At 40.1% G+C, this 288,358-nt stretch overlaps 1 protein-coding gene and 1 pseudogene across 1 annotated transcript; both read right to left on the reverse strand.

Annotated features, from left to right (window-relative positions):
* Positions 1-36,445: 36,445 nt before the first annotated feature.
* On the reverse strand, positions 36,446-219,093 carry PELI2 (pellino E3 ubiquitin protein ligase family member 2). The gene is made up of 6 exons (XM_041759162.1): positions 218,720-219,093; positions 165,362-165,491; positions 63,753-63,854; positions 54,076-54,273; positions 47,942-48,130; positions 36,446-41,090 (listed from the first exon to the last, which is right to left on the reverse strand). Exons 1-6 carry the CDS (start codon positions 218,794-218,796, stop codon positions 40,524-40,526), a joined length of 1,263 nt encoding a protein of 420 aa, XP_041615096.1. The 5' UTR covers positions 218,797-219,093; the 3' UTR covers positions 36,446-40,523.
* A 6,954-nt stretch (positions 219,094-226,047) lies between these two features.
* LOC121493534 lies at positions 226,048-226,816 on the reverse strand (annotated as a pseudogene).
* Positions 226,817-288,358: the final 61,542 nt, after the last annotated feature.

Consider the following 288,358-nt stretch of genomic DNA (forward strand, 5'->3'; position numbering starts at 1 on the left):
TGCCAATTCCCCACTCTATAGTTGATTCTCAGTAGAGTAGGAAATGGGAAGAGAATGCATAGAGATGATGCTGTCATAAAACGAGGAGCTTGAAGGAGAAAGTGGAATCATTGCTTCTGAATGGCAGGAAGCAGGTGCTTCCCCCAAGGGAAGGATTCTGTGTAATCCTTAGGTTCGAACCTACCCTCAGCTCAGTGTTACAGGCCAATTACCAACCTGGGACAATACAGAAGCAAATGGAACCAAACTCACAACCTGCAGGCACACTTTCCCTTCCCAATACCTCTGTGCATTCAGGCCTGGAACATACCAGACGCTGAGCACTCAACCCGTCCACAGCTGCTGATCACATAATGGAGATCAGATGGCTGACCATCAACTTTCATTTCCCCCCTTTTGTGAAGTGGGGCACAACTGATGAAAACTTTTTTAGCCTTTTTGTGTAATTCTTTACATTCTTCCTCACCTTATTCAAATTATATTGAATCTGGATTCCCTGAAACAGTTTTCCCTTCTTTCATTCACATGAGTCCCAATTTCTCTATTTAAAATACGTTTATGAAAACTGATGGATTATAAAATCCATTTACTGAGCGGGTATCTTGCCTAATGGGGTCAGGAAATGTGAACAAGAACCGTAATAATCTCGAGGACATTATTACAGGCAGGAATCTAAATTATTTAGCTTTTAGAATTCCAAAACGTTAGCAACAGTGGGGTCAATTGCACGGCCATTGTCAATAGTGCTGCTCCTGCCTTATGCCACTTGCAGTGAAGGCAAACACTGGATGGGACAGGGCTCCTATACAAAGTCAGTGGCATTGGAATTGGCATTGGAATACAAAATCAGTGGCAAGAGTGGGCACCCGCCAGAGAAGGATTCTCTTCTTAGGTGATGTTAAATGTGGTGAGTGTGTCTAGAATGACGTTACAGATAACATATTGGCAAATAGAGTAAATAGCTTCTTAATTACCAGGACAGTTCCAGTTTTTATTGGGGTTACACTGGAAACAATTTCCTTTATTAGGAGTTGACTCACAAAAAGGATTTATCAACTTCCTAACTTGGCACTGAGGAGTTATTTATGAAACAGATAATGGGAGCTGGGAAGGGACCTCCATGTGAAATGAAGTAATGAAAGCTTTGTTGTTGTGTAAAAGTCATTTGTCAGCTGCGACAGTGTGGTGGTGTGGTGGGAGAAGGTACAGCCAGGCATCTCTGCTTGTATTGGATCCCTTTCCATCCTGGCCCACTAAACTACCCCTGGTCCCCTGTGACCACATTCACCAGTGAAATAACTGTGGCTAAAATTAACTTGGTATAGATAGTGGTGAGTTACTGTCAAAAGTTAAAACAAAACAAGACAAAAACCCTATAGTAAAGCCAATGTATCACTGAAGTAGTAATTAGTAAGAGTTTACTATGCACATACCAAAAACAAAATAAACAACAACGACAACAAAAAGTTCGCAAACTGGGAGCACTCAAACCAAAATATGGAATGAGGCTCAGAGGTATATTGTTATAAAGCAGCTTACATAGAGTGGAGGCAGTGACTGTTTATTCTTCAGAGTGATTGGTTACTACATTGGAATTCTCTTCAGTGAAAGGGGAACTGGATAGTGATTACCTCATGTCAATTTTGGGGAATGATTTAAGTTTTGCTTATGATTTTCAGATGCATAAACAACAAGTGGCCCAGGTCAAGGTAGCCTCACTTGTCTTGCAAAATAAACTAAATTAAGTTTTACTTGTATGACTAAACTGGTTTAGTCTTCTCAGGGAAATTTTAAGTCTGGTTTCCATTTGTGTTTGATTTAAACATTATACAACATTGTAAATGTACTTAATGACATTGAATTATACACTTAGAAATAGTTAAAGTGGTAAACTTCATGTTATATATATTACACCACAATAAAAAGTGTATCAAGCTTTCTTTATTTTAAAAAAGAGTGATATCTACCTACCTACCTAAAGTTATATATATATAACTTTATATATATGCATACACACACACACACACACACACACACACACACACATATATATATTTAGAGAGAGAGAGAGAGAATACAGAATGAGCTGCAAAGTATGGTGGGAATTTTCTAAGCAGTCAAGAATGTGGTGGATTGTGGTAGACATTTGTGGTGTTCAGCTTAACATGTGAACACCCATTCTACTTTGGAGAGATCTCAAGATGGAAGCTGAAGAGTGGCAGGAGTTCCTTCAACTGCTCTCTGAAAGTTGGCAAACAGACTAATTGGAAAGCATCCAGTAGCATGCTCATGCCCATAACTCTAAATCTTAAGGGAGGGACCCAAAGATGCAGGTTCATCCAGATCTCCCACGGAGATGAGAGGAGAGGCAGTGAATGACAAGGTTGCGCTCCAGGGGTAGCATCTTCACCAGTCATGGACAGCTCTGAGGTCTTGTGTCCTCTGGTACCTGCCCATTTTCCTGATTTCTCCAGCCCTTCTGTGAATTCTGCAATAAAATTTCTGGTAAATTCTTTTTCCACTTAAGTTACCTGTGTTAACTTCTGAGGTTTGTAATATGAATGATAATACAAAGAGAAAATTTTCCATTCCCTCCGCATTGTCAAATAATACTTGAAGTCAAAGTCAAAATGGAAATCAAATTGTTTTTTTAACCAAGTGAGAATTTTTTAAAATCTAATTTTACTTTACTTCTGCTTTACTGAGGTATAATTGACACATAAAATTGTAAAACATTTAAAGTGTACATTATGGTCATTTGATATATGTATTCTTTGTGAAAGGATTCTCCCCATTGAGTTAATTAATGCATTTATCACCTCACATATTTATCTTTGAGGGTGAGAACATTTAAGTTCAACTCCCTTAGCAAATTTCATAATACAGTATGTTGTTATCAACTATAGTAATCATGTTTTACATTAGATCTGCAATCTTATTCATCTTCTAGCTGTAAGTTTGTACCCTTTTACCGACTTCTCCCTATTTCCCCCTTCTCCTCCCAGCACCTGACAACTTCTTCTCTATTTCTATGAATTTGGCTTTTTAAAAAAAATGTTACATATAAGTGATACCATGCACTATTTTCTCTGTCTGACTTGTTTCACTTAGCATAATGGCCTCAAAGTCCATGTGAAAAATAGTGTATCTTTCACTCGTTGGTAAGCATTTAAGTTGTTTTCATATTTTGACTCTTGTGAATAAGGTTGCAATGAATATAGAACGCAGATATCTTTTTGAGATCCCGATTTCAATTCTTTTGGATATGTACCTGGAAATAGGATTGCTAGATCCTATGGTAGTTTTAGTTTTAATATTCTGAGGAACCTCCATACTGTTTTCCATAGTTGCTGCATCAATGTACATTCCCACCAATAGTGAACAAAGGATCCCTTCTTTCCACATCTTCACCAACACTTACCTGTTATTTTTTTAATAATAACCATCCTAGCAGGTGTGAGGTGATATCTCATTGTAGTTTTGATTTGCACTTCCCTGATGATAAGTGATGTTGAGCATCTTTTCACATACCTGTTGATGATTTGTATGTCTTCTTTGGAAACACGTCTACTCAGTTCTTTTACTTGTTTTTGAATCAGTGTGGTTTTTTGTTTTGTTGCTATTCAGTTGCATGAGTTATTTGTATATTTTGGACATTTACCCTTTACCAAGTACATGATTTGCAAATATTTTCTCCCGTTCAGTAGGTTGCCTTTTATTTTGTTGATGGTTTCACGTGACAATTTTAGCTGTTTTTAGCCACAAATCTTCCTCTGTTGTCATGAAACCACTCAATCCTGCCAATCCTCAGTCAAGCAGGGGTTCAAATGATTAAGAAATAGTTTTCTTTCCTGTCACAATACACAGATTCCCTAGAACATCAGAAGGACTGCATTCATGTGCTCTGTTTTATTATTATTATTATTATTATGGCTGCTTCAAAGGATGTAGTACAACCTGCTAAAGAAAAGACTGTATTTTCCCTAAAAACCTTAATGATGAGGGTGTGCACAGTAGGCACATCACTTCAGCCAACCCTACCTTTATTATTTGAGTCAGGCAAATGAGCATCAAACTGGCCAGGGCCAGGTTCCAAAGGTCAAACCACAGAGCTCAGTGCTGAGAAATTATTTTATTCCCTCTGCCAGGACTTTGGAACAATTTCTCTTCCAGAAAGATCTTTAATTCTTCTTTTATCAGGCTTGATACACAAAAGAGTTCGAAAAAATTATGGCAACTGTAAGTGCAAAAATGCACCCTTACCTGTGGAGCAGTGGCTCAGGCTCAGGTTGACCCATGTGCTGTTTTCACCAACTTGCCCTTCTTCACTTCCTTTCCTTTGACCCTGGCAATTTAACTGTACACCAAGGCCTACTTATACCCTAACTCTAGGACAAACTATGCTTTTAAAAAATCTATGTAGTCTGTAAGGATGGTTTCAACCAGCCTCCCACATGGCTGTATCAGAACCACATAGGGTAGTTTTCTTTCCTCCTAAATTATGGGCATTCATTGCTCCCTCCCCCAAACATGCACACTCCCTCATTTTTTTTGTTTTGTTTCTTAAAGATTTTATTTTATTTATTTATTAATGAGAGACAGAGAGAGGCAGAGACACAGGCAGAGGGAGAAGCAGGCTCCATCCAGGGAGCCCGATGTGGGACTTGATCCCGGGACTCCAGGATTATGACCTGAGCTGAATGTGGCGCTAAACCACTGAGCCACCCAGGCTGCCCACACTCCCTCATTTGGATAAGTACCCACTCATTGAGATGACCAGGGCAATGTGTGACAGAATTTCTTGGGATGACCAGTTCCCAGGGCTAGGGTTTGCCTCCAGTATGCCTGCCTCCACACCTGGGTTTCCAGTGCCCTCAGCACACTGTAGACATCAGGTGACTAGGTCCTTCCTGGCTCTGTCACTTCACCATATCCTAGTCAGTGCCTGCATTTGAGGTGTTGTGATAACTGGGGAGAAAGTGGGGTGGGGACATGTGGAGTGATGCAAAGCACTGACTAAATGTAATTTGTTAACATGATGAATGATGATCTTAGACTATGTGAGTGCTAATGCTGATGCAGGACAATGTCTGGAGAAGAAATGAAGCTGTTATCCAGTGATGAGCAAATCATGTCTTGCTTCATTAAGGAAAAAAAGCTCCTATTTCTTGCAATAGGAAAAAGAAAACATGTAGAAACCCCTATAACTTTGTGTAACAGTGGTGGCCATCTTCTTTCCAAGAGTTTGTGAGCACCAGGGATTTATATTTGGTTTCCTTGCTTTGTTTTCCCTCTGCTTGATTATTCTACTGGAGAAATTACATGAATCATCAAGAGAAAGAGGAAAAAGACAATACAAATATGCAACAAGTTGTTACTATGCCAAACTTGTGATAATGATAATGCAGTGAGTAGCCTTTAGGAAGATTTTACTGACAAGTCCATTAGATTTTCTTAAGGATTGACCCTGGTTTTTTTGTTGTTGTTGTTCTTGTTGTTGTTGGTTTTGTTGTTGTTGTTGTTATTGTTGTTGTTGTTGAGACGTCACACTCTACTTTCAATGACAATTTTCTGGATTTTTCAGAAATTAAAATAGCAATAAAAATAATTACATTAATACCTACACAGATGTGTTGGGGTTGTTTGATATTCTTGTAATATTTTAAGTCCCTTCCATAATCAGATTAAGCAACATGAGCACGTAACTCCAGAGCTAAAGGCCACCATCATCCCAGAAAAGAGACCAGCATTAGCAAACAAATTAATTCCTGGGTAAACCAGAGAGAAAGGAGGAAGGCTTTGATCCAAGACTTAATATTTTCAAACCATCTCCCACTTAAATTAAAGAGATATCTCCTGAAGCAAATCAGAGGAAACCAGGGTATGCACTGCATCCTCTTCTAGTACCTCAGTGTCCCACAGAAAAGAACATACTCTTGAAGTTGCTGACCTGCCAAGTGAGAAAAAACACATTATGTGAGTGTGAGGAGAATTGGCACTCCATTTTGAAAGTTTGTCATTTTTCCCCCTTCATGACCTTGGGTAAATGACTTCAAACACCTTTGAGCAGGGTGCTGCCTTTCGCACGCTATAAAAATGGCTATTATGCCTATCGATCATGCAGAGGTGCCACAAGGCTTAATTTATTAGTTAATGTTTGTGTTACACTCCGCAGCTCTTAGATGGAAGGTGTTATAGAAATGCAAAGCAGCAATATATTATCTAAACATCTGCCTCCTCAAATAGCTCTCCAGAAAGTGTTCATGGCTTCAGCACAAATGATTCCTCCAAAAATGGATCATTTTGTCCAGGTCTTCCTTGGTCTATAATTGTTTCACCCCCCTTCCAATGCACAGAATCTCTATGCAGAATCCACTTGAGAAGCTGTGTTTTCCATCTCGTCCCTGTAGTGGCCCCTGTGGACACGCTCCCTTGCATGTGTACACTGTAAATCCTTACAGGTCTTCTGATGTCCTCACCACATTTCCCACTTCATTCTTTACTCCCAAAAGCCATTTTAATTAGACATTTCTTTTGACGCTTAATTTTATACATGGGTATGTTACATCTAACCCAGGGACTTGGTATTTTAAAATTTGGCAAGAGAAATCACTGAGAAGCTTCTTGAAAATAAAAGGAGAAAATGAAAAACAAAAACAAAAACAAACAAAAAAACTGGTCCAAGTTTGAACATGTTTTGATGAGATTTAATTAATTGCTGAATTGCTAAGGATTATATTGGAGATTATTTCTCCTAATATTTATACTGTCCATAATTTTATTAAAACTCAGTACCCTAAAGCAAATGAACATTTATTCCTACAGGAATTCCATCGTTCCACATATATGGTTGGATTTAGGCAACTTCTTTCCCATACACAACTAGAGAAAGACAATGAATAACAAATGATATCAGCATACTACATGCAAAGGTTTTCCTCTTCTCATATTTTTACTTCCACTTCAATTTTAGGAGTATTTTTTTCTTAGCATATTATTCCTCAACCCTATTGTTTGTGGTCTGGGAGTGTCTTAAAGTGTATTCGGAATCAAGTATGGTAAGATGACAGACATAAAGACAATGGACTTTGAAAGAAGAGTTTATTACTTACAATGCCCAAGAGGAGTGAGCTTGCAGCTCCATGCAGCACCACGTGGGATAAGCACCCAGGTAAGTCAGAAAGCAAAAGGAGTGTCAGGAAAAGCATGGCCCCAGGGCTCTATTGTGGTTTCTGTGGGAAGGACTGGGTGAGGTAGGGTAGTCAAGTTTGTACAAACCCAGAATTGCAGAGTTTGAATAATTTGGGCAGGCTCTGGGCTATAAGGGTGCCACTTTAGATAACTACCCTGTGACCTCATCACCATGCCCCTCACTCTATAAAAGCTGGGGTTAAACGCCTGACCGGGTGAAGAGGAGTTACGGGGTTTTGGTTGTTTGTCTGCTGGATTCCCCCCTCGTGAAGAGGAGTGAAGAGGAGTTACGGGGTTTTGGTTGTTTTTCTGCTGGATTCCCCCCTTGTCAGTAAGTTACCCTGCTTGCCACTCTGTAAAAAGTATGGAGTGGCTTGTATTGTTTTTTGGTCTTAAAGTGTCTTCTCAGTCTGGATGATAATTACTGACCCTCCTGTACCATCACCCGTTACAGGAGAATCTGAGAATCACTGGCTTTTAGATTCAGGAAGAACATTTCAGAAGAAATGCTACCTATCAGCTCTCACCCTAAATAGGCACAATATATCTGGAGAACGCCCATCTTTTCAAAAATATGTAAGTCTCTTGAAAAACGTTATTAAACCGGCGGTGAATTCAACTCAAAATACATAGGTGAACTGCAGTATAGAGGGTAAATATTTCTAAGAGAGCCAAATGTTATGAGAAAGAATACTACTACTCTTCAGGGGTGGGAATTGAAAGTTGGAAAATCTGTTGTGCTTAGTGGGGTACACTCGCTGGGTTTACATTTTCACTGATGATAGGGAAGATTCCCCTGGAAGCTCAAGCTCTCACTGCCCTCTATCCCAGGCCCTTGTAGAATTGTCAAATCCTGCTTTTGGCACTTAGTTACTTGATTACCTGTCAAAATCCTGCAATTGCCACAGCTGTTGCTATTTTAGCTCCTTGAATATATAAGCACCAGTGCATTTCCCTTGTGCATCTCCCTTGCATCTGCTTTGGCTGTTGATTTTTTTTTTTTAAAGATTTCTTTCTTTATCTGAGAGAGAGAGAGTGTGAGGGCTCAAGCAGTGGGGGGTGGGGGAAGCAGAGGGAGAGAATCCCAAGCAGACTCCCTGCTGAACACAGAGCTTCACACAGGTTTGATCTCACAACCCTGAGATCAGGATCTGAGCTGGACACTTACACCACTGACTTACCCAGGCACCCCTGGTTGTTGCTTCTGGAATGAGCAGTAGCACTACCAGGGACGGGATGCAGCCCAAACATCTCTGGGAAGCTGAGGACAGCTAAGAAAGGGAGCAACTCTTTACCTTGTAATTAGAATGCTAGCAAGATTACCTGTATATTAAGTGTATCTTTTTCCCTGAGATACGCCAAGTATTTTAAATATGCTGACTCATCACAGAGAAGCACAAGGACACACTAAAAATAGTGGCATGGTTTGTAACCTCTAGATGCTCTGCAGTGCAGTGACGAGAGGTTTGCTTTTCAAATAGAGGGACGATCTATGGAGAGAATACAATTATCCTCTCTCAAGAGGACCTTGTGATCTCAGGGGGATCTATGCCTTTCAGATGGTTCATAAGTGACAGGGCAAACAGGGCAAGGAGAAAGGATGTAGATCTAGAATGAGATGGTACTATTTCCATAAGCATTTTTCCCTCACTTAATGGGAACTGACATATACTCTGGTTTCCTCGAGGTCCTAGGTAAGTTGACTTTAGCCAAGGAGCAAGTCCATCAGACACCTTTATGAGTCCTCAATTCTGTGATTTGGGGAAGGCTGTTCTCCCATTAGTCTCAGCTTTGCCTAGCCTTATGTTGCCCTGGCCTCAGAAGGCCAATTGCTGAGACAGTTTACTAAGGATGATAAGATATTTTCTGTAAAGCCAGGTATTTGGAAACAGTTGGGGTCACTGGCTCTTTATGCACAAGTGACCAGAATTACTGACTTAAAAACCTCAGACTAATACTGAGCACCTCTCCTGCCCGAGCTGCAAAGCCTTGACCATCTCTCCATTTCCATGCACAAGGGCTCCTTCAAAAGAGAGAGGTAGAAGATGCATCCCCTCCAAATAAATTCTAGTCAACTTCAAGTCAGTTTACAAACCCCATTAAAATAAGGTTGAATTAACAGATCCTTTCTGGATGACACATTTAAGATAGAATCATTAAATGCCATAATTAAATGTTTTGTAAGTAAATATCATTTGAAAGTAAAAGGATAGAAAATAGAACTTTGGTATATGTTTGTCAAAACTTGAGGAACATTAACTTTTTGAGCAAAGAAGAACTTCTTAGGGTCCTGAAATAGAAACTAGAATAACAAAAGCTGCATGGTTGAACAAAACTCTTGTTCTATGGCCTCATATACAGGCTTAGGACTCCTGTCCCTTTGTAGGTGTCATGCAGCCGACTAACGCCCCCACCAAGAATAACTAGAAAGGCCGTAATATAAAACATAAGAAAAATTTTAAAATTCTATTAAAGGCATCAGAGGACAGCTGATGTCCACCTATCACAACTAGACAGGTCTATACTTTGAAGAGAGTAGAAGCACAGAGAGGTGAGCTATTGATCTGTAGCTTCTTTTACCCTGGGGCATTTGCAGATTTGGGATCTAGAGTTAGAGCCTGAGACTGATCTTTGGACAGAGGACTGTAGGAAACCAGAGAGGGAGAAACCAGCAGAAGTCTTGACAGTCTTAAAGGGTTTAAAGTTAGTAGGAGATAGCAAGTTAGTAGGGGGTTTGAAAGTACTAGGGGCATCCCTTAGCATGTTTCATGGAAGGGATGGAGAATAGTGGTGGTAATGTTGCAGGGTTCTTGTCCCACAGAGTTGTGGACAAAAGGGTGAAGTGAAGTGAAGTGAAGTGAAAGGTTATTAAGTGAAAGAACAGAAAAGGAAAGAAAAGGAACCCTCTAGAGTGAGAGGGGTCCTGAATAGGTTACCACAGAGGGCTGTTATGGTTGGTCTTTTACAGAAAACTGCCAAAGGAACCTGGTAAATATCTTGTCTATAACATTTAAGACAAACAAGGTAGATTTGTAAATATCAAGAAAATATTCTATCTATATTTAGAACGAACAAATTGGATTTATAACTATCAGGCAAATATCTCCTCTATATTTAGAACAAACTAGGTGGATTTGTTTTGTTCCCTTCTCTCTGGTTAATATCTTGCCTATAACATTTCTCCACATGTGGGATTTCTGTGAGCCTGGTTATGTAGCCCCCTACCTGTCTCTCCCTGCCTGGCCTCACCTGTCCTTTACAATTCTGTAAGAAGGTGAAATAGAGGTCACATAAGGGAGCTTCCACAAGCAGAGTTATTTAGGATGAGGAACAACTTTTTTATTTTTTATTTTTTTTATTTATTTATGATAGTCACACACACAGAGAGAGAGAGAGAGAGAGAGGCAGAGACACAGGCAGAGGGAGAAGCAGGCTCCATGAACCGGGAGCCCTACGTGGGACTCGATCCCGGGTCTCCAGGATTGCGCCCTGGGCCAAAGGCAGGCGCCAAACCACTGCACCACCCAGGGATCCCCCAGGAACAACTTTTGTTACAAAGATAAGTGGTCCAGAGTATTTATGTATGTGACAGTTTGACTACTATACAAATTAAACTACCTTGAAGTATAGATTAAAATTTTATTGTAAAGAATGAATAATGTATATATCAGCAATGCATGTACATATATAGTAATATATACATAGTTAAATATTTAATTTGTTTTTAATTGACATTTCTACCATGCTCAGTCTTTTTGAAGTTTAGTTTTCCTTTGTGTCTTCATTACTTTAGGAGGAAAAGAAAGGGTTTGATGGACAGCATTTGATTGTTTGGATTATCAGAAGCTCCAAATTAATGGATTGCAAATTACATTGTAGTATGTGGTATGTTAGGTCACTTGTGGAATGCAAGCTCCTGGTGCTGTGCATGTAATGTACATGGGATGCAACCGACATTAGTTCCCATGAATATAATTGCTGTTTTCTTTTAAATTTGGACCTGTAACAAAAATGCAGCTCAGTTGGTGCTGCCTATACCTATATATTATGCAAGATATAATACTATGTATGGTTTTGTATTTAGTAGGTAATTTTTGTCTGAAAGATTTCTAAGAATGGCTGTCACCGTTAGTGATTTAACTTTGAAAACCTTTTCTATTCTCTTTTAAGCTTCTGGTTTGAATGAAATAGTATTAAGATTGAAGGTTTTTTTTCCCAGTGAAACAGGAAAATTGATGAGGCTCATATGATTATAACTATTTTACATAACCCCAGATTTCATCTTTTTTTCTCATTTGAGTAATTTTACCCGTTTAAGCTTAGAAAACTTATGCCACTAAAATACTGCTTTTATATACTTACATATTAGAAAACTTTGTGAGATGTTATTTGATTTTTTGAAAAGTGTTGTACACATATATCTACAATCTGAAAGCCATTGATTTTAGTCCAATTTCTTTTTAAAAAAATTTTATTGTGATTAGAAAACTTAACATGAGATCTATCTTAAAAATTTAAGTATACGTATTGTTGACCATAGGTACAATGTTGTACAGCTCTCTAGAGCTTATTCATTGTTTTTATTTGAGTGTGGTTGACACACAGTATTATAGTAGTTTCAGGTGTACAACAGAGTTATTTGACAAGTTTATACATTATGCTATGTTCACCACAAATGTAGCTGCCATCTGTCCCCACACAGCACTGTTACAATATCACTGACTGTATTCCCTATGCTGTGCCTTTTGTTCCCAGGATTTATTCATTCCATAACTGGAAGCCTCAATCTTCCACTTCCCTTCGCCCCATTTGCCCAAATCCCTCTCCCTTTCCCCTCTGGCAACCATCAGTTTGTTCTCTATATTTACAGGTCTGCTTCTGCTTTTGGTTCATTTTGTTTAGATTCCATTACAGAGTCTAATCACATGATGTTTGTCTTTCTCAGTCTTATTTCATTAGGTTCTTCCATGTTGTCTCAAATAGCACACTCACTTTTTCTACAGCTGCATAATATTTCTGTGTGTGTGTGTGTGTGTCCATGTGCACGTATGTATACCACGTTGTCCTTATCCATTCATCTATTTGACGGACATTTGGGTTGTCTTTTGTGATTACTACAAGAAACACAGGGATGCAAATATCTTTTTGAATTAGTGTGGTTTTTTTCTCTTTGGGTTAATATCCAGTAGTGGAATTGGACCATATGGTATTTCTATTTAACTTTTTGAGGAACTTCCATACTGTTTTCCACAGTGGTTGTAGCAATTTACATTCCCACCAACAATGTACAAGGGTTCCTTTATTCCCCCACATTCTCGCCAACACTTGTTTCTTGTGTTTTTTATTTTACCCATTCTGACAGGTGTGAAATGATATCCAGGGTGGTTTTGATTTGCATTTCCTTGATGATGAATGATGTTGAGTGTCTTTTCACATGTCTATTGGCCATCTGTATGTCTTCTTTAGGAAAATGTTCAGTTCCTCTGCACATTTTTTTACTGGATTTTCTTTTGGTGTTGTATAATTCCTTATATATTTTGGATACTAACCCCTTATCAGATTTATCATTTGCAGATATCTTCTCCCATCCAATATGTTGCCTTTTTGTTTCATTGATGGTTTCCTTCACTGTGCAAAAGCTTTTTATTTTGATGTAGTGCCAATAGTTGGCCTTTTGCTTTTGTTTCCCTTGCTTTAGGAGACATATCTAGAAAAAATATTTCTGTGACTAATGTCAGAACAATTATTGCCTGTGTTCTCTTTTAGGATTTTTAAAAAAGATTTTATTTATTTATTCATGAGAGACACACAGTGAGAGAGGCAGAGACACAGGTAGAGGGAGAAGCAGGCTCCATGCAGGGAGCCCAGTGTGAGACTCAACCCTGGGACTCCAGGATCACACCCTGGGCTGAAGGCAGATGCATAACCACTGAGCCACCCAGGCCTCCCTCTTTTAGGATTTTTATATGTCAGATCTTTAATCTGTTTCAAGTGTCTTTTTGTCTATGGTGTTAAAAGACTATTCATCTTATTTAACTAAAGCATCATATCTATTGGTTAATAATTCCCCATATCTCCTTCCATCTCTAGCCCTTAGTAACCACCATTACAGTCTTTAATTTTATGAATTAGACTATTTTGGATACTTTACATAAGTAGAATCATGTAGTGCTGGTCTTTCTGGGTTAGGCTTATTTCACTTAGCATAATGCCCTCAAGGTCCATCCATGTTGTCACATATTATAGCATTTCCTTCCATTTTAAGGCTAAATAATATTCCATTGTGTGTATACACCACATTATCTATTCATCTGTCAGTGGACATGTGGGTCATTTCCACATCTTAGCTATTGTGAATACTGCTACAGTAAATGGGAGTGCTAATATCCATTCGAGATTCTGATTTTATTTCTTTTGGATATATACATAGAAGCGATATTGCTGGATCACATCCTAGTCCTATTTCTTAATTTTTTGAGAAACTTTTATGCTGTTTTCCATATAGGCTGTACCATTTTGCCTTTCCACTGACAGTATGTAAAGGTTCCAGTTTCTCCACATCCTTGCCAACACGTCTGGGTGGCAGTTATTTTTTGGATAATAGTCATTCTGACAGGAATGACATGATATCTTATTATGTTTTTCATGTTTTTATTCAAATTCCAGTTAACATACAGTGTAACATTAGTTTCAGATGTACAATATAGTGATTCAACACTTTCATACAACACCTGGTGCTCATCCCAAGTGCCCTCCTTAATCCCTTTCACCCATTTCACTCATCCCTCCACCTCCCCTCTGGTAAACATCAGTTTGCTATCTAGAGTTAGTAGTCTATTTCTTGGTTTGCATTTCTCTCCCCCCCACCCCCTTGTTTGTTTTGTTTCTTAAATTCCATATGAGCAAAATCATATGGTATTTGTCTTTCTCTGAAGGAATTATTTTGCTAAGCATTATACTCTATAGCTCAATCTATGTCATTGACAAGATGCAAATGACAAGATTTCATCCTTTTTGATAGCTGAGTAATATTCCATTATATATCTCACACCTTTTTTATCCATTCAGCATTCAATTGACTCTTGGGCTATTTCCATAATTTGGCTATTGTAGATAATGCTGCTATACACATCAAGGAATGTGTATCCTTTTGAGTTAGTATTTTTGTATTTTGGGGATAAAATACCTAGTAGTGGAATTGCTGAATCATAGGGTAGTTCTGTTTCTAACTTTTTGAGGAAACTCCATACTGTTTTCCAGAGTGGCTGCACCAGTTTGTATTCTCACCAACAGTGCAAGAGGGTTCGCCTTTCTCCACATCCTCGCCAACACCTGTTGTATCTTGTGCTGTTGATTTTAGCCATTCTGACAGGTGTGAGCTGATATCTCAGTGTAGTTTGATTTGCATTTCCTTGATTAGGGATGAAGATCATTTTCTCATATACCTGTTGGCCATTTGTATGTCGTCTTTGGAGAAATGTCTGTTCATGTCCTCAACCCATTTTTAAATTATTTTTTCTCACTGAGTTGTGTGAATTCTCTGTATATTTCACAGATTAACCCCTTATCAAATGTATGGCTTGCAAATATTTTCTCTCATTCTGTAGGTTACATTTTTCATTCTGTTGTTTCCTTTGCTGTGCAGAAGCTTTCCAGTTTGATGTAGTCTCACTTGCCTAAGTTTTTATTAATTGACTGTGCTTTTGGGGTCGTGTCCATGAAATTATTATCAAAGCCAATATCATGAAGATTATCTTGAAGATTATCCCCTAATGCTTGCTTCTGAAAATTTTTACAGTTTCAAGTCTTTTATTTAAGTCTTTTTTTTTAAAAAAAAAGATGTTATTTATTTATTTGAGAGAGAGCAAGTGCACATTCATGAGCATGAGCAGGGGAGAGACAGAGGCAAAGAGAGTGCAAGAAAGAATCTCAGATTCCATGCTGAGCCTGATGGAGGGCTTATCTTATGAGCTTGAGATCATGACCTGAGCTGAAACCAAGAGTTGGACACTTGACCAACTGAGCCACCCAAGTGCCCCATCATTTAACTCTTTAACCCAGTTTGAGTTGATTTTTGTGTATGGGGTAAGGTATCATCTAATTTCTTTCTTCTTTTTTTTTTTTGTAAATCTAAAACTGTTCTTTTTTTTTTATTTTTTAATTTTTATTGGTGTTCAATTTACCAACATACAGAAAAACACCCAGTGCTCATCCTGTCAAGTGTCCACCTCAGTGCCCGTCACCCATTCCCCTCCAACACCCGCCCTCCTCCCCACTTCCACCACCCCTAGTTCATTTCCCCGAGTTAGGAGTCTTTATGTTCTGTCTCCCTTCCTGATATTTCCCAACATTTCTTCTCCCTTCCTTTATATTCCCTTTCACTATTATTTATATTCCCCAAATGAATGAGAACATACACTGTTTGTCCTTCTCCGATTGACTTATTTCACTCAGCATAATACCCTCCAGTTCCATCCACGTTGAAGCAAATGGTGGGTATTTGTCGTTTCTAATTGCTGAGTAATATTCCATTGTATACATAAACCACATCTTCTTTATCCATTCATCTTTCGATGGACACCGAGGCTCCTTCCACAGTTTGGCTATTGTGGCCATTGCTGATAGAAACATCGGGGTGCAGGTGTCCCGACGTTTCATTGCATCTGAATCTTTAGGGTAAATCCCCAACAGTGCAATTGCTGGGTCGTAGGGCAGGTCTATTTTTAACTCTTTGAGGAACCTCCACACAGTTTTCCAGAGTGGCTGCACCAGTTCACATTCCCACCAGCAGTGTAAGAGGGTTCCCTTTTCTCCGCATCCTCTCCAACATTTGTTGTTTCCTGCCTTGTTAATTTTCCCCATTCTCACTGGTGTGAGGTGGTATCTCATCATCTAATTTCATTCATTTACATGTAAATATCCAGTTTTCCTGACACCAAGTAGTTGAAGAGACCATCCTTTCCCTATTGTGTATTCTTGGAATCCTTGTTGAAATTAGTTGATCATGTATATATTGGATTGATTTCTGGGCTCTCTGTTCTGTTCCATTGGTTTATTTTTATTTTTATTTTTTTTTAAGATTTTATTTATTTATTCATGAAAGACAGAGAGAAGAGAGGCAGAGACACAGGCAGAGGCAGAAGCAGACTCCATGCAGGTAGCCCGATGTGGGACTCCACCCTGGGATTTCAGGATCATGCCCTGAGCTAAAGGCAGGCGCTAAACCGCTGAGCCACCCAGGGATCCCTGTTCCATTGGTTCATAGGTCTTGTTATGAAGGTACCATACTGTTTTGATTATTAAAACTTTGTAAAATGTATTTTCGAATCTGGAAGTGTCATGCTTCCAGCTTTGTTCTTTTTTAGGATTGATTTGGCTATTCATAGTCTTTTGTGGTTCCTTATGAATTGTAGATTGCCTTTTCTATTTCTGTACAAAGTGACTTTGGAATTTTGATGGGGATTGCATTGGATCTGTAGATTGCTTTGGGAAGTATAAACATTTTAACAATATCCTTACAAACCATGAATGTAGGATGTCTTTTCCATTTGTTTGGGTCTTGTTTATTTTATGAATATTTTTAGTTTTCAGTATAAAAACATTGCAACTCCTTAGTTTATTCCTAAATATTTTATTATTTTTCTACTATTATGAATGGGATTGTTTTTCTAATTTCCTTTCCAGATAGCTCATTGCTAATGTATAGTAACACAACTGATTTTTTTGGAATGAAGGTTTTTATTTTAAAATGTATTTTAATTTTTTCAAGTTTTTATTTTAATTCCAGTTAGAATAGTGTTGTATTAGTTTCAGGTGTACAATATACTGACTCAACAATTCCAGGGTTCATCACATGCACAGCTCTTAATCCCCATCACCTATTTAACCCATCCCTTCATCCACCTTCCCTCTGATAACCATCAGTTAGTTTGTTCTCCATTGAGAGTCTGTTTCTTGTTTGCCTCTTTTTCCCTCTTTGCTCATTTGTTTTTGTTTCTTAAATTTCATATGAATGAAATTGCATGGTATTTATCTTTCTCTGACTGACTTATTTCACTTTGCATTATACTCTCTAGCTACATCTATGTCATTGCAAAAGATTTCATTCTTTTTTTATGACTGAGTAATATTCCATTGTATATATATATGCCACCTCTTCTTTATCCATTCATCTACAGGTGGACACCTGGGTTGCTTCCATGATTTGGCTATTGTAGATAATACTGCTACAGACATAGGGATGCATGTATCTTTTAGAATTAGCGTTTTTGTATTCTTTGGGAAAATACCCAGTAGTGAAATTACTGGACTATATGATAATTCTATTTTAAATTTTTTGAGGAACCTCCATACTGTTTTCCACAGTGGCTGCAAAAGTTTCCGTTCCCACCACTAGTGCAGAAGCCTTCCTTTTCCTCTATGGCCTCACCAACACCTGGTATTTCTTTTGTTGTTGATTTTAGTCCCTCTGACAGGTGTGAGGTGATATCTTAATGTAGTTTTGATTTGTATTTCTCTGATAGTGATGATGAACATCTTTTCATGTGTCTGTTGGCCACCTGTAATGTCTTCTTTGGAGAAATGTCTGTTCATGTCTTTTGCCCATTTTTTAATTGGATCATTTGGTTTTTGGGTGTTGAGTTTTAGAAGTTCTTTATATGTTTTGGATGCTAACCATTTATCAGATATGTCATTTGCAAATATCTTCACCATTCCGTAGGTTGCCTTTCAGCTTTGTTGACTGTTTCCTTCACTATGCAGAAGCCTCATTTTGATGTAGTCCCATTAATTTATTTTTGCTTTTATTTGCCTTGTCTAAGGGGGCCTATCTAGAAAAAAGGTTGCTATGGCTGGTGCTAGAGAAATTACTGCCTATGCTCCCTTCAAGGACTTTCATGTTTCACATTTAGGTCTTTTAATCCATTTTGAATTTATTTTTGCATATGGTATAAGAAAGTGGCCTAGTTTCATTCTTTTGCATGCACTGTCCAGTTTTCCCAACACCATTTGTTGAAACGATGGTCTTTTTTCCTATTGGATATTCTTTCCTGCATTGTGAAAGATTAATTGACCATATATTTGTGGGTTCATTTCTGGCTTTTCTATCATGTTCCATTGATCTATGCCTATTTTTGTGTCAGTTCCATACTGTTTTGATTGCTACAGCTTTGTAATGCAACTTGAAGTTTAGAATTACGATGCTTCCTGCTTTGCTTTGCTTTGCTTTAAGATTGCTTTGGCTATTCAGAGTCTTTCATGTTTCCAATTTTAGGATAATTTGTTCTAGCTTTGTGAAAAAAATGCTGTTATTTTGATATGGTTTGCATTAAGTGTATAGATTGCTTTGAGTAGTATAGACATTTTAATAATACTTTTTCTTATCTATGAGCATGGAATGTCTTTCCATTTCTTTGTTCCATCTTCAATTTCTTTCACCAGTGTTTTATGGTTTTCAGAGTACAGGTCTTTCATGTCTTTGGTTAGGTTTATTCCTAGGTATCTTACTATTTTTGCATGTCACTATTTTTGGTGCAATTATGTATGCAATAGATTCCTTAATTTCTCTTTCTTCTGCTGCAGAATTGGTGTATAAAAATGCAACAGGTTTCTGTACATGGATTTTGTATCCTGCAACTTTACTGAATCCATGTATCAGTTCTAGCAATTGTTTTGTGAAATCTTTCAGGTTTCCCTCATATAGTATCATGTCATCTGCAAACAGTGAAAGTTTTACTTCTTCCTTACCAATTTGGGTGCCTTTTATTTCTTTTTGTTGTCGGATTGCTGTGGCTAGGACTTCGAGTACTATGTTGAATAAAAGTGGTGAGAGTAGACCTCTTTGGCCTGTCCCTGACTTTAGGGGAAGGGCTCTGTTTTTCCCAATTTAGGATATTAGCTCTGGGTTTTTCACATATGGTCTTTATTATGTTAAGGTTTGTTCCCTCTAAACCTGTTGTTGAGGGCTTTTTATTATGAATGGATTTTTTTACATTGTTGCACGCTTTTTCTGTATCTATAGAAATGATCATATGGTTCTTATCCTTTCTTTTATTAAAGTGATGTATCATATTGATTGATCTGCAAATATTGAACCACCCTCGTAGCCCAGGAATAAATCCTACTTGATTGTGGGGAACTATTTTTTTAATGTATTGTTGGATTCTGTTTGCTAGTATTTTGTTAAGTTTTGCATTTATGTTCATCAGAAATATTGGTCTGTAATTCTTGTGTGTGTGTGTGTGTGTGTGTGTGTGTGTGTGTGGTATCTTTATCTGGTTTTGGTATGAGGATATTGCTGACCCCATGGAATGAATTTGGAAGTTTTCTTTCTTTTATTTTTTGGAGTAGTTTGAGAAGAATAGTTATTAACTTCCCTTTAAATGTTTGGTAGAATTTTCCTGTAAAGCCATCTGGTCCTGGACTTTTGTTTTTTGAGGAGTTTTTTGATTACTGATTCAGTTTCTTTCCTGGTTATCAGTCTGTTAAAGTTTTCTATTTCTTCTGTTTCAGTTTTGGTGGGTTATATGTTTCTAGGAATTTATCCATTTCTTCTAGATTGGCCAATATGTTGGCATATAGTTTTTCATAGAATTCCCTTGTAATTATTTCTATTCTCTTGTTTGCGTTTTTATTTGGGTCCTTTTTCTTTTCTTTTTTGTAAGTCTGGCTGGAAGTTTATAAATTTTATTAATTTTTTTTAAAGAACCAGCTCCTGGTTTCCTTGATCTGTTATATTGGTTTGTTGTTGTTGTTGTTTGTTTGTTTGTTTAGTTTCCATATTATTTATTTCTGCCCCTACCTTTATTATTTCTTTCCTTCTGCTGGTTTGGGGTTTTGTTTGTTCTCTTTCTAGCTCCTTTACATGTAAGGTCAGTTTGTTTATTTGAGATTTTTCCTGCTTCTTGAGGTAGGCCTGTAGTGGTAAAAACAAAACAAAACAAAACAAACAAAACCCCCACCAAATTCCCTTTTAGAACTGCTTTTGCTGCACCCCAAAGGTTTTGGACTATTGTGTTTTCATTTTCATTTGTTTCCATCTACTTTTTAATTTCTGCATTTATTTCCCATTCATTGTTAGTAACATGCTATTTAACCTCCACATATTTTTGGTCTTTTCAGACTTTTTTCTTGTGATTGATTTCTAGTTTCATAATGTGGTGAGAAAAGGCACATAGTATGACTTCAATCTTCTTGTATTTATTAAGTCCTGTTTTGTGGCTTTATATGTGACCTACTCTAGAGAACACTCCGTGTGCATTTGAATGTGTATTCTGCTGTTTTAGAATGGAATGTTCTGAATATATCTGTTAAATCCATCTGTTCCAGTGTGTCATTCAAAGCCATTGTTTCCTTGTTGATATTCTGCTTAGATGATCTACTGATGTAAATGGGGTCTTAAAGTCCCCTACTATTATTGTATTATAATCTATTAGTTCCTTTATGTTTGTTATTAACTGTTTTAGGTGTTTGGGTGGTTCCTATGTTTTGGGTGTATAAATATTTAAAATTGTTGTATCTTCTTGTTGAGTTTTTCCCTTTATTATTATATAGTGTCTTTCTTTGTTTCTTGTTACAGTCTTTGTTTTAAAGTCTAGTTTGTCCAATATAAGCATTGGTACTCTGGCTTTCTTTTGACATCCTTTTGCATGATAGATGTTTCTCTATCCCCACACTTTCAATCTGCAAGTGTCTTTAGGTCTAAAATGAGTCCTTGTAGGCAGCATATAGATAGGTCTTGTTTTTTATCCATTCTGAAACCCTATGTCTTCTCATTGGAACCTTTAGTTCATTTATATTCTCAATAAATATTGATATGTATTTATTGTCATTTTATTTGTTGTTGCTTCTGGAGATTTTCTCTGATTCTTTCTTGTCTTTCTCTCTTTCATGGCTTGCTGGCTTTCTTTAGTAATATATATGTGGATTTCTTTCTTTTTATTCTTTGCATGTATATTAGTGCTTTTTGGTATATAGTTACCATTAGGTTACCTGTTAGGTTATCCTCATACCATTACCTCTTCTCCATATAGCAGTCTGTATTAAGTTGATAGTTGTTTAAGTTTGAACCCAGTCTTTTCTCTCCTCCTCTATACATTTTAAGTATATATTATTACATTTTCTATCCTTTTAGGAGTTTCTTGACTGATTTCTTTAAACCAAAATATTCATTTTTACTGCTTTATGTTTCCTGCCTTTTATACTGTCGCTGTTGGTCTTTCCTTTCTATTCAAAGTGTCCCCTTTAATATTTCTTGCAGTGCTGGCTTAGTGCCTACAAGCTCCTTTAGTTTTTGTTTATCTGGGATGCTCTTTATATCTCCTATTCTGAATAATAGCCTTGCTGGATAGAGTATTCTTGGCTGCAGATTTTTCCCATTTAGCAATTTGAATATATCAGGCCCTTTTCTTCTGGCTTGCCAAGTTTCTGTTGAGAAATTTCCTGCTAGTCTTACGGGTTTTCCTTTGTAAGCTAATGACTTTTTTTGTCTTGCTGCTTTTAAGATTTTTCTTATTCTTATTTATCACTATTTTTGCAAATTTAATTATAATATGTCTTAGTGTAAGCTTGCTTTTGTTAATTTTGATGGGAATTTTCTGTGCCTCCTGGATCTGGATGTCTGTTTCTTTCCCCAGCTTAGGGAAGTTTTCAGCAGTTATTTCTTCAAATAAAATTTTCTGTCCCCTTTCTCTCTCTTCTCCTTCTGAGATTTCTATAATACAAATGTTATTACATTTGAAAGAGTCACTGAGTTCACGAAATCTATTTCTGTTTCACATAATTCTCTCTTTTGTTTGGCTTCATTGCTTTTTATTAGTTGTCTTCTAGGCATTAATTCATCCCTCTGCTTCTTCCAGCCTGTTGTTCAGGGTATCAAGTGTGTTTCTAATCTCATTGATTGCACTGTTCATCTCTGATTCTTTAACTCTTTTATCTCTGTGGTAAGGGCTGACGTCTTTCATTCTTTTCTCAAGCCTAGTGAGTATCCTTGTTATCAGGTATGTCACTTATCTCTGTTTCATTTAGATCTCTGGCCATGGCCTTATCTTGTTCTTTCTTTTGGGATAAATTCCTCTGTCTTCTCATTTTGTCTAAGTCTCTGCTTTCTGCTGTTAGAAAAGGCAATTATGTCTCCTGCTCCCAAAAGTAATGGCATTCTGACAAAGAGGTCCTATAGTGCTCAAGGCCCAGTGCTTCAGGGCATGCCTCCAGTGTGTGTTGCATGCCCTCTGCTGTTGTGTTCTGACTGTTCTCTCCCTCAGGCCAGTTGCTGCAGAGGCTCTCCTTTTCTGCTGTGAGCAATGTTTTGTCCCTGGCCTAAATGTGGTGAATTTTAACTACTTTGGCTTGCTTGTGAAATTAGACCTCATCACCCTCACTGGAACTGAGGCCCTGCAAAATTCTCTGGTTGAGAGACATGGTGTGGGCAGAGGTTTGTGCTGCTCTTTTAGGGGAGGGGCCTGCCACCCTGGGACTGAAATAAATGTGACTGAAAAAGGCATTTTCACTGGAGCATAAGGAGACAGGGCTTAGTGGAAGGTAGGCAGCTAGTGGCTAAATTGTACTGCTTCCCGCAGGTGGCTCTGTTTTTTGTTGTTGTTGTTGAAGGGCAGGGGAGGGAAATGGCCTGAGCCATCTCCTTTGTCCCTGGGGAGGTATATCAATGAATACGGCCTCTCAGGGACACACTCTGAGAAAAGCAAATGATTTCCCCATTGTGTGCCCCAGGCACTCTTCAGATGGCTGTTTCCACACTCTATGCCCAAGGGTTGTTGGGCTGTATCCCAGACAAGCCTGCTGACCTTTAAAACTCCAGGCTTTAAGCCCTGCTGGTTATAAGAACTTTGGAGACCCAGCCCCTCTCATTTTGCTGTGGAGAAACATGTTCCTTGTGCATTCCCCTGTGTGATTCTTTCTCTCTTGCCCTTCTCCATGACCATGGCTCCCTGGCCTCTGCAGCAGCCAGAATCCTTTTCTCTAAACCATGTCACTGTACTTCCTACCTACTTCAGTGTGGCCTCTTCCCTCCCTTTAGTTGTGAAGTCTGTCTCTCCATCTTCAGGTCAATTTCTGGGGTATTTAGGATGATTTGATAGTTATCTACTTGTATTCATGGGATAAAGTGAGCCTAGGGTCCTCCTACTCTGCTGTCAATCCTACCTTTCCTAGGATTTGTCAATTTTGTTTATCATTTCAAAGAATTCTTTGGTTTCATTGATTTTTTTTTGTCTTGCTTCTTAGTGTCTACATCCTTTATTTCTGTTCTGATCTTATTTCCTTTTTTTCTACTCACCTAGGGCTTTGTTTTTTTCTTTGTTTTCTTGTTCCTTTAGGCATAAGGTTAGATTATTTGAGCTTTCAGTTTCTCGAGTTAGACCCATATTGCTATATATTTTTTCTTAGAAGTGCTTTCACTAAAGATTTTAGACCCTTGTGTTTTCATGTTTTTGTGTCTCTGTGTATTTCTTTATTGCTTCATTGACCCATTGGTTTAGTATCACATTTAGTCTCCATGTGTTTGTGGGTTTTTTCTAGCTTTTTTTCCTTTTTATTAAAAAAAGAGATTTTATTTATTTATTCATGAGAGACACACAGAGAGAGGCAGAGACACAGGCAGAGGGAGAAGCAGGTTCCATGCAGGAAGCCCAATGTGGGACTTGATCCCAGGACTCTGGAATCACTCCCTGAGCCAAAGGCAGATGCTCAACCGCTGAGCCACCCAGGCATCCCACTAGCTTTTTTTCTTGTGATTCATTTCCAGTTTCATACTATTGTGGTCAGAACAAATGCATAGTGAGATTTCCATCTTAAATTTATTAAATCTTATTTTATGGTTTAATATGTAATATATTCTGGAGAATGTTCCATGTACACTTGAAAAGAATGTACATTGTGCTGTTTTAGGATGGAATGTTCTGAATATATCTATTAAATCCATCTGTTCCAGTGCATCATTCAAAGCCATCGTTTCCTTTTTCATTTTGTTTAGATGATCTGTCCATTGATTTAAGTGGGGTGTTAATGTCCCCTGCTATTATATTATTATCAATTAGTTCCTTCGTTTGTTATTAATTATTTTAGGTGTTCAGGTGCTCTTAAGTTGGGTGCATAAATATTTACAATTGTTGTATCTTCTTGTTGGATTTTCTTCCTTATTATCATATAGTGTCCTTCTTTGTCTTTTGTTACAAGCTTTGTTTTAAAGTTTAGTTTGTCCAGGGAAGCCTGGGTGGCTCAGCGGTTGAGCGCTTGCCTTTGGCTTGGGTCATGATCCAAGAGTCCTGGGACTGAGTCCCACATCAGGCTTCCTGCATGGAGCCTGCTTCTCCTTCTGCCTATGTCTCTGCCTTTCTCTCTGTGTCTCTCATGAATAAATAAATAAAATATTTAAAGAAATAGTCTTGTTTGTCCAAAATAAGTATTGGTCCTCTAGCTTTCTTTTGACATTCATTTCCATGATAGATGTTTCTCCATCCTCTCACCTTCAATCTGCAGATATCTTTAGGTCTAAAATGAGTTTCTTATAAACAGCACATAGATGGGATATATATATCCCATTCTGCTACCGCCTTCTGATTGGAGCATTTAGTTCATTTACATTCAAAGTAATTATTGATAGGTTTGACTTATTGCCATTTAAAAATATATTATATTAGCTGGTTCTTTTTGTAGTTCTCCTTTGTTCCCTTATTTTCTAGCTCCTTGTGATTGAGTATAGTGTTTTGTTTGGATTTCTTTATTTTTTGTGTAGGTATCACAGCCTTTGGGTTTGTGGTTAGCATGAGGTTCATATATAACTTACCAAGTAAATAGCAGGCTATATTAATTTGATGGTCATTTAAGTTCAGACACATTAAAAAAATAGAAAAAGAAAATCTTTTTCCTTATCCTTTTTTACTTCCTTCTCCAAGTTTTATGTATATGTGGCCATATTTTACTTCTTTTTTTGTTTATAGTTTTCTTATGTCTAATTATGGCCATTTCTTTTCCATGTTAAAAATGTCTTCTTAACATTCTTGTAAGGCTAGTTTAGTGGTGACACACTCCTTTTGTTTGGGAAACTTTTTATCAACACTTCGAATCTGAAAAATAGCCTTGCTGATAGAGTATGCTTGGTTGTAGGTTTTTTTCCCTTACTGCACTTCGAATATATTATCCAATTCCCTTCTGGGCTGCCAAGTTTCTGCTGAAAAATAAGCTGATAGCCTTATAGGTTTTCCCTTGTAGGTCACTTTGTTCTTTTCTTGCTGCTTTTAAGAGTCTCTCTTTATCTTTAACATTTGTCATTTTAATTATTATGTACCTCCTTGGGTTCATCTTGTATGGAACTCTGTTTCTTGGACTTGGAGAAGTTTTCAGTTACTATTTCCTTATTTTTTTTTCTTAAAGATTATTTATTTATTCATGAGAGACACAGAGAGAGGGGCAGAAACATAGGCAGAGGGAGAAGCAGGCTCCATGCAGGGAGCCCGACATGGGACTTGATCCTGGGACTCCAGGATCATGCCCTGGGCTGAAGGCAGTGCTAAACTGATGAGCCAACTGGGCTGCCCTCAGTTATTATTTCTTCAAATAAGTTTTCTATACCTTTCTCTCTTCTTCTGGGACCTCTGTAATGTGAATGTTTGACTTGATGTCAAAGAGATCTCTTAATCTATTCTCATTTAAAAAAAATTATTTTCTGTTTTTGCTATTCAGTTTGTGTGCTTTCTGATACCCTGTCTTCCAGGTCACTGATAAGTTCTGCATCTGCTAATCTGTTGTTCCCCTCTAGGATGTTTATTTCAGTTATTGTATTCTTCAGTCCTGGTTCTTTCTAATATTTTCTCCCTGTATTGAAAGTCTGAGTTCTTCACTCTTTTCTTTCAAGCCTGGTAAGTATCTTTATGATCATTACTTTAAATTCTTTATCAGGCATATTCCTCATCTGTCTCTGTTAGTTCTTTTCTGAGTTTTTGTCTTTTTCTTTCTGAACATACTCCTCTGTCTTCACATTTTGCTTAACTTTCTGCGTTTATTTCTATGGATTACATGGAACAGCTACTTCTCCTGAACTTGAAGGAGTGGTCTTATGTATGGTGACCTCTATGCAAACTCTGCTTGGTGACTTGCTGGCTGGCTGGAGCTGTGGTTATATATACTAGTTACTCTTTTAAACCACAGCATTTTACAGAAAGAAGAAAAAATAATAAAAAAGAAAATAATAAAATAAGATTTTAGGTGAAAAAGAAGAAAACAAAAATTGTAAAACAAGAAACATTTTTAAAAAGGAAAAGAATAAATTAAAAATTACAGACACAGAAAAAGTCCGCGGTTTGTTTTCTATGTCCCAACACCAAAGGGAAGCTGCGGTGGGCTTGTGGGCTTGTGCATTCTGGGCTTCCTGAGGTTGCAAGCTTTCTGTGAGCCAGACCCTGCTCTGCTCTGGGCTTTTAAGGTGGAGGGAGAGAGAGCATTCCTACTGCTGCTCAGCCCTTTCCCTTTTAAACTCTAGTCTTTTTTCTGTGTTTCAGTGTGAGGGGATGGTGTGGGCTTTTGGACTCTAGCTGAAGTCATGAACTCATGGAGACAACAAGACATGCCCATTTGAGTGTTCAGATCCTGCTTTGGTCTGGGCTTTTATGGTGGGATGGGAACATAAACCATGTCATTCTTCAGTTCCTCTGACCAAGAGAGCAGTCCTGCAGCACCTCTGCTGCATGGCAGAGTTCTGATGCTGTCTCCTATACAAAGGAACTGTTCCTTTGACCAGTTGCTCTTTTAAACCATGGCTTTCTTTTTGTGCCCAAGGACAGAGGGATCTGTTTCTGGTCCCTCAGTACTATCCCTCCTCACTACAATTCACAGTTTTGGCAGTGGGGGGTTCCCTTTGTTACTGTGTCTCTATCTTCCTTGCTCCTTTGCTGTTCTATCTTTGGTGTTTAGTAGTTATTCAGTCAGCCTCTAGTATTTCTTCTTGTCCTATATATAGGACAATTTGGTGTGTTCCATGGAGGAGATGATTTCAGTCTTCCTACATTGCTCTTGAATAGAAACTCCAGAAACATGCTTTGTATCCTGCAACTTTGCTGAATTTGCTTATTAATTATATTAGTTATAATAGTTTTTTAATGGGTTCTTGTGTTTTTCTGTATGTAAGATATCACCTGCAAACATTGTTTTACTTCCTTTCCAATTGGATGGCTTTTATTCCTTTCTCTTGTCTAATTGCTCTAGCTAGCACTACTAGTACAGTGTTAAACAGAAATGGTGAGAGTGGAGTCCTTGCCTTGTTCCTTGTTTTAGAGGAGAACCTTTCAAGTTTTCAGCAGTATGCTTTCTTTGTGCTTTTAATATGTGGCTTTTATTTTGTTGAGTTATTTTCCTTCTAGTCCTAGTCTTTTTAGAGTTGTAATCAAGAATTGATGTTGAATTTGAGCAAATAGTTTTTCTGCTTCTATTGAGACAATTGTGATTTTTATCCTTTATTCTTAGGATGTAGAATATCACATTTTTATATATTGAATCATTCTTGCTACGAGATAAATCTTACTTGGTCATGGTGTATAATCCTTTCAATGTGCTGTTGAATTTAGCTTGCTACTATTTTTTTGAGGATTTGTGCTTATATTCATCAGAGATATTGGCCTGTAGTTTTCTTTTCTTTTTTCCAGCTTTGGTATCAAAGTAATACTGGCCTCATAAAATGAATTTGGAAAGTTTCCCTCCTTATCAATTTTTGTGAAGACTTTGAGAAGGATTGACCTTAATTCTTTAAATGTTTGGTAGAATAACACCAATGAAACCTTTTAGTCCTGGGCTCTTCTTTGTTGGGAGATTTTTAAATTAAAGTTCCAATCTCTATAATAGTTATGGGTTTGTTTAGGCTTTATACTTATAGTCATGATTTAGTTTTGGTAGGTCCTATGTTTTTTTTTTAAAGATTTTTATTTATTTATTCATGAGAGATACAGAGAGAGAGAGAGGCAGAGGGAGAAGCAGGCTCCATGCAGGGAGCCCAATGTGGGACTCGATCCCGGGTCTCCAGGATCATGCCCTGGGCCGAAGGCAGGCTCTAAACAACTGAGCCACCCAGGGATCCCAAGTAGGTCTCATGTTTCCAGGAATTTATCCATTTCTTCTAGTTTACCAAATTTATTGGTGTATATTTTTCATAGTTGTCTATCATGATTCTTTTTATTTCTGTGTCCTCAGTTGTAATATCGCATCATTCTAATTTTGAGTTTGCACTCTTTTTTCTTAGTTTGGTTAAGGATTTGTCAATTTTGTTGATCTCTTCAAAAAAACTTTGTGAATTTTTTCTATTTTAAAAATATTTCTATTTTGTTTCTTCCTGCTTTGGTAATTTTCTTCCTTCTAATTTTTGACTTGGTTTTTCTTTTTCTAGCTCCGTGAGGTGTAAAGCTAATTTATTTGAAATCTTCCTTCTTTTTTGATATATGAACTTAATGCTATGAATTTCCCTTTTAATATGTAAGCTTTGATATGCTGTAGTTTTGTTTTCACTTGTCTCAAGATAATTTCTAATTTCCTTATTAGTTTATCCTTTGACTTAATGATTGCTCAAGAGTGTGCTATTTAATTTCCACGTTATCGTGAAGTTTCCACTTTTCCTTTTGCTATTATTTTGTTTTAGTTTCATTTTGTTGTGGTAGGAGAAGATATTTAGTATAATTTTCTGTCTATTAAATTGAGACTTATTTTTGTGACTTGACACATGATCATTTTAGTCTAATTTCATCATCTCTCATGGGAAAAACAGGCAGAAAGATTAAGCAACTTGCATGAGATCACACAATTAGAAGTCACACAGTTACCAGAAACTGACACCATACTCAATGCTCTTTCCTCTATCCACGTTGCCTTAGGTTTTCTAATTTCAATCTTGCTGATTCAGACTGAGGTCATCATTAAAACTTTTATTTTCTAAAGCATATTTCATCCTACAGATTTAGGAATACAAGAAAACAAACAAATCTATTAAAAACTGAACTAGGGGTGCCTGGGTGGCTCAGTGGTTGAGCATCTGCCTTTGACTCAGGTTGGGATCCTGGTGCTAGGATCCAGTCCTGCATCAGGCTCCCCACAGGGAGCCTGCTTCTCCCTCTGCCTATGTCTTTATCTCTCTCTCTCTCTGTCTCTCATAAATAAATAAATAAATAAAATCTTTTAAAAAATATTGAGCTATAATTGGGGTGCCTGGGTGGCTCAGTTGGTTAAATGTCCAACTCTTGATTTTGGCTCAGGTCATGATCTCAGGGTCCTTAGATCAAGCCTGGCCTAGAGTACCACACTCAGCAGGGAGTCTGCTTGAGGATTCTCTCCCTCTGTCCCTGCCCTCCTCTCTCAAATAAATAATTTTTTTAAAAAATTGAACTATAATCAAGTGTAACTAAGGAGTTCTCATCCAATGGAAATCTTGGTGGGTGGCCGAGATTGAAATCTGGCTAGTTTGTTGGATTTCATAGCATAGGTTGCAGCCTTTTCAGTGAGTTCTTGCTCCTGCTCTATACAAGAAACTAACAGGAGAACCAGTCAAGCTTCCTGATGCTTTCCATCCGCAACAAGGGGTGATAATCCAGCTTGGTATCTCAGTGGATAAGTGAATAAACTAATTCTAATAAATAGAATAGGACTTTGAGACTATCAAAAATAAATACACTTAAAAATGAGAAACATCAAAAAAAAAAAAAAAGAGAGAGAGAGAGAGAAACATCTACCAACTGAAAAGGCAGTGCATACTTGTCAGTAGACTTATTCTCAAGTATACAGTCACAAGTATAACTTTACTTTATGAAAATATATAGCAAATATTAAATGGTCATCATTAAAATGTTTTAAGTTATAGAGACTGTGATACAGAGCTGTACATATCAACAAATAGTATACTTAAATATTAGCATTTAGAATTACATGATTATCAGTGACCACCTTTGGGTTCATGCTCATTCATTTCATTTAAAAAAATAATTTTGAAAAAAAAAAAAAATAATTTTGAGAATGTGTGGCAATAGGCCCAAACTGCTAAGGCCTCCTAATTACAGCATTCCCCAAGAAAGTAAAATACATTATGTGAGGGAAGAGGGGAATCTGTGGTCAAATAAATTTGGGATGTATTAGATTATTTTCCAAGGTTATAAGGTTAAAAATGACCTTTCCCCTGCCCACCCACATCTTGGCCCAACTCTATTTATTTATTTAAATTTTAATTCCAGTATGGTTAGCATAGAGTGTCATATTAATTTTAGGTGAACAATATAGTAATTCAACAATTCTATATATTACTGAGTGCTCATCAAGATAAGTGTACTCCTAATACCCTCACCTATTTCACCTGCTTCCCGAACCACTTCCCCTTTGGTAATCATCTGTGTTTTGGTTTGTCTTTTTTGTTGTTGTTCATTGTTTTGTCTCTTTAATTCCACATATGAGTGAAATCATATGGTATTTATCTTTTTCTAACTTATTTCACGTATCATCATACTCTTGAGGTCCTTCAATATTGCTGCAAATGGCAAGATTTCATTCTTTGTAATGGCTGAGTAATATTCCATGGTCCCTATACCACTACTTTAAGCTACTTTAGCAGCTTTCATGATTTGGCTATAGGAACTAATGCTGCAATGAACATAGATAGGGGTGCATATATCCCTTTAAATTAATGTTTTCATTTTCTTTGGATAATCCAGTGTGATTACTGGATCAAAGTGAAGTTCTGTTTTTATTTTTTTGAGGAACTTTCATTCTGTCTTCCACAGTGTCTATACTAGCTTGCATTCCCATCAACAATGTACAAGGGTTCTTTTTTTCCCCCTCATCCTTACCAACACTTGTTATTTTTTTTTTTATAGTAGCCATTCTGACAGGTGTGAAGTGATATCTCATTGTAGTTTTGATTTACACTTCCCTAATGATTGATGTTGAGCATCTTTTCATGTTTCTGTTGCCTGTTATATGTCTTTTTGGAGAAATGTCTGCCCACATCTTTTGCCCATTTTTAAATTAGATTATTTGTTTTTTGACTGTTGAGTTGTATAAGTTCTTTGTATATTTTAGAAACTAACCCATTATTGGATGTGTCATTTGAAAATATCTTCTCCTATTCAGTAGGCTGTATTTTAGTTTTGTTGCTTGTTTCCTTTGCTGTCCAGAAGCTTATTTTGATGTAGTTCCAAGAATTTATTTTTCCTTTTGTTGCCTTCATCTCAGAAGTGATATCTAGAAAAGTGTTGTTACAGCTGATATAAAAAAATTTTTTGCCTGTTCTCTCTTCTAGGATTTTTATGGTTTCAAGTCTCACATGTAGGTCCTTAATCCATTTTGACTTTTTGTGTATTGTGTAAGAAAGTGATCCACTTTCATTCTTTTGCATGTAGCTGTCCAGTTTTCCCAATACCATGTGTTGAAGAGAATTTTTTCCCATTGTATATACTTGCCTCCACTTATATTTGTGGATTAATTGACCATCTAATCATGGTTTTTATCTGGGCTCTCTATTCGGTTCTGTTGATCTTTGTGTCTATTTTTGTGTCAGTACCATACTGTTTGAATCACTATAGCTTTGTAATGTACCTTCAATTCTGGGATTACGATATCTCCAGTTTTATTCTTTTTCAAGTTTGCTTTGGCTATTTGAGGTCTTTTGTGGTTCTATACAAATCTTAGGATTATTCATTCTAGTTTTGGGGAAAATACTGTATTTTGATAGGGATTGCATTAAATGTGTAGATTGCTTTGGGTAATATGGGGATTTTAATACTATTTGTTATTTTAATCCATGAGCATGGAATATCTTTCCGTTTGTTTATGTTTCCTTCAACTTCTGTCATCAGTGTTGTAGTTTTTAGATAACAGACCTTTCACCTTTTTGGTTACGTTTTCTTCATAGGTATTTAATTCTTTTTGCATGTGTGCTATTGTGAAATGAGATTGTTTATTAAATTTCAATTTATTGTAAATAATTAAATTAGTATATAGAAATTATTATATAGAAATGCAACAGATTGGTATATATTTGTATCTTCAACTTTACTGAATTCACTTATTCTAATAGTTTTTTGGTAGAGTCTTTAGGGTTTTCTAAATATGGTATCATGGTATATGAACTTTTTTTACAGAAAACTTTCTGTGACTTAATTTCTAAAGATTACAGGTTGAGAGATGTTTCTGCAAGGGAGAAATAAAAACCATTATTATTTACTGAGCACCCATTATATACCATAATCATTAAGTATGTTACCTTCACATCTCTAAGGAATAGAAGCACTATTATCATTTTTGTTTTATAGATGAGGATATACTTGCCCATCCACTTAACCCAATGAATGGAGTTAGCAGAACACTTCCAGAATACATGCAGAAATCAAACTATAAAAAAGATTCCCTTTGCAACTTTTATTAGAAATACATCGCTCGATGTAGAAACTGAAAGCCTGTGAAATGTGCTGTGATGACAACCACTTTGCTGATACATGGCAAGTTTCCATCATGTTTAATAACAATTTTGAGAACTCAGCAAGCTCTCATAATTGTTTATAAATCTCATCTTTAACCCTGAAATCCCTCTAATGAATTTGAGAATTTCTAGAGATTTTCCCTGTAAAGTGGAAATGGTTTAAGGCATGAGCTAAAGAAACCAGTTATAAAGAATAGGGCATGGAGGTTTTAAAAAGACATAATGGAGTTGAGTCTGTTCTATTCACATAAGAGAAAATGGAAGGTAGAATCATGAGGTAGGAAGAACACTGGACTGGCTAGATTATCCATTCCCATTTCCATTTGGGCCATAAACTTCAAGTTTCCAGGAGACCACATTGGGTCAGCCAAAACCAATACACACAAATGGGGATTCAGTAACTTGCACCACAGAGGCAGATGATTCATATAACCATGTAGTTGAAGAAAGTTCCTAAAGCCTGGAACATGCATTGCTTGCAGAATCATCTAGGTTGTCTGTCCAAAGTGTAAAAACCTAGAAATGACCTAGAAAACAAAAACATCACCAGCCTTTGTAGATGCTGCTAAAGCATCTGCATTTGCAACAAACACCCATGGCACTCTGATGTAACCTCAAATTTGAACCTGGAAATAGGCAAGCAAGGATCTATTTTAATTTTTTTTTTAACTAATAACTCTATTCTTCAACTAGAACCGGTTTAGAAGACAAAGAAAAGAAGGAATGCTTAAGAATGGTCCATTTGAACATTCTAAAGCATGTCCCATAATTGGCAATGGGTGTTTAGGGGGACACAATAGCTTGAAAACCATTTTCTCCTTACAGCTTTGGCAGCCCTAATCATCATGGCCGCATTCTGCCAACCTTGAACACATTTTGTGCTTTAGAAGAGATAGCTTCCTTTTGTAGTTTACTGAGAAACCCGCTACATGTATACCAATCATTTTTCCTCTGTCCCCAAAATTCACATTTCAAAATTTGTGTCAGTCTTTGTAATTAAATAACTAAATACCAGGATAAAACTGAAGTCACAAAGCTCTTTTTTTTTAAGTTCAGAAAGATATAGCTCTAGATACTAATAGTTTATCTTTGAATGGTAGAGGAATAGGTTTTATTCTTCATGCTTCTCAGATTTTAAATTTTTTTATGGTGGCCCTCTATTTATTTTGATTATAAGAGTTTTCACTTAATCTTTTTCTTTTTTTAAAGATTTTATTTATTTATTAGAGACACACAGAGAGAGGCAGAGACACAGGCAGAGGGAGAAGCAGGCTCCACACAGGGAGCCTCACGTGGACTTGATCCCTGGTCTCCAGGATTGCGCCCTGGGCTGAAGGCAGTGCTAAACCGCTAAGCCACCGGGGCTGCCTTCACTTAATATTTTTAAACAAAGACTTGGGAGAGAGAGAGAGAGAGAGAGAGCATGTACATGCATGGACAAGTGAGCAGGGGCGATGGGGAGGGGCGGGGTAGAGGGGGAGAGGGAAAATCTTGAGCAGACTCCATGCTGAGCGTGAAGGCCAATGGGGCTGATCTCATGACCCTGAGATCATGACCTCAGCCAAAATCAAGAGCTAAGCTACCCAGGTGCTCCCCAAAAACACTTTTTAAAGAAAGTAGATTTTGAGGCCTTAGAATAACATTCTATTTAAGAAATACTATTCTATTTTTTCATCCTAACAGCAAAAAACACAGTCCATCCTTAAGAATACAAAGGTCTCTTCTAATCTTAGTGGGCTTCTGTGTTCTTCTTTATCTAATGGCAAGTGGAAGTGAGGGAAAGGAATAAGTTGTGTTTTAAGACTTTGGAAAATGTCTCAAGGTGGGCATGGGAGGATCATGAATATTTTTATGTGAAGCAGTAAGATTAAGGTGCTGTATTTAAATTCTAGGATACATGGGGATCCCTGGGTGGCTCAGCGGTTTGGTGCCTGCCTTTGGCCCAGGGTGCCATCCTGGAGTTCCGGAATCGAGTCCCACGTCGGGCTCCCTACATGGAGCCTGCTTCTCCCTCCTCCTGTGTCTCTGCCTCTCTCTCTCTCTCTCTGTCTGTCATAAATAAATAAATCTTGGGGAAAAAAATTCTAGTATACAAATTTCTCACACTATTAAGATCTCTGGCTAGTACGTATATTTTAAAAAAATCAGTTATGAGGTATAATTCAGACACTGAAAGTCACTCTTCCAAAGCGTAAGACTTGTTTAGTATATCAGAGTTGTGCAACCATCACCATTATGTAAGTTTAGAACATTTTCATGTAATCATGAGAGTAATAATGTAGTAATCACTCCATAATTCCTCTCTCTGCTCAGTGCCTATCAATTATTAATCTATGTTCTGTCTCATGAACTTGCCTATTTTCTGACAATACAATATATGGTCTTTTGTGTCTGGCTTATTTCACTTGGCATGTTTTCAAAGTTCATTCATATCAGTACTTGATAATATTTATAGCTAAATCTTTCTTTATATGGATAAATCTTGTTCATTCATCAGATGGACTTTTGGGTTGTTTACACTTACTACTATGAATAATGATGCTATAAACATTCATGTGTAAGTTTGTGTGTGAACGTGTTTTCAGTTCTCTTTGGTACATATCTAGGAGTCAAATGGCAATTGTATATTTTACCTTATGAGGAACTGCCATATTATTCCAAAGTGGTTGTATGTACTATCTTACAATCCTCTGCACAGTGTATGAGGGTTTCAGTTTTCCAGCACATTGTCAACACTTGTTACTGTCTTATTTTAGCCAACATAGTGGGTATAAAGTGGTACCTACTTGCTTTAACTTGTAATTCTGGGATGCCTGGGGATGGGAATCTTCTTTATGTGCTTATTAGTTATTTCTATATCCTCTTTGGTCCAAAGATTTGAGTAGATATCTTCCCATTTTTTAATTGGGTTCTTCTTATTGTTGTTATGAGTTCTTCACATATTCTGATACAACTCTATGATTTTGAAATTCTATTTTATGGTTTGTCTTTTTACTTTGACAGATGAATATGGGGGGGGGAGAAAACATTTAAAAATTTAAAGCCCAATTTATTTTTGTGTTTTTGGCATATTTAAGAAATCACTGATTGATCCAAGGTCACAAAGGTTTACTATTTTCTTCTATGAATTCTATAGCATTAGCACTCTGATCCATTTTGAGTTAATTTTGGTGTACTGTGTGAGGCAGGGATATAACATCATTCTTTTGTATTTGGCTAGTTAGCTCAGTTCCATTTGTTGAAAACACTGTTCTTTTCTCATTGAATACTCTTGGCATCCTTGTCAAATGGGATGTATCTCCCAATCATAAGTGGCTAGGGTTTTCTAAAACCCATCTTACCATACATGGAATCTTAAGTGTTCCAATACTTTATCAACTTTAACTCCTGAAATAAAAGCCCATGTAAATGTGCATTTTCTTCTGGGAAATGAAAAATCCATTTCCCTCAAAAATATTAAGTCTCCTTAAATATCAGTGGTGAGAAGCCATCAAATATATCTATTTTCTTGTGAAAGTTTAAGGCTTGAAGGCTTACCCATAATCCTTGTGTTGTTAAAAGTGAATGAAGATTGCTGCTAAAGAAGTCATATGACTATAATGAGCATGAAGAAAATCTATTCTATGAGTCTTGTTAAATTCTCCTGGAAGTTAGATTTAAGCACCAATGGAATTCTTTAATAAAAAAATTAACAGGATTTTCAAAATCAGATTTAAATATGTATTGTGTGGAACAGCATACAGTAAGCTCAAGTATTTGGGATCAACTCGGAAGTTTGAGAAATGCAAAAATCAAGTCTACTTTTGTATCAACTTTGTATTAAATGTCCTGATGAACCCCAGACAGCCACACAGTCTGAAGACAACAACTCAGAAACATACTGAGATCCATTTAATAATTTTTGAAGATTTTTTTCCTGTAAAATGGCTTGTATTTCCACAGGTACAATAGTGAAGAAATAAACTTTTCAATTTGACATGAAATATAAAAGAACAGCTTTACAAATATATCCATAAAATTTAACTGCTTGTAACACTATACATGGTAAATATGACCACTCCTTAACTTCTAGACTATTTAATACAGAGAAACAATCTGTCATCTCAGCTACGAAGAAATAATTTCCCTTTCATCAAGTGTATTTTTGTTTAGAAATGGTTAAGTAGAACTGGAAAAATATTTGCTTTTTCCTATCTTCCTCTAGGGCTTTTTCATGAGGGCAAAAACTTGAGAAGATATAAGTTTCACTGAAAAGAAACACTGAACCTTCTTCTTTTTTCTTTTTTCTTTTTTTTTTTTACTACTTTAGTAATGCTTACACGTTCTTCTAAAAAAAAATCCTGGAGCTGTCTCGTTGGCCTTTGGGTCATAAAGAAACGATAACAGAGCTATGCTCTATTTCCAGCACTGGAGGAGGAACTTCATACCCTCAGCCCATGAAGGCTAAACTATGGGGATAGAAGATCGCCTGCCAAGGGAATGGAGCTGGATCTGGCTTAAAATCAAGGTTCTGTGGTTTGCCTATCAGAAATTCCACTGTTACAAGACAAAACTGCAGGAAGATAACTAGCTTGTAGCCAGGACGAACACTGCTATGATCGATCATACATCCTTTCACACCAATCCAAAGCACAGAATGGCTTTTAAAAAGTTGATCAAAATCATAGAACTGCAGGTAACAATTCTGTAACCTATGAGAAAAGAAGAAAACATGCTCCCTTTAACTTTCAAAAGTGCCCAAATAACAATACTGAGCTCCAAAAACCAGGGGTTTGAGTTTTATGTAAGCAAAAATAAAGCAATTGAAGCTTTATGAAGAGTTCTCAACTTTCCTAATACAGTATATGCAATAACTTAAGATTTCCCTATTGATACTGGAAATAAATTCTATTACAATCATGTGTATGCCAGTTCCTGGCATATTTCTGCATCCAGATTCATTAGTCTCCTTAATGGAGCCCATTTTTCCAATGGCTTTCTCCTTTCTTTAAACCCTAACCCTGAAATTCTATAACCAGTTATATCACGTGGCTTCCCTGAGGCACAAAGGTACCAAACTCTATAATTAACTATTGAGGAATGATAAATATGCTATTTATATTAAAAGATTTTAATTCTTTTGGGCCACAGTTGGGGGGGGGGGACCAGAAAGTTTAATACTTACTCTGCAGTGTGAACTGTAGCCCTTTTTGCAAAAAGTGAAACCAAATAAGGGAAACATTGAGCTGCAGCATGCATGACCCGACAGCACCGATTATTAATAAAAAAATTCCAGACTAGAAAAATATTGAGTTGTATCCCATCCACTTTTTTTTTTTTTTAAATAGTACACTGACAATTGAAAAAAATTCACTATGGGAATACATCATTGGGGTTTTACTTCAGGTGATCTATTCACAAAAGGCATTCTGGTCAGGCCAAGATCAGGATAATTGTCAGCAGTTTCCTATATATATATATACCTGGGGGAGAGGGACCCCCCCCCCACCCTGCCCCCAATCTGGTAGCAAGCAAGACAAAAACAGAAGTAACCTCTGAGCAATTACTTTTTCTGAACTGTGTTACTTCATTGAGCCAGAGTTCTTTATTCTCACAAACTGAACTGCTCTCACCTCTGGAGAAAACAACTCATTACTCCAAATTCTAAGCAGATCTTACTAGAAGGGAACAAGAGGAGCATGGCTGCTTTGTGCAGACTTGCCACCTCTCTGCTGGTCCTTAGGACCTCACTTGGACATCAAAGATGTGATGCAGACACAGGGTAGTTTGCCTGTTACTCCTTCCAAGAGCTTAGAATTTATTACCCCAAGTTTAACTTTGGCATTTTATTTTGGGGCATGTGTTGCACGTAAAACTGCTAGACCCTGAAGTATTATAGTCCTTGAAGTGGAACATGACAGCAGATCATAACTTTCCAGAAATGTCTCTGATAGGGAAAATCCAGCCCTTCTAGATGCAAGGCCACTGACCATACAAGATACTTTTAGGGTATCAAGACTCCTCAACCCACCTAGCCATACAGCAAGAAAAGGGACTATTGCCTCCTTTGCACGAGTGAGTGAAAGCTAATCCTTGGAGACAGAGGCTGCATAAAAAGGCGTTTGATACATTATGACTTACTTTACCTGCAGACAAAAAGAAAACGAAATTACCTAAAGAATAGAGTAAGTGATCAATAAGAGGACTATTGTTGGATTTCCACATCATTTAAAAATTACCAAAACAAAAATGTCTCCTTTTCAACGATCATCTCCTTTGAAAAGTAAAGTTTTTTTTTTTGTTTGTTTGTTTGTTTTTAACTGAGAAGCTGAACTTTTTAGGTGTTAGGTCAAATTAAGTAGCAGCAATCAAGGGTAATCTAATCACTTTCAGGAAAAGAGACATTCAAAATGTGTTAGAACAACTGAAAATAGGGCAACGTATTTGCCAGTAGGCAAAACATGGAAAGACATTCAAGTATGAATACAGTATGTGAGAATCCTATAAATTCCATACCCCTAACAAAGGTTAAAATGTAGCATGGATCTGTAATGGTCAACTTCAGAGGATGTTAGTTTAAATAAATACTTGCTCCGTGTGGCAGGGATCTACTTCATGCAGGCCAGCTGTGGCGCTCTCCTGTCCTAAGGAGTCTTTACCTTCTGGGAGCAGCGACACTCTAGGTACCGAGGGCGGAGAATGAGCATCTGAGAATGATTCAAAATGAATCGGAACTAACAGAAGGATGGTTGGTGCTCATATGAAATTCTGATTTAATTATTCCTCAGTAAACACTCATTTGCTCTCTTGAAATCAGGAATTTCAAATTATCTCTGCAGATGTACCACTTGGTGTTGTGTATATCTAATGATCACATTTAAATTTAGTTTGATTTGCAAACATTTTCGAAACTTCAGGGCTCTGTAAGCTGCGGGAGAGGGTGACAGATGGCAGTGAGGGAGTGAACCAGAACGACTGCATCGTGGTGAGCTGTTAGCTCTCAGGCTCCCAGAATTTTGGCCTTCTTAAGGAAGAAACCCAACAAGTGGTTTTACAGAGTAAAATCTTCTTTTTAATAGTAAGCCTTAAACAATCCAATACGTAAGTAAACCTGATGTTCTGGTACCTGGGTAACCAGGCCCCCGTTGACCGCTGCAATCATCACCCTCGGTTAATGAATGGGGGTTGCTGCATTTTAATCAACCCCACGGTGCTGGCCGTGGACGGGGGGCATCAGGGACGGGACCGTCTTACACGGACGTTAGGGAAAGGCGGCCTGAAAGGTCGCGGAGGTTTCTATGAGATGCCAAGGTATTTGATGACTCTTGTGGATAAAGTCATTGAACTCCACCAAAGTAAACAAAACCAAAGCACAGGGCAGCGTAGGCATCTTCTTTGCCCAGAAAAGAAAAATCTGAACAGGCGGGGCCTCCGAAGGACCCGCTGCGCCCGCGGTGCCCCCCCACCCCCAGGCAACCCCCCCGCCCCCCACCGCCGCAGCCCAGCTCGGGGCAGCTAGTTCTGGGCACCGACACCTTCTTTCTTCCACATTCGTGAACTGGGATTTAAGGTCATGTCCAAGTTAACAAAGGAAAAAAACCAAAAACAACAAAAACACGGTTTCAGAAGCCAGGGGGAAACTCGGAGCGCGGCGCCTGACACGCAACGGCCACGAGGCCCGGCCCCGCGGGGCTCACCGGCGCCCCCGCCCCCGCCGCCCCGCCCCGCCCCGCCCCGCCCCGCGCGTCCGGCCGCGCGCCCACCTCCTCGGCCCCCCACCCCCGGCCCCCAGCCTCAGGCCCCCTCCCCTTACTAAACAGCATTGTAGAAAAGGTAAAATCTGGAGTTAGTGGCAAAAGAGCTTCACAGTAAGCTGCTCAGCAGGTGGCCGAGGGCACCGTCAGTCGACCGGCCCCTGGAAGATGAGCTTGATGCAGTTGTGCTCGCCGGCGAGCTGCGTGGCGCAGAAGGGGCAGGCGGCGTGGAAGGCGTGTGTGCCGTGCGGCAGCGGGATCTGCGCCCAGTACTTGGCCGACTTCTCGGAGCACACGTGTCCGCACGGGGTGAAGGCGTGCGTGGGCGGGCCCGCGTCCACGTAGAAGCCCGCCTCGCAGCCCAGCCAGAGCGGCACGTAGGGGCCCACAGTCCTGCACATGGGGCACTCGCGCTCGTTGGCCTCCGCGTCGCTGCGGTGGCCCCAGTTGTGGTAGCCGTGCACGTGGCCGCAGCTCAGGTAGGCCCAGGGCTGCTTCTCCTCCACCACCTCCTTCCTGCTGATGCTGGGGAAGGCCAGGGTGTTGAGGCCCACGGGGCACTGCGGCCGCGCCGCGTTGATCTCCTGCCGCAGCGCCTCGATGTGCTTCTGCGTGGGCGTGTGGAAGAGGCCGTCCGCGGTCCTCCAGAGCAGCGTGGCCCCGCACAGGTCGATGAGGGAGCCGTCCTGCAGCACGTTGGTCTCGCTCTCCACCTGCGGCACGTGGGGACAGACAGGCAGGCTTTGGACTTTGGGAGGCACAATCGGGCACATGGCTCTGGGGTTCTTTTCTCTCTTGCGAGTGAACACAGGCGGGCAGCTCGTGCCCCTGCCTCCCCGAAGGGCTCCGGGCACCCGCCTGCCCCCCGCACCCCCGTCCTGCCGGTTTCCTCGCGGGAGCACTGGGTAGGATCTGGATATGCCATACTCCCAAAGCCCTAAGCACAGATTCACCTGGCTTTACGCGGACAATGACTCTAGGGTTATTTTGCACCAACTTCACGAATCTTAAGATTTTTCAGTTGTCTTTTGTAAGTACCACTATTGCTCCTTGATCTCCTAACGGACAGGACGTGTCCCACCAGCCCAGGCTCCTTGTGACCAGAGCCGACCCAGGTCGTTGGGGGACACTGCCACAATTACTGCAGCGGAGCGGACCAAATGATGCCTGGCGATCCTTAGCTTCACGCACTCTATTGTTTGTCCTGCATTCCTATGGTTTGGAGCAGAAGCGTTCGCCATTAGCTTTCATTTTTTTTTTTTTTAAGATTTATTTATTTATTTATTTATTTATTTATTTATTTATTTACGATAGAGAGAGAGAGAGAGAGCGGCAGAGACACAGCAGGAGGAAGAAGCAGGCTCCATGCCGGGAGCCTGACGCAGGACTCAATCCCGGGACTCCAGGATCGCGCCCTGGGCCAAAGGCAGGGGCCAAACCGCTGAGTCCCCCAGCGATCCCCCCATTAGCTTTCATTTTTGAAAAAAATTTGAATTCAGTTAGCCAACATATAGAACATCTTTAGTTTCAGAGGTAGAGTTCGGTGATTCATCAGTTGCAAATAACAGCCAGTGCTCATCACATCACTTGCCCTCCTTAATGCCCATCACCCAGTGACCCATCCCCCACCCATCTCTCCTCCAGCAACCCTCAGTTTGTTTCCTAGGATTAAGAGTCTCTCATGGTTGGTCTTCCTCTCTGGTTTCTTCCCAGCAATTGCACTACTAGGTATTTACCCCAAAGATACAAATGTAGTGATCCAAAGAGGCATCTGCTCCCCAATGTTTACAGCAGCAATGTCCACAACAGCCAAACTGGAAAGAGCCAAGATGTCTATCGACAGATGAACGGACTGAGAAGATGGAATATTATTCAGCCATCAGAAAGGATGAAATCTTATCATTCACATCTATGTGGATGGAACTGGAGGGTATTATGCTTAGCGAAATAAGTCAGTCAGAAAAAGCCTTCACTTTTATAAGGATAGCACACTAGGCACCAACTGCTTACAAAGACAGCTGATGAGAAGCTCTAAGACATGGCACGTGGGAATCCAACCCCTGCCTCCATGTGCCAGGTGTACTTTAAGGCCTGGAGGGAATAAAGCTGCTCGACCCACACTGAAGAGACGTCTTTTTTTTTTTCATAGTGGGAAGCAAACGTGCCAGAGCCAGGAGCCAGTGAAGGTCAGTAAAGTGTTAGCTAATATCATCACAGGAGGCCATATCACCACTGGGGTCAAGAGCATGGACTCTGCAGCCTGTGGCCTTGCTGTGCACCCTGGCTCTGTCACACACTAGCTCTAACCTGGGGCCATTACTTCAGCTGCCTGTGCCTCTGTTTCCTCTTCTGTAAAACTGGACAAGGGGATGAGGAGTGCTAATAAAGTTCTTAGAACCATGTCTGGCATGCAGTGGGCACTTATGCAAATATCTGCTACTATTACTTTGATGGTAGAAGATCAGAAATGATTTCTAAGAAGGCTCTTCCTTGAATAGGGATTTGAGAAAGTTATCAGGAACTGGGGGGTGGAAGAGAAGACAATTCACAAAGAGGGATGGATGCAAAGGCCAAACAGCATGCACGTAGAGGGAGCAGCAGGAGTTCCACAGGCCACCCACCAGCTGGACGGGAGCCTCAGGCTGGCGTCCTGGCTGGCCTCCCGTGCCCAGAGGGAATCAATGCAGAGTTTTAAGCAGCTGTAAAAGAACAGATTTGCCTTTCTAAAAGGTCACTTCAGAAGTGTGGAGGATGGGTTGGATGAGTTTAAGACTGGAGGTGGGGGAGACCGTGGGAGTTCTTTCTCCAGGCAGAGGGTGGGTACACTGCAGGCAGCGACTACCAGCGGCAACAGCCAAGACAGCTAAGAAATGTTGAGGACTTGCTCCCGATCTGAGGAAGACAGATCAATGTCTCTGGCTTTGTCTGCATAAGAGGCAGCTTTCCAGAGACCAGGAATATAGGAGAAATGGCAGGTTTGGGGGGAAATGACAGGTGGTTCAGTTTCAGATGTGTGGAATCCAAGGGTCCTGCAGAGGGTGGGCCACGGTTGTGCACAGGAGCCACACGACTGCAGGTCTGGCTTAGAGAAGCACGTCTGGGACTTAGCAGCATCAGGCTGAAGCCCCAGGAGTGGATGACACTGCTCAGGCAGGGTCTCAGGAGGGCAGAGAGGCCCGGGGATAGAACTGGGCCACATCCCTGCAAGGCTAGGGGAGGTGGGAGGGGGCGAACTTGTGAGGGGCAGCAGAGGTATGGGCCAAAGAGAAATTTCGTCATTCTCTGGCTCAAAGGTCTTTGCTGGCTCTCCACTGCGCTCAGGATCACACCCAAACTTAACACACTTAAAAGGTCATGGACCATGAGGCAGGCCACAGATCTTTCTTACAGTGAAGAGGGCTGCTCTGGTCTGAGATGGGGTCCTTGCACGCGCTTGGCTGGATTGTCCACTGGCCTGTGTGCGAGCGACCTCTGCCTAGAATTCTGCAGCACAGCGCTGCATGCCCCACCTCAGGTCCACGCTGTGGCCTGGCACTCCCACTCAACGTTCAAGTCTCACTTGGTGCCACTTCGAAAGTTTTCCTTCAATGAGAAAGCAGCCCCTTCTTTATTTTTTTTTTCAGCCCCTTCTTTAAAAGCACCAAATATTAGTAGAAAAAGTTAAAGTCCCAACAAAATGATAAATCTTAACACTGCATAGGACAAATAACCTTTTAAAAAACTCTGCTACTCCCCACCCACTGTCACCCTGAGTATCGACCACTTGGTCTCCTCCCCTCTCTCCGGCTGGCATACCCACAGGTAATTCTCAGGAATGTCTCATCTAGGCATGTAACTATGTTAGAACGAATAATGCTGATGTGGCAAGAAACTGGGGCTCGGTAGTAGCCACACTGGTGAACAACCCCTTCTTTCCTTCCTATAGGGCAGTTTCTGGTAAACAACATCCTATAAATTTTGAGTCTATGACTTTTTATTTTGTACGTATTCTTGACTCCCAAGTCTAGGATAGGTGTTTCTCTGAGGATAGGTTCCTCCTGTAGCTTCTAGAACTTTCCCTATGACGGTGTTCATCCCATACAACATGCTACTGATTTGCTGCATCATTTGTGACCTTCTCCACATGGGACAATTTGAGGGCAGAGCCCTAGGCATCCTGTTCATTGCTGGATTCTCAGCTCCTACCCCTGCTTGGTCAGAACAGCTACGCAATCATGATCTGCTACCGTGTACAGTGTCCCATCCATGCAGTGTTCTCTGAATCATCCTCATGACATGGACCAGCACTATTCCAACTGCTCCTATGTGGGGCAACCAGGACCCTGGTCTATGGCCTGACTTCAGAACTGGGCCACACTCCTGACAGTGGCCACTTAAACGCAGCCTGTTTTCTCTCTTCTTTGACTGTGATTTCTTTTTATTTATTTTTAAAGATTTTATTTATTTATTCATGAGAGACACAGAGAGAGCGAGAGAGCGAGAGAGAGAGAGAGAGAGAGAGAGGCAGAGACAGGCAGAGGGAGAAGCAGGCTCCATGCAGGGAGCCCGACGTGGGACTCGATCCCGGGTCTCCAGGATCAGGCCCTGGGTGAAGGCGGCGCTAAACTGCTGAGCCGCCCAGGCTGCCCCTTGACTGTGATTTTTGTGTGCTCTCTCTCAACGGTGAACACAATGTAGTTTTTCTCCAGACTACAGTGTGTGGGAGGTAGCAAGGTAAAGATACCACTGTGCAGAGGCACAGGTTTGGATTTCAGATTTTATTTTTAAAATTCTACCAAAAAGGCGGGGGGGAGGGGGCAAGGAGAAAGCATGAGGAATCGACAGTGATATTGTAGAAGTAAGACAGTTAAAACATAATGACCTCTGCTGATCAGATAGCTAAGCTTAGTGTAGAGAATTCAAATCCTCACCCACTGCTTATAAGCAAGTATCAACTTTTTAAAGCCCTGGCTTTCTCTTCTGTAAATGGGAGCCATAACACTGATCTCATTGGGTAGCTTTGAGCAATGCTTGGGAGCCTTAATATGAAGCACTTAGTAGAGCCTAGTATGTAACTAGTATGTAACTAGTACCATAGTATGTAACACTATGGTTATGTTTATAGCTCCTAAAATTAACTTAACTGAATACACTAAATTTTACAGGGCCAATATAGTTTAATTAAATACCCCAAATATAATTGGATACATTATATCTATAGATCTAGTATAGATCTAGTGGAATAGAAAGGTCTCTAGTACACTCACACCTAAGAGCAGAATTATAAATGTTACCAACTAGATAAAGGAATAGGATACAATTAAAGGTCTATTCACCTATTTATTCAGGGGGTTCAGCTCCTGAAAGGACATTTCCCCCACATTTAATTAATTATGTTGATCATGGACAAAGACTGCTGTGATAAGAAACCACGGCAGTTGTTAACATATCAGTACGTAGATTCACATTAAATGCCAAGGTATATTATTAATATAAAACCTTCTATCTTCTACTTTATTCTCCACATTTGTGTGTTGCAAATGTAGAGTACTGCCAGAGACCGTTTCCTAATCTCATCTCCAGACAATTTACATCAATGCTACCAGCCACATGTATAGAACTAGAGCCATTAATGAAAACATAAGCTCAAAGAATCCCCAGGTGTTCACCTGACAAACTTCTCCTGGCTAACAAGGGGTGTTGCAGGGAAGCCAGGTCCTCTCACCCCCTCAGTGTCTCCCATAGTGCAAAATCAGACTGATGGAAACTCAGAAACCTTTACTGTAGGCCAGGCCAGTTGTACACAAACAAACAGTACAGCACAATTCTGGGCAGATCTAAGGGTCTCTTACAGGGACTAACTTCAAAATTAGTTGAGATTTAATACAGCCCATGAATACATGCTATTTTTGGAGTTCTTCTTAGGAGCACTGCCCCCTTCTCTGGCACACACAGCTGCCTGAGCTGGGTCACTGTACAATCACTGAGCGGAGGCAAGAAACTCATTCTATAAATGTGCCCTTGGAGACAGACAAGCCCTTTGGGCATTCTAGCGAATGTTCTGGTGTAAACCATCCCAGGTGAGGGCCAGGTGCTGCTCCTCACAAGATGATACCCACTGGCAGCTCAGAATCCAGACTTTTAGTCAGGGAGGACGGTGTTTTAATCCTATCTGCTGCCACCTTTGAATTCTGGGGCCCTGGACAATATTTAACCTCTCTATGCTGTACCTTCCTCATCCATAAAATGGGCACGATTCCACTTCCCTGACAAAGCTGCTCGGATCTCATTAGCTGAGGTCTCTGAAATGTTAACACACCTGTACCCAGCAACCATTTATACTGACTTCTACTCTTGCCATCATAATGACAGATCACCAAGTCAGCCAAACTAGGGCAGTTTTGTATAAAGTTATCCAATGATCAGAAACAAAGTTATTTGGAAAAACTGCTTTCACATTATGTTCCCTATTTACAGTCTCTTGAAAAGTGTTTAAACAGAAGTTATTGTGTTTTCTCTGGTCTTTCTTAGAAAACATTTCTCATGTTTACTTGGCCAGGATGCTCTAATATTGGGCTTTATTGTAAAATGCAGAAGCTGTATTTATAGCTCAGTAATGGTGTGAAATACAAATAAAAATAATAGTTCCCTACAAACAAACATTGAGTTGAGTCTAGTAAACCAGGTTAGTATGAGTCCCCTCTGCCCCCCTACCCAACCTCCATCTTCTTTCTCCATCTCAGTTATAGCTGGTTATCATCTTGCTGAAAAATGCTAGATTACTCTTATGCTTTTCTAGGGGGGTTCTGAAGAAAACATTCGTTCGTTCTTATTCTAGCTTCTATCTACTGATTAATTAAAAGCACTGGAGTTGAAAGTTTACTCAGAAACTTCTGGCGCTGTGCTACACAGCTATGGCAAGGTCAGACACCCGAAATTTCCCGTTTAAGGGCTTATAATTATTCTCCACAAAAGAAAGAGTTTAAAAGCCAACTGCTTTAGGCCATTTGGAATAAGCAGGGATATTTATAGGAAAATATTAACATGCCAAGTCAATGCCCTCTATGAATGATTTCAAATAAAGGATTTTATGATTTTGGTGAATTATATATGGAATTATATATTAATTTCTTACTATGAATTCAAGGGAAAAAAAGCTAACTTAATTATCTTTTAGTTCCAGAAAGTCTAGTAAATAATTCTGTAATTCATAATTTTTACTAATTAGTCTTAGATGGCTCAGCATTTTTCCAAATTACTAAAGTTTTACGCTAAAAATAAGGTTGTCCTTAAAATGAATTTAAGTGGAATTTTGTAGTGAAGCATATAATAAAAGATTTGCTATTAAGGTGGTAAGGAGCAAGAAGATCGTTTTCTTCTACTATGGGAAAAGCTTCACCATGGCAGGAAATAAGCCCATCTCCCTAGCATTTTCAGGGGCTTATGGAATTCTCATTTTCCTGGGCCAATGGTCCATAACAGCACTGTACCTGCACAAAAGTTCTGGATTTTAGGGAAGAAAAATGATAATCCTTGAGCTAGGCTTTTGTAGTGTGGTGCATTTTCCAAAGTGAAGACCACTCACCAGCTTTCCCCTTTGCTGGGCCGACCTTGTTTCTCGCAAGGTGTACACGTCTCCACAGACAGAGATCTCACGCCAGATCCCAGGCTGGGACTCCTCAGTGAAGCCCCCTCGGGGATGCATCACGAGGACGCCATTTGTAGTGAGCCCATCCATGTGGCCATCAGGGTTTTTCCATTTTGCTGCCTTTTCCTGGAGAACATACCACAGAACAGAAAAAGCATGCTAAGATTATGTTCAAAATGAAGGGATTCCAGAATCTCTTTAAAATATTCGGTATGGGCAGACAGAAGAAAGTGATGAATTTTCATTTTCTATTTAAAGCTAATAATCAGAAGGATAAAATATGCAATTATTCTGATAACATGAAAGTGCTAAAATGTATGAATGATTTATCATTGGATATGCATTATATTCATCTTGGGAGCTTTAGAGAAAAAGAACCTGATGCCTGGGCCCTTTCCTCAGAGATTCTTTTACCCACCCCACCCCCGCTTTGCCCCTGGGAGATTCCAGGAATCTAGTATGTGTTCTTTAGTTCTATTTGTGCAATCCTTTTGCCTCTTTTGTATTAGTGCTTTATATGTAATCATTACCTGGGAAGTATATAGAAGGTAGGGGGGAAAAAAAGGAATTTTTACTAAACAAGTTGTGGCCAGTATCTCTTCATAAATATCCTCAAGGATGGAAGGTAAAGACAGCCTGATATAATAGCAGGACAAACACTCTTGGATGCCTGTGTCAGTGATTCCTCTTTCTTGGTGACAGAGCCAGCTATTGCTCACATGACCCAGGGATAAATTCTGATTAGGATAAGCCCTCTTGCCAGTGACTGAGCTCTGGCCAATGAGACATGACTGGGTCTTCTGCTAATCTTCCTGGTAAGGTTCCTTTGGTCTAAAAAGAGAATGGAAAGAAAGAGTGACATCAGTCTCCCAGTGGCATGGATCATTCCTTTTTTTCTTGCCTCTTGGATTTACAACCAGACATCTGTAACAAAAAAAGAGCACAGCTGCACAGCATCCAGATCACCTGAAATCCATACATCTATGCCCCTGAAATTGGGTGCACTGCATCCCAGAGGAGGCAGTGGAGGTGGGTTGCTGGGGAGCCAGAGGTGGCAAAGGCAGTGGCCAGTGGGTGACCTTTTCTGACAAAGGAGGTGGAGAGTGAAGGAGGTGAGTGTGGGGTGGTGGTGTCTGCTCTATGCATGTTCTATAAATGGAAGGATTCATTGCCATCTTGGAGGAAAGACTGCAGTGAATGGGGGAAGGGAAGTAGGCAAAGAGAACTTCAGGGAAGTGTCTCCTGTTGTCTGCCCCAGGGTTTTGGTCCATGGACTTCTGGGACCACCTCCACCTCCCGCCCCAAATTGAGGATCCCCCTACCAGACTGTGGGTACATCAAAGCCCCAAGAGCGAAGTACACACCTCCCCCAAATCTGCTGCACCTCCCCACTCCTTTTCCCTTGGAGCCCACTCCCAACCTCAGTGAAAAGTCAGCCCCTACCTCTACCCAAGAAGAGAAACCAAAAATTTGTGCTATAGCGCCACCTTCTGGAATATAAAAGAAAGGCCCCTAACTACCAACCTGCTGAACTGTTAGAATCCAAGTAAACAGAAACTTGCCTAAATAGGGTGTTCCCTACTTCAAATGTGAGGACAGAGGCACTTTTAATCAAACACCATGAAAAAAAATCACAGTAATACAGTATCACAAAAAGAAAATGACAGTTTTCCAGCAACTGAATCCAAAGACATGGAATACTGCATGAATATTTCATGGACATTCTATTGATAAAGAATTCAAAACAGCTGTTATGAAGAAATTTAATGAGATACAAGAAAACTCAGAAAGGCAATACAATGACCTCAGAAATAAAATGAACAAGCAGAAGGAATACTTTACCCAAGGCAATAAAATTCTAAAAAAGAACCAAACAAGTTCTGGGTCTGAAGAACTCAATAAATGACATGAAGAATGCACTAGAATGCACTGGAAATACAGAAGATCAGATGGGAGAGAGAACTGGCAAGCTGGAAGACTAGAATATAGAAATGATTCATGTGGAACAGAAGAGAGAAGTAAAATTTAAGAAGTGAAGACACACTACAAGAGCTAGCTAACTTCATTAGAAAAGCCAACATAAGAATAATGGATTTTCTAGAAGAAGAGAGGGAGAAAAGGGCAGAAAGCATATTTAAAGAAATAATTCCTGAGAACTTCTAAAACTTGAGGAAAGAACTGGATATACAAAGTCCATGAAGCTAACAGAACACCTTATTATTCTCCATGCAAGATCTTCTCTAAGACACATTACATTTAAACTATTAAGAGTCAGGGCACCTGGGTGGCTCAGTGGTTGAGCGTCTGCCTTTGGTTCTGGTCCTGATTCTGAGGTCTTGGTATTGAGTCCCACATCAGGTTCCCCCTGCGGAGCCTGATTCTCCCTCTGCCTATGTCTTTGCCTCTCTCTGTGTCTCTTGTGAATAAGTAAATCTTTTAAAAAAATTATTAAGAGTCAATGTTAAAATTTTAAAGGCAGCTGGGGGAGGGGGAAGACAGTAACCTACAAAGGAATCCCCATCAGGCTATTCAATTTCTCAGATAAAAACAGCCAGCCAAGAATATTCTACCCAGCAAAGTTATGCTTCAGATATGGAGAATTAAAGGCTTTCCCGGACACACAGGAGCTGAGGGAGTTCACCACCCCAGACCTGCCTTATAAGAAGTGTTGAAAGGAGATCTTCAAGCTAAAATTAAAAGACAGAAGTACATAAAACTCTGATAAAAGCGACAGAATTAGAAGCTGTAACTCTTTATAATAGTACATTAAACTCTCAATTATATAAAAAAATAAATTCTCAATTAGAGTAGAAAGGTTAAAGGCAAAGACATTAAAAATACCTATAGCAGACGTAAAAAATAACTACAGCTACTACAATAAGGTAACAAAATCACAGCATAAAAAGAGATAATTTGTGACATCAAAAATATAAAAGGAAAAAAGTTAAAGGATGGATTTTTCATAGGCAAATGAAGATTAACTGTTATCAGCAGAAGGACTACTTTATCTATGAGTTGTTCTATATAAAGTTCATGATAACCACAAAGCAAAAATCTAGAGCAGAGACAAAACATTAAAAGGAGGGGAAATTGAGCAAGAAGCACCATGGGAAACCACCAATGTACAAATGTAGATAGAAATGGAAGGAAAAAGAAATAATGGAGAGACAAAATAGCCAGAAGGCAAAAGAGACAATGACAGTAATAAGTCTTTCATATCAATAATCACACTAAATGTAAATGCACTGAACTTACCAAAAGGCATAGAGTGGCTGGAAGGATTTAAAAAACAACAACAAAAGATAACTATATTGCTGCTCTACAGGAGATTCATCTCAGCTTTAAAGACAACATAGGGCTCAATATGAAAGGATGGAAGATGATATTCCAAGCAAAGAGAATCCAAAAGAGAATCGGTATAGCCATATTTATATCAGACAAACAGATTTCAAGCCAAAAAGGGTAACAAGGGACAAAGTCATTGCATAATCATAATGGGGTCAATACATCAAGAAATATAATGATTGTAAATATATATGTACCCAATATCCAAGTATCAAATTATATTAAGCAAATAATAACAGATCTAAAAGAGAAATGGACTACAGTATAATAATTGTAAAGGACTTCAATACCCCACTGTCATCAATGGATAGATGTTTCAGACAATCAACAAGGAAACACTGGAATTGAACCACACTTTTGAGCAATGGACTCAACAGACATATACAGAACATTCTATCCAATGGTAGCAGAACACATTTTCTCAAGTGCATTGGAACATTCTCCAGGAGAGATATGATAGGCCACAAAACAAATTTTAGCAAGTTTAAGAAGACTAAAATCATATCAATTATCTTCCCTGATCACAATGGTATGAAACTAGAAAGTAACAATGAAAGGAAAGTGAGAAGATCTACAAATATGTGGAACACACAGCTAATGTCATACTCAGTGAATAAAAACTGCAGATGTTTCCTTTAAGATCAGAAACAGGACAAGGATGCCCACTCTCACCATTCCTATTTAAAATAGTGCTAGAAGTCCTAGTGAGAGCAATTAGCAAGATAAAGAAGTAAATGACATACAAACCTGAAAGAAAGAAGTAAAACTGTCACTATTTGCTAATGATATGATCTTATATATTGAGAATCCTGAAGAGTTAGTCAAAAAGCTGTTGAAATTAAAGGTTTCAGTAAAGTGGCAGGACAAAAATCCAACAGAGAAATAAGTTGCATTCCTTTACACTAATGATGAAGCATCTGAAAAACATATAAAGAAAACTATCCCATTCACTACAGCATCAAAAATAGTAAAATACTTAGGAATAAATTTCACCAACGAAGTGTAAGATCCATACAATGAAAAGGACAAAACTTTGCAATACATTGAAGACACAGACAAATGGAAAGATAACCCATGCTTATGAATCAGAAGACTACTGTTAAAATGGCCATACTACCCAAATCCACCTATAGAGTCAACACAATCTCCATCGAAACATTAAAAAGAATTCTTCACAGAAATAGAAGACATAATCCTAAACTTTGTGTGCAACCACAGAACACTCAAAATAGCCAAAAAATAAAAAATAATTACCATATGATCCAGCATTTCCACTTTAGGGCACATACTCAAAGGAACTGAAAACAGGGTTTCAATGAGATATATACACTCCCATGTTTACTGTATTATTCCCAAGGCGAGACATGAAAGCCACCCCAATGCCCATCAATGAATGAATGGATAAAAAAGACACTGTACATACGAGTTACCCATGAGAAAGGAGGATGGCCTTCCATTTGCAACAATATGGATGGACCTTGATTGAGCACATTATGCTAAGCAAGTTAAGTCAGAGAAAATATGTATTATATGATGTTACTTGTATGTGGAACCTAAAAAAGTTAAGCCTATGAAAAACAGAGAAAAATAAAATGATAGTTACTGGGGATGGGGTGGGTGGGTGGGGGCATAGGGGTATAGTGATAAGATTGATGGTGTTTAAGGGTACAAGCTTGTAATGAGCAGTGAAGCAGCCATAGAGAACTAATGCACCATATTACGAATATAGACCATGTTATTGTACTATAATTGCACAATGTGGTAAATAATGCTATACCAGCAATCATTTTACAACACATATCAAGGTAACATGACTGTATACCTTACACTTATACAATGTTATGTGTCAAATTTATTCAATTACAAAAAGTAAATTAAAAAACAATAAAGAGAGATAAGGAAGAAATAGTGCCGCTGCTGCCGCCTCTTCAGCTGGAAGTCATCACGTGACAGTAGATGCATGGAAGTGCAAGAGCCATCTCTCATCCCTAGGGCAGCCTGAGGAAGCTGATCTGCCCAGGGAGGTAGGGGGCAAGACAGAAGGAATCTGCTTTCCTAGATGTCGCAGAACCACTGAATTACCCAACCCTGGAGCTGTCTTCCATGGGGCCCCTTGTTCACATGAAAGGATACATTTTTATTATTGTTTAGGGTATTTTTTTTAAGGCCATTTTGTATTTTTTTCCCTGAAAAAACATCCTGGTTAAAAAAAAAAAACTATATTAAAACTGGATATTCACTAAAACTTCTGGATTTCATTTACATGGAAACCTTATGAAGCCAGAGATTTTTAGTCTGTTCTGTTCTCTGTGATAGTGCATCCATAACACCAGACGTGGAATCCAGAAAAAACCCAATGAAAATTTTTTGAATGAATGAATATCACTTTTTCTTTTGAACTCTATGTAGATTTGACCATTTATTTTTCCTACTGAAATAACCCCTCTTAAATCTACTATAAATACATTAAGTGTGATGTCAATATGTATTTTTCAAAAGTAATTACTCTACATATTATAATATAGCAAACAGAACAAGTATCAAGTAATGACATAGTTATTTTTAGTTTCTTAATAGCAACCTCTCAAATTCCATATCTGAAGACTAAAATCTCCAAGTCTAACTAGAAGCATTGTGGAAAGCAAAGTTTTGGCCACATTCAAATGTTTTATCTGATAATAAACGGCTGTTTTTCTTGAAACAATGTACTTAGTAATAGTACTTACTCCAAGAAATATGTTTTTGGAAGAGTCGAATCCGGCTGCGAATATCCGTGCAGTGTATGGTTCATTCCTGTCACAGACGATCCTGCAGGCAAACCTGGATATGGTGCTTTGTGTAATCTGGGCCTCATCGTTGTTCTGACTGCCAGAAATTGTGTCTGTAACAACGAAGTCGATAGGGCTTTCTGTTGACCTGCCCACCTAAATAAATCAAATGTACTCATGATTTATTTGAAAAATATGTCACCATATTTTGCTCACATGGGATGAATGTTCCGGATCTCTTTAACATTTGTTATCTCTGCTCTGAGGGTAAGAATTTAATGAAAAAAATTTAGCTGTCCCTTTCCTTGTTTAACTATGGGAGATATTATAGTTAACTAATCACCAGGTTTTAAATAGTAAGAGAAAAGCTAATTTTTTTTTTATTCTGGAGAAAAACATTAGAGCTTGCCTCCCAACAGGCTGTATCTCTGGGATCAGGTGAAAATATTACTTTAATAGTAAATTATTCTCTACCCCACCCTCCTTACCCCACTATTTCCAGCTGGAGAAAAACAAGATTTTAAAGAAAGACAACAAACAAAAGAACTCTTGCCCAGCAGCAGGTATTGGTTTTCCCCACTAAGTAAATCCACCAGTGACTCATGGCATGGAACAAGACTAGCCCTAACCCAGACATAGATCAAATGCCTGTTGCCATTATTCACTGTAAATGAGAATGATGTGAAGGGCAATACAAGTCAACCCCAAGTTGGGGATGCAGTCAGATTAAAGATTTAAAAAACTGATCTTAACATTTCAATTTTGGATTTAAAAAAAAAATCTCTCTTGGGAAAGTCTAAGAAGTTGCCAATAATATTATGTCGACTTGCTTTCCTTGGTAAGATTAAATGCTTCCAGAAAGAATATATTTCATTAGGAGGATCTTACAGTTCTAAAAAGGTTTCCATAATCAATAAATGCAAGTAAGATAGGTACTGTTCTGTCCTGTGAACTGGGAAGAGTTAAGTATTTGTTTACACAACAAAAAAATCCTCAAGACAAAATATTAAAACATTTATGTAATGCTGTTTTATGAACCTCTGACCAGAAAACAGTGATATATGTTATTTATACACCAGAGACTTTTTAAATTAAAATCATTTATATGTAAATAAATCACTTGTCACTAAATAGAATGTTAATGTTCTTTCCTAACACTAGTGACTTTGATTCAGAAGCTGACGAGGGGAGAAACACATAAACCCCCCAGATGTATATACAGAAGACCCCCAACAGTCAATTTCTCAGGTATCTTTATCCTGATCTCAAAATTCTGTCTAAAACATAAGATTTAATATATTTTTCATCTAAAGAAATAAAAGTGAACAAATATATATTCTCTTGCATCATTTAGCTCTGTTTGCTTCCCGGAAAATTATTAAATTTCTTTTGTAAATGTCACATATTTTCATGCATAGACTATCTCTATTAAACCAACAGACAACAGACATCTATTTTCTCTCTCTCTTCCTCCTCTCTCTTTTTTTTTTTTTTTACAACCCTTAATTTCTTGTTCTAACGAAATGTATCTAGAATAAACTAAACCTCTGGGTTCACTGAAACTCATCATTGTGAATAGATGCATATTGCCTGAATGTGTGCCTTTCAGGTGTCGAAAACATATAACTTGTTAAAAAATGCAACATAAAAATCTAAAGCGATATTACAAATCTTATCAATTCATCTTTCTAAAGTTCAGAGTCTTCCCTCAGCTAAATTCATTTAAAAGCTGGGTATGTAACTCAGAAGCTCTGATTCAGAGTGGTTTTTTTTTTAAGCCTTTTTTTTTTTAAAGCTATTCTCTTAGCCACTTTCAAGTATACAACACAATATTATTAACTATGATTACCATGCTGTACACTAGATCCCCAGAACCTGTTCATCTTACAGCTATGTGACCAATACCTTTCTACCTTTCCCATGCCCTCAGCCTGTGGTTAACTACCATTCTAGTCTCTGGTTTCTATGGTTGTCTTTTTTTTTTCTTTAGATTCCACATATAAGTGATATCATACAGTATTTGTCTTTGACATATTTCACTTTAAAAATGTTTTTAAACTAGAAAAGTAACAAATACTTATTGTAAAATATTTCAAAAATACAGAGAATAAAAAAATAACATAAAGGCTACTCTAAACTCAGAAATAAACTTGTCTTGAACCTTTATTCCAATGAAGCTCAGGAGTGAAATGTGGAAAGTTCTAAAATTGCCTAGAGCTCTCACAAAGACAGTCTCTGACATAATTTCTGTCACCTCCATGGAAGAGGGCAAAGACTCTTTAAGCTCAAAGCTAAAACCAGGCTCTAGGTAGAATGTCACACAACTGTTACTGTCGACAAAGATTACTCTCTTCAGGAAAGGCCATTTTGATTTAATCCCAATGTATTAAATTAATGTCTTGATGAGTTAACTGAAATTGACTATAAAACATGACATTTTATTCCAACTGGAACATACTGCTAGGATCGATTATTTCAAGTCATGGTACTTATCTGACTGGTCACGTTTGATTTGTTTATCAATTCAATTCCACTGACATCTAACCTGTAGTGTGCCAGTATAATTTTAGACTTTCAGATACAAACCTCATGTTACTTTTGCCAGAAAAAAAAAAAAAAAAAAAACCTAAGCCACTTTCCTACTGAAAACTCACTCCATGTGCAAAAACTTGGAACCCATCCTTTTGGGTATTGGATCAACCTTACATTCTCTGAAGGGCAGTTATGTAGACAAGTCAAGATGTTTCTGAATTTCATCTGATAATTGTACAGGGCTGATATTCACATAATAGCCATAGGGAGGATTTTACTGACACCAATGACACAACATCACTCAGCACTTTAAATTTTACAGATATGAGAGAAGTTTTGGTTTGTATGGTTGTCTGCCAGTCTAGTCGGTAACAGGTAAGATGGCATGGAAGCACCTGGAAGGGCCTCCCTCTCACCTTTCCTGTACCAATGGTACTCCTGTCCCTGCAACTGTAACCTTATTTTCTGACTTCCCTCCTATGATGAGGATGGAATATTGCTGCTCCTCTCCAAATCTCCCTACTGAAGCCTGGCGTCTCAATAGTCTTTCCTTCCCAAGGATTTTGTTCCTGACACTGTTCCCCCCCTCACCCCTGCCAATCATCAATTTCTCTCTCTCTACTACTAGATCTAATCATCAGCTATCAAACACATTCTGGAGCTTCTCAAACTTTGTGACTCTGATAAAAGGACCAATTTGTTTTTTAAATTGAAGTTGTCACCAATACTTTTCAAAAATACAATAAAAATGAATATTAGAAAAGTGATCATCTGCTTGGATGTTTCAAGGTTCTATAAAAAGTGCTGTAAAAGTTTCCAAACTCTTCCTCTCGATTTCCTACTCAGTTCATTCTGTACTGTTAACAGACCTTTGGCTGCTTGGTTGCGCACACTTTGAGTAGCATTGTTTTGGACTAGTTCCTCATCTTTAAAAATACATTCCTTCACTTACAAGCAAGCTCTCAAACTACAGCCCCATTTCTCTGATTCACTTAGAGGCAATACTTCTTGAAAAACCTCACTAGTTACTACTCTCCCATTTCCTTACTCATCTCCTTAACTTCTCTCCTCAGCCTGCGCCGGCAGAGTTTCTACCACAGGGCTCTACTGACATGGCTCTTGCGGAGGTTTCCAGGGCTTATCATCAGCCAGGATATCCTGGCATACCTGTATCTGCTATTGGAATAATGAAACTCTTACAGGCTAGTTGGCAAAGAGCCCCTTTCCCTTTGTTTTCTGATTCTTCCCTAGGTAATCTTGTCTATTCCCATTATTAGCCAAAAAGCCCTGATCTCTACCCAGAACTTCAGACCAGCATTGCCAATCTCCATTTAGAGGTCTAATAAGCATGTCAAAATGTAACATGTTCCAAACAGAATCTGGATTCCTCTTCAACCCCCTAGATTCCCCGTGTCAACAACTGGCATCCACTTTGCTCAAGCTAAAAATCAATACTGAAGAATTATTTTTGATTCTTTACTCTCCTTCACACCCATGTTTAACCCTGCCTGTCAACACTCCCCCCAAACACAGCTTCCATCCTTCCATGTCTCCCCACCTTAGTTCCCACTGCTAGCAGCCCTTCCTTGGATTGCATTACTTTAGTCTCCAAACTGGTCTCCCTGTTTTCACACATGAGGTTTCCATTCTTGTCTAGACAGCACTTGAAGATATCTCTAAGAAATATAAATCAGATTATACCTCTCCCTTGCTTAAAATTCCAATTTCTTACTTGGCCTAAGGGCCCCACCTCCCCAAGCTCATCTCATTTCACTGTCCTCCTCCTTCACCCTGCTCCTGCCTTAGGGCCTTGGCACTTGCTGTTGCTCCTGCCTTATTTGTGGCCTGTTTGCCTCTTCTAGAACGTGGGCTCCATGAGATGGGAGTCTGGGCTGCCTACCTCCAGTAACTAGATGAGTATCTGATACATAGTAGGTGCTCAAGAAGTGAAACTGATAAGTGGGAGGATTATGACAGGGACCTGGTACCCTGTGAGAGAGACACACGTATCATCTTTTAAGAAATAGTGTTTAAAAAGTAGATATTCTTTAACACTTTTCTCACCTAGGTGGATGCTGATAAAACATTACTATCTAGAAGTACTATAAATGGAACTAAATGAAAAGCTAACCAAACCAAAACCAAAACCATAAGGTCTGCCAGCACCCAGGCTTGAAGACTATGAGATAGCAATCTCTGAGGCCTGGTTGGTTTCCTTACCCAAAGGATCAGGATGCATTTGGCATCACACATCACACGTCCCTTTGGGGGCCCTGCAAGACATTTTTGTCACTTGATAAACTCTTTTTATCTATTTTACATTCTCAGAAGCTACATTCTTTTCTCATTCCTTTATTTATACCTGTTCTAGAAAATAACTACTATGAAATTGTTGCTATATTAACTCACCCTTAACCCATCTTTAACCCTTAACCCATCTCTTAAATTCAGATCAAATTGGTATTTTTTTCCCTTAGGTGACAATCAATCAATACTTCTGAGTTCTGAGCCTACTATCTGTTTCCACTGTAGGGAAGGCAGCACAAGGCCCTACTCTGGCTAAGTCTGATGCTCTGCTTTAAATGCTCAATTAACCTAGAAATCATTTTAATGGATAATGGCTGCAATGAACAGCCCTCAACACCAAGGTTTGAGCTTGAGAAAGAGGAATGCTACAGTGCTTTATGCTCAGTAACTTTTTCAATCAGAGGTTGGTGACATAAAAGCTTGCAAAAGGAAGAAAAAAATTAAAACAAGCTTGAGTTTTCAGGGCCTCATAAGAGGTGCTTAATTTTACTCTGCTTCGAGTGACCTGATATTAATCCTCCAATATGTCTCGTTATTTTGCAAGTGGAATCAGATTATTTGAGTAAGAATGACAAATGTGTTATGTTTTCTTAGTAAAGCTATAAATCCTTGTTGAATTACCATGCTTCATTTAAAGAGGTTGACCTCGTACTACATAGGAACACAGAGCTCAAGAGACATAAATCTTACTTCTGCTACTAACACCTTGGTTACCTTTCCTTTCAAAAACCCAGATTTCTTAGCTATGAAATTTAAGAGGTTAGTTTAATTTAGTATTTCTCAATGTGGTCTATGAACCTCCGAGGGTCCCCGAGACCTTTGCTAAAGGACCAAATCCATGGAGCCAAAATTGCTTTCATAATAATACAAACATGCCATTTGCCTTTTCCACGGTGCTGACATTTATTCTAACAGTGCTAAGGCAATCATGTGCTTTAGTAGGAATCAAAACAGTGGCACCAAACTGTACTAATGGCCACTGTATTCTTCACTGGCAGGCACTTGCAGTTAAAAATAATGCCAGTTTTGGGACGCCTAGGTGGCTCAGCAGTTGAGCATCTGCCTTCGGCTCAGGGCATGATCCCACAGCCTCAGGATCGAGTCCTACATCGGGCTCCCTGCATGGGAGCCTGCTTCTCCCTCTGCCTATGTCTCTGCCTGCCTCTCTCTCTGTGTCTCTCATGAATAAATAAATAAAATCTTAAAAAAAAATAATGCCAGTTTCACTGAAGTATGCTTTTGATGAAGTAGTAAAAATTTACTTTTATTAAATATTGAGCCTTTCAAATATTCTATGTGACAAGATGGGAAGTATGCAGAAAGCATTTCAAAGTTTGTAACAGGATGGAGTTTCCTTAAAAAATTAAAAATAAAACTGCCATGTGATTCAGCAGTCCTGTTCCTGGGTATTTATCAGAAAAAAACCTGAGATCAGAATCTCAAAGAGATATCTGCTCCCCATGTTCACTGCAGCATTATTTACAACAGCCAACCTATAGAAATAACCTAAATGTCCATTGATGAGTGAAGGAATAAAAAAAAAATGTGGTATGAACACCCAGTGGGATATTATTCAGCCTTAAAAAGAAGGAAATCCTGCCACATGCCACAACATGGATGAAGCGAAAGGACATTACCAATACGGAATGATCCCAATTACATGAGGTACCTAAAGCAGTCAAATAGGAACCATAGCATCATGGTTGCCAGGGGTTGGGGGTGCAGAGAAATGGGAATTATTATTCAATGGGTATAAAGTTTCAGCTCCGCAGCATGAAGAAATTCCAGAGATCTGCTGCATAACACTGTCTCTATGGTAAAAATACCGTATTGTGCACTTAATTTGTCAAGAGGATAGATCTCATGTTAAGCTTCTCATGAATCTTTCATTCATTCTGCATTTGCAGAGATGAGAAGGAAGAAAGTGAGCAATGTGAGTGGAATGTGATTGTACAATAGTGAAGAATATGTCATCTCTGTCACAACATGTCACTAAAGAACAGTGATGAAATCACAGGTGCCACCACAGTGACATGTTGACTTTAAAGTGGTAAAAAATGTACCACCAACAACTAAAATTTTCTTGCTGCACTTTTTTTGGTACTGAGCATCTACTCTTTAAGGTAAAATGTGTAAAAAACTTCCTATGTAAAAATTCTTATAAGTGGGGCACCTGGGTGGCTCAGTTGGTTAAGTGTCTGCCTTCAGCTCAGGTCATGATCTCCAGATCCTGGGATAGAGTCCCATATTGGGCTCCTTGCTCAGCAGGGAGTCTGCTTCTTCCTCTACCCCTTTCCCCTGCTTGTGCTCTCTCTCTCTCTCTCTCTCTCATGCTCATGAGCTCTCTCTCTCTCTCTCAAATAAGTAAATAAAAATTTAAAAATCTTTAAAAAATCATGCAAGTACATTTATAATTTTGGGAAAGTATTAAAATGTATAATGAAGTTCTATAAAGTTATCAGCAGGGAAGTATATGCATTTACTTATTTAGGAAGAGATTTTTTCCTCTGGTAGAATGAGAAGAGAAAAAAAGTTAAAGTATTATAAAATAGGATGGCATGAAGAGTAAAACCACTGTTAGTATTTTGCCTAAATATAATAAATCTTACTTTTGAGGCACTTAAATAACTGGGTCTACATCTATGACTATGACTCTGGGGTTGTTTAGCTTTTTAAATTTTTAATTAAAAAAATTTTAAAGATTTTATTTATTTGAGAGAGAGCACAAGAGAGGGGTAGACAGAGAGGTAGAAGCAGGCTCCCCTCTGAGCAGGGAGTCTGACGTGGGGCTCAATCCCAGGACCCTGAGATCATGACCTGAACTGAAGGCAGACACTTAACCAACTGAGCCACCCAGGCGCCCCTGTTTAACTTTTTAAAAAATAGCTAACACATTCACATGGTTCAAAAATCATAGTGTGAAATATCTCCCTATGTACCACCTGCCCAACCCTCTTCCCAACAGAGGCAACCACTTTAATAATGTCTTATTTATCTTCTTGGAGACTCTGAATGCATATAAGCATTATTTAAATCATTTAACTATGCTAATATTTAATAATTAATATACTGTTTAATATTTAATATATTTAATAACTTAAATTTATTAACATTTAAGATTAAGTAATCTTAATTGAATATATTATCAATGGCTCAATATAATAATGTTAATATTTAATTCATTAAATATGTTTGGAGCTCTTTCCATGTCCATACATGGAGCTTTTTCTTATTCTGTTTTACAGCCTTGGAGTCCTCCTGCCACTGTATGGCTGTATCTGAATTTACGAACTGGTCCCGTACTGAAGGACATTCAGGTTGTTTGCAATCTTTTGCTATTAAACCTTGCTTTGAGCAATGACTTGGTAAAAATGTCATTCTGCATGTATGCAGGGCTATCTCTAGGGTAAATCTCTAGAAATAGAAGAGCTTTAGAAAGAGAAGAGCCGAGTCAAAGAGCGTAAGCATTTTTCATTTTTCACAAGCATTTCCAAATCACCGCCCCACATAGGTCATACCAATTTATAGGAGTAGGAGAGGGTTTCCCCACATCTCTGACAAAAAGATTTGGGCTTTTGTCAATCTAGTAAGTGAAAAATCAGATCTCTGTGTGATGTAAATTTACATTTCTCTTTTTAGAAGCTAGCTTGGGCATATTTTCTTATTTTTCAGAGCTACTTATTCCCCGCCCCCATTTTTCCCCCTTTTTGATGTTATTATCTAGGATACTGTTTTGACACCTGTTTCATTATCATTTATTTAATAATTTAACATTCCATAAAGAAATGCAAAGCCGCATAGTTCCCAATTTGACTTTGCTTTTTTCCTCTATTAGCCTTAATTTTAATTTTCTATTGTTTTAAAGTACCAAATCTTATATATACTATTAATTATCTTCTTAAATTGATGACTTTTTTTTCTATTATCTCCTTCCTTCTGCTTTCTTTTGGTGTATTTCTGGGCTATTATCTACCACTAAAACTAGTCATGAACCTCTTCTGTATTTTCTGTCAGTTTTAAAGGAGACCAATGTTTAGTTCCTTGTTCCTCCCTTCTCCTATCATGAAAGCACTTCAGATTTTATATTTTTCTTCTGAGTATGCAGTCATATCTCAAGAATTTTGCTACATAATGTTCCCATAATAATTTTTAAAAAGGCCCCAAAATTGCAGTATCAATGTCCTTTCTGATTGAAGTATTATTTAAGAAATATTTTTTAAACATGTTGGCTTTTCAAAGTGGTTGGTTTTGAAAAATTTTTTATTATTGTGATTAATGCATATTTTTATTGCATTGAGACCTAGGAACGTAGCTTTTATAATTTCTGTCTGCAGTTTTAAAATTAAGGGCTTTTTTTCCCCTTAGTCTTTCAAAAACCAAATAGGAATTAGTTTTTATGTTATCCTCACCTCTTCCCCTTGTACATTACCAAATGCTACTGTGCTAGTTCTGATTACATATCAGAATACAGAACTGAAGGAAAGTATGCTAAAACGTCCATGAAGAAAAGAAAAAAAGAAAAGAAAAGAAAGAATGTGTCACGGGGATGTCAAGTACATGTTAGTGTCCATGGTAAATATTACTGCACAGTATATGTGAAAGTAGCTAGGAGAGTGGATCTTAAACATTCTCATCCCAAGGAAAAAGGCTTTGTAACTATGTGTGGTGGCAAAAATTACTAGACTTCTGTGATGATTACTTTGCAAGAGGCACAAAATATGGAACCATTACATTGTACACCTAAAACTGACATTATGTTAATTATACCACATTCAGAAGAAAAACAAAGATGTTACCTGAAACATATCTGTATCTTTGTCATGAGTGTACTCCACCACCACAGTCTGATTCCTTGATAGAGTGTACGATATGCTATGTTGACCTTTGCAGCTGATAGCCTAAAAATGAAATAAAAACATATAAAAATTCAATAAAATCTCATTTCAACAACTTCACCACAATTCTGCTTATAGTTAACAAACATCACCTACCATCAAAACCAATACAAGCCAACTTTTTTTTTTTTTTTTAAGTCAGAGCCTGTCCCTGGGGAGCCTGGGGACAATTGACTGAGCCACTGACTCCTGATTTTGGTTCAGGTCATGGTCTCAGGGTCCTGAGATCAAGCCCCACACCTCGGGTCTCTATGTTCAGTGGGGAGTCTGCTGCTAGAGGATTTTCTCTTTTCCTCTGGCCCTCCCCTAGTCACCTCCTCTTTCTCTAAATAAATAAAATCTTAAAAAAAGAAAAAAAAGTCAGAGCCTCTCCCTGTGCTGTGCCCCAAATTACAGAGAAGCTAACAGTCACAATTCTGGTTTTACCCAATACTCTTAGTATGAATAATATTTAAGTCAAATCAAAGCTAATTTACTAATTTGCCAGACTTGATTTAATTTTTCTGGAAAAACATATACTTTCTCCATATTATCTTAACTCACTGATTGAATTTTTAGATTAATAGGATTAAAAAATTTTAAATTTATTTCAACACTACAGCAGTTGGTTAAGTCAATGACATTTTTTATATTTTCCCCATGCAAGAGATTATAATCTAGTAAAAAAAAAAGTCATTGAAAAAAATGTAAATGTTCTACAAGTATTTCTATACATTATGCTAGCCAGTGATAATCATATAAGATTTAAATAAGATGTAGAAGAAAGTATAAGTAGTTGCTGAACTCAGACATTTGCTAAGTTAATAAATAAGGAAGCTAAGTTAATTTTATCTTCTATTTTTAGATTAAAGCTAATAGTCTTTTTCAAAGAAGCTAGAAACCAGTAATACAATATTCTTATTTTCTCCATAGTGATATATTTGAACACATCTTAAGCTGTGGTCACACACTTTTAATACTTCCAAATTAATGAAGAAGTTTATTTAAATGGTACTCCAAATTATTTCAATTATATTTTATCCATTTCACTTCAACTTAATTTATCTTCATTTCTACTCTTTTGCATTAAGTATAATAAATAAAACTTTAATGAGCCTTTCTATTAAACATTTATTGAATAATGACACTGTATGAAGACCAAGAAAGCATTTGGAAGTAGCTGGACATATAAAGCATGTTAATGAAAATGTAGTCTGAACATTTATATTTGACTAATATAATTGCTTAGAGCAAAAAGTAATACAACATTCCAAATCAACTTTGAAGTTAGCCTGGTTAATCTCATGGTTATTTAATCATCTGCCCTGAGGAACTTCGTGACTGAACTGTTTTGTTCTACGTGCTTCATTAAGACAATACAAGTATTAGAAATAATTTAAATATTTAATATGGCCAGAAATCTAAAAAAGACTTCTTAGACTACTTAAATCTACGAACAAAAATAGTCTTAAATTTTCATTGGTCTGAATCAGACAAATTCAATGGTATTGATATAAGTGACATTTTTTGAAAGCCAAACTAATAGCTATTTTCAAGATAAATGGATGCTTATATTATAGTTAAGTGAATTATTTTCCCTTCACTTTAAGGAAAATAATTTTATTAAATTCAAACGTATAAAACTAAGATTCAGTGAGTAATTATTTATAAACTAATTTTAGGTTTCCTTAAAAAGTGTCTATTGCATTTGCAAGTATTCAATTTACAAATATTACGACTTGGAACATAACTTTCATGACACGTAAATCACATAAAATAAGAAATGCCTGTATCTCACCAATTATCTGTAAAATAAGGAGTTAATAAGTGCCATAACAGAACTCCCTTTAAAATGTTACACACTTTTGTATGATTGTACTTTCTTAAGTACAGTGTTTCTTAAATTTCCATCAAAGTTGCCTTAACTAGAAGAAAGTCACCTGAACCTTGGAGACATCTGGAACCTTGGAGCACCCTGCAGTGAAGTTCTCATATTAAAATATTTTACTGTAAAATTATTGTAAATTCTGTATTCTCCTCCATAATATGCTGGCTGGTTTTAACATTTACATATTGCCAAATTTGCTGGGAAACTGATGCTGCGGGAGGACTTGCTGTGCTCACCCCACAACCTGGCACAGCCCTGGGCATGGGACCCCCATAGACACTTCCATAGCACTCCAGAAAACACCAGAAATCGCCAACTTACAGGCCCTAAGTTGTTAGTGGACCCAATTCTTCTGACACGTTTCCTTCAAACTACTCTTGTGACCCAGGTTATTAGAAGCCCACACAATATATGAAAAAGTCTACTGATAGAGAAAGTCATACCCAGGAACTGCTTCCAGGACAGGAGAGCACACAACCTAGGCTGACCCCTGTATGGCCAATCCCAATCAGGGAGGAAAGCACAGGGGCTCTGAAGCCTTCCTTGAAGGCCTGATCTAGGACACTCTGAATGTTGAGCTCACTCAAACTTTATAATTTCAAATTTCTGCCTGCTATGTATGTGGCTACATGTGAATGACCAAGATTAGGAAAGGTGAACACTTTGGGGTCAGGGAAATGTTTTCTCTGAGACTTTTTGACTAAGAAAGTACCATTGGCAGGATGTGTTCTGGAAGCTTCTGGATGTAGGGAAGATGGAGAAGTTGGAAAAGCGATTCTGCAGGGAGAAAACAAGTCCCAGAGGGTGGTGAATGGCTCTGAGCCAGCTGGTAATATACTCCCCTGTGGCAGGGATGGCCAAGGAACTTCAGAATTGGATTGACATCCACCTCTCCATTGCTTCCAGTTCTAGCTGATTTCCCTCTGTGAGTGCCAAGCCAGGAGAACAGGCCTGCCCGTACTGAGTCCTGAGTGCTGGCGGCGGGACAGGCTGCACCCACAGGGAGGAGAAGCACCTTGACAAGCTGGCCCTCAGAAGACTGGGAGTTAAGCCAGGACTGGGATTTGGAGCAAAAGGTGGCAGTCAAAACCAGGCCACCTGAGGCCATTGACGGCATCCTCAGAAACAAATGGAGAGATGCAGACTGCCCTTGATGACATAAACTGGGCTCACAGTGACCTTGTCTGCATATTAAAGCCAAGAGTGGGGCCAGATTTGGTTAGCTGGGGGGAATTAGAAGACAGCCTAAGCTTGAAATCCCTTTTTGCTTTCTTTCTGGGCAAGTATGTAAGGGATTATACTCTCGTTAGAAGTACCCATTTTTCAACAACCCTGCAAACATTTAAAATATAACTTTTGGAAATTCAAATTCTAATAAATGACAGATTCACTGACTTGAGTCGATCATTGGAGGTATTTCAGAAATAAAAATTTCCCCAAGGTAACAAGTTGCTTTGAAATCTATTTCTGAAATATATAGGAGAGCAGGTAAGGCCTTCTCTTGCTACTCACTATAATGTAATTCAAACACAATTACTGTAACATAATGTAATTTTTATTACACCACCTCAAACTTAGAAACTAGGTACTTTAAAATTGTAGGGAAAACCAGCCCAACTAGCTTGCCTGGTGGACACCGCTGATGTCCGTATCTGCTTCTCTACCATGCTGAGGGGGCAGAGAGGCTGACTGCCTCTCACAGCACTGGCGGTACCTCTATCTGTTCTTCCGCCCCCAGCACTAGGGGCACAGTAGGCATGCCACCAGTGGCGGAGGACTGAATGAGCTGCTACAGACAGAAGATGAGATTGGGAGCTTCCTTCCTCAGGTCTTCCCTCCCCTCCTTTTTTGTTCACAAATGTACCCACAGATGACACCTCAGCTTCAATGTATTGCATATGATTTTTATTGGGTTAAAAATATCATAGTTGGACAATTACAGATCCACAAAATAAAAGATTCCAGTTTTATCCAGCTTAGATAGTCAACCACTGCAGATATTCTAGATATAATGTTCAAGTATATACATTACAGAGAGAGAGAGAGAGAGACAGAGAGAGAGAAACCTTATGCGCACCACCCTGCAACCCCAGTTGTGCAAACAAGGCCTCTTCTGAGCCAAGACAGTTTCTTCCTTTCTTAGCTTTACTTGTGTCACAGACTTGGCTCAGCTCAGCCAACCTCTGCCACTCAGGGGAGCTGGAATTGGTTGTCCTGGTTCAACTCAGACTAAATGTCAGGGAGTTTTCTGAGCTCCCAGACTCTAAAACAAACATGGCTCATAATGTCTATAGAATGTTCCTGCTCCTATAATGTGGTAGGTACATATACAAAAGCATATAAAGAGATAGAGAATATGGAATGATACCAGAAAGGCAATCCTGCAGATGCATAATAGGACAGATAACGTCTTCCTGGCAGCCACAGAGCTTTCATTCAAATTGTAAAAGTAAGAGGAAAATAATCAAATCTTTTATTTGTTAGGAAGCAGTGGGATCAGCTCTCAATCACAGAATAGAAGGGGAAAGCCCACTGAGAAACTAACTGGCTTCTAGAAAAATACTAATTTATTACAGTTATGACTTAGCCTGTCTAATTCAAGCTCTATAAGGCTGCTAAGTGAGCCTTTATCAACTGTGGAGGGAAAGAAAATGGAATTCATCACTGTGACAGACATCGTTGGTTACCTACCTAATGCCTTTCTCCCTACTCCCTGAGCTGGCTTCCCATGAAAAAGCCTGAAAATGCCAATACCAGTTCTCCTAGGCTCTGAAGGTAACACATGGAAATCTGACCCCACCCTACCAGGGGAACTCAGGAGAAATCTGGAGTGGTCATCCTGGGAATGGGAGCCACCAGGAGAGATCCTCTCCTGACATATGACTGGGATGTCTGGAGTGGATGTGGCCATCTAGCACATGAGAGGAAGGTCAGAAGGCTCTCAGGGAAGTGGACGAAGCCCTGGCATCTTTGAGTTGAACCACATCTGGAAATACCTGCTCTGGACTTTTTCTGAGAGAAAAATGAGGGTGTTAAGGCTGCTTTGAGTCGAGTATTTTGTTACTTATAATCTAAAGCATCACTATATTGTTTGGCCCTAACTTTTTCTACTCCTGATTTCCTATTTCAGTCAATGCCACAATCATATTCCCAGCTACCCATACTTCAGAGAGCCTTCTCTTGCCACTGCTGTCCATACACAATGAGCACTATTACCATAATGAAAGCAAGGAACATGGATTTTACTACATCAAGGCAAAAATCAAATATGAGTAGAGCAAACAGTGTGTAACATTTCAGGCTTCCTCCTCGAATACAAAATAGTTGTTGGGCAAAACGGATTTATTCCCTAGAGGAGTTAATATAAGCTACTAAGTTTAATATAGCAGCAAAAGACAACTAGACTCAGTTTTCAAGACCTATTGGTGTCCAAGCATTTTTCCTGTCTCCTGTAACTCACTTCAGACATTATGGGTGTCTGTGTGTCCCCCTTACCTCTATCCACGGGCATGGGATTAGGTGTAGGGCCACAGTGGGTGGCACAGTGCCTCCACACACAGCAGCGGTTATATCTCTCATGACAGTTTCATGTGTCCCTGAACACAGGCTAAGAGGCCGCTGTCTGTGCTTTGAGCAAATATGTACTTTTACTGTGATAATCTTCAGTTGTTGAAGGAGGTATAAACAAAGTTTTATATTAGTATTTAAAATAATATTCATAGATGAATACATAAAAGGAATCTGTAAGGCATTCAAAGCATTCTCTGAGGAGGCAAAGCCACTGAGCATGTCACACGGGCAATTTTCAGGCCTTACACCAGTAAGAGAAGAGACTACAGAGCCAGAAGGAAAAAAAAAAAAAAACTAGTTATGTAAGATACTAGGAAGCCAGACTTTGGCAAACTGCGAGTATAATGTATACCAATGGGGACATGCCTTACTAGAGTCAACCTTGTTTAAGGGAATATAGTGTTTGGCGTGTATGTGTGTGTCTGAGTTACAAATGAAACAAAATTCTTCAAATCCACATCTCATTTTTCTATTAACGTTGTCTTAGAACCAAGATTCAAGAGTTTAATGATCTCTCTTATCTAGACATCCTGGATGCCAACTATGACAGGACTGCACTTACTGCTCCAGGGCCACACAGTGTCTGATTAAATCAAATGACTGTGCTTTTGGAAATAGCAGCACCCTGCTGAGTCTCCTCCATAGTAGATATAATTAGTGTTGTGTTTGCCTCTCCAAAGAGAAGGCCAGACACCTGGGGTGGCTTACACAACACTAAAGGAACTTTTCCCAAATAAACTCAAATTTACACGGAGCTGCTTTGAAGAGCTTTGCCATCATGGATCCAAAGATGGTAGTATTCTCTGATACTGTTCACTGCACCCCCTCCTTTAGTCAGAGATGCTCCAACAGCCCACCCAATGGGAACAGTCCTAGGAAATGTCCTGTACACTCTACTTGGGAAGCCAGTCATGCCTTTGTCTTCTGGGTTCTGCCAAGAAACCTAGGAGCCTGGTTTCCACCAAGAGACAGCCTTCTAGATGTCCATGACTCAGCACTCTTTAACGAGGCATCATAGAGTAAGTATAGGCTCCCTGGTCAATTACTCTGCATGTTTACGGCAAGTTTATTTTCAGCTACTTTAACAGTTAGTTCTAATTTTTAAGTTAATATTTTAATCAATAACTCTGCAAAATGATTACTGAACAAATGACCTGATCAAATGGATAAAGAACTACACTGACCTCTCACAGCCGTTCTTCCTACTAAACACAAGTATTCTATGACAGGGCGTATTGCTGTAGAAGCAACATTTTAATTGGCATGGAAAAACATACTGGAAACTGTTTTGGGGTAGGACTGAATAGGGCCAATGAACTGAACTTTTTCTGTCCAAAACCAACTCCTTGTATTTATGCTCATGGCAGAGACATGCCCATTCATGAGCAAATGAATGTGTCTGCCGTGAGCTGTGCAGCAGTTTCATCATCCAGAGCAGTGTGTCCACAAGGATGCTGGGGCAGTGTGGCAGGGCACCAGAGGGTATCAGTGTCTATGGGCACGTGATAGCTACCCCGGGAGGATAGATGCCCAGCACTGCATTACCTCAGTGCAACAGCCATTGATACCTAGACCTCGGGCAGAAGCAGCCATTCATGCTAGATGGTTGCCACATTGGACTGCCTGGTTTATCCTGCTGAGTTCCAAGTGCACATGTGCTTTAGGAAACAAAAATTAGACCATGTGTGGACACTGCAGAGATCAAATTGGTCAATGGATTCTGAGGTTGAAAAAACCACACGCTGGACGCCAGGTTTGAATTCTGGTACAGTCGCTCACCAACTACTGCCAAATTACATGACCACTTTAGTTCTCTTCATAATTCATCAGCAGAGTGAGTTAATGCCAGTAGCACTGATCTCACTGTTTTCAAAAGGGGGAAATGAGGTCCAACATGGCATTTTCTCTTCTCAAACACAAACTTGCTCTTAGAGCACTGCTTCACGACCCGAAGGGGTTTACCATCAGTTCACTGTACTCTGTAACATATGCTTTGGAGATTACGATTCTGTTTGGCTTTAAATATATATTCGATATTGACTGTATTAATTAGAGATAATCCCGGTATGACAAACATGTTTTTCCAGAACTAATGACTTTTATGTCAGGCTGACAAGTATAATTAGGCAATAAATCCTCAATCAGTCTGGCTCAAATTGCTACAGGGAAGATGAGGTCTCTGCCATCCTTGTCAATTTATGTATAAAATATGTATGAGTGCTATTTCTAAAGAGAAGAGGTGGCTAAAGGAATTCATAATTTATTTTGCATGAACACACTCTTTAAAATAGTCTGTCTTTTCCAAGAGCCATATTTCAAATGAGTGCCTGAATCATGGGTACGATCAGAAAGTTGCAAGGTGCAAATTTGGATTTCATCAAAATCAACAGTGTTTCACTCAATAAATAAAAAAGATAAGCCAGTTTGTTAGAGGCAATGGCTTTGAACTTGGCATTGAGCCACCCCTACACCGCTCTAGGATCAGCTCATTGAGCTACTGGATGAACCTTGGCAGAGAATGTACTGCATGCACAGGCTGGACGTGGGCTGGGAGGACATGGTCAATCAATCCAGCAGACACAGATGCCAGAAGAGATATGAACATTTGAGGAGAACCTTGTTTCTAATTTGGAGTCACTCCTAATTACAAGGAAGATGGATTTGGTCAGGGGGCCCAGTCACAGGAGAGGATCTCAGATAGAGTTCAGAAAACATGAACAGCCAAGGGCCAGAGCTGGAGAGGGACATCCTTACATGCCTTGTGGACACCTGTCCTGAAGGAATTCTAACATTTACGTTGGATGAAAAGCTCCCCAAGGGCAAGGACTACTATCTTTTCACATCAGCCTTCCATTCAGGCAGTATCTTGCATGGCTGACAGTATGGATCATGATGAGTTCTCACTCACCATCTGGACAAGATACTTAAGGGCTTTGTGCCTTGATTTGGTCATTTTACAAGTGTTGGTCCTGGGTCCAGAAAAGTCGCTGCTGTCCCAGCAAGGTTACTGCTTCTGCTACACCTTATCACAAAGTACTGAACAAGAGAAAAGGTCAGATTCCAGTCTGTAAGGATTTGTTCACATAATAGGTACCTTTAGAACCCACTAGCCTACCTAATGTGCAATCTCCTCTTTTATTAGTTGTCTTGTCTCCTCTCTTTTGGGAAATAGGGCTGAAGTGCAGTTTTCCCACACAGAAATGTTGCGGTGAGGTCACACACTGGTACCCCAAACATGCTCACATTTGCCAAGCGCATTCTGGGCACTAGTCCCCGTAAGTGACAGCCTATTTCTAATGGTGACTTTTAAAGTGCATGTTTTACCGCAGACCCTACAGACATCTTTCCACATATATTGGGGAGCAGCTACCACAAAAGAGGATGCAGTCCCGCAAGTGCGAGGCAATGCCCTGGAGCTTCACTGATCTCAATGTACACGGCAGATGTCAGAACTACAGGGTAACCAGGGTCACCCCCACAGCAAGGACCACCCCATCCATGGTAAGGTGGAGGACAATGGGGACCACCCTGGGAGAAACTGACCTTCAAAAAATGCATTCTTCAAAAAAAGCAGTGTTTTTGCTTTTGACCAGTTCTAGATGTGAACAAGGAGGAGCATGGGAAGAAACAAAGATGCAATGTTCTTGCAAATGCCAAGTATTTCAGCGAAAATTAAAACAAAGATGGGATTTCTTACTGCCATATACCTTAAGACAGACAGCGATGCCTAACTGCAGTCTCATATAGGAACAGGAGTTGGTACACTTATAGAGAGATATTTAATTAGTCCATGGACAGTGCTCTAAAGATTGCACATGAATCTGCTGCAACATATGTTTACTTATCTGAGTAAGTATTTGCAGACATAGAAGCTACTTGCCACAGGAAACAAAGCTAATTGAAAGAACAGACCTGAATAAACATAAATTATAAGGAAAAACAAAGCATCTTGCAAATAACTAAGGTGAGAAAGATTCATTGTTCAGTAATTACATTTACATACTACTTGATTTTTTTTTTTTTTTAGATTTTATTTATTTATTCATGAGAGACACACAGAGGGGGGCAGAGACACAGGAGAAGCAGGCTTCCTGTGGAGAGCCTGATGCAGGACTTGATCTCAGGACCCCGGGACCACAACCTGAGTCAAAGGCAGATGCTCAACCACTGAGCCACCCAGGCGTCCCACATTTACATACTTCTTTTTAAATAATGTCATTTACTGGGTAAAACAAGGTATACCTTCATTCATGTATCATTCCACAGCACATGTAAGTCAAATTATTATGCTGTACTCCTTAAATTTATACAATGCCGTATGTCAATTATAGCTCAATAAAACTGGAAAAGCCCTAAGGTTTATCTTGTTTCTAAAGAGGATAAAAAATACATAGGTATCCACTACAGACCATGTGTTACAGTGAGTCAGTAGTAATGCAAGCCCCAATTTGTTGCCATGGGCAGGCAAACTTCCAGATGCCTATAAACTGAAACTGGTATGAAGCGACTTTGTACTAAGATACCCAAAGATACACCATATAATTATTTTAATATGTAGGTCAGTTTATCAACCATCAAAAAGATCCCTTGAGTAATGAAAAATAAAAAGGCTTAAATTTACCCTTGCTCAACATATAAAACCTTATTGATTATTTATAGTGATAGAAGCAAAAGTCCTCATTTAAAAGATGTCAGGCTAGGGGCAGCCCCAGTGGCTCAGGGGTTTAGTGCTGCCTTGAGCCTGGGGCGTGATACTAGAGACCCGGGATCGAGTCCGACGTCAGGCTCCCTGCATGGAGCCTGCTTTTTCTTCTGCCTGTGTCTCTGCGCCGCCCCCGCCCCCCCCCGCCCCATCTCTCATGAATAAACCAATAAAATCTTTAAAAAAAAAAAATAAAAGAGGTCAGGCTAAAAGGGGGAGGGGTAACATTTCAAATTTTCCTGTCATTTTACTTTGATTTTTAATTTTAAAAATTAAAATTGGCCTAGATTTAAAATTTGTCCATCTACTGAAGAACCTCCTTTTCTTTATAGAAGAAAACCAGTTCAATAAGGCCACATTAGTTATACAGAAATATGAAAATATTTACTCTCAAAAGATGACATTTAACTTGGCAGCTGGTATTTTCAAGATGTGCAGCCTCCTGGAATCATACAAGTTCCAATCCTAATAAGCAAACTTCTGAGTAAGGCAATGGCTTGTCTTTCCTTGGAAGTATAAGGAAACATACAGGTACCTAACATGTGTACCTACCACCACACATAAGCCATCCACAAATGCTTTTGGGGGAAGTTTGTGTGTGTATTTAGATGTCACTTCTCAATCCTAATTCAAGTCAACTTTTTAAAAGGCCCCTATTATCTGCACGTCCTTGGGCCATATTCTGAATCTATTTTTTTTACCTGTAAAATACTACAACTACCTCAAAACATTGTTGGAAAGACTCAGATGTTTGTAAAGGACCTGGAGTACAGGGCCCAACATGTAATAATTATTATATTCAGCTATTTTTATTACTAAAATATTTATAATCTCTACTGAATAAATTTAATTGTATAAGGTCCTCCAGGTTCTTGACTCATTTGTAAGGCAAAAAATATTTTTAATTAGGTAATATATGCACAAAGTACCAAATGTTACCAATGAATAGCAAGCCCTTCCAATTCTTGTCCTCGAGCATAGGGAGACGTGCTATTATCCATTTCTTGTGTATCCTTCCAGGGGAAAATCTTTGCTTATACTAACATAGTAGATATATTTTAAAAAATGATAGCATACTATACACAGTGCTTAGCTACTAGTGCTGTCTCATCCTTTTTGATGTATAGACATAGCCTGACTTTTCTAATATGTTTAATATTTTTTTTCCTATTTTGCAAGCGATGCTGTAATAAATATCCATGTATTCATTTTGCATATAGGGGGATAGATCTATATGATAAATTCCTAGAAAAAAAATTACTGGATTAAATGGTATATGAATATTCAAAGTTATTGTCAAGTTACTTTTCATAGAAGTTAAACCAATTTAAATTCTTACCAGACATATAGGAGAGTGTGTTTTCCCCACCCTCACCAACATAGGGAGTTGCTACAGTGTCTACGGTCAGATATGTGAAAGATAATGCCACTGTGCTTTCACTGAGTATTTCTACTATTATGAATGAGGCTAAACATGTTTTAAAATGTCTTAAAAGTCCTCTCTTTTCCTTTGCCATGAACCACTTACATCCTTTGCCCATTACTCTTTGGAATCTTAAGTATTTTTCTTATTGCTTTGTAGGTACTCTTTATATATTAAAGAGATTACTCCCATTGTTGGCAATATAAATCCAAATTTCCCTTCTCATTTGAGTTTTGATTTAAGGTGGGTTTTTTTTTTTTTTGCCTTTTTTTTTTTTTTTCAAAATGCTAGGGCATTTTTTCTTTTTTACAAGTTTATACAGTGAAATTTTTGTTTTTATGGTTTCCAGAGTTTACCTCATAATTAGCAAGGCTTTCCTCGCTCTCAAATAAAGCAGAGAATTTTCTATTTTTTTTTTTTAGCATGTGTATGATTTTGCCTTTTAGGTTCAAAAATCTTACTTGAACAACTTGTCCAAATAGTGTTTAAGAAAACAGTTTCTATTTTCAGCATAAAAGGTCACATTACATACATATCACATAAAATTTGTTTCTTTTTCCATGTATTGCCTATATGTTTTAAGTAAATGATGTTATTTGATACATAATAATCAAAGCTCTTAGATTATCATTGGATTGCACTCCTTTTCATTATATAGAGCCCTTCTTTGACTTAATACTTTTACCATGAATTCACTCTATAAGATTTTAACTTCTGCTTTCTTTGCATTTCATTGGTATGTTCTCCATAATTTTACCCTTGATCTAAGCCACTTTGTATTAAATGTATCTTATACACAGCCTGCGACTGTTTTTCCTATGTGATCCAATTCTTTTAATAGGTAGGTTTAGAACATTTATATTTATTGATAAGTACATGATATATGCTATATTTTCTGCTTGTATTGCTACTACTGTCTTATTAAAAACAGCTTTACTGAGGTAAAATTGAGATACAATAAATTATTGCATCTACTTAAAATGTATAATTTAATAAGTCTTGACATGTTAATATACCTATAAAACCATCATAATCAAAATTATGTACATTTCCATAATCCACAAAAGTTGCCTCACCATGCTTCTCTGTAATTCAGTCTTCCCTTCCAGCCCCTTCCTCATGCCCAGGCAGCCAATTAACTGTTTTCTGCCATTACAGACTAGTTTGCATTTTCTAGAATTTTCTAGAAATGGAATCATAAATTATATATTTTGGGGGGAGGTCTGGCTTTTTTTATTTAGCATCATGATTTTGAGATTCATTCATGTTGCTGTACATATCAACAGTTCATTACCTCTTATTGTGAAGTAGTATTTCCTTTTAAGGATACACTACAATTTGTTCATACAATTTATTTGTTGATGGACATTATAGTTGTGGTTTTTGGCTACTGCAAATAAAGCTGTTATGAACCTTTATGTAGACATGCTTGTATCAACATATACTTTCATTTCTCTTGGGTAAATATCTACCAGTAGAATAGCTGGACACATAGTATAGTTTTTTTTGGTTGTTGTTCTAAAAGTAAAGTTTATTAATTTAAAGAAGCTATCAGGAAAGAACATTTATAGTAAGTCAGATATGATTAATAACTACTGTCAACACTGCATTGTTAACAAAGGATACAATATTATTTATAAAGTACTCATAAGTAAAAAACAATGAATAATATCTGAGAGAGGAGAAGAAGGAGAGAGAGAGAGAGAGCCCATTTGAGTGTGCAGGAGTGGGGTGGGAGGGGCAGAGGGAAAGGGAGAGAATAATCCGCAAGGGAATTCCTTGCTGAACGCAGAGCCCAATGCTGCCAGATTACAGGATCCTGAGATCATGACCTGAGTGGGAACCAAGAGTGGGATGCTCAACTGACTGACCACTCAGGCACCCCAGGATATGTTTAAGAAACTGCCAAATCATTTTTCAAGTTGATTGTAGCATTTTGCACTCCAATCAGCAATGAATGCAAGTTCCAGCTGCTCCACATTCTGCCAACCCCTGGCATGGTCATCTTTTGATTTTAGTCATCCTTATGGAGTCTGTAGTGATAGCTCATTGTGGTGTTAATTTGTATTTCCTAAATGACATTGAGAATCTTTTCATGTGCTAATTGCCATCTCTATCTTCTCTGCAAAGTGTTCAACTCTTTCACAGATTTTTAAAAATCAGGTTTTCTTACAGAGTTTTGAGGATTTTTTAAATATATTCTGAATACAAATCCTTTACCAGATGGATGACTTGCAAATATTTCCCCCCACTCTGTAGCTCATCTTTTCTTTCCCTGAACAGTTTCTTCCAAAGAGCAGAAGTTCGTAGTTTTCACATCTAATTTGTTCTTTTATAAATTATGCTTTTGAATCTAAGAAATCTTCGTCTAATCCAAAATCACAAAAGTTTTTCTCCTATGTTTCCTTTTAGAAGTTTTAGATTTAGGTCTATCATCCATTTTGATCTAATGTTTGATCTGATAAAAAGTATGGATCAAGAATCACATGTTTACATATGGATATCCAAGTGGTCCAGCACTATCTGTTTAAAAGGCTGTCTTTTTCAACTGATTGCCTTTGCGCCTTTGTTGAAAATCAACATATATGTGTCGGTCAGTTTCTGGACTCTATTCTGTTGATCTATTTACGTTTCTTTACATCAGTATCAGACTGTCTTGATTCTTGTAGCTTTAAAAAAAAGTCTTGAAATCAGCACAAGTGTTTTGATACTGGTTCTTTTTCAAAACTATTTTTGTTTTTAGGTTTCTGTACTTTCAAATTAATTTTAGAATCAGCTTGTCAATTTCTAAAAAAAAAAGAAAGAAAAGAAAAAAAAAAGCAAGCCTACTGGACTTTTGATTGGGATTGTGTTGAATTTACAAATAATTTAGGGAAGAACTGACACAATACTGAGTTTTCTGAACTACAAATATGGTGTATCTCTCCATTTATTTAGAGATATGGTACTTCTCTCAGCAAGTTGTTTTAGTTTTATGTGTAGAAGTACTGCACACGTTTCATTAGATTCATCCCTGAGTATAGCTGATTCTCATTATTTGTGGTACATACTATAGAATGGTTTCCAACAATGAATTAGTGAGTACCTAGGACAAAGGTAAGTTCTTGTGAGCTTCTGGTCACTACATTTTTGTCAGTTGATCAAAACATAACCTTTTATGTTTTATATGTTTTTCTGTTTAAAGACACCTTGTCTAATACATATTTCTTAGAAATAATTGTTTACAATATGAGAGCTGAAATAAAAAGGCAGATTGAAACCTTTTTCAACTTCAGCTGGCAACTCAAAGTTTTCACCATGCTGTTCATGCCTACAAATAACTGGAAAAGTGCTACACATATGGATTTTGAGGTTACAAATAAATTTTACTAAGTAAATTTGCAAATATAGAATCTGTGAATAATGAGGATCAACTATTTTACATTCTTAAATGCTATTGTAAATGATTTTTTAAAAAATTTCAATTTTTCAGCACCTGTAGTGTCATTTAAAAAATCTTTCACATTATGGTCTGTACTTTTTTGCCTTATGTTCTTTATTTTATATGATTACTTAGAAGGGTTATATTTCTATTCTTGTGGTTACTTTTATGTATACAACTATATAAACATGGTTGTGCTCACTAACTCTAATGAAAGCAATGATAAACAAGAATATTCTACTTACCTCTCTACCATCCTCCCAAACACTTTTGATTTTACAATGTTTATTGCTTTTTAACCATTAAGTACACTTCTAGCTTTAAGTAATAGTTTTTGTCTCCCAGCAGTAAAATCTGAAGATATTAGCATGCATGTACTAGCTCTCACCTCTTCTATTCTTCCTCTCACCTATTATTTATTATTTCTGCATTGTCAGAATTTATGACATTGACATTCTGTGGCAATCACTATCTCTTTTGTTTTAGCACACTGAATTTGATGCTGAGATGCCAGTCTTTTTGCCACAGATTTTCCATTTACCTCCTTGTTTGGCTGAAATCTGTCTTTTGATAATTTCTTCAGTGAGGGCTCTTAAAAATTCTGTGTCTTAAATTCTTGCGTGTTCATCAATCTTTGTCTGTTGGCTGTATACTTAAAAGAAGTCTGGATTAAGTGAAGAAATCTCGAGTCACCAGATTATGAAAGACTCAGGCAAAGGAATCAAAGCATCTAAAGTAGTGCAGGGACCTTCTGACCAACTGCAGATGAAATGAGTCACTACCAAAAAATGGAATAAAAGGTATTGTATACAAAAAAGCTTTGCTCTGTGTATATCCTATCTTAAAACTTTTACATCCTGGCAATATCTGTTGAGAATGTCATCCAAAGCAATCAGGGATGTCATGTAACAAAGTATCAAGTTGTTATGACAATAGCAGTAGGATGTAACATGACAGTGGAAAGAATGTCCAATCAGGAGCGAGACATTAAGGGTGAGGCTAAGCCCTACCAAAACTAACCTAGTCCTTAGGTGCAGTCTAAAACCTTACAGATCTGGTAAATGAGGAAAGAAGTGGCACAGATTTTTAAATGCCATTTTCCATTGTAAGAATATATTCTATGTATGGAGGAAAATTATATTTATCACCCCCTTCCCAACTTCAGCTGTTTATTAAGGTTTACATTCCTTGAGAAATTAAGGACTGAAAGATAAGAATGAGGGTAAGGGATATCTTAATGAAAATAGTCTAATGTGAAAAGTCTATAGATAATCAATTTACACATTATCAAACCATCAATAGGAAAGTAAAACAGCTTGATAACGAGTGTGGTGGGGTTTCGGATCTGATTTGGTTATTAAGTCATAAAGATGATTACTATTGATTAAAAAGTCTATCCATGCAGTAGATAACATGGCTTATTCCTTGGACAATGCTGTGGAACAGAACTCTGAGAACTGCAGCTAAAATGACTGAGGTCAATGCTGTGTTCTCATACTTGCTATCTTGCTAAAGGAAGACACATGAAAAAACAGATCTGCCTTAGAACTCTGCCTGTAGCTTGCTGCTTAAAATAGGCCTGCCCTGCCTGTAGTATTTTTTGGAAAGAGAATGTACAGAAGTTTGACAAATAAATGTGTTGCTATTTAGTGGATGGAAGCTGTTTTGAATGGTAAGGCCTAAGAATGTCACCTATCAAAGCAACTTCAAGAGTACTATGTGAGACCAGAGCAGACAAGTCTCATTTATGGTACCTGGGAAGTGAGCACTCTTCACCTACATATTTATATGTTAAGTTAGTTCGATTAGTAATCTACATGCACAAAATACTCTGCTTGGATACAAGCGTAACTAAAAATAAATTCAAAACAGATTTATAAAATAAGGTAAACATCTGTACCTTCATAACTAAATTAGCAATTATTTTTGCATCGATAGTGCTCTTTCAAGGTAGAGTACTTAATCTTCTGATCCACACAACTATGATGTAGATATAATTATCCCCATTTTGTAAAACAAGGAAATGGACTTGGAGAGGATAAGTAATTTGCTTAGCAAACAGGTGAGTCTACAAATGCACCACATCCTCTCTTCATTATAACTGGTTTTTAAAAATCTTTTTAATTCAACTTAATTAACATATAGTATATTAGTTTCAGAGGCAGAGTTCAGTGACTCATCAATTGTGTATAACATCTAGTGCGCATCATATCAAGTGCCCTCCTTGATGCCCATCACCCAGTGACCACATCCCATACCCACCTCCCCCCTCCAGTGGCCTTCAGTTTGTTTCCTAGAGTTAGGAGTCGCTTATGGTCTGCCTCCCTGTTTATCTTATTTTTCCTTCCCTTCCCCTATGTTCATCTGTTTCTTAAATTCCACATATGAATGAAATCATATGGTATTTGTCTTTCTCTGATTTATGTTTGTTTGTTTGTTCTCTTACAAAAGAATTTCCAAATTTGGGGGGTGGGGTGGGGGAAGAAATGCATATAAACTTTCACAATCACTTATAATTTATGAAATTGTTTTGTAAATCCCTCTGAAAGTGATGTAGCTGGCACCAACCAAACCCTCTTTCAGTCATTAGAAAGGAAGGAACATAAGTGAGGTGAGAAAGTATGGTATCACGTAAGCTGAACTTGTAAGAATGAATTATAAAAGCAAGTCATAATCAAAATTGTTGGGGCAGAGGGATCAAGCAGGAGAAATCAGAGAGGCCAGTGAATTTAGGTCATGTGTGCAATCACAGTACCCAATTAAAAAGTATTAACACAAGTTGAAATTGAGGCACATTCTTCAGAAGTTTCTAGAATCTCCTTGACAGCACACCATTCTTGCCAATATCATCCAGTCTAAAAAACTTCCCAAACTGAACAGTCTGAGAAGCTTTGCAGTAGGTAGAAACCTATCTTTCTGTAGCCAGAACATTCGGGGGAAAAACCCAATTCCTTCCCATACAAGAGTCCTTTAAATGCCCAGATAAAATGGTTTGGACTTCACCTCCAATACTTCCTTCTTTTGGTGGAACACTTCCCATTCCTTCCAATTTTCTTGAAAACTCCTAGCTCCAAATCCTTTTATTCTCCTGGGTTATCCTATTCTGAACACAGATCTATATCCATCTACATTCATTCTGAAGTCTCCATAACAGAACACTGCAATCTACATGGGCTGATTAGAATGAGCCAACAATTCTGTTTGTATCACTTCAGCATAAGATTGAATTAGCTTCTTGAGGTACTCATCATACTATTTACTCACATGAGCCTCATCAGACCTCAAAATAAAAATGTTTTGCCTACTTTACTATCAGCTTTAAGGATAATTTACTTTGAATAAAATTCACCAATTTTAAGGCATAGTTTGAGGACTTGCACAAAGGAAGAGTCATGCATGGAACTATTTCTTCAAGATTTAGAAAAGTTTCATCATCCCAAATGGTGCCTTCATGACTCTTTGCAGACAATCTACTAAATCTATTTATTAGTTTGAGGTTTAAAAAAATTTTTCCCCTTGTATCCACTGTAGGATTTTCTACATGGACAACCTTATGGTCTGAGAATAAAAATAGATTCGCTTCTCTGCCTATCTCCAAATTGTATGCATTTTATTGCTTTTCCTTGTATTAGTCTATAGAGCCTCTATGTTGCTAGTAGGGCAAACATGCTTTTCTGGGTCCCAATCTAGGGGAGAACAGCATTCAGGTCCTTTACCATTACATATAATTATCTATATGTCGTCTTTTGTAGGTATATCCTTTATCAAGTTAGGGCTTTCCTTTTAGAGATTTCATCATGAATTAAGTGTTTAGTTTATCAAATGCTGTTTGTGCACCTTTTGCAATGCTCATATGATTTTCATTCTAGTCAGCAGATGAGGGTGAATGACATTGATTTTTGAATGATGAGCCAACCCTGCATGCTTGGGATAAACAACATAAGAATCTTACAGTTTCTTCCCTCCTGCCCTGGATGTTACATTCATGTTACTGTCATGTTATAAGCCCCATAACATTAGTATTCATTTTGCTCTAACCAATTAATCATCTTAGAGAATTAAAAAATAAGACCTGTCTTTTATATTTATTCTCATTTTTATTGTGTCTGGGGTACTTTGTGTAAATCCAAATTTCCATCTGGTATTGGTTTTTTTTTTTTCTGCTTGAAAATCTTTAATATTTCTTGTTGTGCCACTTTGCTGGTAATATTTTCAGCTTTCTTTCAAATAGGTCATTATTTCTATTTTTTAAAAAATATTTATTATTTTAGAGAAGGGGCAGAGGGAGAGGGATAGAATCTCAAGCAGATTTTATGCAGAGCATGGAGCCCAATGTGGGGCTTGATCTCATGACCCTGAGATCATGATCTGAGCTGAAATCAAGATGGAATGCTTAAATGACTAAGCTACCCAGGCATCCCTTAATTTTCATTTTTGAAATACAGAAATCTAAGGTTGACAGCCTTCCTATTCTCTCTGCTTCTATACCTCCCTTCTGGTAAAGGTCCATTGTCTTCTCCCAAGCAGCATTTCTGATATATTTTTTTCATCCTCTGTTCCTCTCTGCATATTGCCTCTTTTTTTCTCTGGATGCTTTCAAGAGTTTTTTATTGTTGGCTTTTAGCCATTTGATTGCAATCAGTGTGTCTTACTGTGATGTTCCTTATGTTTCTTCTTTTTGGGGCTAGCTGAGTGTCTTAGATACTGGATTTATCATTTTCATCAAATTTGGAAAATTTTTGACCATTCTTTCTTTCTTCTTCTATTCCTATCTTTCTAGGACATCAACTACACATACTTGAGACTGGTTATTTTTCCACAGTCAACTGGGTTCTTCACTTTTTTTTTCAGTCTTTTCCCTGAGCTTTCTACTTTCTACTAACTATGTCTTTTCACTAACCTTTTTTTCTTTGGTTCCTAATCTGCTGTGACCTCAGGGCTTCACCTTTGGATATTCAGTTGAATCTTTTTGTACTTTCATGTCTCTCTTCAACATGCTCATGTTTTCTTCTACACTCTTGACCACAGAGGATGTAACCACAGCAGTTGTTTTACCCCGTGTCTGTTAATCCCATCTGTATTTCTGAGTTTGTTTCTATTGCTTATTTCCCCCCTCAGTAATTATTCATATCTTACCTTTTTTTTTTTTGCATTTCTGACAATTTTTGATTGGATGCTAGACACTGTTAATTTTATGGTTTAGGGTACTGGATTTTGTTTAGGGTGTTAGACTTTTCTGGCAGGCAGTTAAAGTTATTTCAGATCAGTTTTTCTCTCTTAACTCTTGCTTTTAAGCCTTTGTTAGGGCACAACCAGGGGACACTTTGATTTAGGAATAATTCAGCCTCATTACTTAGGATAAAGCCTACAGAAGAGTATTATCTATTTCCCTTGCATTCTGAGGTCTTTCCACTCTTCAGGTGGGAACATAAACTAAACCCCAGCCCTTTGTGAGCTACAGAAATCAACTGACCTTTGGATTCCCAGTGGTTCTTTTCATACCCTAGAGTTTACCCACACAGGGACAAAGCAGAAATTAGCCAATACTTTAAGAGGCATCCTCTGCAGCTATCCAGAGTTTTCTCCCTGTGAAGCCCCTTATCTCTGGTGCTCTCCTTCACAAATTCTAGCTGCCTCAACTGTAATCTCTGGCTCAACTCAATGAGATCACAGGGCAGTCTGGCTCATTATTCCTGTGCTTGAGCCTAAAACCTGCCTTTAGGTAGTAAGATGGAGTGGGGATCTTGCCTCATTTATTTACCTTTTCTTAGAGATCTCTGCTTGTTGTACAATGTCTGCAAACAGTTATTCAATATATTTTGTCCAAGTTTCAGTTGTTTACAGGAGGAAGCAGCAGGGAATTTCTGAAGTAGTTAATTCTTCACAAGTAGAAACAGAACTCTGTTTTGCACAAATTTAGAAAAATCTCGTGGTGGGAGCGCAGGTGGTGGTAGAGAGCTAGTATGCTTGAAACTTAATTCAACTTCCTGAATTATATCACTCCTAGGGACATTAAATATGAAGTAGTACTCCAATCTAGTTCTCTCTAATCCCATTTTATTTTCTTCTGAGCACTTAATAAAAACTGTCATTTGTTATTTTGTTTCCTAACTTCTTCCCAGTTCACATTAGAGAACAAGCCCTGAGAGGGTAGGAACTGGATATTGTTCATTGCTTTTTTCTCCAGGACCTAGAAGAGTTCTTTGCACACAACTACCTAATGAGACAACTGTGTACATCTATTCTTTGACTTGGTAGGTACCTTCTCTCAGTAAAAAAGATACTTACTTGTTATAAAGCTAATTTTGGTTAAATAGTATCCTATTTGTCCTCCATATCCACTATATATTATTAAAATAAGATCCTATGTACATATGCAAAGAAAAAGATAAACATTCATATGCATATTTTGAAAGGAAAATGACTAAATTTATTGTCTGTCAAAGTAAATAATATATAATAATGCAGGCATCTAGCACTTTTGAGCAGCATACACTAGTATGAATCTGAGGATAGAAGGCTACCTTGAGAAACAGAATATATGTCCTCGAAACCTGCCACTTTAAAAGGTATGGCCTATATTTATCAGCATATGGGAGGAAGGAAGGGATATCTGTCTGAAATCTACCTGCGATCAAATTTTTTGTTATTTAAGAAGTTTACAGGTTAGATTAACTAGTCATTTCATTTATTCTATATATTAGTTATTTCTCAAGAAGTTCTAAAGTTTTTGTGTGTTCCAACCATAACTTGTATTAAATAAACAAAAGAGATTCAGTCTTAACATACAATCTTTGCTAAAAGATCAAAGGACAAATTAAATTTCATGTACATATATATTCAGTGAAATTTCAATAAATGTTTTCTGATACCCCCTTTCTCCAGAATCACACCTGGCTTCTGACATTTCTAATTAATTTTTATTTTGAAGTGAATATTTTTGGCCTTACCCAACCCAAACTAAGTCCACTATGATCATCAATACACATGTTATAATATGTTATACGTTAGATGTTGGTTTATATAAATGTTATAGTTCTATTTTCCTAAGACTTCTTTTAAAACTTGTTGACTTGGCAAACGATGGGTCTTGCATTATAGTACTTTATATGTAAGTGTTCCAATAAAGACTTGGTCATATTAATGAACACGATGTAGGAACATCTTTGCTTTTGGAAATCTTACTTTAAGACAAGACCATGCTACTATTAACTCAAAATAATTTTAAAGACCTGAATACACATCTTTTTTCAAGTCTGGCTACCATTATAGTATCTGCACATCTGTGCTATGTTATTTACTTATTATCTATAAATTGCCAGCCCCTTACTGTCTAGCTAGCACAATGTCTGGTACAGAAAGCACTCCAGCATTTGCCAAATAAATAACTAAATCATAATACCTTATCCTCTCAAACACACTAGATGCCTGAGATATTACTTTGTGTTATTCTCAAATTAATTAAAAATTGTCAAAGTTCTACCTCATGATCCACTTAGGTCTCACTATGAAAAAAACCCAAGAGAATCGTGCTACACAATGTTTGGAAATCTCATGGTGTCCTGTCACTCTAGACAGGAGATACAGGATGATCATAGACTGAACTAAAGTATCTCGCATATGGCCGCTGGTGATGTAGCAACCCCAGAGCTTTAACAACTCATCCTGATACGCGATGCCAGCTTTAAACAATTACCACACTTAAAGTTTTACATCTAATGGTCCCCCATCATTAATGCCTGGAGGTCTCTTCCCAGGAGTTGTGGGTGTCAAAAATTTGTGTCTTGGTTTGGCTTAACAATTGCAGAGGGTGCAGGACATGGTGGGACTAAAGCAGGGTGTGGAGTCAAACCAGCAGGCATAATTACAAGGGCACTAGCTACAGCTGTGAGAACATGCATAAGCCACTCCACCTCCCTGCCTGTGAAAGAGGTTAAGGAACACAAATGTTAACTATTTACAAAGAGTGCCTCTGTTGGCAACCCTCCACACCATCCTGTGCACCTGTCACCCCTGAGGTGGAGAGTGGCAAGTGCATGTTGGCTACTAAGGGTTCATAATTAAACCCTTTTCTAGGGAAGGTGCCTTGGACAGCTTAGTTCAGAAATGTATGCTTTCTGAAAGCATGGAAAGAATACTTTCCCCCAAGGGCATCCTGCAGCCCACAACTTACTCCTCAACTGGGGCAACTGCATGGTCCCATCTTCAGTGCTCTCGGGGGACCAGATGGAGGCCAGACTTCAGCTAGAAGCACACTCCCTCAGCTTCTCCTCTGCTCTCTCCTAGTTTCCATGCTTCTTTACTGGTTTCTCTTGACAGCAACTCCTCAATAAAGTGCTCACACAGGCTTTGCTTCTCGAGAACCTAACTTAAGAAACCATCCATATCTTCTGGCTGAAGTCTGACAACCCTCAGCAAGTGGAAGTGTTTCCAGGATGCCCCAGGCTTTCCATTCAGTTCCTCCCAGGACATCACAACTGCCCCACAAGCCCTGCCAATGCTGGCTACTGCTGGAAATAAGCCAGAAGCCAAGACTGAGGCACAGCACACAGTATTACAGGAGGGATAGGATATACCCCTGCTTACAGCATCCTCAGAAAGGAAGACAGGGTTTTCTAAAACCTACACATGAAGGAGACACGGGTGCCTTAGAGAATAATCAGAGAATACCTGTGTCACTCCCTGTAGGAAACACCCCTCTAAATCCAGTGTGTTGACAGAAGTCAAATATATCTCCCAAAAAATGCTTCCTCCATCTCAAAAACATTTTAATGACATCAAGGCTCACATACCCACAGGGCTCAGAACAACTGTTGACCATGGCAGGCACTCAGCGACCTCAGTCATCGCACACACTCTAAGGGGACACAGCAGTACAAGAGTCACTCCTAACTGCTGTTTCCAGCCTCTATCGTCTCAGCATCACTGCAGAAATGAACACACAGGCTACATATGCTACATATGCTAAATGCCGGCTCACGTAGTGGCTCAATGGAACATAAGCGCTTTAATTCCTTACAAGACTTACCTAGAGCCCCTGCCATGTGCCTGTCACTAGGCTCAGTACTGAGGCCACAAAGACTGAGTTCGGCACAGTCCTTGCCCCTAAGTTCTCACATCAGACCTGGCACCTGATGGATTACTCCAGAAAGGATTCATGGAATTAAGCTGACCGCAGCTTGGAAGAGTTGTGTAAGGATTCTGGGAAGAAGTCCTTGAGCAGGATGCTGAAGTCACAGGATTTAGACAGAACATATGAAACGGAAGGCATTCACAGCAATGGGGACAATGCTTGCAAAGAAGAATAACCAAACAATGTGATCAGGGCCAAACAGACCAATGCACAACATCATTAAGTGTTACCAGAAAGGACAGGGACCATTAACTGCCCAGAGGACTCAGTCTTTTTTATTGTTGTTGTTGTTGTTGCTGCTGTTGTTTTTTCCCTTTTCCCAGAGATGCCTAGCTCAGAGTAAATGCTCAGTGTTGTTTGAATTTTGATGGACGTGAATTCCTTAAGCTTAGACTTCTATGTGAATTTCTGGAAAGTAAAAGATACCCGTACCATCGAAAGATGAACAGTTAAAGAAGATGTGGTTTATGTCTACAATGGAATATTACTCAGCCATTAGAAATGACAAATACCCACCATTTGCTTCGACGTGGATGGAACTGGAGGGTATTATGCTGAGTGAAGTAAGTCAATCGGAGAAGGACAAACATTATATGGTCTCATTCATTTGGGGAATATAAATAATAGTGAAAGGGAATAGAAGGGAAGGGAGAAGAAATGTGTGTGAAATATCAGAAAGGGAGACAGAACATAAAGACTCCTAACTCTGGGAAACGAACTAGGGGTGGTGGAAGGGGAGGAGGGCGGGGGGTGGGGGTGAATGGGTGACGGGCACTGAGGGGGGCACTTGACGGGATGAGCACTGGGTGTTATTCTGTATGTTGGCAAACTGAACACCAATAAAAAATAAATCATTAAAAAAGAAAGATACCCGTATCAATCTTTTGAAACCAATAAGCGTTTCTGAGCACCAAATAATGCATCTCCTACGGCCAAGTCACAGAACTACTATGGCAGTGAACTGATGAAAGTACTCCAACCTTTGTGTGAAAGGCCCAATCACCAGAAGCATGAATAGAGGTCAAGGCGACCACCGGGAGAGAAGACCGCAAATAAAATTTACCTTTGAATCGGTGGTTAATCATGCTTATGAGGCATTTGCTCAGGAAAACCCTTACAAAGTAGGATAGCAAGCACAGATGGCTGGCATGACCGTCCTTCACCACGGGCACTGAAACTTGGAATTGGTAGCAGCCACAATCCACCCTGCTCTGTACGCTGCTTCTGATGTGACAAGAGTCCCTTCCTTCTTCCACTGGTACAGAGTCAAGCCCCAATTCCTGAGCGTGGCATTTAACACCCCATTGGATTTGGCCTCACATTACCGTTTTGGTCCAATCTCCCATTATGTGCCAGACACTAGCTTCCCTTCTACTTTCCAAACCCTCCTGGTTCTTCCATGCCACCTTGGCTCACTGCTCTGGAAGCTGCCTTTCACACTCATCCCATAGCAAGATGTCAAAGTCTGGTTAAAGGCCACTTGTACCTTGAAAATTTCCGGAGCTCTCCTGAAAATCAGAAAGACACACTCCTTCTCACAGGCAGTTATTTCACTTCCCCATGCTTCACTTCGTTCAACTAAAAAAATGAGAATCGTGATCTGTATCCTACATCACAGTTCTTGAAAGGCTCCACTGAGGTGATGTACGTGGTTATTTCAATCTCTAAATTTTTAGAAGTTGAAGAATGAATAAGAATGTGCACATAAGCTAATGTTCTCATTGTTTACTATGTTTGATAAAACCACATATTTAATTGGCTCATATGCCACATTCACTGCACAATAGTTACCATAGTAGACATTGAAAATTATTTTTGTAGTCTACTTCATATTCATGCAACCACTTTTAATGGTCCAAGTCAACCCAATATTCTGAAAATATATTTTAACCGATTATATTAAATTTCATCTTGCTAAACAATTTCCCAATGGAGCATCAACACTGACGCCAGTTACGTGGCAGTTAGCCTAAGGGAATCAAAATAGCACTCATAATGTGTGTGTGTGCAATAAAACTGGGCATTTTTAGACACTTCCCAAACTACAGACATCTGTTGTTTATATTTCAAGTTTTCCCAAATATAAAGTATCATCCTTCCAGACTGGGTAGCAAAGACTACTCATTAAATGACTACTTCTTAACAAAATTCCATGAAGGCACCTGACAAGGTCTGCAATGATGTTTTTGTACATACAAAAAATAAATACAGTTAGAAGATAATTATATCTAGATTTATATCTAGGTGAATAATTATACCTAAAATAACACTTTCAGCCCAACAGGATCCCTCTGGCAGAAGTTACAGAATTATGCCCTAAACTCTGAATTTAACCTTTTTTAACCCATAATTTTCAAGATGTCAAGGAAAAATAGGTTGATCACAAAAAAATGTAAAACCAAAGACAGTGAACCTACTGGGTAAGAAGGTCAAAATCTATCCAATGACAATCCATTATAAAAAACAGGCCAGATCTAATGAGATAAAACATTTTTAAAGAATAAATGTAAATTTCTGTGTGTAGGTTCAGACAATCAAGCCTCATAAGTAAAGATATAAGACACCACTATTTGTAACAGCACATAGACAACCTAAACATCCATTAACAAGGGAATAGTTATACAAACTAACTGTTTATAGTATATTTTGCAGCCCATTAAAAAAAAACTATACTGGGCTGAAATATAATGATTTGGAAGAATGTGTATGATAAATTTTAGGTAATAAAAGTAGGTAGAAGATATTATATATAGACTGTCCCCCCTTTTTAAAAGAATTCCATATATATGTACATCTCTTTAAAAATTCAGAATGTCTAGACCACTGACCTTTAATTCATTATAGATATTTATATGTAGTTGTGTCTTATTTACCATCTTACTTGTTTTCTATTTGTCCTACTTGTGGTATATTTCTGTTTTATTTTTTATTATTATTTTTTTTATATTTCTGTTTTAAGTAATTCTTTACACTTCATTTTCTTCTTAATTTTTAAAATTTGAATATGGTTGACACACAATGTTATATTAGTTTCAGGTGTACAACAGATTCGACAAGTTTACGCCTTATGCTACGTTCACAAGTGTAGCTCCCATCTGTCACCACCAGCACTATTCCAATATTACTGACTGTATTTCTTAAGCTGTGTCTTTTATTCCTGTGATTTATTCATTCCATAACTGGAAGCCTGTACCTCTCACTCGCCCTCACCCATTTTAGGCTTCAGTTTGGGTTGATGAAACTTAAAAATGTTTTTTCTATTATTTCTCTTTTTATTCTGACCTATTTTTAAGCATACTAATTTTTTCCCCACCTATCTAAACTATTTACCTTTCTCTTTTTGGAAAACAGGAAAAATTTCCTTAGCCTACTGTGAGGAAGATCTATTTTTCCTCTCAGCTTTTATTCAGATATAACTGACATATAATACTGTGTAAATTTAAGGTGTACAATGTGATTGGACACACATATATTATGAAGTGATTGCCATACATTACTTATCACCTCCCATAACTTTTTTTTAGAACGTTTAAGATCTACTCCCTTATCAACTTTCAAGGATATACTGTTAACTAGTTATTATCATGGTGCATGTCAGACCCTCAGAACTTATTCATCTTGTAACCAGAAGTTGTACCCTTTGACCAACATCTTCCATCCAGTTCCCATGCCCTGAGACCACCATTCAACTTTTTCTAGAAGTTTGGTGTTTTTAAAAGATTCTACAATAAAGGATATTTCACTTAACATAATAACCTCCAGGTTCATCTATGTTGTTTCATATTGCATAATTTCCTTTTTTAAGGATATTATTCCATTGTGTGTATGTATATATCACATCATCTTTGTCCATTCATCTGTTGATGGACACTTAGGTTGTTTCCATGTCTTGACTATCGTAAATAATGCTGCAGCTTCAGAAATACAGCCAAAAGTGGGACTGCTGAATCACATGGTAGTTCAAATTTTTTGAGGAACCTCCATATCGTTTTCAATGATTGGCTCCATTTACATTCCCACCAAAAATGTACAAGAGTTCCCTTTTCTGAACATCTGTGCCAACATTTATTATATCCTCTGTCTTTCTGATGATAGGTATTCTAACAAGTGTGAGGTGTTATTTCTGTGGTTTTGATTTGCATTTCTGTGATGATTAGTGATATAGAGTACTCCTCTAACGTGCCTGTTGGCCATGTGTATGAATTCTTTGGGAAAAAGGTCTATTCAGGTCCTCTGCCTTTTTAAAAATTGGATTATTAGTCTTCTTGCTTTTGAGTTTTAGGAGTTTCACATATATTTTTTAGATTAACCCTTTGATATATGGTTTACAAATATTTTCCTCATATTTCATAGTTGCCTCTTCATTTTGTTGACTGTTTCTTTTGCCATGCAGAAATTTTTTTCATTTGATGTAGTCTCACCAGTTTGCTTTTGTGGCTTGTGCTTCTGGTGTCACATTCAAAAATCTGTTGCCAAGACCATGTCAAGGAGCTTTCTCCCTGTTTCCTTCTAGGACTTGTATAGTTTCAAGTCTTACTTTTAAGTCGTTAATTCATTTTGAGTTAATGTTTTTGAGTGGAAATGTAAGGAGTCCAATTTCCTTCTTCTGCATGAAGATTCAGTTCTCCAACACCATTTATTGAAAAGACTACACCCTTTCCCCATCAAGTACTCTTGGCTTCCTTGTTAAATATTAGCTGACCATATATGTATTTTCACTTACCTATGAATGTGCATGTGTTCATGTGTTTAAATGCATAAGAGCAACTAACATTTGAGCTCTATATACCAGACACCATTCTATACATCCTTTATATATATTAACTAGTTCAATCTTTATAGTGAAACAAGTACAGATCTCCATTTTATATAGGTACAGAAGGTAAATGGTGGAGCAAGAATGTGAAAAGGCAGTCACATTTCACACTACCAACATAGTTACTGGGGAGGGGAAGAGTTTTCTTCATATATTCTACACAGTTTAAAAGTTTTCAGAAAACATGTAATACATTTTTCTTCAAAAAAGAAAATGTGGCTGAGGCAGTGTGAGAAAGGGTATGCAAGAGGAGTCAATGGTGTAATGAAATAACAAAAGGGGGTGGGAGGCCCCACTCTGCTACTTCCTGGGTAAGTTACCTTGAACAATTTACTTAAGATCTGAGTCCCCAGGTCCTTATCAGTGTACTGTCAATCATTGAACCTCCTTGCAAAGTCCTATGGGTTTAAAAATACAGGACTGTGCCAAGCCCACACTTCCTAACACACAGTTGGCTTGCCTCAGTAAACACTGCTTGCTACATACCAAACAAAACATTCTGATCAACAGGTAGATCACAACTGTCCTACGCAGTACTTGAATGCAGAACCACAGAGGGGCTGGAAGAAAGAAGGAGAGAGGAAACTGACATGAAGAAGAATTCAGTTGGAGCAATGTGCCCTACAAGTGGTATCTTAGTAAAAGATGATTAAAAAAATAAAAATAAATAAAAACAAAAAGGTAAAAGATGAGTGCTGAACTCTAAATAATTGAAGGACTATTGATTGAAAAGAAAAATTAGGTTTTCTTCTGTTTGGCTTTGATGGGCAGAACCAAAACCACTATATAAAAGTTCAGGAGGGATGCCTAGGTGGCTCAGTGATTGAGTATCTGCCTTTGGCTCAGAGCGTGATCCTGGAGTCCAGGATCGAGTCCTGCATCAAGCTCCTTGTAGGGAACCTGCTTCTTCCTCTGCCTGTGTCTTTGCCTCTCTCTTGTGCCTCTCATGAATAAATAAATAAAATCTTTAAAAAAAGTTACAGGAATCATATTTGTGTAATATATAGTGTTATAGCGGTTGAAAATGGAACTGAATTGCCCAGCACAAGACCTGCTATCCTTACCTGGTTAGAGCAAGCTTCATATCCTCTGCTTGCTCCACTAGGGAAGTTCAAAGAGAATGCTGCAGGTGTGCTGCAGGGGAGATTTGTGTCCATTAAGGAAGAATGGACTAGATATTCCTGAAGTCTATTCCTTTAGGATTTATAGGCTCTATGACATTCAAAGGATCTAGCCAGTTCAAAACATCTATTGGCTAAGTACTGATACTTTTACCAGTGTAACTGCCTAATATTTTCATTTTTATAAATGAAGAAATAGTTTCTAAAGGAAGAAAATGTGCCTGTACAGTTTGAATAATATAGACTGAACACCAGGCCAGAAGAGCTCTCCAACCTCCAAGGCAATAGGCTCAAATTTTTCCAACTATGAGTTCACTCAGTGGGCATATGGTACACATGCAGATAATTATCTGTAATAAAGATTCATATATTCATATTTTTGAATATCAATAAAACATTTTTAAAATTAGTAAGTATTCTGTATCAGCACATTCTTACATCTGGGCTCAATGACACATTTAGCTTGAGCAATAGTCCAGATACAAATCTATGATTAATATATTTTAGTTTAAGTAAGTTGGAAAATTGTAGCTCATTGTGCTATCCCGACAGCCGGGACTGTGGCAATGTCTTGTTCCATTCAGCAGTATAGGCATTCATGTGAAGGATGAATCCAGACATTATGGAGAAACTTCTCATCAAAGGTTTCCCTTGGCATCTGCCAGAACCTAAGTCATCCATAAAAGCTGGGACATAGAAGGTTTCAACTTGCTGCAGATTTTTACATATGCCCAACATATTATTGCTTTCTTGATGAAAATCAGCATATTCGAATAGAGAGCCAAATTCTTAGTGAGCAAGTCATCAGAAGCATCATCTAGTTTTCAAAAATTCTCAGTATCTTATTTCTGTCATGGACCAGAAAGAGACAGATTAAATGAAGAGAGAAAAATACTTATGCTATATGCTACCTAAGCCAAGAGATAGCACAGAAATGGTTTTTGCTCACACACGGCCATGAAGAAATATTTCATGTCTTATTTCAGAAAGATCTCAACAGCTAGCAAAATTTAACATGGAAAGGCTGGGATGTTTATTTGCTGACTATTTCCTCATACTGCCCAATAGAGAATACACATTCAATGATGGAACTTTCATCACCTTCTCAGTGGGAAAAGTGGCATGTGGATAAGCATTTGTAGAGCGACATCTTCCTGGCTGCTTGCTCAGCTGGTGCTCTGTAATTAGGCATGTCAAGGAACCTTTTGATTGACATCACTGCTCACAAAATAAGTAACTAAAAAACCCCCAAAAAACAACACCTCCCCTTCTGAAGCAAAGGTTTTCACTGAAAAGTCATTGAATATTTCTCCCTGATCTGTGTTATCAGATGTTTGCAAAAGGCTGACTCATACCCTGCACATCAGTGATTTCAACAGTTCTTTCACACACGTAACTGCTTCCTCACACTTCATACCACTGACATTATGTGACAAGCAACAGCAGCATTTGATAAAGGGATTTTGCCAAAAGCTTGTCCCTCTTTCCCTCTGAGGATGTTCTCATCAGCTCTGAGGTTGATGTTGCAAACTTCCCAGCAAATCTGCCTTTGCTATGATGAATCCAATTTTGAATGATGCTTCTGAGGTTTTGTTCTATTCTGGGCCCTTGGTGACAAAATTCATCAATTTCTCCCTGGAAAACATTACTTTCTACTTGATCTAGGAAGACTCAACTAGTTTACTAGAAAGGCCACTGCACTTTGCCTGAAAATGACTTAAAAGTGGTAAGGGTTTCATGCCATTATTTGACAACGTTTCACAACAGAAAAAGCACTGGAGACTACGGACAAACAAATCACATGCCAAGTAAAATCCAATTTTCAGAAGTCATTGTGGTATTTTCTTTTCTTTTTTTTTAAAAAAGATTTTATTTATTTATTCATGAGAGACACACACACAGAGAGAGAGAGAGAAAGAGAGAGAGAGAGAGAGAGGAAGAAGACACATAGATATAGGGAGAAGAAAACAAAGAAACAAAACAAAACAAAGGGAAGAAAAACCCAAAGACCCCTAGATGAGTATGTAAAAGGATTCTTGCCCACTGGAATCGTCCAGAGAGTGAGAAGCCACTTGGTGAACAAGTCTTCATGAAATCCCCTGCATGTGTCAGGCAGGGGGTAAAAGCTATATCAGGCCTTGCCTCCATCCAAAAAAAACAAACTCCAAAACAAAACAGGCTCCCCTCAGGGAGCCTGTTGTGGGGACTCGATTCCAGGACCCCGAAATCACAACCTGAGCTAAAAGCAAAGCTTAACTGCTGAACCATCCAGGCGTCCCATGGTACTTTCTATTTAAAATTTTTCTTTTTCTGTGACTTGAGTGAAATTACCAATCTGGCAGGTTCACTGGTTCCTGGACATTAAGATTCATATTCTATAATTATACTGGGTTTCTGCTCACTATGTTTATGATGTTATTTTGAGCTGCAGCATTTTATTCCTATTTTTGCCACTTCTTTTATACTTCAGTGAACCACTTCTGAATTACTGATCCATTTTTGTGAACTGAAAACAAAACAGTAGTAGTGAAAATCAAAAGGTGAATAAAATAATGTTCTTCTGTATGCTTATGATGTGCCATGTGCTAGCTGAAAGATATCACATATACTAATTGATCGACTCTTCACAGTCACCTTTAAAAGAAAGTATTATTATACCCTCATTTTATAGATGGGGAAACTGAGGTGTGGCCTCACTTGCCCAAGGTCACAAAGAATCAGAATTTGGGACCAGGCAGTCCAGCACGAGAACCTGTATTCTTCCATACTATACTCCCTCTTTGTAAAATGAATGCAATGATGCAGTTCTCATAACCCAAGGATATGCCTTAGGAGGAGGAGGTTAAAACAAGCTTGCCTAAGAAGTTCTGGATAGCATAGCTTCCTTCAGGGACCTCATTGCAACAAAGCCATCTCATCTCCCTTAGAGATGGAATCATTATAGAAGTCAACAGCCAAGGGGTTGAGAGAACACTTTCCATCCTGTGCCTTAAGTCACATTGGGGTCAAAATTACACAAAATTCCTTGGCAAGTTGGTTTAGTATTACATAACCTTCTAAATTATTCTTTCTTCATTTTTCAATTGTTAGTTTGACTTCCTATTTTATAAGGTAAGCCTTTAGCTTTCTCATGCTGACTCCTCTCTCATAATAAGTATTTTTATGAATTAAAATAAAATTAAAATAATTAATTTAATTAAATTGATATTCACTATTTCCAAGGTTAGACTACATATAATGTTTACAGCTGAGTCTGCAGTATACCACGAGTACATTTCCATCCTTAATAACTGTCTCTCCTGGAATTCATTATACCTTTGTCTATGCTTGCTCTGTCTTCTATTTTCCTATCACTAGTTCATCCCCAAACTTTCTGACATGACAGTAAAACCCCTCTCTGCAGAATACCACCAGCTAATTTCCCTGTGATTCCTCCTGACTTCCACACACCTCACACACAGCCCCTATCTACCTAGGCAGGTTGACCTCCAGGACCACTGTACAACTGTGTGTCCTCTCACCCTCCTGGGGATCCCCTTTGCTTTCTTCTTGTGTTGGAGCTCTTGTTTCCTGAAACACACCTTCCTCTTTATCTCACTCCTTCATTGTTGTGCAGCACAAGCCAGCAGGTAACATTTTTAATCCTTGTTTATCTAAAAATGTCTTTGTTCTACTCTCACACTTGATAGTTTGGCTGGGTATATAACTACAGGCTGGAATTCCTCATAAGTAGCATGTCACTATTATTGAGAAGTTCCACGCTATTTGAGTTCCAATCTTTTAAGTATAACCTGATTTTCTCCTCCTGGAAAATATTACTATCTTCCCTTTATCCCTGGTGTTCTGAAATTTCCCAATAAAGTACCATATGTGAGTCATTTTTCAGTTTTAATGTAATTCCAGTAGGATGTAAACTCCATGATAGCACAGATGCTTATCTGCCCTCCCCACTCTTGTGCCTCAAGGGTATTTAACTGTCCATGTCTACGAGTAGGTGCAGTGAACCTAGACCAAATGCAAGGACAGGATAAGCCTAGACTTGTTGGGCCCTGTGAATCCGGAGGCATATGTATTTTTCCCAATTATGTCTTTGTAACTTTCTCCCTGCTACATTTTCTTTCCATTAGTTGGGTGTTGGATTCCTGAATGGATACCCAATATTCTCCTCTTTTCCATTGTTCTATCTTCTCGGAGATTTCTTCCACTTTCATCTTCCTATCACTGAAAGCTGCTTTAACCTTTGGCTAGCAAATATTTAGCTTCCAGTTCTTTCTCTCTTTCAGGACTAACTTTGAGCACTCAAGAGTCCCATATGTTTCACTAAAGGGTCAGAATTTTAAAACTTTGATATTTTTAAAGTCTTTTCCTCTACGTCTAGTTGGTTTCCTCAGAGAAGAATGCTCGAATCTTCTGGCTGATATTATTGATCCAGCTTCCAGTGTTTCAGGGGCCCAGTGAGGGAAGGCAGTTGACGATCTCACTATTTGGCACATGAGTGTTCACTATTCCCCTGTTTTCAATAATGTACCACTTTCCTGCTCTCAGCTATGCTCCCAAAAGAGAAGATGGATGTGCCCTAGAGCCAGATTTATTCTTCCTCACGATGATTATGGGCCTTGGTCATTATTCAAGCACGCCTAGCCCATACTGTCAGAGAGTAAGAGATATACCTAGTCTCTTCTCTCCCAAGAGGGCCCCAGACTCTATAAAAAAATATGCCCACCCCTTCTCTCACAGCTTTCAAACTCCCCAAGAAAATATTCGACATACCTGGCCTTACATATACTATTAGCCCAAATTACATGTCTGGAAAAAGCACACTGTGCCATGGCATGAAACGTTTCTCACAATCTTGTTCTTGTGCCTCCCCCTCTGCCAGTAGGTACAATATATTTTCCCTCCTGGTACAATATATATGTTTTATATTAATTTTAAAAGTAAAAAAATTATAGTTATTTAAAAAAATAACTCCAAAGCTTTCTAATAAGTGGAATATGTTAGAATCTTAAGAATTTCACAGAACAGCTGCATGGTACAAATGATGCTATTATTCATGTTGAGACAGATCATCCATAGGAAGTTCTAACATGGCAGTTCCCAACCATGAAAGTCAACAATAGCGAGTTTGAAAAAAGGCCTGATGGTTTATGCTTTCTTATTATTTTAAAGAAATACGTGTTGATTTAAAACTGTAAGTAAAAATAGAATATGAATAAAATTAATAAGAAATTAATAATTATAGTAATAATTAATAGCAGTAATAGGAATAATAGCAACTGTCTTATTGCTTTAAGTGGTCCATTTTGCAGAGAAGGAAACTGGGTCTCATGAGGTAGAGGCAAGATTCAGTTCCCAGTAGCCAGACTCTAGGACTTGGGTTCCTCTCCATAATCACACTGCTTCAGAGATGTGAGTTCACCCAAGACCACCTATTCCACTTTAGTGCTAGAAACCTCCTCTTGCTGAGTATCAAAATCTCTTTATCCACTAATCTCCTCTTCTGTATCTTCTCCCTATATTCTTTACTGCCTCCTTAAGCTAGCATTCAAACACGCTTAGCACTCACTCATTTTAAAACCCCTTCTTGGTCCTCTTCTCCCTCCACTTATTACGCTGTATTGTCCCAACACCTTGTAGACGGAACATCTTCAAGGAGTCATCTTCTTGCACAGCCTCCATATCATTGCCTCTCTCACTCATCGCTTGTCTAGAATGTGGCATTAATCTCCATTGCTCTAATGAAACTGTTCTTACCAACATCACTAAAAGCTTGTCCACACTCTTCAGCATCATCTTGGTCTCTTCCCTCTTCCTCCACCCCATACCTGGTCACATTTATGGAGGTAGCCAAGACTGCTTCTTACATATCTCTGAAATCTGTCCACCTCTCTCCATCTGCACTGCCAGGTCCCACCATCTCACCATTGGATTGCTCTAACAGGCCCCCCTACCTTGAGTCTTACCCTCCACACTTCACCCAGAGTAACTTTCCTAAAACAAATCTGATCAGTTCAAATCCCTGCTTAAATACTTCTGGGGCATCTCCCTGCCCTTGAATTAACTTTCCAGATCCTTAATAGAGCTTATAAGGCCTTCATGATCTAACCCAAAGGTCTTAACAGATAAAGAATTGGAAGTTTAGAGGCATCCAGAGACTTGCTGCTATTGCTGGTTCACCAGCAGCAGGAACAGAGTTTGACTCCAGATCCTCTTATCCAAATCCCACCTCTCTCTGCTACTGATAAGTATTTCTTTCACTGTCTATTCTACATGGCTCATCCTCCTTGTCATTTCTATTAAGAAATGGGACCAGCTGACTGTTCTTCTAGAGGGCTTCACAAATCACAGGTGCTGAGAAGGGGCAGTTTCTCTCCACAGCTACACAGTGTTGGGTGTGGGGGTGCTCCACAGAGCACTCAACTTGGTTAGTCTAGGTCCTCTACTAACTGTGTGAACAGATTCAGGTCCTTTCCACTTGGCTGAGTCTGGTTTCATTTGTTAGGTGGAAATACAGTACTGTCCTCTGTATGTGTATGTACATCACACATATATAATAAATGATGTTTACTTTGCCTCTCAGAATTCTGAGGAAATCAAGTAAGAGAAACAGGAAAGTACTCTACAAATATGTTGTTATTAGTACCAATAGAGGCAGGTTTAAAAGTAAAAGTCTAGAGCATGCTCAAGCAAAGAGCATTACAGCACTCCTGTTCATTCTTTCATAAAGTCATTTCTCTTTTGTCAGATAGGTCTACCAAACTCAAATGATTTAAATAAAGGCAAGCTTCCTCTCACGAAATCCATCAAGAATTTTTAAAAGCAGATACTCTAAGATATTTCCCTATTCTCAAATTTAAGAAATAATGTTTAAGTATCCTTATTTTTCCAGATTATCTAAAACTAATAAACACAACTATTATACAGTTTTAAAACTATACAGACCAAGTAAGGCAGTACATATCATCTGTGGTTTAATAACTAATGTTTTCCATGATTTCAGCCCCTTTATTAAGATGGATTTATACTTTAAAATAATATCTCCAGGTCCCTAATAAACGTTAGCATAAAAAGTCCTCTCCAAAACATATGTAATATGATTTACAGTTTATTCATGCTTCCAATCAAAAATCAATGAAAAAATATTTTTAACCACTAATAATAAAGCATGTTTCATTTACTGCTTGAGTTGTTTTAATGACTTCAAGGAAGTTTTTAGCTACCTCCCTATCTTGTTACACTTCAACATCTTTTATGGCCAGGCAAGGATTTTTTTTTTCCTAGTTCACTGAATAAATCTTTTCATGTGAACCTCAAAATAACTTTAACCCACAAATCCTCCTGGTTAATATCTTTGTCAAATATGTTCACAGGCACTGAAACTGCCTGGCTTTCAGGTACATGCTTTACATCCCTGTACAATTAAATTCAGGAATCATCTTAGTAACTGATTGGAATTTATTTGAAATTTAGAACAGTTCTGTTGTAAACAATCACAATAAGTCTATACAAAACTAGTGAGCTTCACAGTCAAAAGTGAGGAAATCACAACAGAAAAAAGAAGGACGACAGTTTTATTTTGAGAAGAGGAGCAAAATGATTGTAGGGATGAGTTAAGAGCACTGTACTAACCACTGCCAGGACAGCTGTCGAGAAATATTTATACCAAGAGCCTAAATTATAACTAATAGATCTTTTGATATATTACGTACTACAAGACTGAAATCAGCAGGAAATCTAATTAATGCAGTCAATATAAAATGGCAATTGACATCAAATGTTGGATAAAATGAGACTTTAACAACTTTAATTTCTTTCCTTAAATTAAGGATAGTAAATGAAATTCCTTGGTAAAATAGCTTTCAAGAGTCACTGTAACTGCAAGAGGTATATTATTAATTCAATAGATTTCGTTATTAAGTATAACTGAATAACTATCAATTTCTGCAGTCAGAGCTGATTGGCAACCTATCAAGTGAAAGTGCTAGGTTTCCAAACTAACAATTTAGGAGTCTGAGATTCTAGACGATTTTGTATTAAAGGAAATTATTCTTAAGCAAAGATAAGCAGAATCATATTGGGGCTTAATATGCCAGTTCCAAAAAGGAATCAGATAGCAGTGCATCATTTACCTTTCTAAAATGCACCATTATCCATAATTTCAGGGTGAATAGGATCTAGCTTCAAATAGTTGACATGAAGATCAGGCTAGGGGGTGGGAGGAGGAGGCAGTGGGTGGGGAGAATCTATTATTAGCTCAGTGAACTGTAATGAAGCATGTGACAGAGCTACTAGGGAAAGCCAGGGAGCACAGACAGAAGTATTTAAGCAGTCCACACACTTGGACGTAGTCAGGCCATTATCTGGAATATTTAATGCAGCTCTAAATATGCAGTACCTGAGGAGCTGACAAACTGGATACCAAATAGAGGGAATCATCAGCAATCCTGATGTTGGATGGAGATTTCGAGTCAAGCCACATGGAAAGGGGAGATTTATCTTATGTTGCTTCAAGGGGAATATCAAACAACCAGGAGAATTAAAAGGAGCTAGAATTTAGTTCCACACAAGAAAAAAAAAAGATCTAAAATCAAAGTTGTCTGACTAGAATGGGATTCTGAACACGTAGTGAGCACTGGATATTAAAGTGGGGTCTGGATGCCTCTCTGACATGAATGCTGTAAAAGGGATGCCAGCCCTTGTGGTGGGAAGTTGGCTAAATAGAGTAAGGTTTAAAGCAGTTTTAAGAACTGAGGACTTCCATTTCTGGGCATCTGTCCAAGTAGGTACTCTGACCTATCCTCATTGAGAACTAAAAATTTTGGCTGAAACATTAAAAATAAGTAACTAGATATAAGTTACCTAGTTATTAAGGAATATTAGAAGCCAAAAATTAAGTGAAGGCAGAAATCATAAGAGCTAAGCAAGGGAGTCAAAATGGTTTCTGCCTTGGGCGTATTTACTGTACTGGGTGGACTTTAGCTTTTGTTTGCACAGTATCTTGATGGTTACAGGCAGGAAAAAAAAGAAAAAGCAAACACCTCAACTCAGGGCCCACTGTAGGTGGAACATCTAAATAGGATACAACCCCAAAGGACCACACCCTCCGTGTTTGGGAGAACTAGAACTAGACATCTCAGGACTGCAAAGACAATCACCTTAATTCAAATTTTGGTGCTAAGTGAAGGGGGAAGATCCCTGCACCCCCATGAATTCGGAACCACAAGCCAGATCTTATGCAAGTTTGCAGCCAGAAAGAAGTTGAGAGTTGAATTTCCAGGGGCCCCAGGGGTAGAGAATGATTCCAGTCACCTGGGAGAAGCAAGGGCAATTGTAGGGGACCTCACCTTCAACTCTGGTTGCAGATAATTCTGTATAAAATCTAAGAAATATGAACTCATTGTCAAAAACGAAACAAAAATATACACAAAAGCAAGGCACCATGAGTAAGAGCCAGTAAAAACAACAGAGAGTAAAAGAACCGTAAAAGCTTTAGCTACTGCATTTATCAAAACCTGAATGGAGACAGAAGACATGTATAAACATGCATCACACACACAATATCCAAAGCTGCCTAGAATTCCGGATAAGTGAAATCCCATTCATTCTTCAAAAGCATCTCATTACTAGAGTTGTGTAAAAGTTAACATGTAAAGCATAATTAAACCCTGAGAATAAGTCTCTTCTCGATATTTATTAGACTACAACTGATCTCTGCACAAAGACCTGTAGATAGAACAGTGCTAGGTATTTGAATATACATGCCTATGTAAATGTGTTTTTTTTTTAAGATTTATTTATTTATTTATTCATGGAGACACACACACACAGAGAGAGGCAGAGACACAGGCAGCTGGAGAAGCAGGCTCCATGCTGGGAGCCCGACATGGGACTCGATTCCGGGTCTCCAGGATCTCGCCCTGGACTGAAGGCGGCGCTAAACCGCTGAGCCACCCGGGCTGCCCTGTAAATGTGTTTTAAGTCAATCCCAAGTAAGCTTATTTTGAAACACAGTTGCATAGATAAAAGTGGTCAAATTTATAAACTCTAAAAATTTAATTCTATCAACTTCACAAAAGAAGTTTACACCTAAAAAATCTCAACAAACACAAAATTTGTTAAATTATACATGAACTCTGCACCAGATATTGCCCCTTGGAAAGAGGAATGCTCTATTCTAAATTCATGTGTCACTTTTACGGCAAAAAGCAATTGAGGAAAAGATGGGAAACAGTCCTAGCAACATAGGTTCCAAGTCAGAGTCTTCAGCTATCGAACGTGGGACTAAATCAAAATTAAACACTGGGAAGAGCCACTACAAAATGGAGAGGTTAACCAAGGTTTAAAGTAACAAAGCATCTGTATTCTTTTCTCTTTGATTCTCAGTGGAGCCCAGTGTTCTCTCCTTAGCTTTACAATTTGGTGCTAATGTGCATCTATAGAACACATGTCAGGCAAAAGCATCAAAGGACAACATCATTTTCATTCCACTGGCTTCAACGACCTCACATAAGAAGGTATTTGATGCTGCTAGGATTGGCTCAGATGATTCCTTTTATTGAGACTACTATTAGCCTCATAGTTGATGGTAATGAGTCAGAGGGATGAATAAAAGTAGGTTTAGGAGACTCTGCTTGATGCATTACCTATAGGAACAAATGTTAAACTAAAACTTCACACCTGTCAAAATGTTCATGTTTAAAAGGTAATCCAGCTACAGCTCCTAATGCAACCTCTTTCAATATCCCACTAGCACCAAAACAGAAGCAGAACCAAATTCTAAGGACTAACACACTACTTGCTAAAATTGACTCCTTGTATTTGCAAAGCTAATCAAACCAAATCAAGTAAACTCACAGTAGAGACCTAACTCCAATATCCAGAGACACGATATGCCTTTGTGCCTGAATGTATGCAGAGCTGCCTCTCCCTTCACCGTCTTCCCCATGGTTTATAAGCAAGCATAGTATGAGCCAACAAGAAAACTGGGCAGACAAGTTCTCTTCTGTAGGGGAGGTGCTTATATATTAAAAATGCCATTAAGAAATAAAAACAGTCATCTTTCATCCTTTCATAAGGCTGCAAGACTTCAATCTGCCATGAGCACAATCTTCCATGAACAAGTACTGCTTATATTATCATCGCCTGAGCAGCCAAGCTTGGACTGCAGGAATCCACGGGACCTGGCCCTGCACACAGGTGGCCAAAGCAGGGCTGGCAATCTGAGTCTAGGGCAGTTAGTACACAGGCTGCCTAGGGGCTCTAGATCTGGCTCTAAAATGTCAGCTAAGTGACACCGATAGGCCAACCTTCTAGGGTAGAGAGATGACAGCTGGCAAGGGGATCTGGAGTTTCAGAAACCTAGGTGGCACACATCTGGGCTGAAGGTGCAAGAATGGAGACCTCAGTGATGTCTTCACACAATTCCCGTCCCCTGCCAACCTTATCTGACCCAGCTCTAGTACTGAGTTTAGAAGAATACTAACTACAACACAATAACCACCCTTACAATCTTCTGTTTTGTAGTCATCATTAGAATAGAAAGCAGAAAAAAAAAAAAAAGAATAGAAAGCAGAGTATTCTATTCAAGGAAAGAGAAGAAGGGTCAGATTAAACACGTGCAAGGACCCACTAGTATTTACTCAATGAATGCAGGAAATTATCAACTGCTGGGAAACAAAAGCAAATATTCATGTTACCTTTGAGCAAAGATCAGATTCCTTTTTGGGAAAAGGCCCCTTAGAGCACAGGAGATGATTATACAAAAATCCTAAAGCAGTAAGCCTTATCAGAGGCCACAGTGTCATTTTAGAGATTCAGGCAAATTTCGAGATCATATTAAGGGTTCTTAGTCTTCCTCTTTTAAAGTCCTTTTAAAGATTCCTTTTAAAGTCCCCAAATATTTGGGGGATATGCTTTTTTCTTAAGGTCTTGGTATTATTAACTATTCCTGGACCATGTAACATTTCATTCACTACAACATGAGGGTTCTGTTTGTATTTTTTGAGGAGGTTATAGGAAAGGAATGTTAACTACCAAAATTTTGAGGTAGAGATTTTTTTTTCAGGTATATTTTTTGAAGTCCTGTCTTAATTTTCTTTGACACTCTCAGAAAAGGGAGTGAAATGATGGGAAGACAAAGGTTTACATGGTCATATCCTCATCCCCCATATCAAATCCTCATCCCCCAAATCCTCATCCCCCATCAAATCTGAGCAACAAAAGGCCCCTGCAAACACTCCACAACCTGTCCATCTCTACGTGGGCTCACATCCAAATCACATGCTCTACGCATCCCAAACCACCTCCATTCTCCATTGCCTGCTTCACTTTAATTTCCAATTTCGCTACTTGTCAGGAAAGTACTCTCGGGCCTGACATGGTTTGCTTTTCAAATCTAGACTCAAGGTAAATTTAGTAGGTTAAATTCTTTAAGTCTGGTTTTCTAAAAATTTATAATTCTGTATTTTCTTACAATACAAGAAGTTACCATTTCAGTCACGTAGTTACAAAAATAAGATAAACTGGGAACAAAATAAAAATAAAGGAAAAAATGAAAATTAAGGATATTAACAGGCATGCTTAGAAAAAAATCAGGATTTTTTTTTTTTACATATAAAATATAGAAGTCTGATTTTTCAGTTGCTTATTAATCTTTTTCTTTCCAAAATGTATGGATCTACTCAGAGATTCCCAGAGAGGCATTAACAAGTGGTTACATGATGCTGGAAACAGAGTGCAGAGACCACAGCAAGGAAAATCACTGTGACTAACAAGCATAAAAACGTGTCTCTGTCAAACTAGAAATGTTTAAAGGCCAATTTTAAACAAAAATGTTATGTTTTACATACAATTGTTGTCATCTCTAGAATTCCTTATAACAGTTTTCCAGGATTGGGGGGAGGGGTTCAGTGAAGACATGACCTTCAATCTAGAACAAATTATTAAAAAGCTGTGCTATACTTTAGTTACATTGCTAGTAACGGCACAGGTTCACTTTACAGTTTGGATTTGTGTTTCTTTTGGGAGCTTCACTGTTTGATTGGATGCTTAAACTGTCCAGATTTGCCAGTCTGGCTTTTGAGTCTCTCTGACATGTGTCTCATTCCTAAGCACTTCCTTTTTTTTTTTTAAGATTTTATTTTATTATTCATGAGAGACACAGAGAAAGAGGCAGAGACACACAGGCAGAGGGAGAAGCAGGCTCCCTCTGGGGAGCCCGATGTGGGACTTGATTCCAGGACCCAGGATCACGACCTGAGCCGAAGGCAGATGCTCAACCACTGAGCCCTCCAGGTGCCCCACGTCCTTACTCTTTTTGTACAACATGATGCGCAGGCTCATCTTGTACTTTCCCTCGCCAGACGCCAGAATCAGAATCAGGGATAGTTCTCCAAGGAGCCCCGGTTCCTTTCAGTAGAGAATGGTATTTAGCAGCCAAGGTCTGCATGCTGGATGGGTTCACTGCCCCTGGTGTGTTGCTGTGCCCAGGCTGTCTGTGAATACAGCGAGACTACACTTGCCTACACAGATGCTCTGTCTTTGTTTCTGCAGGTCTGTATTCATTGAAATTCATGAATTTGTACCGTAATCTCCAATTCTAATCTAACACCACAGTGTTCACTTTAATTTTCTTCCTTTCCATGTTTGTAATTTGTTCTTGGAAGTCAAATCTGGCTCCCATTATCCTCAGTGTACTTGTGGATGTGATCAATCCACTTCTATGGATCTAATCTGTTACTGCTACTGCTGAGCCCCAAATTCCACTAGGGCACTCTCCTTTTTTTTTTTTTTTTTTTTATTGGTGTTTAATTTACCAACATACAGAAAAACACCCAGTGCTCATCCCGTCAAGTGTCCACCTCAGTGCCCGTCACCCATTCCCCTCCAACACCCGCCCTCCTCCCCTTCCACCACCCCTAGTTCGTTTCCCCGAGTTAGGAGTCTTTATGTTCTGTCTCCCTTCCTGATATTTCCCAACATTTCTTTTCCCTTCCTTTATATTCCCTTTCACTATTATTCATATTCCCCAAATGAATGAGAACATACACTGTTTGTCCTTCTCCGATTGACTTATTTCACTCAGCATAATATAGGGCACTCTCCTTACTCTAACTGGGCTTGACCACTCTGGATAGGGAATACTGTCACACCCCATTCCATCCAGGTCACCCATCTCACTCCTCTCAGGCTCTGACACCCACACCAGGCTGCCCTCCTCACCCGAAACTGAGCCATGGCCAACTACCCCATGGGCTACCCTCCTAGTATGACACCCTCCTCACCACAGCTGGACCAGCATGGCTCACACCCCTCTTCCCACCACACAGAAGGCTCCCTTGCCCCATCCTACCTAATGGCTCCTGGGCTGAACTACTATGGAAATAGAAGAAAAAAACAGGATAATGATCTTAATATAAAAAAGGAATGGTATGAGACAAATGCCAGATTGGTGCATCTCTGAAATCTTTGCAGGTAAGGTTTATAAATAAAAATAAAATATAGCTAATGACAGGTGGTACATTTTCATTTTTACAACAGTTGCAATCCTGAAAATTTCCACAGACATTTAAGTTTTTATACAGGAATCACATTTGAGAGCCCTGGGGGGCTTTCATTTAAAAGAATACTGTAGCGAGTCATTTTATAGTGTGGATAATCCCTCCTAATGTATCTGTTCTGTAAAATCTGATTTTCACCAAACATGATCTTTTAAGATGCTGGTAACTTGAGTTAAGATATAAAGTTCACTAAATACTAGTCAATGTACTCCCATTATCCTTGGTGTACTTGTGTATGTGATCAATTCCCTTATATGGATCTAATCTGTCACTGCTACCGCTGAGCCCTCAATTCCACCAGGGCACTCTCCTTACTCTACCAGGATTTTACAACTATGCCTAAAACAGGCAAAATAAGACACTACTGTATTTTAATATTGAGCCCTAGAGAGTTTTTTGTTTTTCCTTCAGTAAAATGAATGAAAAGGAACACTTAGGAAGTTAATAGTCACAGAATGTCATCTTTACATGAATGCCAGTGCAACCAAGTCTAGAAGGGGGTAGTTAAATTGGGAATTAATTAAGTAATTTTAGTGCAAACATGTAATGATTAGAATTTTAAGTATATATAATTACCTGTATATTTACTTAGAAAATATGTTTTGAAATCCATCCAGATGGATTAGAAAAAAGCACAATGTTATCTTCTCCTGCTTTTGTGTCATGAATTGCTATCAGGAAAAAAAACAAAGCACCTTTTTGCCCCAAATGATCTTGGAATCAAGGGAGTCTGGTGGACAGCAAGCAGCACGCTGGCCCCAGACTGATACACAGTGAGGTGGGCAAGGGGGAAAGGCAGAAGGAATGGAGTACTCACATGGGACTGTGCACTCCTGCACAGGAGTCTGGGAAGCAGGGAACCAGGGCCAGGAAGGCTGGCCCAGAGACTGTCAGAGCGAGATGAGACAGGTGGGCCAAATCTACACCAGATGAGCAGAGGAAGTGAGAGAGTTAACTCTGCGCATCTGACCTTGGCTGGAGGCAGATTTTATTTTTTTTAATATTTTATTTATTTATTCATGAGAGACAGAGAGACAGAGACAGACAGAAACAAAGGCAGAGGGAGAAGCAGGCTCCCTGTGGGGAACCTGATGCAGGACTCGATCCCAGGACCACGATCTAAGCCAAAGGCAGACGCCCAACAACTGAGCCACCCAGGTGCCCTGGAGGCAGGTGTTAATGCTGAGTCTTCCCCTGGCAACACTGCTTAGGGCAGTCAGTGCCTACGCTGGCAAAGGAGTGCAGACTGTTATAAGCACAGATCCCGAAATCAGACTGAGTTCAAATCCAGGACTCAGAGTGTATTAGCTGAACGGCCTTGGGCAAGGTTCATAACCTCTCTGTGCCTCAGCTTCCACAGAGATCCTAGACACTGGAATGGGGACGAGGGGAGCCAGGAGGAGTCCCCTTCTCTCCCAGAGAAGTGCTGGACCACTGAAGGCCAGGTGTGGGGGAAGTGGTGTGGCAGCTGCCCCAAGTTTAGAAGGGCTTCTCAGGACAGGTTCTCCTCAGTGCTCTTTGGTAGCTTCTGCCTCCTTTAGGACAAGAAAAACGGCAAAGAACCAAGGTAGGCAAAAGCTCTCCTGAGAAGGTAAGAGTTTGGAGCTGTGATCACAGCATCTTCTCCTCTCTCACTGTAGCTGTGCTTCCGTGCCTGCTAGAGAACTCCCTGAGCTTCCATCACTCACCCCAGTAGCACAGAACCTCACTGGAAGCCCGTCCAGTTCGGGTCACAGTTACAGACCCCACCTCACACCACTCGGAGTTCCAGGGGAGGCTCCGTGCGTCATGAGCCTCATGCAGGGTCTCACTGTAATCGCTGGTTCTCCTCCAGCGGGAGTAGCCTTGAGGGCACTAGTCTTTCTTGGCGTTTACCTCCCCCCACACTCGGTGCTCACTATGAACTCTCTGATGCCTGGATTTCTGGAGTAACTAGCCTCTCTGCCCTGCTTCAAAATTGTTCTACTAATAGCAGCCTAATGCCCAATGCAGCCTGGCTTTTTGGAGCCCTCAAATTCATATCACTGCTCAGGATTCTAGGACAGGTCTTATTTTTTCTGTTTCCCATGGCCACACCTCCATTCTCATTGGTCCCCTTTACCTGTTATGCTGATTACACAGGCATGTGTACGTTAGTTCATTCTCCATGTACTAAGCACCTGGTCTCATGGTAAGCTCTGGGCACACATACACCAAAGACAGAGATATCTACACATACCAAGACCTTCAAGTTAGAGCACCCAGTGAGACACCAACTGGCAGGCCAGTGGTTATAGAGCTACGTGACTGCTGCTAGGACAGGATTATGTACAGAGTGCCAGGGAACCGCACTGAACAGACAGGAGTGTGTGCAGGCGAGCAAGGTTGTTACACTTTGACTCACTTTATATACTGACATTTTCAGGAGTCTCCCAAGTCCAAAGATTACCTTCTTATAATACAGTAATACAACAAGCCCTGCACAAGTGTAGCAAAACCTTCTCATTCCATTTATACATATAGAAAAATTAAACTATTACACATAAAATACATGTATTATCTAGATTTTGAGTTGCTTCTATGGGTTAACTAAAACAAAATTCTGATACATTATAGTTGGTGGAACTTGTCTGTGAGCTCCTGTTTCTACAAGAGAAAGATGCAAAACCCATGATATTATATTGTAGGAATTCTATCCCTACTGAACTTTGAACAGATTGACCCTTTCTTAAGAGCAACTATTTCAACAGCTGTTTCAGAATAAACTATTAATGAGTTTTCAAAAAGCCACTAGAGGGCAAGAGAGCAGTGGGCTTTCCAAGTTAGGAGATTTCCAACTTAAAAACACATCAAGTCATAGTCACCACCTGGTAGGATATGAGATTTGAGACAGATTAAGTAAATGAATGCCAAAGCAGAGAATTTGCTTGACCTTCAATCTAAATTACAAGTCCCTCCCCCCCCCCAAAATAAATAAATTACCAGTCCCTACACTTGAAAGCAATATTAAATTACTGAAGTATTCCACTAACTGAACATGGAGCCCTTTACATGAAACCAGTCCATTCGAATGAACAAATGAACGTCTAAACCACCCATGTATTCTTTTCCAAACCTGCTGAGTTTCAAATCTGTTGAGTTCTGAACCAGAACTTTTATTAAAGTGTATATGCACATTCATTAACCCCCTTTTCTCCTTTTAAAAGTCATGTTCATTAACATTCCCACATAAGATCAATTCATATTGCCCCAGTATTTTGCTGACTATGAAGATATTTTTCTCAGAAATATACCCTAATGTACATTGATTTCACCATCCTCATACATCTACATTTGCCAAAATGGGAGACGGGTGGAGGAAAACAGGTATCATAGGATACAGACCGGCAAATTAATTTCTTTCTGGAATTTCAGCAAATAGTACTCAATTCTTCTGAAATCAGAATAACTTTCAAACATGAAAAAGGAAAAAGACCCCACTGTGATTTCTTTCATCCTTCTGCAACTTTGGGAAGTTACTACATGTAGTATCAAAATATTCATCTGGCCTTCAATTAAATTAATATATGATCAAACATCTTCTAGTATGAAAAGGAAAATAAGATGTATATCCAAGGGGCTCCTGGGTGGCTCAGTTGGCTAAGTGTCTGACTCTTGATTTCAGCTCAGGTCATGATATTGAGACCTGAATCAGGCTCCATGCTGGGAATGGAGTCTGCTCAAGATTCTCTGTCTGCTACCCCCCGCCCCCACCCCATGCATGCTCTCTTTCTTTCTTTCTTTATTTTTTTAAACATTTTTTTTTTTAATGATAGTCACAGAGAGAGAGAGAGAGAGGCAGAGACACAGGCAGAGGGAGAAGCAGGCTCCATGCACCGGGAGCCTGATGTGGGATTCGATCCCGGGTCTCCAGGATCGCGCCCTGGGCCAAAGGCAGGCGCGAAACCGCTGCGCCACCCAGGGATCCCTGCTCTCTTTCTTTAAAAGATGTGTGTCCAATTTATAAATATAAATAGGCTCTTTCACAACAATATAGTCCTTTCTCCACATCCAATCCACAACTGCTTCCATATTTTGCTTTCCTATCATTAGAACTGCATCCAACCCACAATTTTGGCATTTCTCTGCACAACTGCAATCCAGAGGAGAAGAGGATAATTTGGGAGTAGAGACCAGGCCATTCTTCAAAGACCAAGGGTCAGCTCTCACCACCTCTGGGCTGAAGAAAACTAAGGGACAGGGAATCAGTTTTGGAGATGCCCACATACGAATCAAGGGACTGTCAAGGCTCCAACGCACTTCTCATTATTCCTCCGGTCTAATTCCTTTACTCCTGAAAGTCTTAGGAGCCTAAGAATAAGCCGCCTTTCTCCCTCCCCGCCCCTTCCCCCGCAGCAAGTTCTGTATTTAAACTCAGCAGTTAGAGAAATTTAGACCAGAGAAAGGATTTAAAGTTAAGGAAGGAAAGGTTCCCTGATGGCAAGGTGGTTGTAAGGGCAGTGGGATTTTCCTGGGTTTTGCAGAGCCATCCTTTGGGTTTTGGCTGTGGGCTCTAAACATGAATGGGGCCACAAGCAACAGGGGTCACTAAGAGGACCAAACTGCCTTGCCTGCCTCAAGCAGAGGTGGGCCATAGCCATTCTTCTCCACCCATACTCCGAAGTAATTCTTTTGATTGTTTACCAGTTCACCATCTCTCATTTCAACCTGGACATGTTCTCTCCTACATGTGTTCTCTGCCTTTTCTCTATCAACATTGCTGCTGCCTCTCCAAAGACACATGGGCAGAGCTAGGCCAGGTTGTGCAATGCACCAGAGAGCAGCAGGGGCTAACATCCAGCCTGTAGCACTCCCTGAGCCACACACCTGGATGATGGGCTATGTCTACCAGAGAGAGGGAGGCTTTTCTCTATTTTGCACAAAAGCACTATCCATCACCACGCTTGTGCCACAGGGACAGCTTCTGCTCAGCAAGGGCACCACGTTTTCTTGTGTGGACCTGGGCTGGCTCTGCTCCCTGCCCCCTTAGACCCACCATCACTGTCAACTAAAAAGAGTTCTTCCATCAAAACTAATTCTTTTAGAATCATCGATAAAGATATTTCATTTTAAGGCATAATATTACTAGTATAATATTATTAGTATGGCTTTTCTCATGGACAAAGAGCTTCTCTTTACGTCCAATAGAGCAGTTTTTTGTTTTTGTTTTTTCAATAGAGCAGTTTTAACTGAAGTAAATGAATAAAGGGTTTTGAAGAGTGCCTGGCACATAGTCTCACAGGGTGAGCTCCAACGAAGTATCAGATGTTTTTATTCTTACCTTCTAAAATGCTATTCAATGCTGACTTTCCCCAGCAACGCAAATACTTTTTAATAGTGATGGGAGGGAAATCTACCTTAGACAAATTAAAAGAATGAAGTCTTCCTGCTTCTGATCCATATCTGGCAAAATGATTGTTGAAAATTGAAAAAAAAAATCACACCTGCAAAATGTCTTTAATTAAGCCATACATATGCAAACCAATGAGAGGGACATCTTGCTAAGAAGATAAAACGAGGTGACACACATAAAAGCTTCTAGCATAATACAGCAGGAGCTCAGTAAACATTTTTTAAAAGTTAAGGTAAAGGAGATAGAAAAATGCAAAAGCAGTCGCAAACTAAAAATAAGGATAGCAACCTCGGATCATCATGCACAGAGGAAACAGACCTTAGTACAAAATAACTGTTATTCTAGCCAGTGAATTCCTGCTCTGTATTCTCTTTGTGGGAGGGATGAAGCAGGGACTTTGAGTTCCTCCTGTTAGGTGCCACATGTTATCAGGGTATGTTAAGCTTTTCATAATTTATCAGCTGAACATGGTTACCTCTCTTTTATTAAAAAAAGAAAAAAGGAAACAAGAATGCCTGGCCTCCAGGGAGGGCATAACCACCCCAAAGGAGGTTTAAATAAAATGTGAATGGTTATACCATCAACTATTTATAAAAACTCATCTATGTGGAATCCCCCATCCACTGAGGATTTCACATAGCTGAAGGCTTCCTCCAGTGTATGTTTCCTCGGCTTTTCTGCACAAAAGGAAAAGGAAGGGGGACTTAAAAATAGGGCCTGGGGCATCTGTGGGTTTGCATTTCAGACTTATCCCTCTAGTCATGAAAGGCCTCGTCATCCTGGCATTAGAGACATTTTAGATGGAGTGTCTGCTCACACTCCATCCCAATTTGGGATTTGGCTAACAGTTTTCTGTCATTTGCTTTATACAATGAAATGACTGTTCCTGAGCACTGTGGGTAGGTAGAGAGCAGGGCACTGAAAACATGTGTGCCTGTTTCCACATTCCCCACATGACTCTCCAGTGACCTCCTTTTAATTTGTCTTTTCTTTTTTTTTTAAATAAATTTATTTTTTATTGGTGTTCAATTTACCAACATACAGAATAACACCCAGTGCTCATCCTGTCAAGTGCCCCCCACCAGTGCCCGTCACCCATTCACCCCCACCCCCCGCCCTCCTCCCCTTCCACCACCCCTAGTTCGTTTCCCAGAGTTAGGAGTTTTTATGTTCTGTCTCCCTTTCTGATATTTCCCACACATTTCTTCTCCCTTCCCTTATATTCCCTGTCTTTTCTCTTTTTATCCAGGTCCCCTGAGCTGCTGCTTTTATGGTCTCAGAGCCAGATTCTGTTCCATGTGGCGTTTGCTCTTTGAAGGAACAGGTATCAGTAGTCTCAGGGGTGGCCTGTGAAGGCAGCTTCAGCTTCCTGGAGGTCGTAGCCAGCTTGGGGCAGGCGCCTGGTCCCAGGTGGGCTTCTGCTATAGGGGTCACAGACCCATGCTGGGCCCAACCATCCACCTGATGCATCAAGTGGCTTACTCAAACCTCATCTCCAGCACGGCTCCCTTAGCAATGCAGAATTCTGTGTTTTAGAAAACTCTGAAAAGGTGTATTAGCTGTGTAACTTGAGCTATGCAGCTTGCGTAGATTCTCCAGACGTCTCTACTGGATTCTGCACCCGAATCACCAAGGCTGGCACCACAGGGTGACATTTCATTGACTTCTTCCCTGTTTGCATGCATACCTTCTTCAGCTCCTCCTCACCCTAGTGGTGCCTCTCTACCAACTATTTCTGTGAAGACCTGGATTTTCAAGCTTTGCTACACCACCCTGTCCTCTTCTATCACGGGGCCGATCCCCCTCCCCCTCCTTCTCCTTTGCATTGCCATGTTCTTAAAGTCAAACCAGAAGAGCAAATGCACCGATTGTTTCATCTCATGGTATGGCACAGTCAGCAGGTAGTGCTGGAATCCTATGGTATTGTCCTTTCATACAAACTGTTACACACACACATGGTAGGTACAGCTTGGTTTCCGGGTATTTTCTGCAGGGTGAAAAATCTTTCTTTCAGAAGAAAACTGTACACACATGCTGTGTCTTATAACTATGCTTCTTCAAAACTATCATTTTGATTTTAGTTATTTTGCCCCCAATACTACTTCCAGCCAGAGTGTTATCTGTGTGTCAAACAGCAGAACATTCCCCTGCCCATGCATCTTTTTCACAAATGAGATTAATCTGATTTTAAAGCCATAGAGGTAAATCATTATTCTCAAGGGGTGGCCCAGTGCCGTCGCCCTGGCACTGGTGAGCGCACTCTGTCACTGGGTGTCAGCAGCTGGGACCCACCAGTGGCGCGCCTCTCGTTCAGTGCCTTCTGAAGACAGCAGAAGTGAGAAACCAGCTATAGTTAAATGTCTGCAGCTTGCAGATAAGAAACATGTTTGGTGAAATAGGAAACTTCTCGGTTGTTTGTCGTTTGCTTACTGTTTACCTGGACGGCCTGTGATAGGATTCCCATGGTAAGCATTAATAGAGCAATAAAAAAGTGTGAGCAGAACGCTTAAGTTATCTGTACTGCAGCATGAGTTTTTTCAATCCGGAGCTTCTTTAAGGAGCCTGTATCCATTAAAGGCATAACAAGGGACCCTTTCTGTGAGGATGTCAGCAGTCTCGAATCCTTTGTGGAATGGGGCAAGTTATAAACATGTAAAAATAAATGAGTCTAGCTGAATAAGATGAACGTATGGCATGTCGCTTTTTAGTTTACTAACTTAAGTGCAATTTTCCCCATCTAATTTTCTGTTTTTAAATCAGCTACAGAAATGGAAATGGAATGACCAGTCAGTTAAAAATGATCTACAAACAACAAGGGAGCCCTGGGAGCAGAGCTCAGGAGCCTCTTGCTGTGAGCATGTGGCAGCTCCCCGGGCCCGAGCCACCCTTCCTCACTGGCCCTGACCATCCGGCCCTTGGGAGTGTGATGGAGAGGCTGCTGCAGAAGGTGAGATACAGCTGCCCTGGCCAGGTGCTGAGAGGCAAAATGAACCATCTCGCAGTTCCTGGGAGAGGACAGTATGATAGAGGAGAAGGGACTAAACGGCAACAGCAACTAGAAAGTGAAGAGTTGAAAAGTTAACTTCAGGCAAGTCAACATTAATGAAAAAAAGAACCTCAGAATTAACAGACAAGGATACTCAACATGGCCTGGGTGTGAAGACACCCTCTCTTTGTAGGAAAAGAAGGTGAAGAAAGAACAAGAAATTGATCTGGCCATGCCCAAGTAAACCCAACGAGTCCAGGGCTCTTTATAAAGTCCAGGCAAGAGCAGCACTGGAATGTCGCCTGTGGCCTTCCTCGCACATCACGTCTCAGGCCCACCTGCAACATGATCATCAGCTTTGAGAACTCTCATCACATTTCATTTTGTCCAAATCTTCTGTGTCTGTGAACCATAGTGCTCTCTACAGACACACCAGCTTCAGACCAATAGCTTTCTGTAGCTTAGTCTGTAATCTTCTTGGCAAATCAAATCCTCTCTCCCTCTCGTCCACCTCTTCCCCACCCACATTCTTGCCCCCTGCCCCCTGCCAGAGTGTCTTGGATCTGATATTCTAAATGTATTACCCACAAAGACAAAGCAGAATAACATTTCCATCTCTAGGGAACAATAAAGGAGAACATCTGGGAGGTAGAAGAGTAGGCAGCAATAAATTAGCCCTAAAATTTGGCACAAAATGTTAACTTCTATGCAACAGAAGGTTTCTATGCAGTCCTCGAATATGTCCAAAATGGCAACAATTAAAGAAATAGCAATGTTGGTTTCCACACCAATCATTTTTATTATCACAAGATCCACCTGGAGTGACTTCTCTGCTCTATAACCATAAAAGTATAAATAAGAAAGTGAACTTCTTCCCTTATAAACACTAGATTCATTTTTTCTTTATTGAATATCAGAACAGAAAAATAAGATTAAAATCTTTAAGTGCAAAAGCTACAGCTATTTAAAAAAACAAACCAACCAAAAAACCGATTACGTTCTCTGAAAGGAGATGTCCCAGGAAATAGGCAGGCCCAGGTACTGAAAGTGCCAAAGGCAGGGACAGAACCTCTATGGATGTATGAGACCGCCAGCCACAGAGCCCGACAACACAGGGTCCCGATCTCGGCACTGTCCCCTCTCCCTGTGTGCGACTGAGCAGGGCTCTTCAGCACCCTCCCGCTTGTCACCTATAAAAGAGGCTGGAATACCCATTGCGAGGGGATCTAGGAGGAATGACATGAGATACTGTGTGCAGTGTTCCCAGCAAAGTGCTTGCCTGGCAAATGACCCTTAATAAACAGTAGTCTGTATTAGCCAGCCGAGCAGGACGGTGAGCACACAGTGTTTCCCAACAGATACGGGAGATCGTGATAAGCCCTGATAAAGGGCAGGCCACGGGGGAGGCAAACCAGCCAAGGAAAAATAATGCCACACTGGATCAAAACAACGACAGCAGAAGGGAACAGATGCCTGACAAAATGTTAAAATCTCAAAGGTTAGACAACAATAAAAATAAGTTGCCTTTTTCTATTACATGGATTTTGAGTTTTTTTGTGTTTCGCATGATAAAGTATAGGTCTAGCTTTCAGTGTGGAGAGAAGAGGATATCAAATGTTTTGTTTAATAAAAGTGTCAAAATGGCCTGATTTGAAAGACTTCCTGATGCAGTAAGGTAGGGGAGAGAATGAGCCCTGCCTGGATGTCATTCTTAGAAAGGGTGGCCAGTGGGCCTCTGGCCACATGGGTTGCCCTCCCTTCAAAGCCAGAGGAGCCCTCCTCCTATGAGGGCCACAGAACACTGACCTCATGCGTCAGGCTCACAGGGCAGACCGGCCTGCAACGCTTATGAGCTATGTGCACCTGCATAAACTCCCGCCTTCCCAAGGCCTCAGTTTCCTTATCTGTGAAAAGGGGAAGACACGCCAATTCTATTTCTGCTTCACGGGACTATTACTACCATCAAATGAGATGTGTGCAAAGCCATAGAGCAGCACAAGAATGTAAAGCATTCTATTATTAGAAAAAACAACCTATTTGGAAACACTTTCCTTAATGTATTTAACACACTATTATGCCCACAGTGAATGCTAAAAAAAATAAGAAAAGAAAAAAAAAAGAATTTCTAGAACTGAATTGAGATGCTGACAAAGGACTAAATAACTTAGGACATGTTTGGAAATGATTAAATTCTTAAATTATTATATAGGTAAGCAAAATTATTCTTAGGGACCTTGTAACAATGCATGCTAATCAGCCTCCGGAGAAGCAATAACTGTCAACAGCTCATGGCAAACAGCCAGCTGTCTGCCGGGTAAGTAAAAGCCTCAAGAAACCGAGTTAGCTTTTTCAGAGGAGCCAGAAAACTGAGCCCTGATGACATGAATCCTGATAGCAATGGAGCTCTGAACAGGGCCCCTGCCCGCGGAGTTTTGTTCCTTTCTCCCCTCTGAATGAGATTAAAATGAATGCAAGCACGATCGGTCTGTAACTGCCTACCAGCGTTCATTGAAAAACTACTATCAAATGTATGAAAACTCAAGACGCTGCAACCAAGACAGAGAATTATACACTTGGAAAAAATGAGACCAATTATGTGAACTATCTGCCTTCAGGAGCTACCATGTTTGCGGCACAAAACCACCCATGTAGGTCTCCTTGGGCATGAATATGTTCTTTACAGAATAAAAGCCCTGTCTGAATATCCTACAGGACCAGCTCACACTCGGCTGAACAAGTAGTTCAATATACTGTTGTAATAAGCTTGGAAATGAATCTAGAGAACGAGACTGAGCATAGCATAAGTCCACAACTGGCTCAGAAGGCTGAAGACAAAACAGAAAGGAGCCTTCACAAAGAATAAATTTGTTATTCTACAACCAAACCAGTGCAACTGACGGCCATTCCAAGGCCCTGGACGGTCTCCACCCCATCCCCCAGCCACAAGCCAAATAAAGGTGAATTCTTTCATATGCACATGAAAGCAATTGCACACAGTTTTGTTTTTATTTCTCCATAATGCTGATTAAACAAAGAAGCAACATTAAACACTACCTTGGAAGCTTAGAGATGACAGTCTTGCAAAATATAAGGCAGATTAAGCAAGTTTCCGAGTAGTGTTGACACATATTTCCCATATAAAAATATAATTATAACATTAGTATGAATGTGATATACATTCCAAAGCATCCTCACAACATGAAGTAGGACTACACAATAAAGCTGCAGGATTTCTAGAAGCCACTGCAGTGTCATTACTTTGCAGCCACATTATATATGTTTTAAGCTCCTGACAGATGCTCACAAACATGAACTACCTAAATTCCACACCACTGGTGATAGTGACAAGACCTGACAGGTGTAATTAAACAACTGTGAGTTCAATTAAAATTTTTATTTGCAGAACTGGGCTACATTTCAAGACTCTGATTCTTTCTTAAGACTCAGTTTTTTGAAAAGAGAATGGTCTCTACCTCTTGTGTTCTGCTACCAAAATGGAGACTTTAGTTAAAAATATTATTACAGCTTAACACCAAACGGGGATTTTCAACAACTGACTTATTTTTTTTCTAATTCTTTTAGTCTTGGTTCATGAACTTACGTTTTTCAAAAGCTATAAATAAATCTTAAATCTAGAAAACAAGTATTGTTTCCTTCCACCCGCCTATTTGAGGAAACCCAAACTCTGTGTGAAAAGAACACCCAAAGTGTATTCCCTAACAATGCAATCAGCTACATTTCCCTTCAGCTGGGTTTTTTGTGTGCTGTTTTGCTACAGCAACAGTATGGGAGTAATCTATCCTCAAATGCCCTCTCCTGAAAACACTTTATGCTCCATGAAAAGGATTTAGTCTGCACAACACACCAAAGTCTATCACTATAGATTTACTATTGACTAAATATTCTTCTGAGGATAAGAACAATTACAATTGCTGAGTCTTAAAATAAACAAAACTGATGAAGATCTATTTTAGCATCATCTACATTACCAAGTGAGACTAGTACATAGATAATTACAATTATGCGATTCGTGAATGAGATGTGCTGGCATTGTGAGGTGAAGCGAAAAGGACATACATAATACTTACGGATACCTCCTTTTCTCAAATTACTCATCAACTAGGAGACTAGTAACTTTAAATTTTCAAAATAGAGGTTTAAATAAAACAATAACTAAAATTCTTAGCATCTCAAAGAGAAAAAAAGAAAAGAAAATCAAGAAAAGGAAGATGTCCAAGAAGAGCACTAACCCCATGCAATCATTTTCAACGATGAGCTCTCCTACCAAAGCAGGTAACACAGCACCACATTGGTCATCTCCTTGACCATTTCTCCTCTGGCTGTGAACCTGAAGGGTCACACTGTCTTGGCCCATCTATCCCAGCACCTCACCTAGCTCCCTGATATGCTATAGGTGGGAGGGGAGGTTTTGACCTGAAAGGCACCCCCTCTGTGTTGCATTCATCACATTCTCAAAGTCTCCCCTAAACCTGCCCCCACCAAGTCTACTCCCCCAACTTTCTCTTCCACTAACCAAATATTGAACTTCAAAATGCTACTTGTGTCCCTCCAAGTCTGAACATTTTATGGATGGAAAATATGTAAGTGTTCCACCAAAACAAGTTGCCTGTCCATCTTCAGAATTCCAAAGGTTGCCATGTTCACTGGCCCCCTCCAAAGCTGCTGACATATAAGTGCAAATGACCCCAAGTTCAGTTCCTTTTAGGACACATAGACCTCAACCCTCTTCCTACCAAGAGGACTAATCAAGAAGAAACCACTGGATAAAATTCATCCCAGTGAACATGCTCAGGAGAACTAGAAAGAGAAACTAAAAATAAGGATAATCTATAAAAAGCAGTGCACAAAGGCATGTTATCATGTGCGGATATTTCAAAAACTGCCTCCAAACCCAGTCAATCCAACTGGTGAGTGCCATCAACACAGATAAATTCGGAGAAAAAAACAGCATCCTTTCTTGTCCCAAACTCATCCCTGGCACCTGTCAGAGTCACAGCATAAGGCTTAATACCCTCTTACCTCTTCTTATACCTCCCCCACCCCCAAACTCCATGCCTGTAGTAGAGTTATTAGACTCCCATCTCACTGGCTAGCTTCCCTAATCCCTGAGCTAAGGTGAGAAAGCAAGAGAAGTGTTCTGGCTCTGCATCCCAATTCATTTAAGAACTTACTTTTACTTCCCGGTGGATCCTAATTTGGGATCTCTGAGTTTCATCAAATTTCATCATAGTGACATTAGGACAAGCCTTATAAATAAGTCATTAAACATTACCACTGTAGGAGGTAGCTATTTGTCATCAGAAGATTGATACGTTCCTCCAAGAGAAAAACTAAATAAACCTAGGCTTTTTGCTGGTATCTTCCTACTCACGATCAATAACGCTCACTCTGAGCCCCGCTCTTAGTGCTTCAATCCCATTTTCAGGCCACTGGCTTATTTACTGCACCCCCTAACATGTTTTTCCCCCTCTATCCTAAAACCACCAAAAGTCTTCCCTTCATTGTCAAACTGTGAAACTTCTTAAGGGACCACAGTCCCACTGCTACTCCAAACTCAGGTCTTTTCCACTTACTCTCTGCAATCTCTTCCAGGGACCTGCCCTCAGCAGTCCCGGGGGCTCACCCCCAGCCTTCCCAGACTAACCTCACCCTGACCTCTATGCCTTCCAAGTGTGCTGCTCCTGGTACTTCCAACAAGCTAATTCCCTTCTGGATCTCCTTCTGACTCTACTGAGCAAACCCTTGCCTGGACCCAAAAGGTAGGATGCAGAAAAGAAATACAGGTAATTCCTGACGTTACAAACTATAACTTCATCCACATGTGCTAGAGGAGAAAAGATATCCTTTATCCTCCCCTAGTTGGTTTCTCTACTTCCTGAGGAAATGATAAGGATGTCTCTCAAGGCAACTCCCAAAGAGTTCCTGTTCTTTATAATCTGCTACTCTAGGCAGTCTGCCCATACAATCGTTTTCTGGTTTAGAAATAATTCTAAAGATGAACCTGAGTCAGCAAAAAGAGTGAAGGGCAATGACTGGGCAAGCTACGGGTCAGGTTAGGGAACCCTACCGTCCACTTTTAAGACAGGCTCCCAAAAAAGGCACCTGGGGCACGCATAGATCTCAAACCTCCTGACTAACTCCTGACCCACCTTTATCCCTCTTTATCCCTAGCACCTCTGCTGCATCTGGCCCTTGGCCTCAGCTTGACTTCGTAGTCATGACTCCTGCCTCCCTGCTACTGCATGCTCAGCTCAAGTACATGCCCAGACTGGCAACAAGAACCCGTATTCTTGTCCTTTCCAGCCTCCAGAACACTTGCAGGTAAGAGGCAGGGTTATGGTGAAGTGTACTGTTCTCTACAACAGTGTCAGATGTTGCCTGCATGAGCTTGGCAGTGGAGCTGTCCCACTGTGGAACTATGACAGAACACTTCAGAGTCAGAACCCTTTTCCTCCAAAAGCAGGTCAATAAGGCAGCATCAAGAAGCTTCAGTTGTCCTCAGAAAGCCTGTCACCGGCCACCTCTTCCCTCATCTCGTATGTCGTGTCTTCTAATTCCCCCGTGGGAGCTCAGCTAAACCTATGTGGGGTCAGGGTTGCAGACACAGAGGCTCTCCCTCGGCGGCCAGGGGCCCAACCTGACAAGGAAGAGAACAGGGCATGCCTACGGCAAACGGTGTCTGGGTCAATCTATTTGCCTTGAGATCACCGATTTCAATGTCTCACAGAATCAGACTTCCACTCCTGAGGAGAGCCAATCTGTATGAATTTCTATGGATTGGAAGTTTTGGTAGTAGGTGTTTTCCCTCTTTAAACAAGGAAAAGAAATGACTTAGCTAGATCTGTGGGGGGGGGAAATTTAAAGAGCCTTTTTAATAGTATCCTTACCTGACCACCAACCTGGAATTCAGTCATTTAGCAACTTCACCAGCTAGAAGTAGTAAACACGACATACCACGTTTAATATTTTTATTATTGTTACTATTATTATTTTGAGTAGGCTCCACACCCAGCATGGAGCCCAATGCGGGGCTTGAACTCACAACCCTGAGATCAAGACCTGAGCTGAGATCAAGAGTAGATGCTTAACTGAATGTGCCACTCAGGTGTCCCTGTTTAATATTTTTATAACAAAATTTCTCTAGAACTTTAGTATCAAATACCTATCTTATTTGTAGTCACTAAATTATCCACCCCAAATCTATTTATTTCTCGCTACATGCCACATACTATGTTTAGAGCTGAAGAAATGCACATTAGAATATTTTGTGTACTCTAACAAGGTTGGAAAACTTATCTGAAAATATGTACAACACAAAATACAAGGTGCTGTATAAGAGGGGCATACTACGTCCTATGTGGGCATTTGACCCAGCCTGTGGATGTCAGCAAGAAGAGGTGGCGACATGATGGTATGCTTTATAGGTGATGACAGGCTATGGCGATATTACAACATCTCAACCAAGAGGTCCACCTCCCAACCAAAAACCACCTAATCACCTCCTGACCCCATGACAACCTTCCCAGTGGCCAGAGCCAGTCAGTCAGCAACTAGGCAACTGGGCACATGCACAGTAACAAGGTAGAGTTGCTACAGGGCTGAAGGCTGCCTTCCCCATTACCACAAAAGGGCAGAGGTAATGGGGCAAATGCTCACAGACCTGAGGTTTTGATCTTCTCTTATATCGTATATGATCTTCTCTCAGTGTTGCAAGATCAAGAATCATAACAGGCAGGCTAAAAAAAGCTGCTGAATGGTTTAGAAATCTTGCATATGTAATACTCTCAGAAAGGGTGAACTGTACCCAAAAACTCCTGGCAGTTCCTTACGACCAAGGAAATGAGCAATGCCACCAAGAGCAACAGCAGTTTATTCCAATTATTTTTAATTAGAGAGAAAAAGGTTCATTTTTCATTTACATGGAGGGAAAACTCCGAAGACGCCCAGGCACAGGTCAGGTGGAAGTAGTGAAGTCCTAGTCCTAGTCTCTCTACTTATTGACCATAGGCTTCACGCTGAAGACTCACCCCGGGTACTGTCTGCTGGTACCCCAAATCCTGCTGCCACTGTGGGCAACTATCCATGCACTTGGTGATCAGATGAAACCTTTCCAATTCTTTGACCTCATTAACTGCAGACTTTCCTGTAATCAACCCGCTCTCAAGGCCATTCTCTGGCCTCCCTCATCTCTTTATGGCTGGAAATCTTAAATGTGAACCAATCTGTTACAAACCCCTATTTCAACTTTTTCATTTGATAATTCTATAATATTTGTTTCTGCAATTCATCAAAGGCCTTCCTATTGGTCTCTAGCTCCCCCCCTTCTAAAAATTTTTATTTAAAAAGTACATGTACATTGTCTAAGTCATTCTACAAGGTCTACAGTGAGGCACAAAAGGCCTGCCTCACTCCCCCTTCCTTCCAAACTGATTTCTCCATCCCAGCCAGAGAAACCACTTCAACTCTTGTGGTGGATTGATTTCTTTTGTAATTTTAAGCAGCGCATCTTCCAATTTCAGATGTTGTCTACAGACTGATCATTCCTTCTTCTCCATTCCCCTTTCCCCTCATCAACAGGACACATTCTTTTCATTCTCCGAGGAGAGCTATACTATAATTTTTGGTTAAATCAATATACACTGTTGGTATTATTTTAACTATATTAACACTGTTCAGAACTGAGCCCTTGTAGTGAACTACGGTTAAATTTCTTTTCTTGTTCAACTTGTTATTTCACCTAAAGTTTTATCTTTTGATTTATTTCGTGTTGATAATTAATTAATCCCTCGATTCTCCCTTAGAAGTCTAGAATTCTCTCAATGTAGTCCTATGTATCACTCACTGGATCCAAGTTTTTTTCTTGGATATTCTCCCTTATAAATCTTCAATCTTTTGCTTCCACCTGGATGGAGTATTCTCTAGACCTGCTCCACAGCTGCCACCCTGGGATTCCCTTTATCTTCCTGGGAGACCCCTTTGCCTTTATCTTCTACTGGAAATTACCTAGATCCTGTGCACTCCCTTCCTTTATTTACTCCCTCATTTAGATATAGAGTACAACCTTTCTTAGCTTCATGAGAAAGGTTACACAAGCAGTTAAATTTTTACAACCTTTCATATTTTAAAATGTCTCCATATCTAGAAAGAAGTTCAACAGGAAGTAGAACTTTAGGCTGGGAATCATTCGCATTCACAATTTTGAAGATATTGCTTCATTGTGTTACTGATGCAAAGACCAAGGTCTTTCTAATTCCTTGACCTGTACAGGTGATGATTTTTCTCTCTGGGAGCTATTAGGATTCTTTATCTCTGGCATTCTGCATATTACAGTAACATGCCTTGAAGTGGCTTTTGTTTCACCACAGCACTGTGCACTCAGTGTGAGTATTCAATCTCAAGATCCATCACCAGTTCTGGGACCTTTTATCTCATTTTATCCCATTATTCCGTTGATAACTCTTTTCTTTCCAGTTTGCTTAATCTATGGAAGGTTCATACTAATTGAATATTAGACTTTCCAGATGGATCCTCTTTTTATTTTTTACCTCCTTAATTTCCATCACTTATTTTTCTGTTCTATATTCTAAGGAGACTTTCTGAACCTTTGATTCACTTTAATCCTGACTTATTTTTCCACAACACTTTATTCTGAAAAAACTTCAAAGTTATGTAAGTTGTTTTAAAAACTAGTACAATATTAGAACAAATTTTTAAGAACAGTATAGTGATTATCTACAGATGTAGATCCTTCACTGAGATTTACCAATTAACTATTTTTACCACGTGCGCCCCCTTCCTTCATGTAAGTGTATTTTTTCTTTGCCCAAATAATTTGATATGTGACATTTCACTCCTATATGCCTTACAGTGCTCTGAACAAGACATTCATCCTATGATAGTTACAATACATTACACTTTTTTAAAAAAGATTTTGAGAGAGGGAGAGAGCATGAGCAGGGGTGAGGGGCAGAGAGAAAGAGAGAGAAGCAGGCTCCCTGGTAGCAGGGAGCCTGATACCAGGCTTGGTCCTGGGATTACAACCTGAGTTGAAGGGAGATGCTTAACCAAATGAGCCACCCAGTGCCCCCATTATTACACTTACTATGATACAACACCAAAAATCAACAACTAGTCATTTCTTGAAGGTTGCAACGTTGAATCTGAAATCCTATCAATGAGATTTTCTTACTCTGTTAAATCCACTGGTCTAACATTACTTTAGCTCTTTTAACTATGTCTGAGTAATATATGTAATGTGACTTGTATAGGTGACTTCATGCACAGTCATTTGAGACATACTAGTTCATTGAGTTCTGTAGAGCTCCCAAATGTTGACACATTGTATTTGTCATATTGTCACTACTAATAAATATCCCTAACCAAAGCTCATCAGAAAAGTCCAGCCTCAGTAGCCACACAAGATTTTCCAAACCCTAATTTTGGCTTGAAAGCTTGAATTTTAACACAGGCAACAAAAACACCCTATAGTGTTCCTTTAGAAAATGGGTACCAAGTACCCAAGTCTGAATAACTACGTTTACAGGTCATTCTGACCTGTAATGCTGCTGAGAGTGGCCAGCTCCCCTTGCAAGTCAAACAGCCCCATAAGTGCTCTCCCAGAGAAACTAGCCTACTGTGCTAGGTGGCCAAAAGTGCTTTATGTGTACGGCCTATTTTGGCACGCATCATAAAAAGATGTGTATTAAGGGTTGAGATTTAGTAAATATGTTTATAACCTCAAATGACACTGCATTTTCTTTTTAAGTTGCAGGTGCTTTGTGGCAATGAAGAACAAGAGTACTGTCTCAGCCAGGGCCTGCCTCATGCTAAGGTGCCAGGAGCTTTACCCACCACTGCTATGCTCCCTAAGTGCAAAGACAAAGACAAAAATAATAGAAGCTCCACAGCCTCTTACTCTCTCCTGTACCTTCCAGGCAAATGGAAAGATTTCTCATTCCGGAGCAGATTTTGCTAGGCCTCAATAGTCATCTCCCCACCCCCAACCCCCCTTCCCCCACCATACCTCCCCATCATTTTATCTTTCAGGTTTTAGATGTCATCTCCTCTGGAAAGCCCTAACTCCCTCAAACGGGATTAGGTGGTGCTGCTCCGCACGTGCACAGCACCTGTACATGTTAGGGTAAGGGAGCTTTAGTAAGGAGCTCCTGAGGATCCCTGCCCTACTGGTGCCTTCTTCTCATCCTGGCAAATGCTCAAGAGTGATTATTTGTTCACCAAAGTGACTCCTCAACTGTTAAAGCTCCCTCCCTGAAGCTGACTAATGCAACTTGCTAACAGCATGCCGAATTTAGGTGCTAGTGCCATGCCTGTCATGCCAGAGACATCTGGCTTTCATTGTCTGTATGTCTGAAAAAGAGGAGAGTTTTAGGTCTGCTTGTGAGTCCCAGTCCTGAATTCTCAACAATCCCTATGTGCCTATAATCTGGACAAGGATCCAGACTTTACCCAGTGCGAAGGCATGATGGCCATCGGGCAAGGTGCATGCCTAGTTGAGGCCACTGCTCTTTACTAGTGGGTCCTGCCAGTGGAGAGGCTTCTCTACCCTCTAGCCATACATGAAAGGCCTCTGCTGTCCTCACTGCTGCCCAGCACTGAAGTCTACCACAGTGACGGCACACCATCCCTCTCTTGCTAGCAACTGCACCATCCTTCCCCTCCCTGGGTCTAGGTGGCATTCAAGCTCAGCTGTGCTTTATCCACACAGTGTGACACTGTGTTTTCATGAAAATATAACCTACCGAAAGCAAATAAACCTGCCAGAAAATTGGTTCCTTTTCTTGATGCATCCCAGCAATATCATGTTCTAGTGGGACTTCTGATTTTCTTGCTGGGATCTATTAAACTATCAATTCCTGGAGAATAGTGAACATAATATCCCCAGTATCTACCACAGTACCTGGAATATAGTTACTCAAAAAAAAAATCTCTGCTGTGATGATTGAGATCATGTATATATAAAGTTCTTAGCATGGTGACTGTGACACAGGAGCCAACTGTGGAAGCCATTCTGATTTTGATATAATGACAATGACAACAATGCTAGGGTTTACACAGATTCAGTAATTTTTTGCTCTACTGGCCTCGTTGACAACGTGCAAAGTGTTCTTTTATTTATTAAGGTCTAGTGATTTTAGCAGGTATCGAAGGGCAATGAGAAACAATGCAGTTAATGAATCTTAAAACCCTATGTTTGCTCTGCTCTTGGGTGGTAATTTTTGTCATTAATTTCCACCGTCTTCCCAGGATTTCACTGTAGACTCACAATTCAAAAGCCGTGCAATCACTGAAAACAATAGGCCCATGTTATCAACTTGTGGAGCACATTTTGATTAGGCATAGCCAGTGTGCTTTCGGGCACGGCAGTCAACCACACATGGCGCCCAGCGAAGCCCTCAGAGGACAGTACTGACGAGTTTAATCAATGGAGTGGCAGTGATCCTGGAATTTCAGAAACCACTTGACAGAGTTCCATATCAAAGGTTAACAGCCAGTGTCGGGGAGTCGTAAATGGAGAGGGAAATTGGTATTAGATTGATAAAACACTGAACAGCAGGAAACAAAGAAAATGTTTGAAGACAGCAAGAGAAGTCTTAGATACCATGTGGGCTGGTGATGTGTTCCAGGATTTTTATGTTATTCTAAACATCTGATGGGAAACCACTCTGTGTCCTCTATGAGTGCACCCAGTAGGAAAACAGGCTGTAAGGAAATACTGGAAATAGATCACACCCAGCCTGGCAAAGGGAAGCAGTCAGTTACTGAATTCTGAAATGACGACGTATTACTGGAGGACTTGGAATGACGTTCAACCAGAAGGAAGCTCTTCAAAGGTCAGAGTATGATCCATTCAGAGAAGAACGGTGTAAGACCAGGACAAACAGAAGAGCTTGTTTCGTCAACTAAGGATTACTTAAAAAAAAAAAAAAATCCTTTTTGAGAGGGTAACCGGAAAGGTGATACGCAAACCAGCATTTTGATACAACTTTTATTTTTCTCCAATTAACTCTGGTAGTAAGTCAGAACTAATCCATTTCAATCAAGTAAAGGGAAGTAATTTGAGGCACTGACCCTGCAATCGGATGACTAGAAGTTTCTGAAGTTACCATTTGTTCTAATTAGGTCACCTTCCTACTGTAAATACCCCAGTAAATGAGGTGTGTCATTTCAGTACTCAACCTTTGCAAAGGAGAGTAAGCTTCTCAATAGCAGCCACGCTTCCTGCTGGGGAGCATTTGCTTGCAAGCTAGCTGCTCTTTGGTAGGTTATCTGTGGTCTTTTCATGCAGCAAAATAATGGTTACTGATTGGTTCACAGGAAAACAAAAACCCAATTCTGCAATTACCCTCTTAAACACCCATGATTCTTAGAATAGCCTTTTATCTCACCTGCACTGAATTAACCACTCTCCTCCTTCTCTCAATGACTTCTTAACCCTAAGCCAGTGTCCAGCCAGGACCTCCCATGGTGGCCAGCCTGCAGCACCTCCACAGAGTGGCACTGCACTGGCCAGGGGCACTTGCCACATCTACCCTCCACACCCCCAACCCCGCCACATGCACATCATGTGAAGGTCAAATACCTTATTTACTTTTATCAACCACCGAATGGTTTTGCTTTGTGAATATCCTTTTCAATTTCCCATTGAGTCAGCCCCTTCATCCACACTTTCCAGCGTCCCTGGTGCTTCCTGTTACAATGGAGGAAGAGTTTATGCTTGCTCAGCCACACCTCTTGCCTTCTCTAGGATCTTCCCAGTTACCCACCCTACATTTGTAATATCCCCTTCCCCACAGGCTCCAGATTGTCACATTAAAACATGTTCAAGACTCTTCTGTATTAAAAACAATAAAAGTAAGCCTTTTTTTGACTCCATTCTCCGCTCCAAAATCACTCACACTCTCATCTCCTATTCACAAGCCATGAGTGTCCTAGGCCTGCTCTATGTGGCCCCCTTCCTACCACCTCACCTGTAGTCTATACCACTACCAGCCCCTACTTGCCACGGTCCAGTAAGGTCCCCTGGGACCCTCACGGTAACTCTCAGGGGGATGTTCCAGTCCTCTCTTTGCAGCCCGTTGCTTATTCCATAGGCTTAAAGGCTGCCAAGTTCTTTTCCCAGACTCTGGACCTTTTACCACAGACCTCTCCTTCTCTAGCAGACCCTTCAAATATACCCAGTCTCCTTATCAGTCTAGAAGTTCTCCTCACAGGGGCATATTCTCCTTTACCAAATGCCATCTTTATGCCAATGACTCCCTGATCTTGCCCAAACCTCACTTCTGAGTTCCAGACCCATACATATATGTTATAGCCTTCTCAACACCAGTGCTATGGATCTTCCAAATGCCTCAAATTCAGCATATCTCAAACTGAAATCATCTCCAAATCAAAAGGACCCTGGTCCGCCAGGATTCAGGCTATCCATCCATGTCCTCAAGTCAGAGGCTCAGGAGTTACCCTGTCCTGCACTCTCCCACCTGCCAACCAATCTAAGGACTGATGTGAGCATCCACTAACCTGCTTCTGGCCCATTCCACTCAACTTCCACTTCTACCTTCACTGCCACCGATTCCATCAAAAACCTGTACTGCCACAAGGGCTTCTTACTGGCCTTCAGGTATTCATGAACCTGAGAAATCATTAATCACATCCAAACTGCCAAACCATGGCCAGTGTGACTGTTCTAATTGGAAATTTGATTCCATCAGTCCCCTGCTGAAAACCCTCAAATGCCTGATATTTGGGGCTGGCAAGTCCTTCTGGGAGCTGAGCCCTGCTTGTGGCTCAGATCTCTACACCAAGCCCTTTCCAGAGGCAGGATCGCCATCATCCTCTCTTGCTACAAGGTCCCCCTGCACTACCCTTTTTCTTCATTCTCCACCCATCTATCCAGCTCCCCACTTAGCACGGTTACCTACTAATCTTTTTTCAGAAGATTTGGCTATAAAGTCACTTTCCATTATACATGGTCATAATAATCTCTTTCAGAGACATCCATAAACTTATATGGCCTTATGCCAGAGTCAAGGTCGACTAGGACAAGGACTGATCTCACCACAGCTGTATGTGGTCTTCCATGATACATATTTCTGAAGAGTCCAGGCCAGGGATTTGTAAAATGCCCATGATCTGGATTTTCCTGGCTGTTTTTTAATGACCAGATTCAGGTGAAGATGCTGTCAAGAACAGGTCTCAGACAACACATTGCTTATTTCCCATTCCATCACATCAGAAGACACATCCCCCTGAAGACATGACCGTGTCCCCAACTTGATCAATAATGCAGTTAAGCCCCACACTAACTACAGAAGCCTCTACCCCCTCCTCCATACCCAGATTTCATCCAGCCTTACACGAGAACAGACAATCAAGCATCAGACAATCAATAAATCCCCTAATGAGAGACACAGGGCAGAGCAAGCAGATGTGAGTGTGCTGTGAGCAGGCCTGGCCAGCAATGAGTTTGGAGTAAAGTTAACCAGGGTAGGTTCCAGGAGGATCACCTCCACTAAAAAACACAGGACAGACAGGTAAATGATGAGTCAGATGGTGCAAATGGCAGATTTATACTTCTATGGGAGAGAGGGGGTATAAAGCCATTCTAGAAAAACTAAAATCTAAGCAAAAAGAAAAAAAAATAACTGCAGATTATTTTTACATTTTAGGCAAAATTTCCTAAAACAAATTTCTTTGCTTCCTTCTAGCTAACTTTCCCTTCCATTTTTACAGTCATCCCCATTTTTATTCAGTGACAATAATGGAGAATTTCTTCATAAAATTACCTTATATGGTCCCAATTGGATAATTTTAAGTTGGTTAAAAGTATGAGCTTTGGAGTGATAATTATTACCCCAAAGGAAATCATATTACAATATATAAATGTATCAAAGTAATACTCTATACACCTTAAATTTATAAAACATAACATGTCAAATGTCAAATAAAAAATAATTTAAAAAAAGAAGCCTGGGCACCTACTAGCTGTTTGACATTGGCAGGTTATAATTCATGTGCCTCTGTCTCAGTTTCTCCATCTGTAAAATAGGGCTAAAAAAACTTACTCTCATTGGGTGGTCAGGCTGAGTTAATAATATTTAGAACAATAGCTAACGCATAGTAAACATGCCACACATTTTTGCCATTACAGTGAATATTAGTATTATAAGGTTAAGAAGCTTGTTTGAAGTTTAAAATGACTCAGTAATAAAAATTCAGCTTTTGTAGAAAAAAGAATATGTACTGGTTGACCATGGGTTCATGGGACTATTGTAAATAATCAGCCAGTTGAATTCTTGGGCAAACATTCCTAACCACATCTCAGTAAATCACCGTTGCAACTGAGCCACCCACTAAAATAGTGGAGACACATTTAGTAGTAGCTCAGAAGCATCACTTCATGGTACTCTGCAATTTAAGTGGATAAGAGCTTTATAAGAACTAAATGGTTTCAGGTGGAATCTTACAATACTATTTGACCAAATTATACAGGGAGAAGTATTTTTCTTAAATAACACTTATATAGTAGGCCTTTAATAAATGTTGGCTGAATGCATGCAAAATACACTGTACACAGGAATGCAAACTTAAAAGCAGAATGGCACCGCTGTACTTTTTTAAATCCCTAGACCATTCCTGAGTAACTTTCACCACCGGATACATTATCATCCAAGACTGGGATGAAACACTATCTTACATTAAGTAGAAGGTGCCTTGCAAGCCTACTTAAAGAAAAATGAAAAATATCTCTTACAGGTTTCAGTTTACCTTTCTCTGTATTTTCTATATTTCTCCTAAGGAACACTCTCATGGAAAAACAACCAGCAAATCCAGAATCATCCTTTGAGGGAACAATGAAATGTGAAGAACTGCATGGAAACAGGACCAACTTAAGAGTTTCATTTTAAGGCTTCCTACTAAGGCTCAGAGAGTGAATCATTTATTTGGAGTCCCAAGCAGGGAACAAGTTCCAGACCTCTGAATTCACAGGCCAGTGCTCTGCCTTGGATTTACATCTAAAGACTGAAGATTCTTATTTTATTTGGTGTTTTAGGTATTGATTAGTTGTATTTTAAGAATAAAGAGGACTGTGTATGTCTTTTTGATGTAAAAAAGGAGACCTATGAAATCTAAACATACTTGTGAATTCCCTAGATGGTTTCTTTTAATAATGATCAGTAGCCTCTGGACCAGGCAATAATCTGTGAGCCAAACAATCAGATTGTTTGTAATGCAAACGTTAAGATAATCAATGAAAATGCTGAGAGGTCTTCTGCTAAAACCTGCTACAACATTAAAAATTAATCTAATGGGAACTTTAATAAGGAGAGATCTGAGTTAGGAGCTCACTCACTCTTTTTTCAAGAATCATCTTTGTCTCAACGGTAGGCTGTTCACTTAAAATCATCAACATTCTGAAAGTCTAATTTCCAAGATTTCAACACATAGGATGGTATTCATGGTTGAATTCAGTGTTGGTTTTATTGATTATTTCACCATCTTTTAATAAGATTTCTTTCCTTCTTAGTCATCACTTCCAATTCTGGATGGTACCCTATGTGAAAAGAAAGAAAACCACCTCATTTAAAATAGAATCAGGAGGCCAGAAGGGAGAGCTCTCACACCCTACTGCTGGTCAATTGTAGACCCAAGAAGAGAAATACGCTGAAAGTCTTGCAAATTGGTAACTACTCTACTACCCTAATAGTCAGGAGGAATGTTTTCTTCTTGCCTAGCAACAGTCCTGCCAAGGAGAGACTGTCTCAATTTCAGTCAATGAAAAGCCATTACACTCTGAACTCCCAGTTTACTCCAAAGGACTTTTTGTTTTCTAAGAGCTCCTCCCACTCCCCCTCCATGCCTCCTGGCTCCTGTAGAGAAGCAGATTCTTCTCCTCTGTGCTCGACACATGCTTATGGTCTTGCAATAGTATGCATGTCCTGAACTGCAATTCTCTGCTATTCTGAGGATAAAACCATTTCTTTGCTGCTAAGATAGCTGACAATTTTTAAGGTCAACACCTATATGGTAACAATAGAATGTATGGTCATTATGAAAGCAGGCTTGGCCATCAACCAGGTTTGAGTCTCTATTTCTCACCATTTGTGTGGTCTTGGGGAGGTCCCTACACCTCAGATTCTTCATCTGAAGAAAGGAGATGATAAAAATCCCACATTGTGAAACTTAGAAGGGAAACAAGGAAATCTATGAAAAGTTCTTAACAATATCTGGCACCACTCTATATTTGAGCTCTAATTATTACCATGGATGTGTAGTACCATAGTAGCAAAGAAAAGTAGCTAGAACTACATTTTGTTTCTCTCAAGAAATAAAAACAATAGGGCAGCCCAGGTGGCTCAGTGGTTTAGTGCCGCCTTCAGCCCAGGGCATGATCTTGGAGACCTGGGATGGAATCCCATGTCAGGCTCCTTGCATAGAGCCTGCTGTCTCCCTCTGCCTCTCTCCCTCTCTCTCTCTCATAAATAAATAAAAATAAATCTTTAAAAAAAAGAAATAAAAACGATAAATATTTGGAAAGTGAATTAATTATGAACTAGATAATGAAGAATATAAACATTTATATTAAGGTCTTGAATTCTGGCTTTAAGTCATTCTTCCCGGTTTTATACAAACTCTTCGTTAACCACTTAAACTGCTGCTGGCCAGGAAACCTAAACTCTACACAAACCTCTTGTCCACCAAGGGCTGCCACACACGTAGGGCAGGTTCCCACAGTGAAGGTAAACTGTGGTCACTCACAGTCAACCTTAAGTAAGCAAAGATTTATCAGGTACCACCTGTGTGTAAGGCAGGATCATAAACAAAAACTGTAGTACAGAATTAAATCCCTGGATCTCAATAAGCTGAGTGCAAATTATATAGACTAGAGAAGTAGCTGAGAGATTGGTTTATCACATATGTTCACATATTTTAATTTACCAAAACAACTTCTATCTCTGTATGCAACCAGTCGGGCTTGTGTTTAATCAGAATAAATATGTCAAGCTGGCCATTAAGCCCATTTATAATGGGATTTCACTCATATTTGCCAGTTATAAACTTTGGTTCATTGCTAGCCACACCCTGAGAAATCAACAGGAAGAACCAAGCAGCATTGGGTAGATTTAATTAGCACATTTTAAATCTTCTATTTTAATATTCCTGATAATAAGGAATGGTTTCTAATTACGTTTGGGAATCTACCATCTGTGATTATTGGATACTTTCATCCTCTCAGTTCCAGTTCTTTAGCTGGATTCCACCCCAGCAGCAACACAGGAAGAGAAGAAATGACCCAGACTAATCTAGCTCTTGTATAAACACAAAAATGGAACAGAAGTAAGTGGCTTCTATTAGAGCCCAAGCAGAACGGAGACATTCAGTTTCCAAACACGGATATGTAAAGAGACTCAGGACAGTCACTAAAGATGACTCAGAAACATCATGTGACTGCCCTCAGGAGAAAAGCCTTGAGCAGCAAGATAGAAACTCTGGCTCACACATGACAGTAATAAAACTGTTGTTTGTTTATAGAATTACAGTAAGAAGAGAGATGAATTAAAATTAATGAAATTTATGAAAATAAGCAACAGTAGAAAAGTCAAAATCTAACTTTTTGAAAATACAAATAAAATGAAGTACACCTGAAAAAAAAGAGGACAAAATGTGCAATATTAGGAATAAAATGGGGGACATAATTATAGATATGAATGATTACAGGAAGATTCAACTGTATAACTTTCACCCCAAATTAATATAAATTACATGCAATTGCCATCAAAACTCTAATGTGCCTTTTGATGGGATATGGCAATCTGATCCTTAGAATTCATGTGGAAGAAAGCCAAAAATAGTGAAGACACTTCTGAAGAACAAGGTGGGTGGGTCTTACCTTACCAAACATTAGGGTTTATCATAAAGGGGTAGTAATTAAAATAGTTGGTATTGGTATAGGAATAAACAGACCAATGGAAGAGAAGAGAAATTTATAGGTTTGGGTCCACATATTTATGTAGGAATTTAGTATATGACTAAAAAAGTTAACCAGGGAAAGCGCAGAGAAAATTGGTTATTGACCAAGGAAAGAACAATCGTGGATATTTACTTAGCTTACGACTTACACAAAATAAATTCTGGTTTAAAGTCCTAACCACAAAAAGCAAAACTTCACTTAAAACAGATTAAAAGGGTATCAGAAGTCAAAACTACAATGAGGTATCACCTCACAACATCAGAATGGCTAAAACTGACAACACAGGAAACGAGTATTGGTGAGGATGTGGAGAAAGAGGAACCCACTTGTACTGTGGGTGGGAATGTAAACTGGTGCAGCCACTCTGGAAAACAGTATGGAGGTTCCTCAAAAGTTAAAAACAAAACTACCACATCACCCAGCAATTGTATTACATGATATTTACCCAAATAATACAAAAATGCTAATTTGAATGAACACATCTGCCCCAGTATTTCCAGCAGCATTATCAACAATAGCCAAATTAGGAGAGAACCCAAATGTTCATCAACTAATGAATAAAGATATACACACACGCACAAATATATATGTGTGTAAATTGAATATTAGCCATCAAAAAGAGTGAAGTCTTGCCATTTGCAACAACATGGATGGAGGTAAAGAGTATAATGCTAAGCAAAATAAGTCAAAGACAAATACCATATTTCACTCATATGTGAAATTTAAGAAACAAAATAAATGATCATAGAGGGAAAAAAGGCAAACCAAGAAACAGACTCATCTATAGAGAAACTGATTACCAGAGGGGAGGTGGGTGGGGGAAGGGTGAAATAGGTGATATGGATTAGGTAGCACACTTGTGATGATCCCTGGGTGTTGCATGGAACTGCTGAATCACTAAATGTACACCTGAAACTAATATTACACTCTGTTAATTGGAATTCAAATAAAAATTTTTAAAAATATCAGAAACAATGTCTGTGACACAAGCATAGGAAAAGATTATTTAAATAAGAGACACAAAGGGGCACCTGGGTGGCTCAGTGGTTGAGCTTCTGCCTTTGGCTCAGGGTGTGATCCCACCCAGGGTCCTGGGATCATGTCCCACATGGGGCTCCCTGCATGGAGCATGCTTCTCCCTCTGCCTATGTCTCTGCCTCTCTCTCTGTGTCTCTCATGAACAAATAAAATCTTTTTTAAAAAACCAAGAGACTCAAAAGCACAGGCTATAAGATAAGCGAGGAGAGGGGAAGAAACAGATTTATCTAACTACATTAAAATCTGAAACCTTTTCACTTCTGACCTCCAGCATGTTGGAGTAAAGTCAACAAAGTACTCTCCCCAAAATGTTAAGTGGTAACATCAAGTATTTGTAAGAGGATAGAGAAACAGAAACTCATCTTGCTGGTAGGAGCATAAAATGCTACAGACATCTTAAACAATTTAGAAATAGTGACACAGAGGACGACCTTCCATCTTACCACGCAACTCCATTCCAGGTTGTAGCTCTGGAGAAAATACTTCAAGTGCCCGCAAAGGACACAGACCCTGTTATGCCCCATAATGAAACAGTATGTCTACATAGCAAAAGGCAGAGAGATATGAAGAATATAACAGACAGCCACAGAGGGCTCCCAGGATTACATGGAAAGTCAACTTATAGTAAGAGTGGCAAGAAAGTCAGGGAAAAAAGGATGGACTCTTCAATAAAGGGTTGGGGCACAAGTGCTTCTCCTGCAAATAATTCAGGTGGACCCCTAACCTCATACTACATAAATGACCTCATCACATTCCTTCACCACAGTTCGTGGATGTTGGTAGTTAAACATCCTTTTCATCAAACTGAAATTTCATCCATCACTTTTGTCTCTCCTGTAAAAACCCTCCCCCCCTCTGTCCTGTCTGTCGGACAATAACCCAAATTGCTTCCCAGCTTCAGCAGAACATTTCCAGTGGAAAAACACAGACCAGATTAGTCTCAACTCTCAAGGGGGCTTTCAACACTATCCTAGCTCTTCTGTTTCTGGAGTTAACTTTCTTCTCCACTCTGCCTCCTACCTCTTTCTTCACACTCCCTCCTTACTTCCCCAATCCCTTTTATTGGAGAACAAAATCCATTACATGGGAGCTCCTTCATGCTCACCAGCAACAAATATGCCCACTTGCCCAATGACCTGTTCCTTCAGTTACTACACGTTCTCTGTCCTCATCTTCAATCTTTCATGTTCCTGGATCATCCAGCATGTGAACATACATTCCTATTATCCATAGTGAAAGAATAAAAGTGAAATCCCTCTAAGCCCCAAATTCTCAACTATTCCTCCCCTGGTTTTGCTGTTTCCCGTCACTGTGCAGCCGAGGAGTTGCCACAGGTGTGTTCTTCCCTTCTCCAGCTGCATTTCACTCCGAATGCTCCATTCCTGACTGTGCTCCCACTACTCCACCAACTTTGCTTTAGTCAGTGAACCACTAATCAGCAATCCGTCAAACCCAACAGTCACATCTCATTAACCTTCATCTTCTGGTACCACACAGCGGCATCTGGCGTCAGCTACTTTCTTTCAAGCTCTTGGTTCCCCCAGGTTTCTGGTCACTCCCTGTCAGTCTACCCCTGAAGTGGGTGGGGTTCTCTAGTGCTCAGCCCTGTATCATCCGCCCCTCTCTATATTGCTGAGTGCCAGAATCCTATCTCCAATTTGTATCCTTGACCCTTCCACTCATAACCCTTTCACCTAAACAGGTACCACATCAAATTCTTGAATTTCTCCCTCCCTTGGCTCTTCTCTATTGCCTTCATTTCCATGGACAACATCACCATCTATTCAATTATAATTTGTTCCTCTCCTCTACTGTCTCTCCTCAAAAATATGTTCACTTCTCTGTATTTCCACTGTCACCACCTCTGTTGTATCAATCAGGGTTGTCCAAAGAAAGAGAACCCAGGTGTGTGTGTGTGTGTGTGTGTGTGTGTGTGTGTGTGTGTGTGAGTGTGTACATACAGAAAGTTTTGGCTTTTTGTTTTTGTGTTTGAAGGAATTGGCTCATGTTATTAGAGAGGCTGGGAAGTCCAAAATCTGTAGGATGAGCCTACAAGCCAGAAGCCAGGGAAAGCTCATGATACAGTTCAAATCTGAAGGCTATCTAGTTGGCTACTACATAATTCCATCTCGTTCAAGGAGACCAGTCTTTTGTTCTATTCAGCCTTTCAACTGATTAGATGAGGCCCACCAGTACCATAAAGGTCTGTTACTCAGAGTTCATGGATTAAAATGTTAACCTCCAAAAACATCCTCAAAAGACATCATTCTAAATGTTTGGCCACATATCTGGGCCCCAGAGCCAGGGTGACACATAAAATGAACAATAGTTCATTTATGTGTGATATTATGCCAGTCTAAGCCACTCATCTCTCATCTAGCCTATTATAGTAGCCTCCAATCTGGTTTCTCTGCTTCTAGCCATACAGTCTCTTCCTTCATACATCTTTCCCTAAACCCCTCAACAGCTTTCTAGTGCACCTAGATTAAAATCAAGGCCCCTTACCAAGACATGAAGGATCTAATAGTTCTGGACATCATTTTATCCCAGGCTCCAACTCTGCACTTGTGAATCCTCAAATCTGCCTCAGGGTGATACTCCCTACTTCCCCCAGAAAGCTAACTTTGATGTACCCCTTCATAACTCAGCCTAACTTATGTTTGTGTCCCTGGATCATATAGTATTCTCCATCATGGTTTCCTTGACAGCACTGGGCAGAGATGAAAGTTATGTATTTGTTTGGTCACTTACTCCCTACCTGCCTCTGTCACCAGAAGCTCCATTAGTGAAGAGATCAAGATTTACTCATCGGTACAGAGCCCAGTGCTTGGCGCGAAGGAGATGTCAATTGATATTAATTAAAAAATAAAATTCAAATAGAAGAAAAATCTAAATTTAAAAAAAATAAAATAAAAAAATTTTGAAAAAAGTGTAAGACCTTGGGACAGAGTATTCCTAAGCAAAACAGGAAACATAAATCTTAAGTGAAACAATCCCACACATGATTAAATCAAGGTTAGAAAAAAAACCTCCAATAGGGTGAACAGAGTCAAAAGACAAAAATTTTAAGACCTCTTTGTTATATAGATCACATACGTAAAAATGTCAAACAATGTGATTTAAAAATAGGCAAAATATCTCAACATTAGAGAGTTAATAAATGCCAGGAAATTAACAAATTCCAGCCTTCACCTATCAGGCAAAAAAATTGACGTTTTAGAAATAAAAATGAAAAAGTCCTTCCAAGGTTCAAAACAATGATTTAAAAATGGTGCTACTGATGACTTTGCAAACAGGCAGTAATGTACAGTAGAGAGAGGAAGGGATGGGGGAAGCATGGGGATGGAGACTGTCTCTTTGCAGTCACACCTGCGAGGAATCCACACACAGTTTGTTTGAAGTAGAAGATCACAGGTTTTCCAACAAAAATCACCAACCCGGGGTCAGTGACGTGATTAGGGTCCCATTGCTGGAAGTACAATACTGAGGACTGAAATGTTTTCTGTGGCTCAAATTCCTCCATAAATGCAGACTGAGAAGAACTTTCTTCAGAAATTAATGCCAAACACAGGAGTTTCAGGGTTTACAATTTGTACCTCCCCAAAAAATACTTTAGGAAGTAAAGAGGTCTAGTTATTTTAAGGAGGGAAATTACTCTTAAGGAATATCTTGCTCTAGCTTTTTTTTTTTTTTTCTTGCTCTAGCTTTTAAGTTCACTTGGCATGAATTCTATTCATTGGACCTCTGACATCCTGGAAATTGTATTTAAAAATCACAGCTAATATGTTAAGCATTTTGATATCCTCTTTTATCTACTAAGGTGAAGAAATGCTTAATTCTAGCCGGCTCTCCTCCCACTCCCACCCCTAGCAATCCTGAACTGACATTCTAGAGTCAAAAGATCTGTTCTGCCATTTGGGAATATACTCAGTGGAAATGGTGCTCTCTTGTTAGAGGCTCCATGCACAGCCTGCCTGACAACTACATGTGCAAAGTGCAGCTTGCACCACTCCTCAGTCACTAGGAATGGTGTTCAAAACTGCCTGCTGGACAGACCAAGCTTTTGACAGGTGATTCATATTCCTTCCCAGCTTACTGAGGTTCGACTGACATAACATCGTGTAAGACGTACAACATGTTGATTTAATACACATATACTGCAAAAGGATTATTACCATAGCTGTAGCTCACACCTCCAGCATACCAGGTCATCACCACAACTTTTTGGGGGTGAGAATATAAGATTACTCCCTCTTTCCTGGTAGTCTTTTCCATAATAAAGTATTATTAACTATAATCACTATGCTGTACACTAGATCCCCAGCACTTACAACTAGATATTTGTGCCTTTCACCAACATCTCCCCATTTCTCTCACCTTCCAGATGATAACTATTGTTCTAGTCTCCGTTTCTAGTTTAGGTTTTTTAGATTTTACATATAAGTTATACCATATACTATCTGTCTTTTGGACTTACTTCACACTGTATAAATGTCAAGCCCCATCTATGTGGTCATAAATGTCAGGATGTCCCTTTTTTCATGGCCGAGTAATATTTTATAGCGTGTATATGTGTGTGTGTGTGTATGTGTGTGTATTTTCTTTACTGATTCATCTATTGACAGGTAACTTTGGTTCTTTCCACATCTTGGCTATTGTGAATGGTGTTTCAGATAACATGGGAGTTCAGGTATCTCTTTGAAATCTTGTTTTCATTTCCTTTGCATATACACCCATAAATGGAATTGCTAGATCATATGATAGCTCTATTCTTAATTTTGAGAAACCTCCATATCGTTTTCCATAGTGGCTACACCAATTTACATTTCTACCAACAGTGCATAAGAGTTCCCTTTTCTCCACATCCTTGCAAACACTTATCTTTTTTGAGGATAGGCTTAAGGCTTAAGGCTTAAGGTGGTAGGTCACTGTGGTTTTCATTGGCATTTCCCTGATGACTAGTGATGTCAAGCATCTTTTCATTGACCCATTGGCCATTTGGATACCTTCTTTGGAAAAGTGTCTATGCAGTATCTCTGTTCATTTTTAAATCAGCTTGTTTTCTGCTATAAGTTGTTTGAATTCTTTATGTATGTTGGATATTAACTCCTTAGAAATAATTTGCAAATATTTTCTCCCACTCTGTAGGTTGCCTTTTCATTTTGTTGATAGTTTCTTCTGCTGTACAGAGGCGTTTTAGTTATGTAATCCCACTTGTTTATTTCACTTTTGTTGCCTTTGCTTTTGGTGTCAAATTCAAGAAATCATCACCAAGACTGATGTAAAGAAGCTTACCACCCCTCCGTGTTTTCTACGAATTTTATGGTTCCAGGACTTCCGTGTAAGTCTCAAATACATTTTGATTTTTGTGTATGGTTTAAGATAGTCTTATTCTCTTGCATGTGATTGTCCAATTTTTCCAATACCATTTATTGAAGAGAACATCTTTTCCTATTGATTATTCTTGGCTCCTTTGTCATAAATTGACAACATATGTGTGGGTTTATTCTTGGGCTCTCTACTCTGTTCCATTGGTCTAGGTGTCTGTTTTTTATGCCAAAACCATCCTGCTTTGATTGTTACAGTTTTGAAATATAGTTTAAAATCAATAAGCATGGTGCCTCCAGCTTTGTGCTTCCTCCTCATGATTGCCTTGGTTAGACTATTTTGTGGTTCCATCCAAGTTTCAGGTTTATTCTTTCTGTGAAAATGCCACTGGATTTTTAATAGGTATTCCTATTAAACTGAATCTGTAGATGGCAATGGGTCTGATTCATATTTAAATAACCAAAGGATCTCTGTGGAAGCACTCTAAAATCTAAGAAATGGTTTAATATAAACTAAAACAGTGAAGGTGGGGAAGTTTCCTCTGATGAGTGGTCTGTATTATTTAACATAGAAGGTGGTGGCATTTAGAGGAAAGGTATCTCCACCACGTTTCTTTAGTGCCAATTTTCATAAGTGAAAATGTCTCCACTGCTTTGAAAGCCTTTAGCTAAATTGCTGAAAGGTCTTTCACACAGTAATTCTGTTTTATGGCCATTAAAATGCCCGACTAGCTTCAGAGCTTCCTTAGTGAACAGATGCTTTTGAAAACTGCTTCGGCCTCAAACCAGCTGTGAGCGAGGGGAGAATGGATGATTCAAAAAACCATCACCCAAAAAAGAGAAATGGCACCTCAGGAGAATACTACATGTGGATGGTAAAGCACAGCTCTTTCCTGGTAGGAGCAGTGCTGGAGTGTTGATATCACCAAGCCCTACTAGAAAACAAGGCACTGGTGAAATGGTAAGAAACAAAGACACAGTGTGAAGACTGAGCCACAGGAGACTTAGCCGGGGGTAGATTTTATTCTGAGCAGGGGGTCCCCTTTTTACTAGGATGGTTACAGGGTATTTTTACAAGGACAGGTTATGAGGAATATCAGAAAGGAACACTGTTCCTTTTATTGACTATTTATTCCTGGCTTGCATGCATCCTTGAACCTGCATGGGTACCTGAAAATTTTGTATTGACTGGAGAAACTTGCATCAAGGAAAAACATTAATTATCATCCAGTTTATAGCTTCAGATTTACCCCTTTATCAGTGGGAAGTGAGCTCCCCTGCATTTTATGGCTGTCACCATACATAAGGGGCAGGGCTACATGAATTTTACATAGCCCCAAATTCTAACAACAGGACCAACACACAGTCCTCAGTTTCACATACATGAACGCCAAGATCTTAATGTCCTAATCCCTTATAATTCCCAACTGATTCCATTTTCAATGAGGAGAAAAGGAAGCTGGAAAGGCACGGGGGCCAGTCTATGAAAGACTTCATAAGCCATTCTCTGAAAATGGGGCCCGCTGCTGTGTATGATGGAGCTTTCAGCTGGGTGAGGTGAGGCACTGGACAGACACCACATTATGGAAGACACAGCACTTATCACCTTAAAAAAGCATTTTTGCACTTCAGTGGCATCTAAGAGGTATGAAGAGTCTATGGCCTAGAGTAAAGGAAAAACTGTTAGGGCTTCATCCATCCATCCATTCAAGACCCACTGCAAACGTCAGCACCAGGGACTAGCAACAGAGATGGGAAGGAGGGGAGCATGGGGTCAATGTAGATGTACATTGTGCAGGCTCTTGGGGGAGGTGCCTAGGTATCAGAGGAAGGAAAAGTTAGGCATCATACCCAGGTTCTCATTTGGACTACAGGGTAGGTGGTGATAGACTAGAGTCAAAGACAGGAAGTTCAGAAGCAAGTAGGATGGAAGGAAGATGCTTCAGGAACAGAGGTACTACTCTAGTAGGGAGGGGCAGAGAGTCACTGGAGAAAGGCTATCACCATGGGGGGAGTACTCATGGTCAGTACCCCACACTCCACACAATGCAAGGATCTTACATTCAGCTGTGGTTCTTGTAAGTGCTTTTACCACCTAAGAGTCCACAATGTTCAGAAACCATGACTGCTTTACTAAGAAAAAAGAACAAGGTGGTAAAAAATTTAATTTCTCAAATCAAATTAAAATCCAGTAGAAATCTAATAATTAAGAACCTTAGGCTCAAGATAGCTGAGCAATTCTAGAAACGTCCTGTAACTCTAGGCCTCAGTTTTCCTCCTAGGAATAGTGTGACCAAGTAGTCCTAGAATCTTCCTAATGTTATAGAAAAATGGTATCATAATCAGGGGGAAATTATATACTCTTTGGCAAAACAGGAAGCTGACTTGCCTTTTAAACTTATATATTAATTTGAAGTTTTAAATTGAAAAAGATATTTTGTTAAAATTTTAAATTTTAAGTTTTTGAAAATTCCCATTTTTTTATCAAAAGTGTATTTTTAAGACTCAGACTCAATAAGATGTTAAGAGAACATCTGTCATTAACACATTTGGGATTAATGAATGGTTTTTTTAAAAACCTATAAACCATACAATTCAATTGCGTGTATCATCCAAGCAGCTATTCTGGGTATTTAAATTGTTTCAAGTCCCTTCTAGTATGTATAACTACATATTTGTTTACAACTCCATCTTTTTCCATTCTCAGATTGTAGAGAAATTTTTTTCCTCCACAAAAATCTCTCCTGCTCCTTCCCCCCATCTAAGCCCCTACTCTCCCCCCACCCTTGACCCACCCTGGCCCCCTACACTGCTTTTTTTATTCTATGGAATTAGCAACCACTGCCACAATCAAGGCTTTGGTAAGATGAATTTGTCTGTGTCAGATTAGATAATGGGTGAAATTTAAGGCAGGGGGGCTTCAGCTGACTAGAGTAACAGAAAAGAAACACATCCCTTCCAGCCCACACTTCTATCTGGAAGCCTTTCCACCATGCTCCATCCTGGGCTGGGGACAGAAGGTCTAAATGTGTTTCCAACCCGAGGAAGAGAGAGGCTTGGGACAGAGACCAGAACAGAGAGCAGTTCTTAATCTAGGCCAAAGATAGTCCGTGTGCAAAGCATCCCCCTCTACCTCCACCAAGCCCAATTTTACACAATGGTTTCTGCTAAGCAGCACACGATCACTGAAGGAAAGGGAACTTGTCAGAAGAGTCTGTTATGCACTCATCGCCTTGCTGCTGCCAGCCACAGCACCTGGCAATACAGCTTTTTAAAAAGAAATTAATTTGTTGAAACCCTTACTCAATTATGATTTCCCCCTAGGTCTCTATTCTGTGACCCAGTGAAAAAATAAGCAAAAAGAAAGATGTAATAGGATACCCAATGTTTTTATAAGCAGTATCAATAGCTATGGGTTAGCCTTTACTCAGCATTTGCAGCATGCCAGGTGCCATTCTAAATGCTAAGAACTTTACAGGTATTAACTCACTCACTCCAACCTAGAAGATGAATATTACTTTTCATCACTACAAGAGGAAAATAGCGTCACTGTCACATGGCCAAAGAAGAGCTGGGATGTCAGCTCTGGGACTCTCACTCCAGAGCCTGCACTCTGAATCATGTGACATACTGACCAGACTCAGGAGTCTAAATCCGTAGTCATCATTAGGGTCATCCCTCCTGCCAAAAGAACATTCAGCAATATCTGGAGACAGCTCTGGTGGTCACAACTGGGAGGAGGGGATGCTCTTACCATTAAGTGGCTAGAGGCCCGGGATACCGCTGAACATTCTACAATTCTACGGTGCTGCCTCATAAAAATGAATAATCAGACCATACTCTCAATAGGGCTGAAGTCAAGAAATCGTGATCTAGGGATCCCTGGGTGGCGCAGCGGTTTAGCACCTGCCTTCGCCCCAGGGCGCAATCCTGGAGACCCGGGATCGAATCCCACGTCGGGCTCCCGGTGCATGGAGCCTGCTCCTCCCTCTGCCTGTGTCTCTGCCTCTCTCTCTCTCTCTGTGACTATCATAAAAAAAAAAAAAAAAAGGAATCGTGATCTAAAATTAGTATTCATAAACTTCTTAATCTTTCTCCCTTTTACCACTGTTTGCTTTGATTCAGTGTAAAGAATGAAGGACAAGAAACACAGAAAGTGGATGTGTTTCTACACACTAATAACAAAGTAGCAGAGAGAAATTAATAGATCTATTTACAATTGCTCCAAAAAGAACTCCCAGTAACAAACCTCACCAAAGAGGTAAAGAATCTGTACACTGAAAACTATAAAACACTGATGAAAGAAGTTGAAGATGGCACAAATGAAAAGATATTCTATGCTCACAGATGGTAAGAATGTTAAAATGTCCACACTGCCCAAAGCAACCTACAGAATCAATGCAATCCCTGTCAAAATACCTGTATTTTTTCAAGAACTGGAATACTATAGCTTATACGGAATCACAGAAGATCCCATATATCCAAAGCAATCTTAAGAAGAACAAAGCTGAAGAGCTCACAAGCCCAGATTTCAAGATATATTACAAGACTGTAGTAACCAAAACAGTATAACACTGCACAAAAACAGGCACATAGATAACAGAAGAGACAGACCAGAAATAAACCTACACGTACAGGTCAATTGATCTACAACAAAGGAGGCAAGAACATACAGTGGGGGAAGAGACCATCTCTTCAATAAATGGTGCTGGGGAAATAGGGACAGCAATATGCAAAAAAAACAAAACAAAACCAAAAAAGGAATCATTTTCTCATAAAATACATGATAAACTCAAAATCGATTAAAGATCTAAATATAAGGCATGAAACCTTACAAATCCTAGAAAAAAAAAACATATGGCACCAATCTTTAACATATGCCTTAGCAACATTTTTCTAAGTAGGTCTCCCTAAGGCAAGGGAAACAAAAGCAAAAATAAACCACTGGGACTACACACACACACACACACACACACAAGCTTTGTACAGCAAAGGAAACCATCAACAAAACAAAAAAGCAACCTACTGCATTGTAGAAGATATTTGCAGATGGTATATCCAAAAAAGAGTGAATACCCAAAACATATAAAGAACTTTTACAACTCAACACCAAAAATACAACCTGATTAAAAAATGAGCAGAGGACCTGAACATTCTTCCGAACAAGACCTGTAGATGGCAAACAAGCAAAAACCTGTTCAACATCACTAATCAGAGAAATGCAAAATCAAAACTCAATAAGGTATCATCTTACACCTGTCAGAATGGCTAAAATCAGAAACATAAGAAACAAGTGTTGGCGAGGATGTGGAGAAAAAGGAACCCTCTTGCACTGTCGGTGGGAATGGAAATTGGCACAGTCACTGTGGAAAATGGTATGGGGGTCCTTTAAAAAACTAACAAAATTACCATATGATCTAGTAATGCATGCCTATGAGGCATTTACCCAAATAAAACAAGAACACTAATTCAAAGAGATATAGGTGTCCCTATATTTATTCCAGCATTATTTACAATAACCAAGATATGGAAACAACTTAAGTCTCCATTGATAGATGAATGGATACATAACGTGGTGTGCGTATATACATGCTCATATAATGGAATATTACTTGGCCATGAAAAAGAATGAGATCTTGCCATTTGTGACAAGATGGATGGACTTAGATAGTATTATGCTATGTCAATACGAGAAAGACAAATATCATGATTTCATTTATATGTGAAATCTAAAAAACAAAAAAAAAGGCAAAAACAGATCCATAAATACAAAGAACTGATGAGTTGTCAGAGAGGAAGGGGCTGGGAAATGGGCAAAATGAGTGAAGGTGAGTCGGAGATATACATTTCCAGTTATGGAATGAATAAGTCATGGGAATAAAAAATAAAGCATAAGAAATACAGTCTATGATACTGTAATAATGATGTAATGGGGCAGATGGTAGTTATATTTGTGATGGACATAGCATAAGGCATAAATTTATCAACTATGTTGTACACCTGAAACTAAAGTGACATTGTGACTATACTTCAATTAAAAAAAAATCTTTTTCCAACAAACACCAACTTAGAGTTACTAAATTGATATAAAATCAAAAAATTTTATCTTCCTGCTCTGATGTATGCACAACACAAAATTCCCTTTCATAAATATTTTTAACAAGAAACACACAGAACTAGAAATACATCAGCATAATAAAGAACTAAGTGGGAAAAAATCAGTAAATTGGTATTAAAACCTTTGTTCAATGTTTCAAGAGCAAACAAAAATCCTTTCCCCCACTAAACAAAAATAAACAGGCTATATTCTTTTAAAAGAAAGAAAGAAGAGAAAGCAACCAGATTCAGAGCTTATTAAAAAAACAAAACCTGATTTTGTATCACAGCTCAAGTAGAACTGTTCTCAATATTACATTTTGGTTTGCCAAATTTTGAAGGTTACAGTGGGGTAGTGACTCCAGGGGGAATTCATGTTGCTTGTCTAATCTCACAGGCATGGAAGGGGGCAGAGGCAGAGAGAGAAGGTCCTCCTGGGACCAGCAACACCCCTCAGAAGGGCAGCCTCTCTGTGATAAATGTGAAAATGGAGGAGACTCTGGGATGCAGGCCCTATGTTACAATGGGTATGTCTTGGTTTGTTTTTGTTTTTTGAGAGAAAAACAACACACCACAACATTAAAAATTTAGCATTAACTTAAGAGTTCTTCACCAAAATATCCAATTCTAAAAGATCATTACTGCTTCAGCAGGCCAACCAATTTTCAAACTGAGGATACATTTTTTACTTGTATAATAGATAGCTATGTTTTCAACTGCTGCAAGCTCTAAATGTGGACGTTGGTAGCTATTCTGTTTATTTTGATTTCACATCTGAAAGTGAAACAGTTAACCTAAAAAAACTCTTTCATTTACAAAAACAACTGATATTTTACTGTGATTAACATTTTAATGCACACTGAGTAAGAGAATATTCATATAACAGAATACTATATAGCAGTGAACAAACATATCTAATATGGGATATTTCATTCACAAACATAATTCTAATGAAAGAAACCAAAAGTGTGCCCACTACAGATCCTATTTATATAAAATATAACAATCAGGGCAGCCCAGGTGGCTCAGCGGTTTAGCGCCACCTTCAGACCAGGGCCAGACCCAGGATCGAGTCCCACATCGGGCTCCCTGCATGGACCCTGCTTCTCCCTCTGCCTGTGTCTCTGCCTCTCTTTGTATCTCTCATAAATAAATAAAATCTTTTTTAAAAAAAAATTAAAAGTCACATTCTTGGATTTATTATACGGGATTGTAGAGTAAAATAATTTTTTGTAAGTGTTGGGGGAAAAATCCTGATATTCGTGTTAGTGTCGAGCAGGCACCATGGAAAGACTTAAAAGGGGTTTTCTAATCTAAACCATTCATGTGAAACAAAGATTTAACTCTACGTTGAAAAAATACAAAACTACTCCTTTGTTCAAAAAGCAAAGAATGAAATGAATGTTGGCAGTCTGAAGATTGCATGAGGAACCAAAATGGATTCGGGACAGATGCATTTTGACATAAGGATGGCTTATCAAAATATTCTAATTGATAAGTTTTCTGGTAAGGAAATAGACTAGTCTTCAAAGTTAGTCAGGTCAAAATTCAAAAACTATTCATTAAAACTTTGTGACTGAGATCTAAAGAAAATATAAATTTAAAATTGTAAGTTTACAGAGAAAAGCTGTATTCAAAATCACAAAGCTGCAGAGTTTTCTTTGATGTATCAGTGCATTTTTTAATGGTATACAGATTATGTGCAGTACACTGTTTAGTCTTCTCAACCCAGTGATATAGAAGTTATTTTTATTTAAATTCAATTTGCCAACATATAGTATAATACCTGGTGCTAATCTCATCACGTGCCCTTCTTAGTGCCTGTCACCCAGTTACCCCAGGTCCCACCCACCTCCCTTTCTGCAACCCTTTGTTTCCCAAAGTTAGGGATCTTTCATAGTTTGTCTTCGTCCTTAATTTTTCCCCACTCAGTTTCTCTCCTTTCCCTTATAGTCCTTCCCACTATTTCTTATATTCCATATATGGGTAAGACCATATAATTGTCTTTCTACAATTGACTTATTTCACCCAGCATAATACCCTCCAGTTCCATCCACATCAATGTAAATGGTAGTTACTTATCCTTTCTGATGGCTGAGTAATATTCCTGTGTGTGTGTGTGTGTGTGTGTGTGTGTGTGTGTGTGTGTGTGTTTGTGTATACATCTTCGTTATTCATTCATCTGTTGAGAACATCATAGCTCCTTTCACATAGCAGCAATTGTGGACATTGCTGCTATCAACATTGGGGTGCAGGGGTCCCATCATTTTACTACATCTGTATCTTTGGGATAAGTACCCAGTAGTGCAATTGCTGGGTTGTAGGGTAGCTTATTTTTAACTTCTTGAGGAACCTCCACACTGTTTTCCAGAGTGGCTGTACCAGTTCACATTCCCACCAACAATGCAAGAGGAGTCCCCTTTCTCCATATCCTCGTCAACATTTGTTGTTTCCTGCCTTGTTAATTTTAGCCGTTCTTACCAATGTAAAGTGGTATCTTATTGTGGTTTTGATTTTTATTTCCTCGATGGCAAGTGATGTGGAGCATTTTTTCATGTGCTTGTTGGCCATGTGTAGGTCTTCTTTGGAGAAAAGTCTGTTTATGTCTTCTGCCCATTTCTTTTTTTTTTTTTTTTCTTCTGCCTATTTCTTGACTGGATTGTTTGTTTCTTGGGTGTTGAGTTCAATAAGTTCTTTATAGATCTTGGATACTACCCCCTTAATCTGATATGTCGTTTGCAAATATCTTCTCCCATTCTGTAGGTTGACTTTTAGTTTTGTTGACTATTTCCTATACTGTGCAGAAGCTTTTTATCTTGATGAAGTCCCAATAGTTTATTACTGTTTTGTTTCTCTTGCCTTCATCATTGTGTCTTGTTAAGAAGTTTGTGGCTAAGTTCATAAAGATTGTTGCCTGTGTTCTCCTCTAGGATTTTGATGGAATCTAGTCTCACATTTAGATCTTTCAATCATTTTGAGTTTATCTTTGTGTATGGTGTGAGAGAATAGTCCAGTTTCGTTCTTCTGCATGTGGCTGTCCAATTTTCCCAACACCATTTTATCAGTACATTTTAAGTAAGGCTTTTTTAATAGAATCAAATTGCCAATAATTTACTCTGGATGTTAGGTGTCAATTATATGCTAAGCCCATTTATATCTTCTAACAGACAGTTAATACTTCCCAGAGAAACCAATCACTAATAGGAGCTCACATTCATCAATTGCCACCATGTACTAACTATGTGTGATACATTCCCAAGTATTTCCTTTCATGAGCCATGCATGACCTGGAGGCACACTGCACTACCATTTGCAAATCTTTGATGCCTCTCTCTGCCAAAGGATTATGCAACCCAACCTTTGAACTCAGTCAGTCAGAAGACTTGTTTTAGCCAATGATATACAAGTATGTCACCTCTAGGCAGATGTTGTAAAAGCTGTATTCTCTTACCTTTTCCCACAATCTTTGAAATAGAAGTCAAGATGTACTCTCTATCTAGATCCCTGAATTCCCATTATGAACCCTGCTCCTGTGCTAGCATCCACAATGGACATAACACAAATAATAAATATGCTGTGCTGCCATAAACCCACGGAGATTCAGGAGTTGTTTATTACTGCAGGATAAGTTGGCCTATATGGACATAAATCTGTTTTATAAAAAATTGGAATGTGAGAAAAGTATTTTGCCCGAATCTACAGATAGTAAATGGGGAAAATTGGGAATTTAGGAAGTTGAAACTCTAAGACCCACACTTGCATTCCATTCTTATTTTTATAATTTATAAAACTTATTAATGGGGCGCCTGGCTGGTTTGGTCGGAGGAGCGTGTGACTCTTGATCTCAGGGTCATGGGTTTAAGCCTCACGTTGGGTATAGAGATTCCTTAAATGAATAAACTAAAAAAAACAATTTTTTCCCTTAAACTCTCAAATATGTGATTCCTTAGACTGGAAGGAAAAAAAGTTCAGAAATTAACACAAGTTTTTATACAGAGCAAGTTATCACATTATTTATAATAGAAAAAATTTAGAAACGATTTTTAATTTACTAAATGTGCCTGAAATCTAAACAGACCTGGGGACATGGGCTTGCAGAAGACCAACACATTAGTTACTGACCCATTAGAACAACCAGCTGTCCCACCCTATGCCCAAGGCAGGCCACAGCATTTGGCTACTCATTCTGCAACCTGGGCTGGGCACTGGGAATAGGACAGATCTGTCTTCCAGGGACTTACTTTCCTAGCATGACAAGACAGTACACCAGCAACTTTTTAACAGTGTAGAGCACTTGTGGTCACACACACACACACACACGCACACACACACACACATTTTGAACTTTAGGAGTTCACAAAAGGACTTTTTCACTAGGAGAGAGGAATATCAGAGAGTTCCTAGGTGAAAGGACATCTAGGCCATATTTTAGAGGATGGTGGGAGTATAGGTTAGTATTCAAGGTTAGAGTACATTCTAAGAGATGAGAATATCAAAGGAGCAGGGGAGGGAAAATATGGCCACCCAGGGAATTTAACTGGAATGTCAGGACTATGTGGACACTAGTGTCACATTCCCTCTGCCATGTGAGAGAATACAGAGCCAGTTTCACAGGGCTCACCTGGCAGCAAAATAAGGATGAAGAACAAAGCAAGAATGAGCTTATCTATCAGAGAGCTCCTGCGGCCAGGCTCCACTAAGCTCCCTTTAACTCAACTTCGGTAAGGAAAAAAAAAACACACCAAAGTTTCTTGAAACCACTTATTCATGCCTCACCCCGATGTGGGTGTGATCAATAAAGAACTTGTAAGTAGGTTTCTCTGTGAGTCAGTCAGCAGCCTAGGACTTCAAAGGGGCTGAAGTACTTTTTCACAAAAGAGGTCAACAGCACACTTCAGCGTGAAAGGCAAAGGTGTAACAAAAGACGCCACCAGCAAATTGAAGACAGTGGATGATACCTCCGTGACCCTCCCTCCAAGGTCATGACTGCTCTTCAGCTGCACAGAATTTATTTTGATGTAGTTTCCACTACGTGCTGTTGTAAGTACCACTTCAAACAAACCAGCTATTAAATGTAAGCTTCCATTTCTGTGCCTTTTGTAGAGGGCTCTCTCTCCAGAGAGCTGGATCCCACACTGGATAGCTTATCCTAACAGTGTTAATAATCGTTAAGTTGACAAAGCAACTTCCACTTTTACTACCAAATGTCATCTTCATTCATTTTTTCATTACAGCATTCCTAGTTTAGAAGTAAATGGACTTTCCAAGCCGCACTCCTGGCAGGTAAGAGGATCAGGAGCAAATATCCAGCTTGGTTCCTGTCCTTCAGTGCCCTCTCCACCTGCTCCCTACAGCAACAGCCTAATAGTCTCCGGTCCTGGGCACCACATCCGGCTGCGTGACCCGACACCACTTATTGGGCTTCTCAGAGCTGCAAGTCCCTCGTGTGTAAAATGAAGAGTCAGAAGACAGAAGGTTCCTTCCAACTTCCACATTCCGGTTTCTAAAAAGGAATGCTACAGGCAAAAGATGCTCTTCCTCCAGGGAAAGACGGGATGAGCAGAAGTGCCCGAATCAGTCATAATTCAAATAAGTCTGAGTAATAGCATAATTATAAGGATAAACACAAGTATTCTCCCACACTGGCATGTTAAAAGCAACTCTTTAATAAAAGTGTGCTTTAAGGACAACACAAATTAAATATGATTTTTCCAACTAATACATGAATCAAGTCAATAGTAAAATTATTATATGTCAGTAAAGCAGATAATTACACTGATAATTAAGTTATTGAGTGCCGGAGTCAAGCTTTCCAACAAGCCCTTCCAACACCGTGGATCCAAGAGAACTAAAGAAAAGAAATAAAACCCTCTCCTCGGGCAGCCCGGGTAGCTCAGCCATTTAGCACCTGCCTTCAGCCCAGGGCCTGATCCTGGAGACCTGGGATCGAGTCCCACATCAGGCTCCCTGCAAGGAGCCTGCTTCTCCCTCTGCTTGTGTGTGTGTCTCTCTCTGTGTGTCTCTCATGAATAAATTAAAAAAAAAAAAAAACCCTCTCTTCTTGCCTCCCAGTGCCAGGAGGGCTTCCCCAGCTTTTCATTTCTCCCAATACAAGGTCAAGGGCTTCTCAGTAAAACATGGTATTTTGTATTTAATTTCCCACAGTAGTATATACTAGTTTTCTCGTGCTACTGTCACAAATTACCACAAAACTTAGCAGCTCCACAGATCTGTTATCTCAGACCTGCTGGATCACATGCTTGGCCGGTTTCTCTACCGAGCCCCAGGAGGCTGAAATCAAGGGGACAGTCTAGGGAAGAAGGTTTCCAGGGATAGTCAGGTTGTTAGCAGAACAGAGTTCCATGTGACGACAGGGCAGAGGTCCTGGTTTCCTTGCTACTGCCAGAGCCATTCTCGGCTTCTAGAGGCAGCCTGAGATCCTTGGTTCGGAGCCCCTGGCTCTAATTTCAAAGCAACAAATAGCAGGTAGAGTCCCACTCATGCTTCAAACTTTCCTACCTTTCCTTCCTGCACATTCTCGTGAGTCTGCTTCCTTCTTCTTCCACTGTTAAGGACTCTTGTGATTATCTTGGAGTAATGGTGTGGCCCCCGTGGAGCCCTCCTGTTTTAAGTTCCATGACTTCAGTTCCATCTGCAAAGTCCCCTCTGCCATGTGAGTGAGCATAGTCACAGGTCCCAGACATTAAGGCAGGGGCATCTTTGGTGGGGAGGGAGTATCATGCTGCCAACCATATCATAAGTATGTAAAAGACAAATATCTTCTGGGAGGAAACAGTAATTCTTCTGCCCATTCCATGCAGCAGAGACAGATTAAATATCGATGAATAGGAAAGACAACAGCAACGACCTTGTGATTATTTTGTAGGCACACCCCCCCCACACACACACCATTCATTGTTAGTGCTTGATGATGAAAATATGTATTAGAAGAATAAGAGAAAAAAAAATGTTAGTGCCCACCTGCATTAATAGCAGAGACTAAGAAAAATGTGATGTTTTGAATCAACTTCAGATTTCTGGGATTATTTAGTGTGAATCATACCTCAAAGTTTAATCTTAAGAATACTATAAAGTATCTTAAAACCTACCTTAAAGCCTCTCACACAAATCTGAATGGGGGAATGGCGATAAACAATCACTGTTTAAGATCTTCAACCAGTATAAGTCAAACTGTCTAGCTTAAACACAGCAGTAGAGATGTCAACATTTAGGGGATTTGAAAGAAAGTGTCCTTACAGAAGAAAGGCTACTGTTTACTTTGTGAATAGAAGTCAAAACTAAAACAAAAACGGGGAAAGAACAGCTCACAAATTACCAGACTTACACTATTTGCAATGGCAAAACCATCAAAAACCTTAGAAAACCATAAAACTATTGGTTAGCCAAAATTTATAGAAATATAGTAGTTAATAACCAATTCTGGATGTTAAAGCTCCTATGATATAAATCATAAAATGAGATAAACACCTCAATAGATTTGTAAAGATTATTCATGTTAGGAGTGCTAATATTTAACAATCAGAATTATAATAAGTATAAGGAGTCAAAAATTGTAAAACATTCCATGGTCTGAATAACATGAGCTATAAATAACATAAAACTGTCCTCAAATGATGCTGCAAGTTAGAGTGCCAATCATTCACCAGACCGTGCTAATATATTTCTAAGTCATATGTTAATCATTAGATACTAATGGTATGATCCTTTACTTGACGTCACGATTACAACTAAGCAATGTCAGAGCTAGTATTTCATATGACAAACCAAACTCTTCCAATAACTTCCCCCATTTAATTGAGAGCCAATGAATAAATGGAGTCTTGATATAGAGATGTTCCTGTAACATAATATTGCTCATGGTAAACCTACTACTACCTTTGGTTGAACAAGTATCCATTAAGTTTAATATTTTTCTAGTCCCAATATAATGATTTTTATAGTCAGTATTTCCATTATTACCTAAGCCATGAAAACCACTTATTGGACTGCCCTATTCAATTATCTAGCTTACTTTTATTTTTTTTTATTTTATTTTTTTTTTAATATTTTTTTTTTAACTTTTTTATTTATTTATGATAGTCACAGAGAGATAGAGAGAGAGGCAGAGACACAGGCAGAGGGAGAAGCAGGCTCCATGCACCGGGAGCCCGACATGGGATTCGATCCCGGGTTTCCAGGATCGCGCCCTGGGCCAAAGGCAGGCGCCAAACCGCTGCGCCACCCAGGGATCCCAATCTATCCATTTTAATAACTGAAATTTTTTTCTTCTAAAACCAGAGAAATAAGAAAGGTTAGAATAGCATGTTATAAAGCCAAAGCTCTTAAAGTATTTAATCATCTAAATGCTATCTCAGTTTCTATTAAAGTGAATATTCAGGTCTTCGACTTCCAAACTGAGTTTGCATCAATAATGCCACAAGCTGCCCATCTCACTGAAACCATTTTTCTTGAGTGACAGTAAAGTTTAATATATTTCAGACTTTGTTCTGTCTAGCTCCATGAAATAAAAAACCATCACCTATCTTCAAAGTCTTGAATATTGTATTTTAAGCAAATTGTTAAATCATTTCTATGTGAAATGGCTGGGGCTTTGTCAATAATGACTGAAATTTTACTGCCCTGATTTATGAGCTTTCTATGAAGTTGTTCTATCATCTAATGTATGTTTTGTAACAATCAAGACTGTAACTCTAAACTGCCATGGTACATTCAGATAAGAGCTATTTTTTAAAGTCTCAATAAACACTAAATCATAAAATTATTTTTAACTATGCAGTATGTTGTTGGTATCTCAAATACTTTTTCCTCTGCTTTAGCAATACTTTTTGATAAAATGTTTTTCAAAGTGATTTCCATTTTTTTTTTTGAAAATTAGGTTGATACTTTTTCCAGCTTTGAGATATATTTGACATATAACATTCAGTTTAAGACACACAGTATGTTAACTTGATACACTTCTATATTGCAAAATGACTACCACCATTACCTTAGCAGATGCCTCCATAAGGTCACATAATTACCGTTTCCTTTTTGTGGTAAGAATGTTTCAAATCTACTTTTAACTTTCAGTATATAAGCCAGTTTTATTAACTATGATCACCATGCTGTACATAAGATCTTCAAACCTTATTCAAATTATAACTGGAGGTTTCTTAAGTATACATATACTTTGACCAGCATCTCCCCATATCCTCTATCCTTTGGCCCCTGGCACCATCATTTCAGTCAGTTTCTAGAGGTTCAGGTTTTTAGATTCCAGATTTAAATGATACATACTATTTATCTTTCTCTCTGACTTATTTCACTTAGCATAATCCCCTCAAGATCCATTTAGATTGTTGTAAATGGTAGGACGCCCTTTCTCACTGTTCAACAATATTACAGCGTATATACATATACAGTTGGCACTTCAACATAAGTTTGAACTGTGTGGGTTCACTCATACAGATTTTTTTTTAATATGGTACAGTACTGTAATTTCTCTTCCTTAGGATTTTAACTTTTTTTTTCTCCAATTTACTTTTAAGAATATAGTATATAATACATATACAACTTGCGGTTCATTGACTGTTTATGTTATCAGTAAGGCTTCAAGTTAGCTGTAGGCTATTAGTAAAGTTTCAAGGGAGTCAAAATTTTTATGAAGATTTTCAAGTGTGGCTGGTGGTGGGAGCGGCTGGTACTCCTAACACCCATGTGGTTCAAGAGTCAACTATGTACCATATCTTTATAACCAAACTGCTGACAGACACTGGGTTGATCCCATATTGGCTACTGTAGAGAGTGCCGCAATGAACATGAGAGTACAGGTATCTCTTTGAGATGCGGTTTTCATTTCCTTTGTTATATACTCAGAAGTGGGATAGCTGGATCATACTGGTAGTTCTATTTTTAGTTTGGGGGAACCTCTATACTGTTTTTTACAGGGACTGCACTAATTTACATTCAGTAAAGTTGCAAGATACAAAATCAGTACACAAAAATCAGTAACAAACTCAGAAATTAATTCTCATTCACAATTACAGGAGAAAGAATAAAATAGGAATATGTTTAACCAGGGAGGTAAAAGATATGTCCACTGAAAACTGTATGATATTCTAACAGTTTTGGGCGTCGTCTTTTGGGTTTCCTATATGTGATATTAGGTCATCTGCAAATAGACCCTTCCCAAATTTAGATGACTATTTCTTTTTCATGCCTAACTGCTCTGCCTAGAACTTCTAGTACTATATTGAACAAAAGTGGCCAGAGTGGGCATCCTGGTCTTGTTCCTGATTTTAGAGGAAAAGACTTCAGTTTTTCAACATTGGCCATGAAGTTAGCTGTGGGCTTGTCACACATAGTCTTTATTATGTTGAAGTACATTTCTTCTGTTCCCAGTTTACTGATGATTTTTTTAATCTGAAGTGGATGTTGAATTTTGAATGTTCTTCCTTAATCTGTTGAGATGATCATAGGATTCTTACTCTCATATTGTCAATGTAGTATATATCACACAGATTTGTAGATGTTGAATCATTCTCACATCCCAGGAATAAATCCCACTTGAGCATGGTGTAGGATTCTTTTATTGTGCTACTGAATTTGATTTGTTGATATTTTAAGAATTTTTACATTTATGTTCAATCGGGGATATTGGCACCTAATTTTCTTCTCTTGTATTTTCCTTGTCTGGTTTTGGTATCATGGTACCGCTGGCCTTATAAAAGGAGTTTGACATATTCCCTCCTCAATTTTTTGGAAGAATGTGAGAAGAACTTGTATTAACTCTCCTTTAAATGTTTGGTAGAATTTCTGGTCCTGTACTTTCAATTAGCAATTAAACCCCCAAACAACCTCCTTACTAGTAACTGGGGGGGCCTGCTGTTCAGAGTTTCAATTTCCTCATGATTTAGTCTCAGCAGGTTGTGTGTTTCTAGAAATTTATCCATTTCTTCTACATTAATCAATTTGTTGGCATATAACTGTTCACAGTTATCTCTTACGATCCTTTCTATTAGTGTGGTAGCAATTGTAATGTCTAATTTTGAGTCCTCTCTTCTTGGTGGGTCTAAAGACTTGTCTTTATCTCCTCAAAAAAACAGCTTTTAGTTTTGTTGATCTTTTCTACTGGCTTTTTTTTTTTCTCCCTGTGTTTTTGCGTGGATCTTTGTTGTTTCTTCCCTTCTACTAACTCTGGGTTTAGTCTGTTGTTCCATTTCTAGTTCCCTGAGGTATAAATTTAGGTCGTTTATATTTATATTTTGTTAAAAATCATTAAGATGGATTCCATTCTATAAATACAAATTATCTTAGGTTGGTATTTCTGTACAGTACCCAAAGATATTGTGGACTGCAGTTTATTACTAATTTTTTCTGATAGATTCAGAATATTCACATTTATGGCATCTAAAAGGATAAAACTTATCCAAACTTTGTTGCCCCTTTATAATAAAAGGAATTTCTTGAACTTACAAACATCAAAAACACCAGATACCAGGAACCCAAGAATTAGTCCATTAACAATGAAAGAAAACAAAGTTAACCTAAAAAAAAAAGGCTATTTAAAAACTGCATTAAATAGTCTGAGTATAATAATAAACAGGACTCCAAAGCACACAAGGCTACAGCTTTAGAATGACTGTGCAGCAGACAGGCCACCCATTGCACCAAGACCCAGACTGGGCAGACAGTACTTCAAAAGCAGACCACAGTACAACCTACAAAATTAGCTTGAATGAATGAGTTTACACTGAAATTTATATTACCACTTCTCAGTTACTACTGAATTATGCATTGATAAAGAAGAGTGTCCATATCAACTAGGAGAGCCACTACAGTGGGAACAGCTCGAGGGCAGTCCTGGTTGCAACAATCCCACTAAACAGTTATAATTTCTCTCTAAACTGTCACTCCAAGACCACTGATATTTTCCATTCTGAAATATGCCAACTGGAACAAAGTGAGACTCAGTCACTTTTGAGAAGTAAAAATGCCCAAAAAAGGAGATTTCAATAAAGCACAGCCTAGAAGGGAAAACCATGATGAAGTGTTCTCCTCAGTGATGTTGCTAAATTTAAACCATGTTGCTACCAGAACAGTCACCATTGCCACCACCATCCTATTTACTGGTCAAGAGCAAAACAGTTGCCCCACAGCCTTAAAAGGAAATGAACAAACAAAAATAGACTTAAATTCTCAGTCCTGTTATGCCACGTCCACCACTTATCACTCTTCAAGGTTTCCTTTTAGACAAAAAAACCCAAAGCTCTGTTCCAGATCTCCCTGCTAGCCTGGCTAACTCCTAACCCCTCACCTCGAAGCACACACATACCACACCCTCAGAGCACCTTCGCCGTCTTCCCAATCCAAGCCCTCACCCCCTGTTCTCATAACTCTGTTGTCCTCTCCTGCCCTGCATTTTTCACAACATGCAGTTAAGCACGTCTTTGCATAAGAACTGTTTGCCTCCTCGCTAGATAATTTGTTCCAAGCAGACAAAGTTTGCACACTGCAGTATATCCAACCCCTAGCATGAGGCTTGGCCCCTAGTGCTAGATAAATAGTTGTTGAATAAACAAATGGTAAATAAACTGCTAAATGTTCAAGTCTATGAAACAACTGCCAAAAGTAAAAAGAGGTTTTACTTTAGGTTTTCTTTAAACACATTATATCATAAGTGTAATATCTGAGTATTACTATTTCAAGAGCAAATCACACATGAGTAGAGATGACATAAACTAAGATTACGCAACAGTAGCACACAATTGCCATCCTCATCTGACTTTGCGTGGACAATGGCAGGCATGAAGACTAAGATGCCCCATTTTCCAGCAAAGGGGTACACCTTGGTATGCTCCCAGGTTGTGGGGCAGAGGGAAGAAACAACGTAGAATATGACCACTTGGCCTTCTGACTAACAATGGTAGCCACATCCACCTTCCTAGGTCTCCCGTTTACAAGTCCAAAATTGAAGATGACCCTTTCATTACCCATATTGCAGGATCAGAAATTCCAGAGCAGAAAAACCACTGCTGATTCAGGTCCAACAGCTTTTGCCAAGTACATCACATAATCTGGCATTCTGACAGGAAATGGGGTGAGCAAAAATGGAGTAAAAACAAGCCAGCAGGGCCTGGGATGGGCCTAGAGGTGGGCACTCACAAAGAAGGGTGCCAACAGGTATCCGAGAAAGGGAATCCAGGGTGAAGTCAACAGGTAACTGGAAAACCCGAGTGAGCTAACAACCATCCCAAGGACAGCCTAAAGGACTAAAGGTCTTTAGATAAGAAAGCCTATATAAGTAGAATGTACTGCAGACTATGGCCACTTTCAAGTGACAGTGAACTAAGATACACTAGACCAGTGGGAAAAGTGAAGTGACAGTCAAATTGGAAGAGTTCAAGTATTAGGACCCACAGATGCCAACATATGGTTTAACAAGGGTTGGGGGAAACAGATGGGGCAAGGTATGGAGTCACAAAAATATGCAGAAGAGTAGACTGCCCGTCAGGGAGGTCAAGAGAAGCAGGGGAAGAGGTGGCTTGTGCCAATAATGTAGGGTTAAAGAATGGACGGAAATGTAAACAGAACAAAATCATTTCTAGTTCCATAAACTGGAGAGATGGAAAAAAAAAAGATGAAAAAGACTATATCGATGAAAAAAAAGAAATCACCATTCAGTTAAGGTGAGGCAGGAGGAGGAACATTTGAAGGAAAGGTTAAGTAAAATGTATATGAGACTTTGTCTGGGGTTCAACAGAGCAGGTGGCAGCAGGAGGGGCAGGGCACAGCTGACCCGGAGTGAGGAATCTGTGACCAAGGTGCTCGGTAGTATGGAAAACTGCAGGAGGTCCTCATGTTCAGGTTCCAGGATGGGTAGGATGTGTAAGGGAAAGGCGGTAAGGGCTAGCTGACCAGTGCACAGGAAGTTTGTCTGGTCTACTCTTCCCCCTTAGTCATAGCTGATGGACCAGCCAGGCCTAGCACATTCCCTTTCCTGACCATTAAAAACCTCTAAGAGAAACAGAAGGGAGTTGGAGCCAAGTCACTTCACAACACCCTTTCAAGAATATCCACATTAACCCCTGCTGGTACTCTGGTTCTCTCTGAGCTGTTCTTACTATCTAACCTTTAATAATTTCTCCATTTTTGCTCTTTTTTTTCTTAAGCCAGAATCATTTGTTGCGTATAACCTAAATATCTTGCCTGATTCAGCACAGTTCCTGTCTACAGCCAACTCATTCATTTTGTATAGGAAGAAACAAGAGGCCCCGAGAATATAGGTTTTTCCCAGCTTACAAAACTGAAAACCAATTTCCTGACTACTAGTCATGTAGACCATAAACACAGATTTAGACCAGAAGGTTTATAATTTAAACAACTTCAGGTAAAATCTAGGTATAAAAGGTTAAAGTTTTATAAAAAGCTAAAACTGGAGCCCATGGAGGTAGGTAATGAATCAGGGAAAAAGCCACTGATTTTCTGATAGTAGCTACAGGAAAGATGTATTTCAGATTCCAACCAGATTTCACATTCTATCACAACATGCAGCCTGAGTATTCAAAGGTTTCTGTAAAAAATGTTTTTAAATATTAGAAGGCATTGTGTCAATATAAAATCTAGGTTTATGGAAAGTAAAGGTAGAGAGCTAAAGGATGGAAAGATAAATGTCCATACACAGACAAATGTGACGACCAGGTCTGTAATATCAGAATATTTCTGGCACTTATCACATGCTTAAAAACTTTCATCTTGGTATTCTCCAAATACTTGTGGACTATAAAATATTTCTCCTACTTCCTTAACCTTCCAATATTGTTACTTCACTTCCCCTTTTCTCAGAATCTTTGCAAAGCTCATTTCCTTTGTTTTTCCTATTGAGCGTCCTTCCATTTCTAGAACTTACTTTATTTCCCTTTCTCCAGACAAAAACTTGGCTGCTCAATATTAATCTTTCCTGTTTCCTTGGTGTTTGATATTTTTGGATCTAACCATTTCCTCATTAATACAAGACAATCTTAATTGGTACATTCTAGCAAACTTTTTCCATGGTGCTGCTTCAGAAACAGCAACAGGAGTTTTGTTTTGTTTTTTTTAATAGAAAACATTTACCAAGGTGATCTGTTTCTAAGACTGAATATAAATACCATGCATGCTTCCTTAAAGTTATTCATTTCTTTGAAACATGGGTTTTCAGTAAAAATGGGAATCAAGTCTTATTTATTCCAGATGGTCCAAACCCATTATGATAAACATGTATAGCCAATGCACCATATGAAATATTTCAGGTGAATATAATTTTTCTAGAAAAGGAAACTATGTTACATGTTAATTTAATTACAAAATTGTCATATCTAAATAAGTAGAACATATCAACCAGAATGGAAACTCAGGGTTTTTCCCCCTTTATATAATCAGAAAGTAAAGTAGTCATAAAAATTAACATTTTATATATTTCAAACCTATGAGAGGAAATATAGTAAACTTCTTGTGGCACTTAGCTCTGTTTACTTCCAATTTTTCCAATAATTACCCAAATTCAATTCCATGTACATAGAGATTATGTGAAAACGACTACTCAATAAATAGAAGGAAGATAACAAATCTTAATGAGGTTTATACTAAGACTTAATACCAAAACCCTTTAGGATAAAGAACATCATTTATCTTTCTACCACAACTGTTCTAAAATGACACATATTGGTTCCACTATATTCCAAGCAGTGGTCCACCATGGCCAGCAGGGGCTGGAGGGGAGGGTCTGCCCACACCACCACTCAGGGGACATGTGGCAATGTCCGGAGATCTGTTTGGTTGCCTGAACAACAGTGGCAGCTGGGGGGTGGGGATGATGTGCTACTGGCATCTAGGGGGTCAAAGCCAGGGATGCAGCTAAACACACAAAGCCGAGAACAACCCTTCACAACCAAAAACTATACGGCCCCAATGATCAAGAAACTTTCCTGCCAAGAAGAAAAGAAAAGAGGCTGAAAGAAAAGAGCAGCCAAGACAAGTAAGCACGAGTCACCAATTGCCAAGGACTTCCCCATGCTGCAGGAGCCACCTACCTTGGACGCCTGCGGCGTGGAGATCACATGGACCGTGCTGGGTTTGACTCCATTCGCCTTTGGCCGCTTATAAAGAGCAAATCTGCTTTTCCTCCGGCCTCGGTCTCCATTAGGTAAAGCACCATTGTACCTACAAACAAAGATGAAAATTCATTTATTTGTAGATTTTTAAGGTTTTAAAAAAATAAGATGGAATGAGGGAAAAGACAGGGATGGTCACAAGAAATTGCCCACTAAACACCCCTCGTAGAAGAAATGGACTACAAAACAGGCTTTAGCTGTAATGAAATTCAAATCATTTCCAGAAACTTAATTTAAGAGTGATGTACAAAGTAATTATAGGTTTCCTATTCTATAAAGTCAGACTCTTCAAATCTTTCTGGAAAGAGACAGTATAAATAAGCAAATGAGAATTCTGCAGAGGCTGTATTAGTGCTGGCTCAATTTAGCAAGCGTTGTTCTAATGGACCCCAGAGAAACACTCAAGAAATATTTTTAAATGAACTAGTTAGAAAATAGCATACTAATTAAACCTCATCTCTCACTCCCAAATCATGTTAATGTCTTTAGGATCTTTATTTGTAAGAAGACCAAATTTAGTTACTTGCAGTCTTAAAAGTTCTGAATTCTCCACATTCATTCTCATTTCTATTTGAACCTTTAAACTGTCAGGTGAGCAAAAATCCCTAGTGAAAATTAAACCTAAAATAGGACTTCACAAGAAGGTTGCCCAGAGAGAGACCCAGAAGTAAAAAAGAGGAGTTTTAGTCCAGACTGTGAAATAACTTAAAAAGTCATCTGGAAAACAATGTCCTTACACAGATTTCCCACATTAGTATCTTAAGCTAATACCAGTGTTTAAAAGGAATGCAGGACTACAGTTAGTGTTTCTGTTTTCAATTGTATTTTTAACTCTGGATTAATGGGTCCCTGTATGTTCTGACCAATGTCTCTTGTTGCCATACTCACAGGACTGTTCTCTATCCCCTTCCTAGGAGAAGTTCTTTTAAAGAGAACAAGGAGAAGGGAGGGGAATCTTTTAAATTGTGCATAAATAGGACAGCTCCCTCAGAACACCAAAGTCCACATCTGGTGACTCGTTCCTCTCCTGAAAGTCTTGCTCTGCCTCTGGTTGAGTCACACCCAGAACATGGTGTCCAGTATGGCCTGCAAGGGGGCCCAGAGGCTCATGAACAGTAAAAGTCAGAACAAAGGGATTTTTTGTTTTATAATTTGGTAGCTACAGTTTGGCAATGGATTTAAATTATCACTTGAAGTTATTCCTGCTGTGTTTTTAATCTGTTCCCATTTCCATCACAAAAGAACATCAACTAAATAAAAGTGTCTCTAGAATACAGAGATGATTTATTTCAAGTCTCCTTTTTCTGAGGCAAGATCAAAACAGGCACTGTTTTCTTACGCATATTTGTGAGCACTACTATAATGAACGTAGCCATGAGTAAACCACCATCATAAACCCACTTTGTCTTAATATATTCCCAGATCACTTAAATCAAGATGAACATCCTGTATTAAGAGAAACATATGTAAATCAATTAAAGCTAGGACTCTCAACAATTCAGAGGAACATTTTCACTGCTGAGGCCTAGAGGCAAACAGTACAAGATCCGGCAGGGTTTCCTGTGCCTCTCCCATCTACCCGGCTCCCTGCTGCATCTTTCAACTATATGCTGCTGGATGATAAGATCTAACCCACTAGAGTGAATCAGAAGCTTTTTAGGGATCCACTCCCAACTACACTCCCTTCTCGGGAACCCATCTCATAACCCCCTCAGGTAAGCCCCAGCACCACGTGTGAATGAAATGGCCAGGCCAGCACCCTCCAAATCACACTGGAGCTGAGTGGCTGGAGGTGGACATCTGGCCCACAGGGGCCAAAGACATGCTCATCGCAGAAAACACAAAATTGGGACTGAGAGAAAAGCAGCCAGTCTCTGTAAATGGCCAGAGCTGTGTAAGTGCACCAACTGTGGGTATGTCACAACCTGTTAGGTGATGAAGCAGCAGAGAAGTGAGGAATGAAGCAGATGAGCAGAGACAAGCCACAAGAAAGGAACAGGATCCTTAGGGCTTCTCTTGGTCCAGTTGTATGCTGACCCTTGTTCATGAAATCCTTTTTGGTTTCAGCTAGCTCAAGTTGCTTTCTGCTACCTAAGACCCCAAAGTCCTATCTAATATAAAGGGGAGGGATTCACAAAAACTAGTGTCACCTTAACATTTGCAAAACTTGTTAAGTTGCCTGAGCACAGAAGCAGATATTAAGGATAAGCAAACAATATGTCAGTCTACATACCCACTACCTACTTGCTCAATACAGCTAAACAATGATCAGTGAAAAATCCTATTGGAAATAATTAAGGTAACAGTGGAAAAAACAGTGTCACAATGAGTCAAGTTTCTAATTAGGTTAAGCTACATGGTCATTCATTCAATATTAATAATGCCAAGTACTAGAGCTACAGTGATGAGTATCAGCTTCCTGGCTTTCGGATCTCTACACCTGAAAGCAGAGAAAGGCATAAGAACAAGTGTGATAAGACCCGAATGTGACAAGATGTACTAGTGGACAAAGCACATGGGAAGAGCCATTATTAGGGAGAGCTTCATGGGAGAGTCAATGGTCTTCAAATGTGAACAAGACTAAATGGGAATGTAGGGCAACAGTATGAACCAAGGGTCGTTCAGTACTGTGGGAACATCAAGTTCAATGGGAGAGAATTAGAGTGCCCGGAGGGTAAAAGGTAGGGGGCAGGTTACAACAGGAGCCTGGTATTTCATGAGGGCATGGCTTTTTACCCTAAGGAGAACAGGGAGCCAGTAACATTGAAGCAACGGACCAACACAACTGGACATAAAATAATCGCTAAGGCAGCACAGTGAAGAGTAGACACCCAGATGAGAGTCACAATGAACAGATGGGAGAACTAGCCAAACAATAGAGGAAGTGTGGGTTGAATGGCGGCCCCCAAATAGACTTGTCCATATCCTAGATCCTTTGGAAAAAGGGCCTTTGATATGTAGTTAAAGCTCTGGAGAGAAAATCATCCTACATTACTGGAGGGCCCCGAATTCAATAACAAGGGTCTTTAGAATAGACACACAGGGAGAAGAGAGGACCATGTGGACACAGGCAAAACTGGAGGTGATAATCACAACCCAAGGAACGCCTGGAGCCAGGAAGGACTCGGGCCCTCAGGGCCCCCAGAGAGAGCATGGCTTGGCAGCACTGTGCTTCCAGACTTGAGGCCTCCAGAATCCTGAGAATCAATTCCGCTGTGTTGAGCTACCACACTGGTGGCAATTTTTCCTGATAGCTACAGGAAACATCACCAGCCTCAACCAAAATAGCAAGGAAAGGAGTTAGAAGATCAAACAAAAATTTCAGAGAGTTGTTTACAGTGCTAGGGGAGCATCCAAATCTCCTGGGAAGCTTTACAAAACTATGCATGCCTAAGTCTCAAGAGATTCTGAGTCTGTAGTTCTGGCACAGGGCTCCAAGTGTGCATGTTGTCAGAGTTCCACAGGGATGTGCTCCTGCAGCTATGGTGGAGCACCTTGGTTTTAAAGACAAATTATCAATAGTACTCAGAGACTTGATTGGCTGCACAGAGTGGAGGGAGAGAGAAAGGTAATGGCATACAGGCTTCTGGCCTAGGGAAGGGGGAAAGAATTATTAGGAAGCTGAATAGGAATTACAGGGATATCCAGGGAAAGACATCCAGGAGGCAAGAGAACTTACAGACCTGGGTGCTTTTACAATACAAGTGTGGCAGCTGAAATCATGAGTGCAAATGGGATATGCCAGAAAAAGTGCAGAATAAAGAAGTGACCCTAGAAAAATAAAGAGACCCTAGAAATTGCAACCATTTAAAGAAAATAACCCCTTCTTAGTCACAGGCCAGGAATAGGAGAAAGTTCTATCACTAAAGACAAGAGAATTAACAGTGTTTAAGCAGTTAAAAGGCCAGTTCATATAACAAAAATATATTACCATAATCTGGAAAAATCTGGGTCATTGGGGACCTCACCCATCTCCAAGTAAACACAAGCCAGCCCCTAGCCCCTGGGTCTCCCTCTGAACCTCCGCTCCCATTTCATCTTCTCCTCATGGCCGAGAATCTCAGCAGAGTGCTCCTCACCCACTGTACTGCTTCTGATACTCTTAGACACTTCAATTCACTATCATTTGATCTTTGCCCCAAATCAAAGACCATGTGTCATGCAGCCACCTTGTCCAACCTCCACCCCACCCTGAAAGTTTCCCACTGGCTCTCATATCAGCATGGCAGATCAGAGAGGACCACAGAGGCCCAGAGCTTCTCTCAGGGAGAGGGGAGTCTAATTCCCCTCTCTCTACATTTGGGCTGGCCTTAGTGACTCACTTATTGACAGGAGGTAGAGGAAGTGATGTTCTGAGACTTTCAGAGCCAAGTCTGAAGAAGCCTTGCAGTTTCTGCCTCGGTTTTTGGTGAGGTTTGAATTGCCACAGAAGAGATTCAGGACCACAACGTGGGGGAGGCCATATGTAGGTGCTCTGGGCAGCAGGCTCAGCTGAACGCAGCCTTTCCAACCACCCCATTAAGGCATCAGTCATGTGAACAGTCTTGAACCTTCCAGACCAACCTATCCCCCAGCTGACTGTTACCAAGTGACCATGATACCATGTGGGGCAGAAAAACTGTCCAGTTGAGCACTGTCCAAATTCCTAACCCACAGAATGGCACAGGAGATAAGAATGGTTGCTGTTTCAAGCCACTATGTGGGGGTAATTGGTTACAGAGGAATAGGTGCTTAGAGTAAGCCCTAATACTCCCTTCTCCCTAATCACAGCCTTGTCTTGGTCCCCTGATCTGTCAAGCACAGCTCTTCCTGAACAGGATCACAGAATCCTCCCCTCCTACCTCCTGCCTCCCCATCGAGCCCAGCTTCCCCCACAGAATGTCCCGTCCACCCCCAGGACCTGATACCTGCCCAGGATGACCACATGACAAGAGAGAAGGGTCATCTCTCATATAGTGGAATAGAGTCCAAAGGTGGGATCTGGCCTACAAAGGCAAAAAGTTATCATTCCAAGAAAGGTCAGAAAGGCTTCCTGGCCTGGCAAGCTCTTCAGCCAATAAGTGTGTAGAAATATTTCCAAATGCTGCTGATACCTGTTTTAGCTGAACAAGGGTATTCTGATGCAAACCCATAAGTTGCTTTTCAAGCTTCCTATCTTTAAAAAAATTTCGGAGACCTTAAAAACATCCACTTATTCAGTAAGCGTGCGATGAAAATTTAACTGTTCGCATATGCAGGACAACTAGTTGGTCTTAACAGTAAAGTATCTGGATGCCACGAATAACAATGAAAAACCTGTATAAGAAACATCACAAATGAAGGGTTTTTCCTGGTTTAAAATTCAGAGTTCACGTTTTCACTAGCATTTGCTGTGCACTTACTATGTGACAAGAAACCCTCTGAGGGAGGCATTAGCACTCTCAGTGGGCAGGTAACAAGCATAAATGGTTAAAATACACACACAAACTTGTCCCACCAGGAAAGGGCAGATGGAACCAAATCCACATCTGCTTTGTCTGACTCCAAATGTCATTCTTTCCAGAAGATACTGACAATTTTTAAATACAAGGCATGAGAGGATGCCTGCCACCTGAAAGCGCATTTGTCAGAAAGAATTTTCTATAGGAAACAGCAAGAGAGGTGTGCTGGGGGCTCCCTGTCACATTCTGGAGGCATCACAGTTGATCTTAACCAGCCTGAACTTGGAGCAGCATCCACGTGACCATGGGAAAGAGGATGTGGGGTATAACGTCCCAGGACCATGTTCCAGAGGCAGCCTGGCTTCCCACTGCAGTCTGAACATTCTGCTCTCTATCAAAAGCAACATTTCTGTCACTTGCACAGATAAGTCGCAAACAACTGCTGTAACCAAAGTAAACTGTACGCTGCAGATGAACAAGTTGGTGACACTACAGACAAGATGTAAAGAAAGTCTAGTAAACTCCTGCAGCATGGCACCTGCCTCGACACAGTGCACACCAGCTCACCAGGAGAGTGAAAGCACTAGTGCAACTGTAAGAAAACGCACATAAGCCACCAAGTGCCTGATACCAGCTTGACATTATGGCAGCCCCAACTCATCATTTACTCTGTCACAACACATCTGGACTTGCCTCGCCCAAATGAGTCCCAGACAAAACCCTGGGACCCAACAGTGTATATTCCTCTGCACCTAACAAATGCTGCATAGTGTAGAGTTTCATAAATAAACCTTCATTTCTCACCAAAAAAATAAGTATGGCAGCACCAGAACAGTCTATCCCCTCGGGTGATTACCTGCTGCAGCTTTTTAAACATCAGTTCATTCAGAAAATCTTCCTGGGCTTGGCCTCAAAATGATAATTCTCAATGTTCCATTGCTGGTTGGAAACAGTCTTTGCTTCAAGTAGCTACTTAAGGTCCAATCAATATGAAAACACTATATTCACTCAGGAATGCAGCTCATGAGGTAAGCCGGGACCCAGGGCCACCAGCTAAGGATACTGACAAGATATCTTGCCTCTTGGGAGAGTGAAGTGAAGGCAGACAAGGTAACAAAATTGTACAATTTTGACAAACTAAAGAAAGGGAATTAGAAAACAATGTGAAAAAATAAATCTGAATATTAAGGGTTGAACCAGGACGCAGCAGCACATCTTGCCATGCCCTTCATGGGGGTTCTGAGTCGTGGAACCTTAAGAGTGGTCTGCTCTCATGAAATGGGCAAAAGACATGAACAGAAATTTCACAGAGGAAGACATAGACATGGCCAAGAAGCCCATGAGAAAATGTGGGTTTGTTTGTTTAAGCAAAAACTGTATTTACTGGGTGCTGGTGAGGTTTTACAGAAGGACCGAATCCAGAGGAACTTGCTCAATCCAAGGGGAGATATTTGCTTTGTGGCCTTAAGTCTCTCCAACCCTTCTGTGAGATGTGGTTGTCCTTTTTTGCTCTATTCCACCCAGTTAATCCTTTAAAGTACTGCCTACTATTGTCACTCCTCTGCTTAAATTTCACATTGTGACCTATGAGAGTCCAGAGACTGCTGTTGCCCTCTGGGCCTGGGCCTGTCATTCACTTGCCATCAGGGAAATACAAATCAAAACCACAATGAGATACCACCTCACACCAGTGAGAATGCGGAAAATTAACGAAACAGGAAACAACAAATGTTGGAGAGGATGTGGAGAAAGGGGAACCCTCTTGCACTGTTGGTGGGAATGTGAACTGGTGCAGCCACTCTGGAAAACTGTGTGGAGGTTCCTCAAAGAGTTAAAAATAGAAATGCCCTACGAACCAGCAATTGCACTACTGAGGATTTACCTCAAAGATACAGATGCAATGAAATGCCGGGACACCTGTACCCCGATGTTTCTAGCAGCAATGTCCACAATAGCCAAACTGTGGAAGGAGCCTCGGTGTCCATCGAAAGATGAATGGATAAAGAAGATGTGGTCTATGTTTACAATGGAATATTACTCAGCCATTAGAAACGACAAATACCCACCATTTGCTTCGATGTGGATGGACCTGGAGGGTATAATGCTGACTGAGGTAAGTCAATCAGAGAAGGACAAACATTATATGGTCTCATTCATTTGGAGAATATATGAAAGGGATTATAGGGGAAAGGAGAGAAAATGAGTGAAAATATCAATGAGGGTGACAGAGCATGAGAGACTCCTAACTCTGGGAAAGGAAGAAGGGGTAGTGGAAGGGAGGTGGGCGGGGGGTTGGGGTGACTTGGGTGATGGGAACTGAGGGGGGCACTTGAGGGATGAGCACTGGGTGTTATACTATATGTTGGCAAATCTAACTCCAATAAAAAAAAGAAAAAGGGGGTGGTCTGCTCTACCAGACCTGGAGGACGGTACAAGTTAATTTTCCCTTTGTCTTACACCATTTTGACTGGATGATTTTCAAAAAGTTTCCTTTGTATTTGCCTAAGTCTCTCTACTTCTTCCTGGTACCTAAAACTGAGGAGGGGCTCAGTATCAGTCACCATATTAGTGTAGGGATAATGACAATGGTACAGGATCAGGACGCAGGAGTTTCCGCTCCAACTCTTTCCTACCCAGTGCTGGGAACGGACCCAAGACGGGCCTGTTTCTTCAACTACAAAGAGAGTAACCCAACATTATAAATTCAACTTTAAGAAGATTCCCAAAGCCTCTTTCAAGCACTCCAAGTATGTATGGACAGGGAAGACATTTCACCCAGCAAAAACCCGTTGTCCTGGCTCAGGAACATGAAGGTTGTGGCTGTTATGGAAACTCCTGGCTTTTGAAGCCACCACACTTCCAAAGCCTCCCACATCTTCTGGGCAGTTGTATTTTCAGGTTGCCTTTTTTCTTATCTTGAGGGTTTTTTTTCTTTTTTCTTTCCATGCCAAAATATTTCCCAAGGTGAAATGCTAAAAAGTTTTTTCTCAGAAACACAGGACTACCCCCACACAAGGAAACTTTAGGCTGTTTCTCCAGGGTTTGTACACCCACACACTCTCATCCAGCCCCCCATCCAGTAGGAAGTACAGGGGGAGCCATCCTGGCCCTGCATCCAATCCCAGAGAGGACTTTGCACAAGTCCCTGAACTTCTCAGAAGCTTACTGTCCTTCCCCATCAAGGAGGAAGGCCTGATATTCTACGGTTTGGATTCTGCTGCAGTGTGCTGGGAGCAGAGCTCAGGAGAGGTGGGGATCCCACCTTCACTAGTGCCACACCTACATTGACCCTTGAGCCATGGCTCCTTTCTGACATTTATTCAATTCCTAGGAAGAGGGTGACATCTCTTTAGGGACTTCTTCCTCCAACCAGGCCATTCAAAAGAAAATGAACTTGCGAAGCAAACCCAGTCTCTCTAAAAAACAAAGGAACAGTTTATGAAAAGAATATTATCATCTCATACTTAGCCATTTGTTCAATTGAAGTCTTTCCTCCGCCCTTTTTCATTTCAAATTGGTACCATCACTAAATCACATAAGACTTTTTAAAAAAAATTTTACTGTATTGAATCTTTGATTTTTAAGCATTGCTGGGGGGCCAATAGCAGAGCATTTTTCACTGAATACTTAAAGATATACAAAGCATCAGGAATAGAGAAAGCTGTTTATGCTACCCTCACAACATCTAAGATTACTTCTTTTATTCTGCCATTGGCTCCAACAGTCCAAAACACCTCCAATTTAATGTTTATTAATCTCAATGCTTTATGGCAGAGAATCTCTTGTTTACTTCATTAGGTGAAGATAACCATGAAAAGATTTATCTTAGTCTTGGGGTGTCTGGGTGGCTCAGTTGCTTAAGTGTCTGCCTTCAGTTCAGGTCATGATCCTGAGGTCCTGGGATGGAGTCCTACATCAGGCTCCCTGCTCAGGCTCTCCCTCTCCTGCTCCCCTTGTTTGTGTGAGTGCGCATATGTGTTCTCTCTCTAGCAAATAAAAATTTACCTTATTCTTGAATTAGTACAATCTTACACTTCTTCATATCTTCCACCATTTTGAAAAACAGATCAAATCCCAAATGTTCTTTCTTCATCACTTTAATATCCGCTCGTTTTAGCTTCTTATTACCTAAGCTAAGATGATCAGGTATATAAATTGTATATGGTAGACTAAAATACTGGTCCCAGTTATTCACTCCTCCTTGAAGACATGCTCTGAGCCATTCATGACTTTATATCTCCAGTTAACGTCCTTGCCCTGGATTTTGGGTTGGGCCAATGGGATGTTAACAAGTACAATGCAAGCAGGAGCATGAGATATGCTTGGTAGTTGGGATTGTCCTTTGGCACTTCTGACATGGCCACAGGAAGACTATGTAAGTAAGTAAGTAAGTAATGTATGTAAGACTATGTAAGCCGGCCTACAAAGGAGGAGAGACACTTCTGAAGATCCAAACCACATAAAGGCAGCATGAAGCAAAGCCATTCCATCATTGCCTAAATCAGAGTTGTCTCAACCAACCCACCAACTCATGAGAATAAATCACTGTTTGTTTTGTAAGATTTTATTTATTTGACAGAGAACATATTAGGCAGAGTGGCAGGCAGAGGGAGAGGGAGAAGCAGGCTCTCTGCCTAACTGGCTGAGCCACCTAGGCACACCTCACTGTTGTTTTATAAGTCAGAGTTTGGGGGGCACATGGGTGACTCAGTGGTTGAGCACCTGCCTTTGGCTCAGATCCTGATCCCAGGGTCCTAGGATCAAGTCCCGCATCAGGCTCCCCATCAGGAGCCTGCTTCTCCCTCTACCTATGTCTCTGACTCTCTCTGTGTCTCTTATGAATAATAAAATTTTAAAAACAATAAATAAAAAACAGAGTTTGGGGATGATTTGTAACAGCATTATAGGGCAAAAATGAAATAATGCTCTGATCTTCAAAAGCAAATTAACATAAGTAGCTTCCTCAGTACCTAAAGCCTTTGATCTAAAAGACACAGAAAACAATATATATATATATATATATATATATATATATGCAAAGTTTTATATATAAAGACTTCCATTCTGAAGGAAAGAGATTAGAATTCCAAATGTGCCCTTTTTAAAGAAAATTTTAAGAAAAATTGATTTTTTAAAAAAATGTGTATACTCTTTAAAAAGGGAGGGATGAAATATTAAATTGTAGGTCTTGTTTTCAATAAATTGTGTCAATTAAAAACTGTGGTCCCTCAAGAAAGCTACATGTGTAATATGTGTAATAAGGTCTTAGTCTCTCTCTCTAGAAAAAAAAATCAAATTTAGTAATTTTATCCTAATTCTTTTGTGTCTATTTGGCAAAGCACTGAGTCTTTTAAATCTGTCTATATACAATTTCCACCATAGTAAGAGGCCTCTAAAGAGTGAGCATCTCAAAAGGCTGCCAAAAAAGGGAACATCTAAAACTAGCACTAGGCCCACCATCTAACATGTGTTAAAGCTATGGGCATTTCAAATAAAGAACTTGAGGTACAAAGATTTTATTACTAGCCCAAAGAGTTAAAGCTTGAAATTGAAACTAGCATTGGAATCTCCTCCGTCTCATAAGTTATAGCTATTCCTAACTACTAAAATAATTACTTCAAATGTCTTTTCCTTTTTCAAAATTTCTTCTAAAAAGAATCACACTAATGTAACCTTTACCAATGTTTATTGTAAACCTTTGGCATAAACACACGCAACTTAGAAATTCCTAGAAATATAGACGTGTCAGAGCAAGCAAATCCAACTTTTGAAAACTTGCTGGGCAATACCCTGACAAATTAAGAGATATATAATTTATACAGTGTGTAACAACTACATTCAAGATGGTTATAAATATATTCACTTTAATCAAGTACCCATGACAGAATGGGGAGGAGGAGGGGGAGGAGAGGGCAGGGTTTACACCAAATACAAATACTTCAATGAGTTACAAACATAAAGTCAGTGATGTCTTCACATGCATTGTGCATATTGAGGCTACATGAATTCATATCCTTTCACATGACTTTTCTAAAGATTCTTTTATTCCTAGAAGACCTATGTGTAATAGTTGAAATACAAGATTAGAAAATATTAGAGTATACACAAAATCAAGTTTACTTCAAAAAACGAAGTGTACTCTGAAACCACATTTTGTAACAGCAGAATTAGGAGGTGAATCAGGTCAATTACACAAAAGGGTTTCTGAGTAGCTGTAGTAAATGATTTTTCTAACTATCAACCTTCAGTGCTACAGAAGCATATGATCTAGAAGTTAATTTTGGTTTGGCATATTAACCCACCAAATACAAAGGGAAAAAATACTTCACGCTCACCATGAACACAGTAACTTGTCAAAGACCACAAATACATTATTTTTTAAATGTATACTAAGTCCATCAACAGCCAGGTATATAATCTGAATACAGGGAGTATCCTATCAAGAATTCAGAAATCAGAACATACAGATTTCCTTCCCAAATCTCTCAATTTAAAAATTCTTGAAATAAAAGAATTCTTAGGAAATTCCCAGCCATATTCAGAGAGGCACAGTTTGAGAGCTATGAATGGCCTCAGATATATATGGATTTGTTGTATAAATCTTTATTATCCAACAGAGTAGCCACTTGACACATGCAGCTATTTATTAAGATTTATTTATTTATTTTATTTTAGAGACAGAAAGCAAGTGCACAAGGGGCGGGGGGAAGCAGAGAGAGAGGGAGAGAATCTCAAGCAGATCCCTCAGCCCCCAACACTGAGCACAGAGCCCAACATAGGGCTTGATCTCATGACCCTGAGATCACAACCTGACCTGAAACCAAGAGTTGGACACTTAACTGACTGAGCCACCTAGGAGCCCCCACATGTAACTATTTAAATTTTAACTGAACTTAAATTAAAAATTCAGTTCTTCCTGAAGAAGAACTAGTCACATTTCAAGTCCTCAATAGTCAGATGTGGCCAGTAGCTACTAAAGTGGATAGCAGGGCTATAGAACCATTCCATCAGTCCAGAAAATTTGATTGGACAGTGCTGGAACAGATGCTCAAACAAGTCAAATCAAGAAGCATCTTCAAGGCACCTAGCCATTTGGTAGGATCCTGAACCCTAGTTCAAATTCAGCCCTCAGGATTCCTAGAATTTAAAGTTTTTGGATACTATTTCTGAGAATTTCTCAGAATAACGCCAGCACCTAGAACACATTCTCAAACTCCATCTTCCTTCTTGAAGAAGAGGTTTTTCTATCCGGTAATTAAGAAAATGTCCTACTGTCTTTGAGGGAAAGGAATGATTCTGGCATCATAAAATGTATTTTGCTTGAGGTCTAAGCATTTTCTCTAGGGACACACTCTGGAATGTGCGATGTAAGTTCTCACAGAGTATGATTCACTTATAAAAATTCACTTTATAAACAACTTCCAAATAAAGACTTCATACAGATACTGAAAAGGCATTTGATAAACTTCTTTAGTCCAGATTAATGTTTTTAAAGAGCCAAGAAGAATATTTCCTTCCCACAATTACTTAAAGGTAAAATAGTAAAAGCATTTTTATTAAAAACCAGGAATAAGGATGCTTACTATTGCCATTTTTACTAATCACTATTCTAAAAGTCCTTGCCTAACTAAAAACATTGAATTAGAAATAAGGGGTATTAATTGTAGGAAAAGATCTAGAACTAAGAGTTATTGTTATAATAATTAAAACAATGTATTACTTGAGAACAAGAACCACCAACCGATGGAACAGAAGAGATATTCCAGAAATAGAACCTTGACTATGTAGGAAATAGAAGAAAGGACAGCTAGTCAATAGGAAAGAAATTGGATTATTCAATCAATTGTGTAAGGAAACCAACTAAGAGAAAGAAAAATGTTTAGAGCTACATTGTGGCCTAACTTCTACCACAAAATTCTGAAATACACAAGAGATAAATGTGAACAACAGTCAAAACTAAACAAAGTTGATCACTGAATCAGGGATATGAAAAATAATGTTCTAAAACAGTGGTGGGGCGCCTGGATGGCTCAGTCATTTAAGTGACCAACTCTTGGGTTTCAGCTCAGGTGATGATCGCAGGGTCCCTCAGCTCAGTGCCCACTCTGGGTCCATCCCCCACCCCGGCCCCCCCACTCACTCTCACTCTCTCTCAAACAAAATCTTTTTAAAAACAGTGGAAAAAAAATTACAAAATAAAAAAGGACTGGTATACTTAAATATGTAAAAATCTGAAATTCTGCATATCAAAAATTTTAAGATTACTTATCCAAAGCTAGAATATTGGCAATAATTTGACAAAAACTTAGTATCTTTAATAGGTAAATGTTTTTAGAAGGAAAAAAAGCTGATACCTAATTCTATTTTGGGAGATCTATTCTCAGGACTTTATTCTGATATGTGAATTTTATGCACAAAGATGTTAATGATGTCATTATTTATAATGGCAAAAACTGCAAATAGCCTAAATATTCCATAATAATGGATTAAGTAGATCCTGTAATTCTAGACTATAAAATTGTATTTACTAAAAAATTTTAATAGCAGTGAAAAAGGATTATAAAAACAATACAAAATGTACCTTTAATATGGTCAGAGTATTTAATACTCATAGAAAAAACTGAAACACACCAATATATTAAGTGATGATGGCTAGACAGTATAATTATGTAATTTTATATTTTTCTGTATCTCCCAAAGGCCTGTGTTGAACATATTTTTAAAATCAGAATTATTGTGTTCGCTTCAGTAGCACATACACTACGATCAGAATTAAACATTTAAAAAGCATAAATGAAATAAGGTAGCCTCATTTTTATTTCTAATAGCACAGTACTGATCAATTTAGATCTGAAACAGGACCCAGAAATTTAAAAATTTTTTAAATAAATCAACCCTGAGGATGGGAAGATTTAAATTTATGCTCAGAAGGGGGATCTTAAATTGTTAAATGGCTACATTCACAAATACCACTTGTGCACAGATATCTCTGGCATACAAGTAGAATTTGGTTTTTCGATAGTTTGGGAAGCTTATTACCTACAAAAAGGTCTTTGCACCTATCATTCTAGTATTTCATAAGAAATTAAGTTCTCTACTTCTACTATAGATATTGTGACATATATGCTTAATTCTGTTATGTAGAATCTTAAATTATGTAAGATAAAAATTTGATTATCATTAGAGTACAAAATTGGTCTCTAGGGCCTACTGACATAGTACTTTGAAGATTTTAAATCTGAAATCTCCTGGATTAACTAATTTGAGAAGAACACTATCAGGCAACAAGCTTTCCTTTCTCTCACATGTGGCCATTTTCCTGCTACTTTCTCTGCAAATGAATAGGGAATTAGGCTTGCTATTTACACCCTGATAACAAGCAAAAGCAGGAATCTCAGGCAACTCATAGAACTAGAATTTGGCTGTATATTAAACTTTGAGGCAGATCAAGATTGCCATACTCCCAAAACTGGTACATACAGAACCAGGTCTTCCAGAATACTTATAGCAAGCCAAGAAATCCAAAAGTTCATTTTCAAAGCAGTTTGGTTCATTTGACAAAGAAAATTAAACAGGCTTTTTTGCTGTCATCCTTCTCACAGCTTTTGATATGCTAACATGCCCTGTGAATCTCCAAATGGAACAGACAACAAACAGTCTTTTCCCCAATTTACTGGGCCTCAGGTCCCGGGTCATGGTATGTACATAACTATTTCCTGGAACTGTGCTCTCCAGTTTAGGAGCTGCCAAGATAGGTGTGTAGATGTGTCACACTGCTCAGGGTTATTACCAATGCAAAGGATGGCTTAGAAAACAGCAGGAGTTACAAGCCACTGCATTGTATACTACCTTTCCATTAATACACATTTTCTAATTGACATCAATTAGGAATCTATTTCAGTAGAGGAAACTTCATTTTATAGCCATCATTTTACTACTACATCTGCTATGAGAGAATGAATGTTAAAATTCTAAGTTAATATGGTTACAAATGCAAGGTTTCCTTTAATGTACTTCTTTGGTATGTTAATAACAATTGATGACAAGCTACAGTAAAGGAGGAACAAGAAATGAAAAGTGGAGAGGCCAAAACCATAAACATAGCTCCTAAACCTTTCTCATGACTGATCCAACAGAGGTCTAAACAAGACCTGCGCAGGACAGGAGCATTCAGGTTCCTGGGACCTACAGTAATTACAATGAAGTTCTGGCCATCCAGAAACCTCTCGTAATGAGGGCAGCCAGAGAGCCCCAGTCTCTGTTTTTTTCCTCCCATGTAGGAAACCAGTTGTCCCTCAACACTCATTCTCCCTTCTTCCTTTTAGTGAGATAATCACAATCATTGCCATGTATATAATGGTTCCTTTGTGCCAGGCACTGTCCTGAATGATCTACATATGTTAACTTAATGTAATCCCGCCTACAACCTGATGACACAGATACCCCCCATCTTAAAGACCACAACAGAGGCACAGAGTGGGTAAGCAACTTACCCAAAGTCTCCCAGCCATTCAGTGGCATAGCTAGAACCCCTGTGGTTTCCCTTACAGCTGGGTATGGTCAGGTGACTGTTTGGGGCAATGGAATAGGACCATGAATGACGTCTACGATTTCCAGCTTCTTACAGTTGAGACCACTTTCCCTGACCATTCTCTTCCCTAAGGGCTAGAACACAGATGGGAAATAGGACAGTCTGTACTATGTTGACATCAACTCTGAGTCGTAAAACAAAAGGAACTAGGCCTCCTGAATGACCCTATGAACTACAATCACCATGAGCTACAGACCGATTGGGGGCTATTTCAAGAAAGGAAACACCTATTAGATTTCAGTTATGTTATTTTAGGGAATATTTTGGAGTATCTTTAAGCATCATTTTGGTTTTAGCCTCAAACTTGTTCCATTTTCTTAAACTCTACTAGTAGCTTGTTTCTTAATTATTCGATTCTCGGCTTTGATCCAGGTAACAGCTGTAACTTATTAAATGCTTACTTGACACTATCCTAAGCACCATACATTTACTAACTCAATCTTCTTAAAAACTTAGAGGGGAGGGAGCTTGTTAATATCCTCATCTAACAGAGGAGAAACTGAGGCACTGGTTAAGCAACCTGCCCACAATCACAGAGTTGAGAGGTGGCACAGCTGGGGTGAAAAATCTGAACACACTGATTAAGTCCTAGCTGAACAGGTACATCCCATTAGTTGAGGTATGGTCAAGTTCATGAAACATGTTCTAGCAAGTGCAGTCCCCTGAGAAAGGTACACCATTTACAATACAGACTGTTGTTCTAAAACAGGCCTGCGTTTAGTGCTAAGGGAGTAACCGAAGATGGAGCACCTGGACCGGCTAGGCATGACGTAAATATAAACAAGAGTCTGAAGCGTTTACAGAGAAGAAAACTGCTGGGCGATGCATTGGATAGGCAGTACAAATTCACCCAGGAAATGGAAGATGAGGGCAAGGATAAACAGAAGGAACTGTGCCTGCAAGGGCTGTGTGCCCTTAAGCCCCTGCGATTGCTCTCTGAGTTACAAAGATGCTTCCAAGATGCTGCATGTGGCACCGCGAGTGTGCACCTCACGGCACCGCCACAGCGTACCAGCTGGCAGCACTCAAGAGCCCCCTACCATCCCACTGCACCCTTCCTACACTCCAGCTGTCAACAGGACAAAGGTGCCTGCACCTCTCATTTTCTTAAATTCTTAATGTCCAAAAGGTAATCTCACTGAATCTCCTTAGACTTCAGTCTTACCTGCAAAGTTTGAAGCAACCTTGGGAATTTGCTTGGCCCAGCCTCTCCCTTGCTGGCAAAAGTGCACACTGCTGTTTGAGACAGCAGGCCGCAAGCCACCCACTGCTGGGATTTGGCACCAGGGGAGGCCAGGTTTCTACCGAAACGTCTTCCTTAAGTTAAACTGGGGGCTTCCTTCCTGTGTCTACCCAGTGACTGGATCAGGCCTTTCCAAACAACACAAAGGAAGCTTCCCCTTTCCTACCCTGACAGCCTTTTAGATATTTAGAATGGTGAAAATAAAAGGTGGTAAGATGGTTTTCAAGTAATGTAAATACCTCCAAATGTATAAACAGATATTTAAACATTCTTATTTTTTTAAAGATTTTATTTATTTATTCATGAGAGACACAGAGAGAGACAGAGACACAGGCAGAGGGAGAAGCAGGCTCCATGCAGGAAGCCCAATGCAGGACTCGATCCCAGGACTCTGGGATCACTCCCCAAGCCAAAGGCAGATGCTCAACCGCTGAGCCACCCAGGCATCCCTAAACATTCTTATTGATGTAAAATCTTTACTCCCAAAATTCATTAAAAAATACTCCACCACTCAGTCTTGCATCAGATATAGAGTCTAACCTGAAAAAGGTAGTGACTACTGAATAGATTTTAAAATGGTAAAATTAAAAAAAATAAAATAAAAAACCACCCTGAAAGGGTAAAAGGCAATGGGGTCAATTATAAGACTACACTGGATCAACATACGATGGCACTGATTAAAATACATCTTCATTCTCAAACTCTGTTTGAGTTTTTTTACTTTGGCTGTACACAGGGAAATCATTTCCTTCAAGATGGCGTTTTGGCTGATAACACTGGATCTGCATGTTAACCACAAGACACACTTGACACTTACATAGTGCTTTTTGTCAGCGACATAATCCCCATAGTATTTTCTCTTCAAACTTTTTTTGCTTTTGAGAAGGTCAAAGTACTTTACCTTATTTATCCTTACACCTGCCTTGAGAAGGAAGGTAGCAAGAGACCTAAATTACTAAAGTTTCCTCTTAATATTGGTAATATCTATCCCACACTTTGCTAGAAAAGTCGTTGATTTGTCCACTACATAGCTAGGGCCAGCAGAAAAAGTTCTATCTGTGAAGTCTCCCACTACCACCGAGAAAGGAAGAAAGCGGGGGGGGGGGGGGGGGGGGGGGGGAGGAGGGAGTATGTCCTGTACATGAGAGGAAAGACATTAAATGTCCTTTAAAAATAATAAAATAGGGGACACCTGGGTGGCTCAGCAGTTTAGTGCCTGCCTTCAGCCCAGCACATAATCCTGGAGTCCCAGGATCAAGTCCCACGTCGGGCACTCTGCATGGAGTCTGCTTCTCCCTCTGCCTGTGTCTCTGCCTGCCTCTCTCTCTCTCTCTGTGTGTGTGTGTGTGTGTGTGTGTGTCTCATGAATAAATAAATAATTAAACAATAACTAAATAAAAATAACAAAATATTTGTATTGTCCTCTGAAAGATTCTTGAGCTCTTATACCAAGAGAAACCTAATATATACAATATTTTAAATAGAGATCTGAGCACTTTATTCACAGATGCTGCAAAGGTATGAGAAAATGATATAATCTGGAAATGAACGGAGGCAATACACTCCTGAAGATTGAGTAAAAATTAATCTAGCAGAAGGACAAAAAGATTTTTCACAATTGTACTACAGTTGAAAAGGAAAAGGTGAGCTCCAATCTCCAAGGAAACTGAAACTACTGAAGCCAAATGGAGAAAAACTTGGTGAGGAGATATATGCTTACATTTCTACCCTCATAGCATTGTCTTCATGGGCTCCCAGGCTCCTTCAGGCAGGTATTATTTTATAAAGCCTAATTCCACATGTGATTACACTTGGCAAGTCGTAGAAATAAAAAAGGATAAAGAATGAACTTCACTGGCCAGAATAGCTAACTAGAATGAAGCAGAACTATACATGAAGAGAAATTTAAACAGGAAAGAAGTACCTTACATGCAAAGCCCTCACTTTTCAATAATTATGGGTATGTGGTTTAAAGCTTACTTAATAGGTTCATACATTTTGGCATCAAACTTCACAACTCTTGTTTCAATTTTATTACAGCGCCCGTTTAAATGTTTATTTACCTTCACAGAAGGATCCATGCATATACTACGGCTAATGGGGAAAAAAACACAAAACTTAAATCCTAGTACAAAGGATTTGGTAAAATATAATCCTACAGTTTCTGAGCATGAGGGCTTCTGAATTATTGAAACAACAGAAGGATGTAGTATTGTTTATGAAGCTCTTTCAATCAGCAGGTGGGCTTGGGTCTAAACCTACCTGAAAGGCACAGAGACCCATCCTGCCTCCTCCCAGTGCTCTCACGGATGGCTTCTCACTTCCCACAGTATCTACTGCTCCCACCCAACTTTCACCCAGACTCCTCAGCATCTTATCTGCAAGTCCTTACTGATTCCATCCCTGGTGGCATGCACTGTACTAGATGCCAGAGTCTTGAACTTAAGAGCACTCCCTGCTACCAAGGAGTACATAGCCCAGCCCAGGTGGGGGACAGAGCAGCTGACAGCTGATTGCAGTACTGTGGGACCACATCCCATAAACAGGCGTGTAAAAGTGCAGGGAGGTGACAGGAAGAGAGGGGCGGAGCAGGAGGGGGAAGGTAAAGACATCTAGAAAGGTTTTGGGTAGCCTGGGCACCTACGTGAAGTCTTGGAAGAATGAACTTCAAGGTTCAGAGTGGAAAAAGGTGGGGAAGGATGGGTCTCCCCAACAACCAGAGCAGGATCTGCAAAGGCTGGAAGCTCCAGGGATGCAGGGACATCTGAGCAGCCCTGAGCCGTTCCACGAGGCTGTGGGATGTACTTGGGGAGCGTGAAGCAGACGGGGCCCTCCACCATGAAGGCCCTTGCACACCATCGAACATTTACACTTCATCCTCACCACACACATTTTACACAAATCCTAACAGGGTCACATAAGTTGCTTTTTATTGTTAACAGATCTTTCCAGAAGCAACAGAATGTTGAAAGGACTGAAATGGAGAAAAGTAAAGGAATCAAGAGGCAACAGACCTGGCAGGGACAGCAAAGAGGAGTCCGAATAAAGGAAAAGTTGGAAATTTCCTCACCCACAGCATGTGGGAGGGAAGCATTTGGGCTGATTTCTAGGTCCCGGTTGGCATCATGGCTTGTGACGCCAATTACGGACAGGAAGTCAAGGGGAAGGCAGCAGATTTAAGGGGAAGAGATACACCAATCTTGATGAACTTTCTACTGTGACTGAAAGGTATGCAGTAATCTGTACTTCCCATCTAATGCTATTAAAACATTAAACCTCAACCCCTGTGTTTGCAGGCTATTTACACATAAAACATCCAGTCTCATGCCAAAACTAATTCCAAGACAACCTGTCACACTTTTAATGCTGTGGTCAAAACACTGCACTGGGAAGGACTGAGGAAAGATACTCTAGTTTTCCTTTTCAACACACACCTAAACCACACGCTTCAGTATCTACGTGTCCTCCTCTGCATTGCTGGCTTCTCCCGAACTTTCTCAAATCTAAGCCAGACTATTCCATCATAAGGCAGACAGACAGGAGGGTGTTGTTTTAACCCAGATGGAGATCAAATGGGTATTTTTCCCACATTCCCGTGTCAGACAGAAAGTTCACATGAAACCAGAGCTCATAAAGAGAAAAACATCAAACAGAAAGAAAGCAAGATCCTCTGAATGCCATCCTGCACAACTCAGTGGTGCTGTGGGAATTCAGACCACCTAGCAGGAGATAGAGCAGCAACCCATCCCACCACACTGATTTTCACGTCCTTTCTTCCCTCTGCCCCATATACATGATCACTTGTTGCCAATAAGACCAGACACTCAGTAAGACCGTACAGGATCTCTGAAAAAACAGCTTGGCAGTTTCTTAAAAAGGAATTAAACACATACTTCTTATATCCAATAATTCCACTAAGTATCTACCAAAAAAAAAAAAAAAACTAAAACCTAGGTCCATGTAAAGACTTGCAAGCAAATGTCCATAACCACATTATTCATAATAGCCAAAAATCCAAAGCAATCCAAGTGTCCACTCATCAACTGGTGAATGGGTAAAACACAGTACATCCACACAATGGAATGTCATTTGGTCATGAAAAGGAATGAGGTGCCGACATACTACAAGAAGGATGAAGCTCCAAAACTTAAATGTAACAGGCCAGACACAAGAGACTCCATACTATATAATCCTATTGATATGAAATCTCTAGAAGTGGCAAAATTAGAGACAATTCAGACTGGTGGTTGCCTGGAGCTAGGGGCGGGAGGAATTCACTACACTGGCATGAGGGAACACTATAGGATGATAGAAATGTTCTGCAACTGGATTGTAGTGATGCATTTGTAAGTGAATATATAAACTTCAGAACCACTGAACTGTATGCTGAAATAGGTAAATGGAATGGGATAGAAATTATAGCTCAAGCTGTAAAAAAGAGACTACTCATCCACAGAAAAATGAAGACTTTAATCCTAGAGTGTTATACAAAACAACGGAAATTTCTCTCAGCATGTAAACACCAGAATTCTGTAAGGATGCTGTTAGAAGGCTACCATCAACTTCAAAACACATTACATCCCAATAGTACTGAATCACCCATGCCACCAGGCCCCTATAGTCTCCCATGCTGCCCAGTCTCTAACTCCTTCTCATCCAAGTTTTGCCCCAAATGCCAACACCTTGTCCACCACCCTGGGCACCTCAAACACAACTCCAGTACAGCACCAAGTCATCACATGGTAACTGTGCTTGCACACTTTCTTTACTAAACCACTGTTTCTCCAACAGGGATTCATGCACATTCTCTTAGGGGTCTGGATCAAGCAATGGATTTTCTATCTTCTTTTCCAGCATCCTGACTTGTTCTGTATTTAGAATCAAGATAGGGCAAACTATTATCACTTGAATTGTTTGGCGCTAATGAGAAACCAACAGAGGCAGACCTACTATGCAGATGATGCATTTGGGTCAATAGAAGGCCAAATGAAATCCAGAACAAAGATTTCTATAGTTCCAAGAGCAAATTGCTGGTGGGAAGTCTGAGTCATGCCATGGCAGTAGAGGCATGCCAAATTCAAAAGCCTTGGCCCTTATGAGTCAATGCAGTATTTTGTATCACAAATGGTGCTTTTGCATTAGCAAAACAATATCACTGGTCATGTCAAATTAATGCAGTTAATTTGGATTTCAGGGACCCTCTAGTTTTATAGTTCATCGAAAATTGGCAGTAGGAGATATAAGTATAAGGGGTTTATTCCTAGTGACATAGTTGTACATATGTAAGTAACATTACAAAAGCAATGTAACACCGGGGATGCCAGATAAATTTTTTTCCCCTTTGAAACACAAGCGTGCATTACTGAAGTCAGAAAAATAACACTAGAATATGTATGCTTTAGTAGCAGAGTCCTTATCTTTTCCTCTGTATAGCCCAAAGTCTGGCATAGGAAAAGCACTCAAAAGACAGGATTGAAGAGATGACAATTTGTGTTATTCTAGGACTTCAAAACAGCAAAAAAGTGAATTGCTACTGTTTGATAATACCCTGAACTAATCTATTTTGAAGCTTCAAACCATTGGAAGGTAGCCTTTTCTCCAAGGTAGAGAAACTAACCACGCAGAAATTGTAGAAGGGATGGGGGAAGGAGTGGAGGAAGGGACAGCAGGGATTCTGAGAACGTGGATTTCGGTCTTTCAGTGAACTATTTCAGTATAAACCCAAAAGTAAAGAGCATGTTTGTCAAACATTTCCTTAGAATCCAGGATTTAATCCAAAACCCATCTTGTGGTCTCTTTCTGCCCCCTTCCAAGCTGGATATTACAGCTTTGTTCCTCTTGCTTAAGAGAAACAAGTGGCAAAGGGGAAAGTTGGTGATAAAGAAATATTAGGATGGATGATTTTTATTCATTTTGTTTATTCAACAGCAAGTCACTGTACCAGTAACCATACCAAGTCTTGGGAACACAGGGGAAGACTGAGGAAGGTCCAGTGAGGTCCACTGAGGTCCAGCGAGGAAGGTAACAGACAAGATTATAAACAACAGGGATAAGTGGAGATTGACAATTGCTATTCTATACTCATTATCTATAAATTTTACATAGGAAACAGGGCTTTTAAAAAAAAATCAAACTATCTGTTTCTCATCAAAGGTATGGGTTAGCAATTCTGTAACTGCTTCATTCACTGAGGAGGTATGATGGTCAGTTTTGTACGTCAATTCCACTAGACTACAATTCCTTATTCAAATGCTTCTCTAGGTGTTGTTGGGAAGATATTGTTGAGATGTGATTGAAACCCATACATGTGTGATTTGTTTTAAAAGATTTATTTATTTATTCATGATAGATAGACAGAGAGAGAGAGACAGAGAGAGGCAGAGGGAGAAGCAGGCCCCATGCAGGGAGCCCGACACGGGACTCAATCCCAGGACTCCAGGATCGCACCCTGGGCCAAAGGCAGGTGCTAAACCGCTGAGCCACCCAGGGATCCCCCCACATGTGATTTTAAGTAAGGACAATTATCCTAGATAATCTGTGTGGACTGGTTCAATCAGTGGAAAGGCCTTAAGAACAAAGCTAAGGCTTCCCTGAAGATATTGTGTCTATGGACAGCAGTGTCAGCTGCCCCATTGAGAGCACCAGCCTGCCCATTGGATTCCAGCCATGCCGCACCAACCCCCACAATCACAATCAGGAGACGATTCCTTGCCACAAATCTTTTAATAGGCCTTCTACAAGTTCTGTCTCTCTGGTTGAGCCCTCAAGGATATAATAGGACTGAACAAATATCGGGATACACTGTGGACAAAAGGAACCAGGTTTCTCATTGCCTATGAGAGGAATTAGAAACAAGAGAGGAGTTGGGGTGCCTGGGTGGCACAGTCAGCTAAGCGTCTGACTCTTGCTTGCTCAGGTCATGATCTTAGGCTCCTAGGATCAAGCTCTGCTTTGGGCTTGGCACTCAGCCTGGAATCCCCTTGGGTTTCTCTCTCCCTCTGCCCCTCCTCTGCCTAAAATCAATCAATCTTTAAAAAAAGAAAGAAGAGGGAAGCCTAGAATGTACAGTGTGTGGTCTTGGACTGGACTCAGGCGTTACTACAAACTAACACTTGATATATTTACACGAATGTAGAAAGAGAAGTATATGCAAGTGTAGGTTAGTATATACTGAGTTTTCCTCACTCTGTCTACTGAGAGGGCCTCGGAGCAATGACAGGCCACTATCATTGAGCTTACTTAACACCCAGGTCTTAATTTCTAAACATCATTCTCCAATGAAAGAACACAAGGTTCCATCAAAAAGTGGTTGATTCCAGGGCTGGAGCAAAGAAAAAAAATCAAGATAAGCAGGAAACATCTGTAGTGTCAGAAAATAAGAAAGGGCTTGACAAGGGTGCACATATCAAAAGGACATAGGAGTCCATTTGAAGGAGCTCTCGATCACCAGAGCTGGAACAAATGGAGCAAAAAAAAAAAAAAAGTAATAATTGTGCATTGTAACCCATTATGATATCCATAATTCATTCTGGTATGAACAAGAAATACATAAATGGAGGAGGGACAACTCTTCTTCACAGAAGAATTCCAATTAGGAAATGTAAAAGGAATGAAGGAAATACTTAGGCCAAAATCACAGCTATAACCATGGCAGGCAAAATTCACTGACGGATATTCCAAAAATCAGGGAGCAAAAGTTTAAGGAAAAACACAAAAACTAGTCTCAAAGTATCTCCCTGGAGATATTTATCAATTAAAAAGGAAAAAGCAACTTTACAGAGGAGAAATCCTGCATCACCTTGGCCAAATGATCAAGGGAAGACGTTTCATCTTCATTTATTCTGGATACATGCTACCCTCACACGTTACTTCCATGTGCTTCTCAACTGCATAGCCTCTAGCCTCAGTCTGATCATAAGAATACACCAGGCCAAGCTCAGTGGAGAGACAATGTATATAAAATATCTGACCAGTAATCTTCAAAAGATTCATGGTCACAAACGTTTTGGAACTGTCACAGACTGAAGGAGATCAAGGAGACAAGATAAGATGGCTAATACAATGGAAGATCCTGGACTGAATCCTAGAAAACAGGCACTTAGGGGAAATCTAATGAGGTACCTATAAGGTCTATAGTTTCCTAGTATTGTACCAGTGTTAGTTTCCTGGGTTTTATCATTGTTCTATGGTTATGATAGCATTAGAGGAAGCAGGGTAAAGGATGTACATGAACTCTACTATTTTTGCAGATTTTGTAGAAGATTAAAATTATTCAAAGAAGAGCTATGGTTCAAAAATAAATCTAAATCTGGCCCCATATTTTTAAAAAGTTTTAAATGTAGTGCAGTAGTCTAGATCTAACTTAAGAGGAAGACTGAGTGTTATGCTATATGTTGGCAAATTGAACTCCAATAATATATATATATATATATATATATATATATATATTATATATATATAAAGAGGAAGTCTTATATATATATAAGACTATATATATATTTATATATATATATAAAGAGGAAGACTAAACTCTTATTTTTACTATAAACTGTCAATCTTACATTTTTTTAAGTATGCCATTATAATCTTAATCTCTTCATTTAAAAATGAAAACAAAACTGTACTAATCTGTAAAAAAGGATTCTGTAAAGGACAAATGTATATGTAATTATGGTCTTTAGAAGAGCGCAAAGAGAAGGACCTGAAAGATCCATCGATTCATTTATTCCTTAATAAATTTCTCATTAGCCCTGACAATATTCCAGGCACTTGCCAGCGATAGGATCCTACTGTGCCATGGTCCTCCTGCTTCTCAGAGCTCACATTCTGGGGAGGGAGACAGAAACCCAATAAACAGATACAAAATAAATACAAACAAGAATATAGGTCACAGGATGTTGTGACAGATCAGGGTGAGAGAGAGAATACAGCAGCATATGCCAGATCACCAGGGCCTGAGAAGCCACCAAACAGTGTAGGTTATGTGACAGGCAGATCCAACTCCTTGTGGCCTGCCTGCTGCCCTGGGGGTAAGCCCTACAAAGGGGCAGGAAGGGATGGAGAAGGAGGCAGTCTCCTGTGATGGAGCCTGTGAGTACTTTCATTCTCCCTTCACATACAGGTCTGTTTTCCACATCTTCCACAGTGAACAAGTTAAAGAAAAGGCACTTGTAATAAGAAAGAAAAGAAAAAAAGAAAAGAAGAGAAAAGAAAGAAGAAAGAAAAGAAAAGAAAAGAAAAGAAAAAAGAAAAGAAAAGAAAAAACATGAGGTACCTCAATTTGCCACTGCTCTACCCTTACATTTCTAGTAACCTTGGGATTTCCTATTATAAACCTTTCTTCTAAGAACACTGTTCAGGTAAAGAACAGAAATTTCATTTTCCAATTTGGGAGGAAGTGGTGCTATATGAAACACACTCCAAATGTTTCTAAAGTTGAATCTCTCTTAACTAGAGAAGGGATCAAGTCTCACATTGGGCTTTGAGCAGAGAGCCTGCTTCTCCCTCTGCCTATGTCTCTACCTCTCTGTGTCTGTCATGAATAAATAGAATCTTAAAAAAAAAAAAAAAAGGTGTAGCCTGCCCCAGTTTCACCCCAAGATTTATAAGTAGGTAATTTATTGCTTATTTACCTGAAGAAAACTTGGATTTATTTTAACTTTAAAGCATGAGCAAAAATGTTAAAGGTAGAACAAAGGCCACTATCGATAGCTGAGGTTCTGCACACGAGCCCACAGCTACCTCTTATTTCAAAGGCCACTGATGAGAGATGGACAAGTTCAGGTCCACGTTAGACATCATTGTTCACCAAAGAACTCTCTGGAACTGGGAAAGGGCAGAACTACGCTGATACTGTACTGAATGGCTATAAGCAATATGCCCCGAGTTTGCTAAAGCTTTGCCAATGCCTTGATACAACGCTACAAAGCATCTTCCTTGTAATAAATCCCTCAAATCCATGAATATGGACTGAGGCAAATTCCACCTCAGAAAAAATCTTAACCTACCAGGGAAATGAGTGTTTATTTGTGCCTAACTGGCCATTCACACACATTTCTGAAGCAAGAACACTGAAGGTTCACCAAGACTCTGGCTTAACAGGTATTCCACATTTAGTTTTCCAGGTCTATACACATAGTAGACAATGCCTGAGAAGTATTAAAAATTTTCATTTCTCAATCAGATTATCACTCTTACACTGATTAAAACAAGTTGTGCTTTTAGAGGAGAGGATTGGTGGTAACTGAATTTATTGTGGTCACCATTTTGCAATGTATCTAAAGTCAACGGATTATTCTGTATACCTTAAACTTGCACTGCTTTAGGTCAAACGGTCTCCAAACTGAAAGAGAACAAACCAAACAGGGGAAAAAAAAGTTTTACTTTTATCTCATCCAAGGGAAGCCCTGACTTACAAGGAAATAGTACTATGCAACTGCCATCCCAGCCTAATGGGCCAAGCCTTGCCAGCAGCCTCTTGGGTAGCAACCAAATCAGCAACGACTATGGTTTTTCTGTTACTGAAGTCATGTGCACTTCAGTTGATAGGACTACTCAAGTGGGAGGTATGAGAAGAAAAAGAAAGAAGACACTCAGCAGCTGCATCCACTTCTATATGCTCTGGCCAGCAAACCTGGCAAGCTCCAAGCATCTGCCCATTCTCCTGGCCTTCCCTCCCACCTAGGAAAGAACAGTCATCTCCTGGTAAGAAATCAACTGTCCGTGTGTCCACTAGACCCCATCCAACTCCAGTTCTAGCATCAAATTTTCCCTGTCTTGCAGCTGAACCAAAATTTCCAACTCAAAATACCAAGTCCTTGGCATCAGGTTAAAAACTAAAATTTTAAGCCTTGAACATTCTCTTTTCCTGTGGTCACTTGATAAGGAAAGGCTGACAAAGACCCTCTTAAAGGTTAGCGATCTGCTGAGGGCTGTGCTGTGTCTGCACAGAACCCTTTAATACAATAATCTTTACCCAGAAATGCTCATAACTTCAAAGGAGTCATTTTCAAAGATTTGCTTAAATTCAACATGCTTTTCTTTTTAGACTTCACTATAAAGATACAATACTGTTATATTTGCTGTTGCTTTTACTACTTTTGAAAAATTAGATTTGCACCTAATAAGAATATACCCAATGGTTCATTTAAAGCATTTTAAATTTATTTTAAATGGATATCTGGGACTGGAGGAAGGAGTTTGTGTGTGTTTTGCAGAGAGAGGAGTGTTCTTAACTATTTTTTACAGGTCCCAAAGACATTAATGGGAAAGATGCATCAGTTCCATAAAGTCACCAACTTTACAGTCACCCTAGTCAGCCACATGTTTGAGGCATGATGCATGATTTACCCATAAGCAACAGGGCTGTATTTTCATTTCATTCAGACACATGCTAACATGTTAACAAGGAAGGAAACAGAAAGGGAAAGGAAGAAAGGCCTGTTTTCACTCGTTTCTGATGAAAGCCAATTTACACAGCAATGAAATGCCCTACCAAAGACAAGCCTCGAATATGAAAATCCCACCTCTCCTACCTTAATAAGGATGTTGTGTGCACCACCCTTTCTAAAAAAAGGAACCCAATTTTAGCAACTAGAAAGCTTACTGACCGGGAGAGGTGTGGGATCGGATCATTGTCCCTATTAGCTCTAGTTTCTCTATGCTTCATCTGTGCTATGGAGGCTCACTGGTTATCAGAATTATATTCTTAGAAAAATTTTAAAAAGTTTTTGCAACTTAGAAGAACAGTAACAATGGCAAGCTGAAACAAAAGAGGCAGTGAGCATAAAACACACACACACACAGGCCTTCAGGTGCTTGACTCAAAAGTAAACTTAAAAATAAAAATAAAAATAAAGCAAAATATCATCATACCCAAAGAGAGGACAAAAAGGAACATTAACAGGGTGCAGGAGGGACAGGTAGGAGAAAAGGAGTTGGTTCAATAAGAAATGAACTTTAATGGTGCTGAACTTTTTTTTTTTAAGGATTTTATTTATTCATGAGAGACACAGAGAGATAGGCAGAGCAGGGAGCCTGACGTGGGACTCGATCCCGGGTCTCCAGGATCAGGCCCTGGGCTGAAGGTGGTGCTAAACCGCTGAGCCACCCAGGCTGCCCTAATGGTGCTGAACTTAAACCTACAGGGTACACTTAGGAAAGAAGCACTCACACACAGAATACAGATAGACTAATTATGAAACTGTGATGAAAATTGGTAGAAGACAATTAAATCTCCAAACTACCAAATACAAAGAAAACCCAGTACTTTTCAATCCCCCTCTGTATGGCAGCTCCAGTTGTGCTCTGCTCCGACCCTCTCCCCTCCCACTCCGCCTTCCTGGCCCATCTGTCTCCCTTCCCAGCCTCCACTACCCCACCAGCCAACACCAAACCAAGGAAAATAGGCAGATACCTAATGCCCTATCGTTGAGGGTGTCCAAGAAGCAAGGCATATGGGCACATAATGAAGGATTCTGTGGCTTATCCAATGAGTCCACCTCCACCCAGCTGTCCCTGCCAGCCTATTGCCCACATTCTGAAAACCCCTCCAGCTCCCCGTGGGCAGACCAAGTTGAATTACTTTTGTAACCCCCATCCTTCCCCCATCTCCCTGCCCCGCCCACCACTCCACATGTTCATCAACTTTGTCAGCAGGAGAGAAGTGAAAACCAGGCTGGGAAAAGGCACCTGAGAAAACAAACACACCAATAACATAGGAGAAATAATTGTTTCAACATGAACTAAGTACTTCCATCATCATGCTACTAAGACTTCAAACAAGTTGCATGAATGAACAATAAAGACATCACTAGATGGACAATTATTTTGAAAACAATTTGCTCACTAGCTCTTTCAGCTATGCCACAAATTAGTCAGAAATAAAATAAATGCTATTAACTTGGGATCAAATCTTTACAATTTTAATATTCCACAATTATTTACACATCTCCAATAAAGAGGACTTTTTAAGCATGCCAAATAGATTGCTTTACAAAGTTTCTTGAAACTTTTGTTTCAGAACTTTACAGATTCAAATTTGTAAATACTCAATTATATAATATTCCTATTAAGCAACTGTCATCGGTCTTTTCCTGTACAGATGTTATAGAATTCTTGAATATTTTTCCATCTATGAAAGACAACAAACACAGAACCACCTGCAGTTTGCTCAGAAAGTTGTGGGTGACTTCAAGGAGAGGGAATATTCAAATCCTTAAAAATGGCTTTTGCTATTTCCATGATAGGACTGAAACTCCAAATATAAGTTGCTTTGTGTCAAAACCCATATAAAAAAAACACTTTTTGGGACTTAGCACTTTTTACTAACTGGGTATACAATTTCCAAAGAATGAATACTCCTGACGTTACCTTTACCTCCTCAAAAAAAAAAAAAAAAAAAAAAAAAAAAGGACTACTCCAAACAAAACAGCCAGTTCTTGGGGAAAGCAATTTTCTGAGCATTGTAACGCTTTGGTGGAGCACACAGCAGACAGAGGCTGCCTGGGAGCTGTCACGGAGACTCAGAGGGATGAGCTGGGGTGGGGTGGGGGGCAGGCAGGAGTCCTCTCTGAGGGTCAGGAACACTTGAGTGAGCAGAGCAGCATCCCCCGCCAACCGTGTGCAGGGAAGGCTGCAATTCAAGGCTGCCCTCCAAAAACACACATCATGGAGCCTCTCTGAAATTGCACAGGTAAAAAGAAGGGATGGTAGGCAGTAAGCTGCAGCCCAGCAGAGATTAGCTGTGGTCCCCCACTTCAAGACTGAACTGTGCGGGGGGGGGGGGGGGGGGGGGGCGGGGGGTGCCTGGGTAGCTCAGTCAGTTAAGCATCTGACTTCGGCTCAGGTCATGACCTCAAGGTTCTGGGATCAAGCCCTGCATAGAGATCCCCACTAGACAGGGGCAAGGAGTCTGCTTGTCACTCAGCACCCCCCATCCCTGCTCGTGTTCTCTCTCCCTCCCTCTCATTCTCTCAAATAGATGAATAAAACCTTCAAAAAAAAAAGATCAAAATGTTTGGAATAAAGTCACATTTGTAGGAGAATGATCTAAGCATCACTCTTACAGGTTTCTGAACTCTTCTGCAAAGCTGAATCTGTTTAACTGCCCAAATAAAGCACATCAGCAACTTAAACTCAGAACAGTTTAAGATCTTAAATTCAAACCATCAGGCTCAAATTCAATCACAATCTTGCTTAAAGCAACCGATAATAAAGTTAGAGCACACAAGAGTCTAAGTAGCAGCTTTTCATCAACTCTATCACTTAATACCCTACAAAGGAGAAGTGTGCACAAACCACCTTTTCTACACGTGTGCCTCATCTTCAGCATTAGAACCAAACCTGAGACTTTCACAGCAGCATTCTGGGGTGATAAGGATACCCTTGGGGGAACCTGGAAAAAAGGCTGTGGTGCCAGCCACAGACCAATGGCCTACTAAGCTCTAGGCAGCTTAGGTTTTCATTCTTTTCCCCAACTTGAATCCAGATACCAAGCAATGACAGACTGGTCATGTGGCTCCAAAAGTTTTATCTTATGCCCACTCCAACAACGGAAAAGAGATTTCTTACGTTGTACATTGAGAAAATCATCTTATTATGCACACCTAACAGTCTCTCCCAAGGAAAGAGAAGTTACTACAGGATTCTTATGTTAATAAAAAGCCATAAACTACTTCTTCCAAGAGGTTACTCACCCCATTCTGGACTCTTCAGTGTACACTGGATGCCCTCACCTCTAGAACAGTAAGTCAATGAAAACAAGTTTCTACTGAGTGGGTGAAATTCACTTTATTGTGCTGACACACAACCAAACCTTCCCAGCTGTTGTAAGAGCAGCCCAGAACAAGTGGTCACCTCTTTCCAAAAGGCAAGAAGAATGAAGCAGCTTTCCAAGGGGGAGCTGGAAAAAAAGACTAACTCTACAGTGGTGGGCTCTTCCCATGACACTCATAGGGGAAGCAGCCCAAGGCAAACTGCCAACGTCTCCCAGTGAAGGAATGATCTCAGAACGCACACATAAAACAAGAGGGAGAAGGGGGAGGGAAGGAGAAGGAAAAGACAAGAACAAGAAAGACATGCATTCAACGCCAGACACCATTGGCAGGTGTCCCATATGAACTCCATGCTTTATAGACCAATTAAAAACACTTGGCACTCAGTAAATTACATTAGAGGATGTCACAATTAGCAAGGTCAGTGGGCTGAAGTAGTCAATTATTTTTATTCTTATTTGAACAAAAGGCATCCCACTCACTGAGCAGCCCTGAGAGAGGAGAGATCACATAGGGCACCTCTAGCTGTGCACTGATCCCAATTCTCCCAGCTAAAACCTTGGTTTTACGTCTTTCTTGACAGCCCAATGCTTCAAGAGGAACCACCAGTTTAAAAGATTAAAAATATAATTTGGCAGTTAGCAGGGTTAGTTTCTAAATTATATGCTCCACTGGCAGACATGTCTATTTTGTGGCTACACTATCTAAATCCAGAGCCTCTGGGCAGGACCAAAGAAGCTATGGACCTCAACAGTCTACCATCCCCACCCCCCAATCCCCACTGGGAGATACTGAAAACCCCAAATGGGCAGAACCTAAGTGTACCAGTGAAGCCCTCGGCCAACACAAATGCCTTCCCTGCAACCTGCCCTTAGAGAGCCAAGTTACCTATAACACAATTTTTTATTTATGGGCTAAAATATTTGCAAAAGATTTTCAGAGGATTTCCCTGGGTCCCAATTTTTTTCCTTATAAATGAACACTGTTATTCAATGATTACTAATTCAAAAGGATCAACAAGGCAAGCCTAACCCATCAAATAAAGAGTCAAGCAGACCCCATATATTGTATTTGGAAAAAGCAGAATGGTGATTGTTTTTTTTTTAGTCCTCTGCAGAGATTTCTACTTAACTTACAAGTTAACCTAAGCCCTCATGGTCTTTAAGTATGCCACTTCTGAAGCATTATGCTTAACTGAGATCTTTATAGCATAAAGCTAACATCAAACACTTGACTAAATGTTCCTAGTGAGCAGAAAATGCAGCATTTTGTTAGTCTTTTTTTTTTTACCCCCCTTTTTTTTTAATCCCTTTACTTCTGGTCCAGAATAGACACAAGTTCCAGCTTTTGAAATATTTTTTATCAGAAAGACTGTTTTCAATTTAATAATAGTAACCATGTGTAGCTAATACATTTATTACACAAGGCCCAAAATGTCAGCTTTTGGAGAAATCTCACTTTAGACAGATCTTCAGTAACAAATGGACTCATCAACCACCAACATTCCACCAAGATCTCTGGGCGACCATCCCTGAACATTTCTCATATTGACAAAATACCTGCAATTTTGGTATCATTTTTTATTGAGAGCAGGTGCCCATAATGAAAGAAAATCTGCAAGGCAAAAATAATCAGCCAAATACCATACAGTCTCTTATTGTAATCCAATCAAAATTAAATGAACAAATTCATTAAGCCACTTTACAAAACCACAACTCACAAATCATATGGACTGAAGCTTGCTCCCAAGGATTTGTGCACACAAAGAAACAGACCATTTCCCTTCTACTTGTTGGCAAGTCATGAGGGCACACATGTTTACAGAATCAAATCCAGGTATATTTTATACTTAAAATACAGCTTTAGGGCTGCAGATACCCCACAAAGAATAAGGACCTTAATTCAAAATAATTTATGCCACTAAACTGCTCTCCAATACATATGTAATTTTTTTAATATCACATCTCCCTTTTTATTCGCTATCAATCCCCTGAATAACCTGAACTTTAGACATTTCATTATCTACTACGGTCCTTATAAGAACTTGAGTGGGAATGGAAAAAGAATACTCATGTGAGGCTCCTATAGACTGAATCAGGCAGGGTGGTAAACTGTACAAGTTGGGAGCAGGGAGGCAGGAGGAGAGCCAGCCGGAGAAGACGGCTCTGCCATACACAACCCTTTCTAGTAAAAAGAAGCCGTTTAATGGCATGATCTCTGGTTCCTCATGATACTGATTTTTTAAAAAAATAAAAGGAATGAAAAAATAAACTCAAGTTGGCTTCCAGAGTACCCCAGCTGTCTTGCTTCAAATATTTAACAAGCTGTACTCAGAGTGGCGTGATGGAGGGGAAAAGTCAACAAACAGCCAAGTATGTTTGTAAGAACATGAGAAAAGAACACGTTGAAATTGGCTAAACAGCAGACATCCCATACACAAGCATAAAGCTCTGAGAAAAAAAAAAGTCAAAGGAAAGGAGCTGGAAAGTTAAAGATACAGGTGAAAAAGCACACAAATAGTCAGCAAACACAAAAACCAGCTGGGATAAGTATCAGGAAAACATAATGGAAAGAATATTTATCTGTGACTTTAGAGTGGAAAGATAAGAAACCAGAGCAACTAATTTTTGAGTAAAAATAAAGGTTTATCACTGTCAAAATATGCTTGGACTTTTTTATTTTTCTAGGGAGATTTTTTTTTTCTTTTCAGCAGGTTTTTAATACTACATACAAAGATGGCTTAAAGCTGAAATTACCATCAGCTTTGGACCACCTCCCGATGCTCCCCCACTTTAAACCCTTATCTTTTTTAAAGTTTAAAAGGAAAATTTTAAATTCGCCACCATCTACTCTTGGGGCCAAAACGGTCCATTTTCAAAATGACTAGGAACTCTGCAATTTACCTTGGGGAGAGGCAAACAGGAGAATATTTTTTTGGGAACCAATGAAAGAAATACAAATAAGCTAAGTCCCTATTTTATTTTTTTTAGTTTTTTTTATTGGGGTTCGATTTGCCAACATATAGCATAACACCCCATGCTCATCCCGTCAAGTGACCCCCTCAGCGCCCGTCACCCAGTCACCCCAAACTCCCCACCCACCTCCCCTTCCACCACCCCTTGTTCGTTTCCCAGAGTTAGGAGTCTCTCATGTTCTGTCTCCCTCACCGATATTTTCACTCATTTTCTCTCCTTTCCCTTTATTCCCTTTCACTATTTTTATATTCCCCAAATGAATGAGACCATATAATGTTTGTCCTTCTCCGACTGACTTACTTCACTCAGCATAATACCCTCCAGTTCCATCCATGTGGAAGCAAATGGTGGGTATTTGTCGTTTCTAATGGCTGAGGAATATTCCATTGTATACATAAACCACATCTTCTTTATCCATTCATCTGTCGATGGATACCGAGGCTCCTTCCACAGTTTGGCTATTGTGGACATTGCTGCTAGAAACATCGGGGTGCAGGTGTCTCAGTCTTTCACTGCATCTGTATCTGTGCAATTGCTGGGTGGTAGGGCAGGTCTATTTTTAACTCTTTGAGGCCCTCCACACAGTTTTCTAGAGTGGCTGCACCAGTTCACATTCCCACCAACAGTGCAAGAGGGTTCCCCTTTCTCCACATCCTCTCCAATAAGTGCCTATTTTATTTTATTTTATTTTATTTTTTGATTTTGGGGAATATTTCTTCCCATTCTTTTTTTTTTAAGATTTATTTTTTTTTTTCATGAGAGATGCAGAGAGGTAGAGACATAGGCAGAGAGAGAAGCAGGCTCCATGCAGGGAGCCCGATGTGGGACTTGATCTCAAATCCTGGGATCACGCCCTGAGCCGAAGGCAGATGCTCAACTGCTGAGCCACCCAGGTGTCCCAGTGCCTATTTTAAAGTGAATAATCAAGGCAGCCTCGGTGGCTCAGCGGTTGAGCGCTGCCTTCAGCCCAGGGCGTGATCCTGGAGACTGGGGATTGGGTCCCACGTCAGGCTCCCTGCGTGGATCTTGCTTCTCCCTCTGCCTGTGTGTGTATCTATCTCTCTCTGAATAAATAAAATCTTTTTAAAAAAAATAAAGTGGGATCCCTGGGTGGCGCAGCGGTTTAGCGCCTGCCTTTGGCTCAGGGCGCGATCCTGGAGACCCAGGATCGAATCCCACGTCGGGCTCCCGGTGCATGGAGCCTGCTTCTCCCTCTGCCTATGTCTCTGCCTCTCTCTCTCTCTGTGTGACTATCATAAATAAATAAAAATTTAAAAATAAATAAATAAATAAATAAATAAAAATAAAAAAATAAAGTGAATAATCCATTCTTTAAAACTCACACCGGGAACAAAGAAAAGGGAGAAGTGGCCATTCATCTTAGAATGTTCACATTTCCAGCCCAGCACTTATTCATCCACACCCTGCACCATCCACCAAGTTGCCAGGTGCTCCAGGAGGTGCTAAGGTGCTAGGAAAGAGTGCAGCTAAGGCCATGGCCCCAGAAGGGGAGAGGGGGACTCCTTAAGAAGGCAAAGAGAACGCACTAGAAATAACTGCTCCCTGCTAGAGAGAAGAGGAGAAGTCAGAGAGGGGAGCATGCTGGAGGCAACACCTGAACTAAATCCTAGCAGGTGACCAGGAACGCCAGAGCAAAAGCACAGGTGAAAAAGAGGGGGAACAAAGTTCAGGAGAAAAAGCCAGAAGGTAGGCCTCAAGGGCAAGGAAATAAGTAATCTTGGGCTTGACCAGGCAACACGTGTAGGATTTAGTGTCCTTCAAAGTGTCCTTTTCTCTAAGCTCCTAAGAAACTTATTTGCAGAAGTCCTGCCCTTAGCATACCAGTCTTCCAGAGATCTTTTAAAGATCTCAAATAGTGAATAACACTTTACTTCTTCTCCTCCCATATATTTCCTTATATGGAAATCACATGGCAATTCCTCATTCTGCAACAACCTCCCCGTCAAAAAAACAAACCTACAGAATTTATGTTAGATAACCCATTCGCAAATAACTGGCCTGGTCAAGAAAAAATATATGTGGCTTACTTTAAATGTTTTCCCAGCAGTCATCAAATTCCCTTAAAACAAAAGTGAGTTAGCTACTCTTCTAAAGCAGCACATACACCATGTATAAAATGAAGCACATAAAATATTTTTGTATGTGGACAATGACTAGATGTGACTGCACAAAACATATTAGCATATGGATGATTTTTCTTCCTTCTTCCAAATTTTTCATTAATACTCTTTATTTATCATAATTTTAGCACAAGGCTTTTAAGATTAATTCCACTTTACCTGAATATAATGGTCTGCCTTAAAAAAAAAATCTGCATTTACAAGTTTATCAGTGGAGGAAAGCATAACGATTGGTATTAATGATCAGATGCTAATGTCTAAATTATGAGAATCTATGACACAAACTTAAAACTGGCTTAACCCTAGGAGAAATGGGGGTGAAGTAATTACTTTCACCCAGGCAAAATCAAAGAGTATGTGATTCATGTTAACTAACACGGTGAGTATTCAAGTGGATTAAAAAAAAAAAAACAAACTTAGATCAGAGAAAGATTCACTTCAGATGAACTTAAGGAGCCACGCAGAGCCCTTCTCCGGGGGGAGTGGAGCTCCATTGTCTGAACTAGATCTGGGCAGAGGTAACAGGAAAAACAGGGAGGCATCCTCTGATCCTTTCCCTGTGAGGGAAGAGCAGAAAGGGAAGGGTAAGCAGGCTAAGCAGCAAGCAGCAAGGAGGGGCTGGCTCCCTGCAGAGTTGTCACCTCCACCATTGTCTATCCCTTCCCGCGGAGTCCTGGGAGAATTCGCCAGCAATATAACCACAACTTCAGAACCCTAATGCAAGCAAGAAGAGTTACATCCTTAATGTAACCCTTTGCATGGTTATTAAAGGTTCTTACCGACCATGGTAATGTGGGTTATAGGCTTGGACAAGTGGTATAGACACACGAGCTTTTGGAGGAGAATCTGAAATCTGGGTTCTAATTCCTGAGCTTCCCAATCCTTTCCTGGCTGTGCAGGCTCAGGGCAGGATCTCCCATCATCTCTGCTTCCCCATTTCTCTGATGGAGACAACATCCCATCCTCAGAGTCCTGCTGAAATGGAGTATGGCAAGCCTCCCACACCATGCAAGGGACCCCAAGTTCTCACTGTCTCCTGTGATCAGTGAACGGTGCAGCAGCAAGGAGAAAGAGCTAAGGGAAAGCCCCCTGCTCAGCCCCTTGCTACCTCCCAAAGGAGAAGCAACTCTGCACAGCTGCCCCTGAAGCATTGATTCAGAGTAGAACCAGGTTCTCCTCTTCTCTCCTCTTCCACGGGGGTCCCTCAGAGGACAGCCTGAAGGCCTGTCACCACAGTACCAACTGTACTTGGCACAATCGAGGAGCAGTTTTATTTCTTATACAACACGAAGTCTGTACACTTAAGTATTGGGCACAGGACTTCCAACTAATAACCTCACTTATTAGGTGAGGTTATTAATAAGAGCTCTAGGTGGGGGACGCAGTGGGAAGGAGGGCACACAAATGATTGAGGTGACGAAGGTTGGTGGTGTCTTCTCTCTGCCTGGGGAAAAAAGTGAGTTGTGTTATTTAATATTTAAAACCACAGAACGTGTGCAGACCACCACCATAAGCCGATAAATTCTACTGAAGGGCGTTCTAGTGAGTGTAAACCATGAGTTTCACCCTTGTGTGGTTTATTACATTATCAGGTCCTCCTGATTGAATTACTTTCCTGCAGCGCTTCCAAGTGTCTGGTTCCCCCCATATAATACATAATATTGCTTATCAAGATGCTATATTTGTCCTTTTGTATTTTACCACCTGGTATCCTAGGATGCCTGCTAGTTAAGAACACTGCTTTCAGAAACTCTGGGTCATATGCATCTTACCACGTCTGGGACCAAACAGGCTAACCACCCTCACAGGAAGGTTGAAACAGTACAAACAGTGTAAAGCTACACCAGCTTCCAGAAGGGTCTAAGCCAACAGTTTCATCAAAGCCTTTAAAGTTGGCATCTGGGGATCCCTGGGTGGCGCAGCGGTTTAGCACCTGCCTTTGGCCCAGGGCGTGATCCTGGAGACCCGGGATCGAATCCCACGTCAGGCTCCCTGCATGGAGCCTGCTTCTCCCTCTGCCTGTGTCTCTGCCTCTCTCTCTCTGTGTGTGTGTGTGTGTGTGTGACTATCATGAATAAATAAATAAAATCTTAAAAAAAAATTAAAAATAAAAATAAAAAATAAAAAAAAATAAAGTTGGCATCTGGTCCAAGTTAACACTTAGAATAGCAAATAAAAGGCACTTTTCCTGGACTGCTGCTGCCCGATGCTTCTCAGATAAGCTACCCCAGGGCCGCCCTAGAAGCGTGTGATATGAGGTACTGATAGAGAGCAGACAGCAGGGAAGCCACCAAGTCTTTTCCCTGAATCGATACTAACAGGAAGATTGGCAAGCAGGGAAGGAAACATCAACGTGCAGCGACTTTAGTGTCTAACCAAAGACAGAGAGATGCCCGGGTGCTTCAGTGGTTGAGCATCTGCCTTTGGCTCAGGTGGTGATCCCTGGGTCCTGGGATCAAGTCCTGCATCAGTCTCCCCAGAGGGAGCTTGCTTCTCCTTCTGCCTATGTCTCTGCCTCTGTGTGTGTGTGTGTGTGTGTGTGTGTGTCTCATGAATAAATAAATAAAATCTTTAAAAAAATAAGCAAAGACAGACCTTTACTTGAGAGGGCAAGAGCTTGAAGCCCCCTTTCCAAGCTATAAACAAAGTGTAAATGCTAGCCTGTTATCACCAACAGCAAAAGAAAAAAAAGAAAGCCTTCAGGAGCACATGCCACAACCAAGGAGGTTATAGAGCTTTTCTCAAGGAAGGAGGAATAACTCCACAAAGTGGTTTCAAGACTAGAGAAATGAACTTGGAATTGTTGCAGATTATAAAGCAGGTCTTTCTTGAACATAACTGTAATATATTCAGGTAAATAAGGTGGCAGATAGGAGGATTCATGTTTTATTCCCTAGAGATCACATACTTTAAGTCTACTAGGAATGTAATACATGAGTGGGCAAAGCACATATGTAAGCAATTTCCCCCAAAAAAGGTTCATATAAGTTGTAAGCATTAAAAAAAAAAACAACACACATTTAACCTCTCTAGTGACCTCATTAAATGAGTGAGGTTCTGAGTCACTGTGTTTAATGAGAATATGCAGTATGGAAAGGGTTTGTCTAAAAAATAAAGATGCAAAACTGCATGCGCACACATGCGCACACACATACACACACACACACACACATACACACACGAGAGAGACAGGATTTACAAACAAGGGTGTTGGAGTCAGGCCTGGGTTTGAGTCAGAGCTCAGTCACACGATAGTCCAGTGATGCCAGACAAGCATCTTGGCGGGCATGCATGGCTCAAGTTCTTCATCTATGAAATGATTAGTGATGGCACCCATCTGCCTTGGTCAGAACTTAAATGCATGAGCAGCACTTTGCACAGGACCTGGCAGTGAGACATCACCACCACGTCGGATGCACAGGCCCTCTGCACACCTCTGTGTGCCAAAGAAACAGAACCTGTGGCTGAGAAGCAACAGCCTAGTTGGAATTTCCTCATCCATGCAGAAAAAAAAGCGAAAGCTCAGACGCTAATGCTCCCTCTTTAATGATGATTTTAAATGGTGGTTCTTTTTTTTTAGTAATAAATTTATTTTTTATTGGTGTTCAATTTGCCAACGTACAGAACAACACCCAGTTCTGATAGGGGATCTCCATTTCAACTCAAAAGCAGCAGAGCGCCCTGAAGGTGAGGCAGAAGCTGATGTGGGAGCAACGGGAAGCAAACAGGACAGACGGCAGACACCTCACATGGACTACAAGGACAGGAATCTGCTCTGCTCCCCTCTCCTGGCAACAGGAGAGGCACTGCTCTATGGGCCTTGCTGGTCCCACCTGTGCCCACACTTCTGCTGTCGGCACAGCTCAGCCAGAGCCAGCCGAGTCCCAGGAATTCACCACAAGGTTAGCACACGCAGCCCCCCCGGGGCAGGGAAAGGAGGGCCATGGGCTGTGCATTCTCTCTACCCGGTGGATAATGTGCGAGGCATGCCAACCTTGGGTTCAGGGAAAGTGAGGCTCCAGAGGACAGCAGGCTGAGTGTCTAAAGGATCTGGATCTGCTCCGACCGGTGGGGTCCGGCCCCAACACATTCACGGGTCCTGCGTAAGTTTCCCAAACACACTAGTATGTGAATGAATGATCACTTTATCCATCATCACCATGCCTCATCGCTAGACCCGGTGGGAGCCACTGTCCCTTGGAGACAAGGAGGGGGACATGATCTACAAGAGAAAATGCAGATCCAGTAGGAGATCCAACCAGTCCCGAGAATTAGTTAAGGCAACTGCTCAGAAGACTGAAACTGTGCCTGACAGCTCCACAAGCACTACCTCCCCAAATGCCAAGGCTTCCCAATCCCAGAGGCCTGAAATCTTCACAGGGCCCCTAAGGGGACCTTCCCGTCACGTCTCTCTCATCACACTGGACATCCAACCCCCCAATTTCCAAACTGTCACTCAGCTCTTCAGCTTCTAAATGTATCTTAGACACAACACTCTCCCCCTGTGACCCTCAGCTAATTCCTACTCCCCTCCTCATCTCAGCCTAAATGGAATCCTTCCCTCCTAACACATCCCAGGTTTCTACCCTGTGCTACCGCCCCATGAAACCCTGCATCTCCTGCCTGCACCTGCCAGGCTTCATCTGGTTAAAGTCCATCCTTTGTGCCAGGCTATGAGCTCCATGAAGGCAGGGACCACTAGGCTATTACCCATTGCATCCCTAGCTGCTGATGCGCTGACAGTTCTCCTTCCTCAAGCACTTTAGCCTCCAGCCAAACACCCCATGTCTTTACTATTATTGCCCTATAAAACCCCAGGTCACCCTTCAAAACTCCACTCTGAGGCCACCTGCTCCAGGGTATCCTTCCCCATCTTTCAGGAATACACACGTCTCTGACCTTCACCTTGGTAGAGAGAAACAAGCTTCTGAGCAATACGTACAAACCTACGTTCAAATTAGGCCCCAGCACTGATGAGGTGAATGACTGAAACTGGAGCCTCACTTCCCTTTCCGAATAATAAAATCTAATTCCTGGGACAGATCAAGCAAAACCCCTAACAGAATCCAGCACCCAGTGCACTGGAAATAACAGTTGCCTCCATCCAGCCCCCCTCTACACCAAGTAGTGTGGTTTGTTGCTAAGTTATGCATCTTGACCTCAGATTATATGCCCCTAGAGGGCATCGCTTATGTGGGTTCCTACATGTGAGAACAGCAGCAGCATCAAAACAGCAATAACAGCAGCATCAACTCACCCCTCCTGTGTGGCTGATACTTAGTGTGTCTGTCTGTCAGTGCTTTAATCTCTAGTGTGTACAGTGGCTCCTATTTTTAATTAAACATACACAGAGGATACATGAGATAAAACACATCTATCTCTCAATTTGGTACCCCAAAAGTCTTAGTGTAGTGGTAAGCTTTAAAAGCCACTGGATTATATTGTTTCTACAAAACAGATCATTTAGAACTTTACTCAAATTCCTTGTACAAGGACGCCTGGGTGGCTCAGTGGCTGAGCATCTGCCTTTGGCTCAGGTCATGATCCCGGGATTCTGGGACCAAATCTTGCATCAGGCTCCCCTCAGGGAGCCTGCGTCTCCCTCTGGCTGTGTCTCTGCCTCTCCTTGTCCGTCTCTCTTGAATAAATAAAATCTTTTTTTAAAAATCCTTTTACATTGAATTTATACATTTTGAATGCAAAACTCTGCATTTTATATGTTTTAGGTCCTCTGATTAAAAACGGCAAAGGTTAAAGTTCCCTAAAGAGAATTTAGGGAAACTCAATAAGTTATATTCACTTTACTACAGGACTCTGTTTTTCTTGGGGCACTTGGGTGGCTCAGTGGTTAAGTGTCTGCCTTTGGCTCAGGGCATGATCCCAGGGTCCTGGGATCAAGTCCGCATCAGGCTCCGTGCAGGGAGTCTGCTTCTCCCTCTGCCTGTGTCTTTGTGTCTCTCATGAATAAATAAAGCCTTTTTTTTCCCCTTTTTTAAGGAATCTCTTTTTCTCTCTCTTCACGGCAAGGTGCTCGGTTGGAGGTGGTAACTGGGGGATGCTACATGTGTGGTGGTGTGAGAACAGTGCAGGTGGTGGGCAGCTCGGCTGCCTCTGCTTGCCTCTCCCGCCACACATAATCCATCTCCGTGGTGCGAATGAGACCTGTAAAGTACTTCAGGAACGATGCTTCCTTCTTACTGCTGACAGCCACAGACAGGTACATCTGACACAAATGAGCTCTTCATCCTGTCATCCCACCACCCAACTGCAGTGTTAAAACATTCTTCTGGCCCATCCATCGGCTGGTACCTGCAGGATACTAGTACAGATTACCTCCCCTACTCAAATCTCTATGGGTTCTATTATTTCATGTCAGGTGGCCTTTAAAAGCCTAAAAATCTGTGTGATGCATTAGCTCCCTGGGTTAAAGCGACTTATGTTCGAGCGTACCAGAAGCGTGCTTCTCAGCTAAGCTGGGCCATTCTTCACCTGCCGTGCTCTCAATGAATTTCAGGAGATAATATTGATTATGGAGATTAACGAATGCAGAGAGACTCGGAGATGACTTACACATGATAAAGTTATTCCGCAAATGCGTTTGTTAGTTAAGATTTTCAAACCGTACAATACTTAGTGTCTGGAATAACTCATCTAAAAGGCTGAAATTGTGCTTATTAAAATAATCAATAACCTGAGGGAACAAAAAAAAAACTCAACAAAGGCTCAGTGAATTATTTCCTATCAGTCTGTCAGTTCTGACAGCAGAATCACATGCTGTGGAGTATGGTGGTATCTGAATTGTCCACCGCTGTGTAAGGACACACCTCAACGCATAGTGGCTTAAAACAACAGACACCCACGGTTCCTTCATGTGCAAAACTTGGGGAATAGGCTCACCTCTGCTCCATGTAGTGGCCTGGGCAGCTTGATGGGCTGAAGGATCTAAAACAACTTCAATCCCAGGTCAGCTGCCTCAGCTGGGTGTCTGGGATGGCCGTAGCCTGGCCAGGCCTCTTCTCTTGCAATCTTTCACCTGCTGGGGCCAGTCTCTCCAGCAGGGCAGTAGGACTTCATCTAAAGGCTGTCTTCTAAGTGGATATTATAGACTGAATTGATATATTGAAGTCCTAACCCCTAGGACACCTCAGAATGCAACTGTATGTGGAGAGAGGGTCTTTAAAGTGGTAATGAAGGTGAAATCAGGTCATATGGATGGGCTGTAATCCAATGTGCCTGGTGTCCTTAAAACCAAAGGGAAGGGCCATCAGGGGTGGGCACACAGAGAAAAAGGTCAGCTGAGGACACGGAGAGACGGCCGTCTGTAGGCCAAGCAGGGAGGACTCAGGAGAAACCCAACCTGCCAACACCTTGATCTTGGACGTCCAGCTTTCAGAACCGTGAGAAAATAAACTTCTATTGTTGAAGACGCCAAATCTGTGGTATTTTGTTATGGCAGCTCTAGCCAACTAACACAGAGGACAAAAACATGGGCCACAACAAACACCCCTTAAGGCAACATCCAAAAGTCACTAAGCGTCACTTCCCTCACATGGGCAGGTCAGAGCAAATCACAAAAGCTGCCCAGATTCAAGGGGGCAGGGATTTGCCCCCTGATGGGAGGTCCAGTGCACGTACGCACACACATACACACACGGACACACGGGGAATGCCTATGGGCTATATTTGAAGACTACAGGGGAAGAACACAGGATGAAGTCAAAACCCCGAGTTCTCTTACCTGATTGCCAACTGACTACAAGACCATTGGGAAAGTAGGGTTGTGTTTGTCTCAATAACACGGCCACAAGGTGACAATTCTCCCACTGGACAATTTCAAGGTCAAACCAACAAATGTTTATCAAGTGGAAATAGTTCGGGCATGTGAAAAAATATAGTGAGAAGCATAAAGTGCTGACAAATGGCACAGTTATCTGTACTATAACTTTCCCATATAACTGATAAATAGCTACTAAGCAAAAGTACAAATTCCATTCTGAATTCTATCCACAGGCATGTAATAACAAAAGTACCCAAACTACAGTGTAATCTAATGTACTCTGGCACAGATCTGTTCTGTGTCAAATTCTGGGATCTGGTGTGAAGCACGCTCCTTTGTGTCTATGGTCCCTGTGTAGAAAGGGCCTTTCCTTAAAGTAATCAGTTCATCAATCAAGTGCCTCAGAAACCCTAATTGTTCACGCATCCCAAATTCTGACTGTCAAAAGAATGTTCTATAACCACATAGCACGAGGCACAAGAATTCCAGGTGTAGACGGGAAAGGAGGCCCCTGACAATAGTAAACAGGAGTTTCACACCAACAGCCTAGAAGCCAAACACACAACTGCCTGCTTGGTTGGATTCTGTTAAGCCAGTACCAATTAGAATGGAAGCACAAAGCTTGGAATAATGATTCTTATTCTAAAAAGAGAGCCTGCATGAGCACAAAAGCAGGGAATGAACAGAGTTAAATGTTTGAGAGTGAGATGCATTTTGTGGACGGCTGGAAATAAAACCTCAATCGAGAATGACTTGCAATAGTCTTAAACCTGACGCTGAAAATACCCCTGATGCATATTTATTAGGTTTTTCGTCCAAGAGGCTCGTATTCCATAGCATTTCCAGCCATCATTAACAGGCACTAATGACCACAGCCTTTCAACGCCACCATGGCACACTGCAATGCAGCTCGGAGCAGCTGGTGGAATCAGAACAGATGGCCGGCTTCCCTTCAAGGCAGAACTTTCTGCAGGTGACAAAATGACTGTTAGGTGACTGACAAAAAGAAAAACAAACAAAAGTTGAAACTGGAATATCTGATGTCAGTAAAGTCCGTGTTTAGTGTCATAGCAGGGAGCCTTTCACTCGAGCCCTTAAGGTTGGGAGGATTGTTGACAAAACCGCAGCTGTGCTACAGAACTGGTGCGATGCTTCCAAATCCAAAACCATTCACTGAGCCCCGGGGCTCCTCTGTGCTGAGAGGGGCACTGGAGCGCGCCACACAAACCCACTCCTGCCAGGTACTCGGTGCGTGCCTCCTGTGCACCTGGAAAGGTGTGCCTGACACCCCGAGGTAGGGCCAAGTCAGGGTCCCCGCCCTGCAGCGGCCAGCTTCACGGGGAAACCAGAGCAGTTCCACGAAGCCTAGAGGAACGCGACCACCACTGGGCACACGGCAAGAGCACAGTGGACTGAAGCACGTTTGTCTCTAGGGATGTTAAATGCAGGTCCTATGTTTGTTTACACTTCTATTTTCCCTTCGGTTATGTGCTTATGGACTCTGCCTCCTTCGCTAATATAATGCTCTGGCTGTAAGAGCGGAACCCACTCAGGGTGGCTTAAACAAAAAAAAGTAAATAAAAATTGAACAAGGTGGGCTCTCTCGGAGGAAACGGGATTATTTTCTTGGAAAAGCCACCCCTGATTATTCAGCCTACCAGGGCCTCCCACTGCCCCGTCCCTGGCTCTTTACCCTGCTAGTCCCCTACCCCCACCCCCTCACTCACTCTCTCCCCCTTGTCCTGCTTTATTTTCCTCATAGCACCCTCTGAAATGACAGGTTTCAGCTATCTGTTTGCTGACTCGGGTACACAGCCCACCCCTCCCCTAAAAGGTAAGCCCCCCCTTCCCCCAACCCCCCGGTGAAGTGTTGTCTGTCTCATCGGCTTCTGTATGTGACAATGCCGGAGCAGGCACTGCACAAATGGCCAAACACACAGAGCTCTGGACAGGGGGTGCAACTAGGTTTCAGGAGGGACAGGAACCAGAATCTGGAACTAAAACAGCTGCTTGCTGGCTCACACTGTTCCCTCCTTGCCAGTCTCCTGGGGGCTCTGGCCTCTGCCTTTCCCTCCACCTCTTTTTCCTTTGACCTAGGCTGCATCACCCTTCATAGAAGTACCTTCCCCACTCTCCTTTCAGAGCTAAAAACCCTACTCTGGTCTCCCACGCCCTTAGGATAAAATCCAAAACTCTTTCCAATGATTTATAAGTTCATTATGACCTGCGCCCCTCCTCATGGCTCACTTATTTAATTCAATCACTCTTCCTGGCCACACAGGGCTTTTCTCTGCTCCTCAAAGGAGCATGCACACTCACTTACCTCTGGGTCATGGAACACTGGGTGTCCTCTGCCTAGAACTCTCTTTCCCTTTTACCTGCTCCCGGCCATCCTATTCTTATCCAGGCACAGTGTTAGGTGACCCTACATTCTATAGGTTGTTTTCTATCTCTCTGACTGGACTACAGGCTCGGAAGTGGCAGGGACCGTACCAGTCTTGTTCAGCACTATCCCCTGGTGCCAAGCACCACACCCTATGCCAGGAGATGCTCAAATATTTGTAGAATAAATAAATCCACTATACACTGGATTGTCACCGAGGAGCTGTGACAAGAATAAGATAGCAGTTCACAAGGGCAGGGAACGTGATTGCCCTAACTTCTCTGTGTCTGGAAGAGTAGACACCCAATAAATATTTGTTGAATGAATACATTCCTGGCTTGCCTGACCTAGCTCCACCCCTTTCTCTCCTACTTGAGAAAACATATCAGAATGCAAGTGGGTGAAAATGGACATTATTAAAGGGGCATCTCAGAATCATTTGAAAGATCAACATTTGATTACTTGTCATAAATTACTGGACATGTAACTCAAAATTGATCATTATGTATGAGGTAGTTTGAGAGTCGTTGAGAATAGCTGATTTAGACAAAGCTAAAAAATATGAAGTACCTTCTGCTCTTATCATTTTCCAGAAGCCAAAGATGACAAGAAGCTCAGTAAGAACTAATAACTGAATCATTCTTAGCTTCACTTTTCTTTTTATAAAATAGGCTCTGCACATCCCAGGAGAAATCTTTACTTAAGTCAAACAACATTCAAATTTCCTTTTCAGTTATTTTTCTCACACCAATGAGATCCACCAAGCTGCTGTTGTCTCCATTCAAAAGCCAACCAACAGCCCCACATAACTTATTTTCTGGACGCTATGCTGCTGATTCCTGACAGCAGATACAAAATCATTACCCCAGTGTGACAAGATTGGTCTCCCTCAAATACAGCAACTGGGATGTGGGATGTGGGGGGGGGTTAGTGTTTTGTGGGTGTGTGCTTTATCTCTTGAACAAAATATGTTTGGTAAAGTTGCTAAGACCCGAACCAACCTGGTTTTAGCTTTGTTTATATTAAGCATCCCCAAATATGGATCACATGATGAAATACAACCAGAAATGAAAAGTCCTAATGAAGCTGTCAGTCTTGATGTGTCACAGAGAGAAACAAATAAATCTGAGAAAGTCAGACAAGAAACCACATAGACAGCCACATACTCCAAACAAGGCTAAAGTTAGTAAAGGAAAATATAGCAACCCAAAGCTAGTAACATCATGACCATTAATAGCTTACAGAATTAGATACTTCATCCACACAAACAGATCTGAGCTCTTCAGATCACCCCACATGCCGAGTGACAGTAAAGATTTTGTTTTTTGTAAGAAAAAAAAGTTCAAAGACCTTTTAGTCTATAAAAGATACCAGTGTTTGAAGTCTTTGGGCCCAAATTAGAGAGGAGGATGAGAAAAGGAAAAGTATTAGGGTATATTTTAAGGTTTCTTATTACTACCAAAGGGAGGGGTAGTCAAGGCAAAGTGCCAAGGTTAAAACAAAAACAGCATATAGAAATCGGGAGCTGCTTGTTTAAAAAAGTAAAGACCATAAGCTCTTCAAGCAACAGTCTTGTCTTATCTGATAGAATGCTGCACCATCCAAAGGAAAAAAGGTAGGTTCCCCCACCATCAACCCTGACCTTTTAGTCTTTTGAAGACCCTGATCAATTTCCACTAAAATACTTCATTTTCAGTCATACTGATAAGCATTCATTTGTAGAGGTTTTTAACCCATCTTTGTGCCAAGAATCCCTTTGGCAGTCTGGTAAAGCCTACTGAACCCTTCTCAAAAAAAAAAAAAATGGTTTAAATGCATAATATAAAATACAAAGAATTACAAGTAAAAATAATTATACTTAGTTATCAAGATAGTTTTAAGTTATGACACAATAATATAAGCAACTCTGTATTAATGTGACAAATAGCAAATCTAGCAGCAATTCTATTTGTTGCCTATGCTCATAATTGAGTGCAATTGCTAAATTTCAGTCTGACTATAGGGAAAATAGACATTTATTTTCCTCCCCAACCCAGTTTAAGGATTTCCTGAATTCCATCTGAAGATCCTGTTTGGGAGAGCCAATAAAAATACATTTGGTGAAGCATCAAATTAAAAATAAAGCCTTGTATAATGTATTATCCACTCAACCGTGAGGTGAGGGGAACTAAAAGTAAGCAATATTTTTCCAAAAACCTATGATGGGCCATTAGTCGGCAAGAGAGCTGCATGCTCAGATCGAATCCAGAAAGGGATTCAGCGCCCCCCATTCAAGTTACAAAAAATCTGAAGCTTTGAGGAGCTAACAGCATCGCTGGAATCTGCTCTGAAGTGGGAAACAGTGGCCCGGTGATCCAGCTCAACTGTGAACCTGAACAAATCTCTTTCCTTCCAGGAGCCTCAGTTTCTTCTTCATCAGTAAAATAAAAGGGCTAAAGGTACACTAGGACCTCTCAGGCCCCTTCACTTTGAAAATCTCATCCAGATGATCTCTTTCTTAAGCTGGCTTTTCCAGCCTATTTAGCTTAGTTGTAAAACATTTGTGCCTTTCTTAAGTTTAGAACAGAAAGTTTTAGCAAATTTGAATGCCTTCACATATAACTGGACACCAATGAGCCAAATATATGCATATCATTACAACTTTTTTTAAAAAGCCTGTTTTGCACATATTTATTTCAAAAAAAAGTAATTGCATTGGTCTTTTCTGCTATTCAAAGACCATTCTCATTAGAATCCTAACACCATCACCTTAAGAGTATTAACAGAATGTAAACTGCATTTTCCATATTTGAGCCAAGGAGCAGTATCACAGGGTATAGACTTGGAAGGGCCCTTAAAGACTACTGAACCCAATCATATTTCATTACCTCCAAAGAAACAGAGACAAAGTAAGAGACTAAGACAAAGTCATAAAGCTAGTTGGCAAGAAAACAGAGATTTAGTCTGGGTCTCCTGATTGTTCCTTTATGCTCTCCCCACTACACTGAACTCCCTCTCAAATCCAGACATGTCTTCCCAACTTTAACACATCAGCCAGCTTTAAAATGAATAGCAAGAAAGACCTGACAGTTAGACCAGTCATTTTCTCGACCTTGAATTACATAATGGGTACAACAAAGGGTTGTGGCATGATACATTCACTGACTGGAATCCAGAAATAATGAAATTCCACTAATCCACTGAGAAGGTGATGACCCTACTAACATCCTAACTACCTGGCAATTCCCTTAACATCGTAGAATGCATGAAAAGACATATATCTGCATGCGGATATAGACATAATACATTTATAGCTCTTCACACATACATATATATGCATATATGTACAAAGGCAAATATACTATATGTATATATATAGTTCCTCAGTCTGCTCCCCAGGATTTCTAAAATTCTAACTATGAAATTTAGAAAAAAAATAGAAGAGGGATTTAAAAAAAGAAGAAATTTAGAAGAGAACAGAAAGGTAGTTACACAAGTTAAAAAAAAAAAGCAAAAGCTTGTATCAGCATCAGTATTGGCCATTCTTAGATGTCAAGATTAATTTTATCAATAAAACCTACTAGAAATTCTCTACCAATATTTATGTCCCAGGTGATCAGATATGCAAAGTCGATATTAATTATTTGATTGTTATTGTTGTTTTAAGAGGGAGGGCATTGCCTCCTCAAGTCCTGAGGGTAGGAAACAAATTAGTAAGGGTCTCTTTTAAGTCTACCTATTTATTCACTCTTTCCCCAGCATTCTTCAATGTGTCCAATATTTCTAGAAAGTCTGAAATCTACTCTCAAAAAAAAAAAAAAGGAAAAGAAAAAAGACCACAATTCTTCTCAAGTATTCAATAATCTGACCAGTATCTTCTCAGCGGTCTGATGTCAGCTCACATTTCACTTCCTCAGAGAGACCTGCCTGGAACGCCAGCTAAAGAAAGCAATACGCATCTAGGGCAGACATTCCCTAAGTTAACCACCTTCTGTTGAGAACCTAGCAACACCTGAGATTGCCATGTATTATTCATTTGTTTACATGTTTCTCTCTGCTCATGCCTACCACTCCACACTGAAATGAAAGCTCCTTGCTCACTGCTGGATCCTCAGTGCCTCAGCAGTGCTGGCACATATTACGTGCACAAATAACTGCTCAGTGTCTGGCCCCCAAATATGAAAGTGCCAACTATGTCACACTTAAGTGTCTCCTGGAAAGCCACCAGTCAAGGACAAAGCACATGCAATGAGCAATGTAATTACATAGCCTACTTCAGAGTAAGCCTGTGATACCAGGACAATCCTGGGTATAAATAAATCCCTTCCACGGCTTTGCAACGCCCTGCACTTCCAGCTATAAACACAAAACCTCTCCAGGCCCACTCGCACACTGCTTTTCTGAAACATCTCAACAATGATTTCCTCAAAAGGAAATAATGAAATAAGGTTCTGGCATAAATTAATCTCTCGTGTCAGGTTCACAAAGTATGTTAAACATACTTTGAAGCCAGACACACAAACAAAACCAAACTCCACAAAATTAGGTTGGGTTGAGGTTACATAAGACAGGCTCACCTCCTGCTTTTTCCCCTGTCACCCAGCTCTCCTTCCAGGGAACCCTGACATCTGTCTTTTCAGTGCAATTACCTCGCAGGTGAGAAAAACCGCTTATCTGCAAACTTCAAAATAGGTAATGAGATTTCCAATCACACTCCACTTAATGCTGTAGCAACAAAAGAGGAGAACTAGACAACTTCCAGCTGTACTGTGTCTGGAAGCTTCCCTTACAAATTCTTCTCTTCCAAGTTATTTTTCAGTCTGCACTTACTTCAAGGTATTCAGTCATCAAAACACGGTTTTCAGAGTTCCCTGAGTCTGTCCATACCCTCGGCTCCTCGGACGTGGGCTAAGCCTACCTATCAGCACCCAGGACCGTCTGAACACAAGTCTTTGAACCGAGGACAAAAGCGCGGGATCCCAGGAGTGACACATGCCGAAGCGGAAAATAATGCTTTCTTCTCCAAAAACTCAATCCAAGTTGCTCCCTCTCCCGAGTGTTCCTGCATCTCCCTCCTCCCCGTGCTGCTCCCCTTTCACTGCCCACTTTATCCGGTTTTAATCCTGCGAAGCCTCTTTCCCGGCTTATTAAGGGTAAACAATAGAAATGTCACAAGGAAACTCAGGAAGTAGATGAAGTCTCTAATTGCTGCCGTTTAACGATTGTAGATAATTACTATCTTCAAAATGTGGTTTTCACAGGCGGAGAGGGAGCCGAGGCGGGCGAGCTCCCCGCCGCCAGGAGGACCTCGGCGAGGCCGCGGCCCGGGACGTGGGGATGCGGCCCCGCGCGCCCCCCGCGCCCCCGCGCCCCCGCGGCCCTGCCCCCTCCGGGACACCGCCGCCGGGGAGCCCGGGCCGGCCTGCCCGGCCGGGTCACAGACAGTTCACTGCCCCCGGGCTGCGGCTGCCCACGGCGGTCACCATAACGATATGCAAAGCGCCGCCCGCGGACGCCCACCGCGCGGAGCCCCCCGCCCGCGGCGGCCGAGCCCGCAGCGCCGCGCGCCGAGCTCCCGGGACCCGGGGTCGCCGTCCGCCGGGCAGAGGGCCCCCGGGGACCCGGCCCCACCGGCCTTTCAGCTTCGCCAACTGAGGGGTCTCCTCCGACCCCGGCCCCGGCCCCGACCCAGGGCGCGCGGGGAAGTGGAACGAGGCTTCTCCCGCCACCGCCCCGGTCCGGACGAGGACTCGGTCCCCGAGCGCAGCGCCCCGGGGGCGCGGGGGCGCCACAGTGCCTGCCCCCGGGGCCGCCGCGCTCCGCGGGGGAGGCGCATCCCGGCGGGCTCCGCAGCGCCCCGCGCGCGCCTTTGCGGGGCACCGTCCCCGGCGCGGGCCCCCGGGCCCCCCTAGCGCCCCTCGGAGAGCGGCCGAGCCACCGCTCCGGCCCCGCGCGGGGATGCGGGCTCCCGGGGTCGGCGATGTCGGCACTCACCCCAGTACCACCAGCTCCCCGTATTTCACCGGCTCCTTATTGGGGGCGCAGTGCTCCTCCTGGCCGGGGGAAAACATGGAGCCCCGGTCGGCCGCCGCCGCCGCCGCCGCCGCCGCCTCCGCCGCGATCCCCGCCGAGTCCGCGCCGCCGCTACAATCCCATCCTGAGAAGGGGGTGAGCGCGCCGGGGAAGGGCACCGCGGCGAAGGGGGCGCGGGGCGGCCAGTCCCGGGGCTGCTCCGTCGTGGCTGTGCGCTGCCCCCGCCGGGCTCCCCGGAGCTCCGCGCGCCGCTGCCGCTCCGAGCCGGACTCGGCAACAAATGGGACCGGGCAGCAGGGGGACCTGCCCGCGCCGAGCGCCGCCGCCGCCGCCGGAGCCCCGCCGCGGGAAAGAGGGAGGGGGAACGCGAGCGCGGAGGGGCGGGGGCGGGGCGGGGCGGGGCGGGGAGGGCGGGGGCAGGAGCGCCGAGCCGCCCCGCCGGCGCGCGGGCAGGTGGGAGCCCCGCGGCCCCCGCCCCGCCCCCCTCGGGCCCCGCGGGGGATCGGCCCCCGTGTTATGTAAACATAGAGTAAAAGGGAAAGGAAGTTCTTAAAGGAGCAGCTCTATTTTCTCTCTCTCTCTCTCTCTCTCTCTCTCTCTCTCTCTCTCTCGTTTCCTTCCCCAAACTTACAGCACAGGGTCCCCAGCCCTTGCAGCCCAAGGCCGCGGGGGGATCCCGGAAACTCAGGAGTCCGGGTCCCCGAGCCTAGCCCGGTAGCGCGGGTTGTTAGAGGCCCAGAGAGAACTTCCTCCCGGGGTTACAGCCCCTCGGCCGTGCCCGCGTCGCCGCGCAGAGGAACACAGCTGGGCGGTGTGCTCGCGCCCCCGCGCCTCCTCTTCCAACCCGGTCTCCCGAAGCTTGCAGACCTCTAGGAATCTGGACAGTTTGCTCATTGCCGCCGCATTACGGGGTGCTTTGAGTTTTGAAGGCATTGGGAACACCCCGCCAGTGTATAGGATGTTGCTACCCGATTTGTGAGCAGCAGGGTTCCACAGGATTTAAAATAATTAAAATAATAATAATAATAATAATAAGTTGTTTTTAATCCACACTCCATACACTCTTCCCATACCTTCTCTCATTTCCCTAAGAAGTTAAGAGGAAATTACCTGGGTGAACTTTTTTAGTGAATATAAATGTTCCTTTATTATGGTAATTGACTCAATGCAGTTTCTGCTTATAATGCTTTTCTAAATAGTTACTACTTTAAAATGGCTTAGAGTAGGGGGTCCCTGGGTGGCTCAGCGGTTTGGCGCCCGCCTTCCGTCTGGGGCGTGGTCTTAGAGTTGTGGGATCGAGTCCCACTTCTGGCTTCTGCATGGAGCCTCTGTTTCTCTCACGAATATTAAAAGAAAAAAGATAAAATGGTTCAGGATATAATAGATATAGTGACTGTGGTTTTTCATCATGCAAGATTTTATTGTTTTACCATTTATTAAGGACTCTTAACATGCTAGAAACGACGTATTAATGGCAGTCACTGCCTCCCAAGACTGTTACATATTTAGAGAAATAAATACTGCAAAAGCTATCCTATGTATAAACAGTGACTAATTGATTAGCCATGACCCTAAGGAAAGGGCTAGAAAAAAAAATAATAATTACATCTGCAACCTTCCATCCTGCGGTTCAACACCCTTTGCCCAACATTCTCTGACAGGTTATTACTATAGTGACATGATGCTTCAGAAAACTTTACTTCAGTTATTAACTGATTTTTTTAAATTGTGGCTTTAGAAATAAATTATTTCAGAATAACTCTAGCCGCATGGTTGGTAAGCCAAACACACAAAAAAATTTAAACCATTAACTTGTTTCAGCTAAGTATAGAAACCCTATACTTCAACCAAATACAGCTATTTTGCATGTTTCATATATTCTCTGTATTTTCAAATATATATTCTGTTGTAGTTTTAACCCACAATCCTTCACTAACGAGTTGAATGTTTTCACTTGTCTTTTGATATGAATTTCTGTCTGAATTTTCTGTTTGATTAACGTTACCTTATCTACGTACGCTCTGCTTCTACTTGCCATATAGATGTGTGACTAGCAAAGATCTCTCAAAATCATGCCGTGGTTACGCAGTCCCCTGTTATTATAGTACTTGGCTCTGTCATTCTAACTTCTCCAGGCTTGTTCTGTTGCTGCTACTGCTCCCTGGGCTACAATTACCTCCTCCCTCCTTCTCTCTTGGCGTGCTGTGCTTTTGTGCATTGCATTACACTATTCTGGCTCCATTTCCTCCTTGCTGTGCTCTGCATCTGCTCTTAGGAAGATAGAAACAAATATTTATTAACCTCCTACTAAGTATTCCAAACGCTAGGCTGAGAATTTCCCATAGGATGTCCCAGTCTTTGCAGGTTCTCCATTCTAGCTGCCTGCCCATGGCGCCCCTGATTTTCAGAGGGGCAGTGCTCTCTTTCTGTCCTCCCAGCATGTCTTTGAGCATGTTTATGGTTCTGAATCAGCTCTGTCTTTATCAGAATTATTTAGGAAGTGTTGCTTTGAATGAGTTTTGTTTTGTTTTGTTTTTTTAATCACTGGATACTTTTATTGTAGGCAGTTCAGGGCTGGCAGACCAGTTTTGTAAATCACTCTGAGACCTGAAAGCCTCAGGAATGTATACAGAGACCAGGAATTGAAATCCAAGTGAGCACACGGGCTGAGTGGGGACTGTGGCAAATTGGTGAGCCAGTGCCATCTAAAATGAGCACCAGCCACTTATCGCCAGCAAATGGTTACCATGTGACAATAACAGCTCACTACTGCTAACTTTAACTTTTTAAAAAGCCCAAATCCTGAAATGTATGCCAAATCTCCCAATTTTGAACTGTCAAACGACTCATTCAGGTTTGTCTGTTTGTTTTAAACACAGCACGGGGCCACTAAAACTATGTCTGTTTTCTACATTGGGCTCAAGTTCCCCAAATTTACATTCTCTGATTTCAAGAAACATTTAGGGGTATAAGTAAAAGAACACCTTTAAGTGGCATCAAATGGCAGGGCTGGGAGGGGGAGCAGAGTGGTGGGGCATAAATTTAACTTCTTCAGAGAGTCAGCGACTAATGTCCCTTTAGAAGGCAGCTTGCACCTTTCTCTACCCATCCCTTTTTAGTTTTCTGCTCACAACTTAAGTCAATAGAATATTACCCCTACCATGCCTAGTTAATATTAGGAATCTGATTGTAGCATGAATTTATCTCTTCTTGAATATAATTGTTTTAGTTAGTAGCTTCAGGCTGGTGGGACAATCTGGCTGTGCCATCTGCCAATCCACTGCAAACCACGGTGGGTTTGAGTGACCTAACTGCCAGGGCAGATCCTCCCATTCCCTCCCTGCCTACCATTCCATTTGTATCTCTCCTAAACCACTCTCCTGGAGAGGATGACCCACCCACAGCATCCCAGAGGGAGTTGATGCTATCTCTTGGGCTACCAAAGGCCATATGTTTTCGGCACAAATAAATAATGTAAGGCTATCTCTTGATTTCTCTCCCTGTTATGTCTACCTCTTTTGAGTTAAAATGAAAACGTTTAGAACTTTGCCTGTCTTAACCATATCTTGAATAAAGCCAATTACATACCTTCCAGTATTTCTAGAATGAAGAATCTAATTTTTGGTTATTACATTCTACCTTACATGGTTATGTTTGCAAAGGCTTTTAAAGAGTAAGACTTTAGAAAATGTATGTTTGGACAAACTGGTCTTTTTTTCCTCACGAAACTTTAAATCAGATTTCATTTTAAAATTATATATAAATATATCTTAAAATACATATAAAATATATAAATAGTTAACATCAAGTATTTATATAATAAATTAAATATATTTTTAAAATCTTAAGTCATCCCTAGTCTCATTACCCAGAAATATCCCTATATAACATTTTTTGTGGATTTCCTTCATCTTTTTTATTTTTAATTTTTTACATAGTAGTGATAATATCATGTGTAATCACCCTTTATACAGTTTATCCTCCCTTTTATTATATTAATAATATATAGTAATATTATCTATATCTTATATAATATGTAATATTCATGATGTTATATGTTATTATCTTTCATAATATATTAATATATTGTGAGAATATATTATTCTCTTGTCAATAAACTTCATAAACATGTTTGTTGTTTCATCATACATGTCAACATCTATTAACGATTCCTCTTTCGTGAAACATTGGGAAGATTTCTAAATTTTGGTCTTATAAATAACAAACATATTTACATTTGCTATTATTGCACGAGAAGAGAGTCCTACAAGTAAAATTATTACATCAAAGGGTATAAACACTTTTAAGACCCTTTGATGCATATTTCCAAAGTGTTTTTCAAAACGGTTATGCCTGCCAATTTACACTGTAACTAGCAGTAAATGAGAGAGCCTGCCTCAGGGAACTCTCACTAGCATTTTAAACCCTTTCTAATGTGACAGGTGATAATTTTTTATTTGCATTTCTTTGATTACTATTGTGAAGTTCATTCACTTTTTTTTTTATTGTGGTAAAAAATGCCAAACATGAGAGTTGCCCTTGACAAATTCAGGGCGCAGTACAGTATTGTTAACTCTAAACTCTTCTCCGCCACTTCTTCACGTGGCGTGACTGAAGCCTTCTACTCAGAGCAACTCCTTATTTCTCCCTCCTCGAGCCCCTGGCAATCACCAGGGCACCTTCTACTTCTGTGAGTCTGACAATTTTCGATGCCTCATCTAAGTGGAATCATGCATTATTTCTACTTCTGTGACTGGCTTATTTTTTAGCAGTGCTTACTTATGACATAGCATAACAGGATTTCCTTCTTTTTATGGTTGAATAATATTCATCGTGTATGTATACTACATTTTTAAAAATTGATTCATGTGTCAGTGGCCACTCAGGGTGTCCTTGCTACTTGGCTATTGTGAAGATTGCTACTTGAAACGGGGAAGTGCAACTCTCTTCCAGATCCTGATTGCAGCTATTTTGAGTAAATACCTGGAAGTCAGACTGCTAGATCATATGGTAGTTCTATTTTTAGTTTTTTGAGGAAATTCCATTTTATTTTCCATAATGGCAACACCATTTTCAATTCCCATTAGCAGGGTACAAAGGTTCTTATTTCTCTACATCCCCCTCAACATTTGCCATTTTCTGGGGGTTTCTTGATAATGAACAACCTAACAGGTGTGAGATATGCATTGTGGTTTTGATTTGCATTTCCCTAATAATTAGTGATGTTCAACATCTTTTCTTGTAGCAGTTGTATTTGTTTATCTTCTTTGGAGAAATATCAGTTCAGTTCCTTTGCCCACTTTTAAATTGGGTTATTTCTTTTTTTTTTTTTTTTTTTTTTTGCTATTGAGTTATAGGAGTTTTTTATGCTTTTCAGATATTAACTCCTTCTCAAATATTTTCTCCCATTCTATAAGTTGCCTTTTTATAGCATTACTTCCTTTGCTGGGCAACAGCTTTTTAGTTTGATGCAGTCCCATCTGTCTATTTTTGCTTTTGTTGCTGGTGCTTTTTGGTGTCAAATCCAAGAAATCATTGCCAACACCAATATCATAAAACATTTCCCCTTTGTTTTCTTCTAGTGTTTTTACAGTTTCAGGTCTTATGTTCAAGTCTCTGATCCATTTTTAGTTGATTTTTTTGTATGGTGTAAGACAAGGGTCCAATTTCATTCTATTTCATGTTGATATCCAGTTTTCCCAGCACCACTGATTGAAGAGGCCATCCTTTTCCATTGTGTATTTCTAGCACCTTTGTCAAAGATCAGTTGGCCATATTTGTGTAAGTTTGTTTCTGGAACCTGTTCCATTGGTCTATACGTCTATCTTTATGCCAGTGGCATACTGTCTTGATTACTGTAGCTTTCTAACATGTTTTGCAATCAGGAAGTGTGAGACCAGCAGCTTGTTCAAGATTGTTGTGGCTATTTGGGGGTGGGGTTCTTTATGGTTCCATATGAATTTTAAAACTGTTTCTTCTATTCTATAAAAAAAAAATACCATTGGGATTTTGATAGATTGCATTAAATCTATAGATTGATTTGTGTAGTATGGACATTTTAACAATATTAAGTCTTCTAATTCATGAACCGGGGATGTCTTTCCCCGTATTTGTGCCTTCTCTCCTTTCTTTCATCAGTGTTTTCTAGTTTTCGTGTAAAACTCTTGTCTCCTTGGTTATGTTTATTCCTAAGTATTTTATTCCTTCTGATTGCTACTGTAAATGGCAGTTTCCTCAGCATCCTTTTCAGATAGCTCATTGTTGGTGCATAGAAACACACCTAATTTTGGCATACTGATTTTATATCCTACAACTTTACTGAATTCTTTTATTTCTTCTAGCAGCTCTTTTGGTAGAATTTTTATGTGCGTCAACATATATGGTCATGAGCAGAGATAATTTTACTTCTTTTCCAACTTGGTTGCCTTTTATTTCTTTTTCTTGCCTAATTGTTCTGGCCAGAATTTGCAGTACTATGTTGAATAGGAGTGGCAAAAGTGGGCATCCTTGTCTTGTTCCTGATCTTAGAGGAAAACTTTCCATTTTTCACCATGATGTTAGCTGTAAACTTTTCATACATGATCTTTCTTACATTGAGATAATTTCCTTTCATTTCTGGCTTTTTTTTTTAATCAAGAAAGGGTGTCAGATGCTTTTTCTTCATCTATTGAGGGTATCATGAGATTTTTATCCTTTGTTTTGCTAATCTGGTATTGAATGATCCTTGTATCCTAGGAATAGATCTCACCTGGTCATGGTGCGTGATCCTTTTAATGTGCTGTTGAGTTCAGTTTACTAGTATCTTGTTGAGTATTTCTTCATCTATATTCATCTGGGACATTGGCCTGTAGTTCTCGAATAGTGTCTTTTTCTAGCTTTGGTATCTGGTTTCATAAAATGAGTTTGGAATCAAGATAATGATGCTTCCTTTTGTTCATTTTTTTTTTTTTTTTGGAAGAGTTTGAAGAGAATTGGCTTTAATTCTTTAAATGTTTAGTGGAATCTACCAGTGAAGCCATCTTCCTAGAATTTGCTTTGTTGGAGGGTTTTGATTATTAATTCAACCTCCATAGTAGTTTTGGTCCATTCAGATTTTCTATTTCTTCACAATTCAATCTTGATGAGTTACTTGTTTCTAGAAATTTGTCCATTGCTTTTAGGTTATCCTGTTTGTTGATATACCATTATTCTTAGTACTCTCATAATCCTTTTTATTTCTGAAGAAGTGATAATAATGTCTCTTTTATTTTATTCATTTATTTTTTATTTGCATTTATGCTATGCAGAATTTATTCCCGGGCCATAAGTTTTTGTTTCTTCTGTTTCTTCTGGGATATCTTTTTCTTCTGTGCAACCTCCTCTTCTGGTTTAGGAACAATCTGCTCTTTTTCAGTAAGAATCATCTCGATGTGTCAGGGAGAGCTCATGTGTGGGTGGATCCGGCCATGAGCCCTGTAAGTTCTACGTTGCATCTTGGGGGCCTTGTTCACCTGGATGTGCTCAATGACCAGAGAATCTACATCTAAACCCTTAAGTTCACCATTACTCTCTGCATTTTTAAGCATGTGCAGTAAAAATTCAGCACTCTTCTTGGGCCACCGACCCTGTGTCCAGCCCCACTGTTTAGCCTGAGCACACCTACCAACCCTATCACTGTAGCGATGGAATGGCACACACCACTTCGGCAAAGTGACATCTTTCAGATACTTGGTGGTTTTTTGGATATGCATACCCTTGATGGCCTGGGAAGTTTCACACGTGTTCTTTTTTTTTATTATTATTATTATTTTTATTTTTTTATTTTTTATGATAGTCACAGAGAGAGAGAGAGAGAGAGAGGCAGAGACACAGGCAGAGGGAGAAGCAGGCTCCATGCACCAGTAGCCCGACGTGGGATTCAATCCCAGGTCTCCAGGATCGCGCCCTGGGCCAAAGGCAGGCGCCAAACCGCTGCGCCACCCAGGGATCCCCCGTGTTCTTAAAGTGAACACAAAAGTTTGAAACTCTCGATTTTCATGATTTTGTAGGGTTTTCTGAGTCCAGCGAGTAGCGAACCATTTTCAGAGGCCACCTCAGACCACTCAGGGGAAGAGCCTCTTTTTTTATTTCTAATTTATTTGAGTCTTTCTCTTTTTTTCTTAGCTAGCCTAGCTAAAAACTTGTTAATTTCATTGATGTTTTCAAAAAACCAACTCTTAGTTTTGTTGATTTTTCTATTTTCTTTTTTTGTTTATTTCTGCTCTAATCTTTATTGCCTTCCTCTGACTTTGTTTGTTCTTTGTTTTCTAGATCCTGGCGGTGTAGAATTAGGTTGCTCATTTAAGATTCTATGTCTTTTTTAGTGTAGGCATTTATCATTATAAAATTCTCTCTTAGTACTATTTTTGCTACATCCTGTAAGTTTTGGTATATGGTACTTTTATTTTCATCTGTCTCAAGATATTTTGTAATTTCCCTTTCGATTTCTTTTTTGCCCCATTGATTGTTCAAGAATATGTCTTCAATTTCCAAATATTTGTGAATTTTCTAATTTTATTTGCTACTGATTTCTAGTTTTATTCCACTGTGGTCAGAAAAGATGTGAGCATGACTTCACTCTCCTTAAATTTGTTAAGCTTTGTTTTGTTATCTAATCTGTGATCTATCCTGGATAATGTTCCATTTGTACTTGAGAAAAATGTGCATTCTGCTATTGTTGGGTGGAAGTAGTCACTTTTTATGCCACGTTGTTGGGTCATATGGAGCTTGTGGTCAATAAAATTTTAGCTTTTTGTCAGGTGAGCTGCTTTTTTTTTTTTTTTTTTTATGATAGTAACAGAGAGAGAGAGAGAGAGGCAGAGACATAGGCAGAGGGAGAAGCAGGCTCCATGCACCGGGAGCCTGATGTGGGATTCGATCCCGGGTCTCCAGGATCGCGCCCTGGGCCAAAGGCAAGCGCCAAACCACTGCGCCACCCAGGGATCCCAGGTGAGCTGCTTTTAAGCAAGATGCATCTCACCAGGACCTGTACAATTGAATTACCGAATCTAAGTGAATTATTAAATTCCTATTACATTTCCAATTCACTAGGTTTAGACAATCCAATGAGCTCTTTTTTTTCCTCATTCTTTTTTTTTTTTTTTAAGATTTTATTTATTTATTCATGAAAGACACAGAGAGAGGCAGAGACACAGGCAGAGGGAGAAGCAGGCTCCCTGTGAGGACCGGATGCAGGACTCGATTGGGGACCCCAGAATCACACCCTGAGCCAAACGCAGATGCTCAACCACTGAGCCACCCAGGTGTTCCTTTTTCTCATTATTTTAAAGAGGCTCTAATTATTGTAATAAGTAACACATACAGGTAGTAAACAATACAAATAATACAAAAGAGTGAAAAATGTTTTAATCCCACTGTCATCCATCCCACTGTCATTCTTCTCGGTGGAAACCGCTGTTGTCAATTTCTTGTGTAAGTTTCCAGTGCTATTCTTTGTATTTATTTGTGTGAATAATATTTAAGAAAGCACCCAGAAATGGAAGCACAGTATTCTATAGCTACCTCCTTTCACTTAACAAGAAGACCAGGAAAGGCCTCTGTAAGGAGGCCTTTGAGCAGATACCTGAATAAGAAGACAAAGCCCCTGGTGCAAGATCTGTGGGAGACCTGCAGGAACAATGATATTCCATCTATAAGGTACAAGGACAAATGCCCTCAGGTAGAAATTAGTTTGACTTAGGAGGGGGAGGAACTAACTCCCTGATGTTTGAGCTTACTGAATGAGCAGGAAAGGGTTATGAAATAAAGTTGAAGTCATGGATAGAAGCCAGATGACGCAGGGTATCAGGATAATGATGTGAACATTTGATCTGCTCCTTTTTTTTTTTTTTTAAGATTTTATTTATTTATTCAGAGAGAGAGAGAGAGAGAGAGAGGCAGAGACACAGGCAGAGGGAGAAGCAGGCTCCATGCAGAGAGCCCAACGTGGGACTTGATCCCGGGACTCCAGGATCATGCCCTGGGCTGCAGGCGGCGCTAAACCACTGCGCCACCGGGGCTGCCCCGATCTGCTCCTCCTTGATACTTTACATCTCTGGAGAGTTGGATATGGTTGTTGAAATGGTGAAAAACAAAATCAACTAATAATGTTACCTACATAGATATCATAAGACCATAAAATGCAAAATCAAGGTACACATTTTAGAAGCTACAGTATAAATGATTTTTGAATAAAAGAATTTATTTTGTCATTCTCAGCCCAAGGCCAGAGTAACTACAAATAATGAAGGGAACTTGTAGCCTTGAGATAGCCGCCCCGGAAGAGAGCCTCCCTGCTGTCAATCACCACTGAGAAAGGGACACAAGGACAGAGGTTACACTGAAGCAGAAGAAAAGCATCTAAAAAGAGTAGACAAAGGGCGCTAGTTTAGTGGCCAGAGACCTCAGTACCACATCACAAATTCCTTTATTCCTGCCTTACTTATCCCATCTGTGAAATAGGAACGATCATTGCCTGCCTATATATCTCTCAAGGTTTTTTGAGAAAATCAAATGGGATAATGCATGTGACAGTAACTTGTGTGCTGTAAAGCATGAAAACATGTACAGTGTTGTCATTTTTTTTTAATAAAACTACAGGAAGAATTTTGTGGAAGGGACGATGTGGAAATATTAAATAAAGATGAGTCAATAAATGTGTTAAAAGCTTCCTGTACTTGTTCTGTGCAGCCCAATAATAATAAGTCAATTTAATAAATATTTACTTAGGACCTATTATTCTTTTTTTTAAAGATTTTATTTATTTATTTGAGAGAAAGCACAAGCAGGGAGAGAGGAAGAGAAAGAAGCAGACTCCCCACCAAGCAGGGAGCCCGATGTGGAGCTCGATACCCTGAGATCATGACCTGAGCTGAAGGCAGACACTTAACCGAGTCACCCGGTGCCCCAGGACCTCTCATTCTAAAGCACCATGATAGACACAGCAAATGATAGAGCACCCAGAAATGGAAACACGGTATTCTATAGCTACCTCCTTTCACCTAACAAGAATACACGTAAGACAGCATGGAACCAGGAATCCCAGGGGCCCTCATTTGGGAGATAAATATCTAATCCTGAAACAAGGGACAGAGAGGAAGGGTAGGGACTCTGGTTGGCTGAGTCTGCACAATCTGTGGCTTTTCTGCTTACTGCGAGATGTTCCAGTTGTAGCAACTAGAACTTTAGAATCTAAATAAGAAATTAATCCAAATGAGAATGCTCTCTAAACTGTAAGGTTCTATGATTAGGAGAGAGTACTAAAAGATCAGCTGATATCAGAAAGCTAAGTCTAAATTTTTTATTATAGTTTCATATGTGATGTGGTTAGCTGCAGAGTCAACACATGAAGCAGAATGACCTAATCTCCACTACCGCATGCCAGTTCACATGAAAAAGCCAAGGGCACGCTGATCCAGACAGCTCAGCACAGATGGGACTGACCTCCACAGTCAATAGTTAAAGTAGCAAGGAGCACAGATAACAGGTAGAAGTTATAACTACTCCCCTCAGCTAAATAATAAGGCAAAATGACATCTTTTGAGAGAATATAAACCAAGGTTGCAGCTTATTCACAGTAAAGGGGAAATTAAACACTTTAAGACCCACAAAATCAAAAGTGTAAATCCACCCACCTGGTAACTTAAAGGTCCTATTGGCCTTTCTCTTTGCTTGGTCAGTGGTCACTTAAGTGAGGGGGTCTTTCCCCTCTTGTTGTACTCAATCTTTATGTTGTGATTAGCAAGAGTCAACATGCCAGAAAGACCTGCAGTTGACCAAAAGCAAGCCATAAATACACAACAGGGAAGCAAAAAATCTTCACCAAACTAACCACATTTACTTCTTCTATGAAATAATGAACATTTTATTACACATTCAGCATTTTATTAACTGGTCCTTGTCTATGATGCTGAAAGCAAGTAAAAAGAAAAAATCTTAAAAAATCAAATCCCTTGCCCTCCCCTCCTTCTCTAGGCATTTTAAAATTCATCATCTTTCTGGCATTTATCACAGACTCACCATATGTTTGCTACTATACATCATATTCAATAGAGAAGTTTCTTGCATTCCATAATCTTTTTATAATGAAATCATATGGATATTACGTTGAAATGTCTATAGCTCGAAGCATGTTCTTTCATTCACAATTAGAGATTTTATTCAGCAACTTTTGAGGAGAATGATATACGAGCTATTAGTGCAAAACAAAATACCTCAAAAAAAAAAACTTAGTGGCTTCAAACAAAATCCCAAACCACCCTTGTTCCCATCACTAGGGCTGTAGTGTGCTGGTCATGAAGTTCTAACACAGATGCTATAGAAGCAAGTGAGAAGGCAGGATGTGAGCTAGGGAAACACCTCCAATTGTCTGTTACAACTATCACTCCAATGGAAAGAGAGCAGAAACATTTGAGTGTAAACAAAATGTTAAAATATGAAAGAGTTATATTTAGTACATGTGAGATTTAAAAAAATGAGTAAGAAGAACACAGGCAAAGAAGACACATTAACTAGAGTAGGCAAGGAATAGTGAAAGCAGCCAACTGCATAAAAGGAGAGAAGGAAGTTCATCCCAGGTGAGATCTCTGAAGATTTGAAATGCAGGATGAATAATTCAAACTTGGAAAAAATCTCGCTGAAGATTTTGAGACAAGAGGGGATGGGGTCAACATGGAGGGAGAGATATTGACATTCAATCACTTAAAATAAGTAAATAGACAGTGAGTGTCTACTAGGTGCCAGACCTTGTGATGAGTCCTGGGATTGTTTGAGTGGTGTGGTTCTAGAGCATCTGAAGGGCATACGCTGCCTGGAGGGCTGCCAAGGGATTCTACTCTTGTGTGTTATTGCAAAGAGAATGACAGTGAAGTTGGAACAGCTCAATGACAAAAAAAAAAAAAAAAAGGCAAATTTAGAGAGGAACATCACTTTAGTATAAAATTTCACTTTTCATTCTTTAGCATTCTCCACCTATAACTAAAGATAAATATGGGTAATATCACACTTCTTCCGCAGAATCATGAGAAATGCAAAGTTTGGGGTTTTTTTTTTAGAGTGTTAAAAAAAAGCCAATGTCAAACAGGAACTTTGTGGCTGATCATCATATGGGCTTCAATAAGTATCTCATCTAAGCCTTAGTCTCAAAGTGCAGTAGGTACTAATAATAAGATGGGGAAAAAAAATAAGATGGACTGAGACTCTCTTATGTGCCAAGCACTGTTGTACAGGCTTTATGCAAATGAACATATTTAATCCTTACAATAACCAGATGAGAAAGATCATGATCCCCATAATATAGATGAAGAAATTGAGATATAGAGAATGTAAGTGTCTTAACCAGGGTTATACAGGTAGTAAGCAGTGGCACTTTATTTTAGACACAAGATATCTAATTCCAGAATCCGTGCAATATGCTATGGTGTCCTGTAGTTACTTCTTGAATTTAAAATATTTTAATTTATACCTCTTGGAATTGGCTGAATGTCTTTTTATACGTCTACAGTCATCAGCAGTTTGTGTCATACATATGCTTTAGCATGTAGAACCATTTAACTAACTGGATATATTTCCCTGTCCTAAAGTGACCAAAAGCACAGGGCCAAAGATCCCTATTCACAATATATCATGGTTTGGGGGCAGGGGGTCATAACCTTTCCTGATCAACCCTCCAATAAGAGCTTAAAGTTCTTGAGGCCATTTCAGGCACCCAATTCTCTCCCTGAGCATGCAAGGGAGCCATTTCTTTCCTGGTGGATGCCAGTGATTAGAGGCTCAATCTTTGCTTACTGCTGTACTGCCTTGACACCATGCATGTGAATGCATGTGCATGCACACACACACACACACACACTCCACTGAGGATGGATGAGCTGTCTGCTCTCCTCATTATTACAGAAGGACTGGAATATCCAGCTTTCTCCCACATCACTTCTGCCCCAGGTGCCAGAGGGACTACTGCAGCCAGTGGGTTAAGTTTGCCTACGTCAGCATGGGTGAGGGAGAGGTCCAAGCTTGTTGCTCTGAGAAAGCAGGCCAACATTAAAATGCTTTGCAGGGCTGCTAACCCTTAATTTGCTCAAATTTCATTATTGAAAGGATCAATGTCAGTGTAATAAATATCAAATTATCAAGTTTCATGGTCTAATGTAAGTTGGCAGCCTTTGGCCTTTTTAAATGAACCAAGGATAAGATGGTGTTGAAGTTTGGTCTTTTGAGTTACAAGAAGCAGAGAGCCGCTCATGATACACCAAGAAAAAAGGAGATTTTGTTCTAAGTCTCCACATGGGTTAAAGGCAAAATTGGGGCAGCTATAGGGTAGATCCTTCAGAAGGCCCTTGCTTTCTAATGTGTTACTACTTTTTTCATTCTCTGTCTAGGTGGGTTTCCTCTGCTAACTCCTATTTCTTCCCACTTTGACTTTTGCAGAGCACATTGGAAATCAAGTCCCTCCATGTTATAATAATTCAGCTTCTGCTCCTAATAATATTTCCTGAATCCCTTTCCTTGGCATTCCCTAGTTCACATTCCTGAGGAGGTAATAGGATTGCAGCTCAGCCTTAGGCTGGGTGGCCTCTCCTGGTCCAGTCAGCTGTGGTGATAAGAAGGAATCAAATGATAGAAAGCATGACTTGCCAATGGCTCTCACTCTCTCTTTCAAGTAGAGTTTGCCTCACTACTATGGGTTGGCAGTTACCAAAAACATGTCTAATGCAGGTGGGATATTTGGGGCTGACCTGAAGCAAGCTCTTGGTAACAGGGTATTAACATTACACATTTTACACAACTAAATTAAAATTACAGCATTATAATAACTTTTTAATGTTCAAATTTACAATAATTTCTAGTCAGTTTTATTTTAATTTTTGATACATAAGATTATCCATATTGTACAAAGTTGGTTCTTCAATAAATTCATGTGTTAGTTTTTGAAGAAGGCAGATTTTTAAATGAGTAAATTATCAGATAAAGATTTAAGGCTACTTACAATCTCTTTTATCTACTTAAGCTTCAAAAGTGTCCCCAGCTTTTACAATCCTTTTCCTAGAGTTTGATTTCCACTAGCTCCAACCTCACTTTAATTCAGACCAAATGATTATTACAAATGAAACTGCTAGAAGCAACAAGAAATGTTTGAAGGATTTATCTTTATTATTTGGCTTCTAACTTAGGACCTACAAGGCCAGGGTTCACCAAATTGTCCTCCAAAGATAATCTGTGGGAAAAAAAATAGCAGATTCAGAGATGAAGATGTATTTTAGCAACAAAAAGTATAGTATTAGGTACAAAGAATAAGAATGAATTTTCATCATTTTTAGTTTAAATGTCATGACAATTAACCTAAACAAAAGCATCTCCTTCTTCCAAAGACAGATTTTCAGGGAAATTTTTTTTTTTTTTTTAATTTTTTTTTTTTATTTATTTATGATAGTCACAGAGAGAGAGAGAGAGAGGCAGAGACACAGGCGGAGGGAGAAGCAGGCTCCATGCACCGGGAGCCTGACGTGGGATTCGATCCCGGGTCTCCAGGATCGCGCCCTGGGCCAAAGGCAGGCGCCAAACCGCTGCGCCACCCAGGGATCCTCTGAAGGTTCTTGATCTAGATATATCCATTATTTTCTCTTGTCCACACCCCTTTTTGGAGAACTTTCCTGCCAACAGCCCTAAAGGGGTATGACTCATCCCCTTGGCAATTGGACCAGGAGTGGTCACGTGACTCGAGCTAAGCAGTTCAAATTATCCTAGAAATTTTGGAAATTGAAAAAGAGACCAAATCATCTACATTTTAGGCTCTAGAGCCATAAGGTCATACAAACTTTGCAATGGAATTGGTTTCTTGGCCAAATTAAAAACATAACTAACATAAAAGTTAAATGCATCTGAAGTCACGGGAAAGCAGACCCCAAAAGGCCTGTAGGAGAGGCTGATTTCCACAGGGAAGATAGAATTGACATGCAAAGAGAAGTAAAGACAAGATTCTGAGAAAGACCAAGAAAACTAACCTGCCTGAAGATATTTGAGTTCCCCTAAGTCCCTGGCCATATCATCAGATTCAAAAATTTCTTCAGACCCTTATAATAAATTCCTCTTTATTTCTACTAGCTCGAGTGTATTTCTTTTTCTTGTAATGAGATGAAAATAATTGTTTCTTGCATGCATGCTTTCAATCTGGACGAAGACTGCGTTTAATAGTCCTCAAAAGACAAAAGGGGATGGCCTCTTCTAGTACTCCCTGAAAAAAAAAACTGAAAGCAAGCACCAGAGCATGCATATCTTATGTATTTGCAAAGAACAGCAGTTTCATCCGAAATGGGATTTGATGAGTAACTTCTGTGACCAGGATGTAACTTAATAGGAAAGCTTTTTCTAATAAGATGGATTATTCAGTCATTGCAGTCATTCAGCAAATTATATTGAGTGTCCACTATATGTGCTAAGTACTGTGCACAGTTCTGAAGCCCCCAAGGAGATTAGGTGAGTTATAAATAAGGTTTCCAGGAGGACTATGAGTAAATTACAGTTATTATATAACATACCTTAGTCCATTGAGTGCTAGGGATGATTTCATATGGAGAGCACTGGCCTGGAGAGTTGGGGGGTGGGGTTGAGGTACATGCAAAAAATCCAGCTCTCACTTGCCTGAGTTTTTCTGGCAAGGGCTTCCAAGTTTAAACAAAGTCTTGTGAGTAAGTTTCTGAGGTAATTCTGAACAAGTCAACAGACATCAATTAAAAATGTACTATGTGCTAGGCACTAACCAAACACTAAGATGAAAAAGGCTTGGCTCCTTGTCAAAGAGCTTTTGTACTAGAAAGTGAACTAAAATAAATACATCCAAATGGCTTTTATATCCTTTTATATGACATAAGAGACATCATTCACTCATTAGCTTCCTCTTTGTAGTGATGTCTGAATGTTGTGTTGATGAATTCAGTAACTATTTAAGAACTTTGTGACATCTCCTTGATCTCTTGTCATCAGTTTAAATTCTATCCCATTAGGAACAGATGTGATTCCAAATAATGTCCTTATAACTTGATAAGAGCATTATAACCAAAACCCCTCCACTTGCTTTGTGGGTAAAGCCTAGGAAAGTCTGCTAAGCCCTAGCCCTGGAACACGTAGAGCCAGTCTTCAAATCATGATGTATTTCATGCCATTTTTGTTGTTGAAAAAAAGGGCAAATGTCATAACCCGCTGAATCCACAGACCGAGAGTGAGTTAAAACATTAGTTGTCGGCGTAGAAAGCAAGTCAAAAGAGTGCAATCTGGCACAAGAGCTGAAGCTGTCAGTCACATTAGTAGAATAAAGTAGATATACAAATATCTACGGATTCCAACACTGAATCACCTCTTTCTTCCACAGCAGTTCAGGAAACCCTCCTAGAACCCATTAAGGGCCCCAGCACGGTTAGTACTGGAGACTTGGAGGGGAAAAGCACAAGACGAGAAAATATTTAGAAAGCATCTTGCAGATGCACAGTCCTCCCTAAGTGCTTAATAATCATGATGTTATGGTTGAGTGCCTCTCAAATTATAGCTGAAGACCAAGTCAAACACAGGCCTTTTCAGAGCAGTTACTGCTCACTTAGTGGTCTGATAGGGCAAAAGATAAATTCTTGAAAATGTCAGGTATTCGATAAAGCATACTCTTAGAAAAAAAAAATCCTTCCAGAATTCAGGCTTATTATTTAAGATAAAAGTCATGGTTCATGTCCAGTAGGAATTCATAAAGATAAACACAAATGTGGCAGTAGTGGTCCCCAAGCTCCATAATCAAACTAAGGGATTTTTAGCTGCTCTGAATCATTCAGCTATGTCCTCCAAATGCCATTTTACTGAGAAACAAAACACTCCATAGTGAATATTTTAGCTAGGATTCAAATGGACCCGGATGCAAAAACCTTTGAGAGTAGGTAGACTATAGCTATAGAAAGATGAAAAAAACCAACAAATTAAGTAAATTAATTAGTAAATCTGAATTCTGGGGCCACCATTTGTGGGCTCTGTGACTTTGAGCAAGTTACTTCACATCTCTGAACCTCCAAATCACTCTTCAGTAAGATGACAGTAGTAATACCTGCTTCACAAGGTCACTGTGAGAATCAAGAGAAGGAATATGTGGTGCCTAATACCTGGCATGGTGTGGGCTGGCCAATCAATAAATCCTGGTCCCCATTCCCTAGCATGGCCTAGAAACAGGCATCAAAGTATGGTTTACTTTTTTTTTTTTTTTTTTAAGATTTTATTTATTTAGTCATGGAAGAGACACAGATAAAGGGAGGCAGAGACACAGGCAGAGGGAGAAGCAGGCTCCATGCAGGGAGCCCGACGTGGGACTTGATCCTGAGTCTCCAGGGTCACACCCTGGGCCGAAGGCAGGCACTAAACCGCTGAGCCACCCGGGCTACCCAATGGTTTACTTTTCATTTCACTTTACTTATTTCTCCCATTGGACTGAGGAGGCAACACAGTGGAGTGGTTAAAGCACACAGCAAGTGGAGCTGAACTGCCAGGGCTCAAGGCCCGGTTTTATTGACGTCTAGCTGTGTAACTTTGGGCTAGTTACTTAACCTCTTTGTAAACCCAGTTTCCACTGAGGATGAACTGAATTAATACAGACACTTGGGAGAATGCTTGGTATGCAGTGAAAATCTAGTCACTATCATTATTACCATTGTTGTTAACTGTGTCCTGGATGAAAAACATATATTCCTTCAAGGAGCTTATTCCAGGTAAGGTATTCTCTCCAGTTGTCAACTCAGGGTGATGTGCATTTTGAACCACTGTGGCATTTTTTATTCTTAGGGCAGATGGTATTTTTCCGAAGACGACTAAGGTAATAAGTCCCACTTCTCAGGCTCTTCTCTGATGTGACCTGTCACTTCTCCATTGGCAGGAGAAGTCCCCCTCTCCTTGAATCTGGGTGGGCCTTTCACCACTTTGGCCAAGGGAGTTTGGTGGGAGTGCCAGTAGGGGTCACGACAGGTGAGTCCGCTTCTGCTTTGCTTGCTGGAACACTCGCCTTGGGGTCCAGGCTGCCATGCTGTGAGGAAGCCAAACCACACGGAGAGGACACACAGAGGTGCTCCTGTCAGCTCTCACTAAGTCAGCTTAGCGCAGGATTCCAGCCTCCAGCCTTGATGGCGCCCTCTGGTTCCGAGCCTTCTTAGCTGAGATCTCACACACCACGGAGCAGAAACAACACAACCCTTTTGCGCCCTATCCAAATTCCTGATCCTGAGAATCTGCCACCGTATTAAACATGTTGTTGTTTTAAGCTGCTATATTTTGAAATAGTTTTTATTATGTAGCTAACTATACACTTTCTTCCAAGGAGAAAGTTCCATTATTTTAAAGCTTTTCTGGAGTCAACATGCGAGAAAAATTATTTTTTGATGAACATAAAATATGGTCTTCTTCATACTAATTCATGGGAGGAACTTGAAAAATAGGCATCTCAAATTATATATATTTTTATGAGTCGACGGGCAAGGCCTGGAACCAGTGATTATACATTATATGTCAAAAAGGTTGACGTGGTTTCCCTCCCCCAACACGTGTCCAATTGTTTTTCTAGAACTAAAGTTCCCTAGAAAAAATTCCTTTTTTGTAATTGGAGCAACAAAATCTTTCTGGTGTTTCCTAACTCTGAAATCGAAATCATTTAGAAATGTTCAAACAGCTGTATTCAATTATTGCTGAGCATTTTAAATAGCGAGTGCTCTCAGACTCAGAATTACTCACAGCAACTTGTTAAAATGGCCAAGGGGTCTCTACCGACGCGCACTCCCACAGGCGCCTGCATTCCTGCTCACCAGCTCTCCACCACGGGCAATGAGAGTCACCTTGCTGGGGCCAATGTCCCAGTCAAAAGTTGTGGTACTTGTAGCTAGATAGCGACGCAAGACAAAGACAGGGTTTGCACTGTGTGAAATAAGGACACAGAATCCCATTTCTTAAAGGCAGCTTTCCTACGAACAACCATCTGTCCTGTTGTGTGTTTTTGTGTCACACTGTCAGCTTCTGCCACCTTCTTGAGGGTGGCCCCATTTGTCCCTTCAGTGTTTGAAGGAGGCTGTGGGCTGACAGCGATGATGGCTAGGGTGATGAGGAGCGATGGAACTGTACCTGCCACATGGTCTGAAAATTCTCCAGTTTCATTTCTTAGGTCTCCAAGCCTTTCTTCCTTTTAAGAAGCTTTTTGCGTGGAGCCCTCCCTAACTTCCTAACATGGAAATGGCTTGCCTCTCTCACCCCCAGAGTCTATGGTTTGTGTGGCAAGAGCTTTGCTCTCAGAGACATTGGGATTTGACTTCTGGCTCCTCCACCTACTAGCTGTGTGACTTTGGGCAAGTTACTTAAATTCTCTGGTCAATAATCTCTTAACTTTAAAAGTGGAGACAATAATATGCCTACCTTGCAAGATTCTTATGAGAGTTAAAGAAATAATGCATCATAAGGATATAGAATGATGCCTAGAGTACTACTGAATGTTTGCTCCATTTTAGCTATTACATAGAAAAAAATGAGTATCTATCAGAGATATTACAACAAAGAACTTGAGACCCCAGATCCCTCATCCTAAGATGTTCTTTGGAATTCAGTTATTCCAGGAGTGTTAGGAATAGGCACAGCCATCCAAGCCCATTAAAGTACTCCTGGAGAGCACCTAAGACCCTGCTGATGGACTCTGCTGAGCTCAGGCCCCTACCTGGGTCATGCATTACTGGTTTAAGAGGTGCCATGTGTCAGCTGCAGCTCCCAGCAGGATTAGGCAGTGGGAATGCATGGACCAAGAGAAAGCATCCTCCCACAGGCTCAGGAATGCAGATACACCCTTACTTCTGTCCACCAGAGCAAGGAACTCTCCTGACAGCCTACTAATTGCATGCACACCGGCCACAGGGGTTGTACACCTGATTTCAAGGTATGCCTGTTCTTCAGGGAGAACAGTGTATCTCATTTCATATTCGTGTCACAGGCCAGACCTAACACCCGGGTGGCCCAAGTGTGCCAAAGCAGCACCGAACTGATTTTGTTGGCTGCACACAGCAGCAACATACCAAGGGCCCTGGGAATGAATGTAAGGAAGGTGATCTTTGTCTTTCACCTTTTATTCAGTTTTTTTCCCCTGCACCCCTTCTCTCAGTGCCAGGATCCTCGATGTCCCACCATGCTCAGCAGTACTCCACTCTCATGACCTGCCCCCCAAATGTCCCAAGCTCCAAGAGACTTTCCCTCAGTCTTCAGCAGAACAACACTCATTATTCTTTATGGAAATTTGTTCTCTGGTTAGACTAACTCACAGTAAGCTATAAATGACCAATAAGTCTTGGGACTTAGAAATGTCGTGCAGTAGGTTGGACTGTGGCCCACCCTGCAAAATACGTCCAAGTCCTAATCCCCACTAGCTGTACATGGGACCTTATTTGGGACAAAGGTCTTTGTGGCATAAGCACCTGAGGGATCTTGAGATGAGAGTCCCCCTGCATTACCTGAATGGGCCCGATCTCAAACGATATGTAACTTTACAAGAGAAGAAGATAGGGAAGACAGAGCCAGAGATTGGAGTGAGGCAGCCACAAGCCAGAGAACACCTGCATCCACCAGAAGCTGAATGAAGCAAGGTAAGCTTCTCCCCTAGAGCCTTCGGAGGGAGCGTGACCCATTGACCCCTTGATTTTTGACTTCTGGCCTCTAGAACTATGTGAGAATATGTTTCTGTTGTTCAAAGTCACCCAGTTTATGATATTTTTTTATGGCAGCCCCAGGAAATGAGTATCTCCAGCAACCCCACCCAACCACCATACTCCCGAGGCCCACTGAGCATGGGGTATTTCCCTGTCCATGATTTTAATGACTCTTCCCGAGGAGTGAAGAAGCGGATACCTGATTTCACCTTGACAGGTGAAGAACCTGACACTAAGAAAGGTTCAGTAACTTGCCCTTGTCACAGACCTAGGACTCCAACAGTTGCTTCTGTGCCTTTCTACACCATCAGTTTCTAGATTGCTGTTCGTTCTATTTTAAAAGGGAAGCCTATGGTTCCAATGTGTTTTTGACTGGCAGAAATGTTTCTCTGGTTCCTTCTACTTCCTTTCCTCTGCTACTGTGTCTGCAGAACACAGGGCCCCTGAGTCCCGGCTGTCACATCGTGGCTGACTCCGAGAGAAGAGGGAAGGAAGCAAGGCTGCCCGACATACTATAAAGCATAAAAACATCATTTTTATGGTTTTCCTACTTCCCTTTCCATGCATGCTCCTTTGTCCAGGCTCAGCCAATACCATATCTTGGCCCGTCTCTAATTTGTGAATGCACACTTTAGTAGTGCTGTTAATTCCATCATCGTGCTCTGTGCTTACACATATTTTTTAATTAAATGATTATTACCAAATTGCGGTCACAGTTCCCCATCCTCTAATTTTCAATAGCTATTATGTTTCCAGTCATATACTTCAGTATGTCGTGGAAGCATTTTCTCCATGGTGGATTCACTAAGACCTCCCTTAAATTTTCCACAGCAATCAGTAGATGACATCAGCTCACATGCTCATAAGCTATGGACGCTCCAGGCGCCTAAGATACAAGCAACAACGCATCACTCTTGCCTTTGTATACTTGTCGTTCTCATCTACCTCCATTCGGAACTGCTCAAATGCTTCAGCGTCTTTGTAAGACTGAGAGGTGCTGAAATTGGCACGTACTTATTGAGGGGCTCCCCTGTATCTAGCACTATATTCCAGTTGCTATAGAAATCAGCCAGAAAATCTAACTCTGGATTCTCCATGTCCCACATATTTAAATTTAGAGGAACTTGTGACACAGCTACAAAAAAAAATTATACCATTTTTCATGAGATGGAAATGCAACCTGAAGCTTCCTGTGGCTCTTTAAACGGATAAAGCCATCATGGAAAGACAGACATCATTTATCTATTCATTTTATTTTCTCTGGACTTGAGGGAGCTTCGTTTATAATGAAAACTTAGCTGCTCTGAAACTTAATGAAGTAGGAGAGAAAGACGGGAGAGAGAGGGTTATAAGAGAAGGAAACGGCACACTTTGCTAGTGCTTGAGATGACAAAGTACTTTCATTTTTCTAATATTATGTCACAGAAACAGAATTCACTGGAGACTGGCCAAGACTGACAGGTCAAGCCCAGGTAAGGCTATAGTCTGAAATGTGTACTAAGAGTCAAAGATGGAAAAAATAAGGAACCAAAACTAAGCACTGAGTGTTGAGAGAGAAATGTCACAATGTTCTATTTCTTTGCCCTTCTTTTGAGCCAAGCTTTCTTAGTTTCTCTTGAAAAGAAACTGAAAAATCAATCCAGTACACACATCACTCTTTAGCTCTTGTTACTACAAAGCGTGCATTCGATTTAAAAGCAGTATTGTGGGGATCCCTGGGTGGTGCAGCGGTTTGGCGCCTGCCTTTGGCCCAGGGCGCGATCCTGGAGACCGGGGATCGAATCCCACGTCAGGCTCCCGGTGCATGGAGCCTCCTTCTCCCTCTGCCTGTGTCTCTGCCTCTCTCTCTCTCTCTCTCTCTCTCTCTCTGTGACTATCATAAATAAATTAAAAAAAATTTAAAAATAAATAAAATAAAATAAAATAAAATAAAATAAAATAAAAGCAGTATTGTGGAGAATAAAGCCATTAAGAAATCTTGATGGGATGGGGTGTCGGGAGAGAAGAGAAATGAGGGAACGTAAAAAGTTGTAGATATCAGAAAAGTAAGTCTTTAAAATAGCATTTTCGGGGCACCTGGGTGGCACCGTCAGTTAAGCGTCTGACTCTTGGTTTCAGCTCAGGTAGTAATCTCAGGGTCATGGGATTGAGCCCCGTGTGGGGCTCTGTGCTGGGCTGGTCGGCTAAAGGTTCTCTCTCCCGCTCCCTCCACCCCTCCCCACCTCACTCTCTCAAATACAGAAATACAGCTTCAAAAAATGATCATTTTCCCTTTAATCCATCAGGACTAGGAAATCCTGTATTCAGCAAAAACATTTGAAGTATAAATTCCATGTTGCAATATTTGAAAAGAAAACTTATTTATGTGAGGACATTGAGAGAGGACTTACACATTCTTCTCAGTGATTTGCACCATAGTATTTAAAGTCACTTGGTTGAGGAGTGCAGGCTTTGGAGAACCACAGGTTATACACCATCACAGGAAGGTACGCCATGAGACAACGTTCATCGACAGCTGGATGGGAGCTAGGAGATGCTAATTAAGGAGATTTGAAGACTATAAGACACACCTTTACTTTTATTTTCTTTGAAGAAGCAAGAGGGTCACATTGATTGTGCTTCTAATTGTGCAGGGGGAAGGACATGACAGCTAGGAGTTTGAAAGGACAGTATGGGGAATTTAAATTGAATGTCAAAGAGGAAATTTTTTATAAGAAGCTGGGGATGTTATTGAAAAGACTTTCAAATGACTGACTCAGGTGGCCCATGGTGGCCATTGGCGCTCCCTTCCCCATCATGCGATTCTATAAAATAGTGCAGCAATGTTCTATACAGAGACAGGGAAATATAGCGATTATGTGCTCATACTTGTGAATCACATAGATGGAGGTTCAACTCTCCTATCTACTACTTGACAGTTGATTAAGCCAAGCAAGTTATTTAGCCTTGTTAAGTTTTAGTAGTTAAAGGGGGGCAATAATAATAGTGTATACCACCCAGGATTCTGATGATAACTAATGAAGTAATGTGTAATCAGTACTGAGCCTAGGGTCTGGAACGTACCACATATTTAATAAATATTAGCTAGTATTGTTGCTACCATTATTATTACTTCACCAGAACCAAGATAACAGCCCACACTATTTCCTTCCTCTTTTCATTTATATCCTGTGCCAGTAGGATATAAGAGCTAATAATTATAAGGAGTATAATCATATGGTCACTGTCCTATCACTACTTCAAGTACTTTAGGAATTGCAAATGAATGCCTCCTTAAGCTCTCCATGTTTCACATCTAGGCTGACCTTTAACCCGATGTTACAATATTAACCTAACCTGCTGCATTCTACAACACTTCAGTGGGCCAGTATCAGCTTAGGCTTCATATCACCAGGAACACACTACCTTTTCATTGCTAATTTGCAATTTCTCTCCGGTCTTAGGGCTTTCAAAATTGGATATGGTCAATTTCATTACTAGTGGTCTGTAGAGTCAATTTTAAAATCATTAATCTTTGTAAACTCAAAGGTGTGCCCATCAGCAAAGGTTCTTGCAGAGTTTTCATTATTCTGGGCTACAGAGTGGATGGATATACAGGCAAAATCCTTCTTATAGCATTAAGATCATAATGACTTAATTAACAGAGAAATGGTTATCTGCTGCAAGTAGTATACAACTCTTGCATTCTTACTGGATTTTTTTTTAAGATGCTGAAAATGAGTTGAGGGGAGTTATTAGAAGCATCTAGCTAATGAAAGCTATGCAAAAAAGCTCTTTAAAAAAGCCAGGAAAAGATTAGGTGACACAAGAACCATTATAAAAAGAGGGGTAGAAAAAAAAATAAATAAAAAATAAAAAGAGGGGTGGGGTGTGGATAGATCTTTGCCCAGTCTTTCAGGAAAAGGGAGGAAAAAAGAAAAACAACTGTACCTTCCTTTACTTATTTTTGGAATCCATACATGAAATAGGAATGTTTTTGTTTTCTTGTGTTTGTTTTTCTGTTCATTTACTTTGTTCTGGTTTCCAATCCCACATAAATATGATTAAACAAGAAAACTGAGTAATTACTGCCTGACCAAAACAAACAAACAAAAAACCAAACACACACACACACACACACACACACACACAAACAAGAAGAAATGAATTTCCCAATTCAAAAACCACTGTAAGAACAGGAAGGATCTACTGACGTTTTCTGCAAGAAAAATCCGTCTTGAGTAAATGAGCTTTAGGAGGCCTGGCTCCCCTACAGCCGGAAAAGATGAACAGAGGCAGCTAAAATAAAGGGAAGCTACTTAACCCTGAAGAGCTAAGTTTAGATCTCCATTTTCTCAGAGATTTCTGCAGGGTTCAGGGTTTGCCTGAAAGCCAGAAGAACAAAGGAAACAGTTCCTCCGACGTGGGGGGCCCTTTAACCAGCCCCAAGACAAAAACATCAGGGAGGAAACTCTCCTGTACATTAAGCCAACAAAGCAAAACAAAACAAACAACCCTGCCACGAGGAGAATAAAAACCTTCGCCCATTTGTTTTCCCGGGAAAGACCCGACAGGGGCTCCCTGCGAAAGAAGTCTTTTCGTAAAATTTGATCATCGTTATTTTCACAGCAGATGGGGCCAGAGTCAGCCCGAGCTTTCTCGCCTGCAGACACCAGCCAAATCTGCCATTAATTAGCAAATGCCCCACACTGGTAAGTGGCCCGGCCTTCCATTTGCAGCCAAAGCGGCGGTGACCTGCAGGGCGCCACCTGAGACCCGGGGCCACCGTCCCTGCGGGGGGGACCCGTCCTGCGCCCCGCGACCGCGACCGCGGCCCAGCACAGAGGAAGCCTCGAGGCGGTGGCTTCCCCTTCCTTTCCCATTTTAACTCCATCGAAGGAAAAACCCCGATTTCTCCGAGATCACGGTCGGAGGAAATAAAGATAACGTCTGGTCTCACCACCTATTTTCCCTACTGAATATTTTATGCGGCTCCTTCTCAGGAAATGTGAAGGATATTTTTTCTCTTAAAACAAAGGCAAGGGGAGTCTTTTATTTATTTATTTTTCTGTGCCCACAGATCACCCTTAAGAGCAGGTGTGTACTTACAATTGTTTTTTTTAAGATTTTTATTTATTTATTCATGAGAGACACAGAGAGAGAGGCAGAGACACAGGCGGAGAGAGAAAGAGGCTCCCTGTCTGATGCGGGATTGGGTCCCAGGACCCTGGGATCATCACCTGAGCTGAGGCAGATGCTCAATGGCTGAGCCACCCAGGTGTCCCTGCTTGTAATTGGTTTTACTGCATTTGAGGAGAGGCTGTCTGGTCAACCCTTCTGCCAGGCAAAATGATCGTGCACAGCCCATAGCAGCTGCTTGGCAGGGCCTCTGTCCTGGCTTTGTGTGTAGGCTGCTGGCACTGACCTCTGGATCCCTGGAAATCAGGGCCTTCCAGGTTTCCTCTCAGCCACAGAGCCCCCAGCCCCTCCCTGTACCCCAGGGATATGGCTGGCTCTGTCTCGCCCATGAAGGCAAACCTACACGGTTTTAAATTCCTTTATCAAATGCATTACTATTAAGAGAAACATTTCAGCAAATCCAGAAGCTGTGTAAAGAGGTAGGTAGCTGTTCTGGTCAGACTAAAAATGAAGTTCTCCTTCAGAGTATGTGTGTGTGTGTGTGTGTGTGTGTGTGTGTGTGTGCATGTGCGCACTGGCACATATGTGTGATGACTGGGAAATTTTTACACTTACACTTTATCTCCATAGCAGGGTCCAGCACTTTTACAAGTTTTTTTCTGAACTATGCCAAGCACTTTATGCTTATTGCCTTATGTATTTCTCAAGACAATGCTGCATTAGATTCTAGCATCGTCCTCGTGTTAGAGATGATAAAACAGATCAGAGAGATTTAGTAACTTGCACAAAGTCACGCAGTTAGGGCCATCTGATCGCAGCATCTGAACACTTACCCACGGTTCTTCCCTGCCTGCCTTTAACAAATGGCAAATGATTGTCTCCCTAGTAGAACTTTTTGAGAAAAAGCTTACTTTGGCTGTATTTGCCAAGCCCATTATAAATAAAGCAAGGGCCATACTGGCATGCTTCAGCCAATCCCTCTCTACATGTTTTGTATACAGGAGTATAGCCACGGGCAGAGATGAGTCCCTTATAGAGGACAGTTGGTTCTGGCTCTTGGAAATGCTGAAATTAGCCAGAGCAGTTGCTTTTGAGACTTCACTCTTAGCCAGACTTCCCTGTAACAGTTTTGGTGACAAATATCCTGAGATAAAATTCAGCAATCACACAAACTGAAAAAAAAAATTAGGCGGGCAAATAGTTTGCAAGGAAAATTATGTGAATCTTACTTTTTTAATCCTTTCCTGTTCTTTACTCTGCCTTCACACAAGGATGGTTTAGTGTCATATTCAACCAAGAGGCATCACAGTGAAGGTGGGAAAAGGACAAGATTGTTTTCATACTACAGACTCTGATTTCTATTTCCCATACAAATTATTGTGAGAAAGACCCTGATTTGGCTAGTTCTTTTAACAATTGTGGCATTTTCCCCAAGAACCTTTAGAAGCCACTTTCTTGCTATTTTCTCCTCAATGCTCAGAAAAATAAAGTCCCTGAAATCAGATAAAGGTCAGCCACCAACATAGACTTGTAATCTCTTTCCCATCTCCCCTCAGGCAGTTAAAATTTTCCTTCTTTATTGAAATGTTGTGCTCAGTATACATATAAACAAATTGTAAGAGATCATTTATTTAATGGTCTGACAGCTTAGCCAAATCTCCTTGTAGAGGGGCTTCCATTATAAGGTTCCATTCTCATATGCCACAGAGGGAAATTCATATTCATAGGAGAGAGTAATCTCATGTGAAAACCTGTCACGTTGATGGTACATCCTCCACAGTTAAACCGTTCACAGGGTTTGTAGTGGCACAGCTACATTACCATATTCATGCTGAGTAACTACCAACTCCCTCACCTTGGGAAATCTTGGCAGTGAATATAATAATAGAGCTGATGCTTTATGCAAATATTACCAGTGAATATGGGCTACTTAGCTCGATGCCTTTTCTTGCCATAAGGAGCATTAGTATTGGGAACACTGCTTTCTGCCAAGAACTCCGGAGTCATCCTGTCATGAACTATTAATTCAGAGATCCGTCTTCTTGTTGGCAGCTAACCACGAAACCCACAAAGTTGTGTTTAATTTGCTCTTGGAGGATAGACGGTTCTCCCCCTTGAACTGTGCAAGAGCAATGCCTAACTGTGGTGGCCCGGAACACATCTGTACCAAAACCTGTGAGCAGTGTGTACTGTTCATGGCTGTTAATGGCATGGCTGATCTGATCCAGCAGCTTTACCTGAAAGCAAGGACAAGATAAACACAGCTGACTGCACAGGCTCTTGGGGGAGATTTGGCTCTGCTCTGCAAACTCAGAGCTTTCTATTAACAAAAGTTAATATGGCCTCCCAACAGCCTGCTCGTTGGCACAGTAAAAAGATGTGCTACTTTCTTGGCAACTGGAGAGCATACGGTAGCAATGGCAAGAGTTGATGCCTATATATTTCTTATTAGATGTACACATGAGGCCTGCCTCCTTAGCAATGACTCTTTCTTCTTGGGTCAATGGACCAATTTGGGGAAGGGAGACGCTTCTACTCACTCCAACTCCAGAAGGGCTGGACAACAAGGCTTCAGCCTCCCCTAGGACAGAGCTTATATTGAGGTCTAAACCAGTCAACATATTGTATTTCTCCTGGCCACAGAAATTGGTACAGGCGCTTGTATGTGACTCACCGAATGTTTGCTAAAACTGGATGTACAAAAGCTTTGCTATTTCCTGTTGTATTCAAACTTAGAAGGATATCACCCTGAGGACTTCTGGAAGACACTTTATGACCAGAGAAGGCTTGTGATTAGAGCTGGTATGGAGGAAGCTAATGTGAAGAAAGGATAGTGATCAGTTTATGGTGATATCACATAAGGCTGAACAAAGCCATGTATAAAGAGGATTTCCCCTGGACTCCCCACAGTTTTTATGCAAGTTTTTATATGGGCTAATTTGGTTTATGTTATCTGTCACATATATATAAAAACATATATATATATGTTTATATATATAAACAATCATATTGTTTACTAATATGATAACTAATAACTAATACAGCCTTAAAAATTACTTTACTTTTATCTGTCACATATATATAAAAACATATATATATTGTTTTATATATATATATAAAACAATCATAACTAATACAGCCTTAAAAATTACTTTACTTTTATCTGTCACATATATATAAAAACATATATATATTGTTTTATATATACGTATATATAAAACAATCATAACTAATACAGCCTTAAAAATTACATTACTTTGGGATGCCTGGCTGGCTCAGCAGCTGAGTGTTTGCTTTTGGCTCAGGGTGTGATCCCAGATTCCTGGGATTGAGTCCCGCATCAGGCTCCTTACACGGAGCCTGCTTCTCCTTCCTCTGCTTGCGTCTCTGCCTCTCTTTCTGTGTGTCTCATGAATAAATAAAAATAAAATCTTAAAAAAAATTACTTAAAAAAATTCAATTACCCAAGTACTTCTATGTATTACTATAGTCAAAATTGCTCTTCACTAGAGTTTTATCTTTTCCTAAAAATATTTTGGGGACCCAAGGAAGACCCAAGATATATATACACAATGTAATATATACTCAGCCATAAAAAATAATGAAGTCTTGCCATTTGCAATAAAATGGTTGGACCTAAAGAGTATAATGCTAAGCTAAATAAGTCAGAGAAAGACAAATACCATACTATTTCACTCATATGTGGAATTTAGAAAACAAAACAAATGATTATAGGGGGAAAAGAAGAGAAGCAAACCAAGATGCAGATTCCTAACTATAGAGAACAAACCGATGGCTATCAGAGTGGATGTGTGAAACAGGGGATGGGGACAAAGGAGTGCACATGTGATGATGAGCCTCTGGTGTTCTATGAAAGCATTGAATCACTATATTGTACAGCTGAAACCAATATTACACTGTATGTTAACAAATTGGAATTTAAATGAAAAATATTTGAGGGACCATAATACACTAAATACATTGTATGAAACTAATAGAGAACAGTAACAATAAATGTTTTGCACTGGCAAAGTGTAATTAGTTTACTAAGAGCTTTCAGAAACATTATTTCATTTGATCCTAAGCAAAATATGAGCTGTACAGGATAAATCTGACTATATTATTTTACAGAAAAAAGGTTTAGCTGATATCATGTCAAAAGAATATAAGAGTAGAAACTGACCTTAGCGATCATATAGCACACCCTACCATATTACAAATGTGGACATGGTAGCTCCAAAACGCCAAGAGCCAACCGTAACATCGGCTAGTCGTTTAATTAATATTGTGGGGGGGGGGGGAACTTTTGAATTTCTTTTTAAGTGCAGCTGCTACGTCATATTTATTATCCATAAATCTCTTATACCCGGGTGCTTGAAGTATAGCTTTTTTGCTCAAAAAGAGAAGCCATGTCTCACTCATACAAAAGAAACATAAAATCTAATTCAGTTCACTTTTCTGAGCCCTGGAAATGTGATTGGGTCACACATTTGACAGAAAAAATTTTCCCATCCATATCCATAACCATAACAAAGACAACATATTGCTTTTCCTCACTGCCCCAAGATGTGTTATCCTATCACTTTGAGATTATAAATCATTACAGAGTACTGCTACTCTGCCCTAAATTCCTTGCTTGGTAAATGTGACCATAGTTTTATTCTTAAGGTTAGAGCTACAAAATTGGTTCTTTACTGGCAGCAGGAAGCTCTCTGGGTGGAGGCCTACCATCAGCATGCAACGAAGAAAATGCTATTCCTGATAATCTCATTCTTGATTACTGCAGGTAAAGTTACTACTAGGAGACTTCTTTGGCATGAATGTAAACACTCCAGGTCACCAGGTCTCTGCCACCTTTCCCCTAAAATACCTTCTTAAAAAATTGATGATAATCTCTTTGGCTTTTCAAATATATTTAATTAATAAAATCCATTCATTCAGTCTTTCAACAAATACTATGTGCCAGGCACTGTTCAGGGTGCTGGAATAATGTTGTGAACCAGAGAAATCTCTGATCCTGTAGGACATTCATTCTAGTGGGGGAGACAATAAACAAGGTAAATAAACTATACAGTTAGATAATGTGTTGGGGGGGGGGAGGGCGAAGCAGAAGAGGATAGGCTTTCCTGAAAAGATTATATTTGAATAAATAAGAAAGTGAGAGATCTGACCATAAGGCTATCTGGGAAAGAAGCAATCCAGGTGGAAGGAATAGCAAATGCAAAGGCACTGGGGCAGAAGAACGTCTCAGGTGTGTTTGAGGAACACCAAGGCGGCCATTTGGCTTCACTGGAGTAACTGAGAGGGAGACCAGCAGAAAATGGGGTCAAGAAGTTAACAGAACATCGTTGTGTAGACTTGACTTTTATTCTGGATGAGATGGGAAGTCCTTAGAAAGTTTTTTTTTTTTTAAGATTTTATTTATGTATTCATGAGAGACAGAGAGTGAGGCAGAGACACAGGCAGAGCAAGAAGCAGGCTCCCTATGGGGAGCCCGATGCGAGATTTCCATCACAGGACCCCGAGATCACGACCTGAACCAAAGGCAGACCCTCAACCACTGAGCCACCCAGGTGCTCCAAGCTCTTGGAAGTTTTTAAGCAAAAGATATAATGAAGATATAATGTTGGGAGTCATCAGCACAGAGACATGCCTAAAGCCATAAGACTGGAAACATTCACCAAGAGAGCAAGTGAAATACCCCATGGCTGAGCTCCAACAAGGCCCAAGATTTAGAGTTTGGAAAGATGAAGAAAACCCTGACCAGTGAGGGAGGAGGAATACCAGGAGAACCTGGAAACCAAGAGGAACAGCCTCCTCTTCCAAGGAGGAAAGAGCATTGACTTGGTCAAAGGGTGCTCAGAGGTCAATTAAGATGAGGCCTGAAAAGTTATATTAGATTTAGCAATTCTGTAACTCACTGGTGACCCTGAGCAATGTCTGTGGAAGAATGGGGTCTCAAACCTGCCTCAAGTGGGTTCAGGGGAAAGGGAGAGAGAAGCAACTGGAAGTTGCAAGAATAGATGCCTCTTTGAAGGAGATTTTTCTGAAGGAAAGAGAAAGGCTCTCCTGCAGGGAGCCTGCTTCTGTCTCTGCCTCTGTATGTGTGTGTGTCTCTTATGAATAAATAAATAAAATATTTATTTTAAAAAAAAGGAAAGAAAAAAATGGGGTATGACTAGAAGAGGAAGAGGGGTCATAGAGGGATATTTTTATTTTTTATTTTTAAGGTTTTATTTATTTAAGGGACAGAGAGCGTATGAGCAGTGGGGAGAGGCAGAGAAATAAGAAGACTCCCTGCTGAGCAGGGTGCCCAACTCAGAGCTCGATCCCAGGACCCTGGGATCATGACCTGAGCCAAAGGCAGATGATTAACCAACTGAGCCACCCAGGGGTCCCAAGAAAGGGATTATTTTAAGACTACAGACATTACAGCATGTTTGCATATTGTTGGGACCAAGGCTGTAGAGCGGGAAAACTTGAAGGTGAAAAGGAGAGGAGAATTGCTGGAGAAAACATCCTTGTGTGGGACTGAGGGACGGCATGGGGCCCAGGTGGAGATCCTGGTAACAGGCAGGAGCAAGGCCAGGTCATTACAGAGAAAAGGCAGAGACTCAGTCAGAGGCAGGCGTGTCAGTAGATATAAGGTGGAACCTTGTGCTAGTTCCCAGATCACTCCCGTTTTGGGCTGAAGCAGTGTCAGCCTCCTGCAGAGGTTACCATTCCACATTTTTGCAAAGCTAAGGAATGTCAGTGTCAAGAAGTTGTGACTTAGAACCCAACAAGAGCTCTGCTGCTATTATTAGTTTTGTGCCTAACTTACCATACTCTGAAGAGTAGAGGGCTCTCCTACCCAAGGACTAAGACTATTTCTTCTAGAAACAACTTCCTGACATCCAGATTAGGTGGTTCTGAGGAAATCTCTCATACCTGATTCTGTCATTCCTGGGGGAAGAGACACCAAACCTTCTATTATCGTGATTTTACCGGTGCCTGCCTTTTCTCTCTCCTGCAAGGCTCCCCTGCTCTGCCACATGTCTTCTCAGGCGTTCAGGAGAGCGTGCGTGGCGGCGGCAGTGGTGGTGACTAGCAGACCAGAAAGAGACCCCAGGGAATTCCAGGCCGGTGCCTGCATCTTAGTGCTTTTCCCAGATTTACACTAGACCTATTCCTGATCATTTCCTTCTCTGCTCAGCAAAAGTAAAATTTTTTAAAGACCTGCTTAAGTCTTGGAGAGAAGACGCTATAGAACTGTGATGGATGTAATATATACCCTCTTTCCTCAACTTAGCATTTGAGATTTTTGGTCTCCATGGCAGGTAGGGAAAGGAAAGAAAATCTGTTATCTCATCCAATTCTGACAGCCCTATACGGTAGGTATTATTACCTCCATTTTATAGATGAAGTTCATAGAGAGTAAGTAACTTGCCCAAAGTTGCGCTTTACTAATAAGAATCCACACTTGAATTCTGGACCTCAGAGCTCAAGGTCATGTTCTTTTCACTATACTTTGTTTCATGATCAACTAGGAAAGGCAAATGCTATGCCAGTAAGTGATGAAGGATCTTCTTGCCTGGTCCATAAGCTGGCTCTCCAGGTCACCCAAACCCCTACTTCAAGCCCTTGTTTTGTAAGGTTCATTCCACAGAAAAAACCTTGTGTTATGCCAGGGGCATTGAGAACTCTGCTTTCTGCCAAGGTGACTTTTAATTTATCAGAGGTCTTTCTGGTATATAGATGCCCAGACTCTTTGGTCACTGCTTTCTTGGCCAAAAAATCAGTAAGGGGAGAAGGCTAGGCACTCAATTGGAATGTGAATCTGCTTTTTTTGGTCTTTGGGATTCCTTACTTTCAAAAACAACTTCCATCTTAGCCCATGGCACTGCTGTTTTCCTGCTCTGCATTCTGTGTCCCAAATATACTTCGTCGGCATTCCGAGTGGACGTTTCCTACTTGCTACAGATCAGCTTTCCCAAGCACATGATCTACAGTGGTCACTCCACTTTCTATTTTCAGAGTCCCCCCCTACCATCTGCCCTTTCATTAGCAATCTTTAGTGAGGAGATGGAGGGCCAGATGGAGGGCCAGGCCATCCTGGGCAAACTTCCTCAACTCCTCCACCCTCTGCAGCAGATCCACCTATGCTCCCCTTGTCCTCTTTTCTCTTACCTCAGAGGCAGGAAGCAGTGTCCCTCACTCTTTCCACAATAATCTTCTGATGCGTATCCTTGATCCCGCTTCCTCTCACCTCTTTGGGAATCTCCTCTCAGATTTTCAAGCTCATGGTCCACCTAATGTCTAAGTAGCTCCCCTTTCATAAAAGTCTTCCCATTTGGGATCCCTGGGTGGCGCAGCGGTTTGGCGCCTGCCTTTGGCCCAGGGCGCGATCCTGGAGACCCGGGATCGAATCCCACGTCGGGCTCCTGGTGCATGGAGCCTGCTTCTCCCTCTGCCTGTGTCTTTGCCTCTCTCTATCTCTCTGTGACTATCATAAATAAATAAAAAAATTTAAAAAAAAAGTCTTCCCATTCTCTTAAGCTACCCATATCTTGAGTTTTACTGCCAAATTTTCTGGAAGAGATGCCAAACTCAATACCTTTACTTCCTTTTATTGCAACCTCTCCTGACCATTTTACCAGAATCTCTCATTTGGGATGTTGCCAGTGGGCTCCGAATCACCATGACAAATGGCATGCTCTAGGTCTTCATTCTGATGAGCATCGGCAGAGCTAAGAGTGTTGGCATCCATCAGGCCTGGGTGCAAGTTCTAACTCTGTCACTTTTTTAGCTTTGTTAGAAGCATCAATATAGTGCTTGGCACACAGCATAGAGTCCACATATGTTAGCTGTTATTCTCCTCATAACTGTTATTAGTCGTCTTTCCTTTGGAAATGCCTTCATCCCTTCACTTCCCTGCTACTGACCTGTTGGTTCTCCTCCAAGCTCTGATGGTTTTTCTCTAAGCCCCTCACTGGCTTCTCTTCCTTCCCTATGTAGGCAGTGGCTGAGCTTCTGCCTTTTCTTTTTTCCTTTCCCTACTGTGTTCTTTCCCACAGAGACCTGACTCACTCCCATAGCCCATCCTCCTTCCCTGGGTGAGAGGTACATCACCAGACCCCAGGAGTGACTGTTCTGGTTGGCTGGAAGACTCCCTGCTTCCCCTCTTCTAATGGAGACTCATACTTAGTGCCACCTTCTTCTCGAAGCCTCCATTCGCATCCTTATCTGGCCAGAATTCAGCTCTTCCTCATGAGCCCTTTCTTTATAAAGATTTCCATTTAAGTTCTTAGCATATGTATTACTACTTTGAACTATAGTAGAGTGTATTTCTGACTCCCTCATTAGACTGCAAGCTCCATAGGCCAGGAACCATATTTTAATCACCCTTTCACCCCCACATGCTGAGTGTGCTGTGTTTCTCATGGCAGGCTGAACTCATTGGAAGAGACAGGCAGGGTAAGTGGGGCCTGGGGAGTATTCAGACTCCCAAGCACCTCCCCAACTTGACTCCAAGTTATGGGAAGGCTCAGGAAAGGCAGGAAACATCAGTATTAAAGAGAAATCAGAAGAGCAAACATAGAGATGAACGAAGTAGAGGGGGCAATAGGGATGAAAGAATCTGGGAGAGAATGGAGAGAGAGAAACAGAGGGATTTTATTGTTTCCTATGTGGTCTTTATATAGTAAAGTGAGACAAATGTCTGTAAATACAATTAGAAAATGTACCATAAGAGGCTCCTTCCGTTTTCCCGATGAAAGTTTATGTAAGATACACTGAACCATACCAACTCTAAATATCTACTGAAAAAAATTGTAAATGACCATGTGAGAAATAGTGAGGTCATCTACAGAATTCACATTTGCACCTCTTTGCTTTACCTACCCTGGTACCAAAGGGGGAAAGGGAAGCAATACTTCTAAATTCATTTTTTTATATGAGTTTTCCTCTCTTGCCACCCTTTCTCTTGCATTAACAGTATGTTACAGGTAATTTAGCCAAAATCCCAGATGCGGCTTCCCTAATGTGATCATTTAAACACAGGCCAGATGCTAACATAAACCCTACTTGGACAAGGCCTTCTCTACTCTTAAGAGCCCTCCTAGAATGTTCCACGGATCGTTTTAGAATTTTTATTTTTGAAAACTGGCATACAAACATTTTCCACAACAGAAAAGAAACCAACAACATCTTATTTGCAGCAGGAGAAAACACCCTCAGGATGACGCCTCAGTAACACATTTGGGTGATGGCAGGTCACAAGACACTTGGCTCCAGAGTCAAGATATCAGGTTTCAATCAAAAATATATAGACTGGATATGAATAAACTCCACTGAAAGCTCACGCTCCTTTGCTGGCTGGGGATTCAGATGGGAGATTAGTAACATTTGCAGATGACTCCAGAGACACAAGGACTCCCATCTGCAGACAGATGAAAAGAAGGAGGAAATTTTCCTTGGATGCTTTGCCTGAGAAGCGTTAGAAACAAAATAGTCTGTCACTTCTTTTTACCAACATCGGCTGGGACTCTCTTGCCAACAAGTCAACTGGTTTAGAATGTTAAACTTGGAGAAGGGCCCCATCTATCTCAGAGGTCCACAGGCTCACTCCTGCGTACCTGGTGGGAAAATGAAGACACCCTAGCATCAGCCGCGCATTCTGTTTTGTTTTGTTTTTGCACCCACGTGCAGAAGACAGCACGATAAAGGAGCTACAAATGGTAGCATGTTTTCCATCCGTTCTCAATCTGATATATTCCATTGTCCCATCCAGAGCTACTCTCCACGCTGCTCCTCGCTCTGTCCTGTGCAACAGGGGCTGACCGTACAGATTGTGCCAACTAGGCCTGATTAGTGGAACACGCTGGGAGGGGACTGGACAGTGAGAGAGGAGTGAGGCCTGGGTATTTATTTCCCCAGCCCCCTCCCTGCCAGAATACAATGCCTTGGCTGCTCCACTACTAAAGGCCAGAACCGGGACCCCTGGGGGGCTCAGCGGCTGAGAGGCTGCCTTCCGCCCAGGGTGTGATCCTGGAGTCCCGGGATCGAGTCCCGCATCGGGCTCCCCGCGAGGAGCTTGCTTCTCCCTCTGCCTGTGTCTCTGCCTCTCTCTCTGTCTTTCATGAATAAATAAATAAATAAATAAATAAATAAATAAATAAATAAAATCTAAAAATAAAAAATAAAAAAAATAAAGGCCAGAGCTGCCGTCAGATGTCCTCTCCATACAGCCACTCCTGCTGGATTCTCCAAACCACTTGTAACGTCAGAGCAGGGAGTGGTAAGGATGAGCCAGAGCCCCTGTGTTAAACTGCCCTGAAGTTACTGAGCTAAGTGTACCATCTGCTTCCTGCTTGGTCCCCTCCTGAAAGGTGGAACCATCAACAGTGATGGATTATTGGTGGCTTCCCCCAGGAGCACTGTATTGATGCTTTGAAGACCTGTATGCAGATCAAAATGAGTGCGGTCATTCTTTGTTTTTGTTGACCTTGGGCATGACAGGAAGAGAAAAACCAACAAAAATTCCATCCATTTCCTATCCTTAGATCTTTATCATAGTGCATCATGACTGGGCCAGAAGTAACTTCATTCTAGAGTCAAGTCTTTGATCTTATATTTTAGTCAGGGTTTATTGATGATCTCCATTTTCATGTTCCAGGTATTCAAATGTTAATGTCAATATCAAGAAAGGGAATTATGTATAACCAGGGCAATATTTTAAACTTTAAAACTATATTGTCCTCTAGAACTAACAACCAGAGATGAGATTAAAAAAAAAATCCAGTTCGATTCAATTTTTGTTCTACGGTATATGCTTGGTTCTGTGTTTTAGTTCTTCTCCATAGGTTTTCCCATTTATATAACAAAAGGATACCAATTTCTTTAGTACTCTTAATTTCCCACTTAAAGTTATTTAATCCCCCTCAAGAAGGCAAGTCTGTCCTAGAAACTAGAGCTGGGAATAGGAGCATTCTGATCAAATTTTTTTCCTTTAAGTCAAACATGACTTTTTGTGTGTGCCTAAGTTTGTCTCCTGGCAAAGTGAGAGAGAGATAATGAGAGCTAACTCCTCTGCACTTTAATAGACCAAGTCACACAAAGAGCTGACAATGCCTCTGGGCTCATGGTGATCCCAGATTTACTACAAAAAGATTTCATTGTTATATATCATGCAGCACTGTGCCTTCTAACAGCAGGAGAAGGTAGAGTCAAAAATAATTCTTTAATACTAAAATACACTTGATTGTAAATGAAGTAAGAGGAGATGTATTTATCTGGACATGAGATGTAAATATAGATTTTTTTTTTTTAAAGGAAATGTGTTCTTGAACTGTCAGTGTCTTTCAGCCAATTGTTTGATGAGCTTATGGCCTGTCAGGACCCTGCCCAGATGATTTATTATTATTATTTTTAACACTGAAACAAAACTTTTACTGTTTCTGAGGCAGAATAGGAGTTTGGATCACAAATAAAGATCAGGACTGCAGAGCTGGGTGGAGATGGTCCATATGCCTTTCCCAATCACTACACATCTAGAATTCATTCATTCGAAAACATTTAGGGACAAACATATAACCACAACATAGTGTAGGTAGTATTATTAAAGGTTGGACACAAGCTGTTGGAGCACAGATAACACAGCATTTAGTTCTAGTGCTGAGGTGAAGTAATAAAGGGAGACTGATGCTTATATTAGCAAGAGTTTAGCGATTAGACATGAGGGTGAGGAAGGGATTCTAAGCAGAAAGCACAGCCCACAGGAAGGGCCAAGAGTGGGAGAATTGCCTAAATGATCAGGGGATGGAGACTGGGCCAGGTGGTCCAAAAGCCCTGAGTGCCACACTAAGGAGCCCAGACTTTGTCTTGGGGACAATGTGGAGTCTTTAAACGAGTAACCCAGGAAAAGGGCATAATCATATTTGTATTTTTGAAAGCTTAGGTTGATTGAAATAGGAATGGATGGGAAGAGGCTTGGAATGAAAAGAGGAGGTTGCTGTAAAAGTCAGGGTAAGTGACAGTGTGGGCTTGAATTAAGGAACCAGTACTGGAAAGGAGACAGAAAGTATGTGTCTGACAGGTGTTCTAGGGGCACAGATTAGTACAGTACATGGCCTTGCTGGCCAGTTGTGTGTGATAGGTGCACAGGGAGAGTGAGGGAGAATGAAATGAATCAGAGATGATTTCTGAAATTTCTAACTAGTGAACCAGAAGAATATGATTGTGGGGTGAATTCCGTAACGATAGGCAGTTTGTGGCTGCTGAGGCCATCCAGATAGAGACAGCTAACAGAGGAAAGATGAGGCCAGTGCTCAGAAGGCCAAGTCAGGGTTGAAGGTGTAGATTTTGGAAATCATTATTTCATCAACATTGATGGCAAGGGGGGATGGATGAAATCACACAGAGAAACGACACAGAATGAGAGGAGGAAAGGTGAAAGGGAAAAACCAGAATCTGCTGGCCCATATGCTAGGTTATAAGCCTCTCTCAGCTAAGGCTTTGCAGCCCTGAACTTTGGAATTAGTGGCCTGAATCTTTTCTCCTTTTCTCCTTTGCCTTGACATCTCTGGGCATAGCTCTTTGCACTTGGCTCTGGCTCCTGGAACCCGGTACTCCTTGGCTTTCTCTCTGGCACAAGTCTCTGGCAGTGGCTTTGCTCCATGGAGCCTCAGTCTGTGGCCTATCACCCCCCTTTTGCTTTCTTTGGAGCATACAATACCCTGGCCCAGTTGGCATCCTTACTTTCTCTTCTAGTTTTGTCTCTAACATAACCCTGAGGTGGCGTTAGGGTGGAGAGTTTGGTAAAAGCGGAGCAAAGGATAAATGTGAAGGTGGAGGTCCAGGAAGTCAGATGACGGCATCTACTCCTGTGACATCCCTTGCTAAATCTGGATCCTTAGCCCAAGAGACCATGTCCATACCAAGATTTCTAGGCCCTTGAAAGCTACTTGCCCAAGAATTCTTGAGACCTCAGATCCATTTTCCAACCTCTTTCCTACTTCTTCTTTTTTTTTTTTTTTAAGGATTTACTTATTTATTTGAGAGAGAGAACTCGAATAAGTGGAGGGAAGGGGCAGAGGGAGAGTGAGTCTCAAGCAGACTCCCCACTGAGTACAGCCTCACACAGGGCTCAATCTCACCACCCTGAGATCATTCCCTGAGCCAGAATCAAGAGTCAGCCATTCAGCTGACTGAGCCACCCAGGTGCCCCTCCTGCCTCTGATAAAGCGTGTGTTTAAACTGCCTTGGCTACATCAAAAATAAAACATTTCTACAAATTAAATACTTTCTGGATTCCTTGCCTTGTCTCTGAGTTTGCTTTTGAAATACTAATTAGCCAGAGAAATATGTGCTTTGTGTTTCCAAAAAAAGAAAAGAGGGAGACCTCTTTAAAAATAGCTAGCTCTGGAGAGAAGCTGCTACTAAATGTCTGTGTATCCCAACAACATTTAGCAAAAGCTGTCTCCTATCCTTAAAAGATGGAAAGCACTGAATGAGAAGTCTCTCTCGCAGGGCAGATGACAAAGACTTTTAGGACTAGAGGCTGGATTACATAAAATAGTCCTTTGTGCAGGAGCAGAAGCTCAGTCAAATCACTCCTAGCAATGCCTTGACTCTGAATTTGATAGGGTAGGCATGGGTGTATATACCATTTTAACTGAGCTAACACCAAAGCTTTTCATCTCATCATAATGGATGGCAAAGGTTGCTCTCTCCCTCTGTTTGATGAATGACTGTGGCACCACCACATTTGTCTTATAACTGGCAGCAATTCTCAAGTTAGTGATAATGAGGGTCTTCCTAACCAGGAAGTCAAACACTTTAGTGAATTAGTCGAAGGCCACTGCATCTGCCCACCTAGTTCACATACAGTTTACAGCCGAAGGAGAATCCTGCTGGCCAGAGGCACATGGTAATAGGATTTAATGCAAGAGTGTTTCCAAAGATAGCAATTCCTAAATAATGACCATAAAAACTCACAAACATCTTCTTTTCCTTATTAACCCATGGTACACTGCTGAGTGCAGAACTGAACAAAGCAGTATGGTCAAATTTGCCTCCTTATTTGGAAGAATTCGAGAAAACTGGAGTTGTCATCACCCCACCCCTACTGCACACCATCCGGGGGAAAAATTCAGCAGCACAACTAGATAGACAGTTGAATGGATAAGTTAGTACTATCTAGTGGCTATTTATAAATTAAGGTAGTGGATGGGAGAAAACAGCACTTTTTTAAAAAAAAAAAAGACAAGAAATACAGATTTTGTGAGTGAGGAACCATATTACTAAGGAAGAATGTCAGGCATTTGGTCCCAGAAGATAGAAAACACAGACCTAATAAAGTCAAAATCCAAAATTATGGTCTTGTTCTATTAAACATCATGAGACTTTTAAGTCAATGACCTCCAAAGTTGGGATTTATTTCAAATAGGAATTGGAATTACCATTCACTGGGACCAAAACATGTTTCTAGGAGCAGCAAGGCCTATATTTTTCAGAACATGTTTCATAGAAAATCAGTAGTTATACCAAAGAAGGAGCCCTGGACTCTCCCTACCAAACCTCAGGACATAGCAGCACACAGGCCTCCTCCATCCCTTGCCCCTCCTTCTCTGAGGGGTGTGCGCAATAGAATGGCCCAAGGATAATTTAGGATACAGAAGTTCTGTGTTTTTAGCTTCACAATATATATATATTTTTTACTATGAATCAGTGCTACAATAAATATTTATTTGAGAGAAAGAGAGAGCATAAGCTAGGGCAACAGCAGGCAGAGGGAGAGGGAGAAGCAGGCTCCCTGCTGAGCAGGAAGCCCAAAGTGGGGCTCAATCTGAAGACCCTGGGATCATGACCTGAGCTGGAGGCAGACATTCTAACCGATTGAGCCACCCAGGAGCCTCAACACTTTATTTAAATGTAAGAAATTATAGATGTTTTTTTTTCTTCTCACTAATTAATTAATTCTTTGATAATTCACCTTTTTAAAAAGGCTATAAATTTATTAGTACATCCTATATGCTACATACTGTGCTAGATGCTAAAAAATAATAAATGAAATTAAACAAAAACACAGTACCAGCCCTAAAAAAAACCTGCATCTTTGTTTTCATTAACTCTAACCAGATTTTGTATTTTCTTTAAGCATATAGGCCATAGGCCCCAGTGGTATAAGCAGAACTTCCAACTTTATCACCAATAGAAATCACAGATATATTCAAAACATGTTTCAATTATTGTAGACATCATAAAATATTGTTTACACTTACCACTTCTTCAAAATGATAGTTATTATTGGATCTGCTGCTAAATATCATTACTTAATACTAACAAAAGCATATAAGTTGTATAACACACTTATTTTTAACATTTTAATGAGTGGATAGCAATGCAACTTATTTCATTTATAATCCCATTCATTTTATGTTAAGTATTTAAAAACATTAAGGAAGGAGTTTATGGGCTTCAGTAGGCTGCCAAATATATCCATGGACCAAAGAAGGGTCAAGAATCTCTCTGGCCATGGTTTGAAGGCTTCAGGACTGGTCAATAATTCATGGACTTCTGCTGAACTAGATATGCTGAGAAGGATGTGACCTATTCCAGGGACTCCATAAATAGACTGGGACCAAAAGGAAATGGTCAACTGTAAAAGAAAGTGGAGTTTGTGCTTGTTTGGTCAAGTAGCCTCTGGCCTCTTTCCTCAAAATTAATTGGTCTTTATGGATCCATTCTCTCACTCAAAATGTGCTCTAGGTTAGTTTCATTTATTGTTCTTGGGGAAAATTTGCAAATGAGAGCCAGGAACCACGTGAAGATGTTGTAGACTGATCTCAGAGTGGGGCACCCTTAGATGAACATCATTTAGCAGAATGATGCTCTGAGAGTTTAAATTGTTTGTGAAAATCGGTTATAATGAGGGGAAAATAAAGCAAATGACTGAATTGCAGAACTGTCTCCGGGAAGATGTTTTCCTTTCCTGAATCCAGATGTGAACACAGGTCTGTCCTTTTTCTGGAGTCACAGGGCCTTTGTTCATGGAGCATCTCCTTCTTCAGCCTTCTGTGACTAAAAAGGACAAAAGGTTGAAATGGACATTCGGCCTTCATGCTTACCCTCTCTCTCTTTAGTTCCACATCTTATAGTTGTTCTTGGGAAGCAAAGATAAAAAAACTACAATGGGACTTTGTACCTTAAAGAATTAAGTCTACTTCAGAAGGTCAAAATCTTGCAAATTCACTTCTAGAAATATATTCTACCAAACCTCACTCTTGTGCACAAAACTGTTCACTGAACGTTGCTTATAATACTGAAAATTGGAAACAACCTAAAAATTTATCAAAAGGCAACTGGTTAATTAATTTTGGTTGATTCATACTTAAGGAGTACTTTCAAGTGGTTGAAAAGAATGCACCAGTATGCTCAAATGCTCATACTGCATTTCGTTGAAATGAAAAAAGAACTGTGGAGTAATGCACAGTGGGTTCACACTTCTTTTTAAAGTATTTATGAAATCCTCACAGATGTTTGCTAAGGGTCCAGATAAGGACCCAAAAGATGATCCTGGAACTTTTGAAGGCTGAGAGTGGAATTCGGTGGTTAAGGAAGGAGGAAGATGAGAGTTTCAAAGAGAAATTTTCACTCTTTACTATAATATCTCCATATTGCTTGAAGTACAAAATTGCTTTTGAGATTTAAAGTATAACTGAAAGAAAGATTGCATCAGTTCTCATCATGTGAGATGGTAATGGTAATCATCTGGTAATCGGATTGCAAATTTTAATTTGTTAAGAAAACCATGCTGTACCAGAAAAAAACTGATCTCAGGGTTAGGTTTAACTGTGAATAATAGACACTCAGAATAACAGTGTCTCAGACAAGCAAGGACTTGTTCTTTGGAGGTAGACAATCCAGAGCTAATTTGGCAGTTCTGCTCCCGTTGCAACTCCTCCCTCTGGAGTATGTGGTCTCATCCTTGTGGTCTAAGATAGGATCTGGGGAAGAATCAACTCAACCCTGTTCCCAGAAGCAGAGTGGAGGAAAGAACAAAGAAGGGAGTCATGCAGGGGCAGACTCAGATCCGCCATCTGCATGTATTTTCCTACATCACTGCCCTCAATATTCTAAGAGAGCGTAACACACGGTGAGACAGCATATTCTCTAACAGGAGGATGTGACACACAGATGATGCTCTGGGACACCCCTGCTGGCAGGAGCGCCTGCAGCCCTCTTCTCAGGGACTCCCTTCTTTTCTTCTACACTCCACCTCCCCCGTCCTTCTGCACATCCTTCCTTCATCTCCCCGCCTGCGCGCCTCACTTTGGTTAGCCAAGCAGGCACCGCTCACAACTCAAGAGTTTGCTGATGCTGAGGTTGCTCTGGGGCTGCCAGAGCCCATAATCAGGGGGCAGGGGTCACAAATGAAGGCTTCTTGTCTGAGCAGCATTGGGAGAATTAGCTCTCAGAGAGTGAGACGGCAAGACACAAAGGGTGAAAGTTACAGCCAGGCAGCCAAGCATGGGCTCTGCTCCTGGCTGCAGAAGCAGCTGATCTGGGGTGTGTGCGTGCACACGTGTATGTATGTGCACGCACGTGCGTCTGTGTGCGTGTTGTTTATGTGTAGTTTTAGCTACTGCATCTCTCAACATCTCTCTCTCTCAGCCAAACCCCTGAAATGTTTTAGTACCAAAGCTCTCTTGGGGACACTTTACTTTCTCTTTTATTCTCTTTTTTCATAGAGATAGAATTGACATATGACACTGTAGTAGTTTCAGGTGTACAACATAGCTATTTGATAGATGTATGGGCTGCAAGATGATTACGACAATGAGTTTAATTAACATCTATCACCTTACATAGTCACAATTTTTTCTTTTGCATGAGAACTTTTAACATATAATCATATTTATAAATAAGTAATAAATATTACATGCATGCAGTAGATTACATCCTCACCCATTTCCCTCCATCCTCCACCTCCTGCCACTAGCTATCACCAATTTGTTCTCTGTCTTTATGAGTTCAGCTGTTTCTTATATTCCACATTGAGGTGAGATCATACAGTATACATCTTTCCTCCCTCTGCCTTAATTTCACTTAGCATAATGGCCTCAAGCTTTGCCCATGTTGCTGCCAATGCAGGATTTCCTTCTTTTTATGACTGAATAATATTCCATCTCTCTCTCTCTCCTCTCTCTCTCACGCACATACAAACACACACACACACACACACACTCCACACACCACACACGCGCGCGCGCACGCAGGCACACACATCCATTCATCCATCAGTGGACACTGAGGTTGTTTCCAGGTCTTGGCTACTGTGAATAATGCTGTAGTGAACATGAGGGTGCAGGTATCTCTTTGAGATTCTGATTTCACTTCCTTGGATATATACTCAGAGTTACCAGAGTTTACTTTCTCTTTTGTTGTAGTTCTTTATGCATCTATTCCATTTCTCCCTGTGGACTATATAAACTTCTTGTGGAGACTATTTTGATGCATCTGTGCATCTTTGGTACCTAGGAAAGAGCCTGACACAAGGCCAGAGCTGAAAGAATGACTGCACCAAACTTCACTGAAATCTGAAGTAATGTATGGGTGGCTAGCCTCCAGAAAAAAATCCAAAAAACAGAACAAAACAAAAAAAATCAAAAAAGGCAGGTTACAGCTGCACAAAGATATTATGATGCCTTTTGGAATACAAAAAAATATTTTTAAAAAGGAAGAGGATTTAAACAGGAGGAAAATGTGAAGAAATAAGCTCACATTCAGGCACATGCTTCCATCTCTCCTGTATAATCTCCCTTTCTTTACTAGAGTTGACATCTTTCTCTTCCTTTCTCAAGCTCCTATTATACTGAAGGTCTGTCCCAGGGCAGCAGTGCACATTCTCTGATTGGATCAGTGTCACTTCCGACCATATTGTAAACTCTTTCGAGTTATGGCCCCTGCCTTATGCTTCTGTATCTCTTTTCATAGTGCTGGGTACATCGTAGATGCTCAATAAATAAATTTTCCTTTAACTGATAATTAAATCATCTCTTGATGTGTTACATCTAGCTATGGTTAGAAAAAGATAAATAGGAACACAAATGAACTTTGGAGTTAAGTCTTCCTTTCCTGTTTTATTTTTCCAGGGCACCTACCACCCTCTAACATATTGTATATATTTTTTCATATTGTATAATTTAACTTATTATATTTTGAGCCTGTCTACCTTCCCACCAGAAACTGGATTCTCATACATTGCTGGTGGGTGTATAAACTGTAACAGCCACTTTGGAAAACTATTTGGCAGTAATTATCAAGGTTATAAAGCTTCCATATTACTAATAATTCCACTCCTAAATATATATGCACATGGGAAATGAGTGCATAAGTCAAACAAAAGACAGATTTAAGAATTTTCTTATAAAAAAAAGAATTTTCTTATCAGCTTTACTTATAAAAGCTGAAAAGGGAAATAAACCAAATATCTGTCAACAGTAGAACAGATAAATATTGGCTTATTCATTCAATAAAATACTACACAGCAATATAAAGGACAAAGTAGTGATGCATATGACAACATGAGTGATTCTCACGGACATTTTTTAGGAAAAGAAGCCAAAAACAAAAGAGCAATGCAATAGAATATATACTACGTGATTTCATCTACATGAATTTAAGAAACAAATCTAGTCTACAGTAATTGAAGTTAGAACAGTGGTTACCTCTGGGTAGGAGTGGTTATTGATTGAGTAGAAGCATTAGAAATCTTTTGGGATTTGGGGAATGTTCTATTTCTTTGTTTGGGTGGTGGTTACCACTGGTGTATACACACGCAGTAACAAGCTGTACCCCAAATATTTGTGCCCCCATCTGTACTACAATTTTCTTAAAGTTAGGAAAAATAACACACAGTCCATGGGACAGGGTTCCAGATAGGACCTGACCTAGAGTAGGTTCTCAAGGATATTCACTGAATGAGTAAATTCACCATGTCTGGGCTTGCATCGTATGTTATCATATTTATTTCTGTCCATGCTTTGTTGTATCTCTTGGTGGAGTTATGTGAGGGAGGGGAATGTGAAAACCAAGGCTCAGAGAAGTTAAGCCGAAATAAGCCAGCTAGGAAGCTTCCCAGGTCTGTGCTCTTTAAACCACTGTTCTACTGTGTCACGCTCTGTTACGTGAGGAGACAAGTGACAAATATAGGAATGGAGGAATGACCAGGGAAGCAGAAGATCATATTCTTAGTCTAAGAGCCATGTGGGTAATAGAGAAGGCAGCCAAGAAAAGGGATGTGTGCACTTCCAGATTCAGAGGGGCTACTGTTGGACTCAGGCTGTCCTGTAAGAGTTCTCTAATCCTGGGTCAGCAACAGTGGATACAAGCACTGAAACACAGTGAGGGAAACTTTGCTGGGGTCCAAACTTACTATCTTAGCATTGGAAGTCCAACAACTGATTATGATAGTGGAGGTGAGCCTAGCCCACACATCACTTTGTGCCAAATGGGACTATAGTACTGATGATGAAAAAGCAGTTTCTGAGCAATTGAGAAGAATTCATATATCTGTTTACTGGGTTCTCCTTCCTCCTCCCTTTGCCCAGTTTCTTTTTCTAACACAACTGGAGTAAAATGAAGAGATCCTCTATGGCTTGCAAGACACAGCAAGGGCTGTTGGGACTTGGGGGTCCCATGCAGCCTCAAGGCCATTCTGAGAGTGGACTCTTGCAACCCTGCAGTATTCCTTCCTATATCCACTGGGACAGATCCAGATGGGAGATGGAAGGGGTACATGTGAGTTATGGGAAGGGCATTCAGTAGAGACAGCACGATATTCACCATTTGTCTCTACCCTGTAGAAGATTCTTAAGGGAAGTCCTGGGCTGGATGGCTACAGGCTCTGATTACTTGCATCTTCTGCCTCAGAATCTAGAAGCTGCAGGTGGGAAAGAACACAAACTAGAAGGTGTTCTCCTTGACATACCATTTCTCCTCATGCTCCACGTTCAGTTCTTCACCAGTTCCTATCAGCTGTGCCCTCCAAAGTGTATTCTGAATCGCCATTTCTCTCCACACCCACTTACATGTTAACCATCCTTCTCCACCTAGATTATTGCAATGTTTTTCTAAGTGCTCTCTCCTTCCACCCTTGCCTTCTCTTCCCCCCCCATACAGCAACCAATGTGATGATTTCTCTTGTGCCTAGAATAAAATCCAACATTGTTACAAGGGCCCTCAGGTCCCAACTGATGTGAGCCTGCCTGATAATTTTCGACTTTATTTCATTCACTTCACTACGCTTGCTCATTAGACTGCAAACATTCAGGGTTTGTTTGTTTTTAAATAACAGCTTGAGTTATAATTCATATATCATGCCACTCACTAAAGTATACAATTTAATGTTTTTTAGTATAATGACAGAATTGTGTAATTGTCACCACAATCAAGTTTGGAACGTTTTACCACCTCTTCCCCCACAAATCTGGTACCCACTAGCAATCATTTCCCATTTCCCCCCAACTTCTCCAGCCTAAGGCAACCACTAACCTACTTTCTGTCTTTCCAGATTTGTCTGGCTTTAGTTTTAGCTTTTGAACACACCAAGATTTTACCTGCATTAGAGCCTTGCACACCTGATTCCCTCAGCTTAGACATCTCTCTCAGCCTACTCTTCAGGGTTCCACATGCCCTTCATCCCACATCTTGCATGGCTGGTTTCTCTGCTCTCATGCCTATATTGAAATGTAATCTATTCAGAACTTTCCTGAATACCCTATGAAAGACTAGGTTTCCAATGTTTTCCTTTATTTCCTTGTTTAGCAACTTGTTTTCTTCTTAGCACTTCCAGTTGGTAATCATTGGCTTACTAACTTTTTATCACATTATTCTTTCCAGTTGGTTTTAAGCATAACGAGGGGGACTGAACATAGCTCTCCTATTCTCTATTGTAGCTCTTGTCCCTACTACAGAGCCTGGCACTCAGAAGACCCTCAATAAACATTTGATGAATTAGTGAATGAACAAATGAACACACAGCTCCATTGTCTGGCATGGCCTGGAAATAAGACTTCTTACCTATTCAAGCAGTGGATATTGCAGTGCAGCGTCATTTAAACCATCTAGCTTCCCTACTGATTCAAGACAGAAGTTTTGGACCAGGCTTCTCTTCAAATCATTTTTAACAGCTTGCCTCAAGTGTTCCCTCCCCCTCCCCCCAAAAGCGGTTGCCCAAAGAAGTTTGCACAGAATGCTCAGTTGCAGTATGTTGGCAGAAGCTCTGGTATGATGGTAGGATGCCATTTGGGAAGTTCTACTCTTCCTCCTTCTCTTAAGATTATCGATTGCTGTTCCTTTCTCGTAAACATTAACAGCAAGTGATTGTCTGCTGTTAATGGTTGTCTAATCATTAGACAAAGATAGCAGCCCTTTCCACCAAGTCTCCCTACTGCTATAAATGATCCATTTAGTGCTTCCTCAGTATAAAAAGCTGGATGAAGGATCCCTTTCCACCACCATCAGCGCTGACCAAGATTCAGTAGTTAGCTCTGGGGAAAACCAGATTGTAAACCAAAGGAAGGGAAAAATAAACTCTCTTCCCACCTGTGTGGACTGCTATCCTACCCCTAACCATACACATGCCCAAGAAGCTCACAAATAATAGCTACTTAGGAACATTTATCGAATGGGTGACAATTGATTAGGTAATATCCTTCCTGCTTTCATCCTGACCTTGTCACCACCCTCAGATACTCTTCTTGTCAATCCTGAGCTTTTAGGCTGCTTAGACATTTCAATTACAGAGAAAGTCAATCTGATCAATTAATTCACACTATGCTGTTTTATGGACATAAGCAGTGGTGTGCTGGAGCTCTTTATAATTGTTTACAAGAACCAACTGTGTATATTTCTTTCCAACTCTACATTCAGTGACATCAGGTTGGTAGCTTGAAATCAGCAGTGGTAGGAATATTTACACCAGAGAAATTGACAAATGCTACAAATTAGAGCATTATTATTATTACTATTATTATTATACAGTTGTTAAATATTTACCAGTACACCACTGACTTAAGGTATTCATGTTATTCCCTACCTGTCCCTCTACCTCCTTTTTCTAAGAAAATTCTTAACCAGGTTTAATTCAAAGAATGACTTACCAAGAAAGACTTTGAAGCCATATATGTATAAAACAAATACTTTCCCCTAGTCTCCTGCTTGGGCTCTTTTATAGCTTTCACTGTTGAGCACATCCAATCCTTAGCTCTGCTCTTAAAATGCACTTTCTGGTTTGCCAAAACAGGCTAAAAACTACAATATTTTAGGGATTTTTATCTAACTTCTTTATAAAGTTAAGAAAATAATGAAAAGGCTACCTTATGCAGACATCTTCTGGTCCTCAAATTGGACCAGACTTGGTGGTGCTTCAGATTGAAATTGGTTCATATATCTAGCTCTAGTTTCAACCTTCTGCACTTTTGGCTTCTGAAATTATCTACCTCCTGGCTTAGCGACAAAAGCACTGACTCTTAGAAGTTTAGGTCTGCCAGAAAAATAGGATGCTATCTGATACAGGGTAGTGGACTCAACCTGACTGCACATCAGCATCATCCACCTGAACAATTTTTAAAAATTATGAAGGTCTAAGCCTCACTCCAGACAAATTCAATCAGTATCTCCTAGGTTGAGATGAGGCATTTTTATCTGTAGAAGTTCCCCAGATGACTCTAAGGTGCCACCAGAGAGAACTACTGATCTAATCACATCTCAATTTTCAGATGAGAAACCTGAGCACTGGTTCCAAGAGTCTTGCTTAAAGCCCCAGAGTGGCTGAGTTAACACAGAGCTAGCCCTGGTCTAAGACTCAGAACTCTTTGACTCCCAGACCATAATAGACCTTTCATAATCATGCTCTAAACCTCAGGACTACTTCATCCCCATTTCATAAGCCTTCAACCATGATTCATAGAAACAACAAAGATTTTTGTATAGCAGGAATTTCATAAGACCTGATTTCATTCAGGATTCAATTAATTCTTGATCTTGAGTCAAAGATTTCCCATTTTTTTCAGTATTTCTAAAATTAACTTGATGATAATTATCTTGATGATAAGATATAGTAATATAAATTACATAAATTATGTAAAGATGGACTACTGAGTCTAATCTTTACTATGTCAAGTATAGGGCCTGATCAAGGACCACCTGCCCATTAGTCCACCTACAAAATAGCCCTTAAACACCACAGGATGGAACTATGAGTGTCCACTTACACACAAATTTTTTTTTCAATAACTACAGCACTGTAAATGTATTTTCTTGTCTTTATGATTTTCTTAGTAAACTTTTCTTTTCCCTAGCTTACTTTATTGTAAGAATACAAAAATAAATATTTAAATTGATAAATATTTAAAAATAAAAATAAATAAAATATTTAACACGCAAAATATGTGTTAATAGACATGTTTAGCTTACCAGTAAGACTTCAAGCCAACAGTAGGCTATAGTAGTTAAGTTTTGGAGGAGTCAAAAGTTATACATGGATTTTCAATTGTGTAGGGGTTGGTGCCCCTAATCTCTGTGTTGTTCCAAGGTCCATTGTACTTGATGTGTTAAGTGCCTCAGCTAGATGTTTGGAGTCATCTGATAATGTAGTTTTAAGGTATAGACTTTGAAGTTCTATATCCTGGGTTCAAAGCTTGGTCTACAACTGTCCAACCAGAGACTTTGGCTAAGTTATTTAACCACTCTGTGCTTCAGTTTAAAAGAATTAAAGAGGCAGTATGGAGAGCACTCAGCACATTGCCTGGTCAAGACTTTGACAAATACTGATTATTATTATTATTTGGTGGTATCAGCCTATTTCTACCTCTCACTTAAATCCTCATAGGAGGGGATCCCTGGGTGGCTCAGCGGTTTAGCACCTGCCTTTGGCCCAGGGTGTGATCCTGGAGTCCTGGGATCAAGTCCCACGTCAGGCTCCCAGCATAGAGCCTGCTTCTCCCTCCTCCTGTGTCTCTGCCCCTTTCTCTCTCTATGTCTATAATAAATAAATAAATAAATAAATAAATAAATAAATAAATAAATAAATCTTTTAAAAAAAATCCTCGTAGGAGAGGAGAAGAGAAATATAATAGTGATGAAGGGCTTGAAGCAGCAGCTTTTGAGCATCTTGAACTGAAATCTCTGCCTTGGACTTGAGAGTTGCTGGTAGCCAGGATGAAGCTACGCTGTACTATCAAGGGCATGACATAAGAGGAAGCCTAGAATGGTAGATTCTGGGCTACCCCTTCCTCTCTCAGTGAACAGCACTGATTCCTTTTTAAATTTTTATTTTAGAGGGCTATTTTATTTTTATTTTTTTTAAAGATTTTATTTATTTACTCATGATAGACACAGAGAGAGAGGCAGAGATATAGGCAGAAGGAGAAGCAGGCTCCATTCAGGGAGCCCAATGTGGGACTTGATCCCAGGACCCCAGGATCACACCCTGAGCCAAAGGCAGAAGCTCAACCGCTGAGCCACCCAGGCATCCCTAGAGGGCTATTTTATTAGCACCGAATTATTATTTTTTTTAGAGTACATAATTCTCACATAATCGTCAGAGAATTTATTAGCATATGAAAAGGTAATCAATAGAAAACTTCTCAGGGACAATATAGTATTACCTGTATTGCTGTTATAAAAAATTTTATTGAGATATAATTGACATATTTTATTAGTTTCATGTATACAACATAATTATTCAATATCTGTATACATTGCAAAATGATCACCACAATAAATCTAGTTAACATCTGTCACCACACATAGTCACAAATATTTCTCTTGTAATGAGAACTTCTAAGATCTACTCTCTCAGTATCCTCAAATACACAGTCCAGTATTATTAACTGAACTGCATTATAGTCCAGTATTATAGTCACTATGCTGTACATTAGGCAATGATTCTTTTTTTTTTTTTTAAAGAAATTCTAAGTTTTTATTTTTATTTATTTATGATAGTCACACACAGAGAGAGAGGCAGAGACATAGGCAGAGGGAGAAGCAGGCTCCATGCACCGGGAACCCAACGTGGGATTCGATCCCGGGTCTCCAGGATCATGCCCTGGGCCAAAGGCAGGCGCTAAACCACTGCGCCACCCAGGGATCCCTAGGCAATGATTCTTAAGGGCAGCAGTTCTCTTTTGTCCCTCTAACTGGGCACTAGTCTCCAAGCCTGAGCTACCAGACCTGAGTGCTGCTAAAATGGCAGCTCAGCAGCCACTTACCACCTCCTGTTCCTCCCAGGGCCATTTCTTAGCTCAAGCTTGCTTCTCACCCAGCATCCAAGTTCAGCAGACCTCTCCTATCCCAGACCGACAGGAGATGGTATCAGAAACCTGTCCTCATTCATAACACTGACATGGCTTCTCCTCTTCAGATCAGTTTTTAATGAAAACTCCCATGAGATTAAAGCAGAGCAGAGAAAGGAACAGAATGATAAATGTCCTAAAGCAAAATGAGATACAGTTCAGAGATGGTTGGGTTGCAGTTGTTCTTTTAGACAAACATTTTATGAAAGACACTGGCAAAAGTGTCAAAAGCTTTCTGTCTCATTTTCAAATATTAGCACAGGATATTTCCTTCTGGTTATTATTAGATGCAGAAATTCATTTCTAGGTAGGGCCCCATGTGGAGTTCAATCTCCCCCTTCAACCAGGGAATCTTTCTAAAAAACTGGCACTAAAGTTGTAGAACGAAGAATTCGATGCAAAGAAGCAAGCAGATGAATCGAAATGTGGTTGGGCAGGGCTTTCAGAATCTCATCAGATGAAAAACTGAATTTACAAAATACTTTAGCATACAAATATTCACTTTTCAGAAGGATTCACTGCCATCTGTTCAAGAAGGGCAGAATATATAGGTATACATATATTATAAATATTTTCTTATTATCCTCACCACTTTTCCCTGTAACAGGCTTTTCAGTTTTCCTTAAGAGATGTTCTGACCCCCAACACCTACCCCTCATCCTCAGCAATTTATCCAAGTTTGAATGTCCCAAAACACAAAAGCCTAAGGCATTCAGGAAATTTACCGATATCTCAAAATAAGCATTCTATCCCAGCTCAGAGTAACCAGTCTGCCTATCCTGATAATATGTTTGCACTGGTGAAATGGCATCTTACTCTTGCCTATCAGTAAGAATTTACACTGAATTTTTCTTAAAGAACATTTCTGGGGGCACCTGGGTGGCTCAGCGATTGAGTGTCTGCCTTTGGCTCAGGTCATGATCCCAGGGTCCTGGGATTGAGTCTCACATTGTGGGGAGCCTGCTTCTCCCCCTGCCTATGTCTCTGCCTCTCTCTGTGTCTCTCATGAATAGAAAAATAAATAAAAATCTTTTTTTAAAAAAGAATATAATCTCCAATCATCAATCCCTGTTGATAACAAGAATCAGCAAGCACTAGTTTAGGAGGAAAGTAAAACTGGAGTCTGGAGTGACTTATTTGGTATGATTTTAAAAATCATGATAATGAAGAATTGGTTAGTACTCATTCTAAACTCATTCAAAGCATTGGTTTTCAGTCTTCTTTCATATTATTCCAGAACTGGAAAACATTTGCCTCACTCCAAGTCTCTTGATTGTCATCTAACTCTCATTAAATTCAGTCCATTTACACTTTCCTAGTTTCTTTGTCTGAAATACAAGGAAAAGAGAATAAATTTGGAAGCATCCAGAGACCATGATGCCAGACAGGAAATAAGAGCTTCAGAATTACTAGGGAGACTCAATATCTGGCTTTAATCTTAAAAGCAAGGAAATTTGAAACGTGTAAGTAAGCTCTGCATATAAAAGGAGGTGGGAAAGAGTAATTAGGAAAGGAGACACCAGGGAAGTAAAGCTGTAGGAAGGACTGTTAGTGGTTTTTAGTCCACACTTCCAGATATGAACTGCTACAAACTGATTTGAGCACCTCTCTTGTTTGGTTTGTTCATATTCTTCATAACCTAACTCACTGTACTTTCTAAATTGCAAGGTCTAGAATGAGAAGTTGTAGGAGACATAAGATGCAAATGAACAAATGCACACATCAACTGGATGCATGGATATGGAATTTCAGTCCTATCCCAAATGGGGAGAATGAAGGGCACTGGAGTGTGATGGATAGTTGACACTTTCTCATCTTGGGAGGGGAAAGCATGGGCAGCTAATGCCATATAGATTTATTATCCAGGGTTTATCTGTGCTTCTGAGTTTGCATTATAAATATGTTCTTGAGTCTTTTAACGTGCTGAATCTCAATGGGAAATTGTGATTCATGTAGGCACTAAGTGTTACAATTTTAAAGAAATAAAGCATTCTTTAAGGTTCTTTCTAGTTTGAGTCTTCAAAATACATGTAAAAATAAATATTGAAAGAGAGTAGGATGCAGGCTACAAGGCTAAGGAAATTCACTGGCTTAGGAAATTCTGAACCCACAAGAGTATCAGACCACCAGTGACAATATATAGAAGAGCCACAAAAGACAACAGTATAATTATGTAATTTATCTTACAAATGATCTCAAAGAACAGGACTAGCTGAAGGAGTTGTCTTCATCATGGCCACTATCTTCAAGAATGATTAAGTCCTATGGTCATTAATATGGCTTCACAAACATTCTTCAGTTTCTTCTTTTTTCCATTCTTCTATCTGCCAGCAGTACCTCTCTTCATTTCCTCTAGGACAGAAGCCTGGTAGTGGCTTTCTCCATTCCCCATTGTTAATCATCTGTAGATAATCTGTCACCAAATCTGTTTGTTTCTCCGTTCACTAACCTCTTGGGCTAGTTCTTTGGGCTTTTTCTTTGTCAGCATCCTACTCCAAAGCCCACATCACCCCAGCTGGAAAACTGCAATCATCTAGCTAGTCCATGATTAACCAACTCCTCTTCCATGTTTAGAGACTTTTCCATTGTGTGAATCCTGACAGGAGGCTGTGATTATTGTGATTTATAATAAGATATATAGATTTGGTTTTTGTCTCATTTCCTGGCACAGAGCTTCTAACACCCTTGGAATTTCCTAAGTAATGAGAATATCAAGGTATCTTTTATTATGTTAATGAGCTGATTTTTGGAAAGCCCCTAGGTAACCAAAGGATGGGGGCTGAGTGCCAGGGGACTCAACCCCGTGATTAGGGGGTTGGAACTTTCAGTCCCACCCCTGGCCTCCAGGAAAGGGAGAAGGGCTGGAGGTTGAATCAATCACCAAAGGCCAATGATTTATCCAGTCATCCCTATGTAATGGAGCCTCCATGAAAACTCAACAAGGATGGGAGCTTCCTGATTGGTGAACAAATAAAGATTCAGGGAGAGTTCTGTGTCCTTTCTCCATATTTTGCCCTATATATCTCTTCCATCTGGCTATTTATGAGTTATGTCCTTTTTATATTAAACCAATAACCTAGTACATAAAATCTTTTTTTGAATTTTGTGAGCCCCTCTCACAAATTAATTGAACCCAAGGAGGCAGTTGTGAGAACTTCTGATTTAGAAGCAGTTGTTCAGAAGTACAGATAACAACCTGGACTTGCAGTTGGCATCTGAAGTGGAGAGCGATCTTGCGGGATTGAGCCCTTAACCTGTGGAGTCTGTTGCTATCTCCAAATAGATGGTGTCAGCATTGAGTTGAATTGTAGGACACCTAGCTGGTGTCTGAGAACTGCCTGGTAGTGCATGGGAACTACCACCACATACTAGAATTGCATTCAGGATCATTAGAGGCAAAGCCAACTTCCTTCTGCAGAAGCCAGAAAGGGCAGATGATGTTTCCCAGCCTCTTCTGCAGCTAGACCTCAAGTGTCTGTCTCCCGGGCTGGCCAATCAGAAGTACCCGTCCCGGACACTAAATCTGAGACTATGATGCATAGGGGATGGAAACAGTTGAGAATTTTTTGCTGCAGTCACAGGGGCAACAGTGCCAATGGATGTCTTCAGTGCCACACAGGAGACCCATGCATGCCAAGTCAGCTACAGCTTTGGTGTCCAGCTGCTGCACAATGTCCTCACCAAATCAGCTATATGGGTGTGATTTCAACTGTGACTCTGGCTAGGTAGTACCCTTCAGTTCTGCTCATTTCCTCAGCCTGGTTCTCTAAACTTCCCAGCATTTCTGTGAGCTATCCAATATCCGTTTGAAAAATTCCTTTCATGCTTAAGACAGCAAGGATTGGTGTCTGTTCTGAGAAATGTCAGTGATATCTCTATCTATATCTATCCCTGCTCCCAAGCAATCACTCATACCCTGCCGAACTATTACAAAAACTTCACTTTTACCGTATCATTTTTTAATATATGTTTAAGAAGACACAGTGGATTCTACATAAAGTCAAGTTCCTTAGCTTGCTTTTCAGCATTCTGAATAATCCAGCCTCTCTCAACCTAACTGGCGCTTCTCTTTCCTCTGCTCTCTGGCCAGTAGTTTTCCACCCCCCAAATTTTTATGAAACCCATAGAAATAAACAAATTAAAAGCCAACACACACTCAACTAAAGCAAACACTTCATGAAAAAATATTTAAATTATATGTGATCAACTCTGATATTCTCTATTCCATTCTTTTTTTTTTTTTCACTTAAAAAAATGTTGGCACTCATCAAATTGATTTGTAAAACACAGGTTTAGCTTATACTTGTGGTTTTCAGATCACCCATACTCTGTTACCAGTTTATGACTTGGGCAGGAAATACATAAAGGAATTAACTCAAAACCTTCAGTTTATCTCACTTTTCCTATTAGTGTTTCTTATATTTACACAAATGTTGCAGAAAAAAATACAAATCGGCATCATGACAAAAAAGGCCTATGAAAACCATCATTCTCAGGACTACCAAATACCAAATACCTTCTTTTTTTTTTAATGTGTTGAAAATTTTATTAACATTTAGTTTAAAAAGCTTTACACCCGTGCCATGCCAATTCACAGAAGTCCTCAAAGAAGTTACCCATTAGGGTTTGGTCCTTTGTTTAGAAGTCGTGGGCCTTGGTATTTTTTTGTTAAGCGGTTTAGGAATTCATTATCTTGGTCCAGGGCTGGTAATATTGTACCACTTTCTTCTCCCTCACAAAAATGGTTCTCAATAATGTTCAAAGCAGTAAGGGCAACCTGAAGATTCTCATGAAGTTGCAAAGCCTCAATTTTATCAATGCCACCAATTTCTTCTATCAGAAGACACAGATTTTCCTTCTCTGAAAGCTTCTCTGCTGCCTGGAGGATAAAAGAGATAACGTCAAGGATGATGATAACAATTGTGAATACATAATTCAGTTAATCACAAGAAAAATGCTTTCTAAACTTCTATTTGATTTTTCATATTACTGTGGAAGAACAGTTTGATTCTATACTCACAAAGACTTTTTTGGCCCAGTCTCTTGGAGAAAGTCCTGCTTTGGTTCTAGGGTTTGGGCACTGGCTACCCTGATTTGACCCAGAATGTTTCTCTATGGACTCTAACCAAATATGTGTGTAGCAATCATTGCTAACATTTTTCAAATGAATGAAGTAAAAATAGATTAATAAAAAGATTTCTTGAAAATAACTAGAAAAAGTGAAGTCTACAAGCTTGGCCATGGATGAGTTTCAATGAGCTATTAAAACTGTTAATATCTCTTTATCGAAATCCAAAGACCGATTTGGGAGATGGGAATGGGAATGGGAATAGGGGGTTGGAGTCCAGAAGAAGAGACAGGTGCAGACTGAAAATGACAACTCAGAGCTGCTAGTAGCACATCTGAGTTCCTGCCCCAGGGACACTCTCCCCAGCTGCTGTCCTTTCATGGCTTACCACTCCCTTCCATGAGGTTTCTGATGTTAGTGTATTTAGGCTTTATGTTTGGTGGCCTGTAACCTTTGTGCTTTGGAGCCCATCGTAACAATCTGTTCACCTTTGTGAATATCTAATAGACAGTAGATGTACTCCCTTGAGATCAGAATACATACTGAAGTAAGAAAGAAAAAAAATCTTTCAGTTAATTCCACAATGGTTTATATTCCAACACATCTTTGTATTCATCCATCTTTGTGGTCTGGAAAGCTAGCCATATGGAAGCAGGATACACAGAGCAGATTCTCCCCCCAAGACTTGGGAGCGCATACATAATGACCCTCTCTGCCTTCCTCCTATTGGCTGAAATCTCTTAGACCCCTGGCTATTTCCAATCACTTTGGAATTTTCTGCAGCTCAGCTTCACATCTTCTTTTCTCTACATTAAAAGAAACACAGAAGTGAAGCCAAAATAAAACCAAACCAGAAATTCCTTGGTAAATAGAAAAATGCATCATGCATCCTGCTTGTCCCATTTCTGCTCCTTATACCCACCCCTCCCAGTTCATCCTCATATTTCTTTTTAGAGCTTTAGGCTTTTGTTGCAGTGAAAAGCTGCTAGTATTAAGGAGACAGACATTTATTTATTCTTTCTTTGTCTAATCCATGGGGACATTTTTGCCTTTCTCTACAATACCATTTGAGGGTGGGAGTAAAGTAAGAGAAGGTGACTAATGGAAAAGAACTCTTGAAATTGGAGACAATCAAGAACAAGTATTCCTAATATTCCTCATACTGCCCCCCTCCCATGCTGTGGGAGGTAATGTAAAACAAGGGTTAAGAACCTATAGTCAGATGACTTGGATTTAAAACCTGTTTTGCCTCTCTTTATCTCCTTATCTGACCTTGACACCTTACTTAACTCCCCAAGGCCTCTATTTCCTTCTTTGCACTCTAGTTATCATTAGCCACTGCAGGGACAAAGGTGTGCACTCTATCCCCTAGGAGCTAGCACTGAAATGGAAAGAGGACTCAAGCCACATGTTCCACATCATTGCCATCCCAGTGTTTTACCAACCCTGGAGCTTGCCATGACCATCAAGTCCCTGGTGAGAATGTGGGAATGTGGGTCAAGTGCCTTTTCTTCCCCAACCTTTATTTATTTTTTATTTTTATGCATATTTTTATTGGAGTTCGATTTGCCAACATATAGTATAACACCCAGTGCTCATGCCGTCAAGTGCCCCCCTCAGTGCCCATCACCCAGTCACCCCATCCCCCCGCCCACCTCCCCTTCCACTACCCCTGTGCCTTTCTTAACATAATTTAGCGTTGCAGGCTAAGGAGCTCACCTTTCCTTCAGTGGTTCATCAAGTCTGTAAAGACAAATGACACTCTTGGTGTTCCAGGTCGGTTGATTTCCCAGTGAGATGACACCAACTTGAGGTTTCAAAGCAGAATTTTCCCTTGTCAACATCATGTATGGCACACAGCTGGCACCCTATTCAGAAGCAGTGACCCGTGTGCTAGAAATTGATGCTTCTAGTGGCAGATGAACAGATTTCATTCTTTAGCAAAATTTCTCTTTCCTAAGTGAGAGAGCTCCTTCCCTTCTCTTTTCCTCACTTCCTTCCTTTCCTTTCTTTCTTCCTTCTTTTTCTTTTCTTTGCCTGCTAGTTGCCCAAAATCATTGGATTATTTGGATTACCTTTATTTTTATTTTTGAATTAAGAGTTGTTGACATCGACTGGATATTACAGCTTCTTGCAAAATATTTAGAGTGTGTCTAATTAGGTCCTGTCGGGATGCCTGGGTGGCTCAGTGGTTGTGCATCTGCCTTCGACTCAGGGTGGGATCCTGGAGTCCCGGGATCGAGTCCCACATAGGCTCCACTTGAGGAACCTGCTTCTCTCTCTGCCTATGTCTCTGCCTCTCTCTGTCTCTCATGAATAAATAAAAAATAATAAAAAAAATAGGTCCTGGCATTGTTAACAACTCATAGGTCTCAATTTCTCCTTTTTCTTCTTCTCCTTCCCTACCTCCTCCTTCCTCTTCCTCCTCCTCTCTCCTTCTCCTTCTTCTTCTTCACAAATCTGGAGGACATAAGAGTGGACTAAAATAATTTCCCCATCTGCAAAAGATTTTACAAATAGTACTTAAGCTGAGAAATCCCTTGATAAATTTGCCAGTAGACCAATTCTCTTCACTGGTATGAAGGAGGTTTATAACAGGAATCCTTTGTGCATTGAGGAGACAAATGCACATGTATTTTACATGAGCAAATTCTAAATCAACCAGCCATGATTTTTTAAAATTATGTTTTCCCCAAAATAACCCCCTTTAGAACAAGTTCTCAAAGGCTTTCTCTCCATGATTGTAAGCTGTTCTTGGAGCCCTGGAAAGATGGAAAGAGAAACTGAGAGTCAAAGGTTTCCATATAACCACAGCTATTTCTTGCATTGGAAGCTGCCTATTTTTGCTCTCTCTAGAGAGAGAATTGCAGAAGTTTTTATGTCTGTCTCAAAATTGATTATGGGTTTTTAGTTTAACCAAGTTCAGACTTTAAAAAATACCAACAAAAGAAAAACAAAAATAACACTTATCATTCTCTTCTGCACATGTCAGTGAGTTTGCTTTGCACTTGTGCATGCTTGGAGTAACATTACATGTTGATATTTACTATGAAACACTACAAACTTAAAAGCAGCAACAGGAGAACACTATAAAGACAGCTTGTGTTCTTTGTGTGAATTGATTCAAGGCTCTCATTCATATATTAGCTAGACCTTTTGGTTAGTTGGGGTTTTGTTTTGTTTTGTTGTGTTTGGTTTTGTTTTGTTTTGTTTTAGGTGACAAATTAGTAAAATCTGGATCCAATCCACTCTGATTAGAGCTGCCATATAAACAAATTGTTTGAATTCTGGATTTCACTTCAGAGGGTAGGATAAATATTAAAACCTAAATAATACTTAAAGCCAATCTTAACTCAGTTTTTACTCTTGCATAATTAGTGACACTTTTACCAACACAGAAACACTTTGCACAAAATAATACTGAAGTCAATAAAGGTAGAAAAGTTGTAAAGAAATAGGAAATAAGAGGAAGGAAGTAAAGAGGAAATGGAATTCAAAGCAAGGACAGGGGTAAGAAGAGGAGGTGGGGAGAGAGAGGATACACTTGTGTGAGCCTTTATAAAGAGCAAGAAAAAAGGAATTTAATGACTGGACTTAGGTCACCACTGGATCTTACTGGAGAATATAGCATAACGGACACTGAAAGTTTATCCAAAAAAATCCTTCAAGTTCTGATACAATGTTTTCAAATACTTAGACAAACCCAGTGAGCCTGAGTGAAGGCTCTTAATAAAACCCACATGGTTGCAGGGATCTCCCTACCTCCTTGACATCTTGACAAGTTTGGCTTGAGCTCTTGTTTTGGGTCTTATAGAGGTCCAATCTCTGGACCCACTCTGTGGTGTATCTATTCATTTTCTTACTATGGTCTTTTGATGAGCAAAAGTTAATTCTAGTGAAATCAAACCTATCAGCTTTTCTTTTGTGGTTCATATATTTTAAGTCCTAGTGTATGAATCTTTGTTTACTCCAAAGAAGAGGTATTTTTAATATGGGATTTCAAGTGATTTTAAATTTAATCTAGACTGGTGGCCTCCTCTCCACCAAGACTTCACACTAGCCACTCTGGACAGAGATGCTTCAGGCTAACGCTATCCCCTGGCCTTTCACCTCCATACACTCTAGATGAACCTCAATGCCAAGCCCATACTCCAAATTCTTTTCCCTCTAGTATAGAGCCATTTGAACTCCTGAAGCTCTAGAGTTCATGGGGCACCTGGGTGGCTCAGTCAGTTAAGCCTCTGCCTTTGGCTCAGATCATGATCTCAGGGTCCTGGGATTAAGCCGTGCATTAGGCTCCCTGCTCAGTGGAGAGCTTGCTTCTCCCTCTCCTCCTGTCCCTCCCCACTGCTTGTGCTTTCTCTCTCTCAAATAAATAAATAAAATCTTTAAAAAAAAAATAAAGTTCCACGGTTTGCTTTGTATCAGTAAAACCTAAAAGCTGTCCGGCAAGTCAGGAGAGTTTTCAAGGACACAGTAATTGTAATAGCAATTTTCCTCTTCTTCACATTATTGAATCAATTCAAATTTCTGGCCCTACTTTCCCATAAAAATTTTGGGATTTTAGCTAAATTCTTTTACTGAAATACACTAAAGCCTTCAACATCAGACACTTGTTCACTTTTTATCCATTTTGTCCATACTTCTGAGTATGATGTGATGTAGCCAGATAAGAAATGAATAAGCTACTTTTCTCCCTGGTAACACCTTCATCTTTAGGTCTTCATGACAGTCAACAGAATCATCCCACAGTCCAGAATGTTATCTTGATGACCTTTCCTCAGACTTCTAATTCCTGAGGCTATTTGGCTCACATCTACATGTGGACAATTCCAGGCAATGCAGGGTTACTTTTCGATCTTAAATTGTTCTTCTCAAGAGTCAAATTCCAATTTTGAGAGTTCTTCATTTGGGCTATTGACTCCCCAGAAACTTAGAACCTAAGAGGCCACTTTTCACAGTCACTTTCTAAATCCTTCTCTTTCAAAACTTGGTTCCATCTTACCTCCTCCAACTACTTTCTTCCCTAAACTATTGCTTCACTTATAATTCACTGAGCTTGGTTTTAAATATCTGAAAACATCATCTGGCTCACAGAGTTCATGTGATAATCAAATGGAAATGTGTGAAAAAAAAAAAAGTCAATATGCCTACAATACAGAGCCTCCATTAGACAAGAACTGAGCCTCTGGGGCCCCTGGTAAGTAGATTTGGGCTCTACTCCTCCCTCTGACATTTCCTTTTATAGCCACTAATTTACACAGGACTGAAAGCCTCCCAGGGAAAACAAAGGAGTTGAATGCTGCCCACTATTGGAAATCACACACAGCCATGTCTGATGGACTGGGTTGGCCCCAGTGGGAGCCAGAAAGACAAGGGAGTCTTTAGAGAGAAGTTATCACAGAGAAGGGGGAATCTGGACAAATGAGCCAGAATGGAGAGGTGATTTTAGGAAAGGCCCAATAGCTGATACCAGAAACTTCCTGACCTAGTCCTAGTGCCAGCACTTGTCATTGTAGAAAAAGAACTTAGTTGTATGAAATGGAATGAGCTGTACATTAAGCACCATAGCACTTTGGGGCTCAATAAATCTTACTAACAACCCTTCCTTCTCCTTCCCCACTCCTCTGCCTGGGCTGAATACAGAAGAACATTTTTCTCTCTTTGCCAAGATAGTGACAAACATCTCTGGCCTCAAGGTACAGTGGCATTATTCCAATTTTCCAAACAATGAGTGTAGTGGATTCCCATCTCCACAGGTGGCTAGAGGAACAAGAGCCAAGTTCCACCCCTAGAGGGGCACCTCTGTGGACCTGCCAGGGCCCCAGGCTTCAGATTCCTGGCTTGGCTTCACGTTGATCACAGTGGCCATGTGTGTGAATGAAAAGCTGCAATTTCAGACTCACTGGTTACTGTGGTGGGGGCTCCTGCACCCAATTCAATCTATCAGGATGGTTGAGGTCCATTTTCTAGCCTGGAAATGAAGTGTGATCTTTTTTCCACTACACAAAACCAGAAACTCAGAGTATACACCCAAAACAAGCACACTTTAATGCTACCTGCAGTCTTCCCATAAGTGAGTTGGGGGAAAAGGGGAGGATTAATGTAAAATAAAAGGGCTAAAGTTTCTCATCAATTCAGATGGGCTTAGTGTGATCTGGTGGTGAAGAGGGAGTTGTTCTGTTGGCCTATGAATTTCTGGGAAATTGGGTCCTTCTTCATTCACTTAGGGGAAAAAAAAGCCTGAGTGTTCGGTCTCAGAAATCTGCAATGGCAGTAGCACAGACAAGGTGACTGTCCTAATTACTCAGACTGACTGCTCTGGGGACCTTATTATTGGGGGCTAGCTAATGTGGACCTTTTTCTGAAGGAGAGTAGCCAGATGTGAAGGCTGAGCTGTCTTGTCACATCATAGGAAAATAATTCACCCTTTAAAATCATAGCTACATCCATTCCTACACTTACATTTCTAATGTAGTGTTATCACCATATTCAATATATTGTATTATAATCAAGTTGCATCAGCCATATACACATCTGTCCCATAAACTTCAATCACACTAGGATACAACCTGATGTCCAAAGAAAGAAAATCTCATTACAAGGTGGCCTTTGCTTAGGGAGACTAAGGGCACATGAACAGCAGGGCATTAGGGTCTCTATCTACCAAAATATTGCACACAACCAAAAGGAGAAGCTGCTTCATTTAATGAAGCATTAGTGAGGCTCTCTGGCTTCAAGATCCAGTGGCAATATGGCCATTTTGGCATCGAGTGTAGATTCCTAGCACTGTTATTATTATTATGGAAGTTGAACTGTGTAATAGGTTGTATTTAAGTATTAATTTCCTTTTTTGTTTTTATAAGCTTACAACATGTCATAGTTCTCAAACTCTATAAAACATCAGGTACACATCCAACAAGGAACAAATGGTTCTGTTTTAGGTTTACCTCTAGGGCTTTTTAAAAATATAAACACAATAGGATATCATAATTAAAGTGGACATCCATGTTTCCCTCTTCAGCACTATGTATTCCCTTTTCTCCCTTCCTACAATCAACTTCTGTTTCTTATCCTCTGTGTTTTTAATCTTTTAAAAAAATCTTGTATCTATTCATATTCATGGAGAACGTATAGTACTCTTTTGCATTTTTAAACTTTTACATCAAAGCAGTCATACTGTACAAATCTTTTGGTAACTTGCTATTTTTTTTCTTTCTTCCTTCCTTTTTTTTTTTTTTGTGACTGATCCATATCGATACAAATATGTCTAGTTCATGCATGCAATATTGTCTTACTACACAAAATACCACAGACCAGAAGCAGCAGCATCACCAGGAGGCTTCTTAAAAGAGGCAGAACCTCAAGCCCCACCCCAGACCTAAAGATCCCCAGGTGGTGGTTCCTCTGCACACAAAAATCAGAAAAAAATTTCTGTATCCCATTCATCATATGACAACACCACAGTTTACTTATGCTTTATGATATACAAATATGTTATAATATTCATATAAATATGCTTATATTTACTGTTTCCCTACTGAAGGACCTTTAAGTTGTTTCCAATGTTTTGCTATTAGAAATAATGCTTCATTGAATACACGTATATATGTCTTAAGGTGCATGTATCTAATTTTTCTGTCATTACCTGGAAATAGAAATGCAAAGTGGAATGTATATTCATTTGCCCATCTTCAGATTGGGATTACCAAAGTGCTTTCCAAAGAGGTTGAACAAAATATACTTCCTTTTGCAGTGTACAATCATATCCTTGACAATACCTGACATTGTTAAGACCTCTTTGAATTCTGCAAGTCTAATGATTGTGAAATTGTATCTCAGGTGTTTCTTTTTCTTCTCTTTACAGCTTTGTTGAAGTATAGTTGATATACATTGAGCTGCACAAAAAGTATAAAGTGTGATGTTTTGACATATTTATATACTTGTATGAAACTATCACTAAAGTCAAGATAATGAACATCAATGTCATCTCCCCTCAAATTTTCTCATGTTTTTCCATAATCTTTCCCTCCTGCTCCTCTCCCTGCCCAGTCTAACTTCAGCTGACATTAGACACACACATCACATATAGCATAGGAACCCGATACCAATATTCCTCCATTTTCCTTTTTCCAGGCCTTTTTAGTGTATTGTCTGTTCTCATGGTTTGACTTCTACATATGTTCTAAATCTCACAACACATTGTTATGATTTTGGTTTTAGATTACCAGTTATCTTTTAAAATAATTAGAAATAAGAAAAAAAATGGTTGTATTTACAGGTGTGCCTCATACCTGTGTGTAGATTCAGGTTTCCATCTGGTTTTAGTTTCCTTCTGCCTAAAAGACTTGCTTTAACATCTCCAGAAATGCTGGCTTGCTGGTGAAGAATGCTCAGTTTTGAAGGTTTGAAAGTCTCTCTTTTATCTTTGTTTTTGGTACGTTTTTGCTGACCATAGAATTCTAGATTCTGGTTTTTTACATTAGTACATCAGTGATGTTTCTCTGGCTTGCACTGCTTCTGGTGATTAAATCTGCTGTAATTTTTAGTGTTTGCTTTTCTGAAAATAATGTATCTTTTTTGTCCATGTGTGCAAGTCTCCCTAAGCAAAGGCCACCTTGTAATGAGATTTTCTTTCTTTGGACAGCAGGTTGTATCCTAGTGTGATTGAAGTTTATGGGACAGATGTGTATATGGCTGATGCAACTTGATTATAATACAATATATTGAATATGGTGATAACACTACATTAGAAACGTAAGTGTAGGAAAAGAAAACTACACTGAGGACATCAGAATCAAATTACTTAAAATCAGCGATAATGCAAATCTTTAATAAAAGATTTTATTTATCTATTTGAGAGAGAGAGCACATGTGTGCAAGCAGGGGGAGAGGGCCAGAAACAGAGGGAGAGGGAGAAACTTAAGCAGGCTCTGCACTCCATATGGGGCTCTACTCACCACCCTGAGATCACAACCAGAACCAAAATCAAGAGTTGTAACTTAACTGACTTTGCCATCCATGTGCCCCTGCAGATTTTTGCATTATCGCTGATTTTAAGTAATTTGAATCTGATGTCCTCAGTGTAGTTTTCTTTTCTTTTTTTTTTATATTTGTGTTTGGGCTTATTGAGCTTCTTGAAACTATAGGATTCTAATTTCACCAAATTTGGAAAAATTTTGGTCACTTTCTTGAAATGTATACATATTTTTTATTCATTCCTCCTCCTTGTACTCAACATGGATTATGAGGCCATCTCAGATAGTCCCACAGCTCATGAATTCTCTGGGGGTTTTTTTCAGTCTTTTTTCTCTCGATGCTTCATTTTAGTTTCAACTGCTATATTTCTAAAGGCACTAATTTTTCCTTTCTCAGTGTCTAATCTGTAGTTAATCTCACTCTGTGTAGCTTTCATACACAACATTTCAATCTCTGGAAGTTTTATTTGGTTGTTTTGCTTCTCTCTCCCCCCCTTTTTTATTTAAAATATATGCCATGTCTCTACTTAACGTGCTCAATATTTCCTCTACATTCTTGATCATATATATGTAGTTAAAATAACTATTTTAATGTCCTTACCTACTGCTTCTATTACCTGTGTCATTTCTGGGTTGGTTTTGGTTGGCTGACTTTCTTCTCATTATGGGTCAAATTTTTGTGTTCCTTTGTATGCCTGGTTATTTTTTATTGGGTCCTAAAACATTGTGAATTTTACTTTATTGAGTGTCAATATTTTTGTATTCCTGTAACTATTTTTGAGCTTGTTCTGGGACACAGTTAATTAGAAACAGTTTGATCCTTGCAAGACTTTGATTTTAAGCAGGCTCAGAGCAGTCTTTTGTCTAGGGATAATTTTCCTCACTACTGAGACAATACTCTTCTGAGGGCTCTACCTAATGTTTGATGAGTTATGTAAATGATGAAGTTTTTCCACTTTGACTGGCAAAACCCCAAACTATTTCCAGCACCACACGAGCCCTGAAAATTGTTTTCTCTAATGCTTCCTGGGGGTTCTTTCTCCAGCCTTGGGTACTTTCCTCACTGCTAATCAGCAATCAGGTGAAAACTTGAGAGGTCCCTCTTCAAATCTTCAGAGCTCTCTCTCTCTCAGCAACTCTCTCCTCCGTGGGGTTCTCCCTCCAGATGTTAGTTGCCTTGGCCACTTCCAGACTCTTGAGTTCTATCTCCTCAACTCAGGGAGGCCTGGGCTCTCCCTCCAGAACTATAGTAACTCAAGAAAGGAATAGGTGGATCACAGGGTTCACTCCCTTGTCTCAGGGATTACTCTGCCTTATATCCAATGTCTAGTATAAATATTAGGTGTCTATTAACAAGATTACATCTATACTGATTGACTTGTAACCTA

The sequence above is a fragment of the Vulpes lagopus genome, chromosome 6 (genome assembly GCF_018345385.1).
Source record: "Vulpes lagopus strain Blue_001 chromosome 6, ASM1834538v1, whole genome shotgun sequence".
Taxonomy (NCBI): domain Eukaryota; kingdom Metazoa; phylum Chordata; class Mammalia; order Carnivora; family Canidae; genus Vulpes; species Vulpes lagopus.

Coding starts and splice junctions, on each gene's coding strand:
- PELI2 (XM_041759162.1), bottom strand. CDS start 218,796: ATGTTTTCCCCCGGCCAGGAGGAGCACTGCGCCCCCAATAAGGAGCCG. Junction 54,274..63,752: donor AAGATACAGATATGTTTCAG/GTAACATCTTTG, acceptor TGATTTATTTAG/GTGGGCAGGTCAACAGAAAG. Junction 48,131..54,075: donor CCAAAAACATATTTCTTGGA/GTAAGTACTATT, acceptor TATGTTCTCCAG/GAAAAGGCAGCAAAATGGAA.